Here is a 275,343-nt window from a genome sequence, read left to right as displayed (position 1 = left end):
CACCCCGAGCACCCCAGCACAGGGACCCTCACTCACTCACTCACTCACTCACTCACTCACTCACTCACTCACTCCCCCAGTCCCGACCACGGGACCCCCCCCAGGACCCCCCAGTGGCTCCCCAGCACCCGGGACCCCCCTAGGAGCCCCCATCACCCCGACTCCCCCCCGCAGGACCAGCACGGGACCCCCCCCCATGGGACCCCCTCCATCACCCCGACCCCCCCATGGGACCCTCCTGATGGGACCCCCGGGCACAGGGACCCCGCATCCCCCTTTTGGGGGGGCTCAGAGCAGGGTGACCCTTCCCCCCCCCCCAGCAGTTTTTGGGGGTCCCCTCCCTCGCCCCCCACTCACCGGCTGGAACCACCTCAGGCTCTGTGGGGGGGAACGGGGGGGTCAGCTGGGAAACTGAGGCACGGGGGGGCTCCCTCCTTCCCGCAGCCCCTTCAGCCCCCCCAGGCCTGGGAACCGCCTTCCTACGGCCCCCCAAACCAGCAGAGCCCCCCCAGACCCAGGAGCCCCCCTTCCTTCCCAGCCCCCCAAAAACGGGACCCCCTTCATCCCCCCCCGGAGGGTCCCCGATCCGCAGCGCCCCCCTTGACCCAGGGACCCCTCCCCGAGTCCAGACCCGGGGGGGCGATCAGGGTGCGGGAGCTTTGGGGGCGCTCTGGAGCGGTTTGGGGGTGCGGGGGAGACTGGGGGAGCTTTGGAGGGTTTGGGGGGGCTCATGGGCAGGCCGGGGGGTGCAGGAGGGTGCCCGGGGGCTGGGGGGCCCCTACCACGTTGGGGTGCTTCTCGATGGCGAGCGCCGCCCGGTCCGCCGTGCGCTGCCGCCGCCGCCGCCGCCGCCGCGCCCGCAGCGCCAGCAGCGCCAGCAGCGCCAGCGCCGCCAGCAGCAGCAGCGCCCCCGCCGCCGCCAGCAGCGCCCCCGCGGGCACCGCCCGGCCCGCCGCCGCCTCCGCCGGGTCCCGGGGCGCTGCCGCACGGGGGAGCGTCAGGGACAGGGACAGTAACCGGGGGGACAGACACGGGGGGACAGACACAAGGACAGTAACCGGGGGACAGTAACGGGGGGCGCCAGAGACAGGGACAGACACGGGGGGTGTCAGGGACACGGACAGTAACCGGGGGGCGTCAGAGACAGGGACAGTAACCGGGGGGACAGCAATGGGGGGGACAGACACGGGGGGACAGAAACGGGGGGACATGTGAGAAACGGGAGGGACACACCCTGGGGACACACCGGGGGGCTCCGAGGGGTCCCGGGAGGTGCGGGGAGCAGGGGACACATCCCATCCCGGGGGGCTCCGAGGGGAGGGGGGGACACATCCCATGCCGGGGGGGGACCCCACGGGCACGGCCTGGGGACTCTGTCACTGTGGGGAGCTTGGGGAAAATCCATCCCGGGGGGGACACAGGGCTGGCTCTGGGGTGACCCCGTCCACAGAGGGATGCAGTGCTGGGGGGCTCCTATTCACTGGGCAGGGCTCGGGGGTGACCCCATAACCGGGGGCAGGGGTCTCTGGGGGGTGCCCAGCGCTGTGGGGCAGGGGAGTCCCCATAAAGGGTCCCTAGGGGGGGTCTCCCAGTGCCACGGGGCAGGGGGTCCCTGTAAAGGGTCCCTGGAGGGTGTCTCAGTGTCCCGGTGCTGTGGGGATGGGGACGGTCACAGAGGGTCGCTGAGGGGGTTTCTGGGGGCTCCCCCTCCTCCGTACCTGCCTGCCCCGGCCACAGCACCTCCAGCTCCACCGTCGTGTTCGTGGTCTCGCCCGATTCCTCGTCCCGGGCCAGCACCTGAGGGGAAGGGGCAGGGAGGGGACGTGGTGAGGACAGGGGGGTGCGCAGGGACAGGGCTGTGGCACGGGAGGGCACGTGGAGGTGCCCCCAAGCCTCAGTGTCCCCTCTGTCCCACCCCGTGTCCCCTCTCTGGTGCCACCAGCCCTTGGTGCCCTCTGACGCCCACAGCCTCCAGCCCCACCATGCCCACCCAGCACCCCCCAGGCCCCGCTGCCCCCTCACCTGCAGGCTGTAGCTCTGCCCGGGCTGCAGCTGATCCGCCTGGGCCACCAGGAGCCCGTTGGGCATCACCTGGAACAGCTGCTGGCTCTGGTTGGCGCCGTGGCTCAGGGTGTAGCGCACCTGGGGATTCACCCCCTGCAGGACGGGGGGCTCAGCTCCACCTGCATCCCCCTGGGCAGGCACCTGATCGCTGCCCACACCTGTGCCTGTGATCCCTACAGCATCCCTGCCTGCGATCCCTGTGACCCGTACGTGTGATCCCTCCCTGTGATCCCTACCTGTGATCCTTAACTGTGATCCCTACCTGTGCTCCTTACCTGTGATCCCTGCCTGTGATCCCTGTGACCTGTACCTGTGATCCCTGTGACCCGTACCTGTGATCCCTGCCTGTGACCCCTGCCTGTGACCCCTACCTGTGACCCCTACCTGTGACCCCTACCTGTGATCCCTCCCTGTGATCTGTACCTGTGACCCCTACCTGCATCCCTACCTGTGATCCCTCCCTGTGATCCCTGCCTGTGATCCCTACAGCATCCCTACCTGTGACCCGTACCTGTGATCCCTGCCTGTGATCCCTACCTGTGACCCCTACCTGCATCCCTACCTGTGATCCCTACCTGTGATCCCTACAGCATCCTTACCTGTGATCCCACCTGCATCCATCCCTGCCTTCCTCCCTACCTGCACATTCCCTGCACCCCGCCCGCCCCTACCTGCGCCCCCTGCTCCCACCCTGTCTGCAGCCCCCCTGCCCGTCCCTACCTGCGCCCCCTGCTCCCACCCTGTCCGCAGCCCCCCTGCCCGCCCCTACCTGCGCCCCCTGCCCGCCGCCCGCCTCCAGCCCCCTGCCCGCGCCCCGTCCCGCTCACCTCGGGGAAGTCGGGGTCGTGGGCGCTCAGGGCGAGCGCCTGCCCGCCGAAGGTGAGCAGCAGCGCGGCGCGGCGCGGGGCCGCGGGCACGAACGCGCGGTACCGGGCGCGGGGGAAGCGCGGCGGGTGCCGGTTCGGGGCCAGCACCCGCACCAGGGCCCGCGCCACCGCGTACTTGGAGGGGTCGTTCACCTGCGACGCCTGGGGGGCGCACGGGGTGGGGAGGGACACGGGGGACACCCGGGTGTCACCCACTGCCACCCGCTTCCTGCACCCACGGAGCACCCCGGGCAGCTCCCACCGTCCCAGGGACCCCGTCCCCTGGGGACCCCCAGCCCGGGCCTCCCCATCCCCTGGGGACCCCCATATGCCTGCAGAGCCCCCAGCCCAGCCCTCCCACCTCCCTGGAGAGCCCCCCCTCTCCCCGGGACCCCCCGTCCCAGCCCCCATCCCAGCCCCCCAGAGCAGCCCCGTGTCCCCCGTGACGCCCCCCGCCCACCATGACGCTGAGGCAGATCTCGGGGGTCTGCCGGCTGCTCTCCACCGCCCGCAGCAGCGTGATGGCCCCGGTGACGTTGTCGATGTGGAACCTGCTGCTCTCCTGGCCTGGGGGGGCGCGGACATGGGGACCCCCGAGACCCCCGCACCCCCCCGGACCCCCCCCGCCTCCTGCCCCGGGGCACTGTGGGAAACTCCCCTGGGGCAGCCCTGGTGTGCCCCCCATCCATTCCTGGGCCACCATGGCGAGGGGACCCCCTTGTTTTGAATTGGGGGACGCACGCAGGGGGCGTTATTAACCCTTTGAACCCCGGCGTGGGGGAGGTTTAACCCCTCCGGTGCTGGAGCACCCTTGGGTGCCCCGGGGGCTGACCTCACCCCCCCCCCCCCCGCGGCAGAGGGGGGATTAGGGCCCCCCCAGCTCAATCCCTTTATTCAATTTGCCCCGGTGGATCTGGCAATTGGATTGTGCTGGCCTGGACCCCCCGGCACGGGGACACCCCCCAGTGTGGGGACACCCCCCAGTGTGGGGACACCCCTCACCAGAGACCCCCCCCTGCATGGGGACCCCGGCAGTGCCAGGGACCGGGGGGCACAGGGCGGCCCTGGGACCCTCCCCGGGCCCCTCTGGTTCCCATGTCCCCACCCACCGCCCTCCCCTGTCCCCCCGTCCCGCCCCACGCGTGTCCCTGCTGTGGCGTCCCTGTGTTCCTGCCCACGCGTCTGCGGCCTGCCCGTGTCCCCGTGTCCCCGTGTCCCCGTGTCCCGGCGTCCCCTACCTGCCAGCAGGGAGTAGGTGATGGCCGCCCGCAGCCCCCTGTCCCCGTCCTCGGCATAGACGGCGCCGGGGCTGAAGCTCAGGGGTCCGCCCTGGGGACGAGGAGGGGACGGGGGGTGTCGGGCTGAGCCCTGCGTGTCCCCTCACCCCGCCCCGTCCCCGCCGTGTCCCCGGGGCCGTGTCGCACCTGCAGCTGTCCCTCGGTGACGTTGGCCGTGTACACGGGGCTGGTGCAGACCGGGGGCCCGTGGGGGGCGCGGGGGGTGCAGGGCAGGAACTGGGGGTACTGGTCATCCCCGTCCAGCACATTGACCCGCACCCGCGCCGACGCGTTGAACCGCTCCCGGGTGTTCATCTCCTGCGGGAGAAACGGGGCGCGGGCCCCCAAAACCTGCTGGGGGCACACGGGGGCACGGGGACCCCCAGGGCACAGGGAGAAACGGGCACGGGGCCCCAAAACCTGCTGGGGGCACACGGGGACCCCCAGGGCACAGGGAGAAACGGGCACGGGGCCCCAAAACCTGCTGGGGCACACGGGGACCCCCAAGGCATGGGGACCCCATGGCACAGGGACCCTCGTGGGACAGGAACCCCATGGCACAGGACCCCACAGTCACAGGGACACCCCCGGGAGCCCTCAGGGAACGGGGACCCCACTGCATGGTGACCCCACGGTCACAGGGACCGTCATGGCACAGGGACCCCCACGGGACAGGGACCCCCGTGTAAAGGGGACCCCGAGGGACAGGGAACCCCCAGGTACAGAGACCCTCGGGCCTGGGGACACACAGGGACCCCCACGGGACAGAGACCCCCGTGTAAAGGGGACGCCGAGGGACGGGAGCCCCCAGCCCCAGGCAGGAATGGGGGTCCCTGGGGGTCCCTGGGGGTCCCTGCGGGGCCATGGGTGCAGGGGGGGGCCGGGAGGGGGCGGGGCGCCGGCGGGGGGAAGGGGCGCAGGTGGCCCATTAAGGAAATGAGGGGGATTGAGGGCAGGTGACGGGATCTGTCACCCCCAATTAGCGGGGCGGGCGGGGACGGGCGGCGGGCGTGGGGGGGCGGCCAGGCCGGGCCGGGGGGTCCCCCCGTGCAGCCCCCCCGCGGCGGGGCCGTGACCCCGAGAGGGGCGAGGGGCGCGGGGACCCCAGACCCGCGGGCGGGGCGGGCGGGGGTCCCACAGGAGGGGTCTCACATCAGGGTCCCGCACCGGGGCCCGACAGTGGGGGCTCGCAGAGGGGCCCCACGTCCGAGCGCCCCGGGGGAGGGTCCCACGGCCGTGGGCAGGGCGGGGGCCCGCGGGGGTCTCACCACGGCCGTCACGACCACCTCGAGGTGCCGGCGGCTCTCGAAGTCGAGGGCCCGGGCCAGCACCACGCGGCCGCTGTTCGGGAGGTCGATGCGGAAGAAGCGGGCGTCGGGCTGCGGGGGTCGGGTCGGTCAGGCCGGCAGATGGCCCGGCCCCCCCGCGCCCCCCGCCCCCGCCCCGGCTCACCGAGGCCGGCTCGATGACGTACATGAGCGTGTCCCCGTCCGCGTCCTCGGCCTGGGCGCTGAACACCACCGAGTGCACCGGAGCCAGCTGCCCGAGGGGGTCACCGGGGGGCCGCCGGTGCCCCCCGCGCCAGTGCCCGCACCCCTGAGCGCCCCCCATGGTCCCCAAACGCACCCAGGAGTCCCGAACACGCCCCGCACCCCCAAACACCCCTGAGCTGCCTCGCGGGGGTCACTGGGGGTCCCCCAACACCCCCAGAACCCACAAACACACCCAATATCCCCGTCCCTGCTTTTGGTGTCCCCATCCCTCCTGGGCACCCACCTGGCACGAACCGTCCCTGTGCCTGTGCCCATCACTGTGCCCGTGACCCCGACCGTCCCTGTCCCCATCCCTGTCCCCAGTCCATGCACACAGCCATCCCCCTCCCCGTCCCTGTCCCCATCCCTGCCCCATCACCGTGCCCATGCACAGGACGTGTCCCCCCCCTGTCCCCAGCACGTGGCCCTGTCACCTCGCTGACGTTGTGGGTGAGCACCGTGGCCCCCTGGAAGTGGGGCCGGTTGTCGTTCTCGTTGAGGACCTGGACGATGATCCGGAACTCGACCTGGGGAGGGACACCAGCGGTGACCAGGGTGGGACAGGGACACCGGCAGTGACCAGGGTGGCACGGGGCCCCCAGAGCCCCCGGGGTCCCCACCGCATGTGGCCCTACCGGGGAGGCGCCGTCCTCGGCACACGTCAGGGCCACCATCAGCACCGGGGACTCCAGCTCCTGCGGGGACAGAGGGTGACAGGGGGGGACAGGGGGGTGCCCCACGGGGACATGCTGGGTCCCCAGCCAAACAGGAGGGTCTGGGAGAGAGGGGCTGGGGGATGGACACAGCACAGAGGGAACTTGAATGAATGGACACGGGATGGACACGGGATCAACATGGGAGTGTGGGATGGACACGAGATGGACACAGGAGGAGTAGGGGATGGGCATGGGATGGACATGGGATGGACATGGGATGGATACGGGATGGGCACGGGATGGACACAGGATGGACATGGGATGGATACGGGATGGGCACGGGATGGGCACAGGAGTATGGGGTGGACACAGGATGGGCAGAAGAAGGAGGATGAATGGAACATGGACAGATGATGGTAGGCCCCAGGATAGATGGACTATGGAGGACAGACACAGGATGGGCACAGGTGGGTGAGGGATGGACAGATGGCCACAGGATGGGCACAGGATGAATGGAGGATGGACACGGAAGGATGAGGGATGGAGGGATGGACACAAGATGGACAGGGAAGGATGCAGGAAGGACAGATGGACACAGGATGAACGGAGAATGGACACAGAAGGATGCAGGATGGACAGATGGACAGAAGATGGGCATAGGATGAATGGAGGATGGACACAGAAGGATGCAGGATGGACAGATGGACGCAGGATGGACACAGGATGGACATGGAAGGATGAGGGACGGAGGGAAGGATGGTGGAGGCAGATGGGCACGGGACGATGGCCGCAGGGCGGACGGGGATGCATTCAGGACGGACGGCGGACACAGGGCGGATGCAGGACGGACACGGACACCAGACGGACACGGGACGGGCCCGGGGCGTCCCCGCGGTGTCACCTCGCGGTCCAGCGCCCGCCCTGCCGACACGTTGAGGCGCACGCTGCGCCCGTCCAGGTAGAACCAGGCGGCGTCGGCGCCCACCAGGCAGAGCTGGAGGCCGGGGCCGCCCCCCGCGCCCCCCGCGTCCCCCGGCGGCGGCAGCCGCGCCACCAGGCTGCCGTGCGCGCTGTTCTCCGCGATCTCCGTGAACAGGTTCCCGAAGCCGCTGCAGCCGTCGCCCCGGGCTGCCGGGGGCACACGCGTGTCCGGGGGGGACACACGCATGGGGGTCCCCGTGTCCCCCTCCCGGCCCCTCTCCGGTCCCGCTGACCCCCCCGGGGTCCCCGTATCCCCAGCACTGCCTCCGCCCCCCTCGGTCCCCCCCGTGTCCCCCGCAGCCAGGCCCCGCTCCCTGCACCCCCCCAGCACGGTGGCTCGTGTGTCCCCAGGGTCCCCACCCCGAGTCGCGGTCCCCAGGACGGTGGGCCACCAACGCCAGTGTCCTGCACTCGGGTGACACCTCTGGGTCCCCCCCAGGTCCCTGTGTCCCCGTGCCCGGGGTCCCACCTGTCACGGCTGCCCCTCCCCGGGTCCCCCCGGGTCCCTCCCAGCCGCGGTGTCCCCTCAGCGTCGCCAGGAGCTCACCTGTGGCCAGGTGCAGCGCCAGGCAGGCGGCCAGGAGCGCCGGGCAGGACGCGGCCGCCATGGGGACACGGGGACCTCGGGGGGCGCCTGCGGCGGGGGAGGCACGGGCGGGGCTGCGGCCCCCGGTCCGGACAGCCCCGGGACAGCGCGGCCACCCCCCGGGTCCCCTTCCCGGGCCCCCGTGCCCGCGTCCCCATCCCGGTCCCCCTGCCCTCTCCCAGCGCCGTCACCGCTCCGGGCTCCCCTTCCCCTCAGTGCCCGGCTGTCCCTGCCCGTGTCGCCCAGCCGGGCCGCCGTGCCCTTCCCCAGACCCCAGGGCGGTGTCCCTGTCCCCAGCGTGTCCCCAGGGTGTCCCTGTCCCCCCCGGGGGTCTCACCGGCAGGTGCCAGCCCGGCCTCTCAGCCCGTGTCCCCCCCCCGTGTCCCCTCCGTGTCCCCGGGACCGACCCCGCTGGTGCCGCCCCCTCCCCGCGCTGTGCGGGTCCCCAGCCCGGGGTCTGCAGGGGGGTCTGCAGGGGGACACTGCCCGCGCTCGCAATGGCAGCCAAATGGCGCCCCTCCCCCCCAATTAGCGGCAGGTAATTAATTGGGGCGGGGAAGGGGGGTGCTCCCCGTCTGCCGCCCCCGGCCCGCGGTGCGGGGTCCCCGTTCCGCTCCCCGGGACCCCCTCCCTGCTGGGGGCACAGGAGGGGCCGGGGCTCGGGGCGCTCCCGTTCCCACCGTGCGCTCCCCGGCGCCACCCGCCCGTGTCCGGGACCCCCCCCCCAGCCCGGGACCCCCTCCCCGGGCTCCCGGCCCCCCCAGTGCCCCCCCGGCCCCCGCCCCCCCGTACCTGCCCGGCGCCGCCGCCCCCGGCGCTGCTGCCCCGGCCCGGCGGCACGGGGGGGGCGGGGGCGGCACCGGGCGGGGCCGCGCCGGGGGCGGGGCTGACCCGGGACTGCGGCCTGGGCCCGACCGGCGGGGTCTGCCCCGCCTGGGCACCGCCCGGGCACCGCCTGGGCACTGCCTGGGCATCACCTGGGCACCGCCTGTATCGCCTGGGCACCGCCTGGGCAGCCCCTGTATCAGCCCCTGTATCACCTGGGCAGCACCTGGGCACCGCCTGTATCACCTGGGCAGCACCTGGGCACCACCTGTATCACCCGGGCACTGCCTGGGCAGCCCCTGTATCGCCTGGGCACCGCCTGGGCACTGCCTGTATCACCTGGGCACTGCCTGGGCAGCACCTGTGTCACCTGGGCACCGCCTGGGCACCGCCTGGGCACCGCCTGGGCATCACCTGGGCACCGCCTGTATCGCCTGGGCAGCACCTGGGCACCGCCTGGGCACCGCCCGGGCACCGCCTGTATCACCTGGGCACTGCCTGGGCATCGCCTGTATCACCTGGGCACCGCCTGTATCACCCGGGCACTGCCTGGGCAGCACCTGTATCTCCTGGGCACCGCCTGGGCATCACCTGGGCAGCACCCGGGCATCACCTCGGCACCACCTGGGCAGCACCTGAGTCGCTTGGGCATCGCCTCCATCTCCTGGGCATCACCTGTATTGCCTGGGTACCATCTGGGCATCATGTGCACCACCTGAACATCACCTCTCTCTCCTGGGCATCCCCTGCAATGCCTGGGCATCACCTGCAGCACCTGCCCAGCTTAGGGCACCCCCTGGGCATCACCTGTCCTGCCCCCAGCCCTCGCTGCCCTGAGCCCCACCTGCCCCACCTGCCGTGCCCAGGGATCACCTGTGTGCCCCATCCCTGCCTGCACTGCCTCGTTCAGGACATGCCACCTGTCTGTGCTGCCAGAGCAGCCCCTGGCACCTGCCTGCTGTCACCACTCCTGCCACCTGCCCGAGGGCTCTGCCTGGGGCTTCCCCTGCACACCTGGGACATCCCCTGCACAGCTGGGACATCCCCTGCACAGCTGGAACATCCCCTGCACACCTGGAACATCCGCTACACACCTGGGACATCCCCTGCACACCTGGAACATTCCTTGTACACCTGGGACATCCCCTGCACACCTGGAACATCCCCTGCACAGCTGGGTCATCCCCTGCACACCTGGAACATCCCCTGCACATCTGGGACATCCCCTGCACACCTGGAACATCCCCTGCACACCTGGAACATTCCGTGTGCACCTGGAACATCCCCTGCCCACCTGGGCCATTCCCTGCCCACAGTACCTGCCCTGCCTGCCCTGCTGGGCTGTGCATGACCTGCCCGTGCTGTCTGCACAGGTGTGCGCCCAGGGAGGGGCGTGACCCCCCTGTGCACACCTGTGAGGGGCGTGACCCCCCTGTGCACACATGGGAGGGGTGTGACCCCCTGTGCACACATGGGAGGGGTGTGACCCCCTGTGCACACCTGGGGGGTGTGACCCCCTGTGCACACCTGCGAGGGGCGTGACCCCCCTGCACACCTGAGGCCCCGGGCCGGCGGGGGTGTGGCCCCGCTGGCACACTCGTGTCCCGCTGAGCCAGCGCCATAATCCGCTTTGGGGACAAAGAGGATGAGCTGGGGGAGGGGGAAATGACGCGGGGGCCACCAAGGGGGGGAGCGCCGTGTGAGAATGAGGTGAGAGTGCGCGTGCAGGTGTGTGTGTGACACCTGTGTGTGCGTGCAGGTGTGTGTGTGACACAGGTGTGCGCGTGCAGGTGTGTGTGTGACACAGGTGTGTGCGTGCAGGTGTGTGTGTGACACCTGTGTGTGCGTGCAGGTGTGTGTGTGACACAGGTGTGTGTGTGCAGGTGTGTGTGTGACACATGTGTGTGCGTGCAGGTGTGTGTGTGACACATGTGTGTGTGTGCAGGTGTGTGACACCTGTGTGTGCGTGCAGGTGAGTGAGACACCTGTGTGTGTGACACTTGTGTGTGTGTGTGTGTGTGTCTGTGTGTGTGTGTGTGTGACATGGGTGTGAGTGACACCTGTGTGTGTGATACCTATGTGTGTGTGTGTGTGTGTGTGAGACGGCTGTGTGTGTGTGCAGGTATGTGAGTGACACCTGTGTGTGTGTGCAGGTGTGTGTGTGACACAGGTGTGTGCGTGCAGGTGTGTGTGTGACACATGTGTGTGTGTGCAGGTGTGTGACACCTGTGTGTGCGTGCAGGTGAGTGAGACACCTGTGTGTGCGTGCAGGTGTGTGTGTGACACAGGTGTGCGCGTGCAGGTGTGTGTGTGACACATGTGTGTGCGTGCAGGTGTGTGTGTGACACAGGTGTGTGCGTGCAGGTGTGTGTGTGACACCTGTGTGTGCGTGCAGGTGAGTGAGACACCTGTGTGTGTGACACTTGTGTGTGTGTGTGTGTGTCTGTGTGTGTGTGTGTGTGACATGGGTGTGAGTGACACCTGTGTGTGTGATACCTATGTGTGTGTGTGTGTGTGTGTGAGACGGCTGTGTGTGTGTGCAGGTATGTGAGTGACACCTGTGTGTGTGTGCAGGTGTGTGCGTGACACAGGTGCATGTGACACAGGTGTGTGTGTGCACAGGTGTGTGTGTGCAGGTGTGTGACACCTGTGTGTGCGTGCAGGTGAGTGAGACACCTGTGTGTGTGACACTTGTGTGTGTGTGTGTGTGTCTGTGTGTGTGTGTGTGTGACATGGGTGTGAGTGACACCTGTGTGTGTGATACCTATGTGTGTGTGTGTGTGTGTGTGAGACGGCTGTGTGTGTGTGCAGGTATGTGAGTGACACCTGTGTGTGTGTGCAGGTGTGTGCGTGACACAGGTGCATGTGACACAGGTGTGTGTGTGCACAGGTGTGTGTGTGCAGGTGTGTGACACCTGTGTGTGCGTGCAGGTGAGTGAGACACCTGTGTGTGTGACACTTGTGTGTGTGTGTGTGTGTCTGTGTGTGTGTGTGTGTGACATGGGTGTGAGTGACACCTGTGTGTGTGATACCTATGTGTGTGTGTGTGTGTGTGTGAGACGGCTGTGTGTGTGTGCAGGTATGTGAGTGACACGTGTGTGTGTGCGCAGGTGTGTGCGTGACACAGGTGTGTGTGTGACACAGGTGTGTGTGTGCACAGGTGTGTGTGTGCACAGGTGTGTGAGCCAGCTCTGTGTGTGTGTGTGTGTGTGTGTGTGATACAGGTGCATGTGACACAGGTGTGTGAGCCAGCTGTGTGTGTACGGGGAGCACGAGCAGCGTTATTTGCACACGGGCGGGGCTGCGGCTCGGGGGCGGCCGGGCAGGGGCGGGCTGCCGGTGCCGGTTCCGGTGCCGGTTCCGGTGCCGGTTCCGGTTCCTCGGGCACCGGGGATGGCCGGCCCCGGTGCTGGGGCCGCTGTTCCTGCGGGCAGCAATGCCACCGAGCAGGTTCGGGGGGCTGCGGGCACAGAGCGGGCACAGAGCGGGCACAGACCCGGCACAGAGCCGGGCACAGACCGGGCACAGACCAGGCACAGACCAGGCACAGAGCAGGCGCAGACCCGGGCACAGAGCCAGGCACAGAGCCGGGCACAGACCGGGCACATACCCGGGCACAGACCCGGACACAGAGCGGGCACAGACCCGGCACAGAACCAGGCACAGACCGGGCATAGACCCGGGCACAGGCTGGTCACAGACTGGGCACAGAGCTGAGCACAGACAAGGGCACAGAGCCGGGCACAGACCGGGCACAGATCGGGCACAGAGCCAGGCACAGAGCCGGGCACAGACCGGGCACATACCCGGGCACAGACCCGGACACAGAGCGGGCACAGACCCGGCACAGAACCAGGCACAGACCGGGCATAGACCCGGGCACAGGCTGGTCACAGACCGGGCACAGAGCTGAGCACAGACAAGGGCACAGAGCCGGGCACAGACCGGGCACAGATCGGGCACAGAGCCAGGCACAGAGCCGGGCACAGACCGGGCACATACCCGGGCACAGACCCGGACACAGAGCGGGCACAGACCCGGCACAGAACCAGGCACAGACCGGGCATAGACCCGGGCACAGGCTGGTCACAGACTGGGCACAGAGCTGAGCACAGACAAGGGCACAGAGCCGGGCACAGACCGGGCACAGACCGGGAACAGGCTGGGCACAGAGCGGGCACAGACCCAGACACAGAGCAGGCACAGACCCGGGCATAGACCCGGGCACAGGCTGGTCACAGACCGGGCACAGAGCTGAGCACAGACCCGGGCACAGACCCGGGCACAGACCCGGGCACAGACCGGGCACAGAGGGCACAGAACACAGCGTGGCCCTGCCCACCACGGCTGGGGATCCTGGGCCCTCGGTGCCCCCCGGGCAGTGCCACCTGCCCTGGCAGAGGCTGGGCCCCCAGCTCTGCTCGTGGCCGTGGCGGTGCTGCCCGCGTGGGTGCTGTGGGCTGGCAGAGCAGCCGCGCCTCGTTAATGGCTCGACTGGCCTCACCCAGAGGGAGGATGGCACTGCCTGGCAGGTGTGCCCCAGGCACCCTCCTGGGGCTGCTCGGGGCAAGGAGCAGTTCCACTCTGCATCCTCGGCCAGCCCTGCCGCACCCGGCGCCACGGGCCAGAGCTGCAGGCCATCAGGAACACCGTGTCCATTCCGGGTTGGTGGGTCATTGTCTGTGCGTGCCGTGGGAGCCGGCTGTGATGGAGGCTGGGCGTTGATCACCCAGCTCCTTCCTGCCTGCCTGAAGCCGTGCCCTGGGGCACCCGAATGCTGCGAGCTCGGGGTGACACCAGCACGCTCGTTCTGCTCAGCACCCAAATTCAGCATCCCGCAGGGGTGACCTGACCCGTGACCCAGCAGGGAAATCACAGCTGCAGACGGGCTGACCGTGGAATCAGGGAGTCTCACACTGGTCTGGGCTGGCAAAGAGCACGAGACGGCCTTGTGCCACCCCTGCCATGGCACCACCTCGAGGTGACGGGGGCTGTCCAGCCTGGGCAGAGGCAGCGAGCACTGGGGGCCTCGGAAGCCACCTCAGTGTTACTCAACGGCGACTGTGGGGGAAAGGAAATTAAAGGAGTTTTTCCCCAAAGTCCTTCCCAATCCAGTTCCCCTGCCTGCCGACGCACTGGGTTTGACTCCGGGCTTGTCACCAAACCTCGAGATGAGGAACAAGGTGGGGTCAGGGCTCCAGGGAAACCCCCCCAGCCCAAAATTGCACTGATTGAGGAACAAGGCAGGATCAGTATCTTACATAGCACAGTTTCTATTTCGACATTTTGTTATAACCTGAAACTATATTCACCACACTACTTAAGAGAATTAACACATCATTACTTTCTAACATATAACATTCATTTTAATATTTGCCAAAAGCCAATCATAAAATATGCATTTTTCACAGGGGCAGCAGGACCCCCGTGGAACAGCCCGGGGGTACCAGTGTGAAAAGTGCACATTATATGGCTCCAGGCAGATATTAACCATACGTATTTTGTTGTGTTGATTAGTAGTGCTGTATTAACATTTTAATAATATGGTAAATGTAGTCTTGTGGTTAAAAAGTAACTTTTGTAGTTAAAATAAGAACTTTGTAAGTGAGATATTTTTTTTAATAAAAGAATGAAGTACTCGCACCAGACGGCAGCCACAGGACAGCTGAATCTTTCAGAGAAAAATAATTTATTGCCCCCTTATCAGAAGAAACGAACTTCTTCTCGCCTCGAAGGTGATGTTAAGATTCAGAGGAAGAAGTTCGCACTGCCCAGACAGAATCCTGTGTTGGAATGGAATTTATGCATCATGGATGAGGTGTATGAATATGCAACGGGCTATTGTTTTTAAGGGTTAATCCTCTGTTGGTGTGGGGCCTTTTTCGGGCTCGTGCTGCCCATAAGAGGTACCCGGGCTGTCCGTAACTCTTTGTTTCTATGGTCTCATATTGTCCCAATTCAATTTGTCCAGATTATTATTACTCTAATTGCATTACTATTTTTTTTATAACCATTTAATTGCTATTAAACTTTTAAAATTTTAAAAACAAGTGATTGGCGTTTTTCACACCGGGACCCCATGCTCCGGCCTGGAGCCCCCGGGGGTACCGGGACCCACACTCCGGTTTGAGGGGGTCTCTGGAGCCCCCGGGGGTACCGGGACCCCACACTCCGGTCTGAGGGGGTCCCTGGAGCCCCCGGGGGTACCGGGACCCCACACTCCGCTCTGAGGGGGTCTCTGGAGCCCCCGGGGGTACCGGGACCCCACACTCCGCTCTGAGGGGGTCTCTGGAGCCCCCGGGGGTACCGGGACCCCACACTCCGGTCTGAGGGGGTCCCTGGAGCCCCCGGGGGTACCGGGACCCCACACTCCGCTCTGAGGGTGTCCCTGGAGCCCCCGGGGGTACCGGGACCCCACACTCCGCTCTGAGGGGGTCTCTGGAGCCCCCGGGGGTACCGGGACCCCACACTCCGCTCTGAGGGGGGGTCCCAGACCCTTCCCGCCGCGCCGCGTGCGCCCGGACACATTTGGCCGCCGCACCGCCGGAAACCCGTTCCGGGCAGGGCGTGTAGGGGGGGGCGGTGGGACAAACCGTGGCGGGATGGGAGAGGATGGGACGGGATGCGATGGAACGGAATGGGATAGGATGGACGGGACGGGGCGGGATGGGATGGGATGCGATGAGATGGGAGAGGCGGAACGGGGCGGAGCGGGCAGCGGCGAGGGAGGCCGGCGGAACGGAAGGACGCGGAACGGAAGGCGCACGGGCGCGTTTCCGGGGGCCGGCCCGGTGCGGCGGAGCGGCGATGGCGGCGGGCGGGCGGCGCTGAGGGACCGGCCATGGAGCGCGGGCCGGGCCGGCCCAGCCTGCAGCTCGTCCAGCAGGCCGTGCAGGCGCTCTACCACGACCCCGACCCCAGCGGCAAGGAGCGGGCCAGCTGCTGGCTGGGCGAACTGCAGCGCTCGGTGAGAGCCGCGGGCGGCGGGTACCGGGCCCGGGCTCGCGGGGAGGCCTCGGGCCGCATCCGGGGTGGGGCGCGGCAGGGAACTGCGGCCCCTCGGCGGCCTCGGGGAGCCTCTACCCCGCCGGTGACGCTGCTCTGTGGCTGCCCCATCCCTGTGAATGCCCTGGGAGGGACCGGGGACAAGGCCTGCAGGGACAGCACACAGGGAATGGTTCCCACTGCCAGAGGGCAGCCATGGGTGGCATCTTGGCAATGAGGAATTCCTGCCTGGGCTGGCATTGCCAGAGCAGCTGGGGCTGCCCCTGATCCCTGGCAGTGCCCAAGGCCAGGCTGGGCACTGGGGCTGGAACAGCCTGGGACAGTGGAGGTGTCCCTGCATGGCAGGAGTGGCACTGGGGGTGGTTTGCGGTCCTTTCCCACCCAAACCATTCCCTGGTTCCGTGATTAACACAAGGAAAAGGGGCTGGGCAGGTTTGGCACAGTCCTGAGGGAGTTGGGAAGGAGGAATTGGCTCCCGCAGGGAAATTTGGGCTTCTCCTGCCGGCCGGGGGGAGAGAGCGTGAGATGATGGAGCCAAGGGTTCCTTCAGTCCCTCCCCAGAGCCCTCAGGACACAGCTCCCCCGGGTTTGGGGCGCTTGTCGGTGTTTTGTGACCCCGCCTGGTCCTGCTGGAGCCCCTTTGTCCCCCTCGCTCAGGGGTGGGTGTTTCCCCTCCCGAGCTGGGCAGGGTCCCCTGTGCGCTCCCCGCTCTCCCCAGGCCCTGCCCAGCACCGGGACCGATCCCTGCCCTGGGGCCGTGTCCCGCCCCTCCCTGCCCCGGGTGTCCCAGCTCCCTCCGCAGCAGCAGCTCCTGCCCCTTCTCCTTCCCACAAACTCCTGTTTGCCCCATCTCCCCCCGAATCCCCTGCAGTGCTGCAGCCACATTGCAGCCCCCGCTGGAGTTCCCAGGGAATGTCCATAGCTGGGTCTGGGGGCTCTGCTGCTGCTGCTGCTGCCCCCATGTCCCCCTGGCAGGGGCAGCTGGAGGAGGGAGGGTCCCAGTTCAGGGATGGGTCCTGTGCCAGGCTCCTGGGATGCTCCACTGGCACCTTTCCCAGCTTGGTGGCCCTGGTGGCATTGGTGGCCCTGGCTGGGCACTCGCTGTGTGTCCCTCAGGTGTCCCCGTGCCCTGGTCTGGATGGGGGCACTGGGATTGACCCCCCAAGGGCTGTTTGATGGGATCCCCCTCTGTGCCAAGCCGTGTCCCTGCAGTGCCACCTGCCAGGGGCTGTTTGCTGGCACCCCTGGGCAGGCTGTGCCCCTTCAGAGCGCCCAGCCCTGCTCACTTCTGTCATCTTTGCCTCTGCTGGGACGAGCTCTCGGGGTGGGGTTCCTGCTGGTTTCTGCCTTTCTGGGCTTGTAATCAGGGGATACTGGAATGGTTGGGTGGGATGGGACCTCAGAGCCCCTCCAGTGCCAGGTGAGCAGCACTGACAGCCATGGGGTGCCCAGGTGAGCAACACTGACAGCCCTGGAGTGCCCAGGTGAGCAGCACTGACAGCCATGGGGTGCCCAGGTGAGCAGCACTGACAGCCATGGAGTGCCCAGGTGAGCAGCACTGACAGCCATGGAGTGCCCAGGTGAGCAGCACTGACAGCCATGGGGTGCCCAGGTGAGCAACACTGACAGCCCTGGAGTGCCCAGGTGAGCAGCACTGACAGCACTGACAGCCCTGGAGTGCCCAGGTGAGCAACACTGACAGCCATGGGGTGCCCAGGTGAGCAGCACTGACAGCCCTGGGGTGCCCAGGTGAGCAACACTGACAGCACTGAGCCATGGGGTGCCCAGGTGAGCAGCACTGACAGCCATGGAGTGCCCAGGTGAGCAGCACTGACAGCCATGGGGTGCCCAGGTGAGCAGCACTGAGCCATGGAGTGCCCAGGTGAGCAGCACTGACAGCCATGGAGTGCCCAGGTGAGCAGCACTGACAGCCCTGGGGTGCCCAGGTGAGCAGCACTGACAGCCATGGGGTGCCCAGGTGAGCAGCACTGACAGCCATGGGGTGCCCAGGTGAGCAGCACTGAGCCATGGAGTGCCCAGGTGAGCAGCACTGACAGCCATGGAGTGCCCAGGTGAGCAGCACTGAGCCATGGGGTGCCCAGGTGAGCAGCACTGACAGTCATGGGGTGCCCAGGTGAGCAGCACTGAGCCATGGAGTGCCCAGGTGTGCCCAGGGAGCAGAGGGCACACAGGTGCAGGGCATGAACGTGAGGGCATAAAGGGGTGGGCAAAGACCAGCAAGGGCAGATGCCTGCAGCCGTCTGAAGTGGTGTGGTGTTACCCTGTGTGGGGTGAAGCCTTCTGAAATTGCATCTGTGGGATGAATCCCATCGTGGGGATGAGAAGGCAAAGCCTGAAGCCGAGTCTGGGTGCCTGGGTCACTCTGAGGGTTCAGGTTTGGCACTGGGGACCCCCAAACCTGAGTGAGATCCCCACAGTTCCCACCCCTGGGATCTCTGGCAGGATGGGGTTCGGGTTTGTCCCTCAGCTCCCCCAGCAGCCTCGCTCTCCCTCTCCTGCTGGCTGTCTGGGAAACGGGGCCGGACGTGGCCGAGCAGCTCCGAGCCTGCCCAGCTCTGGGGAGCTCGGTGCAAGCTGACCCAAATCCCAGAACCTGAGGCTCCTTCAGCCAGCCGTGTGCTCAGAGCTGTGTGAAGGCTGATTGCAGCCTGGCTGGGGTTTCCTCAGGCGCAGGAGCTGTACCCAGGGTGGGATTGGCTGCAGTTTGCATCCTGTGTCTGGAGCAGAGCCCTGGGAGAACATTTCATGTGGGTCCATGGCTGTGAGCTGAGTGTTGGGGCTCTGGAGTGGATCGAGTGGAGGTTGGTTTGGGGTTCAGTGGGGATTCAGGAAGTGCTTTCTGGGAGGGAAATGCTCTGGCTTTGTAGAGTTCCTGAATGTGCCATGAGGAGTTTCAGGCCCAGAAGCAGCTTCTTGCAGTCATTGGTGCTCACAGCCCGTTAATAATTGTGCTCTTTGCTGAGCTGGGCTCCCAGACGGATTATCCATGTGCCCTGGGGTGGTGGGTTTGGGAGGATCTCCTGTGTCTGCCATCCTGTCCATCCAAACTGGAGTTACCAGGCTGTTAACTGAGGGGAGAAGGAGTTTTCTGAGGGAATTTGGTGGGATTCTGGCTGTTGGAGGTGTGGAGTTTAACTTCTTGCTTATTCCCTGTGTGAGGATTCCCTGTGGGGATAAATAAATCCAGGGGGGACGATAATGCCAGCAGTGACTCCAGGCTTTTCTCACTCCTGTTAGAGTCATTCCAGGCCAGTTTTACACCAGGGGTAGCTGGAGTTACAGCCCTGTCATGGAGGCAGCTGGGGAAGGAGGAGCAGAGCCTGGGAACAGCAGAGGAGTTGTCTGCAGGCTCTGCAAGGGCTCTCCTTGACCACGCTGTGCCCAGGGGTGGTGATGGAGCAGCACAAGGGCTCTCCTTTTAACCACACTGTGCTCAGGGGTGCTGATGGAGCAGCACAAGGGCTCTGCTCAACCACACTGTGCTCAGGGTGCTGATGGAGCAGCACAAGGGCTCTCCTTAACCACGCTGTGCTCAGGGTGCTGATGGAGCAGCACAAGGGCTCTCATTGACCACGCTGTGCTCAGGGGTGCTGATGGAGCAGCACAAGGGCTCTGCTCAACCACACTGTGCTCAGGGGTGCTGATGGAGCAGCACAAGGGCTCTGCTCAACCACACTGTGCTCAGGGTGCTGATGGAGCAGCACAAGGGCTCTCATTGACCACACTGTGCCCAGGGGTGCTGATGGAGCAGCACAAGGGCTCTCCTTAACAACGCTGTGCCCAGGGGTGCTGATGGAGCAGCACAAGGGCTCTCCTTTTAACCACACTGTGCCCAGGGGTGCTGATGGAGCAGCACAAGGGCTCTGCTCAACCACACTGTGCCCAGGGGTGCTGATGGAGCAGCACAAGGGCTCTGCTCAACCACACTGTGCTCAGGGTGCTGATGGAGCAGCACAAGGGCTCTCCTTTTAACCACACTGTGCCCAGGGGTGCTGATGGAGCAGCACAAGGGCTCTCATTGACCACACTGTGCCCAGGGGTGCTGATGGAGCAGCACAAGGGCTCTGCTCAACCACACTGTGCTCAGGGGTGCTGATGGAGCAGCACTCCATGGGGAAAATGTGCAGTGTCCCATGGGAAGCTGTGGGGAGCTGCTGCCTGGATGTGGCAGGGATGGATCCATGGCTCTGGGGTTGAACCTGGAGGGGTTGAGGTGAGGAGCCATGGGGATGTGGCGCCTGGGGACACAGGGACACAGGGCAGTGGTGGCCTCGGCGCTGCTGGGGACCTGTTGGACTCGGTGGGCTCTGGGGACAGGGTGGGCATGGGGCACAGCTTGCTTGGACTCAATGGTCTTGAAGGTCTTTTCCCCTCTCAGTGACTCAGGGATGCCATCTGTTCCCATTTCTCAGCTCTCCAGGGGGCTCTGGAGTCTGCCTGGTGTTTCCCTGGCTCACCAGTGCCCCAGTCCCACACTCAGGACTGAGCCTTTGGGTTCAGACCAGCCCGGCACTGGCTGGAGCTGCCCCGGGGCTGGGCAGGCTGTGGGCTCCTGCCTGGCTCTCCTCCAGCTCTCAGACACATCCGTGTTCAGCTCTGGAGTCCTGCTGTGGGCCCTCAGGTGGGTCTGGTGTGCCCAGCCCAGGCAGGAATTCCTCATTGCCAAGATGCCACCCATGGCTGCCCTCTGGCAGTGGGAGCCATTCCCTGTGTGCTGTCCCTGCAGGCCTTGTCCCCAGTCCCCCTGCAGGCCCTGCCAGGGGCTCTCAGCTCTCCCTGGATCCCTCTCCTCTCCAGGCTGGGCATCTCCAGCTCTCCCAGCCTGGCTCCCTGGGAGCTGAGGGGCTCCAGCCCTGCAGCAGCTCCGGGGCCTCGCTGGGCTCGCCCTGGCAGGACAGGGCTGTGTGTCCACTGGGAATTTGGGCTGTCTGCAGCAGCCTGACCCCCCATCAGCCCTGCCCACTGAGCACAGCGTGGCTCTCCCACAGGTCCATGCCTGGGAGATCTCGGACCAGCTGCTGCAGATCCACCAGGATGTGGAGTCCTGCTACTTCGCAGCACAGACCATGAAGATGAAGATCCAAACTTCATTCTATGAACTCCCCACGGATTCCCACGCCTCACTCCGGGACTCTTTGCTGTCCCACATCCAGAACTTGAAGGACCTGTCCCCGGTCATTGTCACACAGGTGGGTGATGGCAGGGGGGATGGAGCTGCTCTCTCCATGTCCTGCTCCTGGCAGGCAGTCACTCTCCCTGGGCTGGAAAACAGGGAAGGCTGGTCCCTGCTCCTGGCCTGCACAAGATTGATTTCCCTCCTTCATCACTTGGTTCCTTTAGTTACATCCATTACTCCATCCTCGTTTGCTGTTTGGAGAGGAGGAGCAGGGGTTTTCCTGTGCTCTGCCATGGACACAAACCTGGCAGTGCCCTGGGTGCCAGGGGGATTTCCCTGCACCCTTCATTCCCACTATCCATACATTCCTGTGGCACCGGGGGGCCTGACAGCCCCAGGCTGAGGCAGGGTGCCCGTGCAGCCCCTGGGTGCTGTGGCAGGGAATGTCAGCCCTCGGGGCAGCCGGTGTTCACTGCAGGGATTGTGCACAGGCAGGGATGGGGGACATGGATCCCGGAGTGCCCAGCCCATGAGCCGTGTTGGGAATGATCTCCTGAGCTACCTGCTGGCAGGGATGTTGGGGTGGCTTCCAGAGCTGCCTACAGCCCTGTCTCTGGGCGCGTCCCAGCACTCCCCACACTGATCCGTGTGTTTGCATTCCCTTCCAGCTCGCTCTGGCAATAGCTGACCTTGCCCTGCAGATGGCTTCGTGGAAGGGCTGTGTGCAGACACTGGTGGAGAAGTGAGTGACTGTTCCTGTCTGGGGGCTGTGTCAGGCAGGCGTGGTGCAGGAAAGGGAAGTTTTTCTCCTGTGATGATTGATTTCAGCTGCCCTGGGTGGTGGCAGGAGGGGCTGGCTGCCGTGCACGCTTCCCTGCTCACAGCCCAGCACTCAGCGCTTTTCCTCATCCCTGTTTTGTTAGGGACAATCCCTCTTCCCTCAGCTGTGTCCATGCTGGGGGATGGAGCAGTGGGGCTGGATTGTCCCCAGATGTCCCCACACGCTGCTGCACAGTGACAGCAGCAGCCCCTGGGGCTGCCACCACCCTGAGTCCATTGGCAGCAGGAGGGGGTGGGATTGCTCCGGGCAGTGGCACCTGGACTCACAGAGCTCACGGGCTGGGAAAGCTTCTGTCACTGCTCTGTTGTAAATCTGGGCTGAGCCACGCTGGAGGCTCCTCTTGGCAGGGCTGTGGCTGGACACCGCCTGTCCTTGAGGCAGGACTGTTGCTGAATCCGTGGGATTGGGAAGGGGCCTTAGAGCCCTGCCGAGGTGCAGGGTGCCCGGCAGCCCTGGCTGTGCTGTTGCCAGTGCTGAGGTGTCCCCTGTGCCCGTGGCAGGTACAGCACTGACGTGACGTCGCTGCCCTTCCTGCTGGAGATCCTGACGGTGCTGCCCGAGGAGGTGCACAGCCGCTCGCTGCGCATCGGCGCCAACCGCCGCACCGAGATCATCGAGGACCTGGCCTACTACTCCAGCACCGTGGTGTCCCTGCTGGTGAGCAGCCTGCAGCTGCCTCTGCCCCGGGGCACCCAGCCCGCCCCGGGGCACCCTGCCCGCCTCAGGGCACCCAACTCGCCCCAGGGCACCCAGCCCACCCTGGGGCACCCAACCCGCCCCGGGGCACCCTGCCCACCCCAGGGCACCCAGCCCACCCCAGGGCACCCAGCCCACCTCAGGGCACCCAGCCCGTCCCGGGGCACCCAGCCCGCCCCCGGGCACCCAGCCCGCCCCACGGCACCCAGCCCGCCCCCGGGCACCCAGCCCGCCCCAGGGCACCCAGCCCGCCCCAGGGCACCCAGCCCGCCCCCGGGCACCCAGCCCGCCCCCGGGCACCCAACCTGCCCCGGGCACCCAGCCCGCCCCCGGGCACCCAGCCCGCCCCACGGCACCCAGCCCGCCCCACGGCACCCAGCCCGCCTCAGGGCACCCAGCCCGCCCCAGGGCACCCAGCCTGCCCCAGGGCACCCAGCCCGCCTCAGGGCACCCAGCCCGCCCCAGGGCACCCAACCCACCCCATGGCACCCAGCCCGCCTCAGGGCACCCAGCCCGCCCCAGGGCACCCAACCCGCCCCAGGGCACCCAACCCGCCTCAGGGCACCCAACCCGCCCCAGGGCACCCTGCCCACCCCAGGGCACCCAGCCCGCCTCAGGGCACCCAGCCCGCCTCAGGGCACCCAGCCCGCCCCATGGCACCCAGCCCGCCTCAGGGCACCCAGCCCGCCCCAGGGCACCCAGCCCGCCCCAGGGCACCCAACCCGCCTCAGGGCACCCAGCCCGCCCCAGGGCACCCAGCCCACCCCATGGCACCCAACCCGCCTCAGGGCACCCAGCCCGCCTCAGGGCACCGGAGCTCTGCTTAGGCTGGAAAAGCCCTCAGAGCCCGCGTGCCCAACCATCCCCCAGCACTGCCAGGGCCACCAGCGACTGTCCCCGAGTGCCACTTCCACCGGCTCCGAAATCCCAACAGGGATGGAGACTCCAGACCTCCCTGGGCAGCTGTGCCAGGGCTGCAGAGCCCTTTGCAGGAAGGAATTTTTCAGTATCCGACCTGAGCCTGCCCTGGCACAGCTCAAGGCTGCTTCCCCTCATCCTGTGTCAGGAGATGGGGCTGAGCTGTGCCCTCTGCCCAGCAGCCCAGGTGCTGCTGGAGAAGCCTCTTCCCCCATTCCATGTTTATCCCAGCAGAGTTCCCTGCCAGTCCCTCTGCAGCCGTCAGGGCAGCCCAGCTCCACCTGTTCTGGGAGAAGTTGTCTGAGCAAGTCCTTGCTCAGTCTGAAATTCCTTCAGCTTCCTCGAGTCCCCTTCCAGGGCCACCCTGCCCTGCCAGCCCCAGCTTTTCCAGGGACACCTCCTGGCTGGAGGATCAGGAGTCTCCACTCTGTGCTGTCCTCTCCAGCCCCATGTTTTCCTGGGGTATCCCAGCTGGCACACCAGGGGGCCCCCTCGCTGGGCTGTCCCCTCCAGCCATGTCCAGCCCCAGCTTTTCCCAGCATCCCTGGGAGATCCTGGTTGGCACACTGGGGACACAGGCCGTGTCACCTCGCTCGGGTGCTCACAGCTGCTCAGAGCTGACACAGGATCACCAAGGGCTGGCCCTGTCCCTGCACATTCCTGATCCCTCTGCACCTCTGCCTGAAGCTTTCCTGAGCTTTCCCTCTTGGTGCCAGCATGGGCATTTCCACCACCTACCTGAAGAGTATTTATATTTTCTATGTGGGATTTAAATGCCAAATTCCCATCTTCAGTTACAAAATGCAGCATTCCAGGGACTGTGATGAGGCAGGGTGCCTTTAGGACTGAAATGTCAAGTGAGATGATTTCTGGAAGCTCTTGTGCAAGGATTCCTGGGCCAGTCTGGGGGGTCTAGGATCTTTCTCCACATCCTGCCTGTCCACCTTTTCCCCCTTGCCCTGTGCCAGTCGAGGCTGGGGCTTTTGGCAGGGCTCTGCTGGGCACTGGGCTGCAGCTGGAGCATCGGCCAGCACTGGGAATGAGCTGCTGCCATCCCACAGCTCAGCACATCCTGCCTTGGACACCGGGGTGGATGTTTGGAACGTCCCTTGGGACAGGTCTGGCTCTCAGCAGCAGCCTCTCTCTGCAGAGGTGGTTTTGTGGGAGAAGGGTTAAACTGGGATTGTCAGGTGTGAGCATCCCTGATGGCTGTGCTCTGCTGGCCCAACACGGGATCCTGCAGGATGGGGATGAGGGAGCTGCTCCAGCTGCTCTTCCTGCTCCTGTGGGCTCTGTCCCTCCCTCTCACTGAGTCCAGGGCTGTTGGTGACGGGGTGCTGGGTGCAGCCTGCCTCTGGAATGTTCTCATGGGGCCTCCAGAGGATGGTTATTTCTCATGGACCACCCGCTGGAGTCACATCCTGACCGGCTGTGCCGTGTCCCTGCAGGTGACATGTGTGGAGAAGGCAGGCAATGAGGAGAAAATGCTCATCAAGATCTTCCGCTGCCTGGGCAGCTGGTTCAACCTGGGCGTCCTGGACAGCACCTTCATGGCCAACAGCAAGCTGCTGTCCCTGCTCTTCGAGGTGCTGGTGAGTGCTTCCCAGGAGCTGGGGGGCTCCAGGGGACACACTGGGCAATCCCAGCAGGACTGAGGTGAGGAGCAGGGGGTTCATCCCTCCTGTGTCACGCAGGGACTCTCTGGTTCCCTCTGGCCAGATCAGCTCCACAGGGCGGGCAGTGCAGGCAGGGAGGTGCCACTGCCCATGAGGTGCCAGGTGAAGTTTGTCACACCCAGGGGATGCCAGGTGAGGTTTGTCACACCCAGGGGTGCCAGGTGAGGTTTGTCACACCCCGAGGGTTGGAATAGATCTCCAAGATCAAATCCAGCCATTGTGGGAACCAGAACAAAAACCTGGTGGTTTCATTACTGCCTGATAGCATGGTATAATTGGGGCAGCAGAGAGGCAGCTCCCATCTCTGCTCTGGTGACCAGTTACAGCAGCCAGGGAATGGCTGGAGCTGTGCCAGGGAGGGTCAGGCTGGGAAGCAGGAAAGGTTCTGCCCCAGAGGGTGCTGGGCACTGCCCAGGCTGCCTGGGGAATGGGCACGGCCCCGAGGCTGCCAGAGCTCCCTCCCTGGGATCGTTGGGGTGTCTGTGCAGGGCCAGGCGCTGCATCTGGGATCCCTGTGCTCCCTTCCAGCTCAGGCTGTTCCATGACCCTTTGATAATTGCTGGGCTTTTGTGCCTTGCAGCAACAGGACAAGACCTCGTCCAACCTGCACGAGGCCGCGTCGGACTGCGTGTGCTCGGCCCTCTACGCCATCGAGAACGTGGAGACCAACCTGCCCCTGGCCCTGCAGCTCTTCCAGGGCGTGCTCACCCTCGAGAGTGCCTATCACATGGCTGTGGCACGGGAGGACCTGGACAAGTGAGGGACAGGGACCTTGCTGTGGCCGGGAGGGACGGGCAGGACAGCGCTGACCTGCTAGGGCCATGTCAGCCTCCAAAGGGAGATACCAGTGCCAGGGCATCAGCACTGCTGGGGGCACTGGGGCTGGGCAGTGCCTGTCCCTGTGCTGGGCACTCGTGGGGTCACACCCAAGGCCTGGGGGCAGGTCCGGGCCCCTCACTGCAAGAGAGACCTGGAGGGGCCAGGGGCTGGGCTGGACTGGAGCCGTGCCCTCACTGGCCTTTTGGAGAAGTTTGAGATCACTATTTCAGCAGATTTGCTTATTGGAGTGCAGTGTTTGCACCCACTTCCCCTGCTGGAGTGTCTCCCAGCTGCTGGCAAAGCAGAATTTGGGGTTTCTCACTCTGCCCAAGGCCCTGGGCACATTCTGCCCAGCCATGCCCCGCACTGGGGTAGAGCCCTTGAGGCTGATCCAACCCCTGTCCCTCTGCACTGGGGTGGAGCCCCTGAGGCTGATCCAGCCCCTGTCCCTCTGCACTGGGGTGGAGCCCGTGAGGCTGATCCAGCCCCTGTCCCCCTGTCCCTCCACACTGGGATAAAGCCCATGAGGCTGATCCAACCCCTGTCCCTCTGCACTGGGATAAAGCTTGTGAGGCTGATCCAGCCCCTGTCCCCCTGTCCCTCTGCACTGGGGTGGAGCCCCTGAGGCTGATCCAGCCCCTGTCCCCCGTCCCTCTGCACTGGGGTGGAGCCCCTGAGGCTGATCCAGCCCCTGTCCCCCGTCCCTCTGCACTGGGGTGGAGCCCCTGAGGCTGATCCAGCCCCTGTCCCCCTGCACTGGGGTGGAGCCCCTGAGGCTGATGCAGCGCCTGTCCCTCCGCAGGGTGCTCAACTACTGCCGTGTGTTCACCGAGCTGTGCGAGACGTTCCTGGACAAGATCGTGTGCACGCCGGGCCAGGGCCTGGGCGACCTGCGCACGCTGGAGCTGCTGCTCATCTGTGCAGGGCACCCGCAGTACGAGGTGAGCTGCAGCCAGGCACGGGGCAAGCCTTCCTGCTGCTGCTGCTGCTGCTGCCCAGTCATGGCCCTGCGAGCTCTGGAATCCCTGCTCTGCACTCGTGGGCTTCGCGTTTCCCTCTGGGTGTCCTGGGATTGCCAGCACAGCTCTGAAACCCCTGTTAGTGCTTTCCCACGTGTTCAGGTGCAGCTCAGTGGGGATTTGTGGTTCCTGGGAACTTTGCCCTGTCAGTGACTGAAATGCTAGTTCATATCAAAGTGCCCACCCACGTACCTTAGGAGCAAAACTTGTCGTTGTTTTGGTCTCTTTTTATCTTTTATTTAATTCTTTATCCTTTTATTCTTCCCAAACCTTTAAGTGCCAGTAGCTGATCCCTGCCTGTGTGCAGTGGATGGAAGCTGCTCCCTGGCTGGTTTGCCATGGGAGATGCAGGGTGGCTGTCCTCCAGCAGGCCCTCTACACTCCCTGGGGTCCCTGGGACCCTTTTCCTCCCTTCCCAGGTCTGTTAAGCTCAGTGTTCCTTGGCCACAAGCTCATCCTGTGCCATCAGTGCTGAGGGGGACGTGGAGCTCTGCAGCTGGTGCTGACTAAATCTGCACTCATGTTTTTTGTGCAATGACCACACAATAAATTAAAGATCCCACCACAAAGAGGTTGCATCCACTTGCAGCCCAAGCTGCTCCCAGAGCCCCAGGGCCCGCTCTGGGGTGGTTCTGGGCTGGAGAGGCTTTGGCTGCCAGGGGCTGGGGCAGCTCTTCAGTGTCACTGGGGGATCCCAAGCCCTTTATAAGTGACAGGCAGAGAAATCAGTGGATCTGGGGCAGCTGGTCCCTGTGTCACCACTGTGTGGCACAGCAGCTCTGACACACATCTGTGGTGCTGCCACTGCTGCCACCCAGGGCCAGGGTTTCTGTTTCTCCATCAGGACTACTGACACAGTGAGGGAATAGCTATGTTCTGCTATTCTGTAACAAAATGCTGTATTTTTCTTTCCAAACAGGTGGTAGAAATTTCCTTTAACTTCTGGTATAGACTGGGGGAGCACCTGTACAAGACGGACGATGCTGTGATCCACAGCATCTTCAAAGCCTACATCCAGCGCCTGCTGCACGCGCTGGCCCGGCACTGCCAGCTCGACTCCGACCACGTAAGGGCCTGTGCAATGGCCAGGGAGGGGGTGTGTGTGTGTGTGTGTCCCTGTGGAATGGCTGGGATGTGTGTGTGTGTCCCTGTGGAACTGCCGGGGCAGTGGGATGTGTGTGTGTGTCCCTGTGGCACAGCTGGGATGTGTGTGTGTGTGTCCCTGTGCAAGTACTAGGATGTGTGTGTGTGTCCCCGTGGAACTGGCAGGGCAGTGGGATGGTGTGTCCCCTTGGAAGCTGTGTTGTCCCTGCTTGAGGCAGTTTTCTTGGGTTCAGGATGGCATGGCTCGCTAGTTCCAGCTGGTGTCTTCTTCCATGCACTCTGGGATGGTTTGTCCTCTCCTCTCCTTCTCATCCCCTTGCTTCCCGTCCCTTCCTCACTAGCTGGAGCAGGAATACACGGTGTGTGCTCAGGCTGGTCATGTTTCCCTTGGGCACAGCTCTGCAGACCCTCCAGCAGCCAGGTCTGTGGCAGGAGGGCAGGAATGCTGGGTCTCCTTGGAACAGAATCAGTGGTGTTGCCGTGGCTGTGGCTGAGGGGGAGCCTGAGCTCCCCTGAGCTGCCCTTGTGCTGTCCCTGCTGTCCCTCAGGAGGGAGTCCCCGAGGAGACCGATGACTTCGGCGAGTTCCGCATGCGTGTCTCGGACCTGGTCAAGGACCTCATCTTCCTCGTGGGCTCAGTGGAGTGTTTTGCTCAGGTGGGTTTGTGGGAGTGCAGTGAGGTGCAGGCAAATGCCAGGGGAGGTGACCGAGCCCTGGTGGCCTTTGGGACTGCAGGAGGTCACACACACCTTGTGCACAGGGAATTGTGTGGTGGGAGCTGTTCTGGGAGAGCAGGAGGTGTGGGAGCACCAGGAGGTTCCTGACATGTTGGGGAAAGCCACTGTGGTCCCACAGTGTGGAACGTGGGGTTTCTGTGGGCCCACAGCTGGGGTGGGAGTTTGGGGCTGGGATGGGTCAGGAGCAGAGCCATGGGGCTGGGATGGGTGAGGGTGGGAGTTTTGGGCTGGGATGGGTCAGGAGCAGGCCGTGGGGCTGGGATGGGTCAGGAGCAGGCCGTGGGGCTGGGATGGGTCAGGAGCAGGCTGTGGGGCTGGGATGGGTGAGGGTGGGAGTTTTGGGCTGGGATGGGTCAGGAGCAGGGCCGTGGGGCTGGGATGGGTCAGGAGCAGGCCGTGGGGCTGGGATGGGTCAGGAGCAGAGCTGTGGGGCTGGGATGGGTCAGGAGCAGGCTGTGGGGCTGGGATGGGTCAGGAGCAGGCCGTGGGGTAGGGATGGGTCAGGAGCAGAGCTGTGGGGCTGGGATGGGTCAGGAGCAGGCTGTGGGGCTGGGATGGGTCAGGAGCAGGCCGTGGGGCTGGGATGGGTCAGGAGCAGGCCGTGGGGCAGGGTTGGTGATGGGGCTCCTGGCCCCTCAGTGACCGTCCCTCCCGCAGCTCTACGCGACGCTCAAGGACGGGAACCCGCCCTGGGAGGTGACAGAGGCCGTGCTCTTCATCATGGCCTCCATCGCCAAGAGCGTCGACCAGTGAGTCCTGTCTGTGTCTGGGGGGCTAGGGCTGCCTCCCTGTGACACGGACACCACAGATATCCCAAGGACATTCCCATCCCTGGCAGTGCCCAAGGGCGGGTTGGACCGGGCTTGGAACAAGCTGGGACTGTGGGAGGTGTCCCTGCCATGGCAGGGGTGCCACTGGAGGGGCTCTGAAGTCTGTTCACACCCAAACCATTCATTGGGGATCCTTCCACATCCAGGTGGAGTTTTCCTAGGTATCCTCAGGGAAGGTTAAGTTACTGAGAGTGTTTCCTCCTATGTTAGTGACAGTGGAAGTGTGGACAGGTGACACCCAGGGTGGTGAGCCCGCAGCGAGTCCTGTGCACTGCCGGCAGTGGGACAACCCAGCTGACTTTCCCTGGGCTTGGAATGCTGTCCCTCTCACCCCTGGGACACTGGGATCCCCATCCCTCTCTTCCCTGGGAGGCTGTGATTGCCATCACTCCTTTTGCCAAGGAGGCTGGTGACACCATCCCTCCTTTCCTTGTGAGGCTGGCAATCCTATCTCCCTGCTCCCCAGGTACCTGGAGGAGTCACCTCAGCACCTCAGTCCCTTCACATCACCAGCTCCTGTTATCTGTGTTGAGGCTGCTCCTGCTTGCTTTTCCAATGCCTTGTTCCCAGGAGTGCTGGCTGGAAGCACTGGGGCTCTGCCCCCACCAGCCTGGGATCACCCATCACACCCTCCTACAGTGGTGGGCTCAGATAATGAACCCCCAGATAATGAACCCCCTGGTTTTCATGTCCCCCAGTAGTGGTGGGGCTCATTCCCAGGTAATGAACTCCCTGGTTCTCGTGTCCCCTGGTAGTTGTGGGGCAGAGCTCCCAGGTAATGAACCCCCTGGTTGTTGTGTCCCCCAGCAGTGGTGGGGCTCTCCCTGGAGGCATTCTGTGTTGCCTGTCCGTTCCCCACTGTGGCACTGGTGTCCGTGGGGCAGAGCCCCCCTCAGAGGGTCTGTCCCAGTGTGCTCCCAGTCCCGTGGCACGCTCAGAGTGCCTGTGAGGCGAGGCAGAGGGCCCGGCAGCCCCTGGCAGCCCCTCCGGGCGCTGAGCCGAGGCTGTCCCGCAGGGAGAACAACCCGACGCTGGTGGAGGTGCTGGAGGGCGTGGTGCGGCTGCCCGAGTCGGTGCACACGGCCGTGCGCTACACCAGCATCGAGCTGGTGGGCGAGATGAGCGAGGTGGTGGACAGGAACCCGCAGTTCCTGGGTGAGTCCCGCGCCCCCGCCGTGCCCCCGTGCCCCCGGCAGCCCCGCTGCACTGAGCCCCTGTCTCCGCAGATCCCGTGCTGGGCTACCTGATGAAGGGGCTCTGTGACCGGCGCCTGGCGTCGGCCGCGGCCAAGGCCATCCACAACATCTGCTCCGTGTGCCGGGACCACATGGCCCAGCACTTCTCGGGGCTGCTGGAGATCGCCCGCGCCCTCGACTCCTTCGCGCTGTCGCCCGAGGCCGCCGTGGGGCTGCTCAAGGGTGGGTACCATCCCGGGCCCTGGGGGCTATCCTGGGAGCTGCCAGGGGTGTCCGTGGGGGTTGCTCCCCAGGGTGCTGAGCCCCATCCTCGTGGGGTTTGTCCTGATGGACCCCAAGTCCCATTCCACATGCAGAGCATCCTCAGGAGTTCCCCTGGGGCTGGAGGCAGAAATAAATCCTGTATTGGTAACTGTCCCCATGCCTGAGACAGAGCTCAGGGACTGTCCTGGGCTGGATACATGGGGAGAGTGTGTGGGAAATGCTGAGAGCCAGGCTGGCAGTGGGTCACTGCTCCATCCAAACTCTGGGAATCACCTGCTGGACACAGAGGGTGGAGGTTTGGGAGTATTGGTCATTCTTTTAGAGAGTTTGGGCTCAAGAACGGAGATTTTTAACTCACAGTGTTGGTGTCTCACTGGACTCTTGGGCACCATAAGCCTCCTCAACCACAGATGGTTTTGGGGATGTGCCTTAAAGATTTTCAGTGAATTCCAGTGCTGCTGGAGCCTTTATCCCCAGAGCCAGGGAGCCTTCCCTGCAGTCGTGTGCTGCCATGGGAGACTAAATCCCCTTGTACCCCTGGATGCCCCAGCACCAGCTGTGCTGCTCCTTTCCCTGCCAGAGGGTTTTCTCCCCCTCCTTTAGAACAAGCCAGGAATTCCCGAGCCAGGGAGGTTCCCCCTGGGGTGGTTGGCACCACAGCCAGATCCTGGCTGTGCCAAAGCTGGGAGTGAGCTGCTGCCCATTGGGAGCGGGAGCAGCTCAGTGCTCCTTGTGTTCCATGGCTGGGAGCCCCAAAGCGCCTTCCCTGGAGATTCCCAGGATCTCACAGTGCTGCTGGACTGGCACGGGGACACTGGGGACACGTGGTGAGCCCAGATGTGCTTGTGGATCTGTTGGCCTGTCCCTGTCCCTCACACCAGCGTCGCTCCCTGCTGGGACTGAAGCGATTCAGTGTCTGGTTCAGCCAGAGCCAGGTTCAGCTGCGGGGAAACTCCCAGGCCCTGCCCCTGTCCCACAGCCCTTCCATCTGGGAATGTGATCGCCCCTGTGCCCTCCCTGCTCCTGAGCCGTGTGTGTCCTTGCAGGCACGGCGCTGGTGCTGGCCCGGCTGCCCCTGGAGAAGATCTCGGAGTGCCTGAGCGAGCTCTGCGCCGTGCAGGTGCTGGCGCTCAAGAAGGTGCGTTGGGATGGGGGGACAGCACCTGGGAGGGGACAGTGGGGACAGTGGCCAGGCCCCAGCCCTGCTACAGCAGCCGTGTCCTCAGAGCCAGAGCTGTATCCTAGAGTAACAGAGTTGTTTGGGTTGGAGAAGCCCCTGAAGCCCAACTGTTCCCCAGCACTGCCAAAGCCACCACTGATGTCCCCAGGTGCCACATCCACACAGCTTCTAATCCCTTTGGGGATGGGACTCCACTCCTGCCCTGGACAGCTGTGCCAGTGCCAGGAATAATTTCCCCAGTGTCCAACCTGACCCTCCCCTGGCACAGCTTGAGGCCATTCCCTCTCATCCTGTCACTTGTTCCATGGGGCAGGGCCCAGCGCCCACACAGGACATGGCCAGGACTGAGCCATGATCCCACCTGAGGAGCTGCTGCTGGTGGAGTCAGTGTCCAGGCAGTGTCTGCCCAGGGCTACCTGTGCTCCTGGAATCCTATCCTGTTCCCTTGTTTCCAGCTGCTCTCCCAGGAGCCAAGCAATGGCCTCTCCTCAGACCCTACAGTGCCCCTGGATCGACTCGCCGTCATCTTCAGGTGAGGAAGGAGCTGGGGCACTGCTGCTCCCCCAGAGCATGACTCTGCACTGCCCCCTTCTCCCCAGCCCTGGTGGAAGTCTCTGCTTCCCCAGGTTCCAGCTCCTGAGGTGCCCCCCAAGCCAGTTCCTGTTCCACTTCCCACAGCTCCAACCTTTTCCTTGGCTGTAATCCCAAACCCCCTTAACCCTTGGCTGTTCCCACAGACACACCAACCCCATTGTCGAGAACGGCCAGGTCCACCCGTGCCAAAAAGTCATTCAGGAGGTGCGTGGAGAGGGCTGGGATCTGGGGACAGGGTTCTGTGGGGGGTTTTGGGGTGGGGGTTTCCAGGGTGTTAAAGTTTATGGGGGTACCTGGGGTGTTGTACAGAGTTGGGAACAGGGCTGCACGTGAGGGGAGCCGTGGGGCACCTTCCTGTCCGTCCTGGAAGCAGGGATTGGGGTGTGGAGGGGGAAATCTGAGGCTTCAGCCCTCTGGAAGGGGCCCTGGCTCTGGGAACGGCCCCGGTGTTTGATTTCCCTGCCCGTGTCCCGTTTGCCACGCTGCACCGGAGGGGATAAACGCCCCCAGGCTCCCCAGAAACCTTTCCTCCCCCACGTGCCATCCCTCCCTGGGGTCCGGGTGCTCGGGGGGCCGGGGGGAGCGGGCAGAGTGTCCGTGGTCAGGTGTGACCCCTCCTCGCGTGCGTGCCCAGATCTGGCCGGTGCTGTCGGAGACCCTGAACAAGCACAGTGCCGACAACCGCATCGTGGAGCGCTGCTGCCGCTGCCTGCGCTTCGCCGTGCGCTGCGTGGGCAAGGGCTCGGCCGCGCTGCTGCAGCCCCTCGTCACACAGGTGGGGACACAGCTGGCCTGGGCGCTCGCTCAGGGGTCCCTGTGGCTGCCACGAGCGTGGCAGGGCTGGCTGTGGGCACGGGGAAGTGCTGCAGCGAGTCCTGGCAGTCTTGGGAATTCAGCATAAGCCCTTGGGGAGGAGAGAGGCTTTGGAAGAGGTGGGGATGCAGGGAGGTTGTGGATCCCCGTGTGTGTGTGTGTGTGTGATTTGGGAGGAGTGTGTGAAACCCTGCATGGTACAGCTCCTTGGGGAGGTAACCCAGCCTCAGGGAAGGATCCCTGAGTCCCAGAGGTGGGTGTTGCCTGCTCCACTTGGCTCCTGCCAGGCTCCAAGGGGAAGGTTCCATAGGGAAGTGCTGCTGGCTCAGATGGCCTGGGCACAGAGAGTCTCTCAGGACCTGAGCGAGTCCCTTGGGATGTCCCTGCCCACAGGGGCCAGGCTGGGGATGGAGGGATGTGGGCTCAGGGCAGATGTGGCAGCGTTCCTGTCTCCCCAGATGGTGAATGTGTACCGGGAACACCAGCACTCCTGTTTCCTCTACCTGGGCAGCATCCTGGTGGATGAGTACGGCATGGAGGAGGGCTGCCGGCAGGGCCTGCTCGACATGCTGCAGGTGGGGCTCACCTGCCCAAATCACAGCGTCACTCAGGGTGGAAATCCCTCTGAGCCCCTCGAGTCCAACCGTCCCCCAGCACTGCCGAGGCCACCACTGGCCCTGTCCCCAAGTGCCACATCCACACAGCTTTGAAATCCCTCTGGGAGCGGGCACTCCACCCCTGTCCTGGCCAGCTGTGAGCTGTGCCAAGGCTGGACAGCCTTTCCAGGAGGAATTTTCCCTAATATCCCATCTATATAGAATCTCAAACTGCTTTGGGTGAGAAGGGACCTTGAAGCCCATCTGTGGGCAGGGCCACCTTCCACTATCCCAGGTTGTCCCCAGCCCCCTGCAGCCTGTCCTTGGGCACTTCCAGGGATGGGGCAGCCCTAGCCTGTTCCATGTGGGGAAGGGCAGCTTGAGGAGTGATGCCAGGTAGTTGCTGATGGATCCCTGTTCTCCCCAGGCTCTCTGCATCCCCACCTTCCAGCTCCTCGAGCAGCCCAACGGCCTCCAGAACCACCCTGACACCGTGGATGACCTCTTCCGCCTGGCAGCCAGGTGCCACCTCCTTCACAGGCCACCCAGCCTCTCTCCCCTCGGGGAGGGTCCCCTGGGAGCTCCCACGGGAGCAGTGGGGCGGGGAGAGGCAGGCCCTGCCCTGATGTCCATCTGTCTGTGTGCTGGGCAGGTTCATCCAGCGCAGCCCCATCACCCTCCTGCGCAGCCAGGTGATGATCCCCATCCTGCAGTGGGCCATCGCTGCCACCACCCTGGACCACCGGGACGCCAACTGCAGCGTCATGAAATTCCTGCGGGACCTCATCCACACCGGGGTGGCCAACGACGTGAGTGGCACTCGGGGGTGTCGCCGTGGAATCCTGGCATGGCTGGGTGGGAAGGGACCCCAGAGCCCCTGCAGTGCCACCGCTGCCATGGCAGGGACACCTCCACTGTCCCAGGCTGCTCCAGCCCCGTCAGCCCCACCATCCTCAGCTGCCCTGTCCTGGTGTCCCCACGAGCCACCCACGCTGGTCTCTCCATAGCCTGCCCCCAGGACCAGTGTGTGTCCCTGTCCCCAGGCCCTGCCCACCCCCTTCTCCTTCCTCCCGCAGCATGAGGAGGACTTTGAGGTGCGGAAGGAGCTCATCAACCAGGTGATGACCCAGCTGGGGCAGCAGCTTGTGAACCAGCTCCTGCAGACGTGCTGCTTCTGCCTCCCGCCCTACACCCTGCCCGACGTCGCCGAGGTGCTCTGGGAGATCATGCAGATCGACCGCCCGGTGAGGGGCACCCACAGGGACAGGATGGGACCCCAGAGGGACAGGATGGGCCCCCAGAGGGACAGGATGGGACCCCAGAGGGACAGGATGGGCCCCCAGAGGGACAGGATGGGCCCCCAGAGGGACAGGATGGGACCCCAGAGGGACAGGATGGGACCCCAGAGGGACAGGATAGGGACAGGATGGCCCCAGGGGCAGGGCTGGGACCCACAGGGACAGGATGGGACCCCACAGGGGCAGGATGGGCCCCCAGAGGGACAGGATGGGCCCCCAGAGGGACAGGATGGGATCCCAGAGGGACAGGATAGACCCCAGGGACAGGATGGGACCCCAGAGGGACAGGATAGACCCCAGGGGCAGGGCTGGCACCCCAAGCTCTGCCGAGGCAGGGCCCGGGAGCCAGGCTGGGCTCCCCATTCCGAGTCGCTCCCTTTCCCTGGCACAGACGTTCTGCCGCTGGCTGGAGAACTCGCTGAAGGGGCTGCCAAAGGAAACCACGGGCGGAGCCATCCAGGTGACACACAAACAGCTCACCGACTTCCACAAGCAGGTCACCAGGTGAGTGCCACGGGCTCTCCGGCTGGCACCAGCTCCCTCCCCCAGGCTGGCCTCCAGCAGCCCCAGCCCTGTGCTGTTGGTGCTGCTGGCATGTGCCACCTGCCTGCACGGCGCCTCTGCCATCACCCAACGGGTTTTTCTGCCCAGCCCCATCCCTGTCGAGCCACGGGCCCTTCTGAGCCACCTCCTCATCCCCGTGAGTCACTGGTTGCAGCTGCCAGGCCCTGCCCAGGCCTGTCCCTTCCCAGGGCCATCTGCTTTGGGAACATCACCTCCCTCTGCCTGGCTCCATCTGGTCCCTGGACAAATCCCAGAGGCTGAGTGCCTGGGGGCAGCCGGTTCCTTCCACCCAGCCACCACCGTGATAGCCTATGAGTCTCCTCCAGGGACAGTCCCAGGGGCTGCCGGCCTCGTTGTGCCCGGATGATTGTCCCTTCATCTCTCCAACACCTTGGAGCCGAGCTGCCAGGCTCCCGGCTCCCAGCTCCCCTCCCTAGGCAGGACACCTTCCCTGGGTCCCACACGTCCCCTTGGGGTCACCCCTGATGTCCCCCCTTGTCTTGCAGTGCTGAGGAATGTAAACAAGTCTGCTGGGCTCTGAGGGACTTCACCCGCCTGTTCCGATAGCTCCGGCTCCACGTGGCACCTGTCTCCCAGGTAAGGGCTGGCTCCGGGTCCCCCGCCCCGCAGGACGTCGGGGACAAAGGGTGAAGCTCCCTTCCTCCTGCCAGGAATGTCTTTAAGGAGCAGACAGGCAACAGCAACCCAAGAATGTGTCCCACAATCAGCCGAGGGCTCTCGCCCGCTGCAGCGCGTCCCGGAGTCCGGAGCCACGGGAGGGAGGAGGGCTCGGGGGTCCCGGCGGCCCCGCCCGCCCGGGGCTGGGCACCGCCCGAGCAGCAGCCCCGGGGCAGCGCCTCCGACCCGACTGCCACCCACCAGGCACCGGAGCCACGCCGAGCCCCTCGGCTCCGCCCGGCAGCAAAAGAAGCAGAAAAACTTTCTGTGAAATGGAGACAAAAAAGAAGGAAAAGAAACAAACAAAAAACAAACAGTACAAATTGTTTAGGAAGATGGGGGGGTCAGTCTGGGGGTCCCGGGGCGCTGCCCCCCTGAGCCCACCGTGGCCTGCCTGGTGCCGACTCCCCGAGACGACGCAGGCGGGACGGACTCTGCAAATAGAGATTTATATTTTATTTTGTTCTGCTTTTTTTGTTTGTTTTCTTGTTTGGTTTTTTCTTTTTTTTTTTTTCCCTTTTTCGGGGTTTTCTTTGGTTTGATTTTGGGGTAGGAGGCGGTGGCTCGAGTGCGGGCAGGGCGGGCGGGCGCATGCGGTTCCCTCCGGGGGTGTGTAGCCATCTCGAGAACAATAAAAAACAACAAAAAACTGAAAAAATAAATTAAAACTTCCTAAGGTCCCTCTGGTTCTCTTCCCAGGGCTGGGGCTGCTTTGTGCTCCCCCAGTGCTGGGTATCCCCCATCCCTGGGGGCTCCGGGTCCAAGGTGGCTCCAGCCCTGTTTTCTTGCTGTTTGCCCCCAAAATCCCAGGGGGATTATCCTGGGCAGCGCAGGGAGGAGCGCAGGGCTGCCCCAGGGTGGGGGTCACGGTCCCCTTGCCCTGCAGAGCACCCTGGTGCTGGTCCCTGCCAGCTCTGGGGGGACAGGCGTGGGGACAGGCCCCGCCAGCCGAACTGGCCCGCGGTGACTCACCCCGGCTGGCAGTGCCACTGTGCCCGTGTCCCCGTCAGTGGGGCAGGGGCCCGGGGGGCAGCGCCCAGGGCCCCGCGGCGGGGCCGGGCGGGGGCTGCGCCGGCGGCAGCCGCTGCTGGCTCTGCCACAGCTGGTGCAGCTCCTTGAACTGCTCCACCATCCTGTCCTTGAGGTCGGGGTGCGAGATCTGCAGCGGGATGCTGTCGGCCGACCACGACAGCTCCCCGGAGAACATCTCGAGCAGCAGCCGTGCCGCCACCGGCACCACCTGCGGGAGCCGCGGGTGTCACCGGGACAGGGACCCTGCAGGGTGTCACCGGGACAGGGAACCTGCAGGGTGTCACCGGGACAGGGACCCCCAGGGTGTCACACCGGGACAGGGACCCACAGGGTGTCACTGGAACAGGGACCCACAGGGCGTCACCGGGACAGGGAACCTGCAGGGCGTCACACCGGGACAGGGACCCCCAGGGTGTCACACCGGGACAGGGACCCTGCAGGGCGTCACCGGGACAGGGACCCCCAGGGTGTCACCGGGACAGGGACCCCCAGGGCGTCACACCGGGACAGGGAACCTGCAGGGCGTCACCGGGACAGGGACCCTGCAGGGTGTCACCGGGGCAGGGACCCCCAGGGTGTCACACTGGGACAGGGAACCTGCAGGGCGTCACCAGGACAGGGACCCCCAGGGTGTCACACACCGGGACAGGGACCCTGCAGGGTGTCACCGGGGCAGGGACCCTGCAGGGTGTCACCGGGGCAGGGACCCCCAGGGTGTCACACTGGGACAGGGACCCCCAGGGCGTCACCGGGACAGGGAACCTGCAGGGTGTCACTGGGGCAGGGACCCCCAGGGTGTCACACCGGGACAGGGACCCTGCAGGGTGTCACCGGGACAGGGACCTCAGGGCGTCACACCGGGACAGGGACCCTCAGGGTGTCACTGGGGCAGGGACCCTGCAGGGTGTCACACCGGGACAGGGACCCTCAGGGTGTCACCGGGACAGGGACCCTCAGGGTGTCACCCAGGACAGGGACCCCCAGGGTGTCACCGGGACAGGGACCCCCAGGGTGTCACTGGAACAGGGACCCCCAGGGTGTCACACCGGGACAGGGACCCCCAGGGTGTCACTGGGACAGGGACCTCCAGGGTGTCACTGGAACAGGGACCCCCAGGGTGTCACACCGGGACAGGGACCTCCAGGGTGTCACCGGGACAGGGACCCCCAGGGTGTCACACCGGGACAGGGACCCCCAGGGTGTCACCAGGACAGGGATCCCCAGGGTGTCACTGGGACAGGGACCCCCAGGGTGTCACCGGGACAGCCGCGGGCCGGCCCCCACCTGCACCGTGATCAGCTTCTTCTCCTTGGGCTTCTGGTCCGGCCACTCCTCGCCGAAGCAGAGGAAGATCTCGAAGGGGGGCGGCGTGGGGGTCTGCCCCTTCTGGAACTGGATGAGGCCTGTGGGGCCGACACCAAGGTGAGGGACAGGATGAGACCTCACGCCTGCCTGGGCCACCGGCACCCCACTGAGGGCAACCCCGAGAGCCAGCTGGTGACCCCCATCCCAGCTCTGTCCCCCCATCCCACCAGGTTCCCATGTGCCACCTGGTGTCCCCACCATTCCAGCTGGTGTCTCCACTGCACGTTTGTCCCCCGATGCCACCAGGTGCCTGGTGTGCCCCCACGCCAGCTGGCCTCTCCATCCCAACCCATTGCCCTCAAGGGACACAGGGCCACCTCCCCGTCCCCTCTGACCGTTGAGGAAGCCCTCGAGGCTGAAGAGCTTGGTCCTGGTCTCCCTCTGGATGGGGTTGGGGCCGGGCTGGGGCGCGGCACAGGGCCCAGTCCAGAAGACCTTGCACTGGCACAGGCGGAGGGCGAAGAGGTCCTGGCCCTGCAGCTCCAGGATGAGCCCTCGGTCCAGCACGTCCAGCAGCTGGTGGGTGTAGAAGCGCTGCTTCTCGTTGGGAATGGTGTCGGGAGCAGGGAAGGGCACCTGCTCCAGCGTCAGCGGCCCGAAGAGCTCCTCCTGCTCCCGCGTGGGCTCCAGGCTGCTGTGGAACAGCCGGCAGCCGTGCGGGTTGCTCACGGTCAGGGCGCACACCTGGCGGCCCCGGTACTGGAACTTGAGCTCCAGGTCAGTCACTGCCGGGGGGACACGGGGTCAGCGGGACTGGGAGCACCCCAGGGACAGCCCATGCACCCCATGGCCACCCTGTGCACCCCATGGCCACCCTCACCATCCCACAGCCACCCCAGGGACACCCCGTGCACCCCCTGCCACCCTCACCATCCCACAGCCACTCTGTGCCCACAGTCACCTAATTCACCCGCCCCATGGCCATCCCCTGGCCACCCTCATCATCCCACAGCCACCCCATGGCCACCCTCACCCAGTGACCCTGTGGCCACTTCCATCCATCCCATGGCCACCTCATACCCATGGCCACTCTGTCCCATCCATCCCATGGCCACCCCACAGCCTTGGCCACTCTGTCCCATCCATCCCATGGCCACCCCGCAGCCTTGGCCGCTCTGTCCCACCCCCATGGCCACCCCGCAGCCTTGGCCACTCTGTCCCATCCATCCCATGGCCACCCCGCAGCCTTGGCCACCCTGTCCCACCCCCATGGCCACCCGAGTCCTTCCAGCCCCCCACCCGTGGCCCCCCAGCCCTGCTCACGTGGCAGCATGTGGGGGCTCACAAGCAGGTCGGGGATCAGGTGCTCTGTGGGTGCCACCGGGCAGCTGGACGAGGGTCCCGGGGGGCCCAGGGGGGGCCCCATCTCAGCGAGGGCGCCCGGGAGCAGCTCAGGGGGTCCCTGGGTGCCCCCCGCCTCCCCCTGCAGCAGCGCCGGGGCGGGACCCCCAAAGGGCCCCCCCGGGGGGCAATGGCCGGCAAAGGGGGGAGCCTCCTCCTTGGGCCAGGGGTAGGGGGGCAGCAGGTCCCCCCCGTGCTGCGAGTCTGGAGCAGAGAGGGGGGTCAGAGGCTGCACCCCAGCCCCCCAACCCACCCTGAGCCCCCCACTCACCATCGATGCTCAGTGATGTCATCTTGTGCAGCTGCAGGGCAGAGGGGGCGTTACAGGGACCCCCCAATACCCCCCAGGCCCTCTGGGGTGTCCCCAGTTTGGGGATCCCCCCACCCCGAGTCCCCCCAGATACCTGGCTGACATCTTCCTCCCCGCTGCAGCCATAGTCATCCTCATCCCCGCCGTCTGCAAGGGAGAGAGGGGCTGGGAAATGCAGAGGGAACCGGGGGTGCTGGGGGGGAGGCACATTGAGGGGTCCTGGGGACTCATGGGGGGATATTGAGGGATATTGAGGGGTCCTGGCGACTCATGGGGGGATATTGAGGGGTCCTGGGGACTCATGGGGGGATATTGAGGGGTCCTGGGGACTCATGGGGGGACATTGAGGGGTTCTGGGGACTCATGGGGGGATATTGAGGGATATTGAGGGGTCCTGGGGACCCATGGGGCACTGAGGCCTCACAGGGGGTGGGTGGGTCCCTTGGGGGGTGCGGGTCTCTGGGGGCGCTGGGTCCTTGCGGGGAGTGGGGGCTGCCGGGGGGCTCGCGGGTGCTGGGGTTTGTGGGTGTGGGGGATGCCAGGTCTCGGTGGGCGCTGGGATTTTGGGGGCTGCCCCGAGGGCTCCCCAGAGCCGCCGTACCTGCGCCGCCGGGGGGCTCCTCGCAGAGCTCGTAGATGCGGAAGGGCTGCGCCGGGGAGCCGCGGGGCCCGTCCAGCAGCAGCCGGAACTCGCGGCTCTTGTTGAGGGCGCAGCGCAGCGTGGCCTTCCAGCGGGGCGGGTCCGGCGGGTCCCCGGCGCGGAACCGGCCCGTCTCCTGCGCCCACGCCTGCGGGGGGCTCAGCGCGGCACCGCGGCCCGTGCGCCCCATCGTCCCTGTCCCGCCAGCCCCGGCCCGTGTGACCCCATCACCGCTGTCACCCCAGCCCGTGTGTCACATCATCCTTGCCACCCCATCCCGTGTGACCCCATCATCATTGTCACCCCAGCCCGTGTGCCCCATCATCATTGTCACCCCAGCCCGTGTGCCCCATCATCCTGGCCGCCCCCAGCCCGTGTGCCACATCACCACTGTCACCCCCAGCCCGCGCGCCCCATCACCACTGTCACCCCAGCCCGTGTGTCACATCATCCTTGCCACCCCATCCCGTGTGCCCCCTCACCACTGTCACCCCCAGCCCGTGTGTCACATCACCACTGTCACCCCATCCCGTGTGCCCCCTCACCACTGTCACCCCCAGCCCGTGTGTCACATCATCCTTGTCACCCATCCCGTGTGCCCCCATCATCCTTGTCCCGCCAGCCCCATCCCGTGTCCCTCGTCACCCATCACCCTGTCACTCCTGTCCCTTGTCCCCCATATCCCCACTGTCACCCACCCCATGTCCCCACTGTCACCCCATCACCCATCGCCCCCACGCCATGTCCCCACTGTTACTCCGTTGCCCCCCTCCCACGTCCCCCAGTCCCCATGTCCCCGTTGTCCCCGTCCCACGCGCCCACTGTCGCTCCCGCCCCGTGTCCCGGTGTCACCTTGAAGATGGTGTCGTGGTCCTGGGGCCCCGGGGGGTTCCTGGTGGCGTGTCCCCAGGGGATGACGAAGCGGCGGCGCTCGGGGTCGAGCCAGCGCAGGCCCGGGAAGCGGCGGCTGCTGACCTGGGCCACCAGCCAGGGCTTGAGGCGCACCCGCCGCGGGGGCTCCATGGCCCGGGGCGCCGCCGGGCGCCGCCCGCGCTCCGAAAGAGGAACCGGCCCCGCTCGGCCCGCGGGGCGGCCCCGGTTCCGCTTTCGGAGGGCGCGGGAGCCCCCCGAGCTCTGCCCGCCCGGGGAGGCGGGGGCGGCACCCGCGGCCGAAAGCAGAAGCTGCGGTGGCTTCGGGGAAAGAAAAGAGGAGCTGAGAACGGGAGGGGACACGAGGGACAGGGGGGACAGGGGACACACAGAGGGGAGAGCGGGACACAGGGAACGTGGGAGGCGACGGGGACGGAGGGGACACGGGACAGGGAGGGACGAGGGGAGGGCACGGGATGGGAGACACGGGGACACAGCGGACAAGGGGAGTACACAGGGGACACACGCGGGATGGGGACACCTGTAGCGACACCGGGATGTGAAGAGACGGGAAACGCCCGGGAGACGGGACATGGAGAAGGGAGGAGGGTCACGGGTGACGTGAGGAGAGAGGGGACACGGGATGGGGGGGACACGGTCAGAGGGTGAGCGGGGACAGAGGACACAGGGTCAGGGGTGGCACACGAGGGGCAGGGGGACACGGAGAGCACATGGGGGACACGGGATGTCCCAGCCGCGGTCCCTGCTCAGTCACAGGAGCCCCGCGAGGGCAGCGCCCCCCGCTCCCCCCCGGTCCCCCTGAGCGGGGCAGTGCCCACGCGTGTCGGGGACGGGCCCGGCCGCGGCACCGCGCTGGGCACGGCGTGTCCGGGGCTGGCGCCCCGCTCACGGACCGGGACTTGTCCCCGCGGCTGTCGCCGGCATCTCAGCCTCGCCCCGCCACGGCCGCGGCCCCCTCCCCACGGCCCCCTCCCCATGGCCCCCTCCCCACGGGAACCCCCCGCGGGGTCCCAGCCCATGGGGTCCCCCTGCGGACTCCCCGCGCCCGTCGGGAGCGGTCCCGGGTCTCACCTGCGCTCGGGGCCGCTCCCGGCGCCGCCGCCCGGCGCTTCCGCACGCGGGGCCGGGCGTGGGCGTGGGGCGAGACCGGCCGGGCCCGCCCCGGGACGCGGGGCGTGGAGCGGGACCCCGGTGTCCCCACGGGGTCACCCCCCCTCGTGTCACCCCTCTCGAGTCCCTCCGAGCCCCCCGTGTGGCCCCCACGCCTTCACTCCCGTGTCCCCCCGCCCTGTGCCCCTGTGTCCCCCCGTGTCCCCACCCTCGTGTCCCCACCCTCGTGTCCCCACCCAGACCCCGCCCCGTCTCCCCGGCTGTCAGCCCGCACTGCTGGCACACCCTCATTAGCATACTATTTGCATATATTTGCATACACAGTACCATTTCCCCCTCCACGTGACGCGCGGGGATCTCCGCGGTGGGCGGGAACACCGGGGCGCGTTTAGGGGGCTGTGATTGGTCACAGTCTCTGTCATTCATCTGCGGGCGCGCCCGCCCTCCCGCCCCGAGACAGCTGTCTGTCAATGAGGGGGCGTGGCTTATGTGGGCGCGACCAAGTGAGGCAACAATGTAGCGGGAAAATGGGCGGGGCCTGTTCCCGAGCGGGGGCGGGGCCTGTCCCCTGTGGGGCGGGGCCGGGCCCGGGGGCGGGGCTGCTCGCATGGCGCCGGGCGCGCCCCGCCGCACGCCGGGCCCCCCCGGTGCCCCCCGCGCCCCCCCGGTGCCGCCGCCCCGCCCCGGGAGGAAGAACCGAAGGAGGTACCGGGCTCCCCCTGCCCTGGGCCCGCCGGGGAACGGGAGCCCCACAGGCCCCACAGCGGGGGCGGGGTGCGGATGCGTCCCGGCGGTGCCGCTGTCGGGATCTCCCCGGGGGGACGGAGGGCGCGCTTGGGCCAGTCCCGCCCCGTTAACTCGCAGATCTCAGGGCTTTGATGCTGCTTTTCGCCCCGATCCCGGTGCGACCGCTGGGAACGGGAGCGGGGCTTTCTGGAGGGGAGCGCAGATCCCGGGAGTGCTCGGAGAAGGGAGCGGGTCCCGCGGGACTCAGGGGGGTGGTGGGGGGGTAGAGCCCCGTGCGTTCCGGGAGAAAAGAAGCTCAGATGCCGGTGGGTTCCCAGGGAAGAGGCTCAGACCCCGGTGAGCAGGGGGTAGGAGCGGAGCAGGCGGATTCCCGGCTGGATTCCCGGCTGGATCACGGACTGCTCTGCAGCTTATCCCACCGCTCTGCCGGTTCTCGCCCTGTCCGTGCTTTCCCGGGGTCCCAGCTGATCCCCAGGGACAGCTGCAGCCTGTGTGAGTCTGGCCGCAGGCCAGCGGCTGATCCCGCATGGGGAAAGGCTCCCAAGGCACCGGTTATGGGGTGCTGAAGGGATGTGTCCCCCAGGACCCCAGGGGGATCTGCTCCGGCCTCGCTGGGGGTGTCTCCACACTGGGATCCTGGGCGGGAGAGCGGCAGCATGGATGGAGCATCTCGCCGGGATTCTGGGAAACGGGGGTTGGGTCACGGGGACAAAATGGGGGAAAACCTCGGGGTTTGGGTCATCCTGCAGTCGCTCCTTCCACCCCAAACCGGTGCTGCTGCCGTTGCATTCCGCTGGGTTGAGGTTTCCTCCCAGCCCGGCACAATTCACCCTCCTCGCTTGGTATTTTTGCGGAAAGAGAAACCGGAATAAATCTCCGGATCACCTCGTGGCAGTGGCCATGAGAGGGAGCCTCAGAACTGCCCACGCCGGAGCTGCTGCGGTGATGTTGGATGGACGGGATTCCCAGGAGCTGTGCTGCTGCTCCCCGGGCCAGCCGCTGCTCTGGGGGTGTGCCATCCCCAGGGACTGGCTTTTGGGGCGGCTTCAGGCGGGTTTGGGCCATGCAGGGAGAGCCTGTGGTTCTAGCGCTTTCTCCTCGCTGATTTGGTGGCTGGGAGCTGGGATGTGCTGCCGAGGAGCTGCCTGGGCTCTGCCCCGGGATGGAGGTGCATCCATCCATCCCCTCGGCGGGCTCCGGGATGGAGGTGCATCCCCTCGGCGGGCCGGCTCTCCGGCTCTGACGCTCCCTGCTCTCCCCGACAGCTCCGAGTGGCCGGTGCAGCGGAAGCTGCGGGAACTCTTTGCCGTCCCGCGGTGCGTGGTCAGCGTGTTCAGCCTGTTCCTGGTGGAGCTGATCCGCTTCCTCGGCGAGGCCGTGGTGCAGGTGAGCCGCCAGTTCCCGCACAGCCGCGGTGCGGGTGAGCCGCCAGTTCCCGCGGTGCGGGTGAGCCGCTCTGTGCCTGCACAGCCGTGGTGCGGGTGAGCCGCCCTGTTCCCGCGGAGCCGCGGTGCGGGTGAGCCGCCCTGTGCCCGCACAGCCGCGGTGCGGGTGAGCCGCTCTGTGCCCGCGGAGCCGCGGTGCGGGTGAGCCGCTCTGTGCCCACAGAGCCGCGGTGCGGGTGAGCCGCCCTGTTCCCGCGGAGCCGCGGTGCGGGTGAGCCGCCCTGTGCCCGCACAGCCGCGGTGCGGGTGAGCCGCTCTGTGCCCGCGGAGCCGCGGTGCGGGTGAGCCGCTCTGTGCCCGCACAGCCGCGGTGCGGGTGAGCCGCCCTGTGCCCGCACAGCCGCGGTGCGGGTGAGCCGCCAGTTCCCGCGGAGCCGCGGTGCGGGTGAGCCGCTCTGTGCCCACAGAGCCGCGGTGCGGGTGAGCCGCTCTGTTCCCGCAGAGCCGCGGTGCGGGTGAGCCGCCCTGTTCCTGCAGAGCCGCGGCCGGAGCAGCTCTGGGGATGGCAGAGCCCCTCATACCGGTAGCAGGAACCTGCACTGCTGCACGTTTCCCCCCCGCAGTGGGATTTTTGTGCCTCGGCCCGTGTTTGGTACTCCTGCTGGCGAGTCCCCCTCAGACACAGGGTTTCTGTCACCCCAATGCAGGCGCTGGTGGTCGGCGTGCTGACGGCCGTCGGTGAGCACGTGCTGAAGCCGCTGCTGGCGGCGTTGTTGCACAGCCTGCTGCAGCCGCTGCTGCTGTTCGCGCAGAAGGTGCTGGGCGGCGTGCGGGACCTGGCGGAGCCGCTGCTGGACGTGCTGGCGCGGCTGTGCTCGCAGCTGGCCGTGCTGCTCCGCGCCGTGCGCCTCGTGGAGATCCGCCTGCGCCCCGACCTGCGCGCTGGGCCTGCCGACTGAGGGCGGCCCGGGCGCCCGGATGAGATAAGATAAGGAAGAGGAATTCCTGGGAATCGCGGAAGAGCGGGAGCAGCTGCAGCCCGGAGGGGCCGTTGTCTCCATGTGTGTCCGGGCAGGGGGCAGCACATGGCGTGCTGGGAGGCGCTTTGGATCTTCTAGTTCTGCAGATATCTCCTTAATTTAATTAAATCCCAGTTTTATCCATTGGAGCATTGCGGCAGTGAGGTGTTTTTCCTCTCCCTGCCTGGAAAACTCGGCTTCTCACTGAGTAGGACCTCCCTGTGCAGTCTCTTGCCATCGGATGGGCTCCACGGCTGGGGTGGTGTCCAGGGCCTGTGCCTCGGGCACTGTGGGAGGTGACAGCTTCTGCCAGCTTCCAGCTCTCTGGAATGGTCTCCAGAGCCACGGTAAGGGACACACTGGGATTTGGGGATATTGAAAAACAGGGATCACAATATAATAACCACCTCTGTGTTCCTAGCACCTGGTTCTGCTGTATGATTTGGGTCACCTATTCCTATCGGGACGAGGTGGCCGAGGAGCCAAACGGCGGCAGCAGAGCTCTGGGTGTGTTTTACAGACCTTGGAGGGACTGAGCTGTGTTTGGGGCTCACCCGCCCCAGCCTCAGCTCCCTCTGCCCTTTCGCCATTCCAACAACTCTGCCTCCGGGGAGCGTCTCCCCCGCTGGCGCAATCCCCGTGTTCCCGATGATTCCATGCCCAAAGCCCTTTGCTTTTTATGGGCAGGAGCAGCATGTTTGGAGCTTCCCCGGCTGTAAGATCATCCGCGGGCCAGCGCCGGGGCCGGAGCGCTCCCGCTGGGGGCCAGGCTGGCCGGGCTATTTGGGGGGTGCTGAGTTCACGGAGCCGTGACAGGATGTTCCCTGGGTGCCGTGAGGGGCCGGGCGCTGGGAGCCAGCCCCGGGGAGCTCTCGGGCTCGGGTGACCAAGGGCAGAGCGGGAATGGGCACTGGGAGCTGCTGGGCAGCGGGAAGCAGCCGGGCCAGGCAGGGCCGCACGTGGGCACAAACAGGAGCGGGCACAGGGACCGGATCCAGGACGTCCTGCAGCACAGGCACCGTGCCACGACAGCCACACGCAGGGACTGGAGCTCCCCAGGACACTGGGGACACACGATTCTCCCTGGGCACTTCCTCCCTTGCTGGGGCGCAGGCCTGGCCTGACCACTGCTCCCGTGACCTCTCCCTGGGGAAACAAACCCGAGGAGGGAAGGGCAGAATTGATGGGGTGTTTCTCATTGCTTTGATTTAGCTGGCGAATCACCTTAATGTTTGAAGTGGTTTTAGTTAAATTTGGCTGCTCTGGAACCAGGAATTCCCTGGTACAGTTTCTCCTTTTTGTCTGAAGCTCTCCCAATGAAAGGCCCAGTAAGTGAAGAGAGCTGGGAAAGTTCAACGCTGGCGGTGTCATCTTTGACCTCCATCCGTCATGCCGCGGCGGGAGCGGAGGGCGGGGAAAGCCGCGGGGCGGGAGCGGCCGCCGCCCGCAGCCCATCCCGCCGGGATCCCGGCAGCTCCCGGTTCCGGCCGCTCGGAGTCCGGGCTGTGCGTCCAGCGGGAGCGTGGGGCTCAGAGACACCCACGGCATTTCGGGGTGCAGAGGGGGAGCGGGAGCTCTGGCCATGGCCTCACCAGGAACAACGCCTCTTTTCTTGCTCAAAACACGCCCGAGGTGCGCGGAGCCGCCCGGGTGCCGCCGGGGCCCGGTGCCGGGGGCCAGCGGCGCTGCCCCGGGCTGGCAGGACAGTGACCCGCAGGGGACAGCGCCGTGCCGGGACAAGGACATTTCGGGGCTGGCAGCGCCCCCGCATTGCTGCTCCCTGAGATCACGGCTCCAGCGCCCGGCCCCAGCAGTGCCTCCCCGGGCTCGGAGCCGCTCCAGCGCCGGCAGCGCGGTGCCTGCGGCCGGGGCTCCGCGGAGCCCGGCCCGGCCCGGCCCGGAGCGGCCGCAGGAGGGGGCGCGGGCCCGGATCCAGCCGGCTGCAGCGGGAGCGGAGCCAGGGCCGAGCGCGGCCTCCTCCGTTCTTCCCTAAATAGCCGGCGGCGGGCAGGAGGATTAGCCGGGGCATTCCTCGGCCACCGTCCTCCCACCGCCGCCGAGCTCCCGAGCTCCCCCGGCCGCGGGATTCCTGCTCCTCCCTCACGCCGCCCGTCCCCTGCTCCGCGGGGCGCCCACAGCCACCCGGGCCCGGCCTTTGGGCTTCCCCGGGCACGCCCGGCCCCGCCGGTGGAGCCTGGGGCCCTTCAGAGCCTCTGCCCGTCCCCGGGGGTCACAGCGGTGCCAGCCCGGGGACAGAGCCCAAGAACAGGGTACGGGGACAGGACTAGGGGACAGAGCCTGGGGACAGTGCCCAGGGACACAGCTCGGGGACAGGACTAGGGTCAGTGCCCAGGGACAGAGCCCAGGGCCCTTCAGAGCCACTGCCCGTCCCCAGGGGTCATGGCGGTGCCAGCCCGGAGACAGGGTCCAAGGACAGGGTCCAGGAACAGGGGACAGAGCCTGGGGACTGTGCCCAGGGACAGGGTCCAGGAACAGAGCCCAGGGACAGAGCCCGGGGACAGAGCCCAGGAACAGTGCCCAGGGATGGTTCCTGGGGACGGTGCCCAGGGACAGTGCCTGGGGACAGGGCCAAGGGACAGGGCCTGGGGACAATGCCCAGGCAGCCCTGTGTGGGGCCAGGCCTGGCTCTGGGTTCTGTGGGATTGGGCCCAGGCCCGGCTCTGGGTTCTGTGGGATTGGACCCAGGCCTGGCTCTGGCTTCTGTGGGTTTGGGATTGGCATTGGGATTGGGCCCAGGCCTGGCTCTGGGTTCTGTGGGATTGGGCCCAGGCCCGGCTCTGGGTTCTGTGGCGTTGGGCCGAGCCCAACTGTGGAGCTCAGCTCTGGAGTGTGGGATGAGGCTGTGAGGGAATGCCCTGTGCCCGCAGCGGGTCCCACTGAGGGTCACACCAAGGCACTGGAGCGGTGGGATGGATGGATGGATGGATGGATGATGGATGGATGATGGATGGATGATGGATGGATGGAGAATGAGCCTTTGGAAGAAGCTGGGAACGGCTCTGTGGTTTGGTTTCCTGACACCACCTTCCTTCCCATGGGCTGAGGGAAGCTGAAGCAGAGCACGAGTCAGCCTTTCCCATTGGGATACGCCTCCCAGGCACTCTCCTTGATGGAGGTTCTGCATCCCAGCTTCTCCATCCCTGTTCTCGGTCCCTTCCGTACAAATTCACCCACTGCAGGACCTGACTGTGCACACCCTCATCCAAACCCTCCCAGACTGCTAAACCATTTCCATATATCCTCTTTTCCCCACATTTCAAGCGCAGGTTTCCCATCCTCACAGAGGCTCCGGGACCTCCAGGGGCTGTTCTCATATCCCCCGTGTTTTGTCTCTTCCCAGACCATCCCAGCTCTCCCCCCAGGGGTGAAGCCGGTGTGGAGTCTGTGTCCAGGGCCCCGTGGTGGCTGTGGAGGGCGGAGGGGATCGATAATAGGCACACCAATAAAATTCCCTCTCCTTTGCCCAAATCCCGAGGCAATCCTCCCCGGAGCTTTGCTGGCCGGCGTGTGTGACAATGAGGCAAACGTGGCTGCAGCCAAAAAGCTGGCTAATAAATAACATGCGTTCCTAAATTCTGGGATTTGGAAGTGTCTGAAGGTCCTGCTAATAAATATCCAGCTGGGAAGTGTGTTAAAATCAGAATTTTTACCCAGTTTGGGATCTGCTGTCAGTGACAGCTGGGAGTGGGACAAGAGCATTGGGGAATGGAGATGTTGTCTGTCAGTGCTGTCTGAGCAGAGAAACCCCTAAATGTCCACAGTTTGGGCAAAATCAGCGGGATTGAGGGACTGGGGAGGTCGAGACAGGAAAACAGGAATTGGGAGGGGGCTTTGCCTTATGCTAAATACAGGCAGAGAAGAGGATTCAGCTGCAACTTGTCAATGGCTTTAAAAGACTGAAAACCTGGAAGAACTGAAAAAAGAAACAATGGGAATGGTGTGAGACGTGAAAAAAAGGGATTCGTGAGGGAATTGGATCTCGGAGGTCATTCAGCTCCTCTGGAAGGGGAGGAAAAGGGATTTCCATGAGCACTTCTGTAAGGAAATGCAATAAATCACTCCCAGAGCAGTGAGAGCTCGGGGCTCAGCTAACGTGAGAAAAGGCAGCTGTGCACTCAAAAGGTGGCTGGGTCAAGTGGGATTTGCTTCCCCAGGAATGGTCAGACGGGGCTGTGGGGGAAGAGGAGAATCGTCCCTGCCATGGGGAAAGCTGATGGAGGGCACAGAAAGAGCCTCAGGCTCCCCTCAGTCCTCTGGGCTCTGGTGGGCATTGTTGGGCCGCGGCCAGGACAGCGGGAGCTGCTCCGTGTTCTGGGACTGGGCACAAGTGCCCACCCCAGAGCCCCCCGGTGCCCAACTCCAAACCGTATTTCACTCAAAAAAAACCTCACATTTCAGCCTCCACAAGTGCCCACCCCAGAGCCTTCTGATGCCCAACTCCAAACTGTATTTTATTCAAAAACCCCTCACATTTCAGCCTCCACAAGTGCCCACCCCAGAGCCCCCCGGTGCCCAACTCCAAACCGTATTTCACTCAAAAAAACCCCTCACACTTCAACCTCCTAAGGCAGTTTTGTTCAAAACAAACCCCAACAAAATGACCCTCAAACTTTTTTTTTTTTAAGCCCATCGAAACCCCCTTAACTTACATTTTAATAAAAATTTAAACATTTCAACCTTTCTGAGCCGCCCTTTGTTCATAAAACCCTCTCAACCCCTGAGAGATATTTTATTAATGAGATAAGAATCTCATGCTTTCAGTGCGTGTTCCCCATATCTGGGCCCATTTTGCGCTCCAGACCGCGCGCTCCCAGCGCCGAGGGAGATTTAACGAGGGGAAAAACACGGCGGGCGGTTTTCCAAGGCATTCTGGGCTGCGCTTTTTCAGCCCGTGACTTCACTGCGGGGCCGCGTCCGCTGGCAGCGCTCCCGGCGAGGCTGGAATGATGGAATTATCTCACTGCCCGTAAATATCTGCGGCAGGCAGCCCGTGCCCGGCTCCCCGGGAGAGCGGAGCGCGGCCCCGGGATGCTCCCGCTGCCCTAATTTAGGCATTTCTGCGGGAGGATGAATCACGGCGCTGGAAGCCGTGGCTGCGGCGCGGCTGGTTTCCCCGCAGGGATGCCGTGGGGCTGGCTGTCCGCGCTGAGCTCAGCCCGGTGTGTCACGGAGCAGCGCGGGGAATAGAGCCTGACGCTGCTGGGAGCCGTGAGGCGGATCTGGGCCTGGGGACATTCCCTGCCGATGGGGTCACTCCTGTGCAGGCAGCCTGGGCACCGCGGCCGTGTATTGTATTTATAGCCGGGCCGTCACTGCGGACGCCGAGCCCGGGGTTATTTTGGGATGATGCGGTCATGGCTTGGGGCACGGCTGGAGTGTGCCTGGGAGCGTGGAGAGAGGGGCCCGAGCCTGTGCAGGGCAGGGAATCGGGGAACGGAGCCGGGCAGGGGCTGAGCCTGGAGCAGAGGAGGCTCAGGGGGCCCTTGTGGTGCTGCACAGGAGGGGACATGTGTGGTGCTGATGTCTTTGAGGTGGGGCTGAGCGCCTGCAGCGGGTTTGTCACAGAGCTCAGCCAGCCTAAGCCCTGAAACAACACGGGGCTGAGCTGATGGACTCTGGGGGAAGGTGCCAGGGCCAAGGGGGACACGTGGTAGGCTCCCCCTCCCCGGTACCTCAGCCATGGGGACGGGAAGAGGGAATGTGCAGCCGGGAGCTTTGGGAAAAAGCAGGCCCCTGAGACCCCGAGAGAGAAACCCTGCGGGCTGTGCCCCACTGGACACTCTGCCTTCACTCAAGCGAAGCTGCAGGACTGCTCTGTGTCCTCTGTGCCTGCTCTGTGTCCCCTCTGTGCCCGCTGTGTCCCCTCTGTGCCCGCTGTGTCCCCTCTGTGATGCTCTGTGCTTTGCACAGCGGATTTCCCTGCACTGTGGGGTCAGTGTAGGGTCGGTATCTGCCTCGGTGACCCCAGCAGGTCCAGCTCAGGGGGTCTCTGAGTGGGCACCTGTAACTGAGCCTGTGGCTCCATGGCAGCCCGGCCCTTCCACTGGGCCACGCTGACCAGCTGGGAAAGGCTGGGAGTGACCAGGAGTGACCAGGGGGCGACGAGGGTGATCAGGCAGTGACCAGGGGTGATCAGGCACTGACCAGGGGTGACCAGGGCTGGCCAGGGGGTGACCGGGGTGATCAGGAGTGACCAGGCAATGACCAGGCACTGACCAGGAGTGATCAGACAGTGACCAGGCAGTGACCAGGGGATGACCAGAGGTGATTAGACAGTAACCAGGGGGTGACCAGGGCTGGCCAGGGTGACCAGGCAGTGACCAGGGGTGATCAGGGCTGGCCAGGGGATGACCAGAGGTGATCAGACAGTAACCAGGGGGTGACCAGGGGTGACCAGACAGTAACCAAGCAGTGACCAGGCACTGACCAGGCACTGACCAGGAGTGACCAGACAGTGACCAGGCAGTGACCAGAGGTGATCAGACAGTAACCAGGGGGTGACCAGAGGTGGGTGACCAGACAGTAACCAAGCACTGACCAGGCACTGACCAGGAGCGATCAGACAGTGACCAGGGCGCTGATCAGACATGACCAGGGGTGCGCACTCGCCCCCGCCGCCGCAGTCCCTCCTCGGCTTTCCCGCCTTTCCCGCACACGTGACTCTGCCTTTCCCGCGCGCGCGTGCGCAGTGCGGCGCGGGGCGCCCCGGTGGGCGGGGCCGGCGGCCGGCGCGCGCCTGAGGACGTGGCGCTTTCCAGCCAATCAGTGCCCCCGTCCCCGGCGGGGTGGGCGGGGCCGGAGGGAGCGAGGCCGGAGGAGGGCGCGGGAGGCGGGGTGCGGGGTGGGGGCGGGCAGAGGGGCGGAGTGGCGGCAGAAGAGACCAATCGGAACGCGCATCGGAGCGATTGAGGAGGCGTGGCTCGCCCGTGATTGGTGGGCGGGGAGGGCGCGCGGGGGGCCGTGCGGCGTGGCGCGGCGCCGACTTCCGGTGCGCGGAGCGGCGGCGGCAGCGGCGGCGGCGGAGGGGACGGTGAGGGCCGGGAAGGGACCGGGATGGGTACCGCGGCCGGGGCCGGGGCCGGGGCCTGGGGCCGGGGAAGCGGCGGGAGCAGCTCTGCGGGGCCGCTGCGGTGTGGCGGTAACGCGGCGGCGGCGGCAGCGCCGGGCCCGGTCTCCATGGGAACGGGCGGGAGCGGCGGCGCCGCCGCGTCCGCGGCTCCTGCGGCCCGTCCCGCTGCGCGGTGCCGTGACCAGGCCCAGGGCGGGTGGGCTGGGCCGATCGGGACCGCCGGTCCCGGGGACGGAGCCCCGTCCGCATCTCTTGGCCAGGGCGGGACCGGCCCGCGGGAATCCATCGCCTGCCCCGGGCGTTATCCGTGGGGATAACGGGCTGTGGGACCCCCGGCATAACGGGCTGTGAGACCCCCGGGACACCGGGCTGCGGGACCCCCGGGGAAGGGGATGCGAGACCCCCGGGACACCGGGATAACGGGCCTTGGGACCCCCGGGACACCGGGATAACGGGCCGTGGGACCACCGGGACACTGGGCTGTGGGACCCCCGGGATAGCGGGCTGTGGCACCCCCGGTGCCGCCCCGCGCGGGGCTCTGGGCCCAGAAGGTGCCACCCCCGCCCCTGCTCCTCTCCCGCAGCTCTCGGTGCCCCCAGAACTCCGGGCCTGGTTTGGGGCAGGACCAGCCCGTTGTGGCTCCCGGTGTCTCCGCCACATCCGTCCCAAGGCTGGAGTTCCCCTCGCCCTCGCCGTGCCTGGGGGGGCACCCTGGGGTCCCAGTTAACTGTTCCTGCCTGCTCCAATGGGAGCCAGCCCCTGAAGCGCCACAGCAGGCTGATTCCCAAACCCTAACAAACTGTGTTGCCTGTGGGGGGGTTTATAGGATCCTGCTGGCCTCCCACATGGGAAATGTGTGTCCAGAGGGGCTTCTTCCCATCAGCTTCCTCTAAATGGCACCACGGTCCCAAGCCCAGTGCAGGATCCTGAATTCCTCTGTCAGTATCCTAGCAATCTGGATAATGGGAATTCTGGGTTTTTCCATCAATATTTCAGCAAACCCGCCTGAAACCCCGAGTTTCTCCATCAATATCCTTGCAGTCTCGAGGTCCTCCATCCGTATCCCACCCAGCCCTGCTGGAATCCCGAGTTCCTCCCCAGCTGAGGGTCTGGGCCCCCATTCTGACCCCCACATGGTTCCTGCTCCCCACTCCCTGCAGCCCACCCAGAGACCCTTTATCCATCAGGAAAGGGCCAAGGCCCCTTGTGAGGAGGGGGCTCTGCTTTCCCTCAGGCTGGGATCCCCGCAGGGAGTGCAGGCCCATCCCTTGGTCAGCAGGAGCTGCTGGTGCTGCCGGGTTTTCCTGGAGAATTCTTTGTGGATTACTGTGGTTTGTGGGTTTGGGTGTCTCTGCTCACCTTTCCTGGCACTGCCCAGAGCTGGGGTTGTCCCTCTCTGATCCCTTCCAAGTGCCTGCAGGCTCTGTGTGGACTCTGGCAGATAACATGGGGCTGTTTGACCCGCTGCAGGTCACGCTGTGCTCCAGGCTGGGATCTGGGCAGGCCCTGGCTGCTGGGACGTGCCCAGGGGAGCAGGAGTCAGCTCCTGGGGATGGAAATACCCAGAGGGAGCTCCACACACACCTGGCACTGGTTTTCCCTCATGGAAGCTGTCTCCTCCCCAGAAACACTAAAAAAGTGACTTTTACTCCTTGTAACCCAGTTCCCCTTGCCATGCCCCCTCCTCCCCCACTCCCAAGGAATTGAAGCTTGTGGATTTTCTGAATGGTCTGATAAATCCTCATTCAAAAACAGGAAGGAAAGGGCTTTTCCCCCCATGTCCTGCCACCACTGCCTTGGTTTGATGTGAGACCAGTCCCAGGTCGCTCCTGGTCATTGCTGGGTCACTCCCAGGGCAGAACTCCTTGGTGTGAGTTCAGGTTAAAGGGGATTTCAAACCACAGACTTTAGGAGATAGGGAATGGCAATACCTGGGTTTACATTTATGTTCAAGAGCTCTGGATGGGGGAGACCTGGATGTAAATTTAAAGGGCTAAGACAGGGAATATCTTGGGTTTAAATTTTTAGGTTAAAACAATAGGGATAGGAATATATTGAATTCAATTTACATTTAAGAGCTCTGGATGGGGAAGACCTGGATATAAATTTAAAGGGGTAAGATGGGGAATATCTTGAGTTTAAATTCAGGCTAAAGCACTTGGGATGAGGAATATATTGAATTAAATTTGCATTTCAGAGCTCTGGATAGTGACTATCTGGATTAAATTTAGAATGAAAGAGTTAAAACCCGGAGATATCTTGATTAAAATTTAAGGCTAAATACACCAGGATGATGGATACCTGGACTGAAATTTAAAGGGGTAAGGATGGGGAATATATTGAATTAAATTTACATTTAAGAGCTCTGGATGGGGAAGACCTGGATATAAATTTAAAGGGGTAAGGTTGGGGAATATATTGGGTTTAAATTTAGAAATTTAAAGGGGTAAGGATGGGGAATATATTGAATTAAATTTGCATTTCAGAGCTCTGGATAGTGACTATCTGATTAGATTTAGAATGAAAGAGTTAAAACCCAGAGATATCTTGATTAAAATTAAAGGCTGAATACACCCGGATGATGGATACCTGGACTGAAATTTAAAGAGATCAGGATGGGGAACACCTGGATCTGAGATGGGGTCTAAGCTGGGATCTCAGTGCCGAGCATGGGGAGCCCCTGAGTTCCTGCTGGGCTCTAAAGGGATGAGCCCCTGGATCCCTGTGCCCTCCATGGACGCCAGGCCCCTTTGGGTGGTTTGGCCAGGCAGGTCCCAGCGTGGGGATGGGTCCTGTGGGGGAGGATTCACCCACAGCGGGGCTGGGGGTGTGTGCACGTCCTTCGTTCCTCCATCTGCATCCACTTCCTTCCCTCCTTCCCCCCTTCCCCAGCCTGGATCCCTTCCCAGCCCAGCTGCCGCTCTGAGGGCTCTGGGAAACGGGACATGGCCCACGTGCACGGGGCTGGGAATGCCCTGTGCCCATAATCTGGGCTAATTAATCCCTGTGCCCCGATAAGCTGTGTTAATGAATGCCCGTGCCCTGATAATCCGTGTCAGTGAATCACTTTTGCCCAGATAACCCGTATCAGTTCATTACGGTGCCCTGATAATTAGGATCAGTTAATCAGTTTGACCTGAGAATATTCATCATTTTCCCCCATAATTTGCATTTATTAGTCATTTGTGCCCACACAAATCTGCACTAATTCTCCATTTTCCCAAATAATGTGCAGTAATTCCCCATTTTTTTCCCAGACAATCTGCATTAAATCATCATCTTTGCCCAGACAGTCCACATTTATCATTTCACCCAGATCATCTGGATTAATTAGTCATTTTTGCTCCCATAATCTGCATTATTATTAATCTGTTTTTTCCCCAGTAACACACCCTAACCCCCATTTCTCCCCAGATAATTTGCCCTAATCTCCAATTTTTCCAAGATAACCATCCCTAAACCCTATTCTTCCTAAACAACCCTTCCCACGGCAGTGTCCCTGTCCCAGTGTCCCTGTCCTGGTGTCCCTGTCCCATGGCAGTGTCCCTGTCCCACTGTGGTGTCCCTGTCCCCACGTCCCTGTCCCATGGTGGTGTTCTGGTCCCATCATGGTGTCCCTGTCCTGATCCCTGTCCCACGGCAGTGTCCCTGTCCCTGTGGTCCCTGTCCTGGTGTCCCTGTCCCATGGCGGTGTCTCTGTCCCATCGTGGTGTCCTTGTCCCATAGCAGTGTCCCATGGCAGTGTCCCTGTCCCACAGCGATGTCCCTGTCCTGCGGTCCCTGTCCCATGGCAGTGTCCCCTGTCCCACCATGGTGTCCCTGTCCCGGTGTCCCCATCCCATAGCAGTGTCCCTGTCCCACCATGGTGTCCCTGTCTCCACGACCCTGTCCCATGGTGGTGTTCCGGTCCCATCATGGTGTCCCTGTCCTGATCCCTGTCCCATGGCAGTGTCCCTGTCCCTGTGGTCCCTGTCCCACGCCGGTGTCCCTGTCCCACGTTGGTGTCCCTGTCCCACATTATTGTTCCAGTCCCTGTCCCACATTAGTGTCCCTGTCCCACGTTGGTGTCCCTGTCCCACATTATTGTCCCTGTCCCACGCTGGTGTCCCTGTTCCACATTATTGTCCCTGTCTCACATTAGTGTCCCTGTCCCACGTTGGTGTCCCTGTCCCACATTATTGTCCCTGTCCCACATTAGTGTCCCTGTCCCACATTACTGTCCCAGTCCCTGTCCCACGTTGGTGTCCCTGTCCCACATTAGTGTCCCTGTCCCACATTATTGTCCCTGTCCCACATTGGTGTCCCTGTCCCACATTACTGTCCCAGTCCCTGTCCCACGTTGGTGTCTCTGTCCCACATTAGTGTCCCTGTCCCACATTACTGTCCCAGTCCCTGTCCCACATTAGTGTCCTTGTCCCACATTAGTGTCCCTGTCCCACATTATTGTCCCAGTCCCTGTCCCACATTAGTGTCCTTGTCCCACATTAGTGTCCCTGTCCCACATTAGTGTCCGTGTCCCACGTGGGTGTCCCTGTCCCACATTAGTGTCCCTGTCCCACATTAGTGTCCCTGTCCCACATTAGTGTCCGTGTCCCCGCAGGCAGCCCCGGCACGATGCGGTTCCCGCGGCTCCTGCTGTGCGTGGCCGTGTGGGCGCTGTGCGGCTCGGCCAAGCCCACGGAGCGCAAGGAGCGCGTGGTGCGCGAGGCGCCGCTCAGCGCCCGCGAGCACGACGACGCCCAGAGCTTCGACTACGACCATGACGCCTTCCTGGGCGCCGACGAGGCCAAGAGCTTCGACCAGCTCACCCCGGAGGAGAGCAAGGAGCGCCTGGGGTAAGGACAGCACCGCGGCCCTGCCCGGAGCGGGGGGGCACGTGCGGGCACGCTCCCCCTGCGGGAACTCCCCAAAAAGCCACCCGGAGCCGTTTCTGTGCCCGGCATTCCCCAAACTCCAGAGCAGACAGGGGGCTGTGTGCTGTGCTGTGCTCGCTCCCTGTTCCCTGGGTGCCTCTGCAGCCCCTGGGATCACTGGTGTTTCTCAGCTGGAGGTTGGTTGGCAGTTGGGAAAACTGAGCCTGTATGGAGATTCCCCATCCAGTGTCTCCACTGGGACTCCAGGATGGCCGTGCCTGCCCTGGGATCCGGCTGTTCCTCCCCTGGGATCCGGCCATGCCTGCCCTGGGATCCAGCTGTTCCTCCCCTGGGATCTGGCCCGGGATGGTTCTGGGATTCGGCATTTCCTCCCCTGGGATCTGGCCGTTCCTCCCCAGGGATCTGGCCTGGGATGGTTCTGGGATCCGGCAAAGCTTCCCCTGGGATCTGGCCTGGGATGGTTCTGGGATCCTGCCGTTCCTCCCCAGGGATCCGGCCCGGGATGTTCTGGGATCCGCCTGGGCCGGGTGCCCCCGCAGCAGCTGCTGCCGCAGTTGTTCTGGGGCTCGGGCTGGCTCAAACCTGGGGCCTGCAGCCTGCAGCAGGGTGGGGGGCCTGGGGCACAGAGGCTCCCGGGGAGCTCGGGACATTGTCAGTCACCTTGGAACTGGGAGCCTTTGGCTGGGTTTTCATGGAATGGCTGGGTGGGAAGGGAGCTCAGAGCCCCTCCAGTGCCATGGCAGGGACACCTCCCACTGTGCCAGGCTGCTCCAGCCCCAGGGTCCAGCCTGGCCTTGGGCACTGCCAGGGATGCAGGGGCAGCCCCAGCTGCTCTGGGCACCCTGTGCCAGGGCCTGCCCACCCTCCCAGGCAGGAGTTCCTTCCCAAGATTCCACCTGAATCTCTCCTTTTTCAGTCAGACTTGATTTTTTCAGCCAAGCATCCCAACGTTGCTCTGCTGCTGGAGCAGCACCTACCACAGCCCATAGCGGATTTTGGGATGTTTTTTGGAAATGGTGCTCCCTGATGGAAAAGAAAACTCAGCCACGTGTGGGTGCTGGGGACACCTCCAAAATGAGCCAATTCCCACAGCGGGATGTGCAGGGCAGGGGCTGCCAGGTTCCATCCATCCCTATGGATTTTGCTGGCCTCTCCCCCAGCACTCCGTGAATTTCCTCCCTCCAGGGACAATTTAAACTGGAAAACCCCTTGATCCCTTGGAGCCAGGCCCTGGTTGCTCCATGAGTTCCAAAATACAGGATCCAGGAGGCGTTTTGCCTCCTTTTTTGCCTCCTGGCAGAGTCAGAGGGAGTGCCTCGATGCCCCTGGAGCAGCGTCAGAAGGGAGGGAAGCTGGGCCTCCCCCGGCCTCTGCCGATGCCAGGGCTGCGGTCCCAGAGCCCGTCACGCTCGTTCCCATTGTTCTGCCGAGTTACCCAGATCGCCTTTCCACGGGGGATTTACTGCCCCGCGCACAAACAGCCCAGGGCTGTCCGCGGGGCAGCTCCGGCCATCCCGAGCCCGGGGGCTCCAATAATCCCTTATCTCGATTATCTCGGGGGGTTCCGCGAGCTCTGTGCTGCAGCAGGGGCCGCTTTTCCTGCGGGAGCTCTGCCTCGGCTCCCTCCCCTCCTGCCCTGGGGCCGCGGCTTGGGAGCGCTGCCGGTGCCTGCCCCGGCCGGTCGCTGTGTCCGGGGCAGTGCTGGTCCCTGGCAGTGTGGGTCCCTTGTATCAGGCAGTGGGGACGGGGAGCAGCTGCCGCCCGGTGCCTGCCCCGGTGGTCGGTGTGTCCTGGAGCAGTGCCCATCCCTTGGAGCGGGCAGTGGGGACGGTGAGCAGCTGCTGCCCGGTGCCTGCCCCGGTCTGTGTGTCATGGAGCAGTGCCCATCCCTGGCAGTGTGGGTCCCTTGGGGCGGGCAGTGGGGACGGGGAGCAGCTGCCGCCCGGTGCCTGTCCCGGTGTGTCCTGGAGCAGTGCTGGTCCCTGGCAGTGTGGGTCCCTTGGAGCAGGCAGTGGGGACGGGGAGCAGCTGCCGCCCGGTGCCGGCCCCGGTCGGTGTGTCCGGGGCAGTGCTGGTCCCTGGCAGTATGGGTCCCTTGGAGCGGGCAGTGGGAACGGGGAGCAGCTGCCGCCCGGTGCCTGCCCCGGCCGGTCGCTGTGTCCGGGGCAGTGCCCATCCCTTGGGGCGAGCAGTGGGGACGGGGAGCAGCTGCCGCCCGGTGCCGGCCCCGGTCGGTCGCTGTGTCCTGGAGCAGTGCCCGTCCCTGGCAGTGTGGATCCCTTGGAGCAGGCAGTGGGGACGGGGAGCAGCTGCCGCCCGGTGCCTGCCCCGGTGGTCGGTGTGTCCTGGAGCAGTGCTGGTCCCTTGGAGCGGGCAGTGGGAACGGGAACGGGACCAGGAGCGGGCAGTGGGAACGGGGAGCAGCTGCCGCCCTCGCCAACATCTGCTGCCCGCCCTTGCCGGGGCAGGACGGGCCCTTGGCACGGTGGAAGGGTTTGGTGGCCGCTGCCCTGGGAAAGCAGCCGCGAGCAGCTGGTGCCAGCCCGGGGTGGGGAGGAGGTTTGGGAGCTTCCTGAGCACTGGAGAGGGTTTGGCTTCCCTGGGAAGCTGTTCCCTGATTAACCCCTTAGAAGCTGCCCTGGACAAACTGCCTGGCCATCAACCCCTGCCGGCTCTCGTCCTCCATTCCAGGGATTTTCCTCAATAAATCCCATGGATTGCCGGTGGTGTACCTTCTTGGGAGACGGAAACACAGAATTTTTTTTTCCCTGAAATAGGAAGGATTTAACAGATTTATTTGTGGTTTATATATTTACATGGACAAATGTTTAATATCCATGTGATACTTTACATAATTCTATGTAGAATTTTATAATATTGACTGACTTGTTATATATTTACACAGAAAATTTTGAATATTTATGTGACATTTTGCATATGTCTGTGTTTGATCAGAAATATTGGAAGGGATGCTTTGCACATTGATATATAAAATTCTGAAATATTTCTATAATATTTTACATATGTGTGCATAAATTTGGGCGCTATTGCTGAGCTATTTTTTATATTTACATATTTATTTTATATATTTCTCTTTAAAATCACTCAGGTCTCCAAGCCCTGCCCACTGCCCCCACTCTGGCCTCTCACTGTCAGAACTAAATTCCACATTTTCCCTTTGTTCATCCAGTCTCTCTCCAGCTTCTCATTGCCAGGAACATCCTTTGTGCCACAGAGGAGTTCCTGGTTTTCCTAGACCAAGGCAATTCTGAAACACGGAAACCTGGGTGTGAGCACGGGTGGCTCCAGTGCCCTGTTTTCCCTTTGCGTCAATATTTTTGGAATTTATACTCCTAGCAGTGATCTAAAATTTTAAATTCCGTGTTTTCCACCTGTCTAAAATTCCTCAAATACCTGGGTTGGAGCTCAGGATTCCTGACCTGTTTTCCGTTAAACCTTCATGTTAGAGTTAAAAACCAGGATCCTGCTTCACCAGACAAAGGATTTTGGGAGCGTTATCGGTGATTTTCGTCGGAGGAGCCCCAGAGCTGCCCAGCACAGAGCGGGAGCGCGCAGGGAGCGCGCGCTGCTGCGGATCCAGCAGCCCCCACCCCCCGGCTCCATCTGCCCCTGGATCCCGCATTCCTGCCGGCCTTTCCTACAGCTGCTGCTAAAAATAACGGAGGCACGCGGCTCCGGGGGCTCCGGAGGCTCCGCGGCTGCGGCTCCGGTGTCTGCCCGCCCGGCACCGGGGCTGCTCCCGCTCCTCCGGCACAGCCAGGCCTCCTCAGGCCTCCCCAGACCTCCCCGAACCTCCCCAAACTTCCCCAAACCTCCCCAAACTTCCCGGGTTTAGCAGAAATGTGCATCCCTGCTCTTTGCCCGGCACCAGCAAGGCGGGAGGACATACAGATGGAGCTTTCCTAAGGTTTAACAGGGAAGGTTTTCCCCTGAAACTCGTAATTCCTGAAGGAACCACAACCTGAGTGGTTTGAGAGTGGTCATGCTGGTGATTTCCATGTCTGAGCCAGTGTTTTTTTGTGTCCACAACAGAGTTTTGGCAGCTGACCTTGCTTTTCAGCAGCTAACACAAATGTTGGTTTTAACGATAAACTTTTCAAATGGTTGAATTTGCAAACTCCATAACCACCTTAAGCTTTCTCCTGGCATCACCAGGAGAGGCAGAGCTGATATTCCCATTTTTAATATAAACATGGTCCGTACTCATCACCTGCACCCTCTTGGTCAAAGGATGCATGGATGGGTCTTTCCCAGGGGCTTAAAAGGAAGCTTTTCCCCAAAATTCAGAATTTCTGAAGAAACCAAAACCTGAATGGTCCAAAAGTGGCCAAGCCAGGGATTTCCATGTCTGAGCTGAAGTTTTGGCAGCTGAACCATATGTTGGTTTTAAAGATAAACTCTCCAAATGGTTGAATTCCCAAATTCTGTAATGACCTCAACTTGCCCCCTCTGCCCCTTCCCATTCCCTCCCTGCTAACCTCTCATTTTTCTTAAACTTTTGCTGCATTTCTCTGTGTTTCCCACAGGAAGATTGTAGGGAAGATAGACGAGGATGGAGATGGGTTTGTGACAGTGGAGGAGCTGAAGGCCTGGATCAAGTTTGCCCAAAAGCGCTGGATTTACGAGGATGTGGAGCGCCAGTGGAAGGGCCACGACCTCAACGAGGACGGGCTTGTGTCCTGGGAGGAGTACAAAAATGCCACCTATGGGTATATCCTGGGTAGGTCCTGGCCCTTGGCATGGCCCTGTCCTGGAGCCAGCAGCTGGGATGTCCTGCTCTGCTTTGGGTCACCGAGGGTCGGTGGGGTGGAGGCAGATCAGGGTGGGCTTGTGGCATAGTGGTCAGTGGGGCTCATGGAGTGATGGTCAGTGGGTGTCAGGGATTGGGATGGGCTCGTGGAATGATGGTCAGTGGGTGGTTATGGGTCAGGATGGGCTCATGGAGTGATGGTCAGTGGGTGGTTATGGAGTGATGGTCAGTGGGTGGTCAGGGATCAGGATGGGCTCATGGAGTGATGGTCAGTGGGATGGATGCAGATCCAGATGGGGTTGTGGTGGAGGGAGAGTTTGGGGCCTGGATTAGGGAGGCCCAGAGAAAGTTGTGGTTGAGAGTGTGCCGTGGTGCTGGGCTGGCGTTTGGCTGACCTGAGATGGATTTGTCCCCTGGGTAAGCACAGGAATATGATGTAGGATGTGGCCTTGGTGTACATGGGGCCAGCTGGAGCAGATGTCCCCAGTATGTTACACTTAAAACCTCTAAAACTCTACAAATTGACCCCCTGGTGGCATTAGCAAAGAGAAATCCAAGGAAAAGAACCCAAAATACATGGAAATCTTCCCAACTGAAAGTTTACACACCCCACACGCTCCTTTTCCCCTCTGCAGCCACACTTGGGCATTATTAATGTCCCTGGTGACAAATGCAGCTCTGGGCTGAATCCAGGTGATTTTGGGATGAATGGCATGTGGGGAATGGGGGTTTCCAGCCCTTTGGAATTCCTGGCTTGTGGGGGAATTTGGGACCAGCAGGTGGAACCCACTGATCTGCAGCTGTGGAGCCACCTTGGTGTGTCCATTGTGTCCCTGCACCCCATAAACCACTAGCAGAGATTTCAGTTGCCTTCCCTTGTCCTGGGAGCAGTGTTAGACCCCAGATGTCAGGGATTTTGGGACAGGTGGTGGGCCAGCAGTGAGGCATGGCCTCAGACATCCCTGGGAGTGAGGGAAGCAGCAGCTCTTGTGGGGTTAAAACCTAAAACCGTCAAGCCCTGTGCCAGCTCTGGCCTCCAGCACTGTAGGCTGGCCCGGGTGGAGGAGCTGCAGCTCTGGAGTGTCGAATCCACTCTAATTTCCTAAATATTGCCAAAAATAGTCAAACTGCTCAGCGGGATGTGCGGAGGGGGAGCCGCTGCACGGGAGGCTCATCCATCTCCCTTGGGATCGGGGAGGATCTGGATTTGCTGTGCTGGTGGCCAGGGAGGGCCCTGTGACACCCCTGGGCTGGGGCAGCGCCTCCCAGAGCTCCCTTTGCCATGGGTTTCTGGGCTAATCTGCCTGTGTGGATCCAGCCTGGAAGGGGCAGAGAGGTCCTGGGAAGGGCTGAGCACTGTTTGAGGGGTCTGGGGTGGCCTTTCGGACCTGCAGGTGTTGGACAGGGAGGAGCGTGAGCATTCATGAGGAAAGGCCATGACGAGAGAGCCCTGCATGGACAGAGCCCCGCGATGAGCTGGAGGAGCAGATCCCCGCAGTCTGGCAGGGTGTGGGGGTGCCCAGCCCCAGCACGGCCCGTTCCAGGGCTGGAGCAGCCTCCGCTCCCGCTGCTCCCACATACTTGTGTCCTTACGGAGCGCCGGGAGGATCCTGCTCACGCTCTGGCTCCGGCTCCTCTCGGCAGCAATGACTTTTCCACAGCTCCTTGCTGCTCAAATGTTCCCTTCCCTGGCCAGAGTGGGGCTGGAATGCCTCTGGAAGTGCCTCCTCGGTGTTGACCCCTGCCAAGGGATGCGTGGGGCCAGGCATTGCCCTCGGCTGCTCTGGAGGGTCCAGAATGTGGTGTTTTGTCAGCAAAACGAGGTGCCGGGAGTGGTTTTATTAATTAATTAATTACACACCAGGATGAGTCACTGGGTGGCCCCCAGAAGTGTCACGGAGCAGTGTGGGGTTCTGCTGGGGGGAGTCCTGGGAAGCAGGGAATATCAAGTGATAAACGTCCAACAGCTTAGCATCTGAGACTGGCAATTCCTTTGAAACTCCCTTCAAAATCAAAATATCATCATCATCACCACTCCTGTTTTTGTTAATTCCTCAATCCCATGGTAGGATCCAAAACCAGGACACAAGATGTTGGGTTGAGTTTGTGGCTTTGCTGCCATACTCTGAGCAAAACCCTCTGGCTCTGTCTGCTTCCCCAAACCTCTCCCAGTCCAGGGACCAAGGCAGGCAGTAACTTTGGGGGCTTTGGGGGGGTTCAACCCTTTTTAACCCATCTGTCCCCCCACCACTCCCCCATCAAACCCATTAATTAGCGCAACAGCAATTAAGGAATTGTCTGTTAATGGCACTGGTCCTGAAAGTTTCCTTGTTTGGGGCTATGCTGCTTCTCAAGGCAAAACATTGGGAACAGAATGGGGATTTGGGGTTCATTCTGCACCCAGAGCTGCCTTAAAGTCAAAATCTTTGGATATTTAATGGATGCTCCAGAGTTCCTTGAATCCTGAGCCCCTTAATCCAGGGCTCCCCAAAGCGTGCCTTTTGTCCCAGGTAACAGAGCAGGGGCACAGGGGCTTTGGGACCTTGTTAGATGGGGTCTGGCTCTGGTTGAAGTTCAACAGAGCGTGGCAGTGTCCCCCAGGGTCCACATTCTCCAGGGCTGCTGGACACTGCTGTGTCCGTAAGTCCTGTCCTGCTGCTGGCAGGGCTGTGCCAAGCGGCCACGCGTGCCCCACGGTCCCACCCGGCCGCTGCCTGCTGGCCCTGCCACTGCCAGCAGCCAGCGAGATCCCCTTACACATTCTCCTCCCAAAATAGCTCCCGTTGAGCCTCTGGCCGAGCCGGCCAAAGCCCCCAGGGCCTGTCTTTTGGGGCCTCTCCCTGGGAATGTCATGGGCCCAGGGTTCCGCAGTGGGCGCGGCAGAGAAGGGCTGGCTGTGATTGAGCTTTGCTGGCAAAGCGTCAGGAGGTTAAGCTGAGAGCGAGGAAGTTGGGTTGAGTTTGAGGCTGGGTGGAGGATGTTGAGGTTGCATTGAGGAAGCTGAGGATGAGAAGGTTATGTTCGGGAGGTTGAATGGGGGAGCTTGAGGTTGGGTTGAGGTTGGACTGAGGACATGGAAGTTGTCTTGAGGTTGAAGTTGAGAGGAAGCTGAGGTTCGGTGGGGGAGGTTGAGATTGAGCTGAGGTTGAACTGAGGTTGAACTGAGACTGTTGAGCGGGTTGAGGCTGTGTTGGTGGTTACGGGTGCTCGCCCTGCCCAAAGTGACCCGGGTGCTCTCTGCTCCCCTCAGACGATCCGGACCCTGACGATGGCTTCAACTACAAGCAGATGATGGTGCGGGACGAGCGGCGCTTCAAGATGGCCGACAAGGACGGGGACCTGGCTGCCACCAAGGAGGAGTTCACGGCCTTCCTGCACCCCGAGGAGTACGACTACATGAAGGACATCGTCGTGCAGGTGGGGCCAGCGCAGAGGCGCTTGGGGGTTGGCACCGAGGGGCAGGAATTGCCTTGGGCCCGGCTCACGCTGGCACCTTCTTGCAGGAGACCATGGAGGACATTGACAAGAACGGCGATGGTTTCATTGACCTGGAGGAGTACATTGGTGAGACACTGGTGCTGCTGCTCCATGTCCTGTCCATGTCCCCTCAGTGTCCCTGTCCCCGGGGAGCCACTGCCACCGTGTCCTTCCCAGTCCTCCCCCTCACAGAATGTTCTTCTCTCTCTCAACTTCCACCCGCCCCTAGGCCTCCACCGAGGATTTTCGGGTGAAATCATCACCCAGGTGGTGCTTTGGGGTTTTGGGGATGGATTTAGGGAACTCAAGGCTTTGGGTCAGTCCTTGGGGTGGGGACGGGGCCGTGGGGCTGATGCTGATCCTGCTGTCCCCCAGGTGACATGTACAGCCAGGACGGTGATGCTGATGAGCCTGAGTGGGTGAAGACGGAGCGGGAGCAGTTCGTGGAGTTCCGGGACAAGAACCGGGACGGGAAGATGGACAAGGAGGAGACCAAGGATTGGATCCTGCCCTCGGACTACGACCACGCCGAGGCTGAGGCCCGGCACCTCGTCTACGAGTCCGACCAGGACAAGGTGGGCCAGCAGCTCTGGGGGGATTTGGGGAGCAGGAGGAGTGGGGAGACAGCGGGACGGGGAAACAGCGGGATGGGGACACAGCGGGATGGGGACACAGTGGGATGGGGACACAGCGGGATGGGAAAAGTGGGGAGATAGCGGGATGGGGAGCCGGTGGGACGGGGAAGTGGCGGGATGGGGAGATAGCGGGATGAGAGGAGTGGGGAGACAGCGGGACGGGGAAATAGCGGGATGGGGAGATGGGGCATAACGGCATGGGGACATAGCGGGACGTGGCGTTCCCTGCAGGACGGGAAGCTGACGCGGGAGGAGATCGTGGACAAGTCAGACCTGTTCGTGGGCAGCCAGGCCACGGACTTCGGGGAGGCGCTGGTGCGGCACGACGAGTTCTAGGCTCGAGCCGGCAGCGCTCGTGGGCTCCGTCCCTGGCCGAGGCCGCTGCTCCACGGAGAAACCCCATCCCGGCTCCCGGGGACAGGGTCGGGAAAGCCACACTCCCCCGGCACCTGGGGCTCGTCTCGGTGTGGGTTTTCCCCGGATTTTAACGACTTTTGGGTTATTTTTGTATGTTTTGGTTTTACCACGTGTGGGAACAGCTCCCCTGGCGCGGGGGCAGCGACGGGGCTGCCCGGGGCTGTGGGGCCCCGGGGGCCTGGGGGGACTGGGGAATTCACAGAGGGATTGCGATTGGAATTGCAGTTGGAATAAAAGTTAGAATTGGAATTGGAATTAAAGTTGAAATTGGAATTAAAATTGGAATTTGAATTGGGCTGAAATTTGAATTAAAAATGGAATTGGAATTGAACATTGAAATCAAAGTTAAAAATGGAAATTGAAATGGAATTGGAACCAAATAAGTGAAATTGGATTAAGTGGAAACAGTGATGTGAAATTGGAATGAAAAGTGAGCATTGAAAACCCCAAAGCCGTCAGAGCAGCCGCAGGGCCCAGGGGGTGACCTGGAGGTGACCCCAGGGAGGTTGGACCCTCCTCCCCTGTCGCTGCCCCCTGGGATCTGGGCGAGACCCCTCCCCCAGCCCCGCTCCAAGTGCCTTGAGTCCCCCAGACCCCTGGGGGAGGGCCTCATCCCACCCCGCTCTGGGACCATGCCCCAGGTTTTCTCTCTTTGTTGTTTGTTCCCCTGCAGCCACCAGAGCTGCGTGGAATCGGGCCCGGCCATCTCCAAATCCCCAGGTTTTCCCTTAAATCCTTTCCCAAAGGTTTCCAAGGGCTGACCGGATCCTCCCATCTCCTCCTCCTCTTTCTACTCCTCCTTTTCCTCCCCTCCCTAAATCCAGTGTAAGTGGGTCGGGAATAAGGCCCCATGCAGGGCTTGGGAATCTGGGGATGCTGGGGGTGATCTGGGAATGTCAGGGTTCGTTTGGGACACCAGGGGTGATTTGGGACAGCAGAAGAGATTTTTGGAAAGCCCCTGGTGCAGCCACCCAGCCCTGCTGCAGCCCCTCTCCTGACGTCCCCCGGCTCCCAGCCGCGAGGGTTTGGGACAACTCCAAACACGGATTTTCCGCCTCCTCCGGGTTTTCTCCTCGGGCTGATTGAAGGGATCCGGATCGGTTGGAACTCAATAAAGGTGTTCACCCCCCGACGGGCCGAGGGGGACGGACCCCAGTTCCCTGTGTCCCCCTGAACCGGGCTCTGGGGAAGCCCCTTGGGCTGAGCCCGGAGGGTTCGGGGAGGGGGGAACTGCTGGGGTTGTGGGGACACACGAGGCCTGTGGGAGTTCTGCCCCTGGCGCCTGGGGGGCTCAGCCCCACAGAGGGAATCCAGCCCCTTGGATGGGGGGGCTCAGTCCCACCCTCACCCCACACAGGGGGGGCCCAGCCCCAGCCCCATGGATGGGGGCCCTTGGGTCCCACCCCAGCCCCACAGATGGAGATGGGTGGCACCATCCCACCTCCCTGCCCTCCCTGTGTGTGAGGGGGACAGGGGAGCCGGGTCCCACCATGGCACCACCGTCGAGCACAGCCACCTTCGGGACCCATCCTGCCCCACCGTGGGGCACAGTTTCCCCTGGGACCCACCCTCTGTCCCTGCCATGGGGCACAGCCACTCCCAGGACCTGTCCCACCCAGCCGTGGGGCACAGCCACCCCTGAGACCCCCATCCCACCCAGCCATGGCGCACAGCTCCACCAAGGCCTCCATCCCATCCCACCATGCGGCACAGCCAGCCCCAGCCACCCCATTGCCACCCTGCTGTGGGGCACGGTGCCCCTGGGTGCCCCGTCCCACAGTCCCAGGTGCTCAGGGGTCCCTGGGTGCCCATGCTGGGGGTGCCCCGTCCCAAGGGTCTCTGGGTGCCCGTGCCGTGGGTGCCCCGTCCCACAGTCCCAGGTGCTCAGGGGTCCCCGTTGCGCTCAGACCGCGGCCATGGTTTATTGTCCCACCCGCGCTACATCCTAGGCTGGCCGGGGCCCCTGGCCCCCAGGGCAGAGCCAGCCCCATGGGGGGCAGCTGGGGGCAGCCGGGGGTCCCGGGGGCTGGGGCGGTGCCGGAGCCCCTCAGCTGGGGCCGACCTGGCTGGAGGACACGGAGGAGACCTCGGTGCGCTGGGCCGAGCTGGACACGTCGGAGTCGTCTGACATGGGCCGCCCGCACACCGTCTCCATGATGCAGGCGCGGAACTGCGGGCACACGGGTGACACGGGGTCACAGGACGGGGGACAGCTCAGCCTGGGGGTCCCACCGCTCCTGTGTCCGGCCCTGGCACTGTCCTCACACCCTCAGGTGCCACACTGGCCCCATCTCCTGTCCCTGGGGTCACGGTACCCCCGGCCGTGCAAGTGTTCCTGAATGCGCCATCCCCAGGTGTCCCTGGTCCCCAATGTCCTTGGGCACCCCTGCATGTCCCCGCTGCCCCAATGTCCTGGGGTGTCCCCATCTTCTCTGTGTCCCCCTTGCCAATGTCGTCCCCTTATCTGAGTGTCGTGAGGCGTCCCCTCACACGGGTATCCATCCCTGGGCGTTCCCCGTGCTGGGGTCTCCCTGAGTGTCCCGGGTCCTCAGATATCCTTGGGCAGCCCTGGATGCCCCCATCACCAGGTGTCCCTGGGTGTCCCCTCCCCGTGTCTGTGTCGCGGTGCGGCTGGTGTCACCTGTTTGTTCATGAAGCAGTAGATGATGGGGTTGTAGACGCAGGAGCTCTTGGAGAAGAAGGCAGGGATGGTGACGAGGCGCAGGTCGATGCCGTGCTCGCGGTTGTTCACCATGTACATGGCCAGCGCCGCGTAGGGCACGTAGCACATGCAGAAGGAGCCCACCATGACCACGACCATGCGCGACACCTCCCGCTCCGCCTTCTGCGTCGTGGCCGACTCCTGCTGCTGCGCCGCCACCTGCCCGGGGACAGGGACACCTCGGGCCTGCCCGGGCTGCCAGACCCCCGCCCGGCCCCTGTGCAGCCCCCTGGCCCCTGCCCATCCTCCTGCCTGTGCTCCTGCCCAACCTTCTGTCCAAGGAACCTCCCCTGCCTTCATCCCTCCAGTCACCTCTCCCTCCCTCTTGCTCCCCATCCTGCCCTCCCTCCCTGCTCACAGTCAATTCTCCATCTCTCCATCCCTGTTCTCTCCCTCCCTCCCTCCCTCCTGTCCCCCGGCCCCTCTCCCCTCTCCATCCCTCGCTCTCAGCCCCAGGTGTGCCTGACCCCAGCGCCCCCCGTGTCCCCAGTGCCCCCCATGTCCCCTGTGCCCCCAGGACTCACGGCCCGCAGGGCGCTGAGCAGCTGGGAGTAGGAGAAGATGATGAGGGAGAGGGGGACGATGAAGCAGAAGATGAAGAGGAACCAGGTGTAGTACTCGCTCTTGTACTTGGTGCCCACGGTGTACCAGTCAGGGCCGCAGGAGCACTGCAGCCCCTCGGGGATGTACCTGCAGACCTGTGCTCAGCCCCGGCTCTGCGCCGTGGGGCACGCCTCACGCCCCACAGCGCCCCATGGCACTTCAGGCGCCTCAGGCACTCACCTGGCACCCCCACGGCTCCCCACCTGCCCCCCTGCCCCGTGTCCCACCTGCTCCAGCCGAAGAAGGGCGGGATGGCGACGCCGACGCCGATGATCCAGGTGGCCGCCACCACCAGCAGCGCGTGGCGCGAGTTGAAGCGGAAGTTGCCGAAGGGTTTGCAGATGACGATGTAGCGCTCGAAGGCCAGGAAGGCCAAGGACCACCCTGTCACCAGCCCTGGGGGAGCAGGGCCACCAGGACAAGGGGTCACCGCAATTCCCAAAGCCCCCCGGGTCACCCCAAGTCCTACAGCCCCAGCAGAATGTGGTGATCACCCCTCCCTTCAGGCCTCAGTGGTGACCCCAGCTCCTCCAGCCACAGCAGATCACAGGGCTCAATCCTACCCATGGCCCTTACCCATTCTGCCACCTTCAGATCACAACGATCACCCCAACTCCCCCAGCCCCAGACGAACATGATGGGCACCCCCACCTCCAGCTCCACCAGACCGCAGTGGTCACCCCGATTCCTGTGGTCCCACCAGCCTACAGTGGTCAGCTCCTAAAGGTCCAGAAGGTCCCCCCAATGCCTGCACCCCTGCAGCTTGTGGTGGTCACCCCAACTCCTAAAGCCTTAGCAGAATGTGGTGGTCAAAGATACCCTGAGCCCTACCAGACCACGGTGGTCACCCCAAGTCCCTCAGCCCCTGTTGGAGATCACTGCGGCCCCTCTGGCTGCAGTAGCCCCAGTGGTCACTCCATCATCTCCGGCCGCAGCAGCCTGAGTGCCCCAGGGTCCCCTCGTACCTCCGGTGGCCCCTGCAAAGCCCTCAAAGGCACACATGTGCTTCCCGAAGACAAAGTATCCCTGGGAGCTGGCCACGAAGACGGTGAAGATGCAGAAGACGCAGCACATGAGGCCGCTGACGGAGATGTTCACCAGGATGTAGTTGAGCGGCTGCCGCAGCTTCTTGTACTTGATGGTGACGATGAGGACGATGGCGTTCAGGGGCGTGCCCGCCACGAACACCAGCCCCATGAAGATGGTCTGCAGGTAGAAAGCCCACATGGGCGCGATGTGGTACTGGGGCCCATCCCAGGGCCCCACCGACGACTGGTTCTTGAACAGGTAGAACTCTTCCTCGTCCATGGCGGCGGTGCTGGGGGGGGGGGCGCCCACCCCCCTGATATACCCTGCGCCCCCAAAGCCGCTTAGGGGGGATCAGGGCTCAGCCCGGCCAAACTTGGGGATTAGGGTGGGCTAAACCGGGCTCAGCCCCTAATCGGCGCCCTGAGCCGGCTCGAGCCGATTGCCGGTGCTCTGGGGGATTTGGGGGGGCACGAGGGCTCCCCCCAACAGCTGGGTATGGGGAGGGGTCTCCAAGCTTGGTCCTGCTCCTCCTGGGGTGTTCAGGTGTTCCCAAGCCCGAGTCTTGGTCCCACCACAACGGCCAGAGGTCCCCGGCCTTAGTCCTGATGCCATCAGGGTCCTCCTCAGTGTGCCCCAGGGGTCCCCAGGCTCTGTCCTGGTCACCCCCAGCATGGCCAGGTGTCCCAGGGGTCCCCAGCCTTGATCCCACTCCCCCAGGATGGCCCAGCCCTGGTCGCCTTGGGGAGAGCTCAGGGTTTCCCTTGTGAGCCCCCCACCCGCTGCCCCCCACCCCACACCCCAGGGTGCCCCCCAAGCGTCTGCCCCCGCCCAGGCAATTGTCCCCAGTTCTGGGCTTGGGGGATCCCTGTGCTGGGGGGACCCCAGGTGAGGTGGGGGCAGTCTGGGGGTATCAAGGGGTGAGGGGAAGCCTGGGGGGCACTGCTGGAGGTGGGGGGGTGTCTGAGGGGGGGTGTTCATTTTGGGGTGCAGTGCCGGGGGTCACTGATGGGGAGGGGAGGGGAGGGGTCACTTTGGGGGTGCGCTGCTGGGACTCAGTCCCAAGGACTCCCAGCGTTTCCTGCCCTCCCTCCCCCCGTGTCCCTCCCCAGGCGAGGCACCCCCGGGGAACAGGAAGGATGAGCAGAAGCTGCTTAGGGGGGGATTACGGGGCCCCCCCGGGCTGGGGCGCCTATAAAGGCCGGAGCAGGGACCTCACTGTGGCACCGGGGACCCTCAGGGACGGGGGAGCTCAGTCAGGGCAGGGGGACACGTCCAGGGGGTGCTGTGCCCGCCCTGGGGGTGCCCTGGGGGTCTGTCCAGCTCTGGGGCAGAGATGGGGCTGGGGGGCTGTGGGACGGGCCAGGGGAGGAACAGGGGGATGGGGTGGGCTGAACCCCCAGCCCATGTTCTGCTGGGCTGTACTGGATCATGTTGGCCTGTACTGTACTGGCTTGTACTGGGCTCTACAGCTTTGTACTGGGCTGTACTGGACCACACTGGGCTGTACTGCACTGTATTGTGCCACGGGATTGTACTGTGTCCTATGGGGTTGTACTGGGTGTGGTCATGCTGTACCAGGCTGTGCTGGGCTCAACAGGGCCATACTGGGCCGTACTGAGCTGTACTGGGCCATACTGGGCTGTACTGGGTCAGGTCCGCTCTGCGGGTGCTGTACTGGGCCGTACTGGGCTGTACTGGGCCATACTGGGCTGTACTGGGTCAGGTCAGCTCTGCTGGTGCTGTACTGGGCCATACTGGGCCGTACTGGGCCATACTGGGCCGTACTGGGCTGTACTGGGTCAGGTCAGCTCTGCGGGTGTGTACTGGGCATCCCCATGGAGGGGCACCCCCAAAAGGGTGCCACAGGGTGGGGACGCAGGGGACAGACACCCCACAGAGGGCCCCCCGTCCCTCCCCGTCCCTCCCCATGTCCCCTGTGGGGCTGCGGTCACTGGGGCTGGGGGTGACACAGCGCAGGGCCGGGGGGGCCACGGCAGAGGGAGGGCACGGTGGCAACAGCCAGGCTTGGCAGGGGCTGCCCAGGGAGCTTTGGGGTGCCCATCCCTGGAGGTGTCCCAGGAGCTCCTGGAGGTGGCACTCAGGGCTCTGGGGCAAGGTGGGCACTGGGCACAGCTGGGGCTCCGTGGGCTGGGAGGGCTTTTCCAGCCTCAGGGATCCTGGGGCTCTGTGGCTCTGTGGGTCTGGGGTGGGGGCCCCGGAGTGGGGAAGGGGCTCGGGGGTGCTGCCGAGCAGGAGGAGGTGCTGGGCGTGGAGCTCTGGGGCTGCAGCGCCGGCACTGCCAGCCCTGCCGGGACCCCCGGCACCCACCAGGGCCCACTGCCAACCCACCAGTGCCCACTGGTACCGGCAGCACGCACTGGTACTGGGAGCACCCACCGGTACTGGGAGCACCCACTGGCACCGGCAGCGCCCACCGGTACTGGGAGCACCCACCGGTACTGGGAGCACGCACCGGTACTGGGAGCACCCACCGGTACTGGGAGCACCCACCGGTACCGGGAGCACCCACCGGTACTGGGAGCACGCACCGGTACCGGGAGCACCCACTGGTACTGGGAGCACCCACTGGTACTGGGAGCACCCACCGGTACTGGGAGCACGCACCGGTACTGGGAGCACCCACCGGTACTGGGAGCACGCACTGGTACTGGGAGCACCCACTGGTACTGGGAGCACGCACCGGTACTGGGAGCACGCACCGGTACTGGGAGCACCCACTGGTACTGGGAGCACCCACTGGCACCGGCAGCACCCACCAGTACTGGGAGCACCCACCAGTACTGGGAGCACGCACCGGTACTGGGAGCACGCACCGGTACTGGGAGCACCCACTGGTACTGGGAGCACCCACCGGTACTGGGAGCACCCACTGGTACTGGGAGCACCCACTGGTACTGGGAGCACGCACTGGTACTGGGAGCACGCACCGGTACTGGGAGCACCCACCAGTACTGGGAGCACCCACTGGCACCGGCAGCACCCACCAGTACTGGGAGCACGCACCGGTACTGGGAGCACCCACCGGTACTGGGAGCACCCACCGGTACTGGGAGCACCCACTGGTACTGGGAGCACCCACTGGTACCGGCAGCACCCACCGGGTATTTCGGGTGATGATGTGTGGGGGTGCCCCCCCCATTGTGAGCCCCCCCCCGGGTATTTCGGGTGATGATGTGTGGGGGTGCCCCCCCGCGCCCCCCGGGTATTTCGGGTGCTGCTGCGTGGCTCTGACTCGGCAGGTTATTTTTAGGTGTTGGCGCAGGCGCCGCCGCGTCACCCCCCCCACGTCACCCCTTGTCACCCGTTGTCACCTCGGGGTGCACCCGGCCCCCCCCCCTTCCCTTGGAAGCTTCCAGGGCAGGCACCGGAACAGGGGGAACACGATACGCCCCAAATCAGCCCCCAAAGGGCCAGATGTGGGTCACACAAGTGTCCCCCCAAAGGGCCAGGTGTGGGTCACACAAGTGTCCCCCCAAGGGCCAGATGTGGGTCACACAAGTATTCCCCAAAGCACACACATGTGGGTCACACAAGTGTCCCCCCCAAGGGCCAGGTGTGGGTCACACAAGTGTCCCCCCAAGGGCCAGGTGTGGGTCACACAAGTGTCCCCCAAAGCACACACATGTGGGTCACACAAGTGTCCCCCAAAGGGCCAGATGTGGGTCACACAAGTGTCCCCCAAAGCACACACATGTGGGTCACACAAGTGTTCCCCCCAAGGGCCAGGTGTGGGTCACACAAGTATTCCCCAAAGCACACACATGTGGGTCACACAAGTGTCCCCCAAGGCACACACGTGTGGGTCACACAAGTGTCCCCCAAAGCACACACATGTGGGTCACACAAGTGTCCCCCAAGGCACACACGTGTGGGTCACACAAGTGTCCCCCAAAGGGCCAGATGTGGGTCACACAAGTGTCCCCCAAAGCACACACATGTGGGTCACACAAGTGTCCCCCCCCGCCTCCCGAGGGTGCCTGGAATGGGGGGGACATAAGAGAGACTGGGGGCAGCGGGGTTCAGGGCGCACCCCAAATATGAGCGAGCCCCCTCCCCAGGCATGGGCCACTGCCATGGGGAAACTGAGGCACGGCCAGGGGGGCTGGGGGGGTTCCACGGCGGGGGTGGCTCTGGGGAGGGGTCCCGGGGGCTGCCCCAGAGGGGGTCCCGGGAGGGTCTGTGGGGTCTCGGCTGTGCCCCTGGGGCTGGGAGAGTGTCCATGTGAGTTTTTCAGGGGTTCCCGAGGGGGAAGGGATGAGTGAGGGGGTTCCGAGGAAGTCTGGGGGGGTTTGGGGTGCGTTGTGCTGTGGGGGCTGCAGCATTGGGGTGTCTGCGGTGTTGGGGTATCAAGCACAGCTGTATCAGGATAACAGAGTGTTGGGGCGCCTGGGCTATAGGGTGCTGAGGTTTTGGGGTGTCGAGGTTGCACGTATTTGGGGTTATTGGGGGTAGATCCTGGAGTTTGGCGGTGCCCAGATTTTGGGGTGACACAGTTTCGGGGGTGTTTGGATACCGGGATTTGGGGTACCAGTGTTTCATGTAGGGAGGCTGGGGTACCTGGGGGCCGAGGTTTGGGGTGCTGAGGTTTGGGGGTGCTGAAGTTTAGGCGTGCCAGTGATTCAGCCTGCAAAGCTTGGGGGTGCCAATGTCTGGGGCAGGGGGTTCCGAGGTGCCAGAGTTTAGGAGCTGTGACACTGGACTTCAGGGAATTTGGGGAGTTTTGGGGTGTTGGGGTGCAGTGTTTGGGAGTCTGTGGGTGCCGGCCTTTTGGGGTGTTTGTATCGGTGTTTGGGCGTGCTGGTGTTTGAGGTTACAGAGGTTTTAGGGGTGTCAGAGCTTTAGGGGAGCTGATGTCTGTGTGGTTTTGGAACTGCCGGGGTTTGGGGGTTCGGGGGTGCCGGGGCTCGGGGGAGCCTTGGTCCGGGAGTGCCACAGTCGGGGGTGCGGGGATCTCGTGTTTCAGGAGGTGCCGGATCCGGGGTTCTGGGGTGCCGCAGTGCGAGGTTTGGGGGGTGCCGACCCCGGGGTCTGAGGTTTGGGGGGTGCCGGAGCCCGGCGGTTTTGGGGTGCCGGTGTCCGGGGTTCGGGGGTGCCGGAGCCGGGCGGTTTTGGGTTGCGATGTCCGGGGCTCCGGGGTTTGGGGAGTGCCGGAGCCGGGCGGTTTTGGGGTGCCGGTGTCCGGGGTTTGGGGGTGCCGGAGCCCGGCGGTTTTGGGGTGCGGTGTCCGGAGGTCCGGCTGTGAGGCCGGGGCCGTAAATAGCGAGGGCCGGGCCCCCCACCCCGGCGGCCGGGCGGTCTTTCCGTCCCTCCGGCTCGGTCCCTCCCCGGGACGGGGCGGGCCGGGCCGGGGCAGCGCTTAAAGCCGCCGCCGCCCCCCGGCCCCGCCACTTGCCGCCGTCGCCCCTGGCCCAGGAGCGCTCCTGGGACACACCGCGAACACACCGGACCCCGCCGCTCCGGGAGCTACTCGGGAACCGAGCCGGGACCCCTCCGGAACCCCCAGCCCTCCGGGAACCCACCGGGAACCGACCCCGGCACCGGGAACTTGCACCGGGACAGAGCCAGGACACCGGCCCCGACCCCGGCTATAGGGACCCCTAGCCAGGACACCGGTACCGGGCAGCGAGCCCCTCTCGGGACAGCGGGACTGGGACGGGAGCCCGTCCTCAGGCGCCCGTACTGACCCCGGGCACCGGGACCGTCCCCGGGCACCGGCACTGACCGAGGACACCGTGCCCCATTGCGGGAACCGGGACCCCATCCAGGACACAGAGACCCACCCGGACCCCTGCCCCGGAACCGGGACTGACCCGGGACGCCATCGCCCAGCCCCGGGACCCACAGCGGGCACAGCACCCAGCCAGGGCCCCACCCGGGACACCGGCCCGACCCGGGACAGCGGCCCCGACCCGGGACAGCGGCCCCAGCGCCAGCCTCGCCACCGGCACCCAGGAGCCCCACCCCGGGCACCCACAGGACCCCCACAGGACCCCGGCCCCGACTCGGGACCCGCCCCACGGTGCCAGGATCCCTCCGGGACACCGGGACTGACCCGCGACCCCCGCCCAGCGCCACAAGTGACCCAGGACTATCCCCCGTCCACTCGGGACCCCCGTGCCCACCGAGGAGCCCCCAGCCCCGCAGGATGAACTCCACGTACGAGGCGGCGCCGGGCGAGGACCCCGAGGAGCTGCCGGCCACCGAGAAGGACCTTGCGGAGGACGCGCCCTGGAAGAAGATCCAGCAGAACACGTTCACGCGCTGGTGCAACGAGCACCTCAAGTGTGTGCAGAAGCGCATCGTGGACCTGCAGCGCGACCTGAGCGACGGGCTGCGCCTCATCGCGCTGCTCGAGGTGCTCAGCCAGAAGAAGATGGGGCGCAAGCACCACCCGCGCCCCAACTTCCGCCAGATGAAGCTGGAGAACGTCTCGGTGGCCCTCGAGTTCCTGGAGCGGGAGCACATCAAGCTCGTGTCCATTGGTGGGTGTGCAAGGGGGGACGGTGTCCGTGGGTGGGTGTGCAAGGGGAACGGTGTGAGGGTGGAGGGGGAATGGGCACGGTGAGTGTGCGAGGCCGGGCAGGGGTGGTGCCGTGGGCAGAGCGTGGCTGTGGGTGCCGTGAGGATGGGGCACGGTGAGCGTGCAAGGCCAATGGACAAATGAGGATGAGGAATGGGTGTGCAAGGGTGGGAGTGATGGGGGAATGGGAAATGGAGGGTGGGTGTACGAGGGCAGGGGTGGACAAGTGAGGACATGGATGAGTGTGTAAAGGGAGGGATGGATGGATGGGTGTGAATAGGGTGAGAGCGCGCCGGTGGGGAATGGAGGAGTGGGAGGGGAGGATAAGTGTGCAAGGGGCACGATGGACAAATGAGGATGGGCCCGCGGGTGAGTGTGCAAGAGCAGGGCGATGGATGAATGGGAACGGAGGGTGCGTGCAAGAGTGAGGCCGAAGGGCAGGTGAGAATGGGGATCAGTGTGCAAGGGGAGGGTGACGGGAGCAGGAGCGGGGCGAGTGTGCAAGAGCGGCGGAGGGATGGCAATGGCAATGGGGGTGAGCGTGCAAGGCTGGAGGCACCGGGCGGGTGTGCAGGGGTGCGTGTGGAGGGCGGTGCGGTGTGCGGTCCGGCCCGTGCCGAGCCGGGCTGTGCCGAGCCGGGCCGGGCCGAGCCGAGCAGGGGGGTCCGGCCCGTGCCGAGCCGAGCCGAGCCGGGCTGTGCCGAGCCGGGCTGTGCCGAGCCGAGCCGGGGGGTCCGGCCCGTGCCGAGCCGAGCCGAGCCGGGCTGTGCCGAGCCGGGCCGGGCCGTGCCGCGCGGGGGGGCTGAGCTCACGCTTGGCGCGGGGCCGGGGCGCTGATCTCACGCGCGGGGGGGCCCGGCCCGGCCCGCACCCACCCCTGCCGGGCCCCAGCGCCCACCCCCAGCCGACAGCTGCGCCGTGACCCCCCCGGCACGGGCAGGGCTGGGCCCCCCCGCGCGGCCGCACCGGGGCTGCCGGAGCCCCCCCGCGCCATCACCGCCCCTCCCACGCGCGTCCTTGTGCCCCCGGGACCCCCAGGCCTGACCCCGAGCTTTGGGCCCCCCCAGGCCTGACCCCGAGCTTTGGGGACCCCCCCAGGTGTGACCCCGAGTTCTGCCCCCCCTCCCCAGGTGTGACCCCGAACTTTGGGGACCCCCCCAGGTGTGACCCCGAGTTCTGCCCCCCCCCCCAGGTGCTGCCCCCCAGCTCCCGCCCCCTCCCACAGCCCCCATTTCCTCCCTGAAACGCGATCGCTCGGGGGGGAAGCGGCGGGGGAGGGGAGCGGGGGAGGGTCCGCCCCGCGGGGCGGTGGGGGAGGGCCGGGATGCCTCGGGCCCCCTCCCCCCGGCCCTCCCGTGCCTCAGTTTCCCCTCGGTGGCGCTCCAGGAATCCACGGGGCGGGCGGGGTGCGGCGCTCCCGGGCGCTCACTGGGGGCTGCGCCCCCTCCCCAGGGCGGTGCGGGGGCTCGGGGGGCTCGGGGGGCGCTGTCCTGGGCTCCTCCCTCGCTTCTGGCGTGTCCCCGGGCAGGCCTTGGGGTGCGGGCTCCCGTGGGGTGTCGGGGCGCCCCGGGACGGGTCTGGGGTGCGCCCCCTGTGCCGCGGATGTCGGGGTGTCAGGGGTGCCCGTGCTGGTGCTGTGGGGTTTGGGGGTGCCCCAGGGGTCCCTGTGGAGGTGCTGTGGCGTTTCGAGGTGTCAGGGGTGCCCGTGCTGGTGCTGTGGGGTTTGGGGGTGCCCCAGGGGTGCCCGTGCTGGTCCTCTGAGGTTTGGGGGTGCCCCAGCGGTGCCCGTGCTGGTCCTCTGAGGTTTGGGGGTGATCCCTGAGGCTGATCCCGCGACTCTCCGGTTCCGGGGTCCCCCCGCGGGTCCCACAGGATGTCGGGGTGCCCGGGGGAGTCCCGAGCGATCTCGGGGTTCAGCCGCCCCGTTCCTCCCCCGCAGACAGCAAAGCCATCGTGGACGGGAACCTGAAGCTGATCCTGGGGCTGATCTGGACCCTCATCCTGCACTACTCCATCTCGATGCCCATGTGGGAGGAGGAGGAGGACGACGAAGGGCGCCACCAGACCCCCAAGCAGCGGCTGCTGGGCTGGATCCAGCACAAGGTGCCGCAGCTGCCCATCACCAACTTCAACCGCGACTGGCGCGACGGGAAAGCGCTGGGAGCGCTGGTGGACAACTGCGCCCCGGGTGAGGAGGGGATGGGGGGAAATGGGGGGACAAATGGGGGGAAAATGGGGGGACAAATGGGGGCAAATGGGGGGCAACTGCGCCCCGGGTGAGGAGGGGAGGGGGGGAAAATGGGGGCAAATGGGGGATAAATGGGGGGCAAATGAGAGGCAACTGCGCCCCGAGTGAGGAGTGGGGACAAATGGGGTGCAAATGGGGGACAAATGAGGGGACAAATGAGGAGACAAATGGGGGACAAATGGGGGGGAGAACTGCACCCCGGGTGAGGAGCAGCAGCGGGGATGGGGGGGCAAATGGGGTGGAGAAATGGGGGGAAACTGAGCCCCAGGTGAGGGGGGAATAGGGGATGGGGGGCAAGGGGTGGGACAGGGGGCTGCTGACAGGGGTATGGAGGGTACGGGGTGCAGGCTGGCTTGGGGGGCACCGATGGAGATACTGGGGGCAGCAGGTGCAGAAGGGGGGGTCAGGACGGGGGGCAGGACGGGGTCAGGAGGGTCCAGGACAGGGTGCACCCCTGACCCTCCTGCCCCCCTGCAGGTCTGTGCCCAGACTGGGAGAAGTGGGACCCCAACAAGCCGGTGCAGAACGCTCGGGAGGCTATGCAGCAGGCAGACGACTGGCTGGGAGTGCCCCAGGTACGGCACGGGGGCGTGGGGGGCACTGCGGGGGTCTCCCAGGGGTGTGGGAGGCACTGGCACTCACCCAGGTGTCCTGGGGGTGTCCTTGGGGATCCACAGGGGTCCCGGGGTGCCCCATGGCACCTGCGGGTGGGGGTGTGGGTGGGGGCGTTCCCCAGCACGGCAGGGAGGGTCCCAGGAGGGTGTCGGGGTCCCAGGAGGGTGTTGGTGTCGGGGTCTCTCCTGGCAGTGGGGAGCGTGGCGGGGGCTCCCCAGCAGGGTCCCCAGGGTGAGGGTGCCAGGAGGGTCTGACGGTGCTGGGTTCCCCCAGGTGATCGCCCCCGAGGAGATCGTGGACCCCAACGTGGACGAGCACTCGGTGATGACGTACCTGTCCCAGTTCCCCAAGGCCAAGCTGCGGCCGGGGGCCCCCGTGCGGCCCCGGCTCCCCGAGCCCGGCCGAGCGCGTGCCTACGGGCCCGGTACGGGGCTGGGGGCACCTGGGGGGCACCTGGGGGGGCACCAGGGGCTGGGGAACCTGGCACAGGTGGGACATGGGACACAGAAGGGCACGGAGCCCATGCAGGGGGAGCTCAGGGGCACAGGGGGCACACGGGGAGGGTACCGGGACTGGCACATGGGGCACACGGGGAGGGTACTGGGTGGGGGGCTGTGCAGCCCAGCACAAGAGAGTACCTGGGCCATGACAGTGAACCATGGACACCCCCAAGCCCAGGGACTCCTCTCCAGTCCTGGGTGTCACTGTGCCCAGGGACACCTGAGGGAAGCCCCAGGGTCTGCACTCCCCACCCAGGGCTCCCCAAGAGTCCCCCGATGAGCAGGGACCCTCAAAGTCCTGCCAGGCTCACCTGCCCATACCCAGGAGACCACCATGGACCCCCTGCTGCCGCCAAGGACAACCTGGGGGCCCAAAGTCCTGGGGGGTTTTGGGGTCCGGGGTCCCCCCCTGACTCCCCCCACCCGCAGGCATCGAGCCCCAGGGGAACGTGGTGCTGCGCCCTGCCCAGTTCACCGTGGAGACCCTGGAGGCGGGCGTGGGCGAGGTCCTGGTCTACGTTGAGGACCCCGAGGGACACACTGAGGAGGTACAGGGGCCTGGCCCCCCTCTGGGGGCTCCCCCAGCCTCCCTCTCTGGGAGACCCCCCCGTGACACCCCCCAGTGCCCCAGCTCTGTGTCACCCCCCTTCCCCCCATTTTGGGGTCTCTCCCACTGCAGGCCAAGGTGGTCCCCAACAATGACAAGAAGCGAACGTACAGCGTCACCTACGTCCCCAAGGTTGGGGGGCTGCACAAGGTGAGCCCCCGGGTGTCCCCTGACCCCCCGGGTGTCCCCTGACCCCCCGGGTGTCCCCTGACGCCCTTGGTGTCGCCCTGCAGGTGACAGTGCTGTTCGCGGGGCAGAACATTGACGGGAGCCCCTTTGGGGTGAACGTGGGCATGGCCCTGGGCGATGCCAGCAAGGTCACGGCGCGGGGCCCCGGCCTGGAGCCCGTGGGCAACGTGGCCAACAAGGCCACCTACTTCGACATCTACACTGCAGGTGGGGCACTGGGGCTCTGGGGACGTGTCCCTGGCATGGCCAGGAGAATGGGGACGTGCCTTCATGGTGGCACGGCCGTGGTGTGACCCAGAGACTTTGAGGACGTGTCCTTGTGGTGCTGTGGCTGTGACATGGCACGCTGGCACTGTCCATGTCCTCATGGTGACACAGGGTGCCTGGTGGCTCTGGGCATGTGTCCCTGGAGTGGCAGGGCCATGGCATGATCTCATGGTGGCTTGGGGACACCTCCTTCTCATTCCAGCTTGGCCAGGTGGCTCTGGGGAAGTGTCCTCAAGGTGGCCTCGATGTAGCATGACCTGGTGGCTCTGGGGCCACACCTTCATGGTGACATGGCCATGCGGTGGTCTAATGGTGGGTGGCAGGGCCATGGCATGGCAAGTGGCACCAAGACTGTGTCCTCCTTGTGCCGTGGCCATGGGTGGTCTGGTGGCCGTGGGGCCATGTCAGGGTGACAGGGCCGTGGGACGGCTGGTGACTCTGGGGACGTGTCCCCACGGTGGCCTGGCCATGGCACTGAGCACGTGGCCATGGGGCCATGTCAGGGTGACAGGGCCGTGGGACGGCTGGTGACTCTGGGGACGTGTCCCCACGGTGGCCTGGCCATGGCCGTGAGCACGTGGTCAGGGTGACAGGGCCGTGGGACGGCTGGTGACTCTGGGGACACGTCCCCACGGTGGCCTGGCCATGGCACTGAGCGCGTGTCCTGGCGACGGCAGGGGCTGGCTCGGGCGATGTGGGGGTGGTGATCACGGACCCCCAGGGCCGACGGGACACCGTGGAGGTGATGCTGGAGGACAAGGGGGACAACGTGTTCCGCTGCACCTACCGGCCCGTCCTCGAAGGGCCACACACCATCTGTGTCACCTACGCCGGCGCCCAGGTCCCCAGGAGCCCCTTTACTGTCAACGTGGCTGAAGGTGAGGCTCCCTCCTGGGTCCCCACGTGGCTCCAGAAACATCTGTGGCCACTGTAGCTATGACAATGACACCTATCAGCGGCTCCACATCACCCAGCTGTGACCGTGGTGGCCCCAGGGCACTCAGTGGTGACCGTGGTGGCCCCGGGGCACCCAGTGGTGACCGTGGTGGTCCATGACGCCAATAAGTGACCACGGGTGCACCATGGTCCCCTCCCACTTCCCAGGGTGTCCCTCTGGCACCCCTGTCCCCAGGGGTTGGTTCCTTGTGTCCCTGAGGACACCGCGGCACTCCCCTGTCCCCAGGACATCCCCATGTGCCGCTCCCCGCCCTGGGACACCCCCGTCCCTGTCCCTGGGGGCTCCCCAGGGTCCCCCTGGCTCCTGGAGGTGCTAACGGCAGTTTGCAGCCTGCACCCCCTCGGCGGTCCGGGCCACGGGCAGGGGGCTGCAGCCACGGGGGGTCCGAGTGCAGGACGTGGCCGACTTCAAGGTGCTGACCCGGGGCGCGGGCAGCGGGGACCTGCGGGTGACGCTGCGGGGACCAGGTACGTGCCACGTGTGGGAGCATGGGGCTGGCAGGCTGGGGGCACTGTGTGTGGGCACTGGGGACCTGCGGGTGACGCTGCGGGGACCAGGTACACCGTGGGGGTGGCCATGGGGAGGGGGGTGCGTGGGTGGGGGTCCCGTGAGGTGGTCCATGGAGGCTGGATGGTTGGAGGCCATCCTGGGGTTGACCATGGGTTGGGGTGCCCTGGGGTGGGTGCATGGGCAGGGGTCCCGTGAGGCTGCCATGGAGGTGGGATGGTTGGGGTGCCGTGGGAGGTGCATGCCTGGGGTGCCCTGGGGTGGGTGCATGGGCAGGGGTCCCATGAGGTGTTCCATGGAGGTGGGATGGTTGGGGTGCCCTGGGGCGGGTGCCCATCTGACCCGTCCCACAGGGGGCACGGAGGAGCCGGTGACGGTGCGGGACGTCGGTGACGGCGTCTACGAGTGCGAGTATGTGCCGCGGGTGCCCGGCACGTACCAGGTGTCCATCACCTGGGGCGGCTACGCCATCCCCCGCAGGTCAGTGCCCAGCTCGGGGGCACGGAGGGGGTGGGCCTGTGCGGAATGGGGGGCGGGGGGATGGACAAACCCGCCCCTCACTGCCCCGCCACCCTCCCGGCCCATCTGAGATGCGGGTGTGCCCCTGGGGTGGGGGTCTGGGGAATGTGGGCTGGGTGGGGGGTACAAGCCCTCCCTCATCTGCCCAAGCCAATTTGCGGTGCAGGTGTCCCCGCAGGGGTGGGACGTATCTGGGGGGACTGGGGGGTGCAGGTGTAGTGTGATCCCCTCTCTCCCACGGCCCCCAGCCCGAGGTGCAGGTGTGTGAGGGGATGTACAGGTGTGTCACAGCTCCCTCACACCTGCCTGTCCCTGTGCCCCCAGCCCGTTTGGGGTGCCGGTGTGTGAGGGGATGGGGGTGTACAGGTGTGTACAGGTGTGTCACAGCCGCCTCACACCTGCCTGTCCCTGTGCCCCCAGCCCATTCGAGGTGCAGGTGTCCCCCCAGCCGGGCACACAGAAGGTCCGGGCCTGGGGGCCGGGGCTCGAGGGCGGCGTCGTGGGGCGCCCTGCAGACTTCGTGGTCGAGGCCGTCGGCACCGAAGTGGGGACCCTCGGTGAGCAGGGGGGTGTACGGGTGGGGGGCACTGTGGTGGGGACCCTCGGTGAGCAGGGGGTGTACAGGTGGGGGGCACTGTAGTGGGGACCCTCGGTGAGCAAGTGTACAGGTGGGGGGCACTGTGGTGGGGACCCTGGGCGAGCCCTGAAGTGGGGGACATGGGGACAGGGTTGGAGCACCGTGGTGGGGACATGGGGACAGGGCTGGAGGTCCTGTGGTGGGAACAGGGTAGGGGCTATGTGGTGGGGTGACACCGTGTTGGGGACAGAATGGGGGGCACCATGGGCAGCGTGGCACTGTGGGGGTGTCACTATGGTGGGGTCCAGGGCATGGAGTGTGTGGGACCCATTGGGGACACGGGGACAGGCTGGAGGATGGGCACCATAGTGGGGGCCCCCAGTGCTGTGGGGACACAGGCGTGCAGAGGTGGTGACATGGGGCAGGTTGGGGGTGGCCCCAGAGGTGTCAGGGGACACGGGTGGTGCCACACTGGGGGGACATGGTCACAGAGAGGGGACAATGGTCTGGGGGTCCCCACTGCGGGGGGACATAAAGACATGTTAGGTGTCACCCTGCTGGGGGCATGGGCACAGGGAGTGAGGATGAGCTCTGGGGTGGTGGCACAGGCGCAGGGGGTGAGGACGAGCTCCAGGGCTGGTGGCACAGGCGCAGGTGACAGTGTCCGCGGTGTCCCCAGGGTTCTCCATCGAGGGCCCGTCCCAGGCGCGCATCGAGTGCGATGACAAGGGCGACGGCTCGTGCGATGTGCGCTACTGGCCCACGGAGCCGGGGCTGTACGCCGTGCACGTGGTGTGCGACGACGAGGACATCCGGGACAGCCCCTTCATGGCTGACATCCGTCCCGCTCCCCCCGACTCCTGGCCCGACAAGGTGCTGCGACCCACGGCAACCCACGGATCCTGGGGCGCCCTTGTGCTCCACAGTGCCCTGCTGTGCCCCACTGTGCCCCACTGCGCCTCACCTGTGGGTGCTGGGGGTGCCAGCACCCCACTGCATCCTTCCAACCCCCTCTCCATAGGTGAAGGCCTTCGGGCCGGGGCTGGAGCCCACTGGCTGCATCGTGGATCGCCCGGCCGAGTTCACCATCGACGCCCGTGGTGCCGGCAAGGGGCCCCTCAAGCTCTATGCACAGGTGGGAGCTCCAGGGGCTGCTGGGTGGCATTGGGTGGTGTTGGGTGGCATTGGGTGGTGTTGAACACCTTTGGGTACTGTTGAACAACACTGGGTTCCATTTAGTGTTGTTGGGCACCTAGAGCACTATTGGGTGCTCTTGGGCACCCTTGGGTGTCATTGGCCAACGCTGAGAGCCATTGGGCACCCTTGGGAGCCATTGGGCAGTGCTGAGTGCCATTGGGCACCCTTGGGTGCCATTGGCCAATGCTGAGTGCCGTTGGGCACCCTTGGGCGCCCTTGGGTGCCACACTGAGTGCTGTTGGGCACTCTTGGGTGCCATTGGCCAATGCTGAGTGCCCTTGGGCACCATTGGGTGCCACACTGAGTGCCATTGGGCTCCCTCACCTCCCCCCTGCTGCTCACAGGACGCCGAGGGCTTCCCCATTGACATCAAGGTGAAGGACAACGGTGACGGCACCTTCCACTGCGTCTACGTGCCCACCAAGGCCATGAAGCACACAGTCATCGTCGCCTGGGGGGGCGTCAACACCCCCAACAGCCCCTTCCGTGTGGGTGTCATGGGGGCCCGTGGGTGCAGGGATGGCCGTGGGGGTCCCTTGAGGTGTCAAGAGGGGGTGTCAGTCATGGAGGGTGTTACGGTGTCAGCTGTGGGGCATGGGAGTCCCGTGGGGCTGGGGGCCCGGCTGGGACTGGAGGCCCATGCGGTGGTGATGTGGAGGGAAATGGGGGTCCCATGGGGTGCTGGGCGTGGGGATGGAGGTCCCAGACCTATAGGGTGCTGGGGTCGGGCTGGGGGTCCCATGGAGTGCTGGGGAAGGGAGTCTGGAGGGGTTGGATGGAGGCAGGGTGCCATGGTGGGGTTGGAGGTCCCAGTCCTGTGGGGTGTCAGGGGAAGAGGGGTCTGTGCCCCTGCCCCATGAGACACTGTGGGCCTGCAGGTGAGCGTGGGTGAGGGCAGCCACCCCAGCAGGGTGAAGGTGCACGGGCCGGGTGTGGAGAAGACGGGGCTGAAGGCCAACGAACCCACCTACTTCACCGTGGACTGCAGTGAGGCTGGACAGGGTGGGTGCAACGGGGGGGCACCCTGGGAACTCCTCTGGGCATGAGCCTTGTGTCCCTGGGCCAGCACCCCTGGCCCAGCACCCCTGGTCCTGCACCATTTCTGCCAGTCCTGCTCCATCATTCCTGGATCAAGGGTCCTTCATTCTGGGCCCATCAGTTCTGGTCCTGGTCCTACATCCGTGGTCCTGGTCCTACATCCGTGATCCTGGTCCATTGTCCCTGCTCCTGGTCCAGGATTCCTGGGCCGGCATCCCTGACCCTGCACCTGCATCCCTGGTCCGTTATCTCTGATCCTGGTCCGTCAGTCCTGGCCCTGTCCATCACCTCCAGCCCCGATCCTGCCCCCTGCCCCATCTGCCCGGTCCCACTCCTTGGTGTCCCCCTGGGAGCGGGGGCCGCTGACCCGGGCACCCCACAGGTGACGTCAGCATTGGCATCAAGTGTGCCCCGGGCGTGGTGGGGCCGCTGGAGGCCGACATCGACTTTGACATCATCAAGAACGACAACGACACCTTCACGGTCAAGTACACGGCGCCGGGCGCGGGGCTCTACACCATCATGGTGCTCTTTGCCAACCAGGTCAGGGCCTGGCACTGCCCCATGGCCCCTGGGTCCGTCCTGCACTCTGTGGGTGCCCCCAGGCACCAGGGCTGTGATGCCGTGGTGCCCCCGTGTCACTGTGCCCTGGTCTTGGTCCCCAGGAGATCCCCTCCAGCCCCTTCCGCATCAAGGTGGATCCATCCCACGATGCCAGCAAGGTCAAAGCCGAGGGACCCGGGCTCAGCCGGACAGGTGAGGGCAGGGGACATGGGCTGAGGGCGATGGGTGCTGTGGGGCAGGTGCTGTGAGTGCTGTGGGTCCCACGGGGCTGACAAGGGGGGCAGGGGTGGAGGTGGGGACCCCCACCCACCTTTGGGTGCTGTGGGGCAGGGACTGTGGGTCCCGTGGGTCCCGCAGTGACCTGACCCGGTGCTGCGCTGCAGGGGTGGAGGTGGGGACCCCCACCCATTTCCGCGTGCAGACGCGGGGCGCGGGCAAGGCCCCCCTGGACGTGCGGTTCGTGGGCTCGGGGCCGGGCCCGGCGGTTGCTGACTTCGAGGTCATCGACAACCACGACTATTCCTACACGGTCAAGTACACCCCGCTGCAGCAGGTGCGTGCTGGGGGGCCGGGACATCCCACCCAGACCACAGGGTCACCCCTGGGGGAGTGTGTGGCCAGCACACAGGGGCAATGCCCAACCACAGGGGTACCCAAGAGGGGCCCCCTCACCCACACCCCATCCCCTGGGCTCCCCCAAGGACACCCCCCCACAGAGCCCAGTGTGTAGGGGCACCCCATGAGCCCCCCCTCCCCACAGGCACCCCCAGCTCCTGGGAAACCCACCCCTATGAACCCCTCCATTGCCATGGACACCCCCCCTCTGTGGCACCTCCGGGGGCAGCTGCAGCCCCACGTGTGTGCCTGTCAACCCACGGCACCCCCAGGTCCTTGGATTCCCCATCCCTGGCATTCACCCTCCCCAGCAGCCGTGGGTGACCCCCAGCCCCGCTCGGCCTCATGGCTGTGTGTCCCCTGGCACCCCCTTGGAACCCCCCAGCGCTGGGTGCCTGCCCTCTGCCCCATGGCTGGGCGCTGTGTGGGGGTCCCCAGGCACACCCTGAAGCAGAGTTGTTCCTGCAGGGCCCCCTGTCCGTGGTGGTCACCTATGGGGGGGACCCCATCCCCAAGAGCCCCTTCCCCGTCACTGTGGCTCCCCCCCTGCAGCTGGGCAAGGTCAAGGTGCAGGGGCTCAACAGCAGTGAGTGCAGCGCTGGGGAATGGTGGGGGGACCCCAGGGAGGGGACCCTGCATGTGCGGGGTGGGGGGCGGGCCCTGGAAGGGACCCCTGAGCACTGGGGGCACCCTGGGGGAAGAAGAGACCTTGGGGGGACACCTGGGGCAGGATCAGCCTGGGGGGCACTCTGAGTGTGGGGTCAGCATGGGGTGAGGGCACATGGGGCACAGACACTGCATATGGGGGTACCTGGGTGGGGGACACACCCTGGTTATGGGGGTGCAGCTTGGGGGCCCCAAGGGTGGGTTGGGGGGCACCCTAGCAGGAGAGGTTTGGGACAGCCTGTGCATGGGAGCAACCAGGATATGGGGGACAGATATGGGTGGGGGCATGGGGGGGACACACCCTGTGGGGAAACAATTCCCTGGATGTGGGGGACACCCTTGGGTGGAGGGGACACACCCTGGGACAGACACGCACTCCCTGCCCCGGGTCTGGGGGACACATCTGGGCGTGGGGCTCTCCGTAGGTCTGGGGGCACCCCCGGGTGTGGGTGCCGCTCTGACCCCCCACTCCCCCGCAGAGGCAGAGGTGGGGCAGGTGCAGGAGTTCCAGGTGGAGGCGCAGGGCGCAGGAGGCCAGGGCCAGCTGGAGGTGAAGGTGACGGGCCCCTCGCGGCGCCCCGTGCCCTGCACAGTGGGGCCTGCCCCCCCCGGGGGCCCCCACCCCGTCACCTTCACGCCCTCCGAGGAGGGGCCCCACCGTGTCGAGGTCACCTACGACGGGCACCCGGTGCCAGGCAGCCCCTTCCCTGTGGAGGCTCTGCTGCCCCCTGACCCCTCCAAGGTGAGCCTGGCACACGCGTGTGCCACAGGGGTGTGTGTCACAGGGGTGTGTGTCACAGGTGTGTGTGTGTGTGTGTGTCACGGGGGTGTGTGTGTCCCAGCCCCTCTGTGTCCCAGCCCCTGTGTGTCCCTCTGCCCTCCTGACCCCCGTGTGCTGCTCACAAGCCCCAAATGTGCCTATACCCCCTTAACCCCTGCATGTCCCTCTTGACCCCACGTGTTCCTGTGCGAGCAGGTGGTGGCCTCGGGGCTGGGGCTGCAGGGCAGTCACACGGGGGTCCACTGACCCCTACCTGTCCCTGTGTCCCCCTGACCCCTGCATGTCCCTCTGTCCCCTTGACCTCCTCCTGTCCCTGAGTCCCCCTTGCCCTTCCCTGTCCCTGTGTGCCCCTGACCCCATGTGTCACTGTGTCCCCCTTGATCTCCCCCTGCCCCTGTGTCCCCCTGACCCCTATGTGTCCCTGTGTCCCCCTTGCCCTCCCCCTGCCCCTGTGTCCCCCTGACCCCGTGTGTCCCTGTGTCCCCCTGACCCCATGTGTCATTGTGTCCCCCTTGATCTCCCCCTGCCCCTGTGTCCCCCTGACCCCTATGTGTCCCTGTGTCCCCCTTGCCCTCCCCCTGTCCCTGTGTCCCCCTGACCCCGTGTGTCCCTGTGTCCCCTTGACCTCCTCCTGTCCCTGAGTCCCCCTTGCCCTCCCCCTGCCCCTGTGTCCCCTGACCCCGTGTGTCCCTGTGCCCGCAGGTGGTGGCCTCGGGGCCGGGGCTGAAGGGCGGCCGTGTTGGGGTGCCAGCGCCGTTCTCCATTGCCACGCAGGGCGCGGGCAGTGGGGGGCTGGGGCTGACAGTGGAGGGGCCCTGCGAGGCCAAGATCGAGTGCCAGGACAACGGGGACGGCTCGTGCGCCGTGTCCTACCTGCCCACGGCGCCCGGGGAGTACCACATCAACATCCTGTTCGCCGGGCGCCACATCCCGGGCAGCCCCTTCACGGCCGCGGTCACGGCGCCCTTCGACCCGGCCAAGGTGACGGCCTCGGGGCCGGGGCTGGAGCGCGGCCGCGCCGGCGAGGCCGCCGTGTTTTCCGTGGACTGCTCCCAGGCCGGCGAGGCCGAGCTCACCATCGAGATCCGCTCCGAGGCCGGCGTCAAGGCCGAGGTGCTGGTGCAGAACAACCGCGACGGCACCTATGCCATCACCTACACCCCGGCCTGCGCCGGCGCCTACACCATCACCATCAACTACGGCGGCCTCCCGGTGCCCAACTGCCCCGTGCGCGTCACCGTGGACCCCGCCGTGGACACCAGCAGCGTCAAGGTCTACGGCAAAGGCGTGGAGCCGCGAGGTGAGCCAGGGGCCGCGCACCGTGGCGCCTCCTTCCCTTGGGCGGGGGTCTCCTCCCGTCCCTGTGGGCATCTCCTCCTCCTGGGTACCCCTGTGGACACCAGGCATCTCCCCTCTATGAGCATCCCCATGGGCACCCCATCCCCGTGGGTATTCCCTCTCTGTGGACATCCCCGCTCACAGGCGTTCCAGCCCCATGGGCACCCCATGGACAGCTCTTGTCACGTGGGTGATTTCTGGGCACCCTCTAGACATCCCTCCATGGGCACCTGCCCCTTGCATGGACAACCCCGTCACTGTGGACTCTCCCATGGACACCAACATCTCCTCCCCATGGGCATCCGCTCTAATGGGGGCTCTCCTGGGCACCCCACAGGCGTCTCTCCTCCCCCTGTCCCCCTTGCCACCACCACTACTCAGGGTCCCTGTGGTTTTCCCCTCATTCCTGGGGGGAAGTTCTGGGGATGCAGGAGGTGTGGGGTGGGACCCCAAGGGTGTGCCAGTTGCCCCTGAGGCCCCTGTGTGCTGAGGGGGCTCTCAGAGGCTGCTGTAAGGGACCCTCAGGTGAGCTCTGGGCCCCCTGACCCCCTGTGCCCCTCAGGAGTGCTGCGGGAGGTGGGCACTGAGTTCACGGTGGATGCACGGGCCCTGGCCCCCACCGGGGGACCCCACGTCCAGGCCCGGGTGCTGAACCCCTCAGGGACCCCCATCGACACCTTCGTCACCGACCTCGGCGATGGCACCTACCGCGTGGAGTACACACCCTTCGAGGAGGGTGAGGGACCCCCACAGCCCCCCCTGGGACCCCCAACACCCCCGGAGACCCCCAGACCCTACTGGAGAGCACAGGCATCCCCAGGGGACCCCTGGGAACCTCAGGGACCATGAGCTCCCCCAGGGTCTCTGCTCCTACACCCGACTCCAGCTTCCCCCCAGGACCCCAAGTCCTGGCCAGGCATCCTCCATTCCTCATGAGGCACCTTCAGAGAGGGAGGGACCTTCCCATACCATGTCCAAGTGGGGACCCCCTTCAATTCCCGCTGGATCCCCAGAACCAGGAACCCCCAAGACCCCTGAGACACCGCCAAATCCCAACCGGGGACTCCCAGCCTCCCCAAAAAACCTCATCCAGGGATCCCCAAAACCCCCAAGGCCTTTCAAACCCCACTGAGGGACCCCCACAGCTCCTGACCCCCTGAGAATCCCCACTGCAGAGGCCCCTCGTGCCCCTCCATGGCAGTGAGTGATGTGTCCCTGTCGCAGGGCTGCACCTGGTGGAGGTGACATACGACGACGTGGCGGTCCCCAAGAGCCCGTTCCGTGTGGGGGTGGCCGAGGGCTGCGACCCCACCCGCGTTCGGGCACACGGCCCTGGCCTGGAGGGCGGCGTGGTGGGCACGGCCAACCACTTCACCGTGGAGACCAGGTGGGCACCGACCCCAGCCTCAACCCAGCCCTGCTCCCAAAGGCCCTACAAATGCCCTGCCCTACAAATGCCCTGCCCGAGCCATGTTCCACCCCATGGACCCCTCATGCTGTCCCTCTTGGGGGGTTTGGGGTGGGCAGGGCTCCCTGCTTCACTGTGGAGACCAGGTGGGCACCAGCCCTGAGTCTCTCCGTTCCCACACCCATGGACTCCTCCCCCAGAGATGTCACCTCCATGCCAGGCCACCATCTCCATTGCCTGTCGTGGAAGTGCCACCACTATCCTCTTGCACCTGTGCCCTTCATGTGCATGTCCCACCTCTATCCCACACCCCCAGCCTGTCACCTCCATCCCATGCCACCACTCTGGCATCTTCATGTTCTGCCACGGAGGTCCCACACCACCTCTTGCATCCTCTACCACCTGTGTCCTTTTCCATGGATGTGCCACCTCCATCCCATGTCACCAGGATATCATCTCTGTCCCTTTGCCATGGAGGTGCCACCTCTGCCAGGGAGGTGGCACGTCCCTCCCCCTGCCAGGGAGGTGGCACTCCATCTCCCCACCATGGCAGTTGCTCCCCCTGGCGTGCCCGTGTCACCTCTCTGAGCGGTGGCATGTCCCCAGGGGCGCGGGCACCGGGGGGCTGGGCCTGGCCATCGAGGGTCCCTCAGAGGCGAAGATGTCCTGCAAGGACAACAAGGACGGGAGCTGCGCTGTGGAGTACGTCCCCTTCACGCCTGGTGACTACGACGTCAACATCACCTTCGGCGGCCACCCCATCCCAGGTGGGCACACGCGGGGACGGGGCTGCGGGACACGTCCTCACTGTCATCTCTCAGGCACAGGGCTGTACTGTGGTCACCCACCCACGGTGGCCCCGCAGCCAAGCTGTCCCCTGCCTGTGCTGTCCCCATGGCTTTGGTACCCCCGAGGCCACACTGACCGATGGCACTGACCTTATGACACACTGACCCCACAAAGTGTCCATGACATGATGGACACGCCAACTGTATGGCCACGCTGTCCCTGTGCCCCTGTTGAGCTCATGGCCATGTTGACCTGGTCCCCACACTGCCCCCATCCCCACACTGCCCCCATCCCCACACTGCCCCCATCCCCACACTGACCCCACACTCACACTGCCCCCACACTCACACTGCCCCCATCCCCACACTGACCCCACACTCACACTGACCCCATTCCTACACTGACCCCACACTCACACTGCCCCCATCCCCACACTGACCCCACACTCACACTGACCCCATCCCCACACTGACCCCATCCCCACACTGACCCCATTCCTACACTGACCCCATCCCCACACTGCCCCCACACTCACACTGACCCCATCCCCACACTGACCCCATTCCTACACTGACCCCACACTCACACTGACCCCATCCCCACACTGACCCCATCCCCACACTGACCCCACACTCACACTGACCCCACACTCACACTGACCCCATTCCTACACTGACCCCACACTCACACTGACCCCACACTCACACTGCCCCCATCCCCACACTGCACCCACACTCCCATTGGCATTGCCACTCTGCCCCCATCCCCAGCTGCCCCATGGCGCCTCCCTCATGCCCTGACCCCTCTCTGCACACAGGGAGCCCGTTCCGGGTGCGAGTGCGGGATGCTGTGGACGCCTCCAAGGTGACGTGCTCGGGGCCGGGGCTGGGCCCCAGTGTCCGTGCCCGGCTGCCCCAGAGCTTCACCGTGGACGTCAGTGCCGCGGGACGTGCCGCCCTCGAGGTGACGCTGCTGGGGCCCACTGGTACGTGGGGACATGGGGGGCAGGGGGCCTGTGTCTCGTGGGGTGTCCTGGCCTTGGGGGTGTCCTGCCTCTTGTCCTGCTCCATAGGATGTCCTGGCCCTTGGATCCCATGGTCTATGGAGAGTCCTGCCCCTGGGGTGCCCTGACTCCTGGGTTGTCTGGCACCATGCATGCCCTGTTCCAAAGGGTGCCCAGCCTCACGGTGTCCCCTGTTATATAGGGTGTCCTACCTGTGGACGTCCTGCTCCATAGAGTGTCCTACCCCATAGGACATCCAGCCCCATGGATGTCCTTCTTCATAGGGCATCCAACTCCATGGGGTGTCGTCCTCATGGATGCTCAGATCCACCCAGGGAGGTTGTGCCCTACATACTGCTCTATGCCCTCCTGTCCCACACGTCTCCCTGCCTCACGTGTCCCCACCCCACACGTCCCACTGTCCCACAGGGCTGCCGGAGCCAGTGGAGATCCGAGACAACGGCGACGGCACCCATAAGGTCACCTACACGCCGGCCACCGATGGGCCCTACACCGTGTCCATCAAGTACGGGGGGCAGGAGGTGCCACGCAGGTGAGACCCTGCCTCGGGTGGGCACAAGGGACAGGATCCCCACACAGCCTGGAGATCCCGGCGCCCCCCTGACTCCCTGCCTCCCCCAGCCCCTTCAAGGTGACGGCGCTGCCCACCCATGATGCCAGCAAGGTGCGGGCGAGCGGCCCCGGGCTGAGCGCGGGGGGCATCCCTGCCAGCCTGCCCGTGGAATTCACCATCGACGCCCGCGACGCCGGCGAGGGGCTGCTCACGGTCCAGATCCTGGTCAGTGTGTGAGGGGGAGATGTGGGGGACTGTGAGGGTTGTGGGGGGCATGCTGGGGATGGGCTGCTCACCGTGCAGATCCTGGTCAGTGCAGGGGGGTCATGGGTGCTGAGCCCCCCATGGTGCCCTTTCCCCACACCCCGGGGTGCTGAGCCTCCCATGGTGCCCTTTCCCCACACCCCGGGGTGCTGAGCCCCATGGTGCCCCTTCCCCACACCCCGGGGTGCTGAGCCCCCCATGGTGCCCTTTCCCCACACCCCCGGGGTGCTGAGCCCCATGGTGCCCTTTCCCCACACCCCGGGGTGCTGAGCCCCACAGGGTGCCCTTTCCCCACATCCCCGGGTGCTGAGCCCCACAGGGTGCCCTTTTCCCACACCCTGGGGTGCTGAGCCCCACAGCGTGCCCTTTCCCCACACCCCGGGGTGCTGAGCCCTCCATGGTGCCCTTTCCCCACACCCCCGGGTGCTGAGCCCCACAGGGTGCCCTTTCCCCACATCCCCGGGTGCTGAGCCCCACAGGGTGCCCTTTCCCCACATCCCCGGGTGCTGAGCCCCACAGGGTGCCCTTTCCCCACACCCCCGGGGTGCTGAGCCCCCCATGGTGCCCTTTCCCCACACCCCGGGGTGCTGAGCCCCACAGGGTGCCCTTTCCCCACACCCCCGGGTGCTGAGCCCCATGGTGCCCTTTCCCCACATCCTCGGGTGCTGAGCCCCACAGCGTGCCCTTTCCCCACACCCCTGGGTGCTGAGCCCCACAGGGTGCCCCCAGCACGGGCACTGATGGGGCTGCCTGCAGGACCCCGAGGGACAGCCCAAGAAGGCCTCGATCCGGGACAACGGGGACGGCACCTACACGGTGTCCTACGTGCCCGACGTGCCGGGGCGCTACACCAGCACTGTCAAGTACGGGGGAGACGAGATCCCCGCATCGCCCTTCCGCGTCCTGGCCGTGCCCTCTGGCGATGCCAGCAAGTGCCTCGTCACAGGTGGGGCTGCCCCCCAGTGTCCCTATGCTGACCCGTGTCATCCCCTTGCTGGCCTCTGGCATCCCCTTGCTGACGCACAGCATCCCCTCACTGCCCCACGATGTCCCCTCGCTGCCCCAGCGCACCCCTCCCTGCCCCACGGCGTCCCTCTTGCCCCACAGCATCCCCTCCTGCCCCACAACATCCATATGCTGACCCACAGTGTCCCTCTGCTGTCCCACAACACCCATATACTGACCCACAGTGCCCCCCTGCTGCCCCGCAGCACCCAGCCCAGACACCCCTGCCTTACCCCCACCACCCCGTGGCTGCCCCCCAGCACACGCCCTGCCCCACTGCTGCCCCCCAGCACACCCCCTGCCCCACTGCTGCCCCCCAGCACCCCTGCCACCGCCCCAGACCTGCCCCGCGGCGCAGTGGGGATGAATGGGTGCCCCCAGGACAGGATGTGCCGGCCCCCCCGGAGCTCCCCGGCCCCCTCGGCCCCCCTGGCCCCCCAACCAGCCCCCCAACCCCTTCTCACCGCTCTCCCTGGTCTTTCTTGCAGTATCCATTGGGGGCCATGGACTGGGTAAGTGGTGCCAGGGGGCAGTTGGGGGGCTGGGAGGAGGCAGTTGGGGGATAGGTTTGGAGCCCCCCCGTGGCCCTGACCCCACCCTCCCTGCAGGTGCCTGCCTGGGCCCCACGATCCAGATCGGCGAGGAGACGGTGATCACGGTGGACGCAAAGGCGGCGGGGCAGGGCAAGGTCACCTGCAAGGTGTCAACGCCTGACGGTGCCGAGCTGGACGTGGATGTGGTGGAAAACCACGACGGCACTTTTGACATCTTCTACACCGCTCCTGAGCCCGGCAAATACGTCATCACCATCCGCTTTGGTGGGGAGCACGTCCCTAACAGCCCCTTCCATGTCATGGTGAGTGGGGCACGTCCCTAACAACCCCTGCCATGTCACGGTGAGTGGGGTACGTCCCCAACAGCCCCTGCCATGTCATGGTGAGTGGGGCACTGCATTTTGAACACCAGGATGAAATCTTGGTGGGGTTGGGAAATGGTGGATCCAAGGGGCAAAGAGTTGAGGGCACAACGGACAGCAAGGGACAGATTTTGAACACCAGGGTAACACCATGGTGGGGTTGGAACCTCGTGGTAGGCATCAACAGACAGAGGACTGGGGCCATGGTCAACACCAAGGGACAGAGAGTTGAGTCAGTCAGCGTGGAGCTGCAAGAGCACAATGGGCACTGTAGGGTTGGGGGACCATGATGGGAGTTATGGAACTGGGGGACCATAGAGGGGCAGTGCTGGGACAATGGTGACCATCATGGAGCTGAGAGTTGGGAGACCATGGTGGGCACTGTGGGGCCAGGGCTGTGGTGTTGGGCGTTGTTAGGATCATGGTGGACACCATGGGGTTTGGAGGTCTGAGGATCATTACAGGGCTGGGAGCCCACCTTGGGCATTCTCATGTCCCCTCTATGGCCACCCTGGGGCTGGGAGCCCACCATGAGGTTCTCACCTTCCCTCTCTGCCCCATGATCAGGCCACGGAGGAGCCCCCAGCCACCACCGAGAACCTCCGGCCCTTCAACCTCGTCATCCCCTTCACGGTGCAGAAGGGTGAGATCACAGGTACAGCACTGGGTTGTGGGGATGGGGAGCACCCCTTCAGGCACCAGCCCCCTCTTGGTGCCCCTACTGACGGAATACCCCCAGGTGAGGTGCGGATGCCCTCGGGGAAGACAGCGCGGCCCAGCATCACCGACAACAAGGACGGGACGGTGACAGTGCACTATGCCCCCTCTGAGAAGGGGCTGCACGAGATGGACATTCGCTACGATGGCAACCACATCCCTGGTGAGCTGCTGGGGGGCACTGGGGGGCACTGGGAGGTGTCTGAGGAAAGTGGATGCAACTATGCCCTGGCTGGGCTCCTGTGGGGCAGGCACGCACCACGGTGTGGAATGTCCCTGTGGAATGTCTCTGTGGGGTCCATGGTTGGTCACCCTTGTGTTGGGGTGTCCCTGACCGTTGTCCCTTGTGTCCCCAGGGAGTCCCCTCCAGTTCTACGTGGATGCCATCAACCCACGCCACGTCAGTGCCTATGGGCCTGGGCTGAGCCATGGGATGGTCAACAAGCCGTGCACATTCACCATTGTCACCAAGGATGCTGGCGAGGGTGAGTGATGGCCAAGGGGGGCTGGGAGGTCATGGGGACCCCCCAGTGCCATCAGGAGGGACTGGAGAGCCCTGCTGCCTCCCCTTGTCCAGTGCCTTCTGACAACGCCTGTGCCTCCAGGTGGGCTGTCGCTCGCGGTGGAAGGTCCCTCCAAGGCGGAGATCACCTGCCAGGACAACAAGGACGGGACATGCACCGTGTCCTACCTGCCCACAGCCCCTGGCGACTACAGCATCATCGTGCGCTTTGATGACAAACACATCCCGGGCAGCCCCTTCACTGCCAAGATCACTGGTGAGACAGGCTGGGGCACCGTGCACACTGCGGGCTGGGGCAGTTCTGGGGGCTCTTGGCAGCTCCACATGGCCATGGGGGCACCTGGTTGGCCATGGAGACATCTATGGAGTAATGGCCATGAGGGCACCTGCGAGGCTGTGGGGGCACTTGTATGGCCATGGGGGCACCTGTGGGTCACAAAGACCATGACATGGTCATGGGGACACCTGTGGGGTAATGGGCACACTTGCCCCATGGCCATTGGGACAGCTGTGGTGTCTCTTGTCCATCCCTGGCCACCAGGATCCCCCCTCCCATGGCCTTGGGGACACTGTGAAACCTTGGAGTCCCCAAACCATGGCCATGGGGGTGTCACAGAGCTTTGAGGACCCCATCACAAGGCCATGTAGACCTTGTGGGGACTCTATCCATGGCCTTGAGGATGCTATTCACACGGCTTTGGGCGACCCTTGACTCTGAGGACCCTCTCCATATGTCCACTGGGACCTTGTGGGGGCTTTGGGAACCCCTGGGATCATATTCATCTTGTCGTCCACCTTGGGCTGATGTCCCTGCTGATGGCGTCTCTGCAGGGGATGACTCCATGCGCACGTCCCAGCTCAATGTGGGCACCTCAACGGATGTGTCCCTGAAGATCGCAGAGACGGACCTGAGCCTGCTGGCGGCCACCATCCGCGCACCCTCGGGCAACGAGGAGCCATGCCTGCTCAAGAGGCTGCCCAACCGCCACATCGGTGTGCAGGGACACGGGGACACCACGGGGACACCACGGGGACACCACGGGGACACAGGGACATGCAGATGTGGCACAGGAGAACTGGCACATGGGCACATGAGAGGAGGATGTGGGACCTGGGGACTTGTTGGGACAGGGAACAGTGGGACTAGGGGGTCAGAGGGATGGGTAGCCTTGTGGCATTGGGTCAGCAGGGGGTTGGTGGCCATAGTCAGGGGACTTGGATGGTGGCCATGGGCTGGTGGAGGTGGCCAGGGGCTAGTGGCAGTGGCTTGGGGATGGTACATGTGTAGTGGCCATGTCTGGTGGTGGTGTGTGACCGCTGTGTCCTCCCCAGGCATCTCATTCACGCCCAAGGAGGTGGGCGAGCACGTGGTGAGCGTGCGGAAGAGCGGGCAGCACGTCACCAACAGCCCCTTCAAGATCCTGGTGGGACAGTCAGAGATTGGTGATGCTGGACGGGTCAAAGTGTGGGGCCAGGGGCTTCTGGAGGGCCACACCTTTGAGGTGGCTGAGTTCATCGTGGACACACGCAGCGCTGGTGAGGACATGGTGGGGGATGGCCATGGGGCAGGGCTAGCCATGGCCAAGGGCTGGATGGGGTGATGGCCGTGACCATGAGTAGGCTGTGGCCATCCAAGGATGAGGTGGTGGCCATGGTTATTGCTGTGGTGTACTAAGGCCACATGTGATGGTGGCCAGAGCTATATGTGGCCAGGAAGGGATGGTGGTGATGGTCATGGCCAAGGCTGGATGGTCCCTGTGGCTGGGGCTGGATGGTGGCTGTGGTGGCCATGTGGCCATAGCCAGGATGATTTGAGGACCATGGCCATGCTACAGCTGTGGCCAGCACAGGATCAGGTGGTGGCTATACTGTGACCTTCATCTAAATGGGACGGTGACCATGGTGGTGGCATGGCCAATGCCCAGGTGAAATGTGGCTAAGGCCATGCCATGGCTGTGGACAACAGGATGGGCTGGTGGCCATGATTATGGGCATGGTTTGACCGTGGCCAGGATGGTGTGGTGGCCATGTCCATGGTGCAGCCAAGAGGGTGATGCTGTGGTGACCATGGCATGGCCGTGGCCAGGACAGGGGTGATGACTGGGATTGGGTGGTGACCATGGACAATTTGGGTTTGTGGCTGTGGTGTGACCATGACCAGGACAGGGACAGCCTCCATGGGACACCGCTGATCACATCCCCATATCCACCCAGGTTACGGCGGGCTGGGCCTGTCCATTGAGGGCCCCAGCAAGGTGGACATTAACTGCGAGGACATGGAGGATGGCACCTGCAAAGTCACCTACTGCCCCACCGAGCCCGGCAACTACATCATCAACATCAAGTTTGCTGACAAACATGTCCCAGGTGGGGCTGGGAGACACATGGGGGACAGAGGGCAGTGGTGGGGAGGGGTGCTAGGAGCCCAGGGGGTGACGGAGGTAACTGTGTCCCACAGGGAGCCCCTTCACGGTGAAGGTGACGGGTGAGGGGCGCATGAAGGAGAGCATCACGCGCCGGCGGCAGGCACCCTCCATCGCCACTGTTGGCAGCACCTGCGACCTCAACCTCAAGATCCCAGGTATGGTTGGCCTTCCTCCTTCTTCTCCTCCTCCTTCTTCTCCTCCTCCTACCCCCTCCTCCTCCCACCCTCCCTCCTTCTCCTCCTCCTCCTCCTCCTCCTCTTTTCCTCCTCTTCCTCTTCCTTCTCCTCTTCTCATCTTCCATCCCCCATTATCCTCCTCTTCATGCTCCATCATCCTCCTCTCTTCCTCCTCTTCTTCTCCCTTCTCCGTCCTAATCTTCTTCCTCCTCCTGCTCTGTGGGCCGTGGGGATGGAGACACATCTCAGCCACTCCAGCTCTGATTTCTCCTTGCTTCCTCTTTCTCTCCCCTCCGTGCGTCTGTGTCCATGTCTGTGTCCCTCTGTGTGCCTGTGCCTGCGTCCTTGCATCCCACTGTGCATGCCACCCCGCACTGATACCTCTGCCCACATGTCTGTGTGTCCATTCACACCTATCCACGTGTCCATCTCTGCCTTCATCCACCCTTGGCTCCACCCCTCCCCGCACCATTCTCTACTTCCAACCCTGTGACCACCCATGTCTCCCCCCATCATGATTCCATCCTCCCTGTGTCCATCCTTGTCTCCATCCCCCCGTGTCTCCACTCATCCACGTCTCCTCCCACCACTACATCCATCCCTCTGTCCATTCATCCCCATGTCTGTCCATATCCTCCTGCGTCCCCGTCACCGCTCTGTGCACCCTTCCATTCCCCATCTGTGCTCACACCCTGTGGTCCCCACGTGTCCCCACGTGTCCCCACGTGTCCGCACTGTCCCTGTGTGTCCTGCGGGGCGTCCCCCAGGGAACTGGTTCCAGATGGTGTCGGCGCAGGAGCGGCTGACGCGCACGTTCACGCGCAGCAGCCACACGTACACACGCACGGAGCGCACCGAGATCAGCAAGACGCGCGGCGGCGAGACCACGCGCGAGGTGCACGTGGAGGAATCGACCCGCGTGGGCGGCGCCTTCCCCCGCGCGCCCCCGGAGCCCTTCGGGGCCTTCGGGGCCTTCGGGACCCGCGAGGGCATCGGCGCCTTCGCAGCGCCCGCGCGCGCACACGAGGGTGCGTCCTGCCCCGGGGCGCTCGGGGTGCAGCAAAGTGGGAGTGCACAGGGGCCGCGTGGCCACGAGGGGCACGGGCACACCTGGGCTGGGCGTGCAGGGCACTGCGCTTGCACGAGGGGCGGGTGAGCATGAGGGGCACGGGCACACCTGGGCTGGGCGTGCAGGGCACTGCGCTTGCACAAGGGGTGGGCAGCTCTAGCTCTTCGCACACGCAGGTGCACACCTGCTTACAGGGTGTGTGTGCTCAGCCCAGAGGGCTGTGGGTCCCCTCGGCACGGGTCTGCAGTGCCTCAAGGGCGTGTGCATGTGTGTGCACATGTGTGTGTGACTGTGTGTGTGTGTGCACGCTGGCAAGTGCACATGTCCTGTGCATGAGGGGGTGCACTTGCAGGGTGAGGTGCACCCACTGGTCGTGTACATGGGCTCTGGTGGGTGTTGTGATGTCAGGGCACACTGGTGGCAGGGTGGTGGGATGGCAGTGACAAGGTGCCCTGGTGGTGGGGTAGCAGGGCGTGAGTGTGCCAGGGAGCCCTTGGGATGACGGTGAGAAGGTGATGGGGCAATGGGGTGCCCCAGTGCCCTGGTAGCAGAGTGACAGGATGTTGGGGTGACAAGGATGACACAGTGCCCTAGTGACGGGGTGCAGGGGTGCTGTGGTGCCAGGGTGATGTCTTGATGGGTGACAGGGTGCCATGGTGAGAGGTGCTGGGATGCCATAGTGACATGGTGATATGGAAATGGGGTGCAGAGGGGCTGGGGTGCAGGGGTACCTGGCTTACAGGATGATGGAGTGATGTGGTGATGAGGTGCTCTGATGGCAGGATGAGTGTGCCAGGTAGTGATGGGGTGCTGGGGTGCCAAAGTGGCACAGTGGTGGTGTGACAACAACGGGGTGATGCTGGGGTGCCCAGGTGCCCGCGGGGGTGACATGGTGTGTGACTGCAGGCGAGGCACCGGCGCAGGAGCTGGGGTGCCATAGTGGTGGGGTGCTGGGGTGGCCCTGGGGTGCGCTGTTTAGGGGTGCCCGCGGTGACGCGGCGCGTGCCCGCAGGCGAGGCGTCGGCGCAGGAGCTGTCGGCGCAGGTGCTGAGCCCGTCGGGGCAGCGGCGCGAGGCCGAGGTGGTGCCGGGGGCCGCGGGGGTGTACAGCGTGCGCTTCGTGCCCCAGGAGACGGGCGCCCACACCGTCAGCGTCAAGTTCCGCGGGCAGCACGTGCCTGGGAGCCCCTTCCAGTTCACCGTGGGGCCGCTGGGCGAGGGCGGCGCCCACAAGGTGCGCGCGGGGGGCACCGGGCTGCAGCGCGCCGTGGCCGGCACGCCAGGTACGGGGACGCTGGGGGCCGGGGGGCTCTGGGGGCTGTGGGTGTGTGGTGGGGATGTGTGGGCAATGAGGGACGGGTGCTCTTGGGGGATGTGTGTGGGGCCTGGGTGCTGCTGGGGGGGCAGGTGCTATGGGTGCTGTGTGCGTGGGGTGCTGGTGAAATCTGGGGGCTCTGGGTGCTGTGATGGGGGATTTGGGTACAGCTGGGTGTGGGGGCAATGGGGGGGCGTCATAGGTGCTCTGTGTTCCATGGGTCGGCTGTGGGTTCTTTGGGGGAGCATGGGGAGGTGGGTGCAGGTCTGTGCTGGGTGTCACCATCCCGGGGTGCCATCGAGGCCAGGGTGACCCCGGTGGCCCCCCCAGCTGAGTTCAGCATCTGGACGCGTGAGGCGGGCGCGGGGGGCCTCTCCATCGCTGTCGAGGGGCCCAGCAAGGCCGAGATCTCCTTTGAGGACCGCAAGGACGGCTCCTGTGGCGTCTCCTACCTGGTGCAGGAGCCAGGTGAGGGGGGGCTGTACCCCAACACCCCCAACCACCCTAACCACCCCTAACATCCCCCAGGGTGCTCAGCCTGGGGCTGGGGCCACAGGACCCTCATATGAGGAGGAACCCACATGCAAATGTATCCCCAATTAAGGGTATTCCCCCAGGAGGATGTCCCCAAATAAAGGTGTCTCTCTGCTCAGGTGTCCCCATGGGAGGGTGTCTCTGTGCATGGGTGTCCCCACATAACAGTGTTCCCAAGGGAAGGTGTCCCTGTGTGGGGGCTCCCTGCCTGACTGTCCCCTGTCCCCCAGGTGACTACGAGGTGTCCATCAAGTTCAATGAGGAGCACATCCCTGACAGCCCCTTCATTGTCCCCGTCGCCTCCCACTCGGATGATGCCCGACGCCTCACTGTCACCAGCCTGCAGGTACAGCAGGGGACAGCCCCTGTGGAACCCTGGGGCACCCCTGGGCTCACGTGCCACAGGATGCCCGCTGGGTCCCCAGGTCACCCTTGGGCTGCTCTGAGCCCCTATTGCACTCTTGGGATGCCCACTGTGTGCCACCACTGGGTCTCCTGTGGCACCTTGGGCCCTCTGGAGCCACCTCTCCCTCCCTCATGTCACCCCTAGACCACCTTTATGTCCCCCTGTGCCAGCCTTGGGACCCTCTCTGGTGCCAGTCTCGCGTCCCTTGTGTCACACTGCACCCCTGTGTCACCCGTGGGCCCCATGGTGTTCCCCACTGCCCCCCTGCCTTGTCCCCTCATTCCCGGGGGTGACCCAGCTGGCACCATTCACGATGTCCCCCTGTCCCCCTGTCCCTGATGCCGCTGTGGTGTCCCCACAGGAGACAGTGGCAGTGAACCAGCCAGCGTCCTTCGCCGTGCAGCTGAACGGGGCACGCGGCGTCATCGACGCCAAGGTGCACACGCCTGCAGGGGTGGTGGAGGAGTGCTACGTGTCCGAGCTGGACAGCGGTGAGGGGACACCCTGGGGACACTGTGGGGACACCGGCTCTGCAGATGTGGGGTTGTGGCACAGGGTGCAAGACACGGGGACATCATGTGATGTGGGGACATGGGGCTTGAGAGCATGGGAACATGGGGTATGGGGACAGAGTGACACAGGAACATGAGGACACAGGACGTGGTGACACGATGGCATCCCCCAGACTAGTACACACTGGGGTTCTTGCATGGGGTGTGGAGATACAGGGATGTGGGGACACGGGCCACAGGGGTGTGGGGATGTGTCAGTGTCCCCTGATATGCACTGGGGTTCCTGCTGTGCGAGAACAGGGCTGTAGGGACATGGGGACACAGGGACACGGGGGTGTGGGGACATGGGGACACAGGGACACGGGGGTGTGGGGACATGGGGACACAGGGACACGGAGGTGTGGGGACACAGGGGCACAGGGGTGTGGGGACACAGGGACACGGTGACGTGTCTGTGTCCCCCAGACCGGTACGCGCTGGGGTTCCTGCCGCGGGAGAACGGAGTGCACTCCATCGACCTGCGCTTCAATGGGCGCCACGTGCCCGGGAGCCCCTTCAACATCCGTGTGGGCGAGCAGAGCCAGGCCGGGGACCCCGGGCTCGTCACTGCCTTCGGGCCCGGCCTCGAGGGTGGCCGCACAGGTGACAGTGCTGTGGAGACAGGGATGGGGCTGTGCGAGGGGGGCGGGCACAGACACGGCCGTGAAACGGTGATGGGGACGGAGCCACAATGGAGATGTGGCCATGGCGCTGCCATGGTGGGAACGTGGCCGTGGGTGGTGACCACAACGGTGTCCTGGTGTCCCCCCCATGATGCCATCCCCACGTCCATCTCCCAGGGGTGCCCTCAGAGTTCCTGGTGCAGACAGCCAACGCAGGGGCAGGAGCACTGGCTGTCACCATTGATGGCCCCTCCAAAGTGGAGCTGGACTGTACCGAGGTTCCCGAGGGCCACCGCGTCACCTACACCCCGATGGCCCCTGGCAACTACCTCATCTCCATCAAGTATGGAGGCCCCCACCACATCGTAGGGAGCCCTTTCAAGGCCAAGGTCACTGGTATGAACAGGGGGGACATGGGGCTGGGAGGGGACATGGGTACATGGGTATTGGGAGGGACATGGGGACAGAGAGGAACACGGAACTAGTGGGGACACGGGAACTGAGGGGGACATGGGGACGCTGGGGCCCCTTCAAGGCCAAGGTCAGTGGTGCAGATGGGCTGGGGGCAGACACGGGGATGGGGGGCATGGAAAAGGGAGACTGGGGGAGGAGAACACGGGAGTCCCCTGTGTGGGGTGACAAGGGTCAATGATGGCCATGATGGAGAGTTGCAGGAGGGCCACCCTGCAGGACCCCAGGGTGACAGCAGTGGGGGGGGGTGCGGGGGGCAACGTGGTGTAGGAGCCCCAGGATGACACAGTGGGGATCCCAGGGGAGGGGGGCTGTCCCTGAAAGATGTCCCCCCAGCTCGCTGTGATGGGGGTGTCCCACGGTGGGGGCTGACCGTGTCCCCCCGGTGCTCCGCAGGCCCACGGCTGTCGGGCGGGCACAGTCTGCACGAGACCTCGACGGTGCTGGTGGAGCCGGTGGTGAGGGCGGGCTCGCGGGGCCCCCCCGCCTTTGGGGGGGTCACCAAGGCCCCGTCAGACGCTGGGCAGGTGGTGGCCCGGGGGCCAGGGCTGGCAGCCGCCCGCCTCGGCCACAAGAACCACTTCACCGTGGACTGCAGCAAGGCCGGTGAGGGCACTGGGGGCTGGGAGGGCAGATGGGGCTCAGCAGGCGCTCCTAGGGAGCCCTGTGAGGGCTTGGAGGAGAGGTGGGGGGGTCTCTGGGGTGTTCAGGGAATTCTGGGGAGTCTGCAGAAAGGATGGGGGGGTTAAAGGCGGGCCTGGGGGCCCTGGGAGGGCATGGGGTGGGTGGGTGGGGGAGTCTGGTGGAGGGTCTGGGAGGCAGGGGGGAAGCTCGGGGCCACCCTGGGGTCTCGAGCTCAGGGTTCACCCTGCCTGTGTCCCCCAGGCACAAACATGCTGCTGGTGGGGGTGCACGGCCCCAAGGCGCCGTGCGAGGAGGTGCACGTGAAGCACGAGGGGAACCGCGTGTACACGGTGACCTACAGCGTGCGGGAGCGCGGCGAGTACGTGCTGCTGCTGCGCTGGGGCGACCGCGACGTGCCGGGGAGCCCCTTCCGCGTCACGGCGGCCTGAGCGCCCCGTGCGGGGGGCACGGGCTGGCAATAAAGCACTGGGAGAGGAACGGGGTCCGCGTGGTGACTGGGGACACGGCCTGCGTGGGGCTGGGGTGGGGCTGGGGACACGGCACGCGTGGGGCTGGGGTGGGGCTGGGGACACGGCACGCGTGGGGCTGGGGACACGGCACGCGTGGGGCTGGGGTGGGACTGGGGACAGGGCACGCGTGGGGCTGGGGTGGGACTGGGGACAGGGCACGCGTGGGGCTGGGGACATGGCATGCGTGGGACTGGGGACATGGCACACGTGGGGCTGGGGACACGGCACGCGTGGGGCTGGGGACACGGCACGCGTGGGGCTGGGGTGAGACTGGGGACATGGCACACGTGGGGCTGAGGACACGGCACACATGGGGCTGGGGACATGGCACGCGTGGGGCTGGGAGCAGGTCAGGCCGGGGCCACGCTGCAGAAGGACGCCAGGTCTAGGGGTGTCCTGAGCAAGACACCACAATTGCAGGGTGTGCAGAACAGCACAGCAGGGTTTAGGGATGGCCCTGGGGGTCCGGGGCAGAATGGTGGGGCCCGGGGTGTTCGGGACTCCAAGGGGATTTCATGGAAGAACAGCGGCAGCCTGGGGGCCCGGGGGGGTTCGGGGGTCCAAGGGGATTCCATGGCAGAACAGCGGCAGCCTGGGGGCCCGGGGGGTTCAGGCTCCAAGGGGATTCCATGGAAGAACAGCGGCAGCCTGCGGGGCCCGGGGGGTTCGGGCTCCAAGGGGATTCCATGGAAGAACAGCGGCAGCCTGGGGGCCCGGGGGGGTTCGGGGGTCCAAGGGGATTCCATGGCAGAACAGCGGCAGCCTGGGGGCCCGGGGGGTTCGGGCTCCAAGGGGATTCCATGGAAGAACAGCGGCAGCCTGGGGGCCCGGGGGGTTCGGGCTCCAAGGGGATTCCATGGAAGAACAGCGGCAGCCTGGGGGCCCGGGGGGGTTCGGGGGTCCAAGGGGATTCCATGGCAGAACAGCGGCAGCCTGGGGGCCCGGGGGGTTCGGGCTCCAAGGGGATTCCATGGAAGAACAGCGGCAGCCTGGGGGCCCGGGGGGTTCGGGGCTCCAAGGGGATTCCATGGAAGAACAGCGGCAGCCTGCGGGGCCCGGGGGGTTCGGGCTCCAAGGGGATTCCATGGAAGAACAGCGGCAGCCTGGGGGGCCCGGGGGGTTCGGGGGTCTCGGCCAGCGCGGTGCGAGGTGCCTGCGGGGCCCGTGCCGCCCGGTAGGGGGCGCTGTGCAGGGGAGCGCCCCGCGTCCCCTCAAGGACACGGCGCTCTGCGCATGCGCGCGGTGAGGGGCGGGGCCGGCGATAGGGGTGGGGCGAGGACACGGAGGGGCGTGGCCAGCAGGGGCGCGGGTCCTCCCCCGGCGGTAGGCGGGGCCGGGCCGCGTTGCCGGGCAGCGGTGGGCGGGGCGCTCCGGGAGCGGCGGCGGAACCCGGAAGCGGCGGCGGGTTCCGGTCGGTCCCGGCCGGTCCCGATCCCCACTGCCTCTCCCGGCGGCGCATCCCCACCCGCCGGCTCCCGGCAGCCGCTGTCCCACGGTCCGTGTCCCGACGGATTCCGTTCCCAGTGGGCCCCGGGCATGGCGGGCCGCGGGAAGCTGATCGCGGTGATGGGCGACGAGGACACGGTGACCGGGTTTCTGCTGGGCGGCATCGGGGAACTGGACAAGCACCGGCGGCCCAACTTCCTGGTGGTGGAGAAGGAAACAAGTCTGGCGGAGATCGAGGAGACGTTCCGGTGTGTGTGGGGGGAAGGCGGCCTGGGAGGGCTCTGGCGGCCTGAGGGGGGCCGGGGGGATCAGTAAGGTTCTGGGTGCTGAGGGCTCCGTGCGGTGCCCGTGTGAGCGCACAGCGGGGGCTGTGAGGGGGATCCAGCCCGGCTCTGGGCTCCGGGGTGTCGGTAAGGTTCTGGGTGCTGAGGGCTCCCTGAGGTGCCAGTGTGAGCGCACAGCGGGCACTCTGAGGGGACCCAGCCCGGCTCTGGGCTCCAGGGTGTCGGTAAGGTTCGGGGGGCCGGGGGGGACCCAGCCCGGCTCTGGGCTCCGGGGCTCGCAGAGTTGCGGCGGGGGAGGGAGAGGGCCGGCAGAATGTGGGCTCAGGCTGCCCGGAGCGCTCAGCGGATCGGGGCCCAGCAGCGTGTCCCGCCCGCACGGGCTCTCCGTGCCCCTCACTCTCCCTTTCTCCCCTCGGCAGGGGTTTCCTGGCGCGGGAGGACGTGGGCATGATCCTGATCTCGCAGGCGCTGGCGGAGCAGATCCGGCCGGCGGTCGCCGCCCACGCCCGGGCGCTGCCCGCGGTGCTCGAGATCCCCTCCAAGGACCACCCCTACGACCCGGCCCGGGACTCGGTGCTGCGCCGCGCCCGGGGGCTCTTCGCGCCCGACGAGCTGCGATAGAGCCCCCCAGGACCCCCGGCCCCTCCCCACACCCCCCAAATCCCCCTCTAACTCCCCCCAGTACCCCCTGTGTGCCAGCCCCCGCAGCTCGCCCAGTCTGTCCCCTGCGCCCGTGGCCTCTTTGCACCCAGTCACGGGTGACTGACTCCCCCAGACGGTCCCCGGTACCTTCCCAGCAGCCCCAAAAGGTCCTCCACCACTCCCCCAGCTTCTTACACTCAACAACCTGTGGTACCCCAAAACAGCCCCTGGTGCCCTATGGGGTCACAAGCCAGGCCTGGGGGTCTCCATCCCAGGGAAGCCCACCCAGGGGCCCCAGCCCATCTGGGGCAGTTGTGCCCCATGCCTGGGGGATTCCCAGCCCATCCCAGGGTTATTCTGGGGGATCTCTGGGGTTCCCAGGGTGCCCTTTGGATGCGGGGGGCTGTGGTTGCCCCGTGGGTCTGAGGGTGACACAGGGAGCCTGGCGTGTCCCTGAGGGTGCCTGGGGCTGCCACAGGGGCCCTGAGGGTGACCTGTGACTGTGTCTCAGCCATGTCCCGTGATGGGGAAGTGCCACCAGCATATCCTGCTGAATCCTGCCAGGTCCTGCCTGCAGGCAGGGAGGGACGCCGTGGGGGAGGAGAGGAACACCCCAAGGACACTGGGAGTTGTCACTGTGACCTTGTCACCGTTCCCCCAGCTCCTCCTCAGCCTCCTCAGCCCCAGCAGAACCTGGGGGCAATGTTATTTATTGTCCTCCCCCTGTGCCCAAATGTCATTTGTGTCCCCCGTGTGTCTCCCTGACAGTGTCCCCAACATGTGCTGACACCACTCACTGTCTGCTCTGCTCTGCTCTGCTCTGTGGGGTGCTGTGAGGGGTGGGGACGGGGGGACCTGGGGGCATGGCACAGGGACATGCAGGGGGGCATGGGGACAGAGCCGTGGAGGGGTCAGGAGCACCCTGAGACCCCCATGACCCCCACCCTCGGGGGGACAGCAGGGGTGAGCCCCCCATGCCCCACAGGGCCTGAGGGCATTGGTGTGAGGGCCTGGGAGCCCCGTCCAGCCAGGGCTGCCCCCGTGTTTGTGTTCCCCCCTCCCGAGCAGCCCCTGCTGTGCCCTGCAGACAGGGGTGGCACCTGCAGGGCACTGAGGGGAGCCCACATCTCTGGGGCCCTGGGCAGTGGCCGTGCTGGGGACACGCACTGGGAAGTGGGCTGGGCACAGGTGGGCACGGACACAGTTGTCACAGATGTCCCCCACACACACAGGTGCCACACACAGGTGTCACACACATACCACAAATACACGTTTGTGGCACACAGGATCCCAGGACAGTGTGAGGGGGAAGGGCCCTGTGGTGATGCCCCCGCTCAGCTCCTGCCCAGGCAGGGTCACCTGGAGCAGGTGGCGCTTGTCCAGGTGGTTAGGCTGTCTCTGTGGAGGGACACCCGTCACCCTCCTGGGCGGCTGTCCCAGGGCTTGGCCTTCCCACGATGGAGGGAGCTTGTGCCTCGTGCTGAGCTGGGACTGTCGGAGCCCAGGGCCTGACTCCTCATCCTTCGCTGGGCAGGACGGGGCTGGGCCTCGCACCATCCTCATCACCTGGGGAGGCCTCAGATGTTTGCATGGATTGGTGCCATCCCCTCACGTGAGGGATTAGTGTGGACGTGTGAGCAGCAGTCCAAAGCTCCACGTGGGCTCGGGAGCCCTGGCAGCCCATCAGGCACAGAGGGGGAATTGCCAGGAGCAGGGGGAGATGGAAATGGCTCCGAGCTGTGCAGGTGACCCAGAGCGTGGTGGCTGGGGCACACAAGTGGACGCGGAGCAGCAGGACATGGCGTGGTGGCGGCCCAAGCAGCAGGATTTGCAGGAGGGCACAGCCACCCTCCTGACCCTTGAGGTGTGCTCCTCTCAGGTGGGGATTATTTTTTTCACTTGTCCAATTTGATTGGACCCAGCAGTAGTTCACACACTGACAAAAGCCGTTGCTGGCAGGAGTGGGGAGAAGCAGACAGAGCTCCCCAAGAAAGCCTGGGATGCAGGGGATGTCTGAGCCTACTGTTACTGCTGGAGCACAGTGAGACAGCACTGCGTGTGGTGTGAGCAGCTGGGGCATCTCACAGGGGAGGCGGGGAGGCTGAAGATCCTCAAGGATTGTCAAGAGAAACAGACTGGTGGAGTTGCACCTTCCATCCAGGAGAGAAATGCAATGAATGAAAGCTTGGCAACAGTCAGAGTTGCCCTGACCCTCTTGCCTTCAGGCAGGAGGAGACCTAAAAGGGGGGCATGGAAACAGGTCCCTGCTTAGGGAGGTAGCAGAATCCCCCCCGGCTTCCCTCGCCTTCCCAGGTGCCCTTACGGAACCCATATGAGGTCCTGGATTTTGAGGGTCAGACAGTTGAGAGTGCAGCAGAAAGTCTGCTTGGTGGGTGCCCCAGATCCGTGCAGTCAGTCAGACAGATCACAGCTACAGTTATTAAGGAAAAAAGGAAGGGCAGTTTTGTGTGTGATTCACTTTGAGGGGGGCTGAGGAGCCTGTGTTCCAGCCAGACCCAGCCCACAGGGAAGTCCGAGGCCTCCCTGAGGCCCAGGCAGGGGACACTGCTGAGAGACTCCCTGCACTAATTCAGCCCACCAGTGACTGTGGTCACAGGGGTTTTCAGGGTGAGCAGGGTGAGAGAGAGATGAAAAATGTTGAATCTGTGATCAGAAGGCTTGATTTATTATTTTATGATATATATATAACATTATGACTATACTAAAATGAATAGAAGAAAAAGTTCTCAGAAGGCTAGCTAAGCTAAGAATAAGAATGATAACAAAAGAGCTCTCTCAGACTCTGTCTGAGATAGCTCAGTTTTTGATTGACCATTAATTGTAAACGTCTAAGATGGGCCAATCACAGGTGGACTTGTTGCATTCCACAGCAGCAGACAACAATTGTTTACATTTGTTGCTGAAACTTCTCAGCTCTAACAGGAAAAATCCTAAGATAGAATTTTAATGAAAAGATGTCTGCGACAGCTGCCCACTGCTCATTGTCCTGATGAGAGAAGTACCAGGGTGACAGAAAAGGGCTTTGGTGCACTGGGTTGCCTGGTTGAAGGGACAAGAGCACAAGGTACAAGAGATGGTGGTCTTGATTCCTTTGGTAGTCGGGATGAATGCCAAAATGAACAAGAAAGCTAACGGGAGCAAAAAGTAGCTTAAAGACTGGTGCCATTGGTGGAATTTTGGGTTTTTTGAACATGAGGTAGTTTGTATAGCACCAGGCTGGAGATAGATGGGTTCACCTCTAGAAGAGAAGAGGCAAAAGGGTTCCAACCTGTGGATTGGCAGGCTGATTGAGAGGGCTTTAAACTAGATCTGAGGGGAGAGGGGGATGAGAGCACAGTCACTAGAGATGAAGCTGGGGGCAGCAGGCCAGTGCGGGGCAGAAATTGACAGCACAGCTAAAGTGCATCTACACCAATGCAGCAGTGTGGGCACCACAGGAGGAGCTGGAGGCTGTGGTGCAGCAGCAAAGCTCTGATCTAGTTGCTGTCATGGAACTGTGATGACTCCATGACTGGAATGCTGCAATGGATGGCTCCAAGCTCATTAGAAGGGATAGGTGAGGCAGGAGAGGTGGTGTGATGACTCTGTACCTTAGGGAGGGTTTTGGCTGTCTGGAGCTTAGTAATGAAAAGGATGAATGGTTGTGGTGAAAATCAAGGGGAAGGCTGGCAAGGCAGATATCCTGGTGGGGGTCTGTTCTAGACCTCCCAACCAGGATGAAGAGGCAGATGAATTATTCTATAAAGTGCTGGCTGATGTTTCATGGTTGCCAGTCCTTGTTTTTGTGGAGGTCTTTAACCTGCTGGATGTCTGCTGGAAGAAACCCAGTGGAGAGAAGACAGTCTGAGAGGCTCCTGGAATGTGTGGAAGAGAACTTCTGGCTCAGTAGCTGAGCAGCCCCCCTAGGGTGGGGCCCTGCTGGACCTGCTGTTTGCAGACTGAGAGGGGCTGCTGGAAGATGTGGTGGTTGGAGCCATCTTGGGCACAGTGACCCTGAAATGAAGGAGTTTCAGTCCTTGGCGAAGTAACAAGGTGCATCAACAAAACCTCTACACTGTCAGAGGGTGAATGTCAGCCAGTTTGGGACACTGATTTGGACAGTCCCTTGGGAAGCAGCCCTTAAAAACAAAGGGTCCAGGAAGGCTGGGCATACATTGAGAAGGAAAGCTTTAAGGTGCAGGAGCAGCTTGTCCCTATGTGCCTAAAAATGAGCTGGTGGGGAAGAAGGGATTGTCCCCCTGACCTTGGCATTGGTGAGGCCACACCTCAAGTCCTGTGTCCAGTTCTCAGCCCCTCAGTTCAAGAAGGACATGGAGGGGCTGGAGTGTGTCCAGAGAAGGCAACGTAATAGGGAGGGCCTAGAGGGTGAATCCTCTGAGGAGCAGCTGAAGGAGCTGGAGAGGCTCAGCCTGGAGAAAAGGAGGCTCAGGGGAAACCTTCTCATTCTCCAGAACTCCCTGACAGGAGATCAGAGCCAGGGGAGGCTCAGCCCTGGAGCGGCCTCAAGTTATGCCAGAAGAGGTTCAGGGTGGACGTCAAGAAAAATTTCTTCATGGAAAGGTGGTCAGGCATTGGAAGGAGCTGCCCCGCGGAGTCTGAGTCCCTGGAGGTGTCCAAGAAATTATGGAGGAAAAAATGTAAACCTTCATTTCTCAAGGTATGTAATCAAAGTCAGATGCCTTTCTGAAATGGGTGCAAAGAAACATTTGTAAAAGGTGAATGTAGGCAAACTAGCAGAGCACTGCTGTTTTAGAGTAAGGATCACCACATTTAAAATATTCCTTCAGGGTGGGAAGAAGGGTTGACAGGCTGAGAGAGTCATGGCTGGTCAGCCTGGAGAACAGAACGTTCCAGGGAGACGTTGGTGCCTCTTCCAGTACTTAAAAGGGGCTTAGAAAAAGGCTGGAGGGGTACTTTGGACAAGAGCCTGTAGTGATAGGACACAAGAAAAATGGCCTTAAGCTGAAGGTGGGTAGATTTAGATTAGGTGTTAGGAGGGAATTTCTGGCTGTGGGTGCGGGCAGGCCCTGGCACAGAGCAGCTGTGGCTGCCCCTGGATCCCTGGCAGTGCCCAAGGCCAGGCTGGACAGGCCTCAGGCCTTGGAGCACCCTGGAATAGTGGAAGGTGGCCCTGCCCACGGCAGGGGTGGCACTGGGTGGTCATAAAGTCCCTTCTACCCAGAGCATTCCACGTCTCTATGACTCCGTGCTGCCCCTCCCTGCCATGCCAGCACTCAGAACCAGCCCCTCTGTGACAGCGGCCCTGGCCCGGGCACTGTGAGCACCACGAAGGCTGTGGGTGCTGTGGCAGTGGCCGCACTGGAGGTGACAGCTCTGCGCTGCCTCTGCCACCTGCGCTGGCGCCGATGGCTTTGCTGGGGCTGCTCGTGCTGCTGGCCCTGGCCGGGCCCGTGGGGGGCACCTGGGACACCTGCAGGTCAGTGGCCCCGGGGGCTCTGCGAGGGAGCTGGAGGAACACTTGGGGACTTCCCTGGCAGAACAGTGGTGAAAGATGCCCCTCGGGGTTGTCTGGCCCTGCTGCCGCTCAGCACCAGGTGGGACTTCCAGGCTGAGCAGCAGCAGCCACCGAGCAGGGCACTGATGGCTTTGTGCTTCCAGAGGGACGTGCGGGCTCCGGCCCATGGCCTCTGACCACAGCTCTGCTGCTCTTGACTACAACTCCGTGGTTTCTGCTGCTGGCACGTCCCGTGAGGGTGGCACCAGTGTCCAGCCTGGGGCCTGGCCCGGCATTGTCAGCATCCAGGCCACCTGGGAGAACGGCACGTGGCACATGTGCACGGGTGTCCTCCTCAGCTCCCAGTGGGTGCTCACGGTGGCACACTGCTTCGCCAGAGCCGGGTAAGAGACAGCAGGGACAGAGATGTCCCCAGAGCACGGGCAGGCACCCAGCTCACAGCACCATGGGCCGCTGCCCTGCCCACCTGGGCAAGCAGAAGGCCGGGAAATGCTGGGCTGCTGCAGCCCGTGGCTCTGCTCCCTGTCACCCCTCTGTCCATCTGCTCCCCAGGGGCATCTCCACGTGGGACGTGGTGATTGGGGCCACAGATCTGACTCAGATGGGCCCTGAGGCTCTGGTGAGACGCATCCAGAGGCTCCTGGTGCACCAGCACTACGTGGCTGCCACGGCCAGGAACGACATCGCCCTGGTGGAGCTGGACCAGCCCGTGGAGTGCAGCGACTACATCCAGCTGGGCTGTGTGCCCGACCCCTCACTCAGGGTCTCGGAGCTGAAATCCTGCTACATCGCCGGCTGGAACTTTGCCAGAGGTGAGTTCCCAACAGGATGTGTGCTCCCAGGGCGAGCTGGGCACCCTGAGACACGGGGGGACACAGACAGGGATACAGGCTGGGCACCAACAGGGATGCGGGCTGGGCACAGACACGGGCTCAACACAGACAGGGACATGAGCTGGGCACCCGGGGACACGGGCTGGGCACAGACAGGGACATGAGCTGGGCACACACAGGGACACGGGCTGGGCACCCTGGGACACGGGCTGGGCACAGACAGGGACACGAGCTGGGCACCCTGGGACACGGGCTGGACACAGACACGGGCTCAACACAGACAGGGACACGAGCTGGGCACACACAGGGACACGGGCTGGACACAAACAGGGACACGAGCTGGGCACACACAGGGACACGGGCTGGACACACACAGGGACACGGATTGGGCACACACAGGGACACGGGCTGGGCACAGACAGGGCACACACAGGGTCCGGCCGCACGGCGCCAGCAGGGCCGGGCTCAGAGCAGCCCGGGCTGGGGGAAGGAGCCTCCACCAAGACAAGCATGGAACGGGATGAGCTGTAAGGTCCCTGCTCACCCAAACAATTCCTGCTGGCCCTGGGAAACCTCGGGGGTTTGGCCCCTTCCCCAGGCCAACAGCAGGGACACAGCTGGACAACATCACCTGTGGGGAAGGGGCAGGGACACAGCTGGACAATGTCACCCCTGGGGAAGGGGCAGGGACACAGCTGGACAATGTCACCCCTGGGGAAGGGGAAGGGACACAGCTGCACAATGTCACCCCTGGGGAAGGGGAAGGGACACAGCTGGACAATGTCGTTCCATGGGGAAGGGGCAGAGCCAGGCCTGGGAAGGGGGCTCACCCCAGGCAGGGGAAGGGATGGGTACTGAGCTGCTGGGGCTCATTCCCCTCTGTGCCCACAGCTCAGGGAACAGCCATGGTGCTGCAGGAGTCCAAGGTTCACCTCATGGACACTGAGCTCTGCAACAGCAGCCCATGGTATGCAGGGGCTGTTCATGCTGACAACCTGTGTGCTGGGTACCCACAGGGCGGCATCGACACCTGCCAGGTAGGAGCGTGTGATGAGTCCCTCAGCCCCTGGCAGCGCAGGGACCCCCTCATCCCCCACACGCAGCCCAGCCTGTCCCCTGTCCGCCCCTCCCCTCCCCACAGCAGCCCCCCACAGTCCCTGAACCATCTCTCCCGGTGCAGGGGGACAGCGGGGGTCCCCTCGTCTGCAAGGACAATGCAGCTGACTACTACTGGCTGGTGGGATTGAACAGCTGGGGAAGAGGCTGTGACAGAGCCAGGCACCCCGGGATCTACACCTCCACTCAGCACTTCTACAACTGGATCCTGCTCCAGACGGGCCTGAGCCCAGCAGAAAGAGCTGGTCCAGCACCGGAGCCACCTGTCACCTCGGCCCCCGAGGAGGAGCCTGAGGAACCAGAGGAACCAGAGGAAGAGATCAACTTGACCCCTGAGTACAACGAGAAACCAGCAGTGACATCCTCGGGCACGTCACTGCCCATGGCATTCCCACACCAGATCCTGGTGCAATTCTGGAATCTGGTGCAGGAGTTCCTGCAGTTTTAGAAGGACAAAAAGCCTGAGCAGCAGCAGGATGAGCAGGATCCAGGGCTACAGTGGATCACGGCAGCTCCAAGGCAGCCTCGGGGCCAGAGGCTTCTCTGTCCTGCCCACGCTGCTGCGCTGCAGCCACAGCGATGCTGACGTGACTGAGGTGTTGAAGTAAAGTTTCTGTGTTCACCATTACCCGTGTGTTCAGCCCTGCTCAGTGCACCCGCAGGCTCGCAGAGTCCCTGCTCTGTCTGTCCATCTGCTGTGCTGTTCACATTCATTCTTCAGCCTGGGGAGGGCTCCAGGGAAACCTCAGTGCCCCTTGCATTGAAGCAGGTTATAACAGTGGGGGAGAGCGAGAGCGGCTTTTTGCATGGGCAGGCCATGACAGGACAAGGAGGAATGGGTTAAACCTAGAGGAGGGGAGATTGGGATGAGGCGCTGGGAAGGAGTTTTTACTCAGGGGGTGGTGAGGCCCTGGCACAGGGTGCCTGGAGAAGCTGTGGCTGCCCCTGGATCCCTGGAAGTGTCTAAGGCCAGGTTGAACAGGGCTTGGAGCAACCTGAAATAGTGGAAGGCGTCCCTGTCCATGGCAGGGGCTGAATGAGGTGACCTTTAAGGTCCCTTTCTAACCAAACTATTCCAAGATTCCATGACTGTTTTAAGAGTGTGTGTGTGTATCCAGCTCTCTGGAATGCAGCATCCTGTGCACACACGCACACACAGACAAGAGGCATGGCCACATCCAACAAGGTGGGACAGAACCAGCCCCTGGGTGTGAGCCCACCTGTGTCAGCTGTACGGACGGGAAGGAGAAGCCTCCTGTGCTCAGAGCCCCTGGGATCTGGCTGTTCTGGGGCAGAATGGGGACAGCAGCCCAGGGATGGCAGCAGAGGTCATGGGTGGACTGAGGCAGCACTGGCTCAGCTGGAAGCAGGCTGGGGCTGGTCTGTAGCCTTAAACAACCTGGGACCCGCCTCCTTACAGCAGCAGCGCGGGAAGGATGCCATCATAGCTTTGTAAAAATATCCTTTAGTGTTTGCTTTCTGCAGCAGGTACCACTACAGTGCCTGGGCAGGGTCCCTCCTGCAGGTCCAGGATGGCTCACTTCTGCTAGGCAGCTCTGTCCTGAAAGAGCAGTGGGAATGAGCCACCATCCATGTGGAATCATGTGGGTCCTCCCATCCCTCTCCCGAGCGAAATGTGCAGCAGCGAGGGCCGAGCAAATGAAGATCCTGCACAGGTGAGCTCCCACAAGAAGGGAAGAGGCCCGGCTGCCCACCACCACAGCTCTAGGGCATGAGAAGCATCACTGTCCTCCACACAGGCCTCCGAAGTCCAGAGCCAAGGGGAAAACAGGCTCAGGGTCCAGGCCTAGGCAGATGAGGGCTCCTCTTCAGTGCAGCTCTTCCCCTTGTCTGGCAAATCCTTGCTTGTGTTCTGCAGGTCAAAGCTCTGGAAAGGAGCAGGACAAAGAACTGCTGAGAAAAGACAGACTGCAACAGCTGTATCTGCTGTGGCTCTTTTAGACTCTGCCTAGGGCAGTGAGAGCTCTCGGGATGGTTCCCACTTCCCCCTCCCAGCCCAGACTGAGCAGCACACAAGGCCCAGCAGAGGGCAAAGCTTCCCGTGCTGCACAGCTTCCCCCCTTTGCCATAGGGGAAAAAGAGTAGAACTGCTCATCCGACAGGACTCAGGACGGTGCAGAGACAGAGCCTTCCCTACCTCCAGCTCCCGCAGGACCTCGTCCATGAAGTCTCCTGATTGCTGTTTGTAAGCCACAGCCAGCCTGATGGCGTCGTTGAAGAGCTGGTGGGAAGGACAAGGCTGTCACTCACAGGATGGGGCACATGGGCATTGGGTTTCTGTAGCACATGGAGACTGTTCCCACATCCCAGGGGAAAAAAACCCTTGGCAGCTCTCCATAGCCACCAGCCACTCACACGGAGCTGGAATGATGGACCATTTCCTGCTCTCTGTGCCCAGAGCAGCCCCCGTGTCCCTGGGCTGCCAAGGGGCCTCGTGGACACCAAGCCCAGCAGGCAAACGCCCATCTCACCTTCACCACGTTGGTGCCATCGGCAGCAGACACAAAGTAAAAGGGCAAACTGAACTTCCGGGCAAAATTGAAGCTTTTCTGGGTCACCTTCATATCGGCTGAAGCAGACAAAGAAGACATGGTCAGTCAGACATGGCAGGAGGTGCAGAAGGTGGTGTCTTCTGTGTGACACGTCAGACGAGCCACAGCCCTGTGCCAGCAATCACCAGGGGCTGCCTGGCATTCCCCATGGGAGGAACCTTCCAGCCTCCTGCAGAGCCAGGTGAACAGTTCTGTCAGCAGCTACATTGAGACTCTTCAGCACACTGGAGTCTGTGCAGGCTGAAGGAGCACCAAGGCCATCCCTGACTGATCCAGGGAAGCCACAGAACAGCTTTGGCTTCCTTTTGCTGCCATTTTTGACCAGGTGCTACTCCAATCACTTTTGGGCTCTTGATAGATAGAATAGGCAGTGTGATAAGGACATAACTAGAAGAAACACACTTGAATAAAACTGAAATTGATGAAATTTGCACTTTTAATTGCTGGTGACACAGGACAAGCACCTGTAAGACAGCAGCTGAGGTCAGCACAGGAGCCAGCCCTGGGGGACTGAGGAAATCCTCTGGACCCAACAGACAAGGGACATTGGTTCTCAGTAAGAACAGGAGTGAATCCCAGCACGACCCTGGCAAGCTGGGAGCAGAAGGCACACTCACCATCAATCTTGTTGGCCACCACAATGCAGGGAATCTCTGGGCGGAATTCCCTCAGCTCCTTGTACCAGTTGTTCAGGTTCTTGTAGGTGACCTTCCGCTGCACATCAAACACCTTCCAAGAGAGAACCACCTATCCCAGGCCAGCCCAGCACTGACTGACCCAGGACAGCTCTAACCAACACAAGGACACAATCCAGAATGTTCCCAGGAACACAAGACCAAGGGAACTGGGCGTTATTAGGAAGGGTGAGAGAGAAAGGGACAGTATTGCCAAGCCCAGCCAGCAGGAAACAGCCCCTTGATGTCCTTTACACTGTCCTGTGTCCTGGGCAAGTCCCTGCCACCCACACAGGGAGCCGGCACTGGGAACAGCTTGTGCCAAACAGGATCAGATGTGGCCTCCTGTTCTGACAACTAAACCACCAATGAAAATCACTGGTGGAACAGTGGAAAGTGAGAGTGACAGGACAAACCAGGAGATCTGAGCAGGAGAGGAGCCAACAAAACTGGCAACAGGGGCAAACATGAGGACATTGAGAAGACAGCAGGGCCAGGGGATAGAGGAAAAGGGTTACCAGGAGAGACAGACCAGAGCTAGCCAGGTCCATCTACAGGGGGGTCATCTGGTGAGAGAAGAAAGAATGATCTAGGAAAGTTTTTTAAACCACAGGAAGAGACAAGAAACACATGGCAGTGCAACCATCAGAGTAACACAAAGGCCAGGTGTCACTGAGACCATTGTGCACCCCGCTCCCACGGTGCAGCTAGAGACCCCCTCACCATGATGCAGGCATGGGCCTGGTGGTAGTAGGAGGCATGCATGCTCCGGAACCGCTCCTGGCCCGCCGTGTCCCAGAAATCTGTAACACAGAACCAGCTCACAATGACACAACTCACCGAGCTCTGCTCTTCTCACAGCTTACACCCAGGAGGCAAAGCACAGCCCACCTGCTCAGAGACACAAACTCAGCTTCACCTCACCAATCTGAAACACATCAGGGTTAAGAAGTTGTGCCAAACTGGGACCTTTCCTCACTGGGCTCAGCTGTGGGCAGTGCTGGCACTGGCCAACAACAAAGGAGAAGCCACCAGTGACACAGTTGTGTGGGACAGCAGGACCAAGACAGGCAGAAGTGCACAGAGCCATGTCTAGCACTCTGTCACTAGGGATGACAACGGGAAACTACCTAAAACTCCAGGAACTGCTGGGCACTGCTGAATTCTGACCCAGCAGTCAGGGTCAGTCATTCGGGGCCCTGCCATGGGAAATGCTCCAGCGCCTCTCACAGACATCTGACTCTGCTCTCCCAGGGGCAGGAATCATTCTGAGGTGCTGAAGGTAAGTCAGCCAGAGGCAAACAGGTCCCAGTCCATGAAGTTCTGTGTACACCAGAAATCACGGGGCAAACCTGGACACGGCCGTGCCTTTAGCTGTTGGGGCACCTCAGGTGGAGATCCCCCCTCTCACTGGGTTTGTAGGTTCACATCTGGCTCTGGTTTGCTGTATAAATTGGCACAGCTTCAGTTAAGAATCTCAGTGTAGTCACACCTCTTGTCAGCTGGACCCAAGCATGGTGCTGTACCCAAAGCCAAATGAGCCAGTTTCCTTAGGGATTCCTTTGCACTGATACTGTGACTAGACTCTGTGTCAGACCTCATGGACAGTGGCTTTCTTAAACTGCCCAAATACAGACAGGTCCCCACCAGACCACATTTGCATTCACTGTCTGTGTCACAACGAAGACGTTGAGCAGTGTCAGCCCCAGCCCCACTGAGCCATGATCAGTGGCTCCACGTGGAGTCCATCCATACCCATCCATCCAACCCCTGTCTCTCCAGCTCAGAGTCCAGGACATCGTGGGGACAGTGCCATACACTTTGCCAAGCCCAGGGGGATGATGGCAGTCACTTTGCCCCATCCACCAATGCTGCAGCTCTGTCCCAGAAGGGCACCAGCTTTGTCACGGCGGTGTTGGTTATCAAAACACGATACCGATACCCAGACTGAGGGGATCTGCCTTCCCAGCTGCTCCCTCTGCCATGGCACCCCACGTCCCCGGGCTGGCCCCACTCACCCACGCGGACGTCCTGCCCGCCGACCCGGGCGCGGTGCTGGTACAGCGTCAGGGCGAAGGTGGAGAGCTGCTGCGGCTGGCTGCGGCGCGTTAAGGACCGAAGAGCGGGGCAGAGCCCTCCGCCGCGACCCGCCGTGCCCGCCCCGCTCCCCGCCGCCAAGGATACAAGCCATCGAGCAGAAACCGCTCCAGCAGCCTGCCGAGAGAGCGAGCGCGTGTCCCGGTGAGCCGCGGCACCGCGCTGCGGCCCGGCTCCGCGGGACCCCCGCCCGACCCGCGGCACGCCCGCGCCCCACACACTTGGACTTGCCCACGGCGCTGTCGCCCAGGCAGATGATCTTCACCGTCTCCTCGGCGCCGGCCGCGGCCTCGTCCCGGGCCCCGTCCCGGGCCCCGTTCCCGTCCGGGGCCTCCTCCCGCGCCGCGGCCCGGCCCTGCTCCTCCGCCGCCGTCGCCATGGCAGCGCCTGCGCGTCCCCGCTGCCGCGCGACGCGCCCCGGCCCCGCCCCCGATCCCGCCCGCCCCGGGCCTCGCCCCCGCCCCGGGCCCCGCCCGCCCCATGCCGCCCGGCCCCGCCCCATGCCGCCCGGCCCGGCCATGGCGGCCCCCGCGCGGCGGCTGCAGCTGACGCTGGCGCTGCTCAAGCCGGACGCCGTGGCCCATCCGCTCGTGTGCGAGGTGAGAGCCGGGCCGGGCCGGGCACAGCAAAGCACAGCAGGCCTCGCCACGACCCCCCCCAGCGCCGCCTCTTCCCGCAGGCCGTGCACGCCGCCATCCTCCGTCACCGCTTCCTCATCGTCCGCGCCAAGGAGGTGCGGTGCGGCGCGGAGCAGAGCCGCCGCTTCTACCGGGAGCACGCAGGTACGAGCCGGGCTCGGGGGGCCGGAGCGGGGTGCTGCCCCGGGCCGGTGCCCACCCGGTCCGTGTCCGTCCGCAGGGCGTTTCTTCTACCAGCGGCTGGTGGAGTTCATGGCCAGGTACGGGCCGTGCCCCGTGTGCGGCGCTGGGAGGCTCTGGCAGCGGGACCTGGCGGGTGGCGCCCCGGAGGTGCTGCAGGTCATCATGTGCAGTAGGCCAGCAGTGCCGGCGCCGTGGCAGGGCACGCCGGGGCCCGGCGTGGCAGCCCATGGCAGCTGTACTGTGCAGGTTTGTAAGGACGAATAACCTGTTTGTAATGAGCTCTTCATGATCTTTTCTCCTGCTGTTCCTGGGCCCTCGCTGCAGTGGCCCCATGTGGGCTTACATCCTGGCCCATGAGAACGCTGTCCCTCTCTGGAGATCCCTGATGGGACCCACTAAAGTGTTCCGAGCCCGACACAGCGACCCAGACTCCATCCGAGGTGCCTACGGCCTTACGGACACCAGGAACACGACCCATGGCTCAGGTAGGCTAGCATTCCTGGACGGTTCTTGGGGAGGCATCTTGGATGGTGCTTTGTCTGCCTTTGCTTTAGTTCTGGGGCTCCGAGTGAGCCATTTGTTCCCTTCTGCAGACCCCACGCACACCTGGCCAGGTGCAGCCTAGCCAGGCACCTTTGGAGTGCAGCACGTGTTTGTGGTGGCAGACTGGCATCTCACTGCCTTTCGCTCTCTTTTGACAGACTCAGCTGCCTCAGCCAGCAGAGAAATTGCCTTTTTCTTCCCCGAGTTCGACGAGCAGCGCTGGTACGAGCAGGAGGAGCCGCGGCTGCGGCGCGGGCAGCTGCTCCACGGCACCCAGGAGCGCCTGCCCGGGGCTCAGCCCGCACAGGTGACCCCAGTGAGCGGGCAGGGGCGGCTGTGCTGGCCTGGCAGCCCTGGGCACACTCTCCTGGGCAGCAGACACAGAGCTGTGCTGCGTGCCGGGGAGCGTGCAGGGGGAAAGCAGCCTTGTGCTGCCTGGGAGCAGATTATTGCTGTAACAGGCAGGTGCTGGGGGCTGTAGGAAGAGCTACCCCAGCAAGGCTCATGCTGACAGTCTGGCCATGCAGCTCACTGGCTCCCTGAGTTTTTTTGGTATGAACAGGACAGGTGAGTTAGTTGGTCAAGGGCCAGGTGAAGGATAGGTTACTTGTTCCAGATGGGATTGGCCTGGGTTTGCTGATGGGAAGCCTCAGATTCTCCCAGCTGGCTCTTCCCACAGTGCCTTAGGGAGAAAAGAAGGAAGAAGAACTTGAAGAAAGTTCATCAGCAGGGCAAGATGAACTGTCCTGTCCTTGCTCACCCGCAACTGGGCTGGGAAATGAGGAGCTTTGCCAATAGCTGTGCATGCGAGAGCACTTGGAGCCTCAGTGTCCATGGCCCGACGGTGCCGGGACAGTTCCGTGTCCGTGGGAGATGGGATGAACACGGCCATGGAGTTACCCAGATTGTGGTGGAACTGTGGCAGGGCGGTGCAGGAGGGCTTAGCTGGCAGGCACAGAGCCAGGTCCTGGCGGCTGATTTGTGTTTCTCTCTGTGATGCTCTGTGTGGTGTGTTCCTCCACGGGGTTTCAGTCCATTTGTGCTGTCCCCCTATGGGCTCCTTGCAGTGCTGCCATTTTAGTTCCAGTGCCCTGTTGGAATTTCCTTTGGGCAGTCCCAAATGCTCGGGCTGGGGAAGGTGTGCTGTGCTTGGGGCAGGAGAGCTGCGCTGAGATCCAGCAGAGCCCTGGCACATCACAGAGCCAGGGCAGGGACTCTCCAGGTGCTTCCAGAACCCCGTGAGCTGTTGGGTAGTGGCTGACTGACTGTGTGGTGGACAGCACGGCCCAGACTCGCCCAGCTCACGTGTTTGTGCTCCCTCCTCCTTCTGTCTGGGATCAAATGGTTGTTGTTCTGTTCCAGGTACAGATCCAGGGATCTGCAGGACACCACTGCTGCCCCTGTCCTCAGCAGTGTCCAGAGTGGATCTGCTCAGGATCCTGTGTGTCTTCACACAGGTCTGAGAGCTGTTGTCCCCAGTGCTGTTGATACTTTATTGATATTTTGGCAGTTTTTTATTGATTCCCAGAGGTTTTGCTTAGATCTGTATGTTTTTCTTTTAACTATTAAACTTTACTATTTTTCACCTTTCTTCTTTTATGTTGTGCTTTCCTTTTGGGATATTCCTTGGTAATATCATTAACTGATAATTCCTGGCTCACACTTGCCACTTTTGAAGTTTTGGTCTTTTTTCCTACTCACTTGCAATGGTTACACTTGGGAAAAGGGCCCTTTTGAACATGGCCAGTGCAGATCTGCCAGCAGGATTGTCACAGATTGTCACAGTGACCATCTGGCAGCCACCGTGATTCAGGTACCTGCTGGATTGCACCTGGCCCTGAGGCTGTACCTGAGCACAGGTGCTCAGCCTGGGCAGCCCATTGCCCCAGACAGAGGGTTTGTTGTGTGAATCTAAAGCTGTCCAGCAGACTTTGTCAGAGACCTGAGGCTGAAGCACTTGGTATTTGATGCAGGAGACAGTGTCAAAAATGATTTTTTCTCTCCAAGGAATCTTACAAAAGGTCACAGGTTACTCTGCTTGGAGGGCTCTTAATCAAAGTGGGTTTGTTTGGGGGTTTTTTTCCCATTTTCTTTTTCTTTTCCTTGTAAATGCCCAGTAAGTGATTTTTGGCTTTTGCAGTGGTGCCTGCCCCATGGCTGGCAGTTTCCTGGGCTGAGCTGGATGGGCCTGGAGCAGCATGGTGCAGTGGGTGCCATCCCTGTTCACGGCAGGGGCACGGAGCTGCGTGAGCTGTGTGGTCCCTCCCAGCCCAAGGCATTCCGTGCTGATGGGTGTGTGTTACAGCAGTAAATCAGTCTCCCAGCTGGTCTCAAACCCAGACAGTGTGGCACCTCAGAACAGGTTTGAAAGGCGGTTTGAGATCCCTGTTTTCCCTGGCCCAGCTGTGGGGTCTGTGCACAGGGCTGGTCGCAGCTTCTGCCCAGGGGCTGCTGCCAAGCACAGCCTGGGGCACAGGGTCCAGCCCGGGCACCTGCAGGGACACCTCGGGTGTGGAGCTGGGACAGGGCATCTCACAGGGACATACCTGTGAGTCTGGGCCTGAACTCCATCTGCTCTTGCAAGAATTGAGCAGGTTTGTGTCAGCACTGGAGGGCACAACACGGTTTGGCCTGGGAAGAAGGGAAGGAGAGGCTTCAGAGGGAAATCAGTGCTGCTCCCAGCCCAGGCCTGGCCTCAGTCCCGGCCACCACGGGCAGAACCCTCTCAGCTTGAGGAATTTCATTTGATTTATTGCTGTAACACAAACTTTTAGTTACTGATTCAGGTACCGAGGAAAACCCAAGATAATGACTAAAGAAACCCCTGGGGAAACGCCTTTCCTGTACTTTCCCAGGTTCAGCTTCAGTCCAGCATCTTTTCTCCCCTCTTTTCCTGCAGGTTCTGCCTCCTCTCTCCCAGTCCCTGGGGAGGTGACACAGCACAGAGGGCTGGGGCTGGGCTGGGCTTTGCTTTTCTACTTGTTTCTTCCTCTTTCCTTCTTGTTTACTCACTCCTGGCACACCCACAGCCTTCAGTCCCTCAGGCGTGCCCCTGCTCCCTGGGCTGGTCTCTTCAGGGAGAAATGGGCCAGTGGGAATGTCATGAAGTTTCTAGAGGAAAACTGTGCCATGTCCTGCACCTGGGCAGGGATGTTTCCATTTGCAACACTCACGTGAGGGACCAGAGAAGCATCTGGCTGTCCTGATGGCCGTGAGCCACCCCTGGGTCAGCAATGCACCTCTGTGGCCTGACAGCATCCTCAGGTGTGGGAGCCAGGGCACTCGCCCACAGGTTACCCCATCCCCTCCTGCGGCACAGGGAAGGACACATCTGGAGCACTGGTGCCAGTTTTGGACTCCCCAGTGCCAGACAGCCTGCTCAGAACTGGGGTCCAGCATGGACTGATTAGGACATCTGAGAATCTGACGGGTAAGGAAAGGCTGAGGGCTGGGGCTGCTCAGACTCAGGAGCTCAGTGGGGTTTATCAATGGGTAGAAATCCCAGGGGTGAGCAGTGAAGGGAACCTCAGGTATCCCAGGAATGGACACAAGGCAATGGAAATGACCTGAAAACTGGCAATTTCGCTGAGACATAAAAAACCCTCTTTTATTATTTTTATACTCCAAGAGCGATAAAATAAGGTCAGGAGCCTGTATACCAAGGCAGGGCTTTGGCCTCAACACCCTCCGGAGTTTCTTTCTGTGCTGCTGGGCAGGTGTGGGCCCCGGGCTGTTGCTGCAGTGGCAGGGGATGCCCCGGGGCCAGCTGGGCACCTGGGCAGCAGGTCAGGCCTCTCCTTCCCCCAGCAAGGCCATAATTCCTGCCAGCCCCACCACAGGCTCTGCTGCTGTTCAGTATTTCCCTCTCTGCAGTTGATCTGTGTTGGAACCCTGGATGCTGAGAATTCCAGACTTTCTGTGCTGACATGTGTTTTGCGGAGAAAAGAAGAAACCTCACAACTTTGTAAAAGTTGTAAAGTCCGGTATGATTTTATTACGACGCACGCCGGACGCAGGCCTCCCCAAAAAGGCAAGCGTGCCCCTGAAGACCTCAGGTCTCCCTTCCAAATGTATATGCATACAGTTTCACAATAGGTTCATACATATTCGTTCCACGTGACATTTAGCACCAGTTCTTCTTTATCAAAGGAATTTCTAGGTCGGGGGCAAATTGACCTCGTAGTCTTTTCTGTTTTTCTTTCTCTGTCTCCTTGTCTCTGGAATGCGGCTTTTCCTTCAGCTCTGGCCTCACAGACTTTTCACCTTTCTTAGACACTTCACCTAATTCAGAATGGATCTCTACTCTGTCTCACATGCGCCGATCCCCAAGAGAACACAGCATTTGACCTGAGGCTGTGGAAAAGGCTTCAAAAATTGATAGATAGCGCTGGGATTATGGGTGTGTAGCTGGTTAGAAGTATGTGATATCACAGGGTGGAAAACTTAGAGTTTAAGGTTTTAGAATATAGTAATATATGTAGAGCAAGATGGAGGGTTTAGCACGGTAGGTGGTCCTTCTTCACCTTCTTCCTTCTTCATCCCAATGGGTTTGGGTGATTTTGTGTAACTCGACAGAAAAGTCTGCATTGCAGACTTTGAGTGATTAGTTATTAGGTTAAACATGAAAATAATTTAGGTGCCATTTCTTAATTGGATAGTTTAGCCTTAAAAGACCATGTACAGAAGATTGCTAGCCATTTTGTAGCTTGTTAGTAGAATGCTGTAGAACTCACCACTTGTAATAGAGATAAGAAATAATAAACACCTGAGTCCAGACACAAAACACTGTCTTGAGTGCTTCAATCCCCACCCTGACAGAGGCAGAAAGGAAGCCAAGAACCAGCAGATCTGCTCTTCTCACAACAGCCCGTGTCCCACTTTTCCCAGGTCCGGGGACAAGGAAAAATGGATACAATGGAAATAAAGACAAATTTACTGCTTCAGTGCTGGCTGCACTTGTCTCTGCTAAAGCTGCATCTCACTGTGCAGAGCTGCAGACAAGGGTGCTGTAGGTGGCCAAAGATTTTGTGGATTTGATCTTGTATCAGGCTGTGGGTTCTCACATCGAAAGAAAAGGAGCCTGGGAAAGCAGCCACAGAATCAAATACCAGGCAAACAATAGTAATGGTGTTCAGGAAAGGCTGAGCCAGAGCAGTCCAATCCATCCCCACACTGAAAGTTCCAGGGGATTAGCAAACAGTCGTCATAGATTTGGGGGGCACAACCCTGTAGGCCACAGTTTTCCCACAGAGCTGCTGTACACAGCAGGAGGAACAAGGAGTGAGAGAAACACCAAACTGCAGAAAAAAATCCTCATAGATTGGGGCTGTTTTCTTCCAGCACAGAAAATAAACACTCTCCTGTAGGAGTGACAGGGATAGGATGGTCGGGATGGACGGAGACGAGAGATCTCTGAAGCCAAGGCTTGGAACTTAGGGTTTATTGCAAAGGGCCTGCATGCAGGGCCCTGCTGGGATTTGGGGTTTATTGCCAAGGGCCTGGGTGCAGGGCCCTGCTGGGATTTGGGGGTTTATTGCAAAGGGCCTGGGTGCAGGGCCCTGCTGGGATTTGGGGTTTATTGCAAAGGGCCTGGGTGCAGGGCCCTGCTGGGATTTGGGGTTTATTGCACAGGGCCTGGGTGCAGGGCCCTGCTGGGATTTGGCGTTTATTGCACAGGGCCTGGGTGCAGGGCCCTGCTGGGATTTGGGGTTCATTGCAAAGGGCCTGGGTGCAGGGCCCTGCTGGGATTTGGGGTTTATTGCACAGGGCCTGGGTGCAGGGCCCTGCTGGGATTTGGGGTTTATTGCACAGGGCCTGGGTGCAGGGCCCTGCTGGGATTTGGGGTTTATTGCACAGGGCCTGGGTGCAGGGCCCTGCTGGGATTTGGGGTTTATTGCACAGGGCCTGGGTGCAGGGCCCTGCTGGGATTTGGGGTTTATTGCAGAGGGCCTGGGTGCAGGGCCCTGCTGGGATTTGGGGTTTATTGCAGAGGGCCTGGGTGCAGAGCCCTGCTGGGATTTGGGGTTTATTGCAAAGGGCCTGGGTACAGGGCCCTGCTGGGATTTGGGGTTTATTGCACAGGGCCTGGGTGCAGGGCCCTGCTGGAGCTGCAGCCACAGCTCGGAGCAGGCCCCAGAGAGGAGCTCCAAAGAGAGAGAGAGAGAGCAAGAGGAAAAGAGAGGACAGAAGGGAGTGAAGTTCCTGTTACAATACAATGAATCTTCTTCTGTGCTGAATATTCTATTTTTCACTAACTAGTTTAGTACAAGATAAAAATCTTACAGCATTTACATACAGCCTGTAAGAATCATTACATTACCATACTGTGTTACATTTTAGATCCTAAAAACTCCTCTTTGGGCCCCTTCTGCCAAGCTGTAGGGTCTGCTCTGACCCTTGGGTCTGTCTGCAAGCAGAGGGTGTTGTTCCATCAAAAGGGGATTACCTTCAGCCAGCCATGCCATTGTTTTTCAGTTGTTCAGTAACTGAGATATCTTAAAGCTTGCTTTCATTTCAATCTCACTCATAGTTTCCATATTCTCAAAATCTTTTGCTGGACAATCATATTTTCAAGGCTTCCCTGTTTCATCTTCCCCAACACTCTCCCACCTCATGCCCCAGACAGGCCAAGCATGGGCTGGATCTGGACTCTGACCAAATTTAACTTTGAGCTTGATGTGATGCCACAGAGCAGGAAAACCCCAGGACAGACCAGACTCCTGTGTACACAGCCAAGCCATCCACGTGGGCTCCTCCTCACCTGCGTGCAGACAGCCACATCTCTGTGATACCCTGCCCAAAGCCCTGGCAGGCTCCAGGAAGAACCAGTTTTCATCTCTCCTTCAGATCCCGATCCCAGTTATCAACGTGTCCAGGACCTGATTGGTCCCTCCATTCACACTTACTACTGAGTACTTGTATTAGCCAGATTTCCTCATTAATGCTCCCCTGCCTTCCAAAACATTCCTGATAAACAAAAGACAGTTCTGTATCTCCCACAGCACCCGGAGAAAGTTAAAAGCCATCAGCTGTGCAAAGCAGCTGCTGCTGCTGCTGGAGCTGAATATTTAAATTTAGCATGGGGCTATGTTGATCCTTTCCGGAGAACAGATGTTTTATGGAAACACTTCAGAAATCCATCCCTGCCCTGAGTACAGGAGAGTTCTGGAAGCAATGGGAGGGATGAGTTTTGGTGGCAGCACTGTTGGAGAGTTCTGGAAGCAATGGGAGGGATGAGTTTTGGTGACAGAACTATTGGAGTGTCTGTGCAGCCATGTTCAGCATTTCCCAGTCCCATCCCTGGGTACCTTCACAGGGACAACAGGCAGGAGAAGTTTAAACATTGGACAGAAGGAAAACTCTAGAAAAACTATAGATGTGACAGTTTGGAGGTCAGATAAAGCAACCAAAAATCTTTGTGACAGAGAATAACAGGCCTGAGGCAAGGCCCAGGTCTCTGGTTTCAGCTTAGTCTGTACCCACAGATTAGGGATGGGAAAGGGGCAGCAAGGAGAGAAAAATTAGATAAATTGTGTTAAATTAAACCCTTTGGAAGTTAAAAATCAGAGGTGACTCAGCATAGGACCAAGAGGCACCAGAATGACTCAAGCAAGTAATGTATGAGGTATGCAATGCTGTAGTAACTGATCCTACCTACTGTGGGATATACCTGCTGTGGCTGGAGCAGAGCAAGAATTTGGGCAGGAGGTACAATCAGGATTGCAAATAGCCCTGAAGTCTTAACATTTTATTTTTTGTTGCAAAAACAGATGTTTTCAAAATGCTTCCTGTCACCCAAATATTTCCCAGAGCCTGTCAAAGCACTGGCCAATTACTTACTGTTTTCCCTTTTTGTTTTACTTCAGCAGTTCCAGGTGTGTGTCCTGGACATTTCAAGGGTGGTGGGTCTGTGCTGCCTGGGGCCTTCTGGCTCCAAGTGCCTCTGGGATGCGACTGATTCCAGCAGCTGTGGATTAATTTGCTGCCTTGAACCTTTACCAGCCCAAAACTTTGAACCTTTACCAGCCCAGAACTTTTAACAGCCCGCTGTGGGCCTCGTTTGCACATTGACAAACATGCAGGTGAGCAGGTGCAGTGCTCTGGGCTTTTGTAATTGGCCCTGGAGCTCCCGCTCCCACACAGGAGGCTGTGGGGAATGGGACCAAGCAGGCAGACTGGGAACTCAGGAACTTCTCTCTCCAACTTCATTCTCCTGGTAGAAGTGCACTAATTGGCCTCAGAGCTGGTGCCCACACCTGGATGAGGAGCCCGGGGCAGCCGGGGACAGAGCAGTGGGGAGAAGGGCACATGCGGCAGGTGCCACCACGGCCCGGAAGGACCAAGAGCAACCAAAAGTGCTGGTCAGAGATGACAGAAGAGAGTTTCCTTGGTGCTTTCTTGGCAGGTGAGTGCTGAGAATCTCCAAGGTCACAGTGGACTCTGCCCACAGCAGGAATGGCTCTGGGGACACCAAGGAGCCGTTTGTCTGCCAGTCCCTATCGGGAGGCTGCCCCCAAACTGGCGCCACACTCACTGCAGGGGGACATGGAGGGAGGAGGAGGGGCAGCAGGCAAAATCCAGACAAAACCCACCACTTTCTTGTGCCATCCTCAGAGGAAGCATTTGTGCCCATGTGGAGACCAGAACCAGCTGAGATACAAGCGATGGTGATTTCTGCTGGAGAAAGAATTCTCTATCAGGAAGGTGCATCCCTCAAAGCAGCCAAGGAAACAGGACTGGGGGAAGCTGCCCTTGGCTTTGGGAGATACGACACATGCTTGGAGAAGGTAAGGTAAGAGTCTGATTTTCAGAAGTGACAAGTATTTTTAGGCTCTGGGCCCAATCCTGAAGGCTGCACCCACAATTTGAGGTATTTGATTTAAAAAAAGATCTCCCTTAACATTTCACAAGTTCATGGAGATTTGACTTACTGCTGGACACCACTGGCCAGGTTTGTTATCCATCAGGAGACCAGAGGGGACACAAACATGACATTTATTATCCTAAAGGCTGTTCTGAAGATGTGGACTACCAGAACTGAAGTTTCTGGCATCCAGGGAGATTTCAGTATATTTTAATATTTGTGCCAAGTATTGGTGGTCTCAGAAAAGTCCCTTTTCAAATATCAAAGTGGGAGGGGGTTTCTGCAAGTGCTGCCAGCATGTGCCTTCCCTAAAACCTTGGGAAAGTGACCAGGCTGTATTGGAATGCCATGGCACCAAGTTTCTGTGTGAAACAAGGAAATGCTTGTCACTGCCACAAGCAAAAGGTGTAATTCTGTAAACGTAAAGCAAACGAGTGAAAAAGTCCCATTACTGTGGCCCCTCTGCCCTGGCAGCCCAGCTGCCCTGCCTGAGAGCTGCTCGAGAGAGGCAGAGCCCACACTGTTCCGTGTGCACACAGGACACAGATCCACAGCCACACACACACACAGGGCCACAGCTGCTCTTCTCTTACACTTGCTGCTTATCTTTTCCAGCCCCAGACACTCTCTGACCTGCATTTCCCCTCACTGAGGCTGCCGCTCCCTTGGCATCTATGCTGGATTTCCACACAGGGTGTTCATCCCCATCTGGGGCTGTAGCCTACACTTTGCCTATTTCCCAGAAGATGTTACTGCTCATCCTCTCATCTCCTGACATTCCAGATCCAGAGTTTATGCTTGGACCATCTCCTCTGCCCCACCAGCGGGAGCAGAAGCTGCAAGGACACCACAGTGCTTCCCTGCTGCAGAAACATCTCGGCCTCTCTCCATCTCCAGCCCCACTCCCTGCAGCAGCCCTCGTTTCCTGGGGGTCCCACTTGGCATTTCCCTGGCACTACATGGTGAGCTCCAGCTGAACTCACTCCTCTATCAGGAGCAGCTCCAGGCTCTGAGCTGGCAGTGCTCACCGGCCATCTCACCGAGCTGGAGCATCTCACTGCTGAGCCCTTCAGACACGCTGGGCACTGCTTGGTGCCTCCTGTGCCCAGCCAGTGCCACTGCTAGGGCTCTGTCCCTCCTGTCCAAGTCCTCTCCCGGCCTCTGGACCACATCAGCTCCCCCAGAGAGATCTGCCTTGGGCTGGGTGGGCACGGTTAGCACAGGCAGTGAGAGCACAGGGAGCGTGGGTGCCTGCAGTCACCTCTGCTGTGCCCCTACAGCTGTGGTGCTGCCAGCCTGGCCAGGGGCAGCCCCATCACTGCTCATCTCTGCTGAGAGGGGCAGGTGCAGGCACCTCACAGCCCTGCCACGGGTACGATGGGGCTGTAGGAAGGACTTGGCACCCAGGAGCTGCAGCTCCCAGCTCCTCCAGCAGCCTCCTCCCATGCCCAGGTGCCAAGGAGCTGCAAGGCTGGGGCCAGAGTCCGGCACTGCTCGGCACCTGGCACAGCCTGGGCAGGGCTGGAGGCAGCATGGGTGCTGAGTCCCACGGGCTCAGTCCCACTGCTGCAGGCTGCTGGGTGCTGCTCCTCCTGCTGTCCCTGAGCAGGAGCCACTTCTGGAAGCCTCTCCCCAGGGCCCCCTCAGGGTTAAAAGCTTCTGCTGCGCTTACAGCCCTGAGGACACACACACGGGCTTCTCCTCAGCAGGTAAGGCAAACCAGCCTGCCCCCGGGCCACGGCTGCCACATGGAGCACAGGACAGCACCTGGGGACAGCTTACTAAGGACTAGGTGCCATCCAGGCTCTGCTCTTGGCTGGGGAGGTGAGGAGGGTGAGAGGACAGGGCTTCACCAGGACATGCACTGCTGGGGGGCACCTGGCACTGGCCGCCAGGGCTCTGGGTGGTCTGGGCAGGCTGTGCCTGCTGCTGCTGCCTCCAACAGAGGCATCCAGTCCTTTCCAAGAGAAATGAACCCTGTGTTGTTATCTGCTCCCTCAGTTCAGCTGTGCCCTCGCACTGGGCCATGGCTGTGCCCAAGGCTCAGGACCCACCTCCCAGGGCTGAGTGCTCCAGGCTGCCTGCTCTGCTCACCTGAGTGAGGACAGGTGCAGTGCCTTGCTGAGGAGGGCCACATCCTCCTGCAGGGCAGTTTCCCTGCGTGGGTACGGAGCACAGGTGAGCTCCTGCACCAGCAGAGCTGGGTCTCTGGTGGCTCACATGGCACTGTCACAAAGGTCTCTCCCATCTCCTGAGGGAAGGACAGGAACCTGCCTGGTACTGGTGGCACCCGTGTTCCCTCTCTGCTCCCCATCCAGCCTTTCTGGCCTTGTCTTTTTTTGGTCTTTGCTCACTGCATTTGCCCCCAGAAGCACCTTGGCCCCATCCATGGAGTCCATGGCAGGGGCAGGGTGGGCAGCAGCAGCCCTGGCTGGATGTGCCCAGCGCACACCACCCCTTCAGCCCCTGGCTGAAGTTCTGAACCAGAAATGCTTCCTCAGGCCTCCTCCATCTCTTGGACATGGTGATCACAGCTCCATGTGACAGTGGGCAAACCCCTTGTGCCAGGGTGAAAATTGAAATAGGATGATGGAAAAAAGGTGGGGAGTTCCAGGCCAGGAGATCCCTGCTGGCTTAAATTTTCCTGTAGTTCAACAAACCCCATGTGATGAGTTGCTCTTTGTTGGAACCTGTACTTTTGTAAGTGGAACCCCTGCTTTGTGAGAGCTGGTTATTACAGAGCAGGAAACAGGATAAGGAAAAAAAATTAACTGGTGCAGGGTGATGCCATATCCCTGGCCCAGGGCTGGGGAAGAGCAAGCTCAGTGACAGCATCTAGGGAATGCTGTGACCTGACCAGGGGCAGGGAAACATTTACTCAGAATAAATACATCCAGGAGGGGGAGAGACACATACTTGGAACAGTCATCAGGACGAGGGGCTGGGTAGGCAAAGAACTCCAAGGGGTGTGGGTGGATGCCCCCTGCTCTTGGGTTTTTCTGTGTGCTTCTTCTGCAGTCAGGTACCCGACCCGGGACGGCAGCTCTTTGGACTCCAAAACCCCAGTGTCTGTGAAATCTGAGCTCAGGAAACCTTCACCCACCAGGGAGATGGGACCAGAGCCGTACCATTAGGGACCCCCTTGCCTCACGGGGGGCTGTGCTCCAGTCCCCTGGCTCACAGCCGGGGAGAGAGCCTCCTCAGGGCTCCCTTCTGCCCAAAGCCGGACCCAGCTTGCCCCACGGCAGGTATGAACCAGACACAGATGACGGAGTTTGTGCTCCTGGGCTTTTCCCACGGCCGGCCCTTCCTCTTTGCTCTGTTCCTGGCCATTTACCTGGCCACGCTGCTGGGCAACTCTGTGATACTCTCCCTCGTGTCCCTGGATCGCCGCCTCCACAGCCCCATGTACTTCTTCCTGGGTCACCTGTCCTGCCTGGACCTTTGCTACTCCTCAGTGACGGTGCCCAAGATCCTGGCGAACGCTCTGTGCCCGCGGGCCACCATTTCCTACAGGGGGTGCCTGGCGCAGATGTTCCTGCTGATGTGGTGCGCGGGGGCCGAGTGCGCGCTGCTGGCCCTCATGGCCTACGACCGCTTTGCCGCCGTGTGCCAGCCGCTGCGCTACTGCCAGGCCCTGCGCCGCAGCGCCTGTGCCGCGGCCGCCGCCGGCTGCTGGCTCTGGGGGCTGCTGGACTCGACCCTGCACACGCTGCTGGCCGCCCGGCTCTCCTTCTGCGGGGCTGCCCGGCTCCAGCACATCTTCTGCGACGCGCCGCCGCTGCTGGCGGCCGCCTGCAGCGACACCCGCCCCAACCAGCTGGCCCTCCACATCTCCAGCATCTTCGTGGGACTCAGTCCCTTCCTGCTCGTCGTCGTCTCCTACCTGTGCATCCTGGCCACCGTCCTTGGGATGCCGCTGGCCACCAGCCGGCGCAAGGCCTTCTCCACCTGCTCCGCACACCTGATCGTGGTCACCCTGTACTTCGTGGCAGCCAACCTCAACTACAACCGGCCCAGCTCGGGCTACTCGCCGGCAGCCGACACGCTGGTCTCTGTGCTCTACTGCATCATCATCCCCATGCTGAACCCCCTCGTCTACAGCCTCCGCAACCGGGAGGTGTGGGGGGCCCTGCGGAAGGCCCTGCGGGTGGGTGCCACGCCAGGCTCCCCGGGCAGCAACGCCTGAGCAGCGCCAGGGCTGCCGCAGGCTGCCAGCACTGCAATGTCCCTGCGTGGGACGTCTGTGACAGCGCAGCGAGCCCGGGGCTCCCAGCCCAAGCACATGGCTCTCTGCCATCACTCGCCTCACCTGCAGCGCATCACTGAGAGCAGAATGGCAAAATAAAGCAAGGAACAAGGCTACAGGTCCAGAATTCTGTCTTTATTTTCCAGACGCCATGTGCTGCAGCTGTGCTCCTTCCAGGCAGCTCTGCAAAAGGCAAATTCATGTGGAGCCAGACACGTGCTGGCCCTGATCATAGCCACGAGCTCTGCCCCAGGGCTTGAGTCAGGCGCTGTGCAGAACAAGGGCAGTGCCTTGGACTGGAAAACCTGGCCTGGGCAAGAGGGGCTGTCCCACCATCCACTGTCCCCATGTGCCTTGGCTTCAAATCTGATGTCTGCTGGGTTTCCCCAGGCTGCCAGGGAGGCTCTGCAGCGCTCTGCACATAAGCACAGCGGCTCGCACAGGCCGCCCACGGCCTCAGGGCTGCACTCGGACACGGAGGTCTCGGCACTGAGCCGAGAGCTGGTGGCACTGAACTCCTCACCGGAAATGCTTTGCTTTATGGCCAGAAAAGTTTCCCTGTGCAGCTGTGGTGTGTGCTGTGGCTCTGGGTGACTGGCCGGGGGTCTGCAGCTGGGCCCAAGCTCAGATGATTCTGTGGCTGTGGGGGCAGCAGCCCAATCTGCAGGTGTGCACATGAGGCACATGAGCAGAGCCAGGAGCACGGGCTCACCGGGGCAAGGGAGATGACACAGGCAGGTGACACCTGCAGTCACACAACCCAAACACACTCATCTGTAGCTCAGTTACCAAGAGATACCCGACAGGATCTAATCTGTTCCCAAAGAAACCCACTGGAGAGTCAGAGCTGGGACTAGGAGGCACACAGCCTTGCTGAGAGAGAGCAGTTTGCCATTTCTTAGTGCACAACATGTGCTGATTTTACGCTTCAGGAAAAGAAATGTTTCTGTAACGCACCTGTTGGGTTGGGCTGTTGCTCCTATCCAGACAGGCTGTGAGCCCCTCAGCCCTCCCTGCTATACACCCTTCTGGACTCTAAAAAGTCCTTGAAGCACCCTCAGTGCAGTGTCACTGGGCACATCAGTCTGACCAGTGGACACCTTTCTAAGGAGCCCCTGGAATGGGACAGCAGGAAACAGCAGAAACCACACAAGGAAAAAGACTGGGGAAGTTGCCTCAGAGAAACAAAAATCCCAAAGCACTCCAAACAAAAGCCCAAAGCCAGCCAACCAGAAACCCAAACAAGAAACCTCCAGAAAGTTACATTAAAATTGATAATTTTTAACCTGAATCACAATGCACCTTTCCTGTGAGTGTGCCCAGGATCAAACACTGAGCAGGAATGCCACACTCCTCCACAGGTAGTGCAGGCTTGGCCAACTGCAGGGTGGTCCAGGGCTCACCTGAGAACCACACTGAACTCTAAAGCTTTGGTGCCACAGAGGCACCCTCTGCACACACTGCTGGCAGTGGCAGTGATGGGCTGTGCTCACACAGTTCCTCAGGTGCTCCTGCAGCCTCTCAGTCCCTCAGGTGTGCTCCCACAGCCCCTCAGCCCCTCAGGTGCTGTTCTACTCAGCTGTCCCTGGTTTATTCCTGCAGTGATGGTACCTGCATCCCACAGAGGAACAGTTTCCACAGCTGAACATCCACCTAAGAGGTACTGGCTTGAGGGAGGGCTTTACTTTTGCATTTCTGAAAACTGTTTTTTAAATATCAGCAGTAAAATGTTTTCTGCTGTCCTGCTTCCCACACGCCCAGCCTTTTCCTCACATCTGTGATGAAGAGTCAGGCTTTTCAGGAGGCTCCAGCAGGCACAGAGGACATGAGCTGTCACAGAATCACGGGGACATGGCTTGAGCCAGGCCAGAGCAGAAGCTGGGAGGGAGGCACAGACACACCTGTGCCCAAAAGGGTCACACAGACCATGTTCATGTTTCTCTGGTCCACGCTGCAAACACAGCTCGTCCTAAAAATGGAAACCCTTCCTTGGAATAAACACAAATTTGGCTTTCCCAGGGCTCTTTTCCCTGACCCCTGATTAGGATGAGATCCAGGGCCACAGCAACTGACAAAGGTCCCACAGCTCACATCCCTTCTGCCTTGCCTGGACTAGATTTGGTATTTCTGCTCTGGGAATTGCCCCACTGGGAACAGGACACACTCCTGCAGGCTTGCTGGCTGACAGGTGGAGCAGCCTCGATAGAAGAGACCTTGCATTGCACTCATATGCTCTTAAACCATCCCACCTTTCCCCCTGGAAGTGGATGGGAATCAAAATCCTCTTGGGCATAAGACAAAACATTCCCTCTGGCACTGCCAATTTGCCCCTTGATATTTCTCTGAATGTGGATGTACCAAGCTGATCCAAATGAAGCTGATAACACAGAAAAGGCTAAAGCAGAGAGAGGCTGCTGTGCTTTGACACTGGCCAAATGCCATGCACCCACAAAAGCCACAGAGGAGGGAAAAAATTAAATGGAGAGTTCATGAGTTAAGGACTGTGAGAAAACACTTCACACCATGGTCTCACTACGGCCTGCAGAGGGATCTCAGCTCTGGCACCTCGTGCACCTCCTGCCCTTCCTTCCCCACTGACCTTGCTGTCTCCAGGTTGTTTCCCTCACATGTTCTCACCTCCCCCTCTTCTCTGGCTGGAAAAAAACAAAACAAACTGTGCCCACTTCGTTTTGATCTTCTTCTTCAATATGAGATTCACAAGAGGTGGAACGTGTTGGTTTTGCACGGCCTGGTTTTTGGTGGGGGGGGGCACAGAGATGCCTTCTGTGAGAAGCTGCTGGAAGCTTCCACCATGTCCAGCAGAGCCAACCTCTGGTGGCTCTGAAAATTCCATGGGGGATGCAGAGATCCACCCACAGCCCATGGGATCCACGAGGGATGCAGAGATCCACCCACAGCCTGTGGGGATCCATGGGGATGCAGAGATCCAGCCACAGCCCAGGGTGAGGTGCCCATGCCAGAGCAGGTGATGCCTGCAGGAGGCTGTGCTCCAGTGGCAGCCCCAGGGGAGAGGGGCCCTGCTCCCAGGCTGGAGCAGCCTGTCCTTGGAGGGCTGCACCCCGTGGAACAGCAACCCACGCTGCAGCAGTTTGGGAGGATTGCTGCTCATGAGAGTGGACCTGTGCCAGAGAAGTTCACAGAGAGCTGTCTCCCACTGGAGGGACCTCACAGCCTCACAGGGGAAGGACTCCTCTCCCGGAGCAGTGGAAGAAAATCTCAGTGATGAAACCACCAAAACTCCCATGCCCTGTCTCCCTGCACTGTTGGTGGGAAGGAGGGGGAAGAAAACGTGTTTTAAGGGCTTCTTTTATTCTCATTATCCTCCTCTGGCTCTGTTAGTAATAAATTCACTTTGTACCTCTAAGTCAAGCCTATTTTGCCCTTGGAGTGTTTTCTCCCAATCCTCACAAAGCCTTCATTAAATTTTTCTCTCCTCTGCAAAGTTGTGGCAGAGGAGGGTGGATGAGTGACTTTTGTGGGTGTCTGGCATTTGGCCAGTGTCAAACCATGACAGAGGCAGAAGTTGGGAGGGAAGCAGCTTGCACTGTGCTAATTTCATTGCAGAAGCTTCACATAATTTGCTGGGAAGAGGCCGACTCTGCCATGGCACTGTCCCCGCCACCAGCCTTCATCCACCATCTCAATGTGCGTGATCGTGTCATCAGGATCAAAAGAAATCTCATCATCTCCATCTGCAAAAAAATTCAAGAAAAGACAGTCACAATGCAAAAAGAACCCCAGAGAGAGCTGGTTCATGCTCTTCCTCCTCCCACCTTCCCCCAGGCAGAAGTGCTCTGATAACCCCAAGAGTTTACTTCACCCAACCCCATCCCACAGCACAGATGAAGCAGAGAAAGAGCAAGACCTCACAGATGAAAGATGAAGTTTATCTGTTGCTGTCCTGCTCTGGGCCAGGACAAGGCTAATTTTTTGCAGTTGCTGGGAGGGGCCATGGCCACGACACAGAGGTTATTCTGTACCACCTCATGTCATTGCCAGGGTGGGAGAAAGGGACTCTCGATTCCAAGGAACACTGGGTTGAGAAAATATGGTGGAGGGAGCCACCCAATATTGTCTATTGGTGGGTGTTTTTCCATGTGAAAAATTTATTTTGTTATATCTTTTGTTATTAACATTGTTGCTGTTACTTTTCGCTTTCTTATTGCTGTTTCCGAAATTGTCGCTGTCTCAGCCTGTGATCTTTGCCTTTCTGTGCCTCCAATTGGAGAGAAGCGATGCTTGCTGGTAGTTCTAAACTGGAGAATGGCATTCCTACACCATGATGTTCCCAAGCCAGGGGTCACTCTGCTTCCCAGGAGGAAGAAATGCAAAGCAGCGAGTCGCAGTCCCTGACCCCGCCGTGCACAGCGCCGGGCAGACCCACCTCCTTGGTAATCATAGAGAGCCACCGCGCACATCCCAGGGCTCTGCCCCTCGGGGCCGTGGGCCGCACTCCCTGCAGCACACAGGACACACAGGTGAGACACAGGCTGCAGCATCCACACAGTCCTGCTCAGTGCCACCCTCCAGCCCAGCTCTGGGAAGCCCTCTCAGCAAGGAGAGGTGCACCACAGCCCAGAGCAAGGACTGACTTCCCTCCCCTCCCTCAGGGAGACAGTTGGACCCTGATTTTCATGCTCCTGTCCCAGGAAAAAGGCTGGGAATAGCTCCAAGCTCTTCACTTGCCACAATGGCAGCTGTGTGTGATGGGAGCAGTGACAGCAGCCCATGCAGTTTGCTCCTGGGTGTGGACAAAGGCCACCTGCACTCCTCACACCAGAGACCCCACCAGGTCTAGAGCAGGTCCCCAGAACAGCAGCCATATGAACAATGGGCTGAACCAGAGGCACCCCCAGGCCCCAGGGCAGCACTTGCCAGGAAACTGCAGCCAGAGCATTGGTCCACATCCAGCTTCTCCCGGGGCTGGGGCAGCCCCCTGCCCAGACCCTGATCCAGCAGATTCCTGCTGTCCACTCCAGCATCCCATGCACCTCATCTGCACCTTAGAGCTGGGCAGGGGAGCAGGACACAACCAAGTCTCCACCACAGAAGCTGCTATCCTGACCACAGTAGATTTCGGGATAAAAATTCCCTCTGCAGTTTGTCCCATACATCCAGTGAGGTTAGTGGACAGGTATGAGCTTCCCAAGACACTGGCTATTCCATCAGTACTCACCCAGGTGGGGATGGCTCTCTCTGGGCTCCTGAGGAAGGATCACCTCGTAGTCTTCACCTCCATCTCCTCCAAAGTCGTAGGTGGCATCCAGATTCCCCAGCGGGGCTGGCAGCTCCTCATACTCAGCACCTCCACTGGTGCTGTCACAGTAGTCAGAGGGCTCTGGCAGCTCCTCATAGTCCCCACCAACATCCAAACTTTCATTGTAGGTGGGCTGAGCCTGGCTGGGGACCTTGCACAGCTCTGCGTCCAGATCTGCTGGCCTTGGTGGCAAAGTGGGTGGTACTTCTTCATCCTCCCTATTGGGGTCCTGCCGTGAGGTGGGAAAGGGACAGCAAAGTCACCTGCAAGGCACCCACCACAGGCAGCCCTTTGGTGACTCCCAGCACCTGACACGAGGCAGCCCCTTTACTGCTGCCAGGGCACAAAAGGAACACCATTCCCTGCACACCAGGGAAACAGCTGTGCTGAACCAGCAGCTGGGATTGGCCCAGAGACCCTTAGGACTCACATGTCTGAACTCTGTTCCTACTTGACCACAGCCAGTGGCAGTGCCACTGCACCGACCCGCTCCCAGAGCTTGTCCCATGGGCTCAGCCGTGTCCCACGGGCTCAGCAGTGTCCCATGGGCTCAGCCATGTCCCACGGGCTCAGCAGTGTCCCACGGGCTCAGCAGTGTCCCACGGGCTCAGCAGTCTCCCACGGGCTCAGCAGTGTCCCACGGGCTCAGCCGTGTCCCACGGGCTCAGCAGTGTCCCATGGGCTCAGCAGTGTCCCTTGGGCTCAGCAGTGTCCCACGGGCTCAGCCGTGTCCCACGGGCTCAGCAGTGTCCCACGGGCTCAGCCGTGTCCCACAGGCTCAGCAGTGTCCCACGGGCTCAGCAGTGTCCCATGGGCTCAGCAGTGTCCCATGGGCTCAGCAGTGTCCCACGGGCTCAGCCGTGTCCCACGGGCTCAGCAGTGTCCCACGGGCTCAGCAGTGTCCCATGGGCTCAGCAGTGTCCCTTGGGCTCAGCAGTGTCCCACGGGCTCAGCCGTGTCCCATGGGCTCAGCAGTGTCCCACGGGCTCAGCCGTGTCCCACAGGCTCAGCAGTGTCCCACGGGCTCAGCAGTGTCCCACGGGCTCAGCCGTGTCCCATGGGCTCAGCAGTGTCCCACGGGCTCAGCAGTGTCCCACGGGCTCAGCAGTGTCCCACGGGCTCAGCCGTGTCCCACAGGCTCAGCAGTGTCCCACGGGCTCAGCAGTGTCCCATGGGCTCAGCAGTGTCCCACGGGCTCAGCAGTGTCCCACGGGCTCAGCTGTGTCCCACGGGCTCAGCAGTGTCCCACGGGCTCAGCCGTGTCCCACAGGGTCAGCAGTGTCCCACGGGCTCAGCAGTGTCCCATGGGCTCAGCAGTGTCCCTTGGGCTCAGCAGTGTCCCACGGGCTCAGCCGTGTCCCATGGGCTCAGCAGTGTCCCACGGGCTCAGCAGTGTCCCACGGGCTCAGCCGTGTCCCATGGGCTCAGCAGTGTCCCACGGGCTCAGCCGTGTCCCACAGGCTCAGCAGTGTCCCACGGGCTCAGCAGTGTCCCATGGGCTCAGCAGTGTCCCATGGGCTCAGCAGTGTCCCTTGGGCTCAGCAGTGTCCCATGGGCTCAGCAGTGTCCCACGGGCTCAGCCGTGTCCCACAGGGTCAGCAGTGTCCCACGGGCTCAGCAGTGTCCCATGGGCTCAGCCGTGTCCCACAGGCTCAGCAGTGTCCCACGGGCTCAGCAGTGTCCCATGGGCTCAGCAGTGTCCCACGGGCTCAGCAGTGTCCCACGGGCTCAGGTGCTGTGCAGCCATGGCCCACCCCCAGCCCAGTGCTCCCCCTTATCCTTCCCAAGCCTCCCCCACCCTGTGGCTCCACGTCTCCCTGCAGGGCTGCACACAAAGCACAGCTCCTGCCAGGTGCAATCCCCTCTGCTGCTCCCTCCCAGCTCTCCCAGGCTCCCGGGCACCTGCTCTCCTGGTGACATGGGCTGGTCCCCAGCAGCGCCCCTGGGTGCCCCTGCTGGCATGGCTGCAGGGGCTGCCCCAGTCCCAGCGGGCTCCTTCTCTCTGGGAGGGATTTCCTGCTGGAGAAAAGCCATCAGACTGCTCAGTCCATTTGAACAATGGTTGTTCACGTTCCCAACAGAGCAGCTCAGAATGTTCTCCTCCACCTACAAACCTGCTCTGGGCCTAGGCACTCACAGGTTGGTGACAACAGCTGGGCAGCCCCAAAGAGGAGCAATGTGGGGGGACAGCTCCATCACTAACACCCCACTGTCCTCTGAGTGCAGGAACAGCACCAGGGGGAAGGCAGGCAGACACAGGGGCTGGGGCCATATCCAGTTTGCTGGGCTGCATCCCACACAGACTGCTGGGAAAGCAGCGCTGGGGAGCAGTAACCACACTGTGTGCCAGGCACCTGAGGCAAAAGAAGCTGAGGCCAGAGCACAGGTTGAGTGCAGGTATGTCCCTGTATAAGTGTTTGCTCTGCTGAAAAGGAAAGTCCAGTGACAACTGTGAAGCTCAGTGGCCATCCTTGGCAGATGGAGGGAAGCAGTTCAGGCAGGAGGTTACCCTCAAGAGACTAGACAGAAGGAGCTGCAAGGCTCTGAAGAAAAGTCAGTGTCACGAGTCTTGGAGGACCCAGCAGGACAGCCCTGGCTCACCTGAACCCGCCGGTGCTCCCGCCTCCTGCTCTCCTCCTGGGCCTGCCTCCTGCTCTCCTCCTCTGCCGACTGCGCCATGTGCTCAAACCGCAGCCGCAGGCTGCTGGCGCCACTGCAGGCTCCTGTGAGGACACAGCTCATTGACCCAGCCTGCCTCTTCCTTCCACCACCCCCAGCACCCCGGAGAAACCCAGACCTCTGCCTCTTCCCGAGAAACTTGCAGTCAGCCTCCTTCTCCTGCCCTCCAGCACAGGTTATCCCACCACAGCACACACCTGCCAGCGGGCTGCCACAGCAGGACTGTGAGGCACACATCTTCCTAAGCCCAGAGCTAGTGCTCAGGTCTCACCTGTCTCCAGGGGTCTTGTTTTCTCATAGGAGGAGGTGGGAGCTGCCATCTCATCAAAGCCAGCAGCACTCTGCAAGAGGAAGTGAAAAAGAACTGCTCAGCCCATTGGGCAATGCCAGTGCTGGCTTTGGGTACTGGTGATGGCAGGCTTTGCTCCCAGGTACTTTTGTCCTCACCTGCACACCTGCCCTGGGGAGGCTGTTGGCTGCAGTCCCCCCTTCTGACGCCTCCCTGTCCTGGGGATGTGCCTGTCGCCCCCCCAGCCAAGGACACAGGTGTCCCTGCCCAAGAGAGCTGGAAAGGTGCTGTGGAGCCCAGCGGGGAAGGCTGAGCAGAGACACAGGACAGCAGGGCTGGGGATGCTCCCTGTACCGTAGCAGGGACACTGTGCATCCCCCCGTGGCACGAGGCCTGGAAGCACTTCCCTGCTGGCCACACAGCTGCCTCACCTGCCATGGGTGTGCAGGGGCACAGGCTGGCAAGCAGCACCTGTGTGCAAACACCTGCGGCACCACCGGCTTCAGGAGGGATGGAGAGAGGCTGGGCTGGGAACAGGATTGGTGGGGAGGGTGCAGGAAAGCCAAAATGAGATATAGAAGGCTTAAGGGTTTATATGCTTTCATGAGAAAACTCTTTCATGCACAAAGGAACGAGCAGGTAGGAGCCACTTCTCAGCCTGACACTTTCAGCAGGGGCTGCCTGCAGGTGTCACAATAGGCTGGTGGCCGACCGTGGCAAGGCACAACAAGAGCAAGGCACAACTTTCCCAGGCATTGTGCTGGGGAAGGCTGTGAGAAGACGGGAGAAAAGAATGTTAAACACTTCCTATCTTCATTTATTGTACTTGTTGTTGTGAACATGTAGAATGTGTTATGGAGATTTGTTTGCTAAAGGGTGATTTCTTGACTGGCTGCTAGTGATAGTGTTTAGATTCAATTGACCAATCTGGTCTGTCTGAATTGGACTGTCTGCAAAGGATGATGAGTTTCTAAACAAGCATAGTACAGTATAATAAAGCGATTGATCAGCCCTCTAGAATCATGGAGTCAATGCTAATTATTACCCAGCGGGGACCCATGCTACGATAGCTGACTGCAGCCATGGAGCACAACAGCAGCTCTGCCCTCCCTGCAGAGAACACACCTGAGCAGGTAAACCAGCCTGCAGGCTCAGAACCAGGTGTCCACAGGTCACAGCAGAAGCCTGGACATGCTGTGTATATGACAGCATTTTTATTTTGTGTGAGCTTTAGTCTGATACTGAGTGTCCAGAACTTTACCAAAGGGGAGTTCAGGCTGCCTGAGAGTCTGTTATGCTCTGCTCTGGTGCAGCAAATTCAGCATTTCTCAATTCCTGAAGACCAGGCAATCTGAAACTTGTTACTTGCCCAAATAATCCTTATTTTTACCATGTTTGTTTATGCTTCAGTATTCTTAAAATGCACAAATTCATGTTCACTTTCAGCCAAACAAGAACTGCTTATCTCCTCTCTGCATCCTGCTTCCCAAAAGAGCCACAACCCTTTTACCCAGTCCTCATGTGCTTTTGCATGTTGTTTTTGACCACATACAAGGTGTGCCTTTTGTCAGTGCACCTCCATTTGGCTAAATTCAGAGCTAGCACGAATCTCTTGTGAGGGCAGGACAGCATTCCCTCTCTGAGGCAGGTCCAGCCAGCATGGACAGGACCACGGGGGTGGTTTCACTGTATTTGCATCCCCCCTGCTTCCTCGTGCTCCCGAGCACGGTGACACTGCTGCTGTACCAAACACAGCCCGTGCCCCAGCAAAGGAAGGAGGTCTCAGGGAAGGCACCCTCACGCCTCTTCTAAATGCCCCAAGCCCCAGGATCTGCATCTTTTAGGCTATCACATGCATGCAGATCACAGCCACTCTGGCCCCACCGTGGGGACCAAGCCCTCAGGGCAGCTGCCAAGCACAGAACTGGTCCCAGTGCCTGTCACCCCACTCTGAGATGGGACTGCAGATGAAGCTTTGTTTGGCGTCAGCCCAAACAGAAAACTTGAACCAGCAACTTGGTGACCTCTTCTCATGCACAGCAGATTGATCTATGCCATCCCATCCCTGCTGGAGTTTGTCAAGGTGTGCAGGAAGATTTAGCACCTGAGCAGACCATGAGGCACTCCTTGATAGGAGTGAAAAGCCTGCAGAGGGTAACAAACAGCAGAGAAGTGACAGAGAGCCATGAGGAATTCCTGCATTACAGTCTCCCCAGGCTGCATTCCTCTGCACCCTCTGGTTCCACAGCTCTGCACTGGGTACTGGGACCTCAGCTCCACTGGGGGAATCTTCTCTTTCAGCTGGGCAAAAAGCAGTGGTTACAAGGAAGAAATCGCAGGCTGCAGCAGTCTTACCTTATCCACTCTATCCTTCTGGACCCCAAAACGGCCTCCAAATCCCTTGGCATAGTCTATATGGAAAAAAAAAAAAGTTATTTTAGAGTATTTTGTATTTTGTGTACGCTTCTGACTTCAGTATGCTGTGACCAGTGAAATGAGTTTGCATGTGTTATTATCTCTAGTTAATTCCATATGTGATGAGACACAGATAAAGCTAAGTGCTCTGGACAGCAGCTTTTAGGACCAATCCCTCCCTCCTTTCAGCTGAGGGCACAGGTGTGCAGGGCTGTAGCTGCCAACCTGAGCCCAAGGCACCAGGGTGAGCCCAGTCATCCCAGCATGGCCCTGCTCAAACATGCTGCACACAAGGCACTCCTGAGATCTGCTCTGCCTCGTTCCTCTGTGACAGCTCGTGCCTTCAGAGTGTGTCCCGTGTGTGCAAAGAGCAAATCTGGGTGGAATCGGGGCAGGGAGGTTACAATGAGCTCATGGTTAGGAGCGTCCCTCACAGGGAAAGGCAGAGTCTGGGAGTCCTGACCTGACTGAGGGACCCACACTGCGTGTCCCCCACTGATCCAAGCTCCCCTCGACTCTGCCCTTGTGCTTTGGGGTTCACTGTGTCTGCAACGTGCCGGACACATTCTGCTTTCAGCAGCTGGATCTCTTACTATGAACCAGCAGCTGGATCTCTTATTATGAACCACAAGCTCCAGACACAGGCCTGTGTGTGCTCCAGGGAAACTGCCGCCACCTCTGGCAATATTGCCCGACCTCTTTGGGATGCATGGGGCTGCACTTCTTCCTGATGGTCCCAGCCAAGGGCATTCTTGTCCTGGCGATCCCTCTGGACCCCAAACTTCCCACCAAAGCCCACAGAATAGTCTTCAGCCACAGGGATCCAGATCAGGGCATGGAAGAGAACACACAAGGGAGGGAAAGAGACAAGTGGCAGCAGTGTGAGGTCAGGCTGTTCTCACAGGTTTTCCATGCCCAGAACTTAGAGAAAGACATGGAACAAGACCAAATTTCCCCACCGGTGTAGCAGCAACAGCCCTCCCTCCTCCCTGGGATATGCCACCTGCTGTTAGCACCTGCCTGAGCATCCCCTTCACCCTTCCTTTGGTGATATGCTGTCCAAGAGACCCCTGTGCCACAGAACCCTTCTGATCCTCTTCCTTTAGCCTCTTCTTAGCAGCCATGCACTGTGCAATGGCTTTCCTCACCTGGCCCTTCTCAACAGCTCCCTGTACTCTTCCACCATTCTTGCAGCAGATTGCAAATGCCCTGCACTGCCCTGCAAGTGTCCATAGTGGCAGTGGGCACAGTGCCCAGCTCCAGCCTGGCACTGCCTGCTCCCCCTCCTCAGCTGGCTCCCCCACCAGCACCCCCAGCCCCTCCAGCTCCCTCAGTTTTCCCAGCTCACCTGGCTGCCAGGGCTCACCTTTCTGAGAGTCATGCTTCTCTGCCTGGCTCTTGTAGTCAAATCCCACAGCTGCTTTGTCCACCTTATCCCTTTCCACTCCGTAACGGCCACCAAAGCCCTTGGAGTAATCTGAGGTGGAGCATGGAGTCAAATGCTGCCCCTGGGATGGGGTTGGTGAGGAGGGGACAGGGAGCAGCCCTGGGAGGAGCCCCAGGGAGAAGGGACAGCAGCAGAGATTATGGAAAACACCACAGAAAGTGAAGGGTTTGAGGGGACAGGGTGGATGGCAGGAAGCACCACGGATGAGAGCCCACAGGAATGGGAGCGCAAGGCAAATGGACAAAGGGCACCAGGAGACACAGCAGGCCAGGAGGAAAGAAGAAAACTGACATGCCAAGGACAGTGGCACATGGGGCCACAAGGGAGATGGACTGGGAACAGAATCTGAAACAAGAGACAGGAGACTGTGCCACAGCCAGCAGCACAGGATACTGGGAGCAGTAGAGAAGCTGGGCAAAGAATCAAGGGGCCACATATGCCCGTGGACTTGCCTTTCTGGGACGAGTGCTTCTCCACCTCACTCTTGTATTCAAAGCCCACTGCTGACTGGAACAACAAGGGGAGGACTGTCAGTCATCCTGAGGGCCAAGATGGGTCTCAGCCTCCCTCCTCTGGGGCCAGGCTGTCACTGGCTCCTGTCTTGAGCTGCAGCACACGGGGGCAAACACCACAGCCCCTGGAGAAAGAGTGCTCTGCCTGGGTGGGACAGGCCCACCACAGCAGTGCCCACCAGCCACCTCCACAGGTGCCCCAGGCCGTGGGGCCACTGCCCTGCACACCAGCTGAGCTGTGCCTCAGCGAGACCAGGGCACAGGGCACACCCTGCATGCCCTGAGCTGTGAGAACAGCCCCAGGCTGGCGTGTGGCAGCGCTCCAGGGCCAGCACAGGCCACAGGTCTGGGTTTCAGTCGCACTGTCCAACACACCTTATCGGCTCGGTCCCGCTGGACGCCAAACTTGCCACCAAAGCCCTGGGCTGCATCTGTCTGCGAGGAGTGCTTCCCAACATCAGCAACGTACTCGTGTCCCACTGCGCACTGAGGGGAGAGAGTGTGACATGAGCACTCATGGGGGACAGGCAGAGGCACCACAGCTGCTCCCACACACTGCTGACCCACAGGTGACAGGTCCAAGCTGGCTGGGCCATGGTGCCCAGGCTCTCCACGAGGCCTTTGCCAGCAGCAGCTCTGCTCAGAGGCTGGGAGCAGCCTCGAGGGCTGTCACCTCACAAATGTCCCCATTGCCAGCTCATTAGCACAGCGTGGGATGCTGAATGCCACCTGCTCTCAAGTGCTGGTGGAGTTGCATGGTGGATAATCACAGGGTAGACAAGAGAAAAGTGCAGACAGGCACATAGAGCCGAGAACTCCAGGCACAGCTCTGGCACCCATTTCCTGTTTCTGTATCTGACAGTGAGAGCCAGCAAACCTGGCCACAGGCCAAGCCAGGAACCCACTCTCCCTGCTGGAGCTGCTGTGGCCAGGAACCACAGACACTCTATGCCACAATGGAACAGCTGTGCTCAGACTCTGCTGGACCACTGTGAGGGTGCTTTTGTTGAGCAACTTCTTGGCCTTTGTCCAGTTTCACCGGGATGCTGCAAGTGTTCAGCTTCTGCCCCTTCTGCTGAGGAGCATGTGCAGTTCCTGACTACAACAGCTCTGGCAGGGAGAGCAGGGAATTTTTGAGGACAGTTTTCTCACCCTGCCATCCTGGTGTTGTTCAATCCCACAGTGACCACACCTATAGAACTCTATTTCGATTTAAACATCTCACTTCTGAGAAAGAAGCATTATATGCTGAAAGGCGCAGGAAGAAGCGTGATAATGATTATCACAAAACATAGACCAGATCTGATGTCTAGGGCTTTATCTCAAGGAGATGTGAGCTCTCTAATGCAGAATATGAGGAGGGAATTACTACACATTAGTTCTGCAAGAACAAGTAGGGAGGCACCAGATTTAATTGTTACACAGCAGGCTTGAACAGCCCCAGAAAGCCTTTCACAGCTAAAGGGAGCATTGCAAATAGTAGAGAGGAGTTACACAAATGAATTCAAATAGATCCTGGAGACAGAGAATAGGCTAGCTGGATATGTGTGAATCCATGCAAACTCTCCATACTCCCCCTTCAGGGTCAGGCCAGAAAACAGAGATACCCCCTCCTTTATGAGAAAAGCACTTTTCCACTGCAGCTCAGGGAGACCTCCCACAGCTGTTACCTTATCCATTCGGTCTCGCTCCGTTCCAAATTTGCCCCCATAGCCATAGGATGCCTTGGGGCCAGTCTCCAGCTCCTTCTTCTTGATGACCTCGTGTTCCTCTGATACCTTGTTCCTGAGCTGATGGATGCTGGAGACAGAGACAGGGCAGGCAGGTGTGGGATTTGGCAGAGCCAAAGCCCAGCAGGACACACAGGCAGGACCAGCTGTGCTATGTCCCTGCGGGGCTGCTCCCCTGCCCCGGTCCCGGTCCCGCTGCACTCACTCAATGTGCTCGGCCCGGCCTGAGCCCTCAATGGTTTTGGCTCCCCAGCGCTGCTCCCGCTCGGAGATGTCGTTCTGCGGACGAACGGCGGCCGTCAGCCCGGCCTGCACGGACCAGGCCCGACCGGCACAGACCAGGCCCGGGCCACACGGACCAGGCCCGGCCGGGGTCCCGCGCCCCATCCCCACCGGGCCGGGGGTCCCGCGCCCACCCCACAAGCCGGGGTGACACCGGCATGTGCAGAATTCTCCGTTCGGGAAATCGCTTGGGAAACTGCACTGACCCCAGCCCTTGGCCTGGCCATCACGGCCTCGTGTGGTAGCTTTGTGGAATCTCTGAACATGTATTCCATAAAGTGAAGCATCAATAAAGTATTTCCTAATATAGAATAAAACTGAAAATATGTATATTTGAAAGAGAATGAAAAAGTTAATACCAAGTCTTATTGTGTTTATGCTTAGTTTGAATGCTTCCACAAATAGAAGAAATAAAGTAAGCAAAAAAATTTGACAGTGTAGACTTTTCCTAAAACATTAATAACTTGAAACTATGAGAAAGGAATTTGATTTTCTGCCCCAAACTAGAATTTCTTACTGGAAATAGTTAGGCAAGACTGAACCTCACAAACAGAGGACTCTTGTCCAAGAGGAGAGCCTTTTTGGAAAGTAATAGAGAAACAAATGGAAAATGAAAACCATGATCCTGTATGAATGCAGAGGGTTCTCCAGGCTGAACCCTTCTGCTCTCTCACCAGCTCAACTCAGAGTTGAACTAGATAGAAAATGAGTGTAAGAGGCACAGAGCTGCACCTGCACAAGCTGACTGTAAGCAGAGTAGGACTTTTCACTTGGAAAAAAGATAAATGAGGGAAATCCTGTACAGTTACAAACAGTGTGGGAAAGAGAAAATTTGTTTGCTGTGTCTTGTAACATATGTTGTAGAGAGGACAAGGGAGTTACCCTTGTAACAAGGGAGTTTCTTAAACTAGCAGGTTGGAGAAACCCTGCATATTCTGTACTCCTTAAGTGTCATTACTTGTGGCCAGACATGGGGTATGCAATGGTGTAGGACGCTCTGGAGACTGAACGTGGAGATGTGTCAGAAGTGGCTCAGGCAGGTGAGCTGGCAGTGCCTGGCAGGGGCTGATGGCCCTGGGCTGACCCTGCCCTGAGCTGCAGCCCTGCCGAGCCCTGAGCCTGCCCCAGCAGCCGGAGCCCAGGGCCAGGAGCTCTCCACACCACACCACACCACACCACACCACACCACACCACACCACACCACACCACACCACACCACACCACACCACACCACACCACACCACACCACACCATCGGTACAACAGTTTCCACACCAGACACTCACCACGAAATCGGGGTCCGTGTCCCAGTCGTCTCCCTCAGCCTCCACCTTCACCGACACGTCGTGTCCCACAACTGCTTTCCACATCTGCACAACAGGGACCTGCTGTCACCCAGGGTGGCCACAGCTGGCTCACGCTCAGTCACAGCAGAACCTGGGCTGGAAGGGGCCCTTACAGGCCACCTGTCCCTCATATGGCACAGGGCACCCCAAGAGAGCTGCTCCTGAGCCCCAGCATGTCTTACAGCAAAGCACACAAGGAGTATAGGTGCAAACCATGGCCTTCATGCTCCCTGACTGCAGCGGGAACACACACATTATAATGTAAATGAATGCTGGCATCCAGTTACCAGGTTCTGCTTTTCCAGCATACATTATTTTTCTGTGCTGTGGGAGGCTGTTGCCTGAGTTATCCCTGCTATTAGTTCAGTTGCACACACCATGGCATGCTCCAACACCATGACGCTGTGCTGTTGGAACTGAGGTGGATTCCTCAAGCCTTCGTCTGTTTTTCAACCTTTTAATCCCTGCCCATAGCCTAGAGAGGGGTCAGAGCAAGGCTGGACAGTGGTGTGACAGCACCAGTGCTGTGTGGGGTTCATGTCTGTCACATGGAGAAAATCGAAATGGGGCTAAAAGCACTGAAGATGTAGGGCTGAACTGGCTGAGGCTGTGGTGGAACTGCTCCTGCAGGCCTGGAGGAAGCGATGGGCCCAGGAAGAGGAAGTTAAAAGTAATGTGAAATCTAAAACTGCTACATTTCATTTTCAAGGTGACAGTAAAAACAACATGATGAACCCCCCCCCCCCCCCCCCGTGAAACAACTGAGTTTTTCCAAAATGAGAGACAGAGAGAAAAGATTAGTTTGCTGCCTGTACACCCCAGAGCAATCACTCTCATCAGAGCTCCATCCCTCCATATCCCACCCCTTTTTCTGCCTGCAGTATTGAGGAACTGCAAGTTCTCTGTGTTGCCCAAAACAGCCTTTTCGTGGGGCAGAGAGAAAGATGGAAGAGAACGTGCAGGAAAGACTGAGCTGGGCCCTGTTCTCCATCACACCAAACTGTGACCAAATCAGCAGGAAGGAGGGGAGCTCCTGTGTGCTGGATCTTCAGTTAACAGCAGCTTTTACCATGTGCCCAGCTGTGCTAACCCCTCACTCCCATGGCTGTGTGGAAGCCTCAGACAGCTCTGAGCTCTTAGGGCAGTTGTCCTCTGTGAAAGCAAATTGTTTATCCTGAATAATTAATAATTCTCTATTTATGCTAAGTAATTAACAGTCCCACATCAAAATGGGACTGCTTAAGTGAGGAACCTTCCGGTTTAGTGAGTGCACTGCTCAGTTTCGAGCTGTCCTTTCCAGAGAACCAGCACTGTAAGATCAGGGAGCGAAGAGAAACCAAATAAGGACAGCAGTGATGATTCTTTCTTTTGTCAAACAAAGGCCAGGTAGTCAGCTAAGAGAGAACATGAAGGGCTAAGGCAGATACACAGTCTGTATTTAGGTTTTGGGCCTTCTCCAGGTGCCTCAGGATCACAACCAGTCTGTGACATTGCCCACTGACAGCAATCCCGTGCCAAACTGGATGCAGTTAATTGCAATTAGAAGCAGGGGCTGTGGAAACGCTCATGTGGACAACACAGCCCCTTCTAACACCTTTCTTCTCCTTTTCCTGTCTCTCATTTTTTGGCATCTCTCAGCCAAAGATTTTTAAAGTTTGCTGCTCATTTTTGTAAAGCATAAACCAGCAATAATAACCAGCTAGCACAGGGCTGCTCATCATCAGGGCAGCTGATCTGAGCTCAAATAAGATGGTTCAAGGTTTTAAATACTGCTGTAAATGGTTCTTGACCCCCCATTCTCCAAAGCTGCTTGCCATGCATTGTGGGAACCATGACAAACCACAGGCTGTAATCGCATCACAAGGCTCTGTCATATGAGAAATATCTGTCCATATGAGAAATATCAGCCAGGGTAGCACCTCAATCCTTTTTTGTCCCATTTTCCCCTAGGAAAACATCCACTACAGCACAAATACAGGGCTACCACACAGCACAGTGTGCTGGTAGATTTGGAAGTGTGGTGGTTTAGAGCCTCAAACACAAGAACCACAATGATGACAGGACAACAGCCTGAGAAGCAAATGTTGAGCACTGTCCACTTAAACATGCTCTTAGCCCACCAAAAACTACACATTTTTGTAGTAATTTCTCACTTTCTACTACCAAAACCCCCTCAAGTTTTCTTACCTTTAAAGGCTCACCAGTTCCTGCTGGTAAACTTGCTGCTTTTTGCTCAGGCACCTGCTGAGCACAGCTTTGGGCCTGTGTCTGCTCCGAGTTCCTGTTTTAACTTCAGCACTTTTCACTTCCTGCACCCCAGCCCCCAGCTCTGCTCGACTCGTGAGTCCCAGAGCTGGCCCCAGTGCTGCAGCTCCCCTGCACTGCTGCAGTTCAGCTCCCCTGCAGTGCTGCAGTTCCCCGGCAGTGCTGCAGTTCAGCTCCCTGGCAGTGCTGCAGCTCCCCTGCAGTGCCACAGCTCCCCTGCACTGCTGCAGTTCCCCTGCACTGCTGCAGCTCCTCGGCAGTGCTGCAGCTCCCCGGCAGTGCTGCAGTTCCCCTGCACTGCTGCAGTTCAGTTCCCCCACAGTGCTGCAGCTCCCCTGCAGTGCTGCAGTTCCCCCGCAGTGCTGCAGCTCCCCCGCAGGCTGCCTCTGCCCTGAGACACTGATGCAGTGCAGCCACAGAGTTCCTCCATCAGCACACTGGAGCCCAGCGGATCCTAGCACACTTGTGTTCTACAGAAGACTCTCACATGGGTATAAAAACCAGAGTTCTGGTGGAGGCACAAATCCTGGAGCCATGTCTTGAGCATGCCTTTCACTTTCAGTATCTCTCCCCATCACTTGGAGGCTTGAGGAGAACACTACCTGCGCTCCTGAACCTTTTCCATTCTGCCTCGGGGCCTGAAAACTGCTCTGATCAAACTTGGGGTTCCTGTTGCACATCACCAGTACCCACATGAGAGAGCCAGAGTGGGCACAGTCCAAAGGCTGCACTGAACTGCAGTCAGCTCTCCAGTGACACCTGTGTCTCGGGCTCCTGGGGGCAGCAAGCACTCCTGAAAAGAGTCCAGCACAGGGTGCTTTCATGGTGCTCAGGAGCAACTTGCCTGTGACTGCACCCTCTGTTGCTTCTCCTCAGCAATGGCCTTGATGCAGCTCTCATTATCAGGGGGGGTTGCTCTGCCCTGGGTGAGGGCACCTGCACAGGCTCCTTGCACCTCATCATGAGCTTTGTCTGCCATTCCCAGACCCTCACACCTGTCCTGTAAAGGGAGCTGAGAGGATCAGGAGGGCACCCCTTAGAGCCCCATGCAGTGACTCGTACCCACCCCTGGTGCTGCCTTCCTCCTGGCATGTAACCACACCTGTCCCAGCCTCAGGGTGCTGCTGAACTGGCCTGAGTGCCCGAGGATGACAGAGCACAGCTTCGTTGGCTGACCTTCCTTGTCAGCCTTTATTGAAGATAGATCAAAAATCAAGGCAGGACAGGTCTATTGGACAAGAAACAAAATGTTGAAATGTTTGAGACAGGAACAATCAGCTAAAAGGCCCCACCTTTCATCAGGTCAAACCACAGAGCTGTTCAGTCAGCCTATATTTAGCAGATGAGGAGATCCTTTTGAGGTTTTATTCCCATATTTAATCTAAGCTATAACTGTTCTGTTGGTAGGCATAAAACATTTAAATGTATCTGAGGCCTCAGAATCATGCCTTTGTTCAGTTCAGGGAAAAATGCATGTGCTTTAAGGAAACATACTTCACTTATAATCCTTGCTCCTGTTAAACACAGTGCAAACATCATCTACAGCCTCACAACAGCCCCATGGAGGCTTTTGTTCCAGCGGTGGTTGCGGACTGTAGCAGCGCCTATGAACAAGGGTACCTGGTTTTGGCTACACAAACTTGGGACAGTTGAACGACCAGCACATTCTAGCTCACTGCTGCCAACTTCTCTGTCTGTCCTGGGGTCACACAACTCTAACAAGGTGCAGTGTTCAGGCTAATGTGCAAAAACAAACCTAGGCAGGTATTGTTTCACTGGAATTGCTTTCACGATGCATGCAATGGTTTGGGTTGGAAGGGATCTTAAAATCATTAGTTCCACCCATCCCTACCATGAGACATTGCCCATTCAGGTGCTATTTCCTTATTCTGTCAGCTGAACAAGAAGCAAGATAGGGACAAAAGGCCATCACCCAGGCATTCACTTGTATAACGAAACAGCTTCTGCAGCGATCACACAAGGCAGTGCACACAGAGGGGACCTGCAGCCCCAATGTGCCCCACACAAGGTGTGCTGATACAGCAGCACTACACCCTCCACTTGCAGTTACATGGCAATGTTTCACAAACTCCATCTGAAAAATAAACTTTATTATACATACAGGAGTTCATACCCCAGGAAGATATAGACAAACTATTTGGTCATTGAATTTGACATAGTTAGAGGAAGTTCACACTGACAATGACAGACAGTCCACAAGAGGATATCTGGTGCCAGTGCTCTGGACCTGCCAGAGATCCAGCTGGTTTAGCTACCAGTGAAATCACTCCACCGTCAAACAGGCTTTCTGCACTGGCTAGAGCAGCTTAGTTTACCACCAATATCAAAAGAACTACCTCTTTCCCATGGGAAAAATGTGACTGTTAATGCTCTACTGAGAGGCAGATGGGATTCTCCTGGCCAGTACTCTGAATGAAATGACCACTCAGGATCTGGCAGCGAACACCACTGAGCTTCCTTTGCATCCAACATTCTCCTTTTGGAAGTGGGCAATCTCAAATTCAGGAGGTTCTTAGAAAACAAATGGAAATAGATCCATATTTCCATATATCATAAAAGATTCAGTCCATTTGTATCATTTGATTTGGGTCCAAACATGCACAAACACCAGCACCAGCTTTCTACACCAGAGGTTCTAAAACCAGAAGGTTTTAGAACTCTGGCTCCTTCCTCAGCACAATGGAGAGTTTATTTCTGGAGCTTCTGCATTTGCTTTGGGCCCACACAGCACATTATGGACCCCTTCAACACAGCCTGTGCAGGTTCAGTCTTGTGACAAGTATTTAGTGGATGAGAAGGCAGGAGCAGGGCTGCTCTACTAGAGGTAAGGCAGCACCTTCCATCATAAGAGGTGCACAAATACTATAAATAGGAGGATTTTTAACTTAAGAGCTAAAAGGTTTCATGTTTCCTATTCATTTTAAATAACTAAACTACTGGCATTATTTTACAGACTTGTCAGGGCAGACATATGACTGATTTTGAATGGAATGCTCACCACAGCCAGATATACTAATTTTGGCCCTTCTTCAACAGGAGATGCAACTGAGCAGGAAACATGATTTTAAAATTCACATTCCTTAAAGTGCCCATAACTTTCTTAGGATATGCATTTCAGACAGCTCTGAGCCATGGAGCAAATCTAAGGGGTGGAAGAAAGGGAAGACAATTCTCCTACATCCAGCTACAATGTTCCCCCAACCTCACTTATGGATTCAGCCTAAGAGGGGGAAGATTGTGCAGTTTTAGAAGTGCTGAAGTACTGCAGCAACTCAAGAGTATTTTTCGTATTCCTACTGCAGCACAATACTATCTAAAATGAGTGGTAATGCTTCCAGGCACAGGAACAGATGCTGTCCCTGAGGCTTGCAGCACAACCCTGGCTCAGCAAACGAAGCACTCCCATAGAAACACCAAGGGAAGGGCAGATCTCCTGGAGCAGCTCCCCAGCACTGACAGCAGGGGCTGGGGGCAGCTGCTGCTTCAGGGCTGGTTTGGAAAGGCTGGGACAAGGGCTGCCCTCCTGTGAGGGCGCGCAGGCCCTCAGCATGCACAGGGCTGAGGAAAAGCTGCCACTCCCATTCACAGGGGGCCTGTGAAGCACAGGGCTGAGGCTGAGGAAAAGCTGCCACTCCCATTCACAGGTGGCCTGTGAAGCACAGGAAGAGCAGGACATGGACAGCAAGCAGGTAGGTGGCCACCAGCAGGGGCAGGTGGGCCCGGGAGCGGAGGAGAGAGCGCAACAGGCGCCGCAGTCCAGGAGTACTCCGGCTCTGCAAGAGTAAAGAGAGAGCAGTTACTACAAGGAGTGGCTGTGGCCCCAGCTGCCTTCATCCCGAACTCTCCAGACCATGGAGATAAGTTTGTTTAAGCTAATGAGCATAAACCTTCCCCAAATTGCTCCACAGTCAGATCCTAACACTAGGGCAATCCTCATGAAATGCTCCCTTGCCCTGCTCTCTGCAAGCTGTCCATGAGCCAGCCCCATCCAGTTTTGTTTCCAGCATGGTGAGAGCAGAAAAACTACACAGTCCCTGACTGATTTATGTGTGTCTACAGAGGAACTGAAGTGCTGTAGGTTCACAGTTTCTTGAAGCAGCTGGGGCTCACATAATTGACAGCTGTGAATGTTAAATTCTTACTCTGCTGGAATTATTGTCCGTGGAGTCGATCAGCAAGGACTGCTCGTGCCCTGGAGTCATATCAATGCTGGCACTTAAGGAAGATGACCACTCACTTGACTGCAACCTGCCACAACAAATATGAAATTAAATTCAGTTTTTTATTATGATGTCCCAAATCAACACTGTAACCAAGCTTAGGAAAGAAGGTATTTCTCAAAAAAGGAAACAACCCCTGCAAGCAAACTGGTTTCACTTGCCAAGAGCTGGTTCCATTTGAACAGGTCTCATGCCGCCTGAGCTCACATTGAGCAAAAGAACAGGGTGGCCCAGCTACCAAGAGTCTTTCTTCCTTTCAAGTGAAATTTTATAGTGTGACTTGAAAGAAGTCAGGGCAGATAATACACCTGTATGCTTTAAATTCTATGAAATTATTTTGGAAGCCAGCTCTGGCTGCAATAGTGCTGGTTCTTCCTGTTTTCTAGTGACAGAGGCAGTAATCACATCCTGGGGCTATGGTTTATTAGTGAGATCAGCTGCAGGAGGCTTTTATAGACTTTAGAAGGAGCTATAGTTGTCCAAACCTTGTAGCAATTACCAGGGAACTTCATCCAGTATTCTTCCATACAGACCATTATTTTTTGACTAAATCAGCAAGTGTGTCAGAAGAAAGGCATTGTTTTCATGTAAAAGACTCCACTAGTCCATAACTCCAGTTATTTGAACTACCTGGAAATGCACAGCATGCATGCCTACAATCAGGTCATGCACTAAAGCCCCCTCCATAGTCAGTGAGGGGAATCAAGCATTTTTAACCTGCTGCTCACTGCATCCTAATGCCAACATCTAGTCCAGACCAGCTGCCTTTGCTCTGCTGACTCTGAGGGCATCCATGCAGTGCCCTGAGATGGGCAGAGCCCTGTGCAGTGCTGGAGAGGGGGCACGGGGCAGGACAGGGGCTGGGCTCAAACTAAGCCTGGGAAAAGTGGACAAAAGTCCTTTCTCGTAAGTGTTTAATTGTTTATCAATAACCAAATCAATGAAAAGTTGATGTTAATTGGCAATACATTAAAAATGAGTGACATTCTTCAAGTCAAAACTGTTTCAGCCATGACAGACAGGTGCTTACTGGGCAGACAAATCCCCTGGAAGCATGAGAACTCCTCTTCAGCCTGCATCCAATTCTCAGTCTCCGAATCTATTTTCCAATAGTTAATTTAACTAATCGAGCAAGTTGGCATCTAACTTCTAGACAGAACTTATCTTAATGTCTAATCATTTGTGTCATCCTATCTGCCTACAATTGAAGGAACAGTAGCCCAGGGAGGGTGTGATGCCTTCCTCTTTGAGATACTCAACAGCCATCTGGACAGGGTCCTGGGCAGCTGGCTCTAGGCTGAGCAGGGGGCTGGGCCATGTGGTCTTTGAAGGTACCTGAACCCCTCTGGACCCCCACCCTCAACCTTTCTGTGATTCTGCCACCGACACGGTAGCTGTCTCTGTGCCACCAGTGCCATTTGACAGAGGGATGCGATGAAGTGCATATGAAACACAGAGCTAGCAGCAGCACACTTCTGTGGTGATGGTGTTCCTTTGCTCAAGCTGCCTCACCTCCTGATCTGATCCTGTGCTGCAAAAAGAGCCTCCTCTGCAGCAAGGCGACGGTCCCGCTCCTCCTCCAGCTGCTCCTCCAAATACTTCATATCCTGCTTTGTGCTGCTATGTAAGTGTTCTGTTTCAGACAACCTGTCAGGAAGTAACACAGCATATGCCAAAAAGGCCCAAATCATGGACCACTGTGTTTCTATTGCATTCACTGATGCAGTGTGTGAACAGACTCAAATTACCTCCCAGCTCACAGAGGAGACTTAGTCATCTTTACTATATATAAACTATTTGGAAACATGAGAGAAGATAAATCTCTTCAAGCTTCAGTTTCACATCAGGAAGGACATCCTTGCCTCTGTCACCATGGCTCCACCTTCTGAAAATTATTTTGAAAGGGTTTGAGGAATCATGTGCCAGATGTTAGTTTCAGAAACTTACAAGGAATCCTGTGCTACATCTCAATTCCAGACACACTCTCAGGCTACAACCCTGAGACCAGGACCATTGATATACTTCACCAGCTACTGAGGATTCAGCCTACCAGATTCAAGATGCTGGTTTGGCTGGCATTGCTGCTGTATGTTATCCTTGTGTTTTTTTGAAGCTCTAATCCAAAGAGATAACTAATGACAGCTATTAAGTGCATTCAACAGTTCCTCCAAGTCCACAAGATCCTAGTGTGGGACTGAGTTTTCCCAACACTGGTGCAGAGTAAAAGCATCAGGCTCATCACTAGCCTCAAGGCCTCCATCAGGACCAACATCCCCACCCCTGTTTTCTCAGACTTTCTTTACCTCAGCTGCAGCTCCTGCAGTTCAGGTGTGTAAGTGCCTCTCTGTGACTCATTCTTTTCTTGGGGTGCTCCTGGAGCAGCGTCTGTTGCAAACAGCTCCTGAAAGAACACAAGAACGTGCTGCAAACTGTACTGAATCAAGAGGGCACGCAGCCACTACAATGCTGGACAGTTCACAGAGCCACTTGCAGTGAGCTTTCCCCCGCAGTGCAGCAAGGCCAGCCCCCTCACCGTGCTCTTGTCTGCAGCCTGCAGCTCCTGGAGCTGCCTCTCGAGCACCAGGCAGCGGTTCAGGACCTCGCTGTAGTGCGGATGGCTCTCACAGGTGCCCCGACTGCTCCCTCGCAGCTGCAGGGAGAGGGCATTTTTCTCCTCAAAAACCTGAGATAGCTGAGAAGAGAACACAATCAGCAAGCAAAGAAATTGATTTTGTGAAAGCAAAATTGTTCTCTGTCTAGTTGAGGGTAAGAGTTCTCTTGAGAACATATAACTGCCACGCTGCCCATCCCTAATGTCAAAAGATCAGTGACAATCTCCAAGAGTAGCTTGTGGCAAACGTTTCTGCCACAGGAGTCTCAAAACATCAAAGAGATGTACAGAATACTACCTGTCCAGAAAAAGACTTCTAAAGTGCTGATATTGACCTAAACCTTTTAGAAATATCATCAGTAAATTATTATTTTTTATTCTCACTTTCACCTTGAACACAGCTCTCTTTCTGAAGATGAATAAATTCTGGGTCTTCCATTTCAGCGTGGGAATTGATCGATTGTGATTCTGCACCGAAATGCAGGAAGTGTTTCAAGCTAGCAGGCAGAAGTGAAGATGACAAGCTTGCCTTCCCAAGGAGGGACTTCCTTCAGCAGCCCAGAAAGCAGGAGGCTAGCAAGTGCTCCTGACCATAGACATGGAACCTGCAAACAACTTTCTTCATATGGTCTCACTCTCTGGTCCCTTTGGCCTTTACCTCCCCCATTCAACTTCTTTCCCCCACTGTCCCCTCCATCTGTCCTCTCTCCTCCCCTCTCCCCTTCTGTCACCTCGGCAGTGGCAGAAAAGCTGCTGGTTCAGACCCTGTCCCTGAGCCTGCTGCATGGGATCTGCCTGGGGCCTGCATGTCCTTCTGGTCCACAGGAGCAGCTGTGCCCCTCATGGCCTCTCAGTGCAGAGCTCTGGCTCTCACAGCTGCCAGATGTGCTTCTGGTCCATAAGAACAGCTGTGCCCCTCATGGCCTCTCAGTGCAGAGCTCTGGCTCTCACAGCTGCCAGATGTGCTTCTGGTCCATAAGAACAGCTGTGCCCCTCATGGCCTCTCAGTGCAGAGCTCTGGCTCTCACAGCTGCCAGATGTGCTTCTGGTCCATAGGAGCAGCTGTGCCCCTCATGGCCCCTCAGTGCAGAGCTCTGGCTCTCACAGCTGCCAGATGTGCTTCTGGTCCACAGGAGCAGCTGTGCCCCTCATGGCCCCTCAGTGCAGAGCTCTGGCTCTCACAGCTGCTCACTGAGGAGAGCAGGGCACGGGGCATGCACTCTGCTGCTGTGCCAGCCCTGATCAGCAGCAGTGAATCCATCACTGTGATTCTAACACTGCTTTGCTGAGAGATCCAATTCTGATTTTGTGTTACTTCATTGAATGCCTGCAAGGACAGATCCACTCCTGCTTCCTGAACCCTACTGCAGCCAAACCCTGCCCACATTCCTTCTCCCTGACTGCAAGCAAGTGTAAGACATATCAGTACCTTGCTGTTTAACTGCTGAATTCTGAGCTCTTTGTGGTGCAGTTCTTTCAGACTGTCACTTAGCTGGGCCTGGAGGTGTTTCATCTCTGCTTCTAGGCTTGAAAAGTCCCCTTTCAGGACTTCTGGAGAAATCTGCCAAGGAAAGAACAATGGAAAATAGACTGCTGATGTGACAACTCGCTCTTGTGTTTCTCCTCTCTTTTCAGTATTCCAAGGTCAAACCTAACATTATTCCTAGACCTGGAACCTGATCTGCTCAGGCAAAAGAACAAATGGGGAATAAACAGAAATATCCTAAAAGCCATCTGAAAATACAGTCAGGAAAGAACACCAAACTTGCACATATGATGGGTCCTGTTCAAAAGTTGTCTTAAAGCTGTTTGCAACACAGGAAGAAAAAAAAAAAGGCACATGAATGAGAAAAGAAAAAACAAACAAAAACCTAAAGTAATGTCCACACTGATCTAATCAACAAAGACCAGAAGGCCAGCACTGAAGGATCCTCTTGGAAAGCATCACATGAACATTGTTCAAGCTTTTTCTTTGCATATATGCATGGGTGTATCAAAGGGATAAAGGAGATTTGCTGCCCCCTCCACTGACATAAATCACTGGGACATGGCAGACATGGGTGGGAGAGTTCTATCTTGGCTCTGATGCACTGCACTGTGCATGCAGTCTTCCCTACACAAACAAAATACCAAACACATTCCACTCCACTCTCAGGACTGTATACAGGGGGAATAAGAGATAAGGTGCAGTGTTCAAGCCTCAGCCTCTCTGGGCTTGAACGAGGACTGCAGATCCCTGTTACAGTAAAAACAGCAAGAAAAATTCAACAGGAAACTTAAAAATGAAGACCTGACATTAAAATGAGAACTAAGACAGAAAATCTTAGATTCAAAGACAGTACAACAGGGCAATTCTAAACCAGCCAGAATACACATCTGAGAAGTTCCATGCTGCTCCAAAGGACCCAAGGTGCCTAGGAAACCCTGTCTCTTCTGCCCTCTTTCTTGAAACACTGGAAACCAGGAACGTAATGAAGAGCACTTAAGGGTACGCCATAATTTCTACAACTTTCAGTGATGCAAGTTAGACTGTTGGTATTATCTCTGGAGGCCTCACACCCACATCCAGTGTTGCAGTCTGCAGGAGCTGGATAGAGGCAACACATGCTCTTCTGGTTGAGTTTCAAGCTTCACATTTCCAGTAAAGAATCTGTATCTTTGCACCCACCTTGCTTTGGTGCTGTCCCTGTACGGCTTGAGCCTTGCTGAAGGGCAGCCTCGTTTCCTGTGTGATCCTTTGCCAATGGCTCAGCTCCTTGTCCTTCTCTGCAATGGCCAGCAGGTACTGCTCCTTCATGCTGCTGCTCTGCTTTTCCCACGTGTTCTTCTCCTGTCTGCCCAGCATAAACAAGGCCAGTTACAAGGAAGTTGCCAGCACGATGACCAGGTACCCAGCTAAGACTGAGCCAGGGCTGATCCAACCATCACCTCATGCTAGACACGAAGTTTTATAACCAAGCCAAGCCAAAACAACACACTTAAGTACAGGAACCTTAAAAGCAGGTTTAAGGAAGTTTTCTGTATTTGTTTGAACCCTTTGGATTGTTCCACGCTGTCCTAGGGTGACTTTTTCACACTTTCTCTGTTTCTGGACATTGTTTTGATCTCACTGTACAGAGTTTTGTCAAGGAAGTCACTGGCAATGCCACTTGTCCCCATACTAATTTCTCTGCACCAGACCCACAGTACCACACCAACCTGAGGCCAGCATTTCATGTACAGTGTAAAAGCTGCACAGGAAATAAACCCCCTGTTCTTTTGTCAGGATAAATAAAATTTGTAAGATGCTTCAAACTTTACGAAATCTGCAGTGTTAATTTGAGGGTCAGAGTGGAGGTAGGGGGGAGGGAGAGAACTACAAGTTTTTATATCACTTTGGACAAAGATAAGCCATAGACCTTTTCACGAAGAAAATCCCACCCTTTTCATTCCAGCCTCAGGCATTCTTAAATGGATCTCTGAAATACCTGAAAGCATTTCCCCCTGTTTTCAGAACAAGCATATTTGTCTGACTAGTTTTAGTCCATTTGGAGAAGATATTTTTACTAGACTTGAATTACAGAGTTAAAAAGAACAAACTAGAAGACATAGAGCAAGTGAAATATAGGATTAGACAGCCATACAAAATTAGTATGCTCTAAACTACGCTATCAATGGGATAATAAAGGGTGTTCAGCAGCAGCCTGGAATGGAAAGTACTGTGATCATATACACAAGTTCCAATGCAAGAAACAGCCTCAGTTTCCTCTCCAACAGATGATACTGAGCACCAGTGGATGAAGGAAATAAAACAAAGACATCCCTGATCTATTCCACACAGGCACTGACCTCCAAGCTGCTGGGCTGTAATCCAGAGGCAGAAGCTGGGCGAGGGAATCCCGTCCTCTCCTGGCCAGGGCGGGTGCTCAGTGTCACCTGGCACAGGTGGGGCTCTCAGCCCTCCCCCCAGCTCTGCCCACAACCGCTCTTTGAGAGAAACAAACACATGGGCAACCTGGCCAAGGCAGGAAGCAGACAGACAGCTCACCTGAGCTGCTGGAGCTCCTGCTGGTACACAGCTCCTTCCTGCCTCAGCTGTTCTTGCAGACGAAGCTGTTTGTCTGCCTCTTGCTCCCACTGCTGCAGCTGTGCCTTTAAGCGAGAATTCTCAGCAGCTTCCACCCCAACAAGGATGTATTGCTGCTGCAGATTCTCCAGCTCTCTTACCTGGGATTAAAGAGAAACATCATTATGTGACAGCTGAGCAAGCATCAGGTTTCTTACTCAGAACTGTTTAAGAGCATTTCTTACTGTGGTGTCTGAAGGGAGAAAAGGGTCACATTCAGAGGACAGAGGAACTAAAAACAGAATCATCAAATACAGCAGTGTACTAAAAACTGCTCAGAAAAACGCCCTCAGACAATTCTATCGGTAATAAGGGCAGTGAGTTTTGAGTCCTCCCATGAAGATGTGAAATACATTAACAAAAAGACTCCAGACTACAGTAATAATCATCTTAATCAGAGGAAAACTAAGTGACACAGAAGGAGCTGGTTAAGCATAACTCCTGAAGTTGGTATTTACTGTAAACCAGGAAACTGATAAGTAAAATCCTTTTGGCTCTCCAATTCCAGTCAGGCTATAATTAGAAATAAGTTGTTGTTGTTACACATGCATTGCTGCAATTGCTTTTGAAGACAAGAAGACATGGCTGACTCTGGAGACAGGACGGTGCTCAGTGAGTGGCAGTGGGACATGACTGTCAAGTCTGTCTTCTGAGCAGCAAGGAGAACTCTGGAACCTGCTGGGCTGCACTGTGCCAGAGACCATACAAACACAGACACGTCCAGTGTGCAGGCAAGAATGTCAGAAGGAATCTGCAATGTCTTGTACCTGCTTTGAAAGTCAGCTGCCAAGAGGAGGAGGAAACTCAAGTCTTTGTTCTAGTCTCTTAGAAATCTAAGGCAAATCAAATGAGCTGACACAGATGTGAACTATGCAGGTTAACAGGGACCTTATTTCCATGATTTCATATTTTAAACCAACCTCACAGAGAACCACCCTTGGAAGTTAACAATGGAATCACAGCCTCATGCCAGAGAAAATACAGATGGCCCATACCGGATTCATGGGGTCTGATGGAGCATGCCCACAAATGCTAAGGTCATTGGGAGCAACTCCATTCCCTTTGAAAGGTCATGGTGACCCAAGAGGTTCCTCAAGACTGGAAGAAAGCAAATGTCATCCCTACCTACAAGAAGGGCAAGAAAGGAGAATTGTGAACCTGCAGTCTGGTCAGTCAAAAACAGGCTGGCTAGAGAAGCTGTGGAATGTTTACTGATGGAGATATTCAAAATCCAACAAGACATTGTACAAGCAACCTATTCCAGCAAGCCTTGTTTGTGCAGGGGGGTTGGACTAGGAGATCTCTAGAAAAACTCCAGAAGACCCTTTGAATCTCAACTATTCTGTGATTCCATGAAGATGCAGCCTGATCTATGCATCACATTTCTATTATCAGAGCTAAGCGTGCTGAATTTTAAGACTAGAAGATCCAAACCTCTGCTGGTACTTAAAGTAAGAGCAGGAAGAGAGAACATGGACTTACTACTCTGTCTCTGTCATTCTGCAAGGAGGCCAGTGCCTTCTTCAGACTCTGCACTTCCAAAGCAGTGGTGGAAATTGTCCCTTCTGCTTGTTGTTTCACTTCTTCAATCTTACGTGTTTTGTCCAATTCATTCAGCAAACGGTCTCGGTCATTCTGCAGGCTTGCCATAGCCTTGGAGAAAGATTTGACTTGGTTGGAAGAGCCTTCCAATTCCAAAGACAAGTGGAGAAGCTCATCATCTTTAGCTCTGAGCTGCTGATTAAGTTCCTCAATCTGGGCCAAGAGACCTCTTTCATCAACAGCCTTCTGCAGTTCTGTCAGCTCAGACCTGACCATATCTCGGTCCCTGAGAGTGGAACGTTGCTCCTCTTGTAGCTGACCCATCTGTTTCTGAAGAGTCAGCACTAGACTCTTTTGTTCCTGTAAATCCATAGAATATTTCTGTTTCAAAAGATGAAGCTCTTCATTGGCCTGGTCTCGGCTATCCTGAAGAGAGCTCATGGACCTCCCAAATGACTGAATTTGAGCTCTGAGATCTTTGTTTTCATCTGTGACTTCAAGCAATTTCTGCTCCATTTCCATCAAGTCCCGTGCCAACTCTGCTACTCTCTCTTCAGCTGTCTCGGTTTCGTTCCTCATTATCCCTGCATCGTGATGCAGGTGCTTCAGCTCCTTCCGAAGCCTGTCCTCAGCCTCTCCCACTCTCTTGGCTGCATCCCTCTGAACACAGTCTAGCTCCCCCTCAAGTTCTCTTATTCTCTTCTGGGAGAGGGAAAGCTCATGACTCAGTTGCTGTAGCTCTTTCTCTCGAGCCTTCAGTTCTGCCTGACACTCCACGATGGGACTGCCCTCATGTAATGCTGCCATCTCACTCTGCACCCGCGACAGAGAGGACCTAAGAGTGTCAATCTCTTGAGACATTCTGACTTTATCCTCTCTTAAGGCTTCCATGCCCTTCCTGAGATCATCCTGAGTAAGCTCAGACTCCTTCAGCTGTGTTTCTATGGTTGCCTTCTCATTTTCCAGAGTCTGGATCCGCTGAAGCTGTGTTTTGAGAAGTTGCTTCTGTTGGGAGTCCTTTATTGAAATCACTTGGTTAAGGTCTTCTCTGTACCGCACCAACTGTGCATTCAGCTTGGCATTCTCAGAGTTGAGGTCATCCATCTGGCCATGGAAACTTCTAATTTCTTCCTTGAGCTTGTTGTTTTCAGCAGCAGCCTCTTGAATTAGCTGGTCTTTTTCCAGGATTATACCGAGATGGCGTTCCTCGAGCTGCTTGTAGTCCCTCAGAATGCGGTCTCGGTCGTCCTGCAGAGATGACATGGACTTGGTGAAGGAGTCCAGCTGTGCCTTCTGCTGCTTACTTTCTTCTCTGCTTATCTTCATCTTTTCAGTGAGATGATTGAGTTTGTCAAGAAATTTGTTCTTCTCATTTTCCAAGGCTTTTTTATTGTCTTCCTCCTTACTTAGCCTACACTCCAACTCTTTTGTCTCTTCAGAATGCTGCTGCTGTAATTCAGCTAGAGCAGCCATCACTGCTTCTTCTTTGGCAGACAGCAAACTCATGATCTTTTGATCTTTGGCACTAATTTCTTCATGCAGCTTATTTGTCAGGTCCTTGGAAGCCTGCAGGTCAGCTTCAAGCTGCTCACAGTTGAGTTTAAAATTCTGGATACTCATCTCTTGTTGCTTGACCACAGTCCCCAGCTCTTCCCTGGCCAGCTCACATTTGGTGAAGGAATTCTCTAAGTCAGCAAGCTGGTCTCTTAGGCTGCTGATTTCTGACTCCAGTTCCTGCTGTTCATTCTGAGACTTGCTGTACAGTTCCTGAGACCCTTCAAGCCGAGTCAAAAGCTCTTTTTTTTCCTCCTGCAACATTTCACATGTCTTTTGATGATGCTGAATCTCCTTCCTGCAATCAACCTCCCAGTCTTTCTTGTTGCATTCCAGTCTGAAAAGAAAAGATGAAGTTGATCAAAAATCCATAAAGTATCTCAGTAGCTAAACCCACACTAACTCTGTTCTTATACTAATTTAGAAAACCCACAGAATTTGTTTTACTTAAAGAAAGCAAGCTAGAAATATCTCTCAATTTAAAATTCAAGATAGCTTTTAAAGTTCTGACCGTACTACTGCCTTAAAGGGGTGGTGGCAGGGGAATATATTCTTTTAAAGTTGTTCATGTCAATACTGAAAAAAGTGTTCACCTAAACACTGAATGTTATCACCTCCCTGTCATTGTCATTACATTACTTCTCTAATCCATTGTAGCTAACAATAAAAAGAACTCCATGCCACCCCACAATGAAGTTGCTGTTCTGGTACCTTTGATGTCCATTTAATGCTTCAACACACAAAGATACAGCATATATATATAAACAATTTTACCCATGTAAGAATGGTTCGGTTTTGAATTTTGGAAATACACAGCTGTATACACATTTTGATACGTTTCCATAGCTCCATCTTCCCCTCAAAATTTATTTTGGGACTTAACTGGAATTATGCATCCCAATGCTCTCTTGACTTCTCAGTGCAAAAGACTCCTTAATTAATCTGAAATTTGAAATACTGTGGAGAGTAATCAGATGGTGAATGCTTGTCACAGAGAAGAGATTTAACACAGGTATCCTAAGGACGTGAAGAAGGACTATTCTAGAGTGATCACCTCATGTCCTTGTGCAGATAACAAATGCAAAGTAACCTTTTCCTGATAAACCTCCCCTGACACAGCTTATTTACCTGGATATTTGAGTCTGGAGTTCCTCCACATGCATGGTCATATGTTTCACCTGGTCCTGTAGCACAACACAAGCTTCCTCTTTCCAACGTATTTCTTCTTCTTTCTTTTGAATAGTTTCAGTGAATTTCTTCTCCCATGTTTTTGATTCATCTATCACTCTATCCCTATCATCCTGAAGGGAAGACATGCTCCTGGTGAAGGCTGCAAGCTGGGCTAGTGTTTTGTTTAGATTGCCTTCCAGCTGCTTTGCTTCTTGATCCTTTGTCTTCAAGGAGTTCTGCAGATCACTAACTGTTGTTTCCATATGGTCCTTCTCTCTCTGCAATGTTGCCAGCTTTGCTTCCATGTTTTTGATCTCCTTTGAGTGCTTGTCTTTCTCCTGTTCCAGTCTTCTCTCAAAGTCTTCATCCTTTTTCTTCATTTGAATCTTAATTTGCTCTTTGTTTGCTTGTAACTCTTCCTTCATTTTGACACTCTCAGCTAAAACCCTTGCTGCCTCACTCTGAGTGTCATCCAACACTACTCTGCAGTGAGCAAGCTCTGCCTGGGCTTTCTTGGTGTCTTCAACTGCTTTAGCTGAAGTTTCTTTGGCTGCTTCTACCTCTTTCTGAGTCTCACTCTGCAGAAATTCCAGAGCTTTAACAGTTCTTTCTAACCTACTGTTCTTTTCCTGGCTTTTTATACAGTCCTTCTGCAGCTGCTTAATCTCCTGCTGTTTCTGTTTCAGCAGTTCTTGAAGCTCCTTTATATGTGTGCTGCTTTCTCCTCTCCAATTGTATTTTAGCTTTCCCACAAATTCTTTTTGCTCTTCTGAACTCGCTTTGCTTTTCTCCTTTGCCATCTGACTTTTCTCCTCCTCCAGTTCGTGCATCATTCTCTGCAAAGTCTGAAGCTCATGTTTCAGTTGATCATTTTTGATTTGGAAGTCTGTTGCATCTTGCTGATAGTTTCCAATACTTCCATTAAGTTCTGCCAGCTGATTCATGAGCCTTTCTTCCAAGTCATCCTTTTCAGCCTCTAGAGCATCCTTCAGTGCTGTCATTCTGATGAGGTCGTCTCTGGCTTCTTGGACCTTTTGCTCCATCTTTGCTACCGTGGCCTGCAAGTCATTCACTTCATGGACTTTCTCTCCCATTTGGTGCTCTAAAGCCCTTTTCTCACCTGCTAAAGTCTCGGCACACCTGCGGATGTCACCCAGCTCTTGCTCTGAAGCCCTTCTATTATCTTCCATCTCTGCGATTCGCCTGGTGAGCTCAGCTATTTGCTGTCTGTAGAGACCAGGATCCTCACAAGGTCTCTCACTTTCAGATGCCTCTTGTTCCAGCTCTGCAGCACGAGGCTCTGGTTGAAAAGATACATCCACTTGATTTTCAGACTCTTCCGTTGGTGATGGTGTGGCAGCTGCCTTATCAGTTTCTCGCCCCGCTGTCTGCTGGGCAACACACCTGTCCACAAGTTCTCTGCTTTCCTTCAGCTTAGACTCTGTTACCTGCAAAAGGCACTTCAAGTCCACAATCTCTTGATTCAGAGACTCCTTTTCAGCCATTACTGTCTCAAGCTGAGTAGAAAGAGACTGGCACTCCTTCCTAGAGCACTCCAGGTCTTCTTTCAGGCTAGTGTTTGTAAAGCTCTCTCCAGTCCTGTGCAGCTCTCCATTTGTAAAATGCATCTCTGCTCTAAGCTTCTCATTCTCCTCCTCCAGTTCCAGGATCTTTTGTTGCTTTGATTTTGCAAATTTCCTCATTTTCTCCTTCATTTCATCAATTTCCTGTTCAGTTTCTTGTAGCTGCTTTTCTGTTTCCTGCTTTTTTGCTTCAGCCCCTTTGAGCTGAATGAAAATTTCCTGCTTTTCCTGCCTAACAGTTTCCAACACACGCTGAATTCGCTCAGCCTCATTACTCACATTCTCATATGACTGCAGCAGAGTTTCATATTCTCCCTGAAGCTCCTTGTATTTCTCCTGCCACTCAGAACTCTCAGTGGCTTGAAAGTTCTTCAATGATTCCACCTCCTTCTCCAGCTTCTCCTTCTCTAGAACAACGCTATCCAGAGTAAGTGTAAGGTTTTTACAGCATCCATCAAGGTTCTGATTTTCTCCAAGTAGTTTATCAATTTCTGCAGTAAGTTTTTCTCGCTCTCCAGTGAGGCACACTAACTTTTCTCTTAAGGTATCTGTTTCTTTAACATGGCCACATACTTGGCTTTCCATATCTGTCAGCTTGACAGAAAGACTGTCAATAGTAATTTTAGCATTAGCCAGCTCTTCTTTTAGAGATTTGCTCTCATTTAGTGCCTCTTTTCTACAGATAAGTGCTGCTTGCAACTTTCTCTGCATTTGATTCTTCTGCTTAGCTGCTTCTGCATTGTCCTTCTGCTTCTCCTGAATTTCAAGCATCTCCGTTTGCAGTCGCTTGCTTTGCTCCTCATGCACCTGAGCCTGAGCCTCCAACTGACTACACAGTCTTTGGACTGATTCCTCTTTTTCCAGCAATTGTGCCTGCACATTATTGAGAGTGTCACTTTTCTCCTTTAACTGCTGGCTAAGAAATTCTATTTCTTCATCCTTTTGGTGCACAAGAATTTTCAAGTCTTCCAGACTGGCCACTCCAGAAATTTTTCCTTGATTCTCCTCCAATTCTGTCTCAAGACTTGCTCCCTTAGCTTCAGCTTGGTCAGAGGTTCTCTTCAGCCCTTCTATCTCTACAAACAACTGTGCTATGTGCTGCTGCAAATCAAAGATCAATTCTGATTTGTGAGCAAGCTCCCTTTGCATATGGCTGACACTACATTCCAATTTCTCTTTCTCCATCTGCAATTTGTCAAGGTGTTTTTTCCACTCTTCCTCAGAAATATCTGCAACTTGTACAAGCTTGTTAATTGTTGTATCTTCTGCTTCCATGCATGAAGAATCCAACCTACCTTGACTCCTAAAAATACTCTCTGCTGATCCTTTCTGCTCTTGGAGCTGTCTGAGCTGAGCCTGGATACTGTCTTTCTCTTTGCTTTGCTGATCAAATTTTTCTTGCAGGATGTTGTAATCATCTTTTTGCTGTTTCAATTGTTCTCTGTGATGCCTGTCTTTTTCTTGAGCCTTTTTTATAGTGTCTTTGCGAGATACAAGAGCTTCTTGAAGTTTTTTTTGAAGTTGTTCTTTTTCTTGTTCAAGAACTGAAATCTTTTCTCTAAGAGCAGACTTTTGTTTTTCTTCCAGATCCGTACCTGCTGAACCATGTTTCTCATTTTCTTCATCATCTTCTGGGCTTTCATTGGTTTCAGCCACTTTGTCAGGAACTGTCTGATATTCCATGATTTCATCTTTAACTGAAGCAGTGTTTGCCTTATCTTGCAAGCGTTGCCTCATTTCCTCAATCACTGCCTGCAGTTGTGCTTCAGTAGTTTCTTTTTCCTTCCGGATGCTCTGCAGCTCAGATTCCTTTTCAGAAAGCAGCTGAACTAGATAGTCCTCACGGGGCTGGTTTTCAAGACCCATTTCTTTGCTGATCATGCTTCTCATGTCCTCCCCCCCTGCAGCTGCCCGAGCCTCTGAGGTTTCTGATTTTTGTTCTCTATTCAGTTGTTCTAATTCATTCTCCAATCTGGTTACCTTCTTCAGAAGCTCCTTCCTGTTCACAAATACTGCTTGCAGCTTCCGCTTTACTTGCTCATTTTCTTTTCTCAGAAGTTCAACTTGATTTACTAATTCCTCATTTTCCTTACTCACTGTTTCTGCCTCATTCTGCTGCTTGGATATCCCACACTTCAGACATGTGTCTTTTGCTCCTATGTTCTGCTCTTTTTCTTCCTGGGATTTTAGTAACAGACTTGTCTGCTCCTTAAGACTCTTCAGCTCGTTTCCTAGAGCAAATTTCTCTTCATTCAGCAGGACCATTTTCTCAGACATGCTGACACTGATCTCTGCCATCTGTTGGTCCTTTTCCTGCAAGGCCTGTTGCAGGCTCTCTATACACCTGGTGTGCTCAGCAACGAGCTGTTCCAGGCTTGCTGCCTCGTGTCCCTTTAAGGTTAACTTGTGGGAAAGCTCTTCCATCTCTGCTGTATTCTTCCTCAAAAGTTGTCCTAGATCAAGTACTTCACATTCCTTTGTCTCAACCTGGCTTCTCAAATCCTTTAGCTGCATGTCCTGGTCAGAAAGCTGAAGTTGTGCTTCATCCAAGTCCTTTTGCAAAGCTTCAATTTTTATATCCTTGGATTTAAATTCATTTTTAAGGCTCTGGATTTGCTCTCTTAGAAGGCTGCTTTGACTGTCTGACAGTCTCTGCTTTTCTGAAAGAGCTAGCTCTTCCTCCAGTTGCTTCACTTGCTCCTTCAGTTCTGTTATGGTAGAAAGTTCTCTGGCCTGACACGAGAGCTGATCTTGCTCATCAGTCAAAACACAAAATGTACTGTCAGGATCCTCTGCTTTTTTCCTGTATTCCTCTGCCAACTGGTTTAGCCTATTTATTTCTGCACATTTTTCTCCTAGTTCTTTTCTAAAGGATTCTTCTGATTTCTGCAGCATTATTTGCAGTTCTGTAATTTGGTTTTGTAACTTGATGAGCTCTTGAGACTGAGTGGTGCCAGGACTTCCCTGAGGCTCATCTTGGAAGCTGATTCCATTTTCCTGAAGAAAGCCAGTTTTCTGCATTTCTGTTTCTTTCAGCAGTAAGACACTCTGTGTATCTGAAGCGTTCTGCTCCTCCCTCTCCAGACACTGTATCTGTGAATTCTCTCCCAGCTGGTTAGCTTCTGTTTGGCTGCCTGTAGAAGTCTGGCCACTGGGGCCCTTGAGTTGGCTTTTCAGAAAAGTTACTTCTTCTTGGGCTTCCTTCAGTTCCAGCAGCAAAACTGACAGCTCCTTCTGTTTCTCTGCAGCAATATAGTCTAGAATTCCAGGTGGACAGCTTTCCTCAGTAAACTGCTGGCTTCTATTGGTAAAGCCATCTGTTCTTGCCTAAAAGAAAATAGCAGACATCATTTTTCCTTTGTATCTTGTCAAAGGGCCACTCTGGAAGTATCTGCTTTCCACAGTTTGTAACTGTCTCCAGCTGGCTTCTGCAATAAATGGAAGCCCTGCTAATAGCAGGGGAACTCTGTCTTGGCAGTGGGGGTGCACCCGGTGACCTCCAGAGGTCCCTTCTGACCCCAACTGTTCTGTGATTCTGTGACTCCCCGCATCACTTCTGCCAATTTCAGTTTCTGAAGTCACAGCATGAAAGATTCTGGCTGCAGGATCAGACCGTAACAACTTCCTATTCCCTTTCCCCCCCTTCTCTCCTGATTGCAGGATAGTCTAACTCCGAACTGTTTAAGTTCTCCTGTGATTCTAACAAGCCCTCTAGTGTACTTAACCAGTCACATTTTCATGCCATCCTATTCATAGCCTCTATTCAATCTGTCCATTTAACATGGCAAGGAAGCAGGATGGAAACCCACATTCCAATCTGCGTCCATGCCCAAAGTGAAAGCACTAGACAAAGCACCTGGAACAAAGTGCTTGGCTTTTTCCAAGTTACTATTTTTAAGTTTCTCCCCATCCCCCAAAACAGATTACAAAAGAAAAGCACTCCCAAATCCTCCCCAGACAGCTTGGATCAACAGCCCACCAATAAGTCAACGTGCTGCAGTGTAAAGACTTGGAGGGCAGAAACAGCTTATGGGGAACCATTAAAGGAGACCTGCTCTTAAGAAGTCTGCTGTCATAATGAAACAACCACTTTAAGTCACAGGAGAGTAAAAAGAGACAACTCTTTGAGGCTTTTAAGCTAAATTAAATTTTTTGTATCTGCAAATGCATACAATACTGAGACCAAAAGGGTTTTGGACTACGTTTGTACCTCAGAGAGCACGGAAGTGTCACCAAAAGGCTTCTGCATTTCAGAATTCACCAGCTCTCCTGAAACACCTAGTGAGAAAAGGAACATTTGTCACCATCAGTGCAACAATTTACAGGTAAAGTCAGTAGGTAGAGCAAAGGGACAAGAAATGGGACCAAAGCTTCTATAGAAGGTGAGAAAAGACAAAAAAAAAAAATTAAAAAAAAGAAAAAAAAGGCAGCAAACTAAGCACAGAAGAAAACAACCCAGAGTTTGAGTCTTTGCAGTGCACAGACATCCTGTTTTGGTTTAACTCCAACCACTAATTCAGTCACTGCAGCTGCAGCACGGTTCTGTGCAATCCTCTGTGTTTGCTGCATCACCTGCACACAGCACTCCTGACCCCTGAAGGAGGATCAGATTGGTTTCACTGCTTTTTTTCTCCATGTGGGATGTGGCATGGAATTCCAGACACAAAAAGACTTTTACTGGCTTGCAGAGAAACACACAGTTCTTAATTTTATCTTAATTCTCCTCTGTGCAAACACACTCTTTCAAGCCCTTCTCTCTTCCTACCTTTAGCAACCACTTTTTTCTTCTCTTCTGGTACCCATCCCACATTACAATGTTCTCTTCTACTTCATGTAAACATTTTCTGCCTTCTGTAGATTACAATCTTTAGATTCTGACCTCAGAGCACCTCCTTCTAAATAATCCTCAAATTTGTCCCTGAAACTCCTCAAATTTTCACAATTTTCTTGTCACGTGCCTCATTCTGTATCCTCACCTGCAGAAGAAGAGCAGTCTACATAAGAGGCTGGAGCTTCCACAGTCCACAGGTCTTGCAATTTTGCCTCAGCACCAATATTTTTATTCTGTGGGATGAAGAAAAAAACCACTGAGCTTTGAGCCAGGATCCTGCTATGAGGAGACAGCTCTCTCAGCTGTCTACTGCTCTGCCAGCTCTAAGTAAAACCTATCAGAGTTTGGACACAACTCTGAAGCCTAAAGGAAATAAATAAACAATGAAAAAGAGATTAATTTTGATGTTAAGCAATAGACTAAGACATATCTCAGCAGATCAACAGATCAATGGATGCAATGATCTAAACAAAATCCTTCCCACCTTGAGATGGTTTCTCTTCCACCTTCACTCCCTCAAAGGCATTAACCACAGTATCACAACCATTCACTGAGCACCCAGGCAGGGAAGGTGAGAAATCATGTGTCTATGCCTCACTGCTCCAGCAGATACAGAACCTGCAGCTTCCCCAATAAAGTTAGGCTAGGCTCTACCACACAAACAAACCAAGAACCTCACAAGAACCTTTAACTGTTAGATGCCTTAACCTGGGTTTGGGTAACTCTATTACTTGCCCTAAAGCCATGGGTCTGGTGCACAAATGATAAGAATAGCTGTCCAAGTGTAAAAACTTAGATGTAAGCTATTTAGCTGGACTCTTGTTATAATGAAGACACTGAAATGGACAATTCCAGGGTTGTTTTCATTGACCCATTTTCAACATTCACCTTGCTGCAGGTGAGGCATATGCTAAGGAACCTGTTTTTCCCACTGTCTATAAAGGGGCAGTAGAAAACAGTTCAAATGCTTACATGTGCCTTGGAAAAGCCTGCGTGTGTGCATTCCCACTGATCTACCAGCTCACAGCGTGCAGGCACTTGGAAGGGGGATGAATGACTCAAAATGCTTCTGTGTTTCCAAATACCAACTTTCACCTTAATACTTCACTGTAACATGCAAACCCTTTGATAGAGCGGAATGCATTAGATAAAACACAACATTAATTTTCCCCCTGTGGACAGGATGGGCCAGCAGAGCAGGCTGCAGAGAGCCAGACCTGGCTCTAAGCTAACGACCAGGCTCACAGCAAAGCCTCAGTACAGACACACAGAGGCTGTCATCTCCCTCCCATCGCTGAACAGAAGGCCAAGCAGCAGGTTCCTAACCCTGCATTCTGCCCAACAAGAGCCTGACTGCACTGGCACCTGCAGCGGGACACGGGGCAGCAGCACAAGGACAGTGCCCACCTGTCCCACTCACAGAGCAGCACAAGGACAGTGCCCACCTGTCCCTGTGACAGAGCAGCACAAGGACAGTGCCCACCTGTCCCCATCACAGAGCAGCACAAGGACAGTGCCCCCCTGTCCCTGTGACAGAGCAGCACAAGGACGGTGCCCACCTGTCCCCATCACAGAGCAGCACAAGGACAGTGCCCACCTGTCCCAATCACAGAGCAGCACAAGGACAGTGCCCACCTGTCCCTGTCACAGAGCAGCACAAGGACGGTGCCCACCTGTCCCCATCACAGAGCAGCACAAGGACAGTGCCCACCTGTCCCTGTCACAGAGCAGCACAAGGACAGTGCCCACCTGTCCCCGTCACAGAGCAGCACAAGGACAGTGCCCACCTGTCCCCGTCACAGAGCAGCACAAGGACAGTGCCCACCTGTCCCTGTCACAGAGCAGCACAAGGACAGTGCCCCCCTGTCCCTGTGACAGAGCAGCACAAGGACAGTGCCCACCTGTCCCACTCACAGAGCACACAGCTCCCCAGCCTGTCAGCCAGGTGCCCATTAGGGCAGTGGGAATGGTTTAAAAGGCATCTTAGATAATGACAGCTGAGCCTTTGGAATTTTATTTCCAGAGACACTGCTATTCCAGAGACACTGCTAGAGAATTTTATTTCCAGAGACTCTGCTAGAAAACTAACAACAGGCAGAAAATAGCACAAATGTGCTATTATTAACAAATAGTTAAAATAGCACAAGTGTGGACCGGATGGATGAAGGACACAAGAAATGCACACAGCTGGCAAAGGGAAACACAGTCTGGTACTAACACAGCACAAGCTGTATTTGGAAGCTACTTCTGTCTTTCACCATTAATCCAGTTAATAATAACATTTAAAGAGGATTGGTACAAAAGACCATGACAGCTTAGCTGTTTTAAGGCCAGTCCTTGACCTATTTTATTTCAGCTGCTTTATCATTACCTGTTCTGCATCTTCTGTGGCCATCACAGCTTCCTGCTGAGACTCCCGGAGAACAAGCTGCAAATGTGGTATTTCTGAAACATTAAAACACAAAAAATTTCTTTAACACTTAAGACTTTGTTTTAGACAGCAACAGAATATTCTTCCCGGAGCTTTCGAGAAAGGACACATGGCTGTTAATAACACTTATGTAGTGGAAATATGTACTGTCATGGGATAATGTGGGTTTGGTTTTTTTTAAGAGGCAACCACACAACCAACATGGTCTTTTAAGCAGCTTTTAGAAAAGGACAATTGTTGTCATACAGTCATACTGAAAGACAGGTAATAGAGGTTCAAGTTTTAAGAAACATTTTTATAAACGAGAGGAAAGGAAGAACTATTGTAGAAAGATGTTTCAAATTTCATTAGGAAAAAATAAAATGAGAAATTGTTACAAATGTACAAGAAAAACACATTCTAATTCATCTCAGTTCTAATTAATGTATTAGGTGATGGCTTAGCTTTTTAGCATAGGAGCCATTTGTAAAGCAACAAATACTGTGTCTTCCCAGAAATATCAATTTAGAAGCATTAAAAAACAGGCCCCATTTTTGTGAACGCGTTAACCAGCAATGACGGTATGAAAAATAGGTTAATATATACGCAAAATAAAACTCAGGACCAAGTTAAACAGTTCTCTAAGGGGTACGAAGTTCTGTACTTTTCACTTCTGAGCATGCAGTGAGGACACACATACCATCAACATACACTACAACGTTTTCTTCTGTTCTCCTTCACACACTTTTCTACATACAATTGATTATACAAAACTGTATTTGCTAAGTACTACAGAAGCTGAGGAAGCTCAAATGAACGTTTTGTGAATTCTAACAATTGGAAGGCAGTCTGTGTTTTCTGTGATAATGGCTTTCCTTTATTGATCCCTACTCTCCTCTAGTGAACTCCAGACAATGTTCCCTTACACAGCAGGAGGAGACACCTTCAATCCCTCCAAGAGCTGCCTCAGGAGAAGTTCAAGGAATCCATACAGATGTAGAGTTACAGGTATTCTGGTCTAATGCACTGCTAAGCCCATGGAAATCAAGGCTGTACAAGGATTTCAAGAATCTTTATATTTCAAACAACAACAGCTTGAAATTTGAAGGGATTTGTTAAGGTCTGCTTGAAAAGCACCAGAAATTACAAAATATAAAGTAACTATAAATCCTTATTTCGTTCTACCAAAGTCAGGAATGGATTATGGTGGCAGTTTTTGGCATCCCACTTTAATTAAGACTGACAATTTCAAAACACAAGAAAAAGAGTAACAAAGTACTTAGAACCTATATAGCAGACTTAAAAGATTTTTTATGTTTCATTTAATATTTTGGTAGTTTTAAAAAAGAAATTACATCTCCCAGCATTTTAAGACAAAAAAAAAAAAAAAAAAAGTAATCAAGCATTCAATACACCCACTGGAAACAGAATTACAACAACAAAAGCTTGTTTTGAAGTAAACATGCAGCTAACCATGCATTGGGAAAAGATGCTTTAAGTAACATGACAGTGAAGCTCTGAGTCACTGCATTTTTTGGGTGGAATTCCTTTCAGTAGAGGGAGAGAGGCGCTGCTTTTTAAGAAAGCTGATGGAAGTTTTCCAGGTGCATTTTGGATGTACTCAGCTGTAGCTTGGGGCACGATTCCAGATTGAAAGCTGGATTTCTGTGAGTGTCCTTTCATATGGTCTTCCCAACACCCGTGGTAGTAAATGGCTGGTATGGGTTTGACAGGTGGGCTGTGAGCTGGGGTAAGGAACTGGCTGTGTGCAAAGAGCTGCAGCCAATGGTTCAACACCCACGTGGGCACCAGCACCCACAGAAGCCCATCCTGGACACAGTTCAGTGTCCTGGCTGCTGGCACACAGCTGGGGGAGGGCACCCGTGGATCACCCAGGCTGAGCAGCTGATGGTTTGCTGGGGGGATGTGATGTGATGTGATGTGATGCCATCCAGAGGGACCTGACAAGCCTGAGGAATGCAGCTATGCAGCCCTTGTGCACAGTGAGGTTTAGTAAAGCCAAGGGCAAGGCCCTACACCTGACCTGGGGCAATCCCCAGTACCAGCAGAGACTGTGGGGTGAATGGATGGAAAACAGGCTACAGAGAAAGACTCTGGGATTCTGGTAAACTAAAAATTGGACAGGAGCTGGCAATGTGTGCCTGCAGCCCAGAAAGCCAATCACACCCTGGGCTGCACCAAAAGAGGTGTGGGCAGCAGGCTGAAGGAGATAATTCTCTTCCCTGCTTTTGTTAGACCCCACTCAGAGCACTGTGTCCAGTTCTGGGGTTCCCCTGTACAAGACAGATGTGAATCTGCTGGAGTGAGTCCAGAAGAAATGACAAAAATGACCAGAAGGCTGGAACATATCTCCCATGAAGAAAGGCTGAGAGACCCGTGGTTGCTCAGCCTGGAGAAGAAAGGCTTCAGAGAGGCCCTACTGCAGCTTCTCAAGAGGGCTGCTTCACCCTGGATTGCCCAGAGAAGCTGTCAGCTGCCCCATCACTGGACATATTCAAGGTCACGTTGGATGGGGCTCTGAGCAACCTGACCTGGTGCAGGATGTCCCTGCTCAGGGCAGGGGCGATGGAACAGATGATCTTTATGAGTTCCTTCCAACCCAAACCATGCCATGATTCTAAACAATGTCGTGAAGTTCATTAAAGACCTACATCTCTGATCTTGGAACAAAAAAAGAGAAAGATGATGTTGTAGGACTGTAGGAATCTGGTTTATTGGTGATTATTCCCCATCTTTGAATGACAGGAAGCAAAATGAATCTATTTCTTAAAAATCAAGGCAGCCTACTGTCATAGTGCACCAGACCCTGAAGTAAACACATAAGGGAATCCACTGTTTTATGGAAAAATTCCAAGAGAGCTGTGATATTGCTGCTAGCAGTCTACATGACCAGACACTCAAAATCAATGGGGTTTTTTATATGTGGCATGTATATGGGTCCCTTCCTGTTTCAGCAAAAGCTATCAAAAATATCCTTCCCAGAAGTACCACCTGCAGATTGTCAGCGTCTTGTACTGGGGAAAGCTACCACTTTATGTATGTCTCTTGTAGAAACTAATTCTAGAATGATTCTTAAGTATATTAAGAATATTAAAATAGGTAAGGTAATCATCCAACCTTCTGTCTTCTGTCTTTCCAAGTTTTCTGTGGGTAGGAATGAAGTCTCATTCTGGTCTTCCTGATCTACTATTTTTTTCTGTGATGCTGATTCATCCTGTTTAAACAGGATGAAAGGGAGAAAGACAAATTTTAATACAATTTATAAAAACATATTAGTCTTTGATCATTTGGTCAACTTAAAAAAAAATCAATTGGAAACTTTTAAATTACTCGAATTGACTTCTACTTCTTTACAGTCATACAACATGACTGCCCATCAACTGAGAGAACTAACAAAAGCCTTTCTCAAGCAATGCATAACAAAAAAAGGAATTCTAGACATTTAATTTGGCTCCAGTTCCTAAATACACCAGAAAAATTAATGAGAATAATTTGAAAATATCAAACCTGTTTCTCCAGTTCAGAGAGCTGCACTTGTGGCTGGGATTTCAGCTCGTCCTGACAGCAGACAAACTCTTCAAACTTCTGTAGAAGTTCATCTGACAGAGGGGAAAGAGGGGAGTTAAGGTCTGTTCTTGTCTTTTTTGCCACACTATGTCCATTTTACACACATGCACAATAGTTTATGAAATCTCTCTTAGTCACTGCTTCAGCTTTGGGCCATAAAGAAGCTGGAAAAAAACCTGAAATAAAAGCTTGAGGCAAGATCAATGTCATTATTTTTAACACAGGTCTATGGGGAAAATGGTACAGTTCACTTTTCTTGGTTGTTTTACTTATAATTTCAGTAGAAATTCACACTGTGAAGAACAAGGCACATACAAAAAGGACTTGTGTAAGTTGACAAAAAAATTAAACAAATCAATAAAATCAACTAAAACAATACATCCAGCTCAAGAAACCTCCATAAGCCCCAAAAGACAAGAGGCTGGGACAGTACACAAGCAAAGCACCATATATGTTGCCCCACACTTCTGCTCCTCTTGCAGCTGCCAAATACAGAACAGGGGGATCGAACCAGCCCCCCTTAGTGTGAAACAGCACCACCATTCCTGTGTCCCTATGCAACCAGGATTGTCACATCAAGCCACTCTTATGAGCTGTTATAAAAGCAAAGGCAGAGAGAAGGCAGCCCAGGAGGAGCTGCCCCCCCCAAGGGCTGTGCCTGCTCACCCCGTGGTCCCTGTGCTGCAGCTCCGTGTCGCACAGCTGGCACCGAGGGCTGGCCAGCGTCCGGCTCCAGCTGCTCCCGCTCAGCCCCGGGGACAGCACGGCCACGTGGCAGCTCCTCCTCGGCCACCGCCACACGGCTGAGCAGCCGCTCCTTCTCCTGCACCTCCAGCCTGCGCGCCTGCTCCAGCTCTCTGTACTGCACCTCGAGCTCAGCTTGCGCTCTTCTGGCCTCCTCCAGCTGCTCTGAGAGACACTGCACCTCCTCCTGCAAGCCATGGGAAGCCAGCTTCCTCTCGGCCAGCTCCAGCTCCATCTTCTCCCTGAGATCCTGAGCCCCTCGTCTCTCTGCATCCAACACATCCCTCATGGAGCTCAGTTCCACTTCCATCTTCTGGCACTGATCTAGGAGCGTCTGTAAAACCATACAGAAATTAATTTCTCTCTCAACTAGTTAAATACCTTGACAAAGCAATGCACGTGAACTAGATTTTAAGGTTCTCATTAAATCCTTTTAAGATATCTGAGTAGCAAAAGGGAGGAAACAAACATGTCAGAAATTTCAATTTGTTAGAAAGAAACTGCCCCACAATTTGGAAACTGCAAGAAAGCAATGCTGGGAGAAACAACTGCTCATCACTGTGGTAAAGAAAAGTTAGGTCTTGATTTAGAGGAGGGGAATTTAGACAAAAGAAGCAATAGAACAGCGGCCAGGAGCTCTCTTTTAGAAGAAAGCAAGCTTCCTAAAAAGGGGAGGAAGAGCTATAACAAATGAGGGAGAACTCAACAATTACAGAGTAGAATTTAAAAAACAAACCAGAACAAAAGTGTGTAAGTGAAAGGGGAATGCTGAAATATGAATCTGGAGGTAACAGAGGGCCCCACACAGTACCCACTGCTTTAAGAAAGATCTCAGAAGCCTCTAGTCAACACTGACCAGAGACTTAAGGTGACCAAGAGACAGAAACAAACCTTACACTTGCCCAAACTCCTGTTGCCAACCTTCCTCCTACTGGAGCTGTGGATGGTCAGCACAGCTAATTTCAGGAGGAATCTGATGAGGAACTCCTTTTACTTTATGAGTAGGCTTCACCCTCATGGCCTCAAGTACCAGGTCTCCTTCAGACCACAGAATGTATGAGGGAAGTCAAAGACACCGAGGAGAAGCCAAGGGAGCCAACAACCATGTCACGAAGACATCCATGCCAGCACCCCATGATACAGCCTCCTGAGTAACACAGCCAGTAGTGAGCACAAGTCAGCTCACTGAGGTTCTTTACCCTCTTCTCAGTAGGAAGAGGACCCACCATCATGGGCCTGGCTGGGACACAGAGCCAAAGAAAGTATGTGGGGCACAAGTGTGTAAAAATTATCAAAATGAGGTTCAGCATTAGACTGGCTGGAGATCATGCAGCCAGTGAATATGAGACTGATTCAGTATAAGTCTCTTCTAAAGGGATGGAGAATTTTCAGAAGTTCAGATATTGGAAAAATGAAAAATACACTCATCCTCTATCTGCAAACCAACCTTTTAAGAGGTTGTGTTCTTAATCCTGTCTCAAGGAGCCTGTGTCTATATAGTCATACATGCACAGACTTGATCTCATTCTCTTCACACTCCAAACTGATGAAGCCAGAGCCAATCCCACTCCACAAGCTGTGCCACCAGATAAGCAAGTTCTCAGCAAGACATACTAAAGAATAGCTGTTTCTGCTCTGATCTGGCCTGGCAGTCCAGAAACACTGAGGCTTCAGCAGCACTGTGTTAGGCATTTTTGCTTTCGGGGAAGGTTTGTGTATTTGGCTTTGAAAGTACAGTCAGCAGCCTGGGTATGGAGAGATGCACACCCTGCCCACCTGCCCGGGATCATCAGAGCTGGCAACTGCAGCACCCACTGTGTGGCTGTACCTGCTGTGAGCTGTGCACACAGACCTGCAGCTCTAAACCCTGACCCAGGGAGGGCGGCCCCAGCTGATTTCATGATGGAAAGATGGTTCCAAAAAAACCTATTCTGGTAACTTCTGAGCCACTGACAAAGGCCTCATCCACCACACACACACACACATACCTACCTGGTTTTGTTTTTCAGCAGTGTGTAACTCCTGCTGCAGCAGTTCCACCACCTGAGTTCGTCCTAACAGAGCTGCTTCCTGCTCCTCGAGCTTTCTCTGAAGTGTGCGCAGGTTCTGTGAGAGACAAGGCCATTCCAGCATTCCAGTAAATTCAGATTCCCACCTTTCATCCATATACCTTGTTTTTGTAACATACTTACTGTGATAGCCTGAATTAACTAATTTTTGTTGACACCTAATTCTGGACCCCTAGTGCAGTAGGAGGAGCTTACTTGTTAAAGTGTTACATTACATTTACATTACATTTACCTTACATTTACAAGTGTAAAAAGTGTTACATTATTGTGCTCCAGTTCCCTGCTTCATGAACAGGGAACTGGAGCACAATAATGTAATACTTTTTTCAACTGTCCTTTCTCTTTGACTGATAGCAAACCAGCAGATGGAAACTAAGGACTCAAAGCTCCAGCTAGCAATCCAAAAATCTCCAAACAATCAAAGCATCTTTCCTCTTATCCCTTCTGAGTTACTTAAACGAGAGCTGTTCTTTCAGAGTGTCCTCTGTTTTCCTTTCTCCTCCCATGATATGATTATTATATCAAATATACCTGTTGCATCTCTACTTCCGTATCTGACTGGACCACCATCTTGAGCAATTCAGCTCGATGCTGCTGCACATGCTCTTCCAGGAGAGCTTCCTTCTCCTGAATCACCTCCTGCAGGGAGCTCAGCTGAAAACACAAGCCACAAAATAAAAACAAACCAACAAGGTTATGAAGCTGACAGACACATAGGCTTGCTTTCAACATCCACCAGCACATTGTGTGTGCGATGGAGTTTTCAGCTGGACAATCTTACACATCATCTTGGTCAAACAGTATTTTTACTTGGTGTCTTTATCCTACTATTATGTGTATAACAACTGAGAAGATTTCAGATCCCAGAAAGCAAAAAGCATAGAATTTAATCTACAAATACGTAGAATAATAAAATAAATTATTACTATATAATTAACAGTTCATAAAACTTCTGGGATTTTAACTGTATAGGATGCAGCCCAATTCACAGTTCAAAAGCTAAACCTGCAATTTTGAGTACTAAAAAAATCTTTCCACAAATAACTACAACATACCATTAATGCTGTGACATCCTGTGATAAGCAGCTGCCCTGACACCCACAACAGAACACAGAGAGGCGATGGCAGGCAGGGAAGAACCCAAACTGTGACTCAGAGGAACGGACACCCTATCCAGGTCCTTCCAGGGACTGTTTTCCCCCTCCTCAGAGAGCCATCAGTCCCACTGTCCAAGGGTGAAACCCATCTCTTACCCACAGAGCACCTTTTGCACCAAGGGTGGGTCTGGCCTGGCGCAGAGGATGAAGGCCAGGACAAGATCATTTGGGGATTGTGAAAGATTTAGGTAATGTTTAGAGGAGGAGCCAATGGCAGTGAAATGGATGGACCTAGGGGATTTGAGGAGGCACAAGACTGACAAAATTGAGGTAAGGTAATTGAAGACCAGCAGTGTAAGCATTGTCTATTATTTCATACTAGTCTAAGCAGTGAGGTGGGAAACACAGACTGATGAATAGACAGAAATTTCTGTACCTGTGTTGCATACTTGACTTCAGCATCCTTCAGATTCACTTCAGCTACAGCCAGCTGTTTCTTCAGGTCCTGAACAGCCTCCTCTCGCTCCCTGAGCTGCTTCTTCAGTACTTGCACCTCCTCTCTGTGCCCTTCACTTGTATTTTCGTTTTTCTGATGTTGCAAGAGGAAAAAAGTGGGAAGAAGAGAAACAGAAGAAAGTAAACTTATCAGTATTATTGGTTAATAAATTAATTTTAAAAAATACACTATAACGCTACTTTACTCTTCACTCCTAATCAGATGATTATTTTTACTACACTACTTCATTTCTTAACTTCACGTTTGTTTCTTTAAATGAAGTTGTCCTATGTTAAGTAACTATTTTCCCTATTTCTGTGTAGAGATGCACAAGATGCTTTTAACTGGGAAGTGTCAAAGCACTTGGCAGGGCTTACAGTCCATGACTGCTCACTATATAATCTAAGGCAAATTAGATTATTAAATACATTATTTATTATATGACTTCCCTGATTTTTGAGGCTTTTTAACATCACAAATTTCTCTAATAACAGAAATAAAAACATTAAAAAATTAATTATAGAAGAATATTCTCCATGTGACAAAAGGGCAGACATTCTAGACTACAGAAAATGCCTATGGAAGTCTCTTCAGACTACAGGATTATTAGCAATGAACTTATTAGTTACAAGCAAAGGGAACAGGCAAACAATTATCAGTTCTACTCCACTTAAATCCTCTGTTTACGACCAAAAAATGTAAACAAGAGTTCACATAAAATGTGCTTAGGCTGTGTTGACTCAGACAACCCAGCACACTACACCTGCACTCGTCTCTCTGCCTCTCCAGCTGGGTGAGGGCAGGTCCCTCCCCACCTGTCCCTGAGCAGACAAAACCTGCTCTGCATTCTTATCTCAGCACTTCCAGCTACTGCCAGCACACAGTGCTGGGTATTTTGTACTCGATATATATAAAACACATCTCTTCCACTTTTTATTTGTGGCAGGTATTGGGTCAAACACCATCGATAACACAGGAATTCTACAGAGTATTTATGTCTTTAAACCCAATCTGAAAATACCATGAAGGCTTTTAAAAGTACTTATACATTAGTGTAATTAGGGTAAGAGGCTACTGCTCCTCAAAAGCTGTTTCACCTACAGAGAAAGTCATTGGCAGGAGGCAGAACAGAGACAAAGAAGCTTCAGTTGCACTTAAATTTAGAAATAGAACAAGACAGAAAAATAAAGAATAGAGATGCAGGAAGCTCTAAGAAGCCAGGATATACATAACTTGTAAGCCTGGGGCAGAGGAGCTGCTGGGGGAAGACAGTTGGATTAGTTTGCTTACTTGTAATTGGCTTTCAGGATTGATACTCACAGTTGGATCTTAAAAAGCCTCTTACACTGACCATTACATGAAGTGCCACACGTAAGGACAGCAGCACAGCCACAAAGAGCTCAAGCTTTTAAATACTATGTTTTTAGAGATGTGTAAGTTCTTATATCTGAACATAATTTATCTTTACCCACTTCAAAAGTTTGAGAGGAGCCTCAAGTGTCCTGTACACAAATACTATCTGAGAGGAGGAGATAAGATGATATTTCCATTCTTCTCAAAATAAGTCACTCTGCTAAAAGCCCAGGAAGTAATAGTACTAGTTAGATATTTAAAATATAGCCTTCCCACAGGGCCCACATCACTGAGAGAAAAAACACAGTCCTTTGCTAATATTCAATATTTCAGCATTAGAAGCAACTCTAACCTAGAACTTTCACCTTCAAATAGCAGGGTAGCTGTCTAGGAAATACCCCCATTACTCAGGACAGCATCTACTTGGAGAAATAAGTTTAAATAAAGGACTCTGTATTTTCTCAGTAGGTCTAACCTTGCAAGAAAGAAGCTAGTGCTTTCTGAGTCAAATACAAAATATTGCAGGAAACTGCCCTAACATAATTTCACTCAAAACTATGTTCTAACCCAAACCAAATAAGGCTGTGGCCCATACCACGTCCACTGGAGACTGTCTCAAGCCCTCATTCCTCTAATTAGAAGGCCATTTTTCTTAATGGCTAATTTACATTCATCTGCATTATCCTTTTACAGTTTGCCCACTTTCTTGAAGCTCACCTTCCTCCTACAGCTGTAGAGAGAAATGACATTTCTGCTCTGACTTTGGTTGACTAAGTAACCAAGCTGTTCGAATGTCTCCCAAGTGCAGCTACTAATATGATAGGAGAACAAAAAGTCTCTTGCTGCTCTCAGAATTTATCTTTCCTGATTCCAAAGGAGCAGAACATAACAACACTGCACACAAGGCCTTGCAACTCTCAGTGGAATAGCTAGAACAGTATGTAAAAAAGACAAGGTCTCTTTTTAAAATCTATATTGCACCAATTAACTGATGATCAGCTTTCTCTCATTTTGCCTTCTTCAACTGATAACTTTGAATTTTGAAGCAAGAACACTCACCACTCCTCAACAGCAAGTCTGCACAAAGTCGTGTAACAGCACATGGATGTTACACAGACATGCTGCAGATAGATAGAACTGAGAAAGAGCCTCAGCAGCAGGAGAGGAATGTCAACTGACACAGCTAACAGCTCCTGTGGCCTTGACTGGTCTCTACAGCCAGGGAATGCTGCTCATGCTTGACTGTGCACTGGTTAAATTTTGCCTCATTTTTCTATTATGGCAATCCTTGAGATTATCCAATTCTTCATGTATGAAACCAGATGGTGCTTTGCATTGAAAAAGGCTCTCAAGTTGGTACTGGGAATTACAGAAGTACATTTCTATGATTTTATGATGCTCTCAATCAAAAATAGTCAGCACAAGTCATAGAACTGATCTTCATTAGCAGTCGCCTCTCATCCAACAGCTCTCACAGGCACCTTTTATTGTTCCCTACAATATTTTAATATTTTTTTTCAATGTCTGAAATAGCTTTTATGTTCTCTGGTTTAATGAACATCATCTGATGTCTGGAAACCATTCTGGACATCTATCCCATTTCTCTTCCATAATATTACAAACGTTTTAAAGAAAACATTGTTCTGCTGATCACATAGTCAAGTTTTCAAAAATTACCAGCTCCAGGTGGAGCTTCTAGTTAGTAGCTAACAGTCTCTTCAATGTCTTCACAGAGGACACTTTTCCCCCAGTTTTACCTAGCGTTACACAATTATGGTCTGTCAGCCATAAAGCTTTATGGTGGCTCAGGAAGCTACACAATTCGAAAAAATTTATATTTATTTTTTTATATTAAAGTTACTGCCTTCCAGTTTCAATGACCTCCTTACCTCTTTGTTTTTGTACACCAGCCAACCTTTGCTGTACCGACATGACAGGCAACATTTTGAAACTCATAGCTCAGACAGACATACAGTTTCTGCAGGAAAGAGTTCGCTACAATAGATTTCTAAAGTCATCCAGAGGGAAACCAGCCCATGACCTTGAGGAGATCAAGCTGAGCACTCCAAGGGCATCTGCAGTACAAGGAAGCTAGACAGACAGGCTTCCTAGAGCACAGGTACAGACATCCTTGCTGGAATTATGAACATCCTGCTAGTAAGACAAATAGACCCTGCTGGGTCACTGTGATCTGAAACATCAGGCAGTACCAGGTTATCAGTAGAAGCTACATCTTTTAAATAGCCCCCTTCTCCTAACCTTGGGATCCTCCAGCTCTGCTGCTGAGGCCTGTGCAGGCAGTGGCGCTCCTTTCTCGGTCAGCTCCTCGATGCGTTTGTTCAGAGAGGCCAGTTTGGCTTTGGCTTGAAGTTTAAGTTTCATCACTTTGGCATCTGCGGCCTCTCGCTCTTTCTGGAAGAGAAGGACACAAACTCACTGCCCTGGCTCCAGTGCTGCTACCCAAGAAGCACCACTTTGAGAAAGCTACATGGTTTGTCAGCCTGCCGTATTCTGTTTAACCCTGCCTGCCCAGTAACAGCACTATCTAAAACATATCTGCAAACCAAATTTGTTCTGATACACCACACATCCCAACACTGGCTTCTACCCCAGCACTTCCTTCCAAAGGACAGAGCACTCAGGGACTTCACTCAGCAGTGAATACAAACTCGATTTGACTTTCTCTGCTACATGCAGTCCCTCAGAACTATCTCAAGTAACCACACTCCCACCACACCTCAGGGTGGACAACAACTATCTTTGGGAATGCCTCATGAAACCACCGGACCAGTGGATGAGCGCAGCACAGGTTTCTCTGTGTCAAACACTCTGAAGTGGAGAAAGAACAACCTCACACAAGATATTAGTACTTATTAGAGCCACTGGGAATCTGCATGGGCCTCAAAGGGCTCCGAGACAAAATGCTGTGTAATTTGGATGTAACTTATCTACTGTAGTCTAAATTAACCCAAGCAAACTAACAGACGATATCCTACATCTCTTAGGGTTGTCCATTATTCGACTTCCAATATTTCTCGGGAACTGACACCATTTGTCATTCAGGTATCTCACGTTCAAAAGAAACCAGCGACAGGCTTGCACAGAAGACTGAAGCAGCATTTTACTCTTGGTCCTCAAAGAAAGAAATGGTACCTTGAGCACAGTTTCTTTTTCCAGGAGCAGGGCATCCTTTTCTCGAATCAAATCCTTCAGCTGAACAACCAGCTTTTCTGTTTGGGCTAGGCGCTCCAACACCTCCTCAGGTGCCTCCTCCATGCCTTCTGCTTCTGACTGCAAAGCTTCTACCTGAAACAACAAAATCAGTGCTCTGAAGGAATAAACTATTAACAGCCTGCAGCAGAGCATCCACATGATAGCTTCAGCTCCAGTCCTCAGTGCTTAACTCTGCTCCCTGCAGGCATTTCATGAAGCCTGTAGAAATATACAGTTAGATGAAACCAGGAGGAAACTCAGAGAACTTTTAAGCCAACACATAAAAACAAAGAGTACCTTGCTGAACACCACATGAACAAATCTGAAATGAGAAGGACCCTCACACACTGTCCACTGTCTCAATACCAAAGGGCACCACAAAGATGAAGCCTCCCACTATGGCCCAACCATGCAGAGCTTCCCCTTCTGCTGCACACAATTACCAGTACTCTTAAAAGTCTTTTTTCACCTGAATTCTAGTTTGTTTCCTCGGATCGCGCTGAGATGTGGAAACTGAGGAGATTAAGGTCTGTCCAACAGAAATGCTGACTTAAGAGGTGAGGAGTAGAAGAAAAGCAGACTGGAATGACAGCTCAGTCTAGTGCTCAGCAAGGAAGAAGCAGGAGTCAGTTCTCACTGCAGTCTAACAAACCAGGGTTCCCAAACTAATTGTCAATAAGATCTGAAAGTCTTTAGATAACACTGTACTTACAGCAATAGACGGTTCAGTAACTGCATCTCCATCATCCCCAGACAGCTCTTGTAAAACAGTACTTGCTAAACCTGACAAACGGCTCAGCATCTTGAGCCTAAAACAAAACCAAGAGTCAGAATACAGAGTCAAAGCTGCTATGAAGAATAAGCTCCTTTATGCCGGTCTCTAATGTTACAGCAGTTGGTGACCACACTTGTAGGAATTTGTCTCCTATGCTAAGAGAGAAAAGCTGAATTAAAACTTCAGGAAAAAAGAAATGGTCATGTTAACAGGAGCTGCTAGACCCTCTGAATATTAAAGCAGAGGATGTGCTGGTGTCAAGAACATGAAGATTCTTTCACTGCTCCACATGTATGATTGAAAAATACACTTTTATACCAGATGCCAAGTCATCCTCATAGCTCATTCTTGATCTTTATGAACAATGACATTACAGAACCACAATCTGTGCAGTTTACTGAAAAGAAAGGTGATTGTTAAATGATGTCATTTCTCTACAGGCCAAACATGGCCTGTAACATAAAATCAGCTTTCTGCTGATAAGTAGTGGAAATAATGGACTGAACCTTGATGTTTGCTAAACAGATACAAATGTGTCACATTAGAGAGATGACAAGACCTCTGCATGTCACATACAGGACAGGACCTCAACATAGGGGAATAGTCCAGAGAGAACATAGATTCACTGGCTGTTGCTAATCATACCTTTCATTTCCTTGAAGTTCAGGAGCCAAACTAATCCAGCAAGTGGAAGTGAATAACCAAAAAACATGCAGCAGTACCAGCCAGCAACATATAATTTGTCATTTTGGGGAGAGCAGTAAATTAAATTCTCCATTATTAACTGAGACCTCACTAAATTGACCAAATTCAAATGAGCCTTTGTATAGAGTTGCCAATCAGGAGGATAACAACAGGCTGGAGAAACAGATGGATAGAAACATTGTGAAGTTCAGGAAAGGTAGAATGCCTTTCCTATTCCTGGAATGGGAAAAGCATAAGTGGCACAGGCTGAGGAGCAGCTGACTGCACAAGTGTGCTGCAGAAGACAAGCTCCAAGTGCTGATGGCCAAGCCTGGCACAAGCCACCAGTGCACTTACAGAAAAGGTCAGGTGCACACTGAGCTGTTCTGGCAGGACTGCAGGCAGCAGTTTAAAAAAAGCAATTATTCCTCTCTATTCACACCGGTAAGACTACATGTGAAGTAGAGTGCCCACTTTCAAAAGAGTGAATCAAGTACAGCAGAGAGGCCCTAGGATGACTGACTGGGGTTTGCTTTACAAGGCATGTGGGGAGTGAATGAGTGTTGGGCTTGCTCAGCCCTGACAACAGCAGGTGAGGAGTAGCATACAATTGCTGTCCTCCCTACAAGGACTCATAAGGTAACTACAGACAGAGTCACACACCTCTTACAAGGTCCACATAGGATGGACACGAGGCAGAGGACACAAGTCACAGCATAGGCAATTTCAATCAGAAAAAACGCAGAGAAGAAGTTAAAATACTATATTAGGCTCATAGCATTTTGATCTCATTTTTGATGTTAGACATGCTAAGAGCAAAGGATTTGACCAACTGAACTCCCAAAGTCCCATGAGAATCACAGAATCATCATTCTAGTGTTCGACAAAAAGAGGTCACATGTGACTTTTGACATCTCTGAACACAAAGGCCACAGAACTGTCGATGCCAGTAAGTGGCAAAATAATTTGTACAATTACAGAAGCTCCAGTATTGCAAGCTGAAACTAGGCAAACTCATATTAGCTATAAGATCAAGCTTACATTATTAAAATTATCTCCATCAAATGGAATCTTTTAATATGATGTCACTGCCTCACTAGAAGCAGGCTCCTGAAGCTGGCTACACAGATCCACTCATTCCTGACCTCCTTTGTCTTACTAAGCAAAGCTTTGGTCCTAGATTGCCACTTAAATGTGTGGAAATATCGACACTGGAAAGGAGCAGCTCACTACTCATCTGCAGCAGTCACCTGATCTTGCACAAGTAGAAAACATGACACTGCACATTGTCATGCATCAATAGTGGAAAAGAGCATATGAATACTAACCTGCTTTGTACTCCAAGGAGCTCATGGGTCTCCTGATTCAATAGTAGTGTTTCCAAGGTAGAGCAGTCACACACAGGTCTTTCTTGCCATTCTTTATTATCTCTTGAGTACTGACAGGTTGTACGAACCAAGACTTTTGATGGAGAGAGAAGCAAAAAGAACAAAAACAAAAAAATAAATTATCCAATAATAAAGAAATAAGCTCATCCTTCATCCTACGCAGTACACTCCAGGACTGTTAGTCAGTCACTTGCAATACACATGAAAAGTGAGACAAGTCTGCTCTGTTTGGGAACATGGATTTGCAGACATGCCCTGGTTTCTCACACTGCATGCATAGCACGAGCTTAGGCTCTTCAGCCCAGGGAATAGAACACTCCAGCAAGTTAGTGTAGCAAAAAGACATGCAGCAAGAGGCCAGGCCTAAGACAGGCTCCTGCAAAGAGCTCAGGGGGATGCAACTCCTCCAGAAGCACAGTCCAAATGCCAGGGCTGCTCATGTTCTGCAACAACACAGCAGCCACTGAAACAAGTCCTGGTGCTTTGCTCACCTCTCAGCTGGCCCTGGGCGAGACGTGAGGCATGCAATTCCAGAACAGTACAGCTTCACAGCTCCTGCCAGGGAGATTTCTTCTGGCAACATCAACTGCTCACCGATGCGGTAACGAGACACTCATGTGGAGACCCGGAACGTCTGGAATCCATCGTAAGAACAATAAAGTATTTGTAGTTCTGTAAACCATCACTCCCACGATGCCCCAGTGAGGAACTGAACCTGCTGTCCTGGCAATGATGCATTTTAGGAAAGAGCCATCCAAATGCAAGAATGCCTCTTTTTAACTGTCTCAAACACTGATCTTCCAACTGAGCGTTAGGCCACAGCCTCTTAAAGTCAGAAATGCAAAATATGTGGCTGGGACCGAGAGAACCAATAGATGAATTATTAGAAGTGGTATTAGAAATACAAAAAAGAAGCAAAATCTAGGCATGTACTTGGGCCTGGGCACTTATCTCCTTGCTACAGGCACTACAATTTCAGGCATGCATACCTGGACTGAGAAAACGTTTCTTGGCATTTGCCCAGGTTGGCCACCTTAACCTGACACCGCCCTCAAGCTAGTGAGCCTTGCTGGGTTTGGCTCACAGCTGATCACCTTAAAAACACAAACAGAGGAACCACCTGCACCTATTTGCACGGATGTGGACATTAACAACCTGAACTCCAGCCTTAGAAATTCTTGTCTTTTGAATTAATTTTTAATTTACATTCTCGGGTCAGCCAGATATGGCAAGGGATGTGAATGGGAAACAAACAGTGATTCTACAATCCTGCAAACAGCAACAGGTTTGCTGTCTGTGTAGAAGAAATAGGGAAAACACAGGCCTAGGTGGGCCACTGCTCTGGAGAGCATCCCTTGGGCCACATCTCTGAAAGCAGCACTGTAGAGAGGCTGGGGATTGCGGTGGACAGCTGAGCTAGGCCATCAATGCACGCTCGTGACAGAGCCCAGCAGCAGCACCCTGGGCTGCAGCACGAGGAAGGTGATCCTTCCTCTCTGCCAGGCACTGGTGAGGCCGTGTCTGGAGTCATGTGTCCTGTTCTGGGCACCCCACAACAAGAGGTGAGAGCTTGTTGGAGAAAATTCAGTTGAGGACAACATAAACAAACATAAATGAATAAATAAAAGGCTCGAGGAGAATCTTATCAAAGAACCAGACTGGCTGAATTTAGGAGGTCATCTGGTCTAAGCTCCCTGCTCAAACAGAAGCTGTGCAGACAGCTTCTGAGTATCTCCAAGGATAGAGGCTTCACAACTTCTCTGGACAGCCTGTGCCAGTGCTCAGTAAGCCACAGAGTGAAGAAGTATTTTCTGATGTTCAAGGTAATCACCTGTGTCTCAGGTCATGCTCACAACGTCTCATCCTTTCACCAGACACCACTGCAAAGAGCCTGGCTCTGCCTTCTCTGAGCCCTCCCTGAGAACAAAACCAGGAACAGGCATAACACGGCTTTAAATTGTCCCAAAGCCAACAGCCTGCACAGGAGGCGGTGGCTGGCCTGTGCATCAGCCTCAAGGCAGGAATATCCTGGTGTTGTACAATCGCAAACACGAAAGGACAGAGGTTTTTCCGTGTTCCACTGCCTCGCCCCAATAAAGCAAACAGTGCTCTCAGAGACAAGGCTGGTGCTCTCCCAGGCTCACACCTGGATTCACCACCTATGGATTCTCACCTCTGTAATGAACAGCAGAACACAAGAAGCCTCGCAGTGCTCAGGATGTGAGCCAGGATCCTTTACATCCTCTACCTTTGCTCAGCATTCCTGTGACTAATGAACTTTTGCAGGGGAAACTTTGCTTTAAACACTGGAACTACAGACCAGCAGTGATGTGGAGGAGGCTGCTTTTCTCTGAAACACACATCGCTGACCCAAACAGTCAAAGCCCACTGCTAGTTTGCACAACCTGCATTAAGCAGCACATTTCTATCCCTAGGTATCAGCCACAGCAAAGAAAAACTTGACAATATTCTTCCCTGATTTATTATACTATAAGTTTATTATACATAAATGAAGTTAATTCCTCGTATTTCCCTTCATTTAAAATCAAACACGCATTAAAAGCACTGCTGCTGTACACAAGCCCTGGGCCAAACTTCTCCCGCTGTGCGGAGGGGTTGCAAGGAAAGCCGGGAGGGACGGGCAGGTGCCGGGAGCGGGGACAGCGGGCAGCGCCGACGGGCCCCGGCGGCCCCGCAGATGTACCGGAGCGCACGCGAACCGCCCCGGCCGGGCTGCGCTCCCGGCACCTGCGGGCACCGCCGCCAGCGTCCCACGGCCGTGGGGACACGGGGCCGGGACGCAAAGCCCAGAGCGAGAAGAGAGGCTCGCCCCGGCCCACCGCCCCTTACGGCCCCGGGGGGCTGCGAACCCGTCCCGGCCGCGCACGGCACGAAAGGAGCCCGATCAGCGACTGCCGCCGAGAGCTGGGCGGCAGAGCCCGCGGTCCGTGCAGAGCAGGTGGAGAGCACCCGGGGCGGGGGAGGTACTGACCTGCAGCACAGCAGGAGGGCAGCGCCGAGGAACGGCTCGAACCCGCCGAGGAGCTCCCGCCACCGCCGGAGCGCTCTACCGCGCCACCTCACCACCGGAACGCGCCGCCGCCGCTTCCGCCTCCGCGGGCCCCGCCCCCGGCGCAGAGAGACCAATCAGCTGCGGCGGTTGAAAGATAGACGGGACGGCCAGGCAATCGTGACGGAGAAGCTGCCTCGGCGCCATGGTTATCCTGCAACATGGCACAAAGTGACCAATCCCGAGGACGCTGTGGGTTCCCGCCCAATAACAAGGCAGCGACCAATCAGTTGCGGCGTTTCGGGCCGGACGGGCGGTGTTGGTGAGACGGAGGCTCGCACTGGCCGCTGGCCGACGGGGGCGGGGCCGCGGGGGGGTGCCTCAGGGAGGCGTGGCCTCTGGGGGCGGGCCGCGTGGAGGCGGGGCTGTGGGGCGGGGCCGCGTGGGCGGGGCCGCGTGGGCGGGGCCGCAGAGATACTCGCCGCCGCTCGTTGTCGGCGGGGATCGGCGGGGACGGTGTGCGGTGGTTCGGTCGGAACGTCCCTTTACGGAGGATCCAGTCCCACCCCCTTGCCACGGGCACCTCCCGCCGGGCCGGGTTGCTCCAAGCCCCCTTCAGTCCGGCCTTGAGATCTTCCGGAGATGTCCGATCCGAGGCTGCGCTCGTGCAAATGGGCGCTGCTGTTCCCTGCTCTCGACATAAAAATATTTTTAGATGCTGATAGGCTGCAATAAGGTCTCTCCGGAGCCTTCTGTTCTCCAGGCTGAACTCCCCAGCTCTCCCAGCCCGTCTCCAGAGCAGAGGGGCTCCAGCCCTTGGAGCAGGTCCGTGGCCTCCACTGCACCTCCTTCGGCAACTGCAGATGTGCCTTGTTCGGAGGGTTCCGGGGCCGGAGAAAGCTCTGCAAGGGGGGTCTCACCTGAGTGGGGCAGAGGGACAGAATTCTCCCCTCACCTGCTGCCCGGGCTGCTGGGCATGTGCGCACTGCCAGCCCCTGTCCAGTCTTGTTTTCCTTCTCATAACTCTTGGTCCGTTCCCTTCCTGGTCTGTGCTGGTACCAGAGGTTGCCCCCAGCAAGATTTCAGGGGCCGGAGCAGCGCAGTGTCCTTGCCCCCCGGCCATCCTTACTGTGCGTGCACATGGCTGTGTTCCTGTTTCTGATGACACCGCTGGTGTGCCAATGACCTGCCGTGGCCATGGGCTCTGTCCCTACTTCACAAGGCCTCAGGACCAAAGCTTGCCAGCTGTGCTCTGAATTCTTCATTTGATGCCCTGCCTGCAGCTTTGCTCATTTCGTTCATTTCACTTTGTTCACTCAAGCTGTGAGAGCAATCTCTCCAGGTATCTATGGCTAATTTATTTAACTTAGCTATCTTTGTGTGGTTCAGCCATGGGCTTATATTGGTAGTAACAGCAAGCAGTTATTTTAGGGAGAATGAGATATTTGCAACTCTAACACATACCTTTGTAAGTCTAAGTGGAAGGAAAGAGAAGAGAGAAAAAAAAAAGAAAAAAGAAAGGAGGATGAGAAAATCATTGAAACCATTCACAAGAACATCACGTTTCTCCCAGTGAAGGATCCAGATGCTGACAACTTCCCGTGACTCTCCCCTCCTCCTCTGCAAAGATCCAAGTGAACCACAGATCTTAATACCCAGAGAAGCAGCAGGTAGGTCAGCGTAACATCAGAGAAAGCACAGAAACAAAGTGCATGTGTTGCTATTTTAATTGGATTATTGCTACTAGTGCAGCTTTTTTCTTTGTATAAGTACTTGACCTACATTATTTTTCTTTGCTTTTCTGTAATTAGATGTAGATTTATTATGACTCCCAAGTCAGACTGTTAAAATTTCTATAATACTAAAAATAAGTTTTGGCTTTAAATGTGTATGTTAAGTGGTGTGACTGATATTCTATAGGGAAGGGATTAAGGCATCCAGAAGGATCTGGACAGGCCAGAGAGGAGGACCCATGCCAACTCATGAAGTTCGACAAGGCCAGGCGCAATCCCCAACAGGGGTACGGGCTGAGTGGTGAGTGAACTGGGAGCAGTCCTGTGGAGAAGAACTTGGGAGTCTTGGGGAGTGAAAAACTGCATGTGGGCCAGCAACGTGCACTCCCAGCCAATTGCAGTCTGAGCTCCATCAAAAGCAGCACAGAAAGCAAGGGAGCCTAGGCTCCAGTTACCTGCTTTGGGGGAAGGTGTTTCTGCCCATGGTGAGGGCTGTAATCAGATGATTTTTAAGGACTCTTCAGCCATAACTGTTCTGTGATTCTGTGAAGGTCCATCAGTGGGAAGCACAGAGAGTGTGTGGGCTTAGACATCCAGCCTACCCACAGCTGTTTTTCGATGCCTGGTCTCCCCAGCTGCTGGCATCTGGACACGCCGGGCCCTGCGAGGTGCACAGCCCTGCCACAGCACCAGAACAGATTCCCATGCACACAACAACCTGCAGACAGACACAGATACTGGGCGCCCCTTGAGTTCCTGTGAGGGGGTGCTCAGGATGCAGAGAAACACAGACAGGTGGGTCACCCTCAACCCTGCACCCTCAGTCTAATGGTCAACTACTCCAGTGGTCTCACTAACAGAGATAACTACACCTGTCTCACGAACTGTTTGGCCTATTTGCTGCCTAGCCTGGCTTGATATTTACTAGTGATCATGGACTGACATGATCTCACTCAATCCAGTTGTGGGCGCTTAAATCCCCATGCATACATATGCCCAGAGCACAGTGCTGTGCAGCCAAAAAAAGAAAAAAGGAGGTAGAAGTGTTAGAAGACAAGAAAGACTGTGATGACCAGGCCCAAGGGATGGATACACATTCATACAGATTAGCACCAGACCCTTCTGTTCCCCTTGCCTCCATTTTCTTGTGCGTGTTCATTCCCATACCACCTAGACCCATCCCTTTCCCCACCTTCTTTTCCCCTTCTAAACATCCTGTTCTGAGTCTTGTCCCCAGGTGCTCCTGCCCTGGACACACGGTGTTTTCCATGCGTGCAGGCAGTACTCAGTTTGTAGAGTCCTCTGCAACCTCTCCTGCTGACCCATCATGGTGGGTGCCACCTCTGGGCCCGTTGCACTGGTGCCTCGCCTGCAACAGATGTAGAAGGAGCTGGGACAGGGCCTTTATTTCTCTTACTGGGTAATTTGTGTTCCCCAGCTTGTGGTTGTCTCTCCACTCCTTCCCCTTTGTGCAGTTGAGCCTTTTATGGGTTGGCTGCACTTCCGTGATGGTTCTTGGATTTGCCAGACCAGGGGATTATTTGTGTCCTCCTGCATTGTTCCTTTGTGCTCCTTTGTGTGCATGGAGGTGAGCTTTTTCCCACATAACCTCACTCTTGTACTGGGCCACTTCTGTAACACTTTTTGGTCCTACACACTCTGTTATTCAACACGTCTATTTGAGAAAACAGACTCTCAAATCCACTTAGAGGAGAAGATCTTTACTTAACCTCACAGCCCACAACTTATGGGCATTTCCTCTTATCTTCACATATAATTATATCAAGGTTAAAAATAGGGTAGTCTACCACACCAATATAGCTGCCAATGCCAGTGTCTGATTAACCTTCTCACCCTTTCTGCTTTAGCTCCTAAAATAGCAGCGATTTGCTAAATTATCTTGCATCTCCTTTCCATTCTAAGAAGAGTGTTTGTATCATTGAAACTTTCTGGTTTGTGGATCAGCCTCTAAGAAGATTAACGTTTATAATTGGCTTGTGGAAGGTTAGATCCCTCACGTAACTGACATTGGTGTTGAGCATGGACAGGAGCAAACGGGCAGTGCTGTGAGAGCCACAGGAGGAAGAGGATCATTCCTGTAGCATCATCCTTCTGACCACAGATACACATGGGAAACAACAGCAGCTCCACCGTGGACGATCTGCAAGCTGTCGAGATCCACCACTGGTACAAAAAATTCATGACAGAATGTCCTTCTGGACAGCTGACGGAGCATGAATTTAAGCAGTTCTTTGGACTTCGAGGGCTGGATCCAGAGGCCAATAAGTACATTGAGCAGATGTTCCGCACGTTCGATATGAACAAGGTGAGTTCTCTGCAAGGAATTAACTGTCTCGTGCTGCTTAGAAGTGATCCAACTCCTGCACTTTCAGAGTCTTTGTCTTTCTCTTGCAAACATAAAGAACACAAATATTCCCTTGCAAACATTTTCTCTTGCAAACACTGGTGGGGAAAGCTGCCAAGGGATGCTTATGTAAAGTAGCTAAATGTAAGGAACAAATGAATGTGTACAGGTAATAACACAGATGACATAAACATAAGTACACCTGATTATCTAACTACCTTGTGCAAGTTCATATTTGAATTTTGAAAATTCCTTACTGCCAGTTATTTGACTTGGCCTTGTTTAACTAGCAAAATGCTAATTTCATTATTCTTCTTACGTTCTTACATGTTCTTATTATTCAAAAATATAGCTGTATGAGATCATGGAGACCACAGGAATCAGACACAGTAGAAATCATTATAGCATTCACAGAGGAATAATTTCCAGGTATTTGGCAGCTGCAATTAACACTGCATGGGCAGACAAAGTCTGAGGCTTTCCTTGGTAGGTGCAGCATGAAGCTGGAGTGAGGGGGTGGGCAGTGCTCCTCACTGTGACAGGTGACTGCTGGTAGAAAACAGTAGCCCACATAATTCCTTTAAGTGTGCCACGGCCCTTACTTTTGCCTGCTTTTTATCCATACGTATTACAGCCTGTGCCTGCAGGCCTGTATTCTTAATGACAAAGGAATCTGGATTTATAGCATCCTGGGAAAATTCAGCTTTACTCTCTGCTCCAAGGTTCTGAAATGGAGTCAAGGAGGATTCAGTCACAGAGGCATGACAACCAGGTGGAAAATCACGGAGTTAGTCTTGAAGAAGAAAAGCCTAGGGACCAACAAAGAATGTTATTTTGGACATGTCAGACAGCATAAGGAGTTAAGGAATGCTTAGGAATATTATAAAATTTTTAAGCAGAACAGCAGACAGGCTCCATTAGGGTAGCTGAGGTCTTTTGGTGGATGTAATGACTGTAGATAACGGTAGACCTCAAAGAATATCTTTTCTCATCCCAAAGTCCTCTGTGCCCAGGATGACAATAGTGATGAGAAGCAGTTTCATAAGGTAAAGCAAAACCTTTCAGCTGTTGCACAAGTCTTTCTTTTACTTCATCTCTCTCCCTACTTGGGATTTTAAAGGAATTTAAAATTTATTCAATGATGTAGTGCATTCCAGAGTTCTCCTGTGAGCCCTGTGTTATGCAGTAAACAATGTTGTAGGAAGGTTCTCAAATTCAAATTTAGTCAGAAAATCTATAATCTAAATAAAGTGATAGTGATCTCAGGAGGAATGAAGTAAAATTGTGGCAACTAGTGGCAATGGACCTAGTTAGTCTTAGTCTGTTAACAGTTAGTCACTTAATCTAAGATCCTTCTATGAACAAGGGCAAGGAACAAGAGACCCAGAGGAAAATCCACCCTGTCATAACACAGACCTCATGGATGGAATCATCTGCCCTCTGGATCTTCAGATTTTGAAAACTTTGATGATGATGAAGAGGATAAATTTTCAATATTCTTCTTTTATAAATTGCAGTTGTAGCATTATAAAATGGTTTGTTTTGGAAGGGACCTTAAGGGTCATCTCATTCTACCACCTCCCATGGGCAGGGACACCTGCCATTTTCCCAGGTTGTTCCAAGCCCTGTCCAACCTGGCTTTGGACACTTCATGGGCCAGGGCCTCACCACCCCCTGAGTAAAAACTCCTTCCCAGCGCCTCATCCCAATCTCCCCTCCTCTAGGTTTAACCCATTCCTCCTTGTCCTGTCATGGCCTGCCCATGCAAAAAGCCGCTCTCGCTCTCCCCCACTGTTATAACCTGCTTCAATGCAAGGGGCACTGAGGTTTCCCTGGAGCCCTCCCCAGGCTGAAGAATGAATGTGAACAGCACAGCAGATGGACAGACAGAGCAGGGACTCTGCGAGCCTGCGGGTGCACTGAGCAGGGCTGAACACACGGGTAATGGTGAACACAGAAACTTTACTTCAACACCTCAGTCACGTCAGCATCGCTGTGGCTGCAGCGCAGCAGCGTGGGCAGGACAGAGAAGCCTCTGGCCCCGAGGCTGCCTTGGAGCTGCCGTGATCCACTGTAGCCCTGGATCCTGCTCATCCTGCTGCTGCTCAGGCTTTTTGTCCTTCTAAAACTGCAGGAACTCCTGCACCAGATTCCAGAATTGCACCAGGATCTGGTGTGGGAATGCCATGGGCAGTGTCGTGCCCGAGGATGTCACTGCTGGTTTCTCGTTGTACTCAGGGGTCAAGTTGATCTCTTCCTCTGGTTCCTCAGGCTCCTCCTCGGGGGCCGAGGTGACAGGTGGCTCCGGTGCTGGACCAGCTCTTTCTGCTGGGCTCAGGCCCGTCTGGAGCAGGATCCAGTTGTAGAAGTGCTGAGTGGAGGTGTAGATCCCGGGGTGCCTGGCTCTGTCACAGCCTCTTCCCCAGCTGTTCAATCCCACCAGCCAGTAGTAGTCAGCTGCATTGTCCTTGCAGACGAGGGGACCCCCGCTGTCCCCCTGCACCGGGAGAGATGGTTCAGGGACTGTGGGGGGCTGCTGTGGGGAGGGGAGGGGCGGACAGGGGACAGGCTGGGCTGCGTGTGGGGGATGAGGGGGTCCCTGCGCTGCCAGGGGCTGAGGGACTCATCACACGCTCCTACCTGGCAGGTGTCGATGCCGCCCTGTGGGTACCCAGCACACAGGTTGCGGGGGTGGATGGCCCCCGCGTACCACCGGCTGCTGTTGCAGAGCTGTGTGTCCATGAGGTGAACCTTGGCCTCCTGCAGCACCATGGCTGTTCCCTGAGCTGTGGGCACAGAGGGGAATGAGCCCCAGCAGCTCGGTACCCATCCCTTCCCCTGCCTGGGGTGAGCCCCCTTCCCAGGCCTGGCTCTGCCCCTTCCCCAGGGGTGACATTGTCCAGCTGTGTCCCTGCCCCTTCCCCACGGGTGACATTGTCCAGCTGTGTCCCTGCCCCTTCCCCACGGGTGACATTGTCCAGCTGTGTCCCTGCCCCTTCCCCACAGGTGATGTTGTCCAGCTGTGTCCCTGCTGTTGGCCTGGGGAAGGGGCCAAACCCCCGAGGTTTCCCAGGGCCAGCAGGAATTGTTTGGGTGAGCAGGGACCTTACAGCTCATCCCGTTCCATGCTTGTCTTGGTGGAGGCTCCTTCCCCCAGCCCGGGCTGCTCTGAGCCCGGCCCTGCTGGCGCCGTGCGGCCGGACCCTGTGTGTGCCCTGTGTGTGCCCAATCCGTGTCCCTGTCTGTGTCCAGCCCATGTCCCTGTGTGTGTCCAGCCCGTGTCCCAGGGTGCCCAGCTCGCCCTGGGAGCACACATCCTGTTGGGAACTCACCTCTGGCAAAGTTCCAGCCGGCGATGTAGCAGGATTTCAGCTCCGAGACCCTGAGTGAGGGGTCGGGCACACAGGCCAGCTGGATGTAGTTGCTGCACTCCACGGGCTGGTCCAGCTCCACCAGGGCGATGTCGTTCCTGGCCGTGGCAACCACGTAGTGCTGGTGCACCAGGAGCCTCTGGATGCGTCTCACCACAGCCCCAGGGCCTGGCTGAGTCAGATCTGTGGCCCCAATCACCACGTCCCACGTGGAGATGCCCCTGGGGAGCAGATGGACAGAGGGGTGACAGGGAGCAGAGCCACGGGCTGCAGCAGCCCAGCATTTCCCGGCCTTCTGCTTGCCCAGGTGGGCAGGGCAGCGGCCCATGGTGCTGTGAGCTGGGTGCCTGCCCGTGCTCTGGGGACATCTCTGTCCCTGCTGTCTCTTACCCGGCTCTGGCGAAGCAGTGTGCCACCGTGAGCACCCACTGGGAGCTGAGGAGGACACCCGTGCACATGTGCCACGTGCCGTTCTCCCAGGTGGCCTGGATGCTGACGATGCTGGGCCAGGCCCCAGAGGGGACACTGGTGTCACCCTCACGGGACGTGCCAGCAGCAGAAGTCATGGAACTGTGGTCAGAGGCCATGGGCCGGAGCCTGCAGGTTCTTCTGTAACAAAAAGCCATTGCTGTTCAGCTTGGTGGCTGCTGCTACTCAGGCTGAACATCCTCTCTCATCCCTTCCTGCCCAGTGTTGAGTGGCAGGAAGACTCGGGACCCCAGAGGGGCACATCTGTCCCCCCGTGCTACTGCAGCCCCAGACAGGTTTTGCCAGTAGCCGGGCACTGGCCAGGAGCCAAGGCTCTTCCTGCAGCAAGTGAGGCCGGATCACTGCAGTGTGAGTGTAGGGAACGTTTGGGGCCCCTACAGGGAAACTCCTAAGTGGGACCACTGACCTGCAGGTGTCCCAGGTGCCCCCCACGGGCCCGGCCAGGGCCAGCAGCACGAGCAGCCCCAGCAAAGCCATCGGCGCCAGCGCAGGTGGCAGAGCCAGCGCAGAGCTGTCACCTCCAGTGCGGCCACTGCCACAGCACCCACAGCCTTCGTGGTGCTCACAGTGCCCGGGCCAGGGCCGCTGTCACAGAGGGGCTGGTTCTGAGTGCTGGCATGGCAGGGAGGGGCAGCACGGAGTCATAGAGACGTGGAATGCTCTGGGTAGAAGGGACTTTATGACCACCCAGTGCCACCCCTGCCGTGGGCAGGGCCACCTTCCACTATTCCAGGGTGCTCCAAGGCCTGAGGCCTGTCCAGCCTGGCCTTGGGCACTGCCAGGGATCCAGGGGCAGCCACAGCTGCTCTGTGCCAGGGCCTGCCCGCACCCACAGCCAGAAATTCCCTCCTAACACCTAATCTAAATCTACCCACCTTCAGCTTAAGGCCATTTTTCTTGTGTCCTATCACTACAGGCTCTTGTCCAAAGTACCCCTCCAGCCTTTTTCTAAGCCCCTTTTAAGTACTGGAAGAGGCACCAACGTCTCCCTGGAACGTTCTGTTCTCCAGGCTGACCAGCCATGACTCTCTCAGCCTGTCAACCCTTCTTCCCACCCTGAAGGAATATTTTAAATGTGGTGATCCTTACTCTAAAACAGCAGTGCTCTGCTAGTTCGCCTACATTCACCTTTTACAAATGTTTCTTTGCACCCATTTCAGAAAGGCATCTGACTTTGATTACATACCTTAAAACTTGAAAGTTTCATTTTTTTTGCTGTTATTTCTTGAGGAATTATTGTTATTCAGAATCTTTGACCTAGATATGTGTAGATATGTTTTTATTTGTAGTTTGTTTTTAACAGCTTCACATTTTAGTCAGCTTAAAATCTAGGGCCAATGAACCGTTACTAACTGGCATTTTTCTTGCAGAAGAAACAAGAGCCTTTTGACTTTCTTTGTAGAGTCAAGAAATTAAATACTAAAAACCTAAATACTGAACGTTTTTTTCAGTAATCAAATCATGCTCTGTGTATTTTACAAAATATCCCCAGTCACATTATTTTCCACAGAATGGAGAAGAGATCTGTGGCTTTGTGGAATAGCAGTTTCCCACAAAGGCAGAATAGACTTGTACAGAAAACCTGCAGCCCATGGGCTGGGCTCAATATTCTCTCCCAGCAGGCCAAAGGCAGTCAGCTTTGGTGTACAGAGGGGGCTTTGTTCATGCTGACAACCAGGTTCCTTCACTGCAGGTGGTGAGCAGAGGGGAGTCTCTATGTACTAGATCATAACTTTAGCAACCCAGGTATTTAGTAGCTAGAGAAATAACGTGTCTGTGCACTAAAGATTTTTCCTAAGTCAAAGTCTCTGTGCCACTTGTTGGCCTTTCTCTTTCAGCTGTGAATCTAAAGAGCAATAAGGTGAAACAACTCCAGTGCATTAAGTCCCTCTGTTTACTCCTGTCACAATTTGGGGGTTTTTTCTGGCAGGATGGATATATTGATTTCATGGAATACGTGGCTGCCCTCAGCCTCGTTCTCCGAGGGAAGATGGAGCAGAAATTGCGGTGGTATTTCAAGCTCTATGATGTAGATGGCAATGGCTGCATTGATCGACATGAACTGCTCAACATCATCAAGGTGAATCTCCAGGGGTCTATGCTCTTGCCTCTTTCCTTAAAGACAAATCACACAAGTAAGACCTTTGCTGTTGCTCATGTGGATGATCATGGATGAGACCTTTAAAAGCATTCCTTCTCTGAGCAGAATTCCCCATCACCGTACAATGCAATAAGCAGACTTAGACTCTTTATCACCACAGCTTATGTTACAACATAGCTAACCATAAAATTATTTTAACTGCCTGTTAATTGCACTTTCCAAAGTTTCAGACCCTGTGACTGTCTGTTGCTATCTCTGCAATGTGTGCTTCATCTTGAGGGTCCTTTTCCCCATGAGAAGTTGAAGAGCTACTCCCAGTTTGATTTTTAGAATCAGTTCTGAAATATCAACATAATAAAACATTTCTGATTCTGGCGAATAGCCTGAAGAAAAAGGATTGAGAATTGAAAGGATTATATGCAAATAGCTATTGTGGATGAGGTTGGGATTATGGGCAGAAAGATCTTTATATATATCTCAGAATTAATTGTGCTGCAAATTCAGATTATTTTACAGATAATTACCAAGGTAATTGCAGGAAAGATTCAATGACCTTCAATAAATAGCATTTCTGAATATGAAATGTCATAAAATTGGTTTGATAAAGCACTAATAGCATGTTAATAATGCACTCTCATCTGTATAAGAATTTTAGAGCTGGGTATCAAAGAGACCTGACCAATACCTGTAGTAATGTACAGCTTCCTACTAGTAGCTTTAAATAGAAATACTCAGACATGACAGTGAAACAACAGATAGCAATAGTTAACACAGAGTTCTTGAGAAAAAAATTCTGGGGGCAACAACTGGTGGCAAGAAATTTATTGTCCTTTGTCTTTTTTGGGTGTAGTTCAGTGTCTTTTTTGGTAACCTTAGGAAATTGCTGAGATAATTTAAGTTTCAGTAAAATAGCATTTGAAAAAGAATTAATAAAATGACCAAATATCAAAGGGTAAAAACTAGAAAATATTTAGTCTTAGAATCAGTATAAGGGCTCTGAAATCACATATTTCATGGATATCCTTAAACAAAGGAAATAATTAGCACTGAAAGAAAAGACAACCCTGCACTATGTAGTTATGAATAAGAAGAATTGTAGCAAACACAAGTGGATAAAGCTTAAAGTTTCTCAAGATGAAAATGAATTTCCAATGACCTTTAGGGAGAAGCCAGACACACAGGAAGAAGTATATAAATGGAAATTGTGAAAGTAAGAATAGAAATAAATTACCGCAGCATATAACAAAGGAATTTCATAATGTCAATTGTGGAAAGTGTTTGACAGTGTTTCTGAGGCTTGGTGTATCATAGGGTCACAAAGTGGGACAAAGTGGATCAATTAGGTGGATTCTGATTCTGCCATTTCTGCATCACCTAAACTGTACCTAAGCAGAATTAGGCCAATCCTCTGAGTTTTGCTGCTCATTCCGTGCTCCAGAGCCACACTCCCTTTTTGGCACCCTTCAGTGCCATCCATAAGGGCTGATGATTTGTTTTCCTGTGGTACTGGTTCATTTGTATGGGGAAGGTACCAGGCATGACTGTCTTGTTTTGAATCAATGCTGACATGTGGAATCAGTCTGGGAGTCGTCAGGCAGCTGCTTACTCTTGCTCTTTTATTTCAGGCCATTCGAGCCATTAATGGTGGTGACCATGAAACGAGTGCAGAAGAGTTCACCAACCGAGTCTTCGACAGGATTGATGTGAACGGCGATGGTAAGGTTCCTGCCTTTGTCATCCAGCTTAGACAGGCTTTTCTACAGAGTAACATCCCACTTTTCCTTTCTTGGTTGAACTTTAGGCCTCTTCACTTTGTATTTTATTTCTATTTGCATTCTCAGCCAGTAATGCGTTCTCCATGGACCAAAAGGATTTTTCTCCTGGCACGATACATTATCAGTATGACAGGATTTGTTTCCTGTACTGCTCTAAGCTTTGTTCTGTCCACATGAGTTTCATAGTGGGGTTTTGGAGTGGTGTTTTGTTTTACTTTTTGTATGTTGCTGTGTAGCTGATGCCAGTTAGAAGTGGGAAATATTATCAAATGGCCCCAGCTGCTCCTAAGTACTTCAGTATGAAAAGGAAGAACTGCAATTTAATGTTGAAGTTCAGAGTTTTTTCACTGGGTCTGCTGCGGGCAGTATGGCAAGAACATGAAGTGCTCAGTCAAAGGCTGGTCAAGTGTCACTGTGGTCCCTGCATGTCCCCGAGAGGTATCTCTTTCCTTGCTACTTCAGGTGCTCATTACTTCCTGACAGGCTCTTTTGTTATTCCAGAATAACTCTGCTGAGCTGATTCCCTGTATGAGGGCTTTTTGGCCTAGGACAAAAAAATTTGTTTCTGTCTGTCACAGCCTCCTCCTGTCAGTTCCTTTATCCTTGAAAACCAGCAAGTACAGGGCAGGTTAGTATTACGACAGGTTGAGCCAAAAAGAATGCCATGATCCCACTCCTTAGGTACCCACTTCTATTGTTCTTTCTTATGTAGCTCTTCCCTTGTATGGGGAAAAAAAGGGAAGCAGGTGTTGTCTGGATACTGGGGATGTTTCATAAAAGCTTAAGAAGACTCTCTGAGGCCTTAGAACATTGGTTCTAAGTATATAGTAAGTGGTCTCTAAAATTAGATTACTGTACTCGTTTTCCTGTCAGATGTGGATTCTGATGCCCTTTATTTTTGTCTGACACAGGTGAACTTTCTCTGGATGAATTTGTGGAGGGAGCAAGGAAAGATGAGGAGTTCATGGAGGTTATGATGAAAAGTTTGGACCTGTCACACATTGTGGCCATGATAAACAACCGTCGGCATAGTGTATAAATCAAGCTGGGAGAAAATGCTGTCCCAATAGACAGATGGGTGTCACAAGGAAGGAGAGACAGCATTTTTCAAAACAAAATTTCCATAAACATGAATATGGAAGTAGGAACAGAAAGACACTGCTGTATTTGTGTATCTGAGTGCATGTTCCTATACAAATACTGAAGCTTAGCCACATAAATGCAAGGCAGGTTCAGAAGAACTGAATCTGGGTGGCAGTATTTGACTCGTCTTTCTAAAATTTAAAGGCCAAGTTTCAGGACACAAATTTCCTTTTTATTCTGTGTCCCAGCTTATCAGTTTGAAACGGACTAAAAGTAACAGCAAGTTTGTGAAGAGCGCTAGCAGACCTGGGTGGTGGAGTGTGGAGGACATATTATGACATAGAAAAGAAGAATCTCAAACTGTTATTAGAGTAGAGAACGAACAAAAGAATGTAACTTGCACTGTTCTTGTCATGGTATTGGTTCATAAACACCAGCATGGTTTACCAGCATGGTCCCTACCACATGTGCTTGAATTTGGTTGTCTCTACAGAAGCAGCTTTAGTCATAAGACCACAAGAACTGAAAGAAAAACCAGTCTGGCAGTGACAAATCTGTCCTCAGCTGCAGCTCTTTGAGCTTTCTGTGATCAAAGAATTCTAGCAAACAAGTCAACAGTTTGGAGCAGCTTCTGTAACCAGAGAAAATACGCTATTCAGTTTCCCAAAGCAGAAGAATTACTTGAGAGATCATATCTTTTATATACTCATGGTCCGACTTATTCTCCTCTCATACAACTGAGTCGCTGGGAATGTTCAAAGCCACACTGAACAAGGCTTGGAGTAACCTGATCTAGCTCCATGGCATGGGGCTGAAGCAAGATGATCTTTGAAGTCCCTTCCAACCCAAACCATTCTGTGACTCTATAAATGAAGTATTTGAAGATGATCCTAATATTATTGCCTCACACATCCTTCATTGGTCTTTCTTCTTGTTCTTGAGGAGACAATCTAATTGAAAGAAACAACTCACCAAGGTGACTTGTGAATTGTGCTGTTAATGTGAAGGCTGGAGTGAAGCTGACACGATGGGAAGAGTGATGCAGCATGGATAGAAGCTCAGCAAACTGTGTCTTGTTTGCTGTTCATTAGATAAGGTCATGATCAGAAGCTCCTTTGAATCTGGGAAGAGAACCAGAAGGAAAGAAGAATGCAGGAAATGTTCAATGGAGTGCCTATGTCACAGTTGGCATGTTTTTCCTGTGCAGGAGGAAGAATGTGCAGACCTGTAACAAAACTTTAGATTGAACTTATTCTTGCTTATATTTAGGCTTCTGTAATGTTCATATGTGTATGGGTTTGCACGGTAAGGTCCTGGTAGCAGGGAGGCTTACAGGGATGTCTTCTTCTTTGAGAAGCTGATGGAAGCTTACCCCATGTCTGGCAAAGACAACGCCAGCCGGCTCCAGGATGCCACTGGCCAAGCCTGAGACCTTCAGCCATGGTAGTAACATGTCTGGGATAACATATTTAAGAAGGAAAAGTTGTTGGGCAGAAGCAATTGCAGCCAGAGAAGTGAGGACTGAGAATATGTGAGAGAAACAGCTCTGCAGGCGCCAAAGTCAGCTAAGAAGGAGGGGGAGGAGGGGTTCCAGGTACTGGAGCTGAGATTTTCCTGCAGCCCATGATGCAGGGTGTAATGAAGCAGATTGTCCTCCTGGAGCGCATGGAGGGCTGCAGGAGGGAAGCACAAATCTACCTGCAGCCTGTGGAAGAGCCCCGTGTTGGACCAGGTCCTGGAAGGACCTAAGAGCAGCTTTCCTGGCAGGGCTTGTGACCTCACTTTAAAGCAGTTCCTGAAGGACTGACCCCAGGGAAGGTACCTCACACAGGAGCAGCTCGTGAAGAACCACAGCCTGTGTGAAGGACCCATATTGGAGAAATTAATGGGGAACTGATCCTGTAGGAGGGATCGCATGCTGCAGCAGCACAAGGACTCCTCTTTCTGAGGGGGAAGCAGTGGCATGAAATGACTGTAACTTCTGTTCTCATCTTCTTGCACTACTGGTGGGGAGGAGGTAGAGAATGGGAAATAAAGTTAATCCTGGGAAGGAGAAAGGGATGGGGGAAAGGTGTTTTAAAGACTTTAGTTCTCATTACTCTACTCTGATTTTTTTGGTAATAAATTCAATTAATTTTTCCCTCTGATGTCTCCCTGTCCTTATCTCAGCTCGTGAACTTTTTTATATTTTATCCAGCTGAGGAGAGAAGTGATTGATAGAGAGGCTCTGGGGGGCACCTGCCATCCAGCCAGGGTCCACCCACCACAATAGTATTCTAACAAAGTGTCTGGGCTTTCACTGAAAGGAAGATTTAGTAAGGGGCATTTAGTAAATACTGTCATTGCAGTGTGAAAGAGTGAGTGATCATGTTTAGAGTAGCTACCAACAGTTTTCTAGGCAGGCTCATGCTCCGGGCCTACTGGCACAGGCATGTCTGCAGTCTTAGAGCTTCTGCAAGGAATCACAGCCTCATGTTTGGAGAACTGTCATGTGAAAAGGGAAGATTTCCTTGACCCTTAATATTTAATTTGTCTGTCAGTGCCCCAGGAAAGCTGAGACCCTTGTGCCTGACCAGTCTGTCAGTGCCCTTTTAGAGGGACCCTTTGTTGAGCAGTCCTGATGGACTGAAGTTTGACTGACATTCAGGGAAATAGGCCAAGTGCATAAGGGAGACCCTCAGCAGGTCTTCCCAATTTATGAACCCTCAATAGGACTTCCTATTTGAATATGTTACCTGCTTGCTGGCAACTGCTAGCATCCATGAAGGAGTCACACTTTGGAATTTTATGGAACAGTTTATGGAACTATACTCTTTATAAATATTAATATAAATATATAAATATGAAATTGCAATATTATAAAATATTAATATGTATAAAATATAAAATTGTGACAGGTTAAGGTTCAGGGATTGTTGGTGATGGTATCTGTCAGTGACAGTATTTGACTGCAAAACTTATTCAGAGCACTATCCAGACAAGCTGTAGTCCCCAATAAAAGTATTCAGCAGGCAGAGTGCATTTCTAACCCAACAGGCATTCCTATGGGGGAGAAGACAGGTTCAGCCCATTGACTGATCCCAGCAGTTATGATGGAGCCTTCACTAATTTTTTCTCCATTCTTGGCTTACTTTTATAGTATTTCTTTATATTTAGGTGAAGCTTGAGTGACTCTACTCATGCATATATTTGCTACTGATTGGTGTAGAATTCTCTCACTTCACTTTCAAAGATACAGTCAAAAAAATGTACAGCGTTCATTCCAAGTGAGAGGTTGTTGTAACTTGGAAGCAGGTACCTTTGGGATGCACAGCAGGCAGCCTGCGCTCCATCTGGCTGTGAAGAAGGCAGGGCTGGGAACTGTCAGCAACATCCCAGCAGGTCTGGCTGATGGTGCCACCCTGAGGGCTTCCCCTGCCTTTGGGCAGTCCCAGCTGCTGCAGCTCACTTGACAGAGACTCATTGTCTATACTGTGCTTGGCTGCACTGGAGATGATGAAGCCGAGGACAGCAATGGTTGCCTTCACATCCCCTGACTGCAGATGGGAAGGAGGGCAAGCTCTGTCACCTTGGGAAGGCGTCTGCAGAGTCACTGCTGCCCGTCTCTGGAGCGTGGCTCCATCGGGGGACCGTGGTAAGGACAGCAGTGCTCACCTAACTCTGCACCTGAGGACAGCTTCAGGACCTTGTCATACTGTGGGAGAGCAGAGCTTCACAGTAAACACCAGCTAACACACTGACTGCCAGTGTTAACACTAACAATTCTTACCTAAATATTAATACTAGTAGCACTTACTATGCGTATTATTAATCCTAGTAGAGGCTGGTAGCGTTCTTTAGGCTGAGGCTTGCATGAAGAACACAAAATTAATTAACGTTGCTGATTATGCTATTGTGTTGCAATACTTGGCCTCCGCTGCAGTAGCCCCACACTTACCTCGATGGCCTGCCCCAGCAGGTCCCAAAACACCTGGATGCAGATCAGCTTAAGCTTCACTGATGTGATAAACAGAGTTCATTCTGTAAAATTTTTAAAAGTTTATTAAAGGATAAAAGGACAAAATAATCCAGCACTGGGATGCTTTTAGCACACAGCCAAAGAGCACAGAGGTAGCTTAAAATCATGTTCACTATATACTGTTACATTGCTGAGGTTACATGCATATTCATTAACTTACACATTATTCAAACATTCCTTTGACTTTTTGATGTTCCAGGAACTCTCTTGTTTGGTTTTAACCTCTGACTTGTCTGCAGAACGTTCTGTAAATGAGGTCTACACATTTTATTTCTTCCTGTAGTTTTATCCTGTTGCTTCACACTCCCTGATAATACCGATAAGAGTCGATAAATGCTTACTGGATGCTTAAGCTCTTTTTGTCACTATTATCACTTGGTAGGGGCAGTCTGCAGTTATAAGAAACAGAATAATTGCTTTACACCATTTTCTGAGTTAGTTACATAGAAGCACTTTAGTTTCTATTTCAACATTTTGCTAAAGCCTACGATATATTTATCACGCTACTATTCATATGAAATATACAGTGCATACATAAACTGGCATATTACACTATACAAAGCAGTTCAAAGTAAGTGTAAGTTTTACCACATCAAAATACTTGTAATGCAAAAAGCTAATCTATGAATGTGAAAGCCAGTATTGTTTTATCATCTATAACATCCGACGACGAGGGTGAGCAGCGGGCCCGCAGCAGGCGGAGGGCGGGCAGGGGGACGCGGGCACTTAACTTCGGCCAGGGTGCTGATCTCGGCCAGTCGGGGCAGGCCAAGTCCCCGCAGAAGCGGAAGCATTGCGGTAGAAGAGGCACCCAGAGCCCGCAGCGGGCGCTGCACGCCCTCCCCGCTCCCGAGCCCTCTCCTCACCAAATCGCCGCCGCTCCCTAGTCCGCCCTGCTGTCGCAAAGACGACCCGGAACCCCTCCCGGGCTACACTCCTCTCCGCCTCCTGCCCCGAGTGCCGATGGGGCGCTCCGGTAGGGGCTCTGCGGGGGTCCTTTCGCCGGGACCTGGGCACGAGAGAGGGCCGGAGAAGGGGACGGGGGTTTCGCGAGCGGGAGCGCCGCCGCCGCCGCCGCCGCCGCCGCCGCCGCCGCCGCCGCCGCCGCCGCCGCCGCCGCCGCCGCCGCCGCCGCCGCCGCCGCCGCCGCCGCCGCCGCCGCCGCCGCCGCCGCCGCCGCCGCCGCCGCCTGCGAGCCCTTCGGGCAGGCCGAGCTCCGCCCCACGCTCCCACGGGCCGCAGCCTGACGGCTCCTAAGCCTGCCAATCACGGCCCGCCTTTCTCCGTCCGCCCTGTCCAATCACAGCCGCCCTTTCCAACCGGAAGCGGTCCCGCCAATCTCAGCCCGCTCAGTCGCGGCTCGCCGCCTCAGACTGGCCCCGCTCGCCCGTACGCCTGAGGCGCCGCTCCCGCCACCGCCGCTTTGGGAGCCGGCGGAGCAGCGTCCCCGCTGCCGCTGCCTCGGCAGGCGCTGTTGCGGACGGGAAGGGCGGCCGGGAGCTTCCAGTTCAGGTCCTGGTCGGGATCAGGTTCTGGTCCAGGGAAACGGGCAGGCGGCGGGGAGCGGGCGGACGCGGCCACAGCAATGGCGGCGGCGGGAGCAGCGCTTGAGGGGACCGCGGGGAGTCGCGGATCCGCGCGCGGCGGGAATGGGCGGGCTGGGATTGGTGGAGCCGGCAGGCGCTGCTTCGGGTTGTGATTGGCTGGCTGTCCGCCCGTGGGGCATAAATAGCGGGCGTTGGGGCGGCAGCGGCGTCAGTTCGGCGGTGAAGGTGTGAGCGACGGGAGCTGCGGATGCGCGGTCCGAGGAGCGGCGCTGCGCCAGGACGGGACCCCCGCGGCAGCTGATCCAGGGAGCGCCGGTGAGCACGGGCGCGACGCCTGCGGCAGTATCTGGGGCCGGCCGTGTCCAGTTCTTTCTGCCGCGCCCTGCGTGGCTCGGGTAGCCAGCGGCTGGTGTGGGGCCTGGAGTGGCGCGGTGGGGGGGGGGGCGCCGCCTGCTGTCACTGGGGGCTGGGAAGTAGCTGCTTCGCGGTTTCTGGATTTAAAGAAATGTTCAGAATACGAGGAATAAAGCTTGCTTTTTGTATTTTTATTACTTTATTTTCTTTTTACTTGTAATGTTTTTTTTCTTAATTGTGTTATTTTAGTATTGCCCGTTTTAATACATCTTTTTGGTTTGATTTGTTTTCTTTACTAGATATCTCATGTTAATTCGGTAAGGGTTGTGGGACTAGGGCTGAAACACCAGTTGTGAGAGCAGTGGGGACATGAAACCCCAGGGTGTGGAATAATGATTTTGGCATGAGTCCGGCCCAAAACAATGTGGAGGGGTGGAAATGCTGAGGCTAGATAAATGCCATGGGAGGAAGGCATGGAGCTGCAGCACAGGGCCTGCAGGTTATGCCTGGGGGTTCCCAGCCCCTGCCCTATGGTACCAACGAGGGGCTGAGGGTGTGGGGGCTCAGAGGGTTCTAGGGCTCAAGAACCAGCCCAAGAGTGCCTTTTGGGATGGGGGGGCAGGAGTCCAGTGGCTGTTCCCAGCCCCCGGAGCTGCCTGAGGGGAGGTGAGGGGGCCTTTGTGCAGGTGCTGGGCTGAGAGCCAGGGTGAGGGGGAGGGTGGATGTTGAGCTTCAGGCTTCCAGTGTCCCCAGAGTTGGGATGCCACTTAGGGTTGCCACTTAGGGCTGGGTGGGTGGATGGGACAGCTTCTAGAGATACTGAAATTGTAATGATGGCAGTAACTGATTTGTGGCCTTATCAACAGCCCCAAGGTGCAGTGAGAAGCATGAGCAGCTTTTAGCTGCAGCCAGTAGGAAGCTGAGGAGCTGGAGCTGAGGCAGCAGAGCTGGAGGAGACAGAAATATGGTAGGGTTTGATGTAAAACCTCTGTGGGGCTGGGATAGGGATTGTGGAGTGGGGAGGTGAACTGCATGGTTGGAATTGAAATTGCTGTGAGGGCTGTGATCTGAGCTCAAGAACTAGAGCTAAAACAAAGATCCTGTCCTGAGAAGCACAAGTAGTATCGTGTGGCACTACTGTGAAGATGTTGAGCAGGAAGTGCAAGAGAAGAGCTGGCAGTTAAATAAAGCTTGTGGGACTGGAGTTGAAATCACTGGGGACGGGGTGGGGACTGCAGTGCTGCAGAAACAGTCACTGCTACAAGGGATACTCACTGTGGATCTCAGGACTAAACGTGGAATGGGACACAGAGCTGGAAGAAGAGAGCTGGCAGTAAAATAAAGCTTGTGGGTCAAGAGCTGAAATCACTGGGCCTGGTCTTAATCACTGTGGGACTGGCATTGCAGCTTAACACATGACAGCAACCTTAGGGCTGGTAAAGGCAGTGTATTGTTCTTGCGCCGAGGTCACCGTAGGCCTGTGACATGGACGCAGGGGCTGGGTATTGCCGCTAATAGTAGAACAGGATGTGGGGAAAGGGGGCGGCAAGCTCGCGCCTGAAAACCCCGTCGATGCTAGAATATTGCCTGCGCCTGTGATGGCACCTCTTGGGGTGCGGCTGAAATCTCCGTGGGGCTGGGAAGTGGACTGCGGGGCTGGCAATTTGAATGAAAATGGCAAAGGCACTAGACCTGTGAAGGGGGCCGTGGGCATCCAGGACGACTTATGCAGGGGTGTGCAAAGTGACTGGGGACTGCTCGGTGGGAGCTAAAATCACTGCAGGGCTAGCATATGGATGGTGGGGTGGGCTTCCAGAGGCTCGTGCCAGAGCTGAATTGTTGCCCGGCTGGAGCCAAGAGCCAGATGCTGCCATTTGAAGCTGGAGAAACACAGAGCTGGAGCTGGAAGAAGAGAGCTGGCAGTAAAATAAAGCTTGTGGGTCAAGAGCTGAAATCACTGGGCCTGGTCTTAATCACTGTGGGACTGGCATTGCAGCTTAACACATGACAGCAACCTTAGGGCTGGTAAAGGCAGTGTATTGTTCTTGCGCCGAGGTCACCGTAGGCCTGTGACATGGACGCAGGGGCTGGGTATTGCCGCTAATAGTAGAACAGGATGTGTGGAGTGGGGAAAGGGGGCGGCAAGCTCGCGCCTGAAAACCCCGTCGATGCTAGAATATTGCCTGCGCCTGTGATGGCACCTCTTGGGGTGCGGCTGAAATCTCCGTGGGGCTGGGAAGTGGACTGCGGGGCTGGCAATTTGAATGAAAATGGCAAAGGCACTAGACCTGTGAAGGGGGCCGTGGGCATCCAGGACGACTTATGCAGGGGTGTGCAAAGTGACTGGGGACTGCTCGGTGGGAGCTAAAATCACTGCAGGGCTAGCATATGGATGGTGGGGTGGGCTTCCAGAGGCTCGTGCCAGAGCTGAATTGTTGCCCGGCTGGAGCCAAGAGCCAGATGCTGCCATTTGAAGCTGGAGAAACACAGAGCTGGAGCTGGAAGAAGAGAGCTGGCAGTAAAATAAAGCTTGTGGGTCAAGAGCTGAAATCACTGGGCCTGGTCTTAATCACTGTGGGACTGGCATTGCAGCTTAACACATGACAGCAACCTTAGGGCTGGTAAAGGCAGTGTATTGTTCTTGCGCCGAGGTCACCGTAGGCCTGTGACATGGACGCAGGGGCTGGGTATTGCCGCTAATAGTAGAACAGGATGTGTGGAGTGGGGAAAGGGGGCGGCAAGCTCGCGCCTGAAAACCCCGTCGATGCTAGAATATTGCCTGCGCCTGTGATGGCACCTCTTGGGGTGCGGCTGAAATCTCCGTGGGGCTGGGAAGTGGACTGCGGGGCTGGCAATTTGAATGAAAATGGCAAAGGCACTAGACCTGTGAAGGGGGCCGTGGGCATCCAGGACGACTTATGCAGGGGTGTGCAAAGTGACTGGGGACTGCTCGGTGGGAGCTAAAATCACTGCAGGGCTAGCATATGGATGGTGGGGTGGGCTTCCAGAGGCTCGTGCCAGAGCTGAATTGTTGCCCGGCTGGAGCCAAGAGCCAGATGCTGCCATTTGAAGCTGGAGAAACACAGAGCTGGAGCTGGAAGAAGAGAGCTGGCAGTAAAATAAAGCTTGTGGGTCAAGAGCTGAAATCACTGGGCCTGGTCTTAATCACTGTGGGACTGGCATTGCAGCTTAACACATGACAGCAACCTTAGGGCTGGTAAAGGCAGTGTATTGTTCTTGCGCCGAGGTCACCGTAGGCCTGTGACATGGACGCAGGGGCTGGGTATTGCCGCTAATAGTAGAACAGGATGTGTGGAGTGGGGAAAGGGGGCGGCAAGCTCGCGCCTGAAAACCCCGTCGATGCTAGAATATTGCCTGCGCCTGTGATGGCACCTCTTGGGGTGCGGCTGAAATCTCCGTGGGGCTGGGAAGTGGACTGCGGGGCTGGCAATTTGAATGAAAATGGCAAAGGCACTAGACCTGTGAAGGGGGCCGTGGGCATCCAGGACGACTTATGCAGGGGTGTGCAAAGTGACTGGGGACTGCTCGGTGGGAGCTAAAATCACTGCAGGGCTAGCATATGGATGGTGGGGTGGGCTTCCAGAGGCTCGTGCCAGAGCTGAATTGTTGCCCAGCTGGAGCCAAGAGCCAGATGCTGCCATTTGAAGCTGGAGAAACACAGAGCTGGAGCTGGAAGAAGAGAGCTGGCAGTAAAATAAAGCTTGTGGGTCAAGAGCTGAAATCACTGGGCCTGGTCTTAATCACTGTGGGACTGGCATTGCAGCTTAACACATGACAGCAACCTTAGGGCTGGTAAAGGCAGTGTATTGTTCTTGCGCCGAGGTCACCGTAGGCCTGTGACATGGATGCAGGGGCTGGGTATTGCCGCTAATAGTAGAACAGGATGTGTGGAGTGGGGAAAGGGGGCGGCAAGCTCGCGCCTGAAAACCCCGTCGATGCTAGAATATTGCCTGCGCCTGTGATGGCACCTCTTGGGGTGCGGCTGAAATCTCCGTGGGGCTGGGAAGTGGACTGCGGGGCTGGCAATTTGAATGAAAATGGCAAAGGCACTAGACCTGTGAAGGGGGCCGTGGGCATCCAGGACGACTTATGCAGGGGTGTGCAAAGTGACTGGGGACTGCTCGGTGGGAGCTAAAATCACTGCAGGGCTAGCATATGGATGGTGGGGTGGGCTTCCAGAGGCTCGTGCCAGAGCTGAATTGTTGCCCGGCTGGAGCCAAGAGCCAGATGCTGCCATTTGAAGCTGGAGAAACACAGAGCTGGAGCTGGAAGAAGAGAGCTGGCAGTAAAATAAAGCTTGTGGGTCAAGAGCTGAAATCACTGGGCCTGGTCTTAATCACTGTGGGACTGGCATTGCAGCTTAACACATGACAGCAACCTTAGGGCTGGTAAAGGCAGTGTATTGTTCTTGCGCCGAGGTCACCGTAGGCCTGTGACATGGACGCAGGGGCTGGGTATTGCCGCTAATAGTAGAACAGGATGTGTGGAGTGGGGAAAGGGGGCGGCAAGCTCGCGCCTGAAAACCCCGTCGATGCTAGAATATTGCCTGCGCCTGTGATGGCACCTCTTGGGGTGCGGCTGAAATCTCCGTGGGGCTGGGAAGTGGACTGCGGGGCTGGCAATTTGAATGAAAATGGCAAAGGCACTAGACCTGTGAAGGGGGCCGTGGGCATCCAGGACGACTTATGCAGGGGTGTGCAAAGTGACTGGGGACTGCTCGGTGGGAGCTAAAATCACTGCAGGGCTAGCATATGGATGGTGGGGTGGGCTTCCAGAGGCTCGTGCCAGAGCTGAATTGTTGCCCGGCTGGAGCCAAGAGCCAGATGCTGCCATTTGAAGCTGGAGAAACACAGAGCTGGAGCTGGAAGAAGAGAGCTGGCAGTAAAATAAAGCTTGTGGGTCAAGAGCTGAAATCACTGGGCCTGGTCTTAATCACTGTGGGACTGGCATTGCAGCTTAACACATGACAGCAACCTTAGGGCTGGTAAAGGCAGTGTATTGTTCTTGCGCCGAGGTCACCGTAGGCCTGTGACATGGACGCAGGGGCTGGGTATTGCCGCTAATAGTAGAACAGGATGTGTGGAGTGGGGAAAGGGGGCGGCAAGCTCGCGCCTGAAAACCCCGTCGATGCTAGAATATTGCCTGCGCCTGTGATGGCACCTCTTGGGGTGCGGCTGAAATCTCCGTGGGGCTGGGAAGTGGACTGCGGGGCTGGCAATTTGAATGAAAATGGCAAAGGCATTTGATGGGGTTTTCAGAGCAGTACCAGGTGTGAGTGTGGGGATGATGGGGGCTCGGATCAGCCCAGGTGTGAGTGTGAGGATGATGGGGGCTCAGAGCAGCCCAGGTGTGAGTGTGAGGATGATGAGGGGCCGGCTCCTGCCGGGGCGAGGCTGTTTTAGGGGAAGGCTTTGCCTCAGCTCCCTTTTGCATGGAGCTGCTGAGTGGAGGGGTTTATGGGGCGCTCCCGGTGCTGTCTCATGGAAGGACTGCGAGAGCTTCTCACAGGGTCGGGGGGACACCTGGATCCGCGCTTGGGTACGTGGAGCATCGCTTAAAGGAGGTGTCGAGGGACGAATCTTTGTGCCCGGAAGCAGCAGCCGAATAGGTGAGCCTGTATGGGTTTGGGGCGGGGAATTTTGTCCTTCCCCTTTGCAATTTCATCTTGCCAGTCCCTCCCTGGATCCCCAGGAACAAAAATGGAGCTGATGAGCACAAAAGGAATTACGGAGAAGGAAGCAGCTGTTCTTCTTTTATTGTCTGCGTTTGACCTGAGGGGATCCCTCTTGACTTGTGGTTTTAAGGGTGTTGATTGCAGGAAAAGCTGCCTTTTCCAGGGTGTTAGGGGTATCCTGGAGGAGACAGGGAATCCCTGCGTTCTATTCTAAGGGGAATGGGAAAAGTATTCTTGTGGTGTTATGGGTTTGATTTGAAGGCAGCCCACCCCATTTTCATCATCCTAAGGTTTAAATGGAGGGGAGAGCCCTGGTGTCCGTCCTTTTCAAGGGTTTGAAATGGAGGTCGAAATTGCCCTTTCTCATCCGTCGAAGGCTTTCATTTGGGGAACGCCCCTTCTTTTCTGCTCTCCTAGGGGTGAAATTTTAGGGGAGAAGGCATTTCTTTGCCCTTGTTGAAGTGAGGTGAGCCCCGCCTGCGGCGTAAGTTTCGGGGTTGGGTTGGGGGAAGCCGCAGCTCCGGCAGCGTTTGCAGGGCTGCAATGGGGCTGTGCCGCTGCATTGGAGGGCGCTCCCCGTTCCCGCGGCCCGGCCCAGAACGTTCCCGCTTGGGAGCGCTGCTGGCACGGCCCGGGCAGCTGCCGGGGTGCACGGGGGATTCGGCGCGGCCGGGCCGGCCGAGGGCGGCAGTGGCGGAGCCGCGCCGGTGCGAGCCGTGCGGAGCCGAGCGGAGCCGGGCCGGGCCGGCCAAGGGCGGCAGAGGCGGCGCGGGCGCTGCTGCGCCGGCCCGGGCGGTGCCGGCCGCTCCGTCCGCTCCGGGCGCGGGGCTTGGGCGCCGCCGGTAGCCCCGGGCCCGGTGCCGGCCCCGCCGGGCAGGGGCAGCGGGCGGGGCTCCCCGGGGCGGCGCCGGCCCCACGTGCCGGAGCAGCCGCCGCAGGAGCCGCTTTCCTGCCGGGAGCCGCGCTCCGTCCGGGGCCGGCAGCGAGCGCGGGGTTCGGCCGCTCCAAGTTCGGCGGTGCCGTGGCTCGGAGGCGCTTTGGAGGCGTTGATGGCATCGCTGGGTTCAGTTTGCAGCGGCTGTCCGCTAAGGGATATGGGGTTCTTCCTGAGTGGGCACGGTTCTCGGTGCCGGTAGGGATGATAATGGTTTGTTTTGGATTGGGTTTTGTAGTCGGATTTATTTTTCCCCGGGGTGTTATGTTTAGAAGGGCGCGCAATGGTTTTTACGGGTCGTAGCGTGAAGCAGCGGTTCGCATTTTAATTCTGTTGCGGTGGCTTTTATTAGCGTGAGTGTGTAGTGTTTGTTTTGGGCGGCTTGGGGAAGCGTCGTGTCGTTCATAGCAGCGGGTTTTTAATCTCGATAATTGCATGTGTGTTTATCGTCTTCCAGGGCTTTTATTTGTTTGGTTTGTTTGATTGTAGTGTATGTTTTATGGTTACGGGTAATTTGGGGGACATTGTTTATGGTTACGTTTGTCTTTAGTCTTTGTGTTTGTACCTAGGTGGTATTTTTATTTTGATAGCTTGAGGCACTATGGGTTTATTCAGTTGGGAATTATTTTTTTGTTGCAGATTTAAGTTTATCTGTTTTTTGGTATTATTCTCGTTGTTGGTTTCTTTATTTTCTTTTTTTTTTGTTATTGTTGTTGTTGTCTTTTAATGTATTTGAGTATTGTTTATCAGGGGTTTTTTTGGGAACATGGGTATTTATATGGTGGGTTTTTAAAGTATTTATTAATTTTGGGTAGTTAATTTCTTAGTTTTTAGTGGTTGAGATGTTTTTCCATTTTGTTAATTAGTTCAAGTTATAAAGTTATTTTTACAGAGGATTGTTTATTCTTTGAGTTAGTGTAGAGGTAGAATTTTGGTTTTTTTTTTTTTTTAGTAACGTCATTCAGGGTGAGTGGCACTGGCTTGAGTTTAGTAGATTGGTTTGACATTTTTTTAGTACTTTTTGTAATTTGCTGTGTGTGTTTCTATAGGATTTTCTTTTATTTTGGTTCCATTTTTCTGTCGTGATGAGAATTGTTTTGAAAAGAGTGTTCTTTGTTTTTTCGCTGACACTTGTTTGGCTGTTGGAGGTATCTTGATGTTTTTGGAAGATATTGGTGGGAATTTGATGCTGTTTGTTCTGTCATTTCATTTAGGAATTGGATTTTAAATATGCAATTATGACTCTAACTATATTGAAACGAAAGAAATAGATGTGTAGCAATGGGAATGACCCAATTTTATTTTTATATATTCGGTCAATTTTTAAAATTTAACATGTAACATAAGTCATTATATGTTACGATAAGTTACTCTAATTTTAATAGAGTATTGTGTATGTTTATAGATATATGAATAGAGAATATAAATGTAAATACAACCCAAAAAAATACAAATATATAAATGTATTTCAACTACATGGAGATCTATAAAAAATTAATAATAAATTGTAAATGTAAAATAACATAAATTGATACAATATATAATACACGTAATACTGCATATATTTTTTGAAAAATATTATAGGAAATGGATATAAAATAGATATAAATACTGATGTGATATACCTATCTATTTATATCTATCGTTTGTTGTATATTATGATAAATATAAATATAAAAAAAAATTAGGTAGTTTAAAATAATGGATGGTTTTGTTTTTTCTTTGCCAAAGCAGGGGTTTTAGTGTAAAAATTACAAATACAAATAATATAAAGGTAGAAATATAAGTATAGAAATATATCATAAACACATTAAAGATTTATATAAAAATTAGAAATATAAGGAAAAATAAGTTGTAGCAGTAGATATGGTAAATAATTTAAAAAATAATTCCCGTATATTTTTGAATAAGGTGCATATTAAATATAGTTATTAATATAATGAATCAATATAAACTATAAATATATATAAAATATCAACAATCTATAAGAAGGAATAAAAGCTCTTTGTCACGTGCAGCAGTAGAAAATTTCAGGCTCCCAGGGAATAAATAGTTTTCTTTAAATCATTTTCGTTTTGGATTTTTTTTTTTTACTCCCGGGTCGCCTGAAAGTTTCTACTGCTGTACGTGACACAGAACTGCTGCTTTTTTATTCTAAAGGTGGAAATGTAAACCAAGATCAGAAATACAAGAAAGGGGAAAGGGAAGAGGGAAGAGGGAAGAGGGAAGGGGAAAGGGGAAAGGGGAAAGGGGAAAGGGGAAAGGGGAAAGGGGAAAGGGGAAAGGGGAAAGGGGAAAGGGGAAAGGGGAAAGGGGAAAGGAAAGGAAAGGAAAGGAAAGGAAAGGAAAGGAAAGGAAAGGAAAGGAAAGGAAAGGAAAGGAAAGGAAAGGAAAGGAAAGGAAAGGAAAGGAAAGGAAGTGGTGAAAAAAAAAACCGAGTGAAAAAAGTAAAAAGAGTTGGAGGGAAAAAGAGAGGGCATTCGGGAGGAGCGGTGCTGCCTCAGGTGCTTCCCCGCCGTGGGGCGAAGGACCCGTTTGATGCCCAGGAGGGACTGCAGCTGCCGGTGGCTCCCGGGGGACGGAGCCGTGGCTGCCAGCCCGAGACTACATCTCCCGGCAGGCCGTGCTGCCGGCGCGGCGTGTGACGCAACGGCCGACGCGGCACATGAGTGGCTGGCGTGCCAGGCGGTCGCGCGGGGCTGTGCGCGGGCAGCTGCCGGCGCCTCTCCCGCGCGGGGACGACGACGCTGGAGGGGCGCAGCCTCCGTCTGGCCGCCCGCCCGGAGCTGAGCAGCGTGGAATGAGCGTCCGCCCGGTTCCTCGGCCTCCCTCAGCGGTGCCGGGGGCGGGGGCGCTGCCGCCCGCCGATGGCGGAGGGCGAGGCGGTGCTTTGCTGCCGCGGGCCGGGAGCTGCGGGAGCCGCCCCGGGCGAGCGGCGCCGGGCGCTCCCGCGGTCCCGGTGGGGCGGCTGCCCTCGGGCTGGCGGATGCGCCGGAGGAGCCCCCGAGCTGCAGCCGTCTCCCTCGGGCTGCTGCCGGTGCTGCGGGCGGAGGCGGCTCCGCCCGTGTTGGGCGCTGCGAGCAGGGAGCGCTGCGGTATCGCCGGCATGACGGGGCTGCTGCCTGCGTTAGTGCTCGTGGCTCTTTGTGCCGTGACAGCGGATGGAGCGGCGCTGGGCGGTAAAGCCAGAGATGGCCGGGAGAATGCCCAGCGCAGGGAGCGGGCGGGCTGTATGCTTCGGATGGCACAGGTGCGAGCTGCAAAGTCACCCCCGCTTCCGCCCCTGCCCTCCCGAGCCCCGGGGAAAATGCTTTCCAGCATTGTCGAGCTTCTGAGAGACAAAACTTGTGATTTGACACTTGCATCCAGAAAAGGTTTCTGTCTAGATTAGCAAATGCCTAAATTGTTCTTGGTTACATCCCATGACCGGTTTTAGGCAGCGACTTTATACTGCTTTTAGGATTTTCTTGTACACTGGTGAGAAAATAGGCAGGTCTGATAGTGGTTTCACTTTTTTTCTACTTCACGTTCCATAAGATTCTTTTATCCAAGCGATTGTTTTAAAATTCTACTGTAAGCGTTTGTGGTTCACTTTTTTTTTCTTTGCAGCACCCGGGCCTTTTTTTTTTTTTCTCTACATCGGGAGTAAATATAGCTGAGTAAAATTACCTTGGTTATCTTCCTTCTTTTTAAACTTAATTGTTTTTATTAATCATTCTATTTGAATATGCAGAAAAAGTGGGTATGTCCTGTAATCTATGCTAGCTTTTCTCGTTTACAGGGTACTCACAAAATATGTCTCCCTTAGTGTCCCACAGAAACATTCTGGGTGAAATCTGAATTAAGGTATGTGTTTTCAAATAAGTAATCAGTTTAGATATTTGCCTGTGTACCTTTTCCTGTAATTCAGAGCTTGTGTTCTGTGGGTTTTATGATAAACCTGTAAAACATGTAAGAATGGTTTTGCAAGTCTGAATCGTTGAAGGCAGCAATAAGTGGATTTAAAGCCTGTTCTTGAGCAGACAAAGGGGAAAAGTGTGACTCTGATGCTGAACTTGTCATTTTTCATTTGACTTGCCTTTAATTATTGAAGAAGAGAGAGAACTAGGAAAAGAAATAGAATTGATTATTGAGCACTCCTAAAAAGCTCACCATGATTCTGTGTAGAGCCAAAGTGAAGGATGATGGAACAGAGCTCTGTGCATTAGAAGGAAATAAACCTGATGTCCACACAGAGTCTTACTAATTTCTGTTTTTAAAATGCAAAATAAGTTTAGGAAGTGTTGGAAGTTAGTATTTTGGGAAAGAAATGGCAGTTCCACAAAACATTCCATTCCATTTAAGAGAGGCCCTTGGACTGATTCATGTTGTAACTGCTGTCACTGCAATCAGTTGGTGGTTCAGCCTTGAAACGTGCACTTGGCCTTCTATAAAGCACTGTTTTGTTTGCCTTTCAGTGCTATGAGTCTTGATAAATTGGAGAAGTGCCCAAGAGAAATTCATCATCCTGAGATACAAAAGGTAGGAAGTGACTTTTTTTGGTTTGGTTCTTTTTCTTTATTGTTTTCTGGAAATAGAAGTAATTAAGTATAGATACTACCGGTTTGTTTCTTCCAGTAGCTGATAATACTAATACCAATAATAATAATAATAAGAGTAAAGTAATACTACTTAAACTGTCTTTATTTATCCATTGAACTGGCCATTTTAAATCTAAACTTCTAAACACAAATCAAACCATCATCCTTGTAGAATCTTTAATAGGAGTGGGCTAAAGATCCTGGTTTTGTTGACAGGATTTATTGGTTCATGAAGAGCAAGAGGTAAGTACAAGTCTAACTACCCTCTAGCTCACAGACCTGCCCGGTGAATAGAGCTTTGTTTTTTTGATGGGCTTGTGATGACTTTGAGATCAATTGCTCATTCATTACAGTAAAAAAAAAAAAAATTGTTTTGAACATGACAGCAAAAATAACTTTAAGCACAACTTAATAATAATAGATCACCAATTTTAGTTAATAATTTTATGCTATACTCTTGGGTGAGGGAAGACTCGGACACTCAATATGAGATCAGCAAGCTATGTTTATTGCAGAGAGTATCAGACACTTATACAGCACATAATAAGCTTATGAATATTCTGTAAGCCAAGCGATCTATTGGTTAAACTATACCATCAACTCTTCCTCATTCCTTTGGGCCTACATTCCCTATTTCCCACGTCTCTCTGTCTACTTGTTATCCTACCCAGCTAGGCCCAGGCACACGCTATCTTGCAGGTGCAAAACTCAAAAATACCTGTGTTCGGTACTTTCCCAGCTCCTGGTCGGCTAACGAGCGAATGTCTGCGTGACCTCTGTCATGGAGCCATTTCTCCACACTATACTATCAAAGTTTAAAGGTAAATTATTATATATTAGGAGATGGTGTAAAGTGTATGTTGTAATGTGTAGGATATATACAAAGATACGTACTTGAAAGTCCGTAGAGGAAACAAATTTTTACGCCTTCTGTTTGACTGTTTGTCATATATTTGGTTTTATTTCCCAGGGATCAGTGAATTTTAACTCTGGAGTCCTCTATGCTAAGGATGCTCAGCTTACAGATGATGAAATGTTCAGTAATGGTGAGTTTTTCACCTTCTCCTTCATTGTTTTGCTCATCTGAATAAAAAAAAAAAAAAGGCAAGATTAAAGAAAAAGCAATAGTTTTATTATTTTTACCCTGTTATGTCTGTTTCCTCAGTATTTGCTGGAGCTGTGCTTACCCAAGGTTTGGGTAAAACAAGCTTTGGGTTCCTTCTGTCTCACTGGGAGTTGCCCAGTTCAGTTGCATCTGGTGAAATTCACCCTGAGACTTTACAGAACCAGCTCCAACTACGTGAGAGCCATTTGCAGTTCTCTCCAGACGCCTGGAGAATGGGCGACGTTTCTGAGGATCCGGCGAGCGTGCTTCTGTCAAAACTCAGTCTGTGAAATTTCTGGGGAAAACCCTTCTGTGTCCTGAAGGGTTCAAACTCTGGTGAGGATCCAGTTATCAGGTGCTCACCTGGATGGTTCCAGCTGCCAAAGGTAACACTTGTACTCTTGCCCTGTAGTTTACATCTATTGTATTTTTGTTATTTTGCAGGATTTTTTGTCTTTGCAAAATATTGTGCATTTCACTCTTTGGAACCTCTCAGATGGTTCTTTGGTGCAGCACCACCCCAGGGGACACTTGGCTGCTGTCCTGAAGGGGTTGGTCGCTAGAATTGTAAATCCTGGAGAGTTTGTAAGTCTTCTGTCCCCAGGGAGGTGTCATGCTTCGTTTACTTTTGTTCTGTTGGTTAGGCGCTGCTTCTCGTTGCAAGTATGAATTTCAAACTGCCCTGTTCTTATTTTAACTTTTTTCCTGGTTCTCTCTGTCCGGCAGGGAAAGACTCTCGTATCCTTGTCGTCGGGCTCGGTGCTGTCCAAGAAGATACAGAGACTAAAAAAATCATAAGAAGCAAAATATGACTGCAGGGAAAAGAAGCTGGAGAGAACAGAAGGTGATATTGTTATCCTTACCCTGTATTAGAGACATCCGCTGTGCTTTGATGCTGGCAGCTGCCAGGGGCTTGTTAGCTCTTTGTAGGCAGGTGTAGGTGTTCACTTGTAGTTTTTATCTCTGTTCAAGTCAATTCAAACTTTGCTAAGCTTATATTTGCAGATTACTCTGTAGCACAGTCCAGCATGACATTTTTGAATGTTGTAAAAATACCATGTTACTTGGAAATTGCTAATGAAGAGGAGCTTTAGGGGAAAATAAGATTTCAGGGTTGGAAGATGTGAGAAGAATTTTGAGGGGATGTTAGACTGAAGTAAAGCACACTTGAAGCTGGGCTGGCACGCTGGCAGGTCCCCTATTAAACAGTAGTGCTGAGATTAGCCTGGGGGTTGCCCATTGTTTCTGTAGAAATCAATGTTTCCTGGTCTTCAGAGGGAAGCTGCTTTGAAAAGCTGGAAGGTGCAGCATGCTGACAATCCCCGTGCTTTGGATTAAAAGTAGATTTCAGAAGGGTCCTAGGCTTTTGTCTTTTCCTAGAAGTCGATGTAATCCTATCGAGGAGTTTTTAGTTCTGTGTTGCCATGTCATCCATCAGAGCCCTGTTGTACTAATCATCATACAAGTACAAAACAAAAAATCAGACCCTGTCCCAAGCACTTAGAGCCCAGAACACGATTTCCTCAGGCTGCCATTTGTGTGCCATCGGTACTCACCACGAATTGAGCCCTCTGGCTCTGACAGAGCCCCTGGATGCTGACGGAAGGGGGCTGGTCACAGACCCTGGAGGTGCCTGTCCCCCAGGGAGGGAGAGGACGAGGCAGTGTGGCCTGCAGGGAGGGTCTCGTCCCCAGAGAGCAGCCGGCGACTCCATCCCTGCCCGGGGCTGCGGGTGCCCCCTCGGGGTGGACGCCTGCCCTCAGGTTTCCCTCTGGGCACCCGGGGAGGGAACCAGGTCCATCCGTGTGGCAGCTGCAGGGCCTGCAGGCTCTGGGCCCTGGAGCCGAGTGAGCCTGAGCTGCTGCATGCTTGCTGTGAGCTTTGGGGTGAGCGTGCATCACTGCAGGCCTGGGATGGATTGAAATGCGCTGAGGAAAGCAGAGGGAGGGAGGGAGGGAGGGAAATGCTCTGTTAACATGTGCCAATTCTTCTGTCAGACTCATCACGGCGGGACAGCGTGAGGACTGAAAGTGTAAGAAGATGTGGAGGGAAACAGAGAATCTGACAGGAGCAGCGAACGCACGAGTGCACGAATTTTGCTTTTTGCTTGGATGTAAACTCAGGAGTTGAAAGGAATTTGGGAGTGAGAAGGGACATTTCAGAAGGAGAAGAAGAAAAAGAAGTTGTTGTTGTTGTTGTTACAGTCCTGGCAAAATCTTTTGTTCTAGCTAATAAAAGAAGTTAGTTTAAAAAAAACAAAAAGAAAAAAATGTAGTGTGTTTTTTTTTTTACTTCACTATGATATGCATTGGTGGTATATGGTGTGTTGTTTTATTTCTTGGTATTATTAACTCTGTGTAAATTGTTTTTTGAGTGAAGCTGACTTTCTGGATGGGTTGGTTTGTATTTGAGGCAGGATTAATTTCAATAGGGTTCTTTCATAGATTTCTGATGGGTATTACTGGGATTTTGGTTTTGTTTACTGTATGTATAAACCTAGAGCTTTGGTAGGGCCAGCTGGGCTGCTGGAGTTTTGGGTGTGAATTTATTAGATGGCTTTTGTTAGATGCAGTTTTTAATTTTTGAAATGTTTTTCAATGTAGTGGTCTTAAGGTGGTTTTTAAGAATTCATTGTATTGTTTTATCTTGTTTGTAGTTGGTGTATGATAAGGGATGTGGTGTGACCTTTTGGACATTATGGTTTTGGTGTTCCTAAGTTCTGATTTCTTTCTGATTGGATAGTTTTTTTTATTTTTATTTTTTGGGACAGGAGCATTTATATGGTGGGTTTTTATAGGCAATATGTTTTTTAATTTAGGTAGTGATATTTTTTAGTATTTTAATAGTTTAGGTTTTTTATTTTCATGGTTTTAATTATTTTTTTTAATTTTTTCAAATAACTTTGATAGATCATAGGTTATTATTTGTGCATTAGCATAAAGGTAGAGCTTTGGGGACTTTTTTTAGTAATGTTTAGGGTCAGTTGTGCAGTTTTGAGTCTAGTGAGTTGGTTTGATTTAATTTTTATTGGGTGTTTGTTTTTATTAGCAGTTGTGTCATTTTCAAGGTGTGTTTGAGTTTTTTGGGGTTTTTGAGATACTGGTTTAGGAGGAAGTTTATGATGAGCATGTGCGGAGGTTTTGGGCTACTTTATAGTGGGATTTAAAATTTATTTACAGTTAGGTTTATTTGAGTTTTTATTAGGGTTCAGTGACGTTGTGGGATGTTTGTTCCGTTAGTAATAGAAATAGGTTTTGTTTTGCTGTGCTGCGATGGGATGGGCGTGTGCTGCGTGCCGGTGCTGACAAAGGTACAGTATTGTTGTGGCTCTGGTGCGTCGGGTTAATGAACTGACATGGTTTAATATAGGGATGAAAATAGAAATAAATATAAATTTGAAAATAAATATAAAATTAGAGTGGTAAACATAAATATAGATAACAGATACATACATAAAACTAAAATACATAGTATATAATTGTAACATATTATCATATAGATAAATGGTAGTCTATTTTATATATATATATACACAAAGATAAATAAATATAGATTGTAAATATAAAAATATTGAAATAGAGTTAAAGTAAATTGGGGGCGTTTATTAGGTTATAGGCTGGGGTTTTTAAATGATAGAAATAAAATATAAATTCAGATATACAAATATGTATAGAAATACAAATATCTATACATATTTAATATAAACAAATATAAGTAAGAAAATATAAATAATACGGAAAATATATATCTATGATTATATTAGAAGGTATTCTCTCTAATATATATAATATCTATGAATAAAATAAATAAAAATATCCATATAAATATCATTATAATTTAGAAAAATAAATTTACTTCCTAAATTTTAAATCTGGTTCAAATAAAGGGGTGTCCTTGGTTTTTATGTGGTTAGAGGCAGGAGTTTTATTTTAAATAATATAAGCAATATAGAAATGTGGATCTTAAGATAGAAATATATAATAAATATATAAAGAGGAATTGCTAAACTATGACTATAAATTTAAATATAAATGTATGTAAGTAATATGAAGAGTTGTAGCATAGAATATAAATAACATTATATGGCAATATAAATTATAAATGGGAATATAAATATAAAATATGTAAATATAGTTTAATAAAAAGGGAATGTTTTGGCTTTTATTTAAGTAGAGGCAGGGTTTTTATTTTGAATATTATAAGTGTTCCAGAAGTAAAAATCTTGACGCAGAAATATTTAATCAATATAAAAAATATGAATAAAAATATATAAAAAATATAAATACCTACTCGCATCGGATGTAATATAGAATATAAATTTATTTATAACTTGACATTGGTAAAGATAAATGTATAAGTAAGCAATAGACATTAATATACATTATAAATACAAATATGAATATAAAAATTGAACATGAGGATAAAATCTATTTAAATATTGTTTAAAACAAAGGGTTGGGTTTTTTTTTATTCTTCTTGTGTTAGAGGCAGGGTTTTTATTTTAAATAATATGAATGTAGATATTATTGTTATATATTTCTAAATATTGAGACATACAATCAAGATATAAATATATATATAAACACAAAATATAAATAAATACAAATAATAGGAAGAGATGTAATGAAGAATACAAATAACAGTATACATAAGTATACATTTTAAATGTAAATGTGAATATGAACCTGAAAAATAGAATTTAAAAAAATATTTAAAAACAGTTTTGAAGAAAGGAGTTCTTTTTGGCTTTAATGTGGATGGAGGCAAAGGTTTTATTTTAAATAATCCAAGTGTTACAGAAGTAAAAATCGTAACAGAAATATATACTTACTATGTAAAAATATTTATAAAAATATACAAATAAATTTAAGTTGTAGGGATATATGCAATATCGAATAGAAATGTATTTATAAAAAGAAATGTGTAAATGGACAGTGTACATCAATATACATTGTAAATAGAAATGTGAATATCAATATGAAAAAATATTTTTAAAATATTTAAATATTTTTTTAAAGAAATTGTTGGGGTTTTTTTTCTTTGTTTTTTTTTGGTTTTTTTTTTTTTTTGTGTTGTGTTTTGTTTTGTTTTGTTTTGTCTTTTATCCTATTAGGCTAGAGGCAGAAGTTTTTTTCCCCTCTTCCCGGTTTTGGGGCATTTATTTCAGAGCAGTTTTCGGCGGGGGTCGCCCCTGTTCTTTTTTGCCGCCTTCGCTGCCCGCAGCCCCGAGGCGCGCTGCGCCCCCGGCTGGGGCGGGCGGCAGTGCTGCCGCCTTGTGGGCAGAGCGCGGTACTGCAGCCGTGCACCGAGAGGCCGCCACCTTGGGAGTGGCGCGTGGCCGATGTCGCGGAGTTTTGGTTGACCTTCTCAGCATGGCGGCGAAAAGGGCGGGGAAGTGGAGGACCGGGTGGGTGTTTAACTGCACTGCCTGCACGGAATACCGACGTCATGGCGGCCCCGACGGATTTTTCTGTGGCGTTTCATGTGTACCCGAGACATGCTGTGGGCTCAGGGGCGCCGCGGGCGGGCGTATTTCGGCGGGTTTGTGAGAGGCATCTGGGTAAACGCCTCGCTGTGCCGGGGTCCTCTCACGTCCGCTTTCCCGCCCTGAGGGAGCCGAGCCGGGCCGAATAGTTCCGAAGAGCCGAAGAGCCGAGTGTGGGCGAAAACAGCCGAGTTTCCCCGAAGAGCCGAGTGTGGGCGAAAACAGCCGAGTTTCCCCGAAGAGCCGACTGCGGCCGGGAACAGCCGAGTTTCCCCGAAGAGCCGACTGCGGCCGAAAACAGCCGACTTGAACCGAAGAGCCCAGTGCGGCCGAAAACAGCCGAGTTTACACCAAGAGCCGATGATAGCCGACTGGAACCGATAGCCGAGTGTAGCCGACTTGAGCCGCATTTAGACAACGTGCCGAATACGACCGAGTTTAGCCGAAGAGCCGAACTTAAACGAGTTTAGACCAAGAGCCGAAGCAAGCCGAATTCAGCCGAGTTTCATTAAACAGAACCGAACGACGCCGCAGCGCTCTGCATGCAGTGCGCCTGTGCAGACGGCAGGGGGCGCTGTATAAAGTATAAAATATCAACTATCTATAAGAGGGAATAAAAGCTCAATGTCATGTGCAGCAGTAGAAAATTTCAGGCTCCCAGGGAATAAATCGTTTTCTTTAAATCATTTTCGTTTTGGAGTTTTTTTTACTCCCAGGTAGCCTGAAAGTTACTACTGCTGCTTTTTTATTCTAAAGCTAGAAAGGAAAACCAAGATTAGAAATGCAGGGAAAGAAAGAAAGAAAGAAAAAGAAAAAAAGAAAATAAGGAAAGGAAATGAAAGGAAGAAAGAAGGAAGGACAGGAAGGAAGGAAGGAAGACAGACAAAAAACCCAAAAACCAGGAGGGCAAGGAGAAACCTACGGAAAAAAAACAAACAAACAAACAAACAAAAACAACAACAAAAAAACAAACCCACATAAAAAAAAACAAAACCTCGGGATGGGTGAGAAACCCCCCTCCCCGAAAAATCCAAGATGAGCAAGAAAAATCCCAGAAATACCACAGAAATAAAAACAGGAATAAAACAAAATAAAGACAAAAAAAAAAAAAAAAAAAAAAAAAAGAAAAAAAAAAACGAAAAACAAGAACAAGATGGGCAAGAAAAAAACGCAGAAGAAAACCCCAAGATGGGCATGAAAAAGCCCAGAATAAACCCCCAAGATGGGCGAGAAAAATCCCAGAAAAAAAAAATAAACCAGAAAAAACCGTAAGAAAGGCAGAGAAAAAAAAAAAAAAAAAAAAAAAAAAACAAAAACAGAAAAGTACCCAAGATGGGCAAGAAAAATCCCTGAAAACAGACCAGAGAAAAACCCCAAAATGGGCAAGAAATAAAATCAGAACTAAAAACCAAGATGGGGAAGAAAAAATCCAGAAAAGAAAAAAAAGAAGGCCAAGAAAATCCAAGGAAAAAAAAAAAAAAAAAAAAAAAACACCTGAAAAAAAAACCCCAAGGGGGGCAAGGAAAAACCAAAAAAACCCAACAAGATGGGCAAGAAGAAACGAAGAAAAAACCCCAAGAAGTGCCAGAAAAAAAACAAGGAAAAAGGGAGTAAAAGCCCCAAAAAACAAGGCAAGAAAGAGAGGCAATAAAGGCCACAAAAACTCAAGACAAAAAAAAACCAAAAACAAGACATGCCAGAAAAAGGTACGAAAATGGTTCTGCCAGGTGCGATCAAGGTGAGCGGGTTCAGATTCAGGTCCAGGAGATGAACAAGTGTCAGATTAGCTTGGGGCACTGCTGTGCAATTTAGCTGTGACACGATTTATGTTTAAATATAGTTTAAATAAATTGGGGATAGTTTGGCTTTTATTGGGGTATAGGCTGGAGATTTCATAAAAAATATAAAACTAGAAATCCAAATATATCATATATATATGTCGATATCAATAAATATTTAATACATATAAATATAAGTAAAAGAAATCTATTGTGTCAAAAGAATATATCTATTATTATATAAAAAGGTATTCTCTCCAATATATATAATATTTATAAAGATAACAAATGAAAATTACAAATATAGATGTGAATAAAATTATGACAAACAAAATTATTTTTAAAATTTTAAATGTGTTTTAAAGAAAGGGTTGTCTTTGCTTTTTATTTCGTTAGAGGCAGGGGTTTTATTTTAAATAATATAAGTACTATAGAAATGTAAATCGACATACAGAAATATATAATAAATATATAGAGATATAAAGATATAATACCAAACGATGAATAGAAATAGAAACCTATGTAAGTAACATGAAGAGATGCAATATATAATATAATTTTTATTATACAGTAATATAAATTCTAAATATACATGCGACTATAAATATGAAAAATATATGATGGGGGCTCGGAGCACCCCAGGTGTGAGTGTGACGGTGATGGGGGCTCGGAGCAGCCCAGGTGTGAGTGTGAGGATGATGAGGGCTCAGATCAGCACCAGGTGTGAGCTGTGAGGATGATGAGGGCTCGGAGCAGCCCAGGTGTGAGTGTGAGGATGATGAGGGGCCGGCTCCTGCCGGGGCGAGGCTGTTTTAGGGGGAGGCTTTGCCTCAGCTCCCTTTTGCATGGAGCTGCTGAGTGGAGGGGTTTATGGGGCGCTCCCGGCGCTGTCTCATGGAAGGACTGCGGGAGCTTCCCACAGGGTCGGGGGGACACCTGGATCCGCGCTTGGGTACGTGGAGCATCGCTTAAAGGAGGCACCGAGGGACGAATCTTTGTGCCCGGGAGCAGCAGCCGAACAGGTGAGCCCGTGTGGGTTCGGAGCGGGGAATTTTCTCCTTCCCCTTTGCAATTTCATCTTGCCAGTCCCTCCCCGGGTCCCCAGGAACAAAAATGGAGCTTGTGAGGACAAAAGGGATTAAGGAGAAGGAAGCAGCTCCTCTTCTTTTATTGTCTGCGTTTGACCTGAGGGGATCCCTCTTGACTTGTGGTTTTAAGGGTGTTGATTGCAGGAAAAGCTGCCTTTTCCAGGCTGTTAGGGGTATCCCGGGGGTGACAGGGAATCCCTGCGTTCTATTCTAAGGGGAATGGGAAAAGTATTCTTGTGGTATTATGGGTTTGATTTGAAGGCAGCCACCCCATTTGCACCACCCTCGGGATTAAATGGAGGGGGCAGCCATGGTGTCCCTCCTTTTCAAGGGTTTGCATGGAGGTCGAAATCGCCCTTTCCCATCAGTCGAAGGCTTTCATTTGGGGAGCGCCCCTTCTTTTCTGCTCTCCTAGGGGGTGAAATTGGAGGGGAGAAGGCATTTCTTTGCCCTTGTTGAAGTGAGGTGCGCCCCGTCTGCGGTTTCGGGGCTGGCTTGCGGGAAGCCGCAGCTCCGGCAGCGTTTGCAGGGCTGCAATGGGGCTGTGCCGCTGCATTGGAGGGCGCTGCCCGTGCCCGCGGCCCGGCCCGGAACGTTCCCGCTCGGGAGCGCTGCTGGCACGGCCCGGGCAGCTGCCGGGGCGCACGGGGGATTCGGCGCGGCCGGGCCGGCCGAGGGCGGCAGTGGCGGAGCCGCGCCGGTGCGAGCCGTGCGGAGCCGAGCGGAGCCGGGCCGGGCCGGCCAAGGGCGGCAGAGGCGGCGCGGGCGCTGCTGCGCCGGCCCGGGCGGTGCCGGCCGCTCCGTCCGCTCCGGGCGCGGGGCTCGGGCGCCGCCGGTAGCCCCGGGCCCGGTGCCGGCCCCGCCGGGCAGGGGCAGCGGGCGGGGCTCCCCGGGACGGCGCCGGCCCCGCGTGCCGGAGCAGCCGCCGCAGGAGCCGCTTTCCTGCCGGGAGCCGCGCTCCGTCCGGGGCCGGCAGCGAGCGCGGGGTTCGGCCGCTCCAAGTTCGGCGGTGCCGTGGCTCGGCGGCGCTTTGGAGGCGTTGATGGCATCGCTGGGTTCGGTTTGCAGCGGCTGTCCGCTAAGGGATACGGGGTTCTTCCTGAGTGGGCACGGTTCTCGGTGCCGGTAGGGATGATAATGGTTTGTTTTGGATTGGGTTTTGTAGTCGGATTTTTTTTTTCCCCGGGGTGTTATGTTTAGAAGGGTGCGCAATGGATTTTACGGGTCGTAGCGTGAAGCAGCGGTTCGCATTTTAATTCTGTTGCGGTGGCTTTTATTAGCGTGAGTGTGTAGTGTTTGTTTTGGGCGGCTTGGGGAAGCGTCGTGTCGTTCATAGCAGCGGGTTTTTAATCTCGATAATTGCATGTGTGTTTATCGTCTTCCAGGGCTTTTATTTGTTTGGTTTGTTTGATTGTAGTGTATGTTTTATGGTTACGGGTAATTTGGGGGACATTGTTTATGGTTACGTTTGTCTTTAGTCTTTGTGTTTGTACCTAGGTGGTATTTTTATTTTGATAGCTTGAGGCACTATGGGTTTATTCAGTTGGGAATTATTTTTTTGTTGCAGATTTAAGTTTATCTGTTTTTTGGTATTATTCTCGTTGTTGGTTTCTTTATTTTCTTTTTTTTGTGTTATTGTTGTTGTTGTCTTTTAATGTATTTGAGTATTGTTTATCAGGGGTTTTTTTGGGAACATGGGTATTTATATGGTGGGTTTTTAAAGTATTTATTAATTTTGGGTAGTTAATTTCTTAGTTTTTAGTGGTTGAGATGTTTTTCCATTTTGTTAATTAGTTCAGGTTTTAAAGTTATTTTTACAGAGGATTGTTTATTCTTTGAGTTAGTGTAGAGGTAGAATTTTGTTTTTTTTTTTTTTGTTTTTAGTAACGTCGTTCAGGGTGAGTGGCACTGGCTTGAGTTTAGTAGATTGGTTTGACATTTTTTTAGTACTTTTTGTAATTTGCTGTGTTTGTTTCTATAGGATTTTCTTTTATTTTGGTTCCATTTTTCTGTCGTGATGAGAATTGTTATTGAAAAGAGTGTTCTTTGTTTTTTCGCTGACACTTGTTTGGCTGTTGGAGGTATCTTGATGTTTTTGGAAGATATTGGTGGGAATTTGATGCTGTTTGTTCTGTCATTTCATTTAGGAATTGGATTTTAAATATGCAATTATGACTCTAACTATATTGTAACGAAAGAAATAGATGTGTAGCAATGGGAATGAGCCAATCTTATTTTTATATATTCGGTCAATGTTTAAAATTTAACATGTAACATAAGTCATTATATGTTACAATAAGTTACTCTAATTTTAATAGAGTATTGTGTATGTTTATAGATATATGAATAGAGAATATAAATGTAAATACAACCCAAAAAAATACAAATATATAAATGTATTGCAACTATATGGAGATCTATAAAAAATTAATAATAAATTGTAAATGTAAAATAACATAAATTGATACAATATATAATACACGTAATACTGCATATATTTTATGAAAAATATTAGAGGAAATGGATATAAAATAGATATAAATACTGATGTGATATACCTATCTATTTATATCTATCATTTGTTGTATATTATGATAAATATAAATATAAAAAAAAATTAGGTAGTTTAAAATAATGGATGGTTTTGGGTTTTTTTTTGCCAAAGCAGGGGTTTTAGTGTAAAAATTACAAATACAAATAATATAAAGGTAGAAATATAAGTATAGAAATATATCATAAACACATTAAAGATTTATATAAAATTTAGAAATATAAGGAAAAATAAGTTGTAGCAGTAGATATGGTAAATAATTTAAAAAATAATTCCCGTATATTTTTGAATAAGGTGCATATTAAATATAGTTATTAATATAATGCATCAATATAAACTATAAATATATATAAAATATCAACAATCTATAAGAAGGAATAAAAGCTATTTGTCACGTGCAGCAGTAGAAAATTTCAGGCTCCCAGGGAATAAATCGTTTTCTTTAAATCATTTTCGTTTTGGATTTTTTTTTTTTTTACTCCCGGGTAGCCTGAAAGTTTCTACTGCTGCTTTTTTATTCTAAAGGTGGAAAGGTAAACCAAGATTAGAAATACAAGAAAGGCGAAGGGAAGGAAAGGGAAAGGAAAGGAATGGAAGCAGGAGAGGAAGAGGGAAGGGAAGTGGTGAAAAACAGAGTGAAAAAAGTAAAAAGAGTTGGAGGGAAAAAGAGAGGGCATTGGGGAGGAGCGGTGCTGCCTCAGGTGCTTCCCCGCCGTGGGGCGAAGGACCCGTTTGATGCCCAGGAGGGACTGCAGCTGCCGGTGGCTCCCGGGGGACGGAGCCGTGGCTGCCAGCCCGAGACTACATCTCCCGGCAGGCCGTGCTGCCGGCGCGGCGTGTGACGCAACGGCTGACGCGGCACATGAGTGGCTGGCGTGCCAGGCGGTCGCGCGGGGCTGTGCGCAGGCAGCTGCCGGCGCCTCTCCCGCGCGGGACGACGACGCTGGAGGGGCGCAGCCTCCGTCTGGCCGCCCGCCCGGTGCTGAGCAGCGCGGAATGAGCGTCCGCCCGGTTCCTCGGCCTCCCTCAGCGGTGCCGGGGGCGGGGGCGCTGCCGCCCGCCGATGGCGGAGGGCGAGGCGGTGCTTTGCTGCCGCGGGCCGGGAGCTGCAGGAGCCGCCCCGGGCGAGCGGCGCCGGGCGCTGCCGCGGTCCCGGTGGGGCGGCTGCCCTCGGGCTGGCGGAGGCGCCGGAGGAGCCCCCGAGCTGCAGCCGTCTCCCTCGGGCTGCTGCCGGTGCTGCGGGCGGAGGCGGCTCCGCCGCGTGTTGGGCGCTGCGAGCAGGGAGCGCTGCGGTATCGCCGGCATGACGGGGCTGCTGCCTGCGTTAGTGCTCGTGGCTCTTTGTGCCGTGACAGCGGATGGAGCGGCGCTGGGCGGTAAAGCCAGAGATGGCCGGGAGAATGCCCAGCGCAGGGAGCGGGCGGGCTGTATGCTTCGGATGGCACAGGTGCGAGCTGCAAAGTCACCCCCGCTTCCGCCCCTGCCCTCCCGAGCCCCGGGGAAAATGCTTTCCAGCATTGTCGAGCTTCTGAGAGACAAAACTTGTGATTTGACACTTGCATCCAGAAAAGGTTTCTGTCTAGATTAGCAAATGCCTAAATTGTTCTTGGTTACATCCCATGACCGGTTTTAGGCAGCGACTTTATACTGCTTTTAGGATTTTCTTGTACACTGGTGAGAAAATAGGCAGGTCTGATAGTGGTTTCACTTTTTTTCTACTTCACGTTCCATAAGATTCTTTTATCCAAGCGATTGTTTTAAAATTCTACTGTAAGCGTTTGTGGTTCACTTTTTTTTTCTTTGCAGCACCCGGGCCTTTTTTTTTTTCTCTACATCGGGAGTAAATATAGCTGAGTAAAATTACCTTGGTTATCTTCCTTCTTTTTAAACTTAATTGTTTTTATTAATCATTCTATTTGAATATGCAGAAAAAGTGGGTATGTCCTGTAATCTATGCTAGCTTTTCTCGTTTACAGGGTACTCACAAAATATGTCTCCCTTAGTGTCCCACAGAAACATTCTGGGTGAAATCTGAATTAAGGTATGTGTTTTCAAATAAGTAATCAGTTTAGATATTTGCCTGTGTACCTTTTCCTGTAATTCAGAGCTTGTGTTCTGTGGGTTTTATGATAAACCTGTAAAACATGTAAGAATGGTTTTGCAAGTCTGAATCGTTGAAGGCAGCAATAAGTGGATTTAAAGCCTGTTCTTGAGCAGACAAAGGGGAAAAGTGTGACTCTGATGCTGAACTTGTCATTTTTCATTTGACTTGCCTTTAATTATTGAAGAAGAGAGAGAACTAGGAAAAGAAATAGAATTGATTATTGAGCACTCCTAAAAAGCTCACCATGATTCTGTGTAGAGCCAAAGTGAAGGATGATGGAACAGAGCTCTGTGCATTAGAAGGAAATAAACCTGATGTCCACACAGAGTCTTACTAATTTCTGTTTTTAAAATGCAAAATAAGTTTAGGAAGTGTTGGAAGTTAGTATTTTGGGAAAGAAATGGCAGTTCCACAAAACATTCCATTCCATTTAAGAGAGGCCCTTGGACTGATTCATGTTGTAACTGCTGTCACTGCAATCAGTTGGTGGTTCAGCCTTGAAACGTGCACTTGGCCTTCTATAAAGCACTGTTTTGTTTGCCTTTCAGTGCTATGAGTCTTGATAAATTGGAGAAGTGCCCAAGAGAAATTCATCATCCTGAGATACAAAAGGTAGGAAGTGACTTTTTTTGGTTTGGTTCTTTTTCTTTATTGTTTTCTGGAAATAGAAGTAATTAAGTATAGATACTACCGGTTTGTTTCTTCCAGTAGCTGATAATACTAATACCAATAATAATAATAATAAGAGTAAAGTAATACTACTTAAACTGTCTTTATTTATCCATTGAACTGGCCATTTTAAATCTAAACTTCTAAACACAAATCAAACCATCATCCTTGTAGAATCTTTAATAGGAGTGGGCTAAAGATCCTGGTTTTGTTGACAGGATTTATTGGTTCATGAAGAGCAAGAGGTAAGTACAAGTCTAACTACCCTCTAGCTCACAGACCTGCCCGGTGAATAGAGCTTTGTTTTTTTGATGGGCTTGTGATGACTTTGAGATCAATTGCTCATTCATTACAGTAAAAAAAAAAAAAATTGTTTTGAACATGACAGCAAAAATAACTTTAAGCACAACTTAATAATAATAGATCACCAATTTTAGTTAATAATTTTATGCTATACTCTTGGGTGAGGGAAGACTCGGACACTCAATATGAGATCAGCAAGCTATGTTTATTGCAGAGAGTATCAGACACTTATACAGCACATAATAAGCTTATGAATATTCTGTAAGCCAAGCGATCTATTGGTTAAACTATACCATCAACTCTTCCTCATTCCTTTGGGCCTACATTCCCTATTTCCCACGTCTCTCTGTCTACTTGTTATCCTACCCAGCTAGGCCCAGGCACACGCTATCTTGCAGGTGCAAAACTCAAAAATACCTGTGTTCGGTACTTTCCCAGCTCCTGGTCGGCTAACGAGCGAATGTCTGCGTGACCTCTGTCATGGAGCCATTTCTCCACACTATACTATCAAAGTTTAAAGGTAAATTATTATATATTAGGAGATGGTGTAAAGTGTATGTTGTAATGTGTAGGATATATACAAAGATACGTACTTGAAAGTCCGTAGAGGAAACAAATTTTTACGCCTTCTGTTTGACTGTTTGTCATATATTTGGTTTTATTTCCCAGGGATCAGTGAATTTTAACTCTGGAGTCCTCTATGCTAAGGATGCTCAGCTTACAGATGATGAAATGTTCAGTAATGGTGAGTTTTTCACCTTCTCCTTCATTGTTTTGCTCATCTGAATAAAAAAAAAAAAAAGGCAAGATTAAAGAAAAAGCAATAGTTTTATTATTTTTACCCTGTTATGTCTGTTTCCTCAGTATTTGCTGGAGCTGTGCTTACCCAAGGTTTGGGTAAAACAAGCTTTGGGTTCCTTCTGTCTCACTGGGAGTTGCCCAGTTCAGTTGCATCTGGTGAAATTCACCCTGAGACTTTACAGAACCAGCTCCAACTACGTGAGAGCCATTTGCAGTTCTCTCCAGACGCCTGGAGAATGGGCGACGTTTCTGAGGATCCGGCGAGCGTGCTTCTGTCAAAACTCAGTCTGTGAAATTTCTGGGGAAAACCCTTCTGTGTCCTGAAGGGTTCAAACTCTGGTGAGGATCCAGTTATCAGGTGCTCACCTGGATGGTTCCAGCTGCCAAAGGTAACACTTGTACTCTTGCCCTGTAGTTTACATCTATTGTATTTTTGTTATTTTGCAGGATTTTTTGTCTTTGCAAAATATTGTGCATTTCACTCTTTGGAACCTCTCAGATGGTTCTTTGGTGCAGCACCACCCCAGGGGACACTTGGCTGCTGTCCTGAAGGGGTTGGTCGCTAGAATTGTAAATCCTGGAGAGTTTGTAAGTCTTCTGTCCCCAGGGAGGTGTCATGCTTCGTTTACTTTTGTTCTGTTGGTTAGGCGCTGCTTCTCGTTGCAAGTATGAATTTCAAACTGCCCTGTTCTTATTTTAACTTTTTTCCTGGTTCTCTCTGTCCGGCAGGGAAAGACTCTCGTATCCTTGTCGTCGGGCTCGGTGCTGTCCAAGAAGATACAGAGACTAAAAAAATCATAAGAAGCAAAATATGACTGCAGGGAAAAGAAGCTGGAGAGAACAGAAGGTGATATTGTTATCCTTACCCTGTATTAGAGACATCCGCTGTGCTTTGATGCTGGCAGCTGCCAGGGGCTTGTTAGCTCTTTGTAGGCAGGTGTAGGTGTTCACTTGTAGGTTTTTTCTCTGGACAAGGCAATTCAAACTTTGCTAAGCTTATATTTGCAGATTACTCTGTAGCACAGTCCAGCATGACATTTTTGAATGTTGTAAAAATACCGTGTTACTTGGAAATTGCTAATGAAGAGAAGCTTTAGGGGAAAATAAGATTTCAGGGTTGGAAGATGTGAGAAGAATTGTGTGGGGATGTTAGACTGAAGTAAAGCACACTTGAAGCTGGACTGGCACGCTGGCAGGTCCCCTATTAAACAGTAGTGCTGAGATTAGCCTGGGGGTTGCCCATTGTTTCTGTAGAAATCAATGTTTCCTGGTCTTCAGAGGGAAGCTGCTTTGAAAAGCTGGAAGGTGCAGCATGCTGACAATCCCCGTGCTTTGGATTAAAAGTAGATTTCAGAAGGGTCCTAGGCTTTTATCTTTTCCTAGAAGTCGATGTAATCCTATCGAGGAGTTTTTAGTTCTGTGTTGCCATGTCATCCATCAGAGCCCTGCTGTACTAATCATCATACAAGTACAAAACAAAAAATCAGACCCTGTCCCAAGCACTTAGAGCCCAGAACAATATTTCCTCGGGCTGCCATTTGTGTGCCATCGGTACTCACCACGAATTGAGCCCTCTGGCTCTGACAGAGCCCCTGGATGCTGACGGAAGGGGGCTGGTCACAGACCCTGGAGGTGCCTGTCCCCCAGGGAGGGAGAGGACGAGGCAGTGTGGCCTGCAGGGAGGGTCTCGTCCCCAGAGAGCAGCCGGCGACTCCATGCCTGCCCGGGGCTGCGGGTGCACCCTCGGGGTGGACGCCTGCCCTCAGGTTTCCCTCTGGGCACCCGGGGAGGGAACCAGGTCCATCCGTGTGGCAGCTGCAGGGCCTGCAGGCTCTGGGCCCTGGAGCCGAGTGAGCCTGAGCTGCTGCATGCTTGCTGTGAGCTTTGGGGTGAGCGTGCATCACTGCAGGCCTGGGATGGATTGAAATGCGCTGAGGAAAGCAGAGGGAGGGAGGGAGGGAGGGAAATGCTCTGTTAACATGTGCCAATTCTTCTGTCAGACTCATCACGGCGGGACAGCGTGAGGACTGAAAGTGTAAGAAGATGTGGAGGGAAACAGAGAATCTGACAGGAGCAGCGAACGCACGAGTGCACGAATTTTGCTTTTTGCTTGGATGTAAACTCAGGAGTTGAAAGGAATTTGGGAGTGAGAAGGGACATTTCAGAAGGAGAAGAAGAAAAAGAAGTTGTTGTTGTTGCTACAGTCCTGGCAAAAGCTTTTGTTCTAGCTAATAAAAGAAGTTAGTTTAAAAAACAAAAAGGAAAAAATGTAGTGTTTTTTTTTTCCTTCACTATGATATGCATTGGTGGTATATGGTGTGTTGTTTTATTTCTTGGTATTATTAACTCTGTGTAAATTGTTTTTTGAGTGAAGCTGACTTTCTGGATGGGTTGGTTTGTATTTGAGGCAGGATTAATTTCAGTAGGGTTCTTTCATAGATTTCTGATGGGTATTACTGGGATTTTGGTTTTGTTTACTGTATGTATAAACCTAGAGCTTTGGTAGGGCCAGCTGGGCTGCTGGAGTTTTGGGTGTGAATTTATTAGATGGCTTTTGTTAGATGCAGTTTTTAATTTTTGAAATGTTTTTCAGTGTAGTGGTCTTAAGGTGGTTTTTAAGAATTCATTGTATTGTTTTCTGTTGTTTGTAGTTGGTGTATGATGAGGGATGTGGTGTGACTTTTTGAACATTATGGTTTTGGTGTTCCTAAGTTCTGATTTCTTTGTGGTTCGATAGCTTTTTTTATTTTTTGGGACAGGGGCATTTATATGGTGGGTTTTTATAGGCAATATGTTTTTTAATTTAGGTAGTGATATTTTTTAATATTTTAATAGTTTAGGTTTTTTATTTTCATGGTTTTAATTATTTTTTTTAATTTTTTCAAATAACTTTGATAGATCATAGGTTATTATTTGTGCATTAGCATAAAGGTAGAGCTTTGGGGACTTTTTTTAGTAATGTTTAGGGTCAGTTGTGCAGTTTTGAGTCTAGTGAGTTGGTTTGATTTAATTTTTATTGGGTGTTTGTTTTTATTAGCAGTTGTGTCATTTACAAGGTGTGTTTGAGTTTTTTGGGGTTTTTGAGATACTGGTTTAGGAGGAAGTTTATGATGAGCATGTGCGGAGGTTTTGGGCTACTTTATAGTGGGATTTAAAATTTATTTACAGTTAGGTTTATTTGAGTTTTTATTAGGGTTCAATGACGTTGTGGGATGTTGGTTCCGTTAGTAATAGAAATAGGTTTTGTTTTGCTGTGCTGCGATGGGATGGGCGTGTGCTGCGTGCCGGTGCTGACAAAGGTACAGTATTGTTGTGGCTCTGGTGCGTCGGGTTAATGAACTGACATGGTTTAATGTAGAGATGAAAATAGAAATAAATATACATTTAAAAATAAATATAACATTAGAGTGGTAAACATAAATATAGATAACAGATACATACATAAAACTAAAGTACATAATATATAATTGTAACATATTATCATATAGATAAATGGTAGTCTATTTTATATATATATATATATATACACAAAGATAAATAAATATAGATTGTAGATATAAAAATATTTAAATAGAGTTAAAGTAAATTGGGTTTTTTTTTAGGTTATAGGCTGGGAATTTTAAATTAATGATAGAAATATAAATTCATATATACAAATATATATAGAAATACAAATATCTATACATATTTAATTTAAATAAATATAAGTAAAAATATATATAATACGGAAAATATATATCTATGATTATATTAGAAGGTATTCTCTCTAATATATATAATATCTATGAATAAAATAAATAAAAATATCCATATAAATATCATTATAATTTAGAAAAATAAATTTACTTCCTAAATTTTAAATCTGGTTCAAATAATGGGGTATCCTTGGTTTTTATTTGGTTAGAGGCAGGAGTTTTATTTTAAATAAGTAATATAGAAATGTGGATCTTAAGATAGAAATATATAGTAAATATATAAAGAGAAATTGCTAAACTATGACTATAAATTTAAATATAAAGATATGTAAGTAATATGAAGAGTAGTAGTATAGAATATAAATAACATTATATGGCAATATAAATTATAAATGGGAATATAAATATAAAAATATGTAAATATAGTTTAAGAGAAAGGGAATTTTTTGGCTTTTATTTAAGTAGAGGCAGGGTTTTTATTTTGAATATTATAAGTGTTCCAGAAGTAAAAATCTTGACGCAGAAATATTTAATCAATATAAAAATATGAATAAAAATATATAAAAAATATAAATACCTACTCGCATCGGATGTAATATAGAATATAAATTTATTAATAAATTGACATTGGTAAAGATAAATGTATAAGTAAGCAATAGACATTAATATACATTATAAATACAAATATGAATATAAAAATTGAACATGAGGATAAAATCTATTTAAATATTGTTTAAAACAAAGGGTTGGGTTTTTTTTTATTCTTCTTGTGTTAGAGGCAGGGTTTTTATTTTAAATAATATGAATGTAGATATTATTGTTATATATTTCTAAATATTGAGATATACAATCAAGATATAAATATATATATAAACACAAAATATAAATAAATACAAATAATAGGAAGAGATGTAATGAAGAATACAAATAACAGTATACATAAGTATACATTTTAAATGTAAATGTGAATATGAACCTGAAAAATAGAATTTAAAAAAATATTTTAAAACAGTTTTGAAGAAAGGGGTTCTTTTTGGCTTTAATGTGGATGGAGGCAACGGTTTTATTTTAAATAATCCAAGTGTTACAGAAGTAAAAATCGTAACAGAAATATATACTTACTATGTAAAAATATTTATAAAAATATACAAATAAATTTAAGTTGTAGGGATATATGCAATATCGAATAGAAATGTATTTATAAAAAGAAATGTGTAAATGGACAGTGTACATCAATATACATTGTAAATAGAAATGTGAATATCAATATGAAAAAATATTTTTAAAATATTTAAATATTTTTTTAAAGAAATTGTTGGGGTTTTTTTTCTTTGTTTTTTTTTGTTTTTTTTTTTTTTGTGTTGTGTTTTGTTTTGTTTTGTTTTGTCTTTTATCCTATTAGGCTAGAGGCAGAAGTTTTTTTCCCCTCTTCCCGGTTTTGGGGCATTTATTTCAGAGCAGTTTTCGGCGGGGGTCGCCCCTGTTCTTTTTTGCCGCCTTCGCTGCCCGCAGCCCCGAGGCGCGCTGCGCCCCCGGCTGGGGCGGGCGGCAGTGCTGCCGCCTTGTGGGCAGAGCGCGGTACTGCAGCCGTGCACCGAGAGGCCGCCACCTTGGGAGTGGCGCGTGGCCGATGTCGCGGAGTTTTGGTTGACCTTCTCAGCATGGCGGCGAAAAGGGCGGGGAAGTGGAGGACCGGGTGGGTGTTTAACTGCACTGCCTGCACGGAATACCGACGTCATGGCGGCCCCGACGGATTTTTCTGTGGCGTTTCATGTGTACCCGAGACATGCTGTGGGCTCAGGGGCGCCGCGGGCGGGCGTATTTCGGCGGGTTTGTGAGAGGCATCTGGGTAAACGCCTCGCTGTGCCGGGGTCCTCTCACGTCCGCTTTCCCGCCCTGAGGGAGCCGAGCCGGGCCGAATAGTTCCGAAGAGCCGAAGAGCCGAGTGTGGGCGAAAACAGCCGAGTTTCCCCGAAGAGCCGAGTGTGGGCGAAAACAGCCGAGTTTCCCCGAAGAGCCGACTGCGGCCGGGAACAGCCGAGTTTCCCCGAAGAGCCGACTGCGGCCGAAAACAGCCGACTTGAACCGAAGAGCCCAGTGCGGCCGAAAACAGCCGAGTTTACACCAAGAGCCGATGATAGCCGACTGGAACCGATAGCCGAGTGTAGCCGACTTGAGCCGCATTTAGACAACGTGCCGAATACGACCGAGTTTAGCCGAAGAGCCGAACTTAAACGAGTTTAGACCAAGAGCCGAAGCAAGCCGAATTCAGCCGAGTTTCATTAAACAGAACCGAACGACGCCGCAGCGCTCTGCATGCAGTGCGCCTGTGCAGACGGCAGGGGGCGCTGTATAAAGTATAAAATATCAACTATCTATAAGAGGGAATAAAAGCTCAATGTCATGTGCAGCAGTAGAAAATTTCAGGCTCCCAGGGAATAAATCGTTTTCTTTAAATCATTTTCGTTTTGGAGTTTTTTTTACTCCCAGGTAGCCTGAAAGTTACTACTGCTGCTTTTTTATTCTAAAGCTAGAAAGGAAAACCAAGATTAGAAATGCAGGGAAAGAAAGAAAGAAAGAAAAAGAAAAAAAGAAAATAAGGAAAGGAAATGAAAGGAAGAAAGAAGGAAGGACAGGAAGGAAGGAAGGAAGACAGACAAAAAACCCAAAAACCAGGAGGGCAAGGAGAAACCTACGGAAAAAAAACAAACAAACAAACAAACAAAAACAACAACAAAAAAACAAACCCACATAAAAAAAAACAAAACCTCGGGATGGGTGAGAAACCCCCCTCCCCGAAAAATCCAAGATGAGCAAGAAAAATCCCAGAAATACCACAGAAATAAAAACAGGAATAAAACAAAATAAAGACCAAAAAAAAAAAAAAAAAAAAAACGAAAAAAAAAAAACGAAAAACAAGAACAAGATGGGCAAGAAAAAAACGCAGAAGAAAACCCCAAGATGGGCATGAAAAAGCCCAGAATAAACCCCCAAGATGGGCATGAAAAATCCCAGAAAAAAAATAAACCAGAAAAAACCGTAAGAAAGGCAGAGGAAAAAAAAAAAAACAAAAAACAAAAAAAACAAGAAAAAACAGAAAAGTACCCAAGATGGGCAAGAAAAATCCCTGAAAACAGACCAGAGAAAAACCCCAAAATGGGCAAGAAATAAAATCAGAACTAAAAACCAAGATGGGGAAGAAAAAATCCAGAAAAGAAAAAAAAGAAGGCCAAGAAAATCCAAGGAAAAAAAAAAAACAAAAAACAACAAAACACCTGAAAAAAAAACCCCAAGGGGGGCAAGGAAAAACCAAAAAAACCCAACAAGATGGGCAAGAAGAAACGAAGAAAAAACCCCAAGAAGTGCCAGAAAAAAATCAAGGAAAAAGGGAGTAAAAGCCCCAAAAAACAAGGCAAGAAAGAGAGGCAATAAAGGCCACAAAAACTCAAGACAAAAAAAAACAAAAACAAGACATGCCAGAAAAAGGTACGAAAATGGTTCTGCCAGGTGCGATCAAGGTGAGCGGGTTCAGATTCAGGTCCAGGAGATGAACAAGTGTCAGATTAGCTTGGGGCACTGCTGTGCAATTTAGCTGTGACACGATTTATGTTTAAATATAGTTTAAATAAATTGGGGATAGTTTGGCTTTTATTGGGGTATAGGCTGGAGATTTCATAAAAAATATAAAACTAGAAATCCAAATATATCATATATATATGTCGATATCAATAAATATTTAATACATAAAAATATAAGTAAAAGAAATCTATTGTGTCAAAAGAATATATCTATTATTATATAAAAAGGTATTCTCTCCAATATATATAATATCTATAAAGATAACAAATGAAAATTACAAATATAGATGTGAATAAAATTATGACAAACAAAATTATTTTTAAAATTTTAAATGTGTTTTAAAGAAAGGGTTGTCTTTGCTTTTTATTTCGTTAGAGGCAGGGGTTTTATTTTAAATAATATAAGTACTATAGAAATGTAAATCGACATACAGAAATATATAATAAATATATAGAGATATAAAGATATAATACCAAACGATGAATAGAAATAGAAACCTATGTAAGTAACATGAAGAGATGCAATATATAATATAATTTTTATTATACAGTAATATAAATTCTAAATATACATGCGACTATAAATATGAAAAATATATGATGGGGGCTCGGAGCACCCCAGGTGTGAGTGTGACGGTGATGGGGGCTCGGAGCAGCCCAGGTGTGAGTGTGAGGATGATGGGGGCTCGGAGCAGCCCAGGTGTGAGTGTGAGGATGATGAGGGGCCGGCTCCTGCCGGGGCGAGGCTGTTTTAGGGGGAGGCTTTGCCTCAGCTCCCTTTTGCATGGAGCTGCTGAGTGGAGGGGTTTATGGGGCGCTCCCGGCGCTGTCTCATGGAAGGACTGCGGGAGCTTCCCACAGGGTCGGGGGGAACGCCTGGATCCGCGCTTGGGTACGTGGAGCATCGCTTAAAGGAGGCACCGAGGGACGAATCTTTGTGTCGGGGAGCAGCAGCCGAACAGGTGAGCCCGTGTGGGTTTGGAGCGGGGAATTTTCTCCTTCCCCTTTGCAATTTCAGTCCCTCCCCGGATCCCCAGGAACAAAAGTGGAGCTTGTGAGGACAAAAGGTATTAAGGAGAAGGAAGCAGCTCCTCTTCTTTTATTGTCTGCGTTTGACCTCAGGGGATCCCTCTTGACTTGTGGTTTTAAGGGTGTTGATTGCAGGAAAAGCTGCCTTTTCCAGGCTGTTAGGGGTATCCCGGGGGTGACAGGGAATCCCTGCGTTCTATTCTAAGGGGAATGGGAAAAGTATTCTTGTGGTATTATGGGTTTGATTTGAAGGCAGCCACCCCATTTGCACCACCCTCGGGTTTAAATGGAGGGGGCAGCCCTGGTGTCCCTCCTTTTCAAGGGTTTGCATGGAGGTCGAAATCGCCCTTTCCCATCAGTCGAAGGCTTTCATTTGGGGAGCGCCCCTTCTTTTCTGCTCTCCTAGGGGTGAAATTGGAGGGGAGAAGGCATTTCTTTGCCCTTGTTGAAGTGAGGTGCGCCCCGTCTGCGGTTTCGGGGCTGGCTTGCGGGAAGCCGCAGCTCCGGCAGCGTTTGCAGGGCTGCAATGGGGCTGTGCCGCTGCATTGGAGGGCGCTCCCCGTGCCCGCGGCCCGGCGCGGAACGTTCCCGCTCGGGAGCGCTGCTGGCACGGCCCGGGCAGCTGCCGGGGCGCACGGGGGATTCGGCGCGTCCGGGCCGGCCGAGGGCGGCAGTGGCGGAGCCGCGCCGGTGCGAGCCGTGCGGAGCCGAGCGGAGCCGGGCCGGGCCGGCCAAGGGCGGCAGAGGCGGCGCGGGCGCTGCTGCGCCGGCCCGGGCGGTGCCGGCCGCTCCGTCCGCTCCGGGCGCGGGGCTCGGGCGCCGCCGGTAGCCCCGGGCCCGGTGCCGGCCCCGCCGGGCAGGGGCAGCGGGCGGGGCTCCCCGGGACGGCGCCGGCCCCGCGTGCCGGAGCAGCCGCCGCAGGAGCCGCTTTTCTGCCGGGAGCCGCGCTCCGCCCGGGGCCGGCAGCGAGCGCGGGGTTCGGCCGCTCCAGGTTCGGCGGTGCCGTGGCTCGGAGGCGCTTTGGAGGCGTTGATGGCATCGCTGGGTTCGGTTTGCAGCGGCTGTCCGCTAAGGGATACGGTGTTCTTCCTGAGCGGCACGGTTCTCGGTGCCGGTAGGGATGATAATGGTTTGTTTTGGATTGGGTTTTGTAGTCGGATTTTTTTTTTCCCCGGGGTGTTATGTTTAGAAGGGCGCGCAGTGGTTTTTACGGGTCGTAGCGTGAAGCAGCGGTTCGCATTTTAATTCTGTTGCGGTGGCTTTTATTAGCGTGAGTGTGTAGTGTTTGTTTTGGGCGGCTTGGGGAAGCGTCGTGTCGTTCATAGCAGCGGGTTTTTAATCTCGATAATTGCATGTGTGTTTATCGTCTTCCAGGGCTTTTATTTGTTTGGTTTGTTTGATTGTAGTGTATGTTTTATGGTTACGGGTAATTTGGGGGACATTGTTTATGGTTACGTTTGTCTTTAGTCTTTGTGTTTGTACCTAGGTGGTATTTTTATTTTGATAGCTTGAGGCACTATGGGTTTATTCAGTTGGGAATTATTTTTTTGTTGCAGATTTAAGTTTATCTGTTTTTTGGTATTATTCTCGTTGTTGGTTTCTTTATTTTCTTTTTTTTGTGTTATTGTTGTTGTTGTCTTTTAATGTATTTGAGTATTGTTTATCAGGGGTTTTTTTGGGAACATGGGTATTTATATGGTGGGTTTTTAAAGTATTTATTAATTTTGGGTAGTTAATTTCTTAGTTTTTAGTGGTTGAGATGTTTTTCCATTTTGTTAATTAGTTCAGGTTTTAAAGTTATTTTTACAGAGGATTGTTTATTCTTTGAGTTAGTGTAGAGGTAGAATTTTGTTTTTTTTTTTTTTTAGTAACGTCATTCAGGGTGAGTGGCACTGGCTTGAGTTTAGTAGATTGGTTTGACATTTTTTAGTACTTTTTGTAATTTGCTGTGTGTGTTTCTATAGGATTTTCTTTTATTTTGGTTCCATTTTTCTGTCGTGATGAGAATTGTTATTGAAAAGAGTGTTCTTTGTTTTTTCGCTGACACTTGTTTGGCTGTTGGAGGTATCTTGATGTTTTTGGAAGATATTGGTGGGAATTTGATGCTGTTTGTTTTGTCATTTCATTTAGGAATTGGATTTTAAATATGCAATTATGACTCTAACTATATTGAAACGAAAGAAATAGATGTGTAGCAATGGGAATGACCCAATTTTATTTTTATATATTCGGTCAATTTTTAAAATTTAACATGTAACATAAATCATTATATGTTACGATAAGTTACTCTAATTTTAATAGAGTATTGTGTATGTTTATAGATATATGAATAGAGAATATAAATGTAAATACAACCCAAAAAAATACAAATATATAAATGTATTGCAACTACATGGAGATCTATAAAAAATTAATAATAAATTGTAAATGTAAAATAACATAAATTGATACAATATATAATACACGTAATACTGCATATATTTTTTGAAAAATATTAGAGGAAATGGATATAAAATAGATATAAATACTGATGTGATATACCTATCTATTTATATCTATCATTTGTTGTATATTATGATAAATATAAATATAAAAAAAAATTAGGTAGTTTAAAATAATGGATGGTTTTGTTTTTTCTTTGCCAAAGCAGGGGTTTTAGTGTAAAAATTACAAATACAAATAATATAAAGGTAGAAATATAAGTATAGAAATATATCATAAACACATTAAAGATTTATATAAAAATTAGAAATATAAGGAAAAATAAGTTGTAGCAGTAGATATGGTAAATAATTAAAAAAATAATTCCCGTATATTTTTGAATAAGGTGCATATTAAATATAGTTATTAATATAATGAATCAATATAAACTATAAATATATATAAAATATCAACAATCTATAAGAAGGAATAAAAGCTCTTTGTCACGTGCAGCAGTAGAAAATTTCAGGCTCCCAGGGAATAAATAGTTTTCTTTAAATCATTTTCGTTTTGGATTTTTTTTTTTTACTCCCGGGTCGCCTGAAAGTTTCTACTGCTGTACGTGACACAGAACTGCTGCTTTTTTATTCTAAAGGTGGAAATGTAAACCAAGATCAGAAATACAAGAAAGGGGAAAGGGAAGAGGGAAGGGGAAGAGGAAAGGAAAGGAAAGGAAAGGAAAGGAAAGGAAAGGAAAGGAAAGGAAAGGAAGTGGTGAAAAAAAAAACCGAGTGAAAAAAGTAAAAAGAGTTGGAGGGAAAAAGAGAGGGCATTCGGGAGGAGCGGTGCTGCCTCAGGTGCTTCCCCGCCGTGGGGCGAAGGACCCGTTTGATGCCCAGGAGGGACTGCAGCTGCCGGTGGCTCCCGGGGGACGGAGCCGTGGCTGCCAGCCCGAGACTACATCTCCCGGCAGGCCGTGCTGCCGGCGCGGCGTGTGACGCAACGGCCGACACGGCACATGAGTGGCTGGCGTGCCAGGCGGTCGCGCGGGGCTGTGCGCGGGCAGCTGCCGGCGCCTCTCCCGCGCGGGACGGCGACGCTGGAGGGGCGCAGCCTCCGTCTGGCCGCCCGCACGGAGCTGAGCAGCGCGGAATGAGCGTCCGCCCGGTTCCTCGGCCTCCCTCAGCGGTGCCGGGGGCGGGGGCGCTGCCGCCCGCCGATGGCGGAGGGCGAGGCGGTGCTTTGCTGCCGCGGGCCGGGAGCTGCAGGAGCCGCCCCGGGCGAGCGGCGCCGGGCGCTCCCGCGGTCCCGGTGGGGCGGCTGCCCTCGGGCTGGCGGAGGCGCCGGAGGAGCCCCCGAGCTGCAGCCGTCTCCCTCGGGCTGCTGCCGGTGCTGCGGGCGGAGGCGGCTCCGCCGCGTGTTGGGCGCTGCGAGCAGGGAGCGCTGCGGTATCGCCGGCATGACGGGGCTGCTGCCTGCGTTAGTGCTCGTGGCTCTTTGTGCCGTGACAGCGGATGGAGCGGCGCTGGGCGGTAAAGCCAGAGATGGCCGGGAGAATGCCCAGCGCAGGGAGCGGGCGGGCTGTATGCTTCGGATGGCACAGGTGCGAGCTGCAAAGTCACCCCCGCTTCCGCCCCTGCCCTCCCGAGCCCCGGGGAAAATGCTTTCCAGCATTGTCGAGCTTCTGAGAGACAAAACTTGTGATTTGACACTTGCATCCAGAAAAGGTTTCTGTCTAGATTAGCAAATGCCTAAATTGTTCTTGGTTACATCCCATGACCGGTTTTAGGCAGCGACTTTATACTGCTTTTAGGATTTTCTTGTACACTGGTGAGAAAATAGGCAGGTCTGATAGTGGTTTCACTTTTTTTCTACTTCACGTTCCATAAGATTCTTTTATCCAAGCGATTGTTTTAAAATTCTACTGTAAGCGTTTGTGGTTCACTTTTTTTTTCTTTGCAGCACCCGGGCCTTTTTTTTTTTTCTCTACATCGGGAGTAAATATAGCTGAGTAAAATTACCTTGGTTATCTTCCTTCTTTTTAAACTTAATTGTTTTTATTAATCATTCTATTTGAATATGCAGAAAAAGTGGGTATGTCCTGTAATCTATGCTAGCTTTTCTCGTTTACAGGGTACTCACAAAATATGTCTCCCTTAGTGTCCCACAGAAACATTCTGGGTGAAATCTGAATTAAGGTATGTGTTTTCAAATAAGTAATCAGTTTAGATATTTGCCTGTGTACCTTTTCCTGTAATTCAGAGCTTGTGTTCTGTGGGTTTTATGATAAACCTGTAAAACATGTAAGAATGGTTTTGCAAGTCTGAATCGTTGAAGGCAGCAATAAGTGGATTTAAAGCCTGTTCTTGAGCAGACAAAGGGGAAAAGTGTGACTCTGATGCTGAACTTGTCATTTTTCATTTGACTTGCCTTTAATTATTGAAGAAGAGAGAGAACTAGGAAAAGAAATAGAATTGATTATTGAGCACTCCTAAAAAGCTCACCATGATTCTGTGTAGAGCCAGAGTGAAGGATGATGGAACAGAGCTCTGTGCATTAGAAGGAAATAAACCTGATGTCCACACAGAGTCTTACTAATTTCTGTTTTTAAAATGCAAAATAAGTTTAGGAAGTGTTGGAAGTTAGTATTTTGGGAAAGAAATGGCAGTTCCACAAAACATTCCATTCCATTTAAGAGAGGCCCTTGGACTGATTCATGTTGTAACTGCTGTCACTGCAATCAGTTGGTGGTTCAGCCTTGAAACGTGCACTTGGCCTTCTATAAAGCACTGTTTTGTTTGCCTTTCAGTGCTATGAGTCTTGATAAATTGGAGAAGTGCCCAAGAGAAATTCATCATCCTGAGATACAAAAGGTAGGAAGTGACTTTTTTTGGTTTGGTTCTTTTTCTTTATTGTTTTCTGGAAATAGAAGTAATTAAGTATAGATACTACCGGTTTGTTTCTTCCAGTAGCTGATAATACTAATACCAATAATAATAATAATAAGAGTAAAGTAATACTACTTAAACTGTCTTTATTTATCCATTGAACTGGCCATTTTAAATCTAAACTTCTAAACACAAATCAAACCATCATCCTTGTAGAATCTTTAATAGGAGTGGGCTAAAGATCCTGGTTTTGTTGACAGGATTTATTGGTTCATGAAGAGCAAGAGGTAAGTACAAGTCTAACTACCCTCTAGCTCACAGACCTGCCCGGTGAATAGAGCTTTGTTTTTTTGATGGGCTTGTGATGACTTTGAGATCAATTGCTCATTCATTACAGTAAAAAAAAAAAAAATTGTTTTGAACATGACAGCAAAAATAACTTTAAGCACAACTTAATAATAATAGATCACCAATTTTAGTTAATAATTTTATGCTATACTCTTGGGTGAGGGAAGACTCGGACACTCAATATGAGATCAGCAAGCTATGTTTATTGCAGAGAGTATCAGACACTTATACAGCACATAATAAGCTTATGAATATTCTGTAAGCCAAGCGATCTATTGGTTAAACTATACCATCAACTCTTCCTCATTCCTTTGGGCCTACATTCCCTATTTCCCACGTCTCTCTGTCTACTTGTTATCCTACCCAGCTAGGCCCAGGCACACGCTATCTTGCAGGTGCAAAACTCAAAAATACCTGTGTTCGGTACTTTCCCAGCTCCTGGTCGGCTAACGAGCGAATGTCTGCGTGACCTCTGTCATGGAGCCATTTCTCCACACTATACTATCAAAGTTTAAAGGTAAATTATTATATATTAGGAGATGGTGTAAAGTGTATGTTGTAATGTGTAGGATATATACAAAGATACGTACTTGAAAGTCCGTAGAGGAAACAAATTTTTACGCCTTCTGTTTGACTGTTTGTCATATATTTGGTTTTATTTCCCAGGGATCAGTGAATTTTAACTCTGGAGTCCTCTATGCTAAGGATGCTCAGCTTACAGATGATGAAATGTTCAGTAATGGTGAGTTTTTCACCTTCTCCTTCATTGTTTTGCTCATCTGAATAAAAAAAAAAAAAAGGCAAGATTAAAGAAAAAGCAATAGTTTTATTATTTTTACCCTGTTATGTCTGTTTCCTCAGTATTTGCTGGAGCTGTGCTTACCCAAGGTTTGGGTAAAACAAGCTTTGGGTTCCTTCTGTCTCACTGGGAGTTGCCCAGTTCAGTTGCATCTGGTGAAATTCACCCTGAGACTTTACAGAACCAGCTCCAACTACGTGAGAGCCATTTGCAGTTCTCTCCAGACGCCTGGAGAATGGGCGACGTTTCTGAGGATCCGGCGAGCGTGCTTCTGTCAAAACTCAGTCTGTGAAATTTCTGGGGAAAACCCTTCTGTGTCCTGAAGGGTTCAAACTCTGGTGAGGATCCAGTTATCAGGTGCTCACCTGGATGGTTCCAGCTGCCAAAGGTAACACTTGTACTCTTGCCCTGTAGTTTACATCTATTGTATTTTTGTTATTTTGCAGGATTTTTTGTCTTTGCAAAATATTGTGCATTTCACTCTTTGGAACCTCTCAGATGGTTCTTTGGTGCAGCACCACCCCAGGGGACACTTGGCTGCTGTCCTGAAGGGGTTGGTCGCTAGAATTGTAAATCCTGGAGAGTTTGTAAGTCTTCTGTCCCCAGGGAGGTGTCATGCTTCGTTTACTTTTGTTCTGTTGGTTAGGCGCTGCTTCTCGTTGCAAGTATGAATTTCAAACTGCCCTGTTCTTATTTTAACTTTTTTCCTGGTTCTCTCTGTCCGGCAGGGAAAGACTCTCGTATCCTTGTCGTCGGGCTCGGTGCTGTCCAAGAAGATACAGAGACTAAAAAAATCATAAGAAGCAAAATATGACTGCAGGGAAAAGAAGCTGGAGAGAACAGAAGGTGATATTGTTATCCTTACCCTGTATTAGAGACATCCGCTGTGCTTTGATGCTGGCAGCTGCCAGGGGCTTGTTAGCTCTTTGTAGGCAGGTGTAGGTGTTCACTTGTAGGTTTTTTCTCTGGACAAGGCAATTCAAACTTTGCTAAGCTTATATTTGCAGATTACTCTGTAGCACAGTCCAGCATGACATTTTTGAATGTTGTAAAAATACCGTGTTACTTGGAAATTGCTAATGAAGAGAAGCTTTAGGGGAAAATAAGATTTCAGGGTTGGAAGATGTGAGAAGAATTGTGTGGGGATGTTAGACTGAAGTAAAGCACACTTGAAGCTGGACTGGCACGCTGGCAGGTCCCCTATTAAACAGTAGTGCTGAGATTAGCCTGGGGGTTGCCCATTGTTTCTGTAGAAATCAATGTTTCCTGGTCTTCAGAGGGAAGCTGCTTTGAAAAGCTGGAAGGTGCAGCATGCTGACAATCCCCGTGCTTTGGATTAAAAGTAGATTTCAGAAGGGTCCTAGGCTTTTATCTTTTCCTAGAAGTCGATGTAATCCTATCGAGGAGTTTTTAGTTCTGTGTTGCCATGTCATCCATCAGAGCCCTGCTGTACTAATCATCATACAAGTACAAAACAAAAAATCAGACCCTGTCCCAAGCACTTAGAGCCCAGAACAATATTTCCTCGGGCTGCCATTTGTGTGCCATCGGTACTCACCACGAATTGAGCCCTCTGGCTCTGACAGAGCCCCTGGATGCTGACGGAAGGGGGCTGGTCACAGACCCTGGAGGTGCCTGTCCCCCAGGGAGGGAGAGGACGAGGCAGTGTGGCCTGCAGGGAGGGTCTCGTCCCCAGAGAGCAGCCGGCGACTCCATGCCTGCCCGGGGCTGCGGGTGCACCCTCGGGGTGGACGCCTGCCCTCAGGTTTCCCTCTGGGCACCCGGGGAGGGAACCAGGTCCATCCGTGTGGCAGCTGCAGGGCCTGCAGGCTCTGGGCCCTGGAGCCGAGTGAGCCTGAGCTGCTGCATGCTTGCTGTGAGCTTTGGGGTGAGCGTGCATCACTGCAGGCCTGGGATGGATTGAAATGCGCTGAGGAAAGCAGAGGGAGGGAGGGAGGGAGGGAAATGCTCTGTTAACATGTGCCAATTCTTCTGTCAGACTCATCACGGCGGGACAGCGTGAGGACTGAAAGTGTAAGAAGATGTGGAGGGAAACAGAGAATCTGACAGGAGCAGCGAACGCACGAGTGCACGAATTTTGCTTTTTGCTTGGATGTAAACTCAGGAGTTGAAAGGAATTTGGGAGTGAGAAGGGACATTTCAGAAGGAGAAGAAGAAAAAGAAGTTGTTGTTGTTGCTACAGTCCTGGCAAAAGCTTTTGTTCTAGCTAATAAAAGAAGTTAGTTTAAAAAACAAAAAGGAAAAAATGTAGTGTTTTTTTTTTCCTTCACTATGATATGCATTGGTGGTATATGGTGTGTTGTTTTATTTCTTGGTATTATTAACTCTGTGTAAATTGTTTTTTGAGTGAAGCTGACTTTCTGGATGGGTTGGTTTGTATTTGAGGCAGGATTAATTTCAGTAGGGTTCTTTCATAGATTTCTGATGGGTATTACTGGGATTTTGGTTTTGTTTACTGTATGTATAAACCTAGAGCTTTGGTAGGGCCAGCTGGGCTGCTGGAGTTTTGGGTGTGAATTTATTAGATGGCTTTTGTTAGATGCAGTTTTTAATTTTTGAAATGTTTTTCAGTGTAGTGGTCTTAAGGTGGTTTTTAAGAATTCATTGTATTGTTTTCTGTTGTTTGTAGTTGGTGTATGATGAGGGATGTGGTGTGACTTTTTGAACATTATGGTTTTGGTGTTCCTAAGTTCTGATTTCTTTGTGGTTCGATAGCTTTTTTTATTTTTTGGGACAGGGGCATTTATATGGTGGGTTTTTATAGGCAATATGTTTTTTAATTTAGGTAGTGATATTTTTTAATATTTTAATAGTTTAGGTTTTTTATTTTCATGGTTTTAATTATTTTTTTTAATTTTTTCAAATAACTTTGATAGATCATAGGTTATTATTTGTGCATTAGCATAAAGGTAGAGCTTTGGGGACTTTTTTTAGTAATGTTTAGGGTCAGTTGTGCAGTTTTGAGTCTAGTGAGTTGGTTTGATTTAATTTTTATTGGGTGTTTGTTTTTATTAGCAGTTGTGTCATTTTCAAGGTGTGTTTGAGTTTTTTGGGGTTTTTGAGATACTGGTTTAGGAGGAAGTTTATGATGAGCATGTGCGGAGGTTTTGGGCTACTTTATAGTGGGATTTAAAATTTATTTACAGTTAGGTTTATTTGAGTTTTTATTAGGGTTCAATGACGTTGTGGGATGTTGGTTCCGTTAGTAATAGAAATAGGTTTTGTTTTGCTGTGCTGCGATGGGATGGGCGTGTGCTGCGTGCCGGTGCTGACAAAGGTACAGTATTGTTGTGGCTCTGGTGCGTCGGGTTAATGAACTGACATGGTTTAATGTAGAGATGAAAATAGAAATAAATATACATTTAAAAATAAATATAACATTAGAGTGGTAAACATAAATATAGATAACAGATACATACATAAAACTAAAATACATAATATATAATTGTAACATATTATCATATAGATAAATGGTAGTCTATTTTATATATATATATATATATACACAAAGATAAATAAATATAGATTGTAGATATAAAAATATTTAAATAGAGTTAAAGTAAATTGGGTTTTTTTTTAGGTTATAGGCTGGGAATTTTAAATTAATGATAGAAATATAAATTCATATATACAAATATATATAGAAATACAAATATCTATACATATTTAATTTAAATAAATATAAGTAAAAATATATATAATACGGAAAATATATATCTATGATTATATTAGAAGGTATTCTCTCTAATATATATAATATCTATGAATAAAATAAATAAAAATATCCATATAAATATCATTATAATTTAGAAAAATAAATTTACTTCCTAAATTTTAAATCTGGTTCAAATAATGGGGTATCCTTGGTTTTTATTTGGTTAGAGGCAGGAGTTTTATTTTAAATAAGTAATATAGAAATGTGGATCTTAAGATAGAAATATATAGTAAATATATAAAGAGAAATTGCTAAACTATGACTATAAATTTAAATATAAAGATATGTAAGTAATATGAAGAGTAGTAGTATAGAATATAAATAACATTATATGGCAATATAAATTATAAATGGGAATATAAATATAAAAATATGTAAATATAGTTTAAGAGAAAGGGAATTTTTTGGCTTTTATTTAAGTAGAGGCAGGGTTTTTATTTTGAATATTATAAGTGTTCCAGAAGTAAAAATCTTGACGCAGAAATATTTAATCAATATAAAAATATGAATAAAAATATATAAAAAATATAAATACCTACTCGCATCGGATGTAATATAGAATATAAATTTATTAATAAATTGACATTGGTAAAGATAAATGTATAAGTAAGCAATAGACATTAATATACATTATAAATACAAATATGAATATAAAAATTGAACATGAGGATAAAATCTATTTAAATATTGTTTAAAACAAAGGGTTGGGTTTTTTTTTATTCTTCTTGTGTTAGAGGCAGGGTTTTTATTTTAAATAATATGAATGTAGATATTATTGTTATATATTTCTAAATATTGAGATATACAATCAAGATATAAATATATATATAAACACAAAATATAAATAAATACAAATAATAGGAAGAGATGTAATGAAGAATACAAATAACAGTATACATAAGTATACATTTTAAATGTAAATGTGAATATGAACCTGAAAAATAGAATTTAAAAAAATATTTAAAAACAGTTTTGAAGAAAGGAGTTCTTTTTGGCTTTAATGTGGATGGAGGCAACGGTTTTATTTTAAATAATCCAAGTGTTACAGAAGTAAAAATCGTAACAGAAATATATACTTACTATGTAAAAATATTTATAAAAATATACAAATAAATTTAAGTTGTAGGGATATATGCAATATCGAATAGAAATGTATTTATAAAAAGAAATGTGTAAATGGACAGTGTACATCAATATACATTGTAAATAGAAATGTGAATATCAATATGAAAAAATATTTTTAAAATATTTAAATATTTTTTTAAAGAAATTGTTGGGGTTTTTTTTCTTTGTTTTTTTTTGTTTTTTTTTTTTTTTTTTGTGTTGTGTTTTGTTTTGTTTTGTTTTGTCTTTTATCCTATTAGGCTAGAGGCAGAAGTTTTTTTCCCCTCTTCCCGGTTTTGGGGCATTTATTTCAGAGCAGTTTTCGGCGGGGGTCGCCCCTGTTCTTTTTTGCCGCCTTCGCTGCCCGCAGCCCCGAGGCGCGCTGCGCCCCCGGCTGGGGCGGGCGGCAGTGCTGCCGCCTTGTGGGCAGAGCGCGGTACTGCAGCCGTGCACCGAGAGGCCGCCACCTTGGGAGTGGCGCGTGGCCGATGTCGCGGAGTTTTGGTTGACCTTCTCAGCATGGCGGCGAAAAGGGCGGGGAAGTGGAGGACCGGGTGGGTGTTTAACTGCACTGCCTGCACGGAATACCGACGTCATGGCGGCCCCGACGGATTTTTCTGTGGCGTTTCATGTGTACCCGAGACATGCTGTGGGCTCAGGGGCGCCGCGGGCGGGCGTATTTCGGCGGGTTTGTGAGAGGCATCTGGGTAAACGCCTCGCTGTGCCGGGGTCCTCTCACGTCCGCTTTCCCGCCCTGAGGGAGCCGAGCCGGGCCGAATAGTTCCGAAGAGCCGAAGAGCCGAGTGTGGGCGAAAACAGCCGAGTTTCCCCGAAGAGCCGAGTGTGGGCGAAAACAGCCGAGTTTCCCCGAAGAGCCGACTGCGGCCGGGAACAGCCGAGTTTCCCCGAAGAGCCGACTGCGGCCGAAAACAGCCGACTTGAACCGAAGAGCCCAGTGCGGCCGAAAACAGCCGAGTTTACACCAAGAGCCGATGATAGCCGACTGGAACCGATAGCCGAGTGTAGCCGACTTGAGCCGCATTTAGACAACGTGCCGAATACGACCGAGTTTAGCCGAAGAGCCGAACTTAAACGAGTTTAGACCAAGAGCCGAAGCAAGCCGAATTCAGCCGAGTTTCATTAAACAGAACCGAACGACGCCGCAGCGCTCTGCATGCAGTGCGCCTGTGCAGACGGCAGGGGGCGCTGTATAAAGTATAAAATATCAACTATCTATAAGAGGGAATAAAAGCTCAATGTCATGTGCAGCAGTAGAAAATTTCAGGCTCCCAGGGAATAAATCGTTTTCTTTAAATCATTTTCGTTTTGGAGTTTTTTTTACTCCCAGGTAGCCTGAAAGTTACTACTGCTGCTTTTTTATTCTAAAGCTAGAAAGGAAAACCAAGATTAGAAATGCAGGGAAAGAAAGAAAGAAAGAAAAAGAAAAAAAGAAAATAAGGAAAGGAAATGAAAGGAAGAAAGAAGGAAGGACAGGAAGGAAGGAAGGAAGACAGACAAAAAACCCAAAAACCAGGAGGGCAAGGAGAAACCTACGGAAAAAAAACAAACAAACAAACAAAAACAACAACAAAAAAACAAACCCACATAAAAAAAAACAAAACCTCGGGATGGGTGAGAAACCCCCCTCCCCGAAAAATCCAAGATGAGCAAGAAAAATCCCAGAAATACCACAGAAATAAAAACAGGAATAAAACAAAATAAAGACCAAAAAAAAAAAAAAAAAAAAAACGAAAAAAAAAAACGAAAAACAAGAACAAGATGGGCAAGAAAAAAACGCAGAAGAAAACCCCAAGATGGGCATGAAAAAGCCCAGAATAAACCCCCAAGATGGGCGAGAAAAATCCCAGAAAAAAAATAAACCAGAAAAAACCGTAAGAAAGGCAGAGGAAAAAAAAAAAAAACAAAAAACAAAAAAAACAAGAAAAAACAGAAAAGTACCCAAGATGGGCAAGAAAAATCCCTGAAAACAGACCAGAGAAAAACCCCAAAATGGGCAAGAAATAAAATCAGAACTAAAAACCAAGATGGGGAAGAAAAAATCCAGAAAAGAAAAAAAAAGAAGGCCAAGAAAATCCAAGGAAAAAAAAAAAACAAAAAACAACAAAACACCTGAAAAAAAAACCCCAAGGGGGGCAAGGAAAAACCAAAAAAACCCAACAAGATGGGCAAGAAGAAACGAAGAAAAAACCCCAAGAAGTGCCAGAAAAAAATCAAGGAAAAAGGGAGTAAAAGCCCCAAAAAACAAGGCAAGAAAGAGAGGCAATAAAGGCCACAAAAACTCAAGACAAAAAAAAACAAAAACAAGACATGCCAGAAAAAGGTACGAAAATGGTTCTGCCAGGTGCGATCAAGGTGAGCGGGTTCAGATTCAGGTCCAGGAGATGAACAAGTGTCAGATTAGCTTGGGGCACTGCTGTGCAATTTAGCTGTGACACGATTTATGTTTAAATATAGTTTAAATAAATTGGGGATAGTTTGGCTTTTATTGGGGTATAGGCTGGAGATTTCATAAAAAATATAAAACTAGAAATCCAAATATATCATATATATATGTCGATATCAATAAATATTTAATACATAAAAATATAAGTAAAAGAAATCTATTGTGTCAAAAGAATATATCTATTATTATATAAAAAGGTATTCTCTCCAATATATATAATATCTATAAAGATAACAAATGAAAATTACAAATATAGATGTGAATAAAATTATGACAAACAAAATTATTTTTAAAATTTTAAATGTGTTTTAAAGAAAGGGTTGTCTTTGCTTTTTATTTCGTTAGAGGCAGGGGTTTTATTTTAAATAATATAAGTACTATAGAAATGTAAATCGACATACAGAAATATATAATAAATATATAGAGATATAAAGATATAATACCAAACGATGAATAGAAATAGAAACCTATGTAAGTAACATGAAGAGATGCAATATATAATATAATTTTTATTATACAGTAATATAAATTCTAAATATACATGCGACTATAAATATGAAAAATATATGATGGGGGCTCGGAGCACCCCAGGTGTGAGTGTGACGGTGATGGGGGCTCGGAGCAGCCCAGGTGTGAGTGTGAGGATGATGGGGGCTCGGAGCAGCCCAGGTGTGAGTGTGAGGATGATGAGGGGCCGGCTCCTGCCGGGGCGAGGCTGTTTTAGGGGGAGGCTTTGCCTCAGCTCCCTTTTGCATGGAGCTGCTGAGTGGAGGGGTTTATGGGGCGCTCCCGGCGCTGTCTCATGGAAGGACTGCGGGAGCTTCCCACAGGGTCGGGGGGAACGCCTGGATCCGCGCTTGGGTACGTGGAGCATCGCTTAAAGGAGGCGCCGAGGGACGAATCCTTGTGCCCGGGAGCAGCAGCCGAACAGGTGAGCCCGTGTGGGTTTGGAGCGGGGAATTTTCTCCTTCCCCTTTGCAATTTCAGTCCCTCCCCGGATCCCCAGGAACAAAAGTGGAGCTTGTGAGGACAAAAGGTATTAAGGAGAAGGAAGCAGCTCCTCTTCTTTTATTGTCTGCGTTTGACCTCAGGGGATCCCTCTTGACTTGTGGTTTTAAGGGTGTTGATTGCAGGAAAAGCTGCCTTTTCCAGGCTGTTAGGGGTATCCCGGGGGTGACAGGGAATCCCTGCGTTCTATTCTAAGGGGAATGGGAAAAGTATTCTTGTGGTATTATGGGTTTGATTTGAAGGCAGCCACCCCATTTGCACCACCCTCGGGTTTAAATGGAGGGGGCAGCCCTGGTGTCCCTCCTTTTGAAGGGTTTGCATGGAGGTCGAAATCGCCCTTTCCCATCAGTCGAAGGCTTTCATTTGGGGAGCGCCCCTTCTTTTCTGCTCTCCTAGGGGTGAAATTGGAGGGGAGAAGGCATTTCTTTGCCCTTGTTGAAGTGAGGTGCGCCCCGTCTGCGGTTTCGGGGCTGGCTTGCGGGAAGCCGCAGCTCCGGCAGCGTTTGCAGGGCTGCAATGGGGCTGTGCCGCTGCATTGGAGGGCGCTCCCCGTGCCCGCGGCCCGGCGCGGAACGTTCCCGCTCGGGAGCGCTGCTGGCACGGCCCGGGCAGCTGCCGGGGCGCACGGGGGATTCGGCGCGTCCGGGCCGGCCGAGGGCGGCAGGGGCGGAGCCGCGCCGGTGCGAGCCGTGCGGAGCCGAGCGGAGCCGGGCCGGGCCGGCCAAGGGCGGCAGAGGCGGCGCGGGCGCTGCTGCGCCGGCCCGGGCGGTGCCGGCCGCTCCGTCCGCTCCGGGCGCGGGGCTCGGGCGCCGCCGGTAGCCCCGGGCCCGGTGCCGGCCCCGCCGGGCAGGGGCAGCGGGCGGGGCTCCCCGGGACGGCGCCGGCCCCGCGTGCCGGAGCAGCCGCCGCAGGAGCCGCTTTTCTGCCGGGAGCCGCGCTCCGCCCGGGGCCGGCAGCGAGCGCGGGGTTCGGCCGCTCCAGGTTCGGCGGTGCCGTGGCTCGGAGGCGCTTTGGAGGCGTTGATGGCATCGCTGGGTTCGGTTTGCAGCGGCTGTCCGCTAAGGGATACGGTGTTCTTCCTGAGCGGCACGGTTCTCGGTGCCGGTAGGGATGATAATGGTTTGTTTTGGATTGGGTTTTGTAGTCGGATTTTTTTTTTCCCCGGGGTGTTATGTTTAGAAGGGCGCGCAGTGGTTTTTACGGGTCGTAGCGTGAAGCAGCGGTTCGCATTTTAATTCTGTTGCGGTGGCTTTTATTAGCGTGAGTGTGTAGTGTTTGTTTTGGGCGGCTTGGGGAAGCGTCGTGTCGTTCATAGCAGCGGGTTTTTAATCTCGATAATTGCATGTGTGTTTATCGTCTTCCAGGGCTTTTATTTGTTTGGTTTGTTTGATTGTAGTGTATGTTTTATGGTTACGGGTAATTTGGGGGACATTGTTTATGGTTACGTTTGTCTTTAGTCTTTGTGTTTGTACCTAGGTGGTATTTTTATTTTGATAGCTTGAGGCACTATGGGTTTATTCAGTTGGGAATTATTTTTTTGTTGCAGATTTAAGTTTATCTGTTTTTTGGTATTATTCTCGTTGTTGGTTTCTTTATTTTCTTTTTTTTTGTGTTATTGTTGTTGTTGTCTTTTAATGTATTTGAGTATTGTTTATCAGGGGTTTTTTTGGGAACATGGGTATTTATATGGTGGGTTTTTAAAGTATTTATTAATTTTGGGTAGTTAATTTCTTAGTTTTTAGTGGTTGAGATGTTTTTCCATTTTGTTAATTAGTTCAGGTTTTAAAGTTATTTTTACAGAGGATTGTTTATTCTTTGAGTTAGTGTAGAGGTAGAATTTTGTTTTTTTTTTTTTTTAGTAACGTCATTCAGGGTGAGTGGCACTGGCTTGAGTTTAGTAGATTGGTTTGACATTTTTTAGTACTTTTTGTAATTTGCTGTGTGTGTTTCTATAGGATTTTCTTTTATTTTGGTTCCATTTTTCTGTCGTGATGAGAATTGTTATTGAAAAGAGTGTTCTTTGTTTTTTCGCTGACACTTGTTTGGCTGTTGGAGGTATCTTGATGTTTTTGGAAGATATTGGTGGGAATTTGATGCTGTTTGTTTTGTCATTTCATTTAGGAATTGGATTTTAAATATGCAATTATGACTCTAACTATATTGAAACGAAAGAAATAGATGTGTAGCAATGGGAATGACCCAATTTTATTTTTATATATTCGGTCAATTTTTAAAATTTAACATGTAACATAAATCATTATATGTTACGATAAGTTACTCTAATTTTAATAGAGTATTGTGTATGTTTATAGATATATGAATAGAGAATATAAATGTAAATACAACCCAAAAAAATACAAATATATAAATGTATTGCAACTACATGGAGATCTATAAAAAATTAATAATAAATTGTAAATGTAAAATAACATAAATTGATACAATATATAATACACGTAATACTGCATATATTTTTTGAAAAATATTAGAGGAAATGGATATAAAATAGATATAAATACTGATGTGATATACCTATCTATTTATATCTATCATTTGTTGTATATTATGATAAATATAAATATAAAAAAAAATTAGGTAGTTTAAAATAATGGATGGTTTTGTTTTTTCTTTGCCAAAGCAGGGGTTTTAGTGTAAAAATTACAAATACAAATAATATAAAGGTAGAAATATAAGTATAGAAATATATCATAAACACATTAAAGATTTATATAAAAATTAGAAATATAAGGAAAAATAAGTTGTAGCAGTAGATATGTTAAATAATTAAAAAAATAATTCCCGTATTTTTTTGAATAAGGTGCATAGTAAATATAGTTATTAATATAATGAATCAATATAAACTATAAATATATATAAAATATCAACAATCTATAAGAAGGAATAAAAGCTCTTTGTCACGTGCAGCAGTAGAAAATTTCAGGCTCCCAGGGAATAAATAGTTTTCTTTAAATCATTTTCGTTTTGGATTTTTTTTTTTTACTCCCGGGTCGCCTGAAAGTTTCTACTGCTGTACGTGACACAGAACTGCTGCTTTTTTATTCTAAAGGTGGAAATGTAAACCAAGATCAGAAATACAAGAAAGGGGAAAGGGAAGAGGGAAGGGGAAGGGGAAGAGGAAAGGAAAGGAAAGGAAAGGAAAGGAAAGGAAAGGAAAGGAAAGGAAAGGAAAGGAAAGGAAGTGGTGAAAAAAAAAACCGAGTGAAAAAAGTAAAAAGAGTTGGAGGGAAAAAGAGAGGGCATTCGGGAGGAGCGGTGCTGCCTCAGGTGCTTCCCCGCCGTGGGGCGAAGGACCCGTTTGATGCCCAGGAGGGACTGCAGCTGCCGGTGGCTCCCGGGGGACGGAGCCGTGGCTGTCAGCCCGAGACTACATCTCCCGGCAGGCCGTGCTGCCGGCGCGGCGTGTGACGCAACGGCCGACACGGCACATGAGTGGCTGGCGTGCCAGGCGGTCGCGCGGGGCTGTGCGCGGGCAGCTGCCGGCGCCTCTCCCGCGCGGGACGGCGACGCTGGAGGGGCGCAGCCTCCGTCTGGCCGCCCGCACGGAGCTGAGCAGCGCGGAATGAGCGTCCGCCCGGTTCCTCGGCCTCCCTCAGCGGTGCCGGGGGCGGGGGCGCTGCCGCCCGCCGATGGCGGAGGGCGAGGCGGTGCTTTGCTGCCGCGGGCCGGGAGCTGCAGGAGCCGCCCCGGGCGAGCGGCGCCGGGCGCTGCCGCGGTCCCGGTGGGGCGGCTGCCCTCGGGCTGGCGGAGGCGCCGGAGGAGCCCCCGAGCTGCAGCCGTCTCCCTCGGGCTGCTGCCGGTGCTGCGGGCGGAGGCGGCTCCGCCGCGTGTTGGGCGCTGCGAGCAGGGAGCGCTGCGGTATCGCCGGCATGACGGGGCTGCTGCCTGCGTTAGTGCTCGTGGCTCTTTGTGCCGTGACAGCGGATGGAGCGGCGCTGGGCGGTAAAGCCAGAGATGGCCGGGAGAATGCCCAGCGCAGGGAGCGGGCGGGCTGTATGCTTCGGATGGCACAGGTGCGAGCTGCAAAGTCACCCCCGCTTCCGCCCCTGCCCTCCCGAGCCCCGGGGAAAATGCTTTCCAGCATTGTCGAGCTTCTGAGAGACAAAACTTGTGATTTGACACTTGCATCCAGAAAAGGTTTCTGTCTAGATTAGCAAATGCCTAAATTGTTCTTGGTTACATCCCATGACCGGTTTTAGGCAGCGACTTTATACTGCTTTTAGGATTTTCTTGTACACTGGTGAGAAAATAGGCAGGTCTGATAGTGGTTTCACTTTTTTTCTACTTCACGTTCCATAAGATTCTTTTATCCAAGCGATTGTTTTAAAATTCTACTGTAAGCGTTTGTGGTTCACTTTTTTTTTCTTTGCAGCACCCGGGCCTTTTTTTTTTTTCTCTACATCGGGAGTAAATATAGCTGAGTAAAATTACCTTGGTTATCTTCCTTCTTTTTAAACTTAATTGTTTTTATTAATCATTCTATTTGAATATGCAGAAAAAGTGGGTATGTCCTGTAATCTATGCTAGCTTTTCTCGTTTACAGGGTACTCACAAAATATGTCTCCCTTAGTGTCCCACAGAAACATTCTGGGTGAAATCTGAATTAAGGTATGTGTTTTCAAATAAGTAATCAGTTTAGATATTTGCCTGTGTACCTTTTCCTGTAATTCAGAGCTTGTGTTCTGTGGGTTTTATGATAAACCTGTAAAACATGTAAGAATGGTTTTGCAAGTCTGAATCGTTGAAGGCAGCAATAAGTGGATTTAAAGCCTGTTCTTGAGCAGACAAAGGGGAAAAGTGTGACTCTGATGCTGAACTTGTCATTTTTCATTTGACTTGCCTTTAATTATTGAAGAAGAGAGAGAACTAGGAAAAGAAATAGAATTGATTATTGAGCACTCCTAAAAAGCTCACCATGATTCTGTGTAGAGCCAAAGTGAAGGATGATGGAACAGAGCTCTGTGCATTAGAAGGAAATAAACCTGATGTCCACACAGAGTCTTACTAATTTCTGTTTTTAAAATGCAAAATAAGTTTAGGAAGTGTTGGAAGTTAGTATTTTGGGAAAGAAATGGCAGTTCCACAAAACATTCCATTCCATTTAAGAGAGGCCCTTGGACTGATTCATGTTGTAACTGCTGTCACTGCAATCAGTTGGTGGTTCAGCCTTGAAACGTGCACTTGGCCTTCTATAAAGCACTGTTTTGTTTGCCTTTCAGTGCTATGAGTCTTGATAAATTGGAGAAGTGCCCAAGAGAAATTCATCATCCTGAGATACAAAAGGTAGGAAGTGACTTTTTTTGGTTTGGTTCTTTTTCTTTATTGTTTTCTGGAAATAGAAGTAATTAAGTATAGATACTACCGGTTTGTTTCTTCCAGTAGCTGATAATACTAATACCAATAATAATAATAATAAGAGTAAAGTAATACTACTTAAACTGTCTTTATTTATCCATTGAACTGGCCATTTTAAATCTAAACTTCTAAACACAAATCAAACCATCATCCTTGTAGAATCTTTAATAGGAGTGGGCTAAAGATCCTGGTTTTGTTGACAGGATTTATTGGTTCATGAAGAGCAAGAGGTAAGTACAAGTCTAACTACCCTCTAGCTCACAGACCTGCCCGGTGAATAGAGCTTTGTTTTTTTGATGGGCTTGTGATGACTTTGAGATCAATTGCTCATTCATTACAGTAAAAAAAAAAAAAATTGTTTTGAACATGACAGCAAAAATAACTTTAAGCACAACTTAATAATAATAGATCACCAATTTTAGTTAATAATTTTATGCTATACTCTTGGGTGAGGGAAGACTCGGACACTCAATATGAGATCAGCAAGCTATGTTTATTGCAGAGAGTATCAGACACTTATACAGCACATAATAAGCTTATGAATATTCTGTAAGCCAAGCGATCTATTGGTTAAACTATACCATCAACTCTTCCTCATTCCTTTGGGCCTACATTCCCTATTTCCCACGTCTCTCTGTCTACTTGTTATCCTACCCAGCTAGGCCCAGGCACACGCTATCTTGCAGGTGCAAAACTCAAAAATACCTGTGTTCGGTACTTTCCCAGCTCCTGGTCGGCTAACGAGCGAATGTCTGCGTGACCTCTGTCATGGAGCCATTTCTCCACACTATACTATCAAAGTTTAAAGGTAAATTATTATATATTAGGAGATGGTGTAAAGTGTATGTTGTAATGTGTAGGATATATACAAAGATACGTACTTGAAAGTCCGTAGAGGAAACAAATTTTTACGCCTTCTGTTTGACTGTTTGTCATATATTTGGTTTTATTTCCCAGGGATCAGTGAATTTTAACTCTGGAGTCCTCTATGCTAAGGATGCTCAGCTTACAGATGATGAAATGTTCAGTAATGGTGAGTTTTTCACCTTCTCCTTCATTGTTTTGCTCATCTGAATAAAAAAAAAAAAAAGGCAAGATTAAAGAAAAAGCAATAGTTTTATTATTTTTACCCTGTTATGTCTGTTTCCTCAGTATTTGCTGGAGCTGTGCTTACCCAAGGTTTGGGTAAAACAAGCTTTGGGTTCCTTCTGTCTCACTGGGAGTTGCCCAGTTCAGTTGCATCTGGTGAAATTCACCCTGAGACTTTACAGAACCAGCTCCAACTACGTGAGAGCCATTTGCAGTTCTCTCCAGACGCCTGGAGAATGGGCGACGTTTCTGAGGATCCGGCGAGCGTGCTTCTGTCAAAACTCAGTCTGTGAAATTTCTGGGGAAAACCCTTCTGTGTCCTGAAGGGTTCAAACTCTGGTGAGGATCCAGTTATCAGGTGCTCACCTGGATGGTTCCAGCTGCCAAAGGTAACACTTGTACTCTTGCCCTGTAGTTTACATCTATTGTATTTTTGTTATTTTGCAGGACTTTTTGTCTTTGCAAAATATTGTGCATTTCACTCTTTGGAACCTCTCAGATGGTTCTTTGGTGCAGCACCACCCCAGGGGACACTTGGCTGCTGTCCTGAAGGGGTTGGTCGCTAGAATTGTAAATCCTGGAGAGTTTGTAAGTCTTCTGTCCCCAGGGAGGTGTCATGCTTCGTTTACTTTTGTTCTGTTGGTTAGGCGCTGCTTCTCGTTGCAAGTATGAATTTCAAACTGCCCTGTTCTTATTTTAACTTTTTTCCTGGTTCTCTCTGTCCGGCAGGGAAAGACTCTCGTATCCTTGTCGTCGGGCTCGGTGCTGTCCAAGAAGATACAGAGACTAAAAAAATCATAAGAAGCAAAATATGACTGCAGGGAAAAGAAGCTGGAGAGAACAGAAGGTGATATTGTTATCCTTACCCTGTATTAGAGACATCCGCTGTGCTTTGATGCTGGCAGCTGCCAGGGGCTTGTTAGCTCTTTGTAGGCAGGTGTAGGTGTTCACTTGTAGGTTTTTTCTCTGGACAAGGCAATTCAAACTTTGCTAAGCTTATATTTGCAGATTACTCTGTAGCACAGTCCAGCATGACATTTTTGAATGTTGTAAAAATACCGTGTTACTTGGAAATTGCTAATGAAGAGAAGCTTTAGGGGAAAATAAGATTTCAGGGTTGGAAGATGTGAGAAGAATTGTGTGGGGATGTTAGACTGAAGTAAAGCACACTTGAAGCTGGACTGGCACGCTGGCAGGTCCCCTATTAAACAGTAGTGCTGAGATTAGCCTGGGGGTTGCCCATTGTTTCTGTAGAAATCAATGTTTCCTGGTCTTCAGAGGGAAGCTGCTTTGAAAAGCTGGAAGGTGCAGCATGCTGACAATCCCCGTGCTTTGGATTAAAAGTAGATTTCAGAAGGGTCCTAGGCTTTTATCTTTTCCTAGAAGTCGATGTAATCCTATCGAGGAGTTTTTAGTTCTGTGTTGCCATGTCATCCATCAGAGCCCTGCTGTACTAATCATCATACAAGTACAAAACAAAAAATCAGACCCTGTCCCAAGCACTTAGAGCCCAGAACAATATTTCCTCGGGCTGCCATTTGTGTGCCATCGGTACTCACCACGAATTGAGCCCTCTGGCTCTGACAGAGCCCCTGGATGCTGACGGAAGGGGGCTGGTCACAGACCCTGGAGGTGCCTGTCCCCCAGGGAGGGAGAGGACGAGGCAGTGTGGCCTGCA

At 54.7% G+C, this 275,343-nt stretch overlaps 15 protein-coding genes and 1 long non-coding RNA gene across 17 annotated transcripts in view; 8 read left to right on the top strand and 8 right to left on the bottom strand.

Annotated features, from left to right (window-relative positions):
- The window catches only part of LOC131082201 (uncharacterized), a 1,112-nt gene extending 260 nt beyond the window's left edge, over window positions 1-852 (bottom strand). Inside the window, exons 1-2 of the long non-coding RNA XR_009114343.1 lie at window positions 783-852; window positions 358-378 (exon numbers count right to left, since the gene is read on the bottom strand). This is a non-coding gene — a long non-coding RNA (uncharacterized LOC131082201). The remainder of the gene's footprint in view (window positions 1-357; window positions 379-782) is intronic.
- Window positions 853-15,594: 14,742 nt separating this feature from the next.
- Window positions 15,595-37,427, top strand: TNPO3 (transportin 3). The gene is made up of 23 exons (XM_058022293.1): window positions 15,595-15,754; window positions 20,802-21,002; window positions 21,598-21,671; window positions 22,271-22,427; window positions 24,833-24,976; window positions 25,641-25,816; window positions 26,682-26,820; window positions 27,818-27,964; window positions 28,551-28,658; window positions 29,397-29,488; window positions 30,585-30,724; window positions 30,796-30,987; window positions 32,076-32,167; window positions 32,665-32,741; window positions 32,947-33,007; window positions 33,438-33,578; window positions 34,075-34,191; window positions 34,640-34,734; window positions 34,865-35,021; window positions 35,289-35,456; window positions 35,902-36,014; window positions 36,581-36,671; window positions 36,746-37,427. Exons 1-22 carry the CDS (start codon window positions 15,629-15,631, stop codon window positions 36,639-36,641), a joined length of 2,778 nt encoding a protein of 925 aa, XP_057878276.1. The 5' UTR covers window positions 15,595-15,628; the 3' UTR covers window positions 36,642-36,671; window positions 36,746-37,427.
- A 331-nt stretch (window positions 37,428-37,758) lies between these two features.
- Window positions 37,759-44,050, bottom strand: IRF5 (interferon regulatory factor 5). Its single transcript, XM_058022216.1, has 9 exons — window positions 43,769-44,050; window positions 42,293-42,631; window positions 41,402-41,588; window positions 40,895-40,947; window positions 40,762-40,792; window positions 40,413-40,694; window positions 39,485-39,874; window positions 39,069-39,187; window positions 37,759-37,992 (listed from the first exon to the last, which is right to left on the bottom strand). Exons 1-9 carry the CDS (start codon window positions 44,048-44,050, stop codon window positions 37,759-37,761), a joined length of 1,917 nt encoding a protein of 638 aa, XP_057878199.1.
- A 9,538-nt stretch (window positions 44,051-53,588) lies between these two features.
- On the top strand, window positions 53,589-69,011 carry CALU (calumenin). The gene is made up of 7 exons (XM_058023452.1): window positions 53,589-53,643; window positions 58,283-58,517; window positions 63,104-63,297; window positions 66,578-66,744; window positions 66,831-66,891; window positions 67,180-67,379; window positions 67,671-69,011. Exons 2-7 carry the CDS (start codon window positions 58,297-58,299, stop codon window positions 67,773-67,775), a joined length of 948 nt encoding a protein of 315 aa, XP_057879435.1. The 5' UTR covers window positions 53,589-53,643; window positions 58,283-58,296; the 3' UTR covers window positions 67,776-69,011.
- Window positions 69,012-69,903: 892 nt separating this feature from the next.
- OPN1SW (opsin 1, short wave sensitive) lies at window positions 69,904-72,489 on the bottom strand. The gene is made up of 5 exons (XM_058022427.1): window positions 72,147-72,489; window positions 71,409-71,577; window positions 71,103-71,268; window positions 70,498-70,737; window positions 69,904-70,026 (listed from the first exon to the last, which is right to left on the bottom strand). The coding sequence occupies exons 1-5, from the start codon at window positions 72,487-72,489 to the stop codon at window positions 69,904-69,906; spliced, it is 1,041 nt and encodes a 346-aa protein (XP_057878410.1).
- A 5,887-nt stretch (window positions 72,490-78,376) lies between these two features.
- On the top strand, window positions 78,377-107,779 carry FLNC (filamin C). Its single transcript, XM_058022411.1, has 47 exons — window positions 78,377-78,713; window positions 80,691-80,939; window positions 81,477-81,574; window positions 81,888-82,038; window positions 82,544-82,662; window positions 82,794-82,871; window positions 82,955-83,117; window positions 83,855-84,055; window positions 84,465-84,602; window positions 84,996-85,122; window positions 85,582-85,718; window positions 86,418-86,611; window positions 86,760-86,873; window positions 87,280-87,423; window positions 87,814-87,937; window positions 88,356-88,516; window positions 88,639-88,729; window positions 88,921-89,090; window positions 89,621-89,738; window positions 90,298-90,560; window positions 91,302-91,899; window positions 92,500-92,673; window positions 93,162-93,324; window positions 93,952-94,112; window positions 94,952-95,119; window positions 95,567-95,690; window positions 95,780-95,936; window positions 96,732-96,921; window positions 97,469-97,492; window positions 97,589-97,836; window positions 98,464-98,551; window positions 98,636-98,776; window positions 98,970-99,098; window positions 99,219-99,392; window positions 99,968-100,129; window positions 100,469-100,672; window positions 101,351-101,503; window positions 101,595-101,717; window positions 102,506-102,766; window positions 103,820-104,089; window positions 104,452-104,589; window positions 104,886-105,001; window positions 105,423-105,552; window positions 106,039-106,215; window positions 106,413-106,631; window positions 107,103-107,312; window positions 107,592-107,779. Exons 1-47 carry the CDS (start codon window positions 78,377-78,379, stop codon window positions 107,777-107,779), a joined length of 8,067 nt encoding a protein of 2,688 aa, XP_057878394.1.
- A 1,447-nt stretch (window positions 107,780-109,226) lies between these two features.
- Window positions 109,227-110,445, top strand: ATP6V1F (ATPase H+ transporting V1 subunit F). Its single transcript, XM_058022826.1, has 2 exons — window positions 109,227-109,554; window positions 110,010-110,445. Exons 1-2 carry the CDS (start codon window positions 109,397-109,399, stop codon window positions 110,209-110,211), a joined length of 360 nt encoding a protein of 119 aa, XP_057878809.1. The 5' UTR covers window positions 109,227-109,396; the 3' UTR covers window positions 110,212-110,445.
- A 2,430-nt stretch (window positions 110,446-112,875) lies between these two features.
- Window positions 112,876-119,025, top strand: LOC131082479 (acrosin-like). Its single transcript, XM_058022403.1, has 5 exons — window positions 112,876-114,910; window positions 115,873-116,112; window positions 116,282-116,541; window positions 117,454-117,599; window positions 117,743-119,025. The coding sequence occupies exons 1-5, from the start codon at window positions 114,564-114,566 to the stop codon at window positions 118,124-118,126; spliced, it is 1,377 nt and encodes a 458-aa protein (XP_057878386.1). The 5' UTR covers window positions 112,876-114,563; the 3' UTR covers window positions 118,127-119,025.
- A 98-nt stretch (window positions 119,026-119,123) lies between these two features.
- Window positions 119,124-123,401, bottom strand: LOC131082480 (rab-like protein 2A). The gene is made up of 8 exons (XM_058022404.1): window positions 123,244-123,401; window positions 123,110-123,139; window positions 122,944-123,023; window positions 121,649-121,728; window positions 120,869-120,980; window positions 120,171-120,268; window positions 119,837-119,920; window positions 119,124-119,566 (listed from the first exon to the last, which is right to left on the bottom strand). The coding sequence occupies exons 1-8, from the start codon at window positions 123,399-123,401 to the stop codon at window positions 119,486-119,488; spliced, it is 723 nt and encodes a 240-aa protein (XP_057878387.1). The 3' UTR covers window positions 119,124-119,485.
- A 135-nt stretch (window positions 123,402-123,536) lies between these two features.
- Window positions 123,537-125,976, top strand: LOC131082651 (nucleoside diphosphate kinase 6-like). Of its 2 annotated transcripts, XM_058022719.1 has the most exons (6): window positions 123,537-123,621; window positions 123,702-123,804; window positions 123,881-123,920; window positions 124,168-124,328; window positions 124,545-124,693; window positions 125,749-125,976. In XM_058022719.1, the coding sequence occupies exons 1-6, from the start codon at window positions 123,541-123,543 to the stop codon at window positions 125,872-125,874; spliced, it is 660 nt and encodes a 219-aa protein (XP_057878702.1). In that variant the 5' UTR covers window positions 123,537-123,540; the 3' UTR covers window positions 125,875-125,976. The 2 variants fall into 2 exon arrangements, with proteins under 2 accessions (XP_057878702.1, XP_057878701.1); XM_058022718.1 differs by having other exon boundaries at window positions 124,545-125,840.
- Window positions 125,977-136,499: 10,523 nt separating this feature from the next.
- LOC131082744 (olfactory receptor 5V1-like) lies at window positions 136,500-137,438 on the top strand. Its single transcript, XM_058022853.1, has one exon. The coding sequence runs from the start codon at window positions 136,500-136,502 to the stop codon at window positions 137,436-137,438; it is 939 nt and encodes a 312-aa protein (XP_057878836.1).
- A 3,373-nt stretch (window positions 137,439-140,811) lies between these two features.
- On the bottom strand, window positions 140,812-155,740 carry HCLS1 (hematopoietic cell-specific Lyn substrate 1). Its single transcript, XM_058022491.1, has 15 exons — window positions 155,663-155,740; window positions 153,416-153,499; window positions 152,054-152,127; window positions 151,789-151,918; window positions 150,494-150,604; window positions 150,059-150,113; window positions 149,526-149,636; window positions 148,856-148,966; window positions 148,100-148,155; window positions 145,727-145,796; window positions 145,378-145,499; window positions 144,679-144,792; window positions 142,696-143,005; window positions 141,904-141,975; window positions 140,812-141,211 (listed from the first exon to the last, which is right to left on the bottom strand). Exons 2-15 carry the CDS (start codon window positions 153,497-153,499, stop codon window positions 141,075-141,077), a joined length of 1,557 nt encoding a protein of 518 aa, XP_057878474.1. The 5' UTR covers window positions 155,663-155,740; the 3' UTR covers window positions 140,812-141,074.
- Window positions 155,741-157,833: 2,093 nt separating this feature from the next.
- GOLGB1 (golgin B1) lies at window positions 157,834-198,246 on the bottom strand. Its single transcript, XM_058022306.1, has 25 exons — window positions 198,187-198,246; window positions 195,686-195,828; window positions 195,135-195,267; window positions 193,060-193,156; window positions 192,288-192,440; window positions 191,394-191,546; window positions 187,722-187,874; window positions 186,720-186,842; window positions 186,112-186,225; window positions 184,042-184,453; window positions 183,316-183,407; window positions 182,926-183,022; window positions 179,749-179,822; window positions 177,523-177,610; window positions 176,757-176,824; window positions 170,922-175,873; window positions 168,180-170,130; window positions 166,620-166,798; window positions 165,261-165,426; window positions 164,022-164,153; window positions 162,515-162,673; window positions 162,285-162,382; window positions 161,494-161,628; window positions 159,904-160,009; window positions 157,834-159,534 (listed from the first exon to the last, which is right to left on the bottom strand). Exons 4-25 carry the CDS (start codon window positions 193,147-193,149, stop codon window positions 159,400-159,402), a joined length of 9,630 nt encoding a protein of 3,209 aa, XP_057878289.1. The 5' UTR covers window positions 193,150-193,156; window positions 195,135-195,267; window positions 195,686-195,828; window positions 198,187-198,246; the 3' UTR covers window positions 157,834-159,399.
- A 3,776-nt stretch (window positions 198,247-202,022) lies between these two features.
- Window positions 202,023-211,080, top strand: LOC131082649 (guanylyl cyclase-activating protein 1-like). The gene is made up of 4 exons (XM_058022716.1): window positions 202,023-202,263; window positions 208,093-208,242; window positions 209,889-209,979; window positions 210,950-211,080. Exons 1-4 carry the CDS (start codon window positions 202,066-202,068, stop codon window positions 211,075-211,077), a joined length of 567 nt encoding a protein of 188 aa, XP_057878699.1. The 5' UTR covers window positions 202,023-202,065; the 3' UTR covers window positions 211,078-211,080.
- Window positions 204,245-207,234, bottom strand: LOC131082648 (acrosin-like). The gene is made up of 5 exons (XM_058022715.1): window positions 206,569-207,234; window positions 206,064-206,282; window positions 205,617-205,894; window positions 204,943-205,076; window positions 204,245-204,799 (listed from the first exon to the last, which is right to left on the bottom strand). Exons 1-5 carry the CDS (start codon window positions 206,637-206,639, stop codon window positions 204,425-204,427), a joined length of 1,077 nt encoding a protein of 358 aa, XP_057878698.1. The 5' UTR covers window positions 206,640-207,234; the 3' UTR covers window positions 204,245-204,424.
- A 3,298-nt stretch (window positions 211,081-214,378) lies between the features above and the next one.
- Window positions 214,379-215,303, bottom strand: LOC131082352 (COMM domain-containing protein 4-like). The gene is made up of 4 exons (XM_058022212.1): window positions 215,300-215,303; window positions 215,059-215,117; window positions 214,781-214,815; window positions 214,379-214,682 (listed from the first exon to the last, which is right to left on the bottom strand). The coding sequence occupies exons 1-4, from the start codon at window positions 215,301-215,303 to the stop codon at window positions 214,379-214,381; spliced, it is 402 nt and encodes a 133-aa protein (XP_057878195.1).
- Window positions 215,304-275,343: the final 60,040 nt, after the last annotated feature.

The sequence above is a fragment of the Melospiza georgiana genome, chromosome 4, assembly GCF_028018845.1.
Source record: "Melospiza georgiana isolate bMelGeo1 chromosome 4, bMelGeo1.pri, whole genome shotgun sequence".
Taxonomy (NCBI): domain Eukaryota; kingdom Metazoa; phylum Chordata; class Aves; order Passeriformes; family Passerellidae; genus Melospiza; species Melospiza georgiana.
The sequence above is the reverse complement of the archived record's forward strand: the minus strand, read 5'-3'. Positions and strand labels throughout refer to the sequence as shown.

What these genes read in the sequence shown, in the direction of transcription:
- LOC131082651 (XM_058022718.1), top strand. Translation starts at nt 123,541, where the DNA reads ATGGCGGCCCCCGCGCGGCGGCTGCAGCTGACGCTGGCGCTGCTCAAG. An exon ending in CTTCTACCGGGAGCACGCAG is followed by an intron (nt 123,805 to 123,880) that starts GTACGAGCCGGG and finishes GTCCGTCCGCAG; the next exon opens with GGCGTTTCTTCTACCAGCGG. An exon ending in GAACACGACCCATGGCTCAG is followed by an intron (nt 124,329 to 124,544) that starts GTAGGCTAGCAT and finishes CTCTTTTGACAG; the next exon opens with ACTCAGCTGCCTCAGCCAGC.
- OPN1SW (XM_058022427.1), bottom strand. Translation starts at nt 72,489, where the DNA reads ATGGACGAGGAAGAGTTCTACCTGTTCAAGAACCAGTCGTCGGTGGGG. An exon ending in TGCTCAGCGCCCTGCGGGCC is followed by an intron (nt 70,738 to 71,102) that starts GTGAGTCCTGGG and finishes GTCCCCGGGCAG; the next exon opens with GTGGCGGCGCAGCAGCAGGA. An exon ending in ACTGCTTCATGAACAAACAG is followed by an intron (nt 70,027 to 70,497) that starts GTGACACCAGCC and finishes GTGTGCCCGCAG; the next exon opens with TTCCGCGCCTGCATCATGGA.
- FLNC (XM_058022411.1), top strand. Translation starts at nt 78,377, where the DNA reads ATGAACTCCACGTACGAGGCGGCGCCGGGCGAGGACCCCGAGGAGCTG. An exon ending in GGTGACGCTGCGGGGACCAG is followed by an intron (nt 84,603 to 84,995) that starts GTACGTGCCACG and finishes CCCGTCCCACAG; the next exon opens with GGGGCACGGAGGAGCCGGTG. An exon ending in GGTGCAGGGGCTCAACAGCA is followed by an intron (nt 89,739 to 90,297) that starts GTGAGTGCAGCG and finishes ACTCCCCCGCAG; the next exon opens with AGGCAGAGGTGGGGCAGGTG.
- TNPO3 (XM_058022293.1), top strand. Translation starts at nt 15,629, where the DNA reads ATGGAGCGCGGGCCGGGCCGGCCCAGCCTGCAGCTCGTCCAGCAGGCC. An exon ending in CCCCGGTCATTGTCACACAG is followed by an intron (nt 21,003 to 21,597) that starts GTGGGTGATGGC and finishes ATTCCCTTCCAG; the next exon opens with CTCGCTCTGGCAATAGCTGA. An exon ending in TCATGCAGATCGACCGCCCG is followed by an intron (nt 35,457 to 35,901) that starts GTGAGGGGCACC and finishes TCCCTGGCACAG; the next exon opens with ACGTTCTGCCGCTGGCTGGA.
- HCLS1 (XM_058022491.1), bottom strand. Translation starts at nt 153,499, where the DNA reads ATGTGGAAAGCAGTTGTGGGACACGACGTGTCGGTGAAGGTGGAGGCT. An exon ending in AGAAGGATAGAGTGGATAAG is followed by an intron (nt 145,797 to 148,099) that starts GTAAGACTGCTG and finishes TTCCTCTTGCAG; the next exon opens with AGTGCTGCTGGCTTTGATGA. An exon ending in GGGAGCACCGGCGGGTTCAG is followed by an intron (nt 144,793 to 145,377) that starts GTGAGCCAGGGC and finishes TTTCTCCAGCAG; the next exon opens with GAAATCCCTCCCAGAGAGAA.
- LOC131082479 (XM_058022403.1), top strand. Translation starts at nt 114,564, where the DNA reads ATGGAGGGGCTGGAGTGTGTCCAGAGAAGGCAACGTAATAGGGAGGGC. An exon ending in CGGCTGGAACTTTGCCAGAG is followed by an intron (nt 116,542 to 117,453) that starts GTGAGTTCCCAA and finishes CTGTGCCCACAG; the next exon opens with CTCAGGGAACAGCCATGGTG. An exon ending in GCGGCATCGACACCTGCCAG is followed by an intron (nt 117,600 to 117,742) that starts GTAGGAGCGTGT and finishes CTCCCGGTGCAG; the next exon opens with GGGGACAGCGGGGGTCCCCT.
- ATP6V1F (XM_058022826.1), top strand. Translation starts at nt 109,397, where the DNA reads ATGGCGGGCCGCGGGAAGCTGATCGCGGTGATGGGCGACGAGGACACG. An exon ending in GAGATCGAGGAGACGTTCCG is followed by an intron (nt 109,555 to 110,009) that starts GTGTGTGTGGGG and finishes TCCCCTCGGCAG; the next exon opens with GGGTTTCCTGGCGCGGGAGG.
- LOC131082744 (XM_058022853.1), top strand. Translation starts at nt 136,500, where the DNA reads ATGAACCAGACACAGATGACGGAGTTTGTGCTCCTGGGCTTTTCCCAC.
- LOC131082649 (XM_058022716.1), top strand. Translation starts at nt 202,066, where the DNA reads ATGGGAAACAACAGCAGCTCCACCGTGGACGATCTGCAAGCTGTCGAG. An exon ending in GCACGTTCGATATGAACAAG is followed by an intron (nt 202,264 to 208,092) that starts GTGAGTTCTCTG and finishes TTTTTCTGGCAG; the next exon opens with GATGGATATATTGATTTCAT. An exon ending in GATTGATGTGAACGGCGATG is followed by an intron (nt 209,980 to 210,949) that starts GTAAGGTTCCTG and finishes TGTCTGACACAG; the next exon opens with GTGAACTTTCTCTGGATGAA.
- LOC131082648 (XM_058022715.1), bottom strand. Translation starts at nt 206,639, where the DNA reads ATGGCTTTGCTGGGGCTGCTCGTGCTGCTGGCCCTGGCCGGGCCCGTG. An exon ending in GGCACCTGGGACACCTGCAG is followed by an intron (nt 206,283 to 206,568) that starts GTCAGTGGTCCC and finishes TTTTTGTTACAG; the next exon opens with AAGAACCTGCAGGCTCCGGC. An exon ending in CACTGCTTCGCCAGAGCCGG is followed by an intron (nt 205,895 to 206,063) that starts GTAAGAGACAGC and finishes TCTGCTCCCCAG; the next exon opens with GGGCATCTCCACGTGGGACG.
- IRF5 (XM_058022216.1), bottom strand. Translation starts at nt 44,050, where the DNA reads ATGCGAGCAGCCCCGCCCCCGGGCCCGGCCCCGCCCCACAGGGGACAG. An exon ending in GTCACGTGGAGGGGGAAATG is followed by an intron (nt 42,632 to 43,768) that starts GTACTGTGTATG and finishes CTTTCCCCGAAG; the next exon opens with CCACCGCAGCTTCTGCTTTC. An exon ending in CCTCGAGGGCTTCCTCAACG is followed by an intron (nt 39,188 to 39,484) that starts GTCAGAGGGGAC and finishes TCGGCCCCACAG; the next exon opens with GCCTCATCCAGTTCCAGAAG.
- GOLGB1 (XM_058022306.1), bottom strand. Translation starts at nt 193,149, where the DNA reads ATGCTGAGCCGTTTGTCAGGTTTAGCAAGTACTGTTTTACAAGAGCTG. An exon ending in CAGAGCTGGAGGATCCCAAG is followed by an intron (nt 187,875 to 191,393) that starts GTTAGGAGAAGG and finishes TTGCAACATCAG; the next exon opens with AAAAACGAAAATACAAGTGA. An exon ending in CGGACAATAATTCCAGCAGA is followed by an intron (nt 159,535 to 159,903) that starts GTAAGAATTTAA and finishes TTACTCTTGCAG; the next exon opens with AGCCGGAGTACTCCTGGACT.
- LOC131082480 (XM_058022404.1), bottom strand. Translation starts at nt 123,401, where the DNA reads ATGGCGACGGCGGCGGAGGAGCAGGGCCGGGCCGCGGCGCGGGAGGAG. An exon ending in ATGGCACCAACGTGGTGAAG is followed by an intron (nt 119,921 to 120,170) that starts GTGAGATGGGCG and finishes CCTTCCCACCAG; the next exon opens with CTCTTCAACGACGCCATCAG. An exon ending in AGGTCCTGCGGGAGCTGGAG is followed by an intron (nt 119,567 to 119,836) that starts GTAGGGAAGGCT and finishes GCTCCTTTCCAG; the next exon opens with AGCTTTGACCTGCAGAACAC.
- LOC131082352 (XM_058022212.1), bottom strand. An exon ending in TGCTGGGGCAGGCCATCGAG is followed by an intron (nt 214,816 to 215,058) that starts GTAAGTGTGGGG and finishes GCTCTCCCACAG; the next exon opens with TATGACAAGGTCCTGAAGCT. An exon ending in AAGCTGTCCTCAGGTGCAGA is followed by an intron (nt 214,683 to 214,780) that starts GTTAGGTGAGCA and finishes CCAAGGTGACAG; the next exon opens with AGCTTGCCCTCCTTCCCATC.
- CALU (XM_058023452.1), top strand. Translation starts at nt 58,297, where the DNA reads ATGCGGTTCCCGCGGCTCCTGCTGTGCGTGGCCGTGTGGGCGCTGTGC. An exon ending in GAGAGCAAGGAGCGCCTGGG is followed by an intron (nt 58,518 to 63,103) that starts GTAAGGACAGCA and finishes TGTTTCCCACAG; the next exon opens with GAAGATTGTAGGGAAGATAG. An exon ending in CACCTATGGGTATATCCTGG is followed by an intron (nt 63,298 to 66,577) that starts GTAGGTCCTGGC and finishes TGCTCCCCTCAG; the next exon opens with ACGATCCGGACCCTGACGAT.